The sequence below is a fragment of the Manis javanica genome, chromosome 6 (genome assembly GCF_040802235.1).
Source record: "Manis javanica isolate MJ-LG chromosome 6, MJ_LKY, whole genome shotgun sequence".
Classification (NCBI taxonomy): domain Eukaryota; kingdom Metazoa; phylum Chordata; class Mammalia; order Pholidota; family Manidae; genus Manis; species Manis javanica.
In genome coordinates this window covers 15,689,351-15,977,708 of record NC_133161.1, presented here as the reverse complement: position 1 = coordinate 15,977,708, position 288,358 = coordinate 15,689,351, and the positions used below count along the sequence as shown (strand labels likewise).

Here is a 288,358-nt window from a genome sequence, read left to right as displayed (position 1 = left end):
ATATCTCTTAAGCTTGGATTCAGTTAGGAAATTACTTTTTCTTCCAATAAGTTAGAGACTATTAAACTATTCCCATTGACACAGTGCTGGGCAAATCCCAGAGAATATTCAGACAAGCAAAAGGCCCATGAACGCTAATCATAGAGAGAACACCACCGCATGACATTAACAGATGCCTTTTCTAGATTAGAGCAGGCAGCTGCATTTCACAGAGCATGTTGGGGAGGAGCAATCTTCACAGTATTGTGGAAAACTGTATTTAAAATCTAAACTGCAAATAACTGTTGATACTAAGACTAAGAATTTTGATAAAGGGAGATGCTAACTCAGCACAAAATTGCCAGGTTTGTTAACAGCATGTGCATAAAGAAGAAAATTTGCAAAGCCTGGGTAACAAAGCAGAGGAGAACAGTGATAATTATATTAGTAATTCTAGTCTAAGCTTTCACCAGTTTTTTATGGGAAAAGTAGATTCAGAATGAGGGTTCCTGAACTTTAACAGGTGTGTATTTGTGTTTAAAGAAACCTAATATGTCCCAAAGGTCCTACTTCCATGATTGGCTTTATATCTTCCTCATTCTGTGGTCTTCTTAAAATTATTAATTTAATAATATCTTCAGGTATAAGTATTGATAGGTATTTTGTTCTTGTTTTTTCCATTGACATGTCCCAGCACCCAGAAAAGTGCATGATACAAAATAGCTGCTAAGTAAATATTTGTTGAATGACTAATAGAATGATACCCACTTATGTCTCTTGGTGGTGGTAGGGAGTCTCAGGGTCAGCAGAAAAGGAAAGTCCCTTGGTCAATTATTGTTAGTTGGGAGCCCCTGATCAATCCCTTCTGGTGCCACTCTTCCCTCCTGGTGTTGACAGCAGACTCAGGTTCTATCTGGGGAAGAATACCGACTGGATCACTGTTCTGGTCAGCTCAGGCTCTATAGCAAAATACCATTGACTGGGAGGCTTAAACAATGGTTGTTTATTTTCTCACAGTTCTGGAACCTGGAAGTTCAAGATCAGGATGCCAGCACAGGCGGGTTCAGAGGAACACCCTCTTGCTGGCTTACAGATGGCTGTCTTCTCTCTGTGTCCTTATGTGGCTTTTCCTCCCTGCATGCCCCCCTACTCTTCTTCCTCTTAGAAGGGCACTAATCCCATCATGAGGGGTCTACCCTCATGATCTCATCTAAACCTAATTACCTCCCAAAGGTCCCACTTCCACATACCATCACATTGGGGGTTGGCCTTTAATATAATGAATTTGGGGGGGACAATACCGTTACCTTCTACTGCCAGCTTAGGGTTGTAGAGTTGGAAGACCTAGGAGATGCGCCTTCTTTTGTTGGGTGGGAGGCCCTAAAATGCCCTTGATACTATGTTGTTCCTATAGTCTTGGGGGTCCTCAATCAGCTTGCCTTCCTCTTTCCATTTTTCAGTGTTCTCCTTTGATTGCCTCTGGCATTATTTTTCCAGGCTTTTTTATTATACTTAGCGAGAAATCACATAGAGAAATGAGTCTATGCTATCTCGTTCCCACCAGAAGCTGTATTTAATTTTTGAGGTCCACAGAAAGTTCAGCTAAATCCCACATCCTCTTATTGTCATGTGTTTCCCACAAATATATAAGAACCTAAAGTCCAGTAATTTTCCTGCTATGATCCAAATAGTGCCAAAACTACCCTCATCTGGACAGTCCCTGAGCTGAATATTATCTGATTATAAAGCCTACTTACAGGCTTTGCTTTTAAGCTATTTGATTACTATGAGAGTGGTCTCGCTATATCAGAGAACACAAAGTGGAAAATTGCTTTTAAAGGTCAATTTTGGTCATTTTCCTCTCATCCATAGGCATAGAAATTGAGTTGCCTTATTATGGAATGTTCCCCTTCTTGTTGGCATGACTGTGTCTTAATTTTGATCTCTCTTAATTTTATTCAGCAAATTAAGTCGTCATTTGTGTATGTATGAAAATGTTTTAACTGAGCCTATTATGCTTGAAGAGGAGCGATGATAACTATTTTGACTTATTACTTTCTGTCTGGTTGGGATAATCAAACATGCAGCAGGAAAGAATAAAAGCACTGTAGGTGGTATAAATGAGCATGATAAAGAGCTTCCAAAAATCTCTTCCAAATAGAGAACACTTCCCGCTCGCTCCCGTCCCCTCTTCCCACTCCTCCTACATCTTTTCCCTACTTTTAGACTGTTCCTAAACGAGGAAGTAAAAGTTGTGAGTGGGAAGGGGTGGGGAGTGTGTGTGTAACCAACAGGGGGATTTTTTTTCTCTTGATGAGTCATAATGATTGTACTATCATCACACATTCCCACATAGAGTCCTGGGTTCCTGAGCCAGCGTTCAGCTCTCTGTGCAGCTGGGCAAGCTGGCTTCTTCTGTTTCCTTCTCCAGCTTTTCAAGCAAAATCGTATAATCAAAAAATTGGTGATAGAAGGAGTCTTGAACCTTCAAATTCCAGCCTCTCACTTACAGGAGAAAACTTGAGGGCATAGAACATGATGACAATCATTCAAGTTCACATACTTGTTAGAGACGAGCTAGGGTTAGAACCTGTGGCTTTCAGACCAGTAGTCTTTGTACCATGTCAGGTTTTCTCATTTCAGTCGTAGCCACTATGGGCTGTCGTGCTGTAGTACATCATCTTCAGTAAGGTGGGGAGTAGGTGAGAGGTATCTCACGGGGGCTTAGCACTATAAAAACATCTGAAAAACAAATGTTTGTAGGTTCTGCTGGAATAGGACAGCGTGTCTCACAGATGAAGCCCAGGTACTTAAAGGGAGAGAAGTGTCAAACAGCCAGAGCAAAAGAGGAGGTTCTCAATCCCCTTTGTGTGCCCAGCTCGAACAGAGGTGCTAGCATGTAGGAGATGCTCAATAAATATTTTTAACTGAGCATGTCCTACAATCAAGACATGTCTTATTCTTTACATAATAGAACAAAACAATTGATGCAGATATTATTAGAGGGATTAGTGAAAAATTGGAAAGTGGTTCCAAAGTCTGTGAGAAGAACCTCTTAATAGAGTAGATATCTGACAAAATGGAAATCCCACCTCCTCAACCCTGATTGGTACCTGAGAGAGGCACAATATTGTTCATGGATCAATTATTTGGGGCAGTAAGTATCCCCTATAAAGCTAGGGTGAGATAATAAAATGCATAAAACCAAACACTTCTCCCCCATTTCTATATGGACCTGGATATAATCCTGTCTGGATAAATAAAGAATGATCATAGTCAAGCATAGATAAATTCATGGCCAATTAGGCAAGATTTGATTTCTAGCCATCTGTGTGTCTGCAGACGGATGGCTCTAATATGTGAGGAGAATGAGGAACTTGTGCAGGAACACAGGAAGCTTTTGGAAAAAGTCTGAGAGAGCGAGGTGGCTTGAGTAGTCTGGACAAACTGGTTGCAAATGAGCACGTGCTGATAAAGGGAATTTTCTCAGGGAGACAGACAAGAGCTGGGGAAATAGAGATAAATTCATTTTAATTACTGTCTGACCATGATACTGAGGAGTGGTTTGGCAAGCTGTTAAAAAAGTTGAAAAGAAGAAATTCAATAAGATCATAATAACTGCATTCAGATATTTGAAAACTGTCATGTGGCAATGAGATCAGACAGATTGAGAATGGCACTGATGGGTGGAACCAGTGGGGTCAGTTGTAAGAGGAAATCTTTCTGTGAACATGAGGGAAACGTTTCCCATAGCTGAAACTGTTCAAATTTGTAATGGCCTACCTCGAGAACCGGTTCACTCTTACCATGGGTGGGTAGTGTTCAAATACAGGCTTAATCACCACTTAACAAAAATGAGGGGAATTCACCAATATGATAAATTTATAACTATAAAGCCCTTAATGAACTCTATACACCAAAACCCAGCATGCTGTGATTTTGTGATTCTTCTAAAAATCACTCTGGCTAGCAAGTCTTAGGAGTAGAACAAAAACCTGGCCGGCCCTTTTGATATCCATTCCAGAAACAGCAGCTCAGTGCCTTTGGAACTGTGTGTCTGTTTTGATATCAATGTTCTGTATCAACTTGACTTCACTGATGTTGCAGATTTTCCGGTCTGTGTTCTGTCAGGTGAGCTATATTGAAGTGTTTGTGTTTACATAAACACCCACACAGTTATATTTATGTACTTATTTTTTTTTACAATGGAAGACAAATGGAATCCTCTGTAATGAACATAACAAACCTGTTTTATCAGTCAGGTCTCTGGTAGGAAACAAAATACACCCCCAATTCAAATTAAGAGACTGTAGTGAAGGAAGTACTCAACAGAATTCTGGGCAAAAAACAATGCACTGGTTCAGATAATCAGTAAAATCCTGAGACTAGCTGTAGATTGCTAGTAAGGTTGAAGGGAGCAGAGAGGCAGCAATACTCTAGGAAGAGTTGGAACAGTGGCAGTCGAGATGCCCAGCAGGACCTGAACTCATGGAGGGCCTTAGCTACTGTTTGACCGAGGCAGGGAAGGAAGAAATCTTTGGCTCTCTCATCCCACTCTGATCTTCCAGTGCCATTTTGTGGCCAGTTCCACCCAGATATTGGCCAACAATTGGAGCCCACCTAGCGCATGAGAGGCAGAATCTGAGCGGTCAAGTGGAGCAAATCCAGCGAACTTACAATATCTACTGGTTGAAGTGCCATCTTTAGTCATAACATATGTTACTTAATATTGATTATGTATGTGCTTTAGTTGGGTATATTTTTATTTTAAAATTTATTTTGGTTATTGTTCTTGGAAGGTTTTCAAATACAGGTTTTAGATTATGACTTCTTTACATTGAACAGACTGCTCGTTTCATAGAGGCTTAAAATTTATTTTTCTTTTTATTTTCTCCTACTTTGTCTTCTCTTTTGTTTTATTTCTAAGTAAGGCTTTACCTCCCAGTCTTTCTCTTTACATCTTTCACACAATGCTTCAAAACCTGGTGGCATTTCCTGTATCAAAAGCTTGTATTGTTTATGTCACTAATATAATGATTGACAAATAGTAGCTGCTGAGCAAATGGTATAAAGTGACAAAAGATGGTAGCTGTCATCTATAATGCCAACTGTTTAATAGAGTCATCAGTAGAACAGTGGGTAGGTGTTAATGGACATAAGAAAGCCTTAATAATGTCAAGAACTGAACATTTCTTTGAAAATACGTCAACTGTTACATCATAAGCCTTTGATGGCTTGCTTTTGCAAAAGTGCATATTTGAAAGAAGCATAAATAAATACATATTCATATCTTTTGAAGTTTCTCTGACACCAATTTCCACAGATGCTTCAAGTTTTGACCTATAAATGCCTTTGTTTTCCTCTCCACTTCTCTTTATTCACTGCTCCCCCTCCCATTTCTTTCTCCTGTTTGTCAGTCCTATATTCATCACCTCAACAATATCTCAGAGTACTTAGACTTATAGGGCTTCCACAACTCTGGAAATGCACAAGTTATTTAAAATAAGATGGTTATTGCAGACTGAGAAATGGAAAGTAGAATTTGTGGGGAGAAAAAAAAGAACATCACATGTTTATAGATAGCCTCAAAAATCTGAACACATTAGAGGTTAAAAGATGGGCTGCTTAAGACTTTCACTTACTTCTGAATTACCCAGGCCAAAATTGGGCAGAACACATACTGAATTTCATTTAAACACAGTATCTTCTTTAATGCTTCAAAGAGACAGATTTGGATAGTTGTTTGCAGGAAAAAACCATATATAGACGTAGATGTAGATGTAGCTGTAGATCTCAAAACAAAAAAAATGAAAATGAGTTAATGTCCCTTGGCAAGATTTGCAGAAAGAGAGGAATCTAGAGAATTTTGGGAATTTGGGGGTTAATATGTTACCATTATTTTTCTTTGTAATACCTGATATTGCTGCATATAAACCCGGGATACCCACAATATGGCAATAATTTTGGAACTCAACAGTAATGGCAATGCAGGAAATATTCCTTTAGGAAAAAACATATAAATGGCTAGAGGAAGAGACCAAGAAATGAAGTTCCCGATTTTCAGACACCTAAGGTTCTGTTAGTGGAAGTTACAGCTGGCATGCTACTGCTTGTGGTGATGTGCTTAGACCTCATTTCTGTCACTTATCATGGAAGTAGTTATGGTTTTCTGAAACTTTGTGGCCATTACAGAAGAAGGTTGTATAAAACAGAGTTAGAGAAGGAAGCCTTTTATGTGCGCTACTACTGGCTTCTGTTGCAATTCCATTTCCTCTTCAACTCTATCTATTCTGCTGAAAAATAAGACAAAGAATCAGTTCCTCATTTAAAAGCAGGAAGAGACCCTTCCTCAGAGAACATGTAATTAGGCCACTACACCTTTGCTCGTTTGGTCTAGCCCTTGATGCCCTGAAAATTTAATGCTCATATAAAGTTGCTCTGGAGTGAGAAAAACAATGATTTATCAGTCTTAAGATTGTTATTTCACAATTTCACCATTAAGAAATGAGGATGCAACTTAAAATTAAAGGTATTGAAAAAATATCTGTAGGTCAGGCATTGATAGAGTTGTCCTAGCCTCCCATCTTCAAACTTAGCTGTTCTTTCTGGTGGCATGACTGGACACCAATCTAGTCAACAGAGAAGTCAATAAATTGATTAGGGCCCATTGGGGGACAGAACACATGCCTTTTTGGTTGTTTGAAAACTTTCTATTGATACCTTCTGGTCAGATAAAAAAGAAAAAGAGGCCATATAAAAATGTACACATGGGACCAGAAGCTTGTTAGAAAATTCCATAAACAATATTAAGAAATACTGCGTCATAAAAGCTCTGGGTAGCATGTGGGTTGATATTGCATAGAAAAATAAAGATACTGATGGTACTGATGCTATGATTTTATGTCTTTCTATCATAAAAACTGAAAAACTGGACTACTTTCAGTTATTAGGCAAGTGGACACAGATCTGTGATCCTTAAGAACGGAGAAACAAAAAGGTAGCTCTCTACTTGTACCAGGTTTCAAGTCACTCTGCTGGTGCAGAGGAAGGGAGCCCAAGCAGAGTACGAGGTATTTGCTAAGTTGAGAAAAGAAAGATCTGGTTTCAGGAAAAAAACTCAGAATTTCCAAAGCTGATTACTTCAAAACAGGCAGCTATGCAGCAAGAACATTCCAGAAATCTGCACGGGGTCGCCTTGAGTATGTTGCCAAAAAAGAAACTGTGCATACCTAGGGTGAAAGTCCATGAAGGCAGGCAAAGAATGTTGGAGAAGCTGAAAGGTTAGCAATTCCCAAAGGTCACATGGGGTTGGGACACTTTCAAGTTTATCCAGAGTAGAAAATACCCCCTGGAACACTAGTGCATTTAATAGAAATTTTAGCGTTAGAAGCATGGCTAAAACAGCTGTGGATTAAAAGCTCTAAGAGATCTTTCCAGACAAACCTTGAAAATATCAATCAAATTTACAAGTAGCATAATTGCCAGCCAAAACAAAATTCCATACACTATAAAAAAAATATTAAAATCCAGACAACACAACACCTACAAGTCAGATAACAAATGTGAAAATCACCAGACATGTAAGTAAACAGGAAAATGTGACCCATAGCTGGGAAAAAATCCAGTCAATAGAAATAGACTCAGAAAGGAGATAAATAAAGAAATTAACAGGTAAAAACTTTTAAAATGCTATAAAGATATGATTAAGAATTAAAGGGAGGCATTTGCTAAGTTTTATGTGGGCATATCAGAAGAGAAGTAGAAGATATTTAAAAAGAGGCAAGTGCTACTTCTGGTGATCAAAAACACAGTATTTAAAGTAAAAGAGCAATCACTAGGTGACTTTGTAGCAGATTAGACACTGCAGAAAAAAATCAGTAAGCTCAAAGATATAGCAATAGGACTATCAAAATGAGAAAAGAAATAGAAAAAACTGAACAACGACAGCAGTAGACTATTGGAAAAGATCTGTCTGTCTAACAAGTAAGTTGGAATTAGAAGGATGATAGAAAAATATTTGAAGAATTAATGGCTGAAACTTTTCCAAATTTGAAGGAAACTCTAAACACACAAATCCAAGAACTTCAAAGAAACAAAATATTCAAATATTCAAACAGAAAAGACAAAAACTTACACCATGGTAAACTGTAGTACAATTGCTGAAACTCAGTGATGAAGAACAAACTATTTAAGACTGTCAGGGGTAAAAAGGGAGCAATCACTGTCAACTCTATTGGCAATGTAAGCCAACTGACAGTGGAACACTATTGAAAGGATCAACAGAAAAAAACCTGCCAAGTGAAAATTCTATGCCCAGATTAAATATCCTTAAAAAATGAAGACAAAGTGCTTTGTCAGAGACATTAAACTGAGAGAATTTATTGCTGGCAGATGCCATGGTCCACTTATTCATCAGTCCAAAGATATGAAAACAACTCTGTTTTGTTTTGCTTTGTCTTTATGTTTGTTTTTAATTTTAAGAAAGAGAATGTGGATCCCAAAAATGACATGAAAACTTCATGTGCTTGACTAAAAATAAAAAACAAACAATCCAATACAACTCTATAGAATGGATTTTTAGACAGCTAGTTGCTCTTACAAGAGAAATTGGCATTATCAGTGTCCAGTATAAATTTAGAAAGAACAGAGGTATGACAAACTAACCCCATTATTTTCCCTATAGGTTTACTTGAGAGGCAGATTAAGAATCTGTGACTACCACAGCCTATCTTGATTTCCAAACTTATCTTTATAAATTCCCTCAGGACCTCCTGTGAGCACATGGATTTGTATATGAGGACAATACACTTGAATGTTTTCTTAGCCGATTAAGGATTAGGGATTATAGTATAAAAGATTGATTACGGAAGAGAAAAAAAGTTAACAATGAAACAGTTTTTGATAAGTAAGAGCCTTCAATTATTGAGAAGAAACAGAAAATTAGTCCTAAAAGATGTCAGATATTCTTTTATAATAGAAAAGTATTTTGTTACTAATTAAATACTCATGCAGAATGAAATTGTGGAAAAAGCATTGATGAGAGAGTAAATTGTGCAAATTTTGTCCTCCAGTAACATGCCTTTTCTTACATTGCTATCCTTCCTTGTTGTTTTCTGCCTTCATATTTTGAAAAAAAAAAAAAACAAAGTTTTTGAATTTGAAGACCTCTAGAACCTTTTATAGTTTCAATAATCTCTTCTGCATTTCCATAAGTAGTCACAAATCTATTTTGGTCATTCAGGTACTCTAAAGGGGAGAAAAGACCAAAGATAATCCTGAGAACCCTGTCATCACAGCAATAAACATAACTCCAGATACTTTGTTTAAATTTGAAACTCAATTTAGCATTATAATAATTTGTTTTTGCAAGATTTTTCTAAAGTAGTTAAAAAAAACCTATTATAAGCTCTAGGTAAAGGCAAATCCTTTAATTAAACATGCTGCATCTGCCTAGGTACACACACTGGATGGAAAATTAGAAAGCATTTAAATATTTAAGAGGGAGGAATATAAATTGGTAAGAGAATATTATTAGAGAAGACAGGATGCGTAAAGAATAGTCAGAGATAAATTATTTCTTTCCTCTCCCAAAACAGTAGACATAATTACCAAAAATGTTAAAGTTCAAGGCATGAGTATTGCTCCATTTTTATCTTTGATTTTCTCTTCTTTCTTCAAGAACTTCTTTCATTGATTTATATTTATTGATTGATTAAATATACAAGACGGGAGGTCTGATACACACACACACACACACACACACACACACCCTGTAAGTAATAGATGTTTTCCAAAGAGACCTATATTCATGAGGTTGTAGCAAAGAAGTAAAATGAAGCAAAGTAAGAGTATCTGAATGAATACTTCTGGATGGGGAGGGTTAAGTTACTTCAAAGAAGGACATACAGAGGAAAACACAAACATTTGAAGGACATAAATGCCTTTATTAGTCTCTGTGTATTACTGGTTCTGAAAAAAACAGTTCTATCAAATAAGCAAAACTTACCTAATTATATTCTTATATATTCTCAATATTACATAGACAAAAGCTTTTAAAAAATATTCTACAAATAAAAAATGCATTCTGGAAATTTACCTGATGGGCACTTCCATAACACTTTCTCTTGTTATCTGATTTCACCTAGGACTCCACTGTCACCTCAAAATAGTAACAGTTCAGCCTCCAGCTGATCCGTTATGCATTAAGAAATAGAAAAAATCATAAGTTTTATGACTTGGAATATAAAACTAAGATTGTTCCTTTAAGAGAGAACTTTTTGAATCTATCCTGAGGCCTCTAAGAGAAATGATAACACTCAGAAGTCTGTCTGTGGGAGAAGAAATGAGAATATTAACTTCCATAGTTTAATTACTATCTATATGCTGTTGATGCTTAAATATGTATCTGTCACCTACATCACTCCCCTGAGATTCAAACCCACATGCCTCATTGCCTATTGACATTTCCGCTCAGAGATGTCGTAGGCCACTAGCATTCAACTTCATGAAGACTGAACTTGTTTTGTTTCTAAACCCTCCTCTTTCGCTTATGTTCTGTATCCCTATGAATGGCCCCAAGGTGTAGTGACACTAAAGTGGGGTGAGAAGTGCTGGGGCAGGTTGGTGTTGGGTGGGGATAAGGGAAATAATGTGATTTTACACCATAATTGTTGATCTTTCCATGAAACAGCACATATCATTTTCTTTAAGAAATTTTGCACCTATGAAAAATATACACCTATGAAATGTTTCAAAATGTAGCTAACTTTATGTACTATTGGGTATTATATCTATCACAATTCTAGAAGTCATAAATATTTCTCCTATCCTGGGATTTGTGATGTAATGTGGCAGTATTTGGGAGTATATTATCATATAGAATTTGAAGAAGTTCCATGGGAACATGGATCACCATGTCCCTTAATTCTGCGGCACCACCACCTGCTCCTTCTCCCTCCCTTCTCCCTAATAACTAGTCATCAACTTCATTTAATTCTCTCTTAAGTATTGAAAGGCATCTGGGATGGGATTTTGTTCCCTGAAACCTATTCTTCTCTTGTTTGCTATTCTGAATTTCTCAATCATGTAAACGTAAACTAAAGAAGCAGCAGTCAAATGGAAAACAAGGTATCCCATGGTAGGTATTAGTGATGTGCACCAAGAATTTATAGCTTCCGCTATCCAGATTTGCAGCGGGACAGCATTTCCACACCATATTTTGAAGGTAAGTCTTTGGATGACAAGTGTGTGACATGTGTTCCTTTCCAGTGGATCTTTTAAAAGCCAATAAGGGATTCATCATATCCCTTCGCATGTCTACAGCGATCTGGGAGGCATAAGCTGATGTAAAGCTGTAATATTCCAGGTCCCTGAGAAGCTGTGAGGAGCAGACTCCCATCAGCCCACATTGGACATAGACCAGAGTGAGAAATAAACTTCTGATGTGTTAACCTGTCAACATCTGGGGTTTGTTTATTTTTATAATATAAACCAGTCTATCCTGACTGATATTGATCATTTAACCAATAGTTGAGCAAATACCTAGTATTTGTCTTCTTCCCTACCATCCACAAAGAATGTCTCGGATGAAAGCAGATTGAAGAAGAGTAGTTTAGGTGAAGTCTCACTTTTTTTGTCCATTTGGGGTAAAATGACTGCAGAGGAAACCATGTTTCCATTAGCCACCTGACAAAAGAGTGACAGGTCCCCACCTCTGTCCCCAATAATCTTCATCCAAACCATAAAATAGGACTCCTCCATGGAAATTTCATCAGAACATTTGTTGTTAATTGGTACCTCTTGCCTTCTCCCACATTGGGGTCTATATATTCAGGCTTGTCTGTGAGGAACAGGCTAACTTTTGAGGCTGGACTTCAAAAGGGGCCCAGAATCCCACTATCTGGATAAGATTTGCCAGCTTGCCCCAGGTAGCAGGCTGTTATGCTCATCTTCTGGAGGCAGAAAGTGAAAAATGAGAACACACCAGTGCCATTGTTCATTAAGACATAATAACTCGAAACACTAGTAAGACATAATAACTTGAAACACTATATATATAAGGGTATACATAGTTCATATAATACTTTAGGCTTTGACCCATAATGTGAGCCAGTCCTTTCTTAGGAAGAAGCTAAAAAGCTGTGAGAGAAGGCATACTGGAAATATGGGTGGAAAGTTTTTCCGTCCTATAGGAAAAGAAGATTTATAAAGAAAAGAATAATTCCTCCTCCCTCCTATCTCTCTAATTTATTGACCTTTCTCTACCGTTACTTCCACTGAAGGAATTCAGGCCATGTGTTTCCTCATTTGGATTATATCAACAGAACTCTACAAGACTCCCGGCTCCTGCTATATTCTTCTGCAATCGGTGTTCTATATTATGACCCCAAGTGATGTTTTTCTAAAAATACATGTCAAAGCCTTCCGGATCCTGTATAAAATTCCTCAATGTTTTCTATTGCTCTGAGGATAAAATCCAAAAATCCCTATTAGGACCTCAGGGATTCTGCAATGTCTGGTTTCTTCCTCTACTTCCTTACCTCATCTTGCATCACTACTCTGATAATTTATTATAACCACACTGAACTTTTAATCATTCAAAAGCACTCTGTTTCCTCTGGGCAATTACATTTACCATTTCACCTTCTGGAACAATCCTTTCTTCACTGACTGCCTAGTTTCTACTAATTCTTCAGGTTTCAGATTTAAGTACGCTTTATTCTGGAAAACCTGGGTTAACTGTGTTATGCAGAAATGATGGCAAGAACAATCCTGGTGCCATCTTATACTTGGAAGGCTTTATTTCTCCTATCCGGACTGCTATCCTGAGAAAGCCTAGAGGTGCATGACACAGACAAGGAATACTCCAGAATTTAGGGGGAACTCGGATTCATCTTTCTTCTTATTATATAGTAGTAGTATGGCCTGAGAATTGACCTGTAGAGATAAAGGTCATGAAGGCCCACTTCAGTTTTGTAAATGTAGGCTTTGGCCTAATGGGATTCACAAAAAGTCCCTGTCTAGGGTTCCACATAGGGGATTATGTAAAGGTCCTGTAATAACAAACAACAGATATTTTTCTAGTCTTAAGATTCTTCTTTCTCCTAAATATAGTCCTTTTCTTTCCAACTACATTTAACTTATGCTTTCAAATTTTCTCTTTCCACTGACTTCTTCACCTTGATCTACAGATACCCCCTTTATCATTAATGAAGCATTTTCTTCACTTTGTTATTGTTTGAATTATTGCCTTTTCTGTCTCCTTCCTCTTATCACCACACCCCTTGATAGAAAAAACTACACCAGTTACTCTCACTCAACGTTCATTCAGTTTTAAGCCAAGAATGATTTGACCTTACCCTTAGCTTGTGATTTAAACTGACTCTCAGTGTCACACTTCCTGTTAGCAGAGAGAGTGAATGCTCCTTGCCACTGCCCCACACGATCTCCCCAAAATATATGCTTGTATTAAGTCTGAAATATATGCTGTGTTAATTGTGAAATTCTCTTCTTTTTTTTTTAACTCCTAAGATCAGTTTTATTTTGATTGTTCTTCCTTTCAGACTACTTCTCCTGGGAAAGTAATTTTTCACTGTTTGAAAAAATATATACACTTCTGCTCTAATTTTTTTTCATCACCTCTTAAATAAGTTGTTAAAAAGACTTACTACTATATTTCTGGCCACCATTCAGTTAATATTTTTAATACTTACTGTTTGAGGAGCATTAGTCTAGAGTTAATGTGAAGATGAATTAGATATGGTCCCCGACCACTGAAAATTTCCTTGGAGGGTCTGATTCAGTAGGTCCAAAATGAGAGATGGGAATCTGTCTTTTGAACAAGAGTCCCAAGTGAACAGGTGCACTCAAGAAATACTGGTCTGGAATAGTCGTTCTCCGATTTCAGTGTCCCTGAGTGTTTTTTGGGAAGCCTGTTAAAATAGAAGATTTCTGGGCTTCATCCTCTTCTGGTCAGATTTAGTAGCATTCAGATTGGGGAATTTTTAACAAGCCCCCCCAGGTTACTCTTATATGAGAAGTATGAAGACAATTGTATAGAAAGCATTGGTCTAATGAGGCAGCAGGTAGAAGCACAGATGGCAGAAATATGCAGTAAGTGAGAATAGACAAATATTTTGTCTCCTACAGTCCTGCTGGGTTCCCTGCCTTTCCCCTCCTGGGAGCTTCACAGTGAGCTTTTCAGCAGGGCAGTTAGTTTACAGGAAGCCAGGGCCCTTAGCTGATATCAAGAGCATTAGTGTGCAAACTCATCGAGCTGCACTCAGGTATGAAAAGGCCTTGTTCCCAGCCAGGAAGCTCCCCCTGTTACATAGTCAACTAGGGACCGCCTCCCCACTCGCATCTACCATATGCATATGCATAGTGGGAAAATCAGAGTCCTTCTCCAGAGCACTCTGTATGAATCCAGCAGTGCCTGGCTCCAGCACCCCTCCCTATGGGTTAGGGAAGGCTTACAGGATTACATATGCTTGGCTCCTTACCTGCCCGTAAATTTCCCTAGTTAACCTTACCAAGTATATTTGCCACTAGCATGTTCCTGTGTCCCTCATATAGTTATTGCTGACCACAGTGGACATACCATATTTTATAGCCATATGGTTTTAAGGGATGGATGAAAGAACTATACTAGGCCATCCTGGTAGTAGAGCATCCTTCTGGTGGTGACTGCAGACTGCCAGAATGGCTGGTGACCAGGGAAGCAGACTGGCCATAGGCCACCACAGACTCCGAGTGACCAGGTCACCGATCCAACTAAAATATCTCATACCTGGATAGTTGTGATATTCATAAGCTATTAAGTCTGTAGGTTCCCAGACCACTAAAGCCCAGAAGTAAAAGGATCATCTGGAAATTCCAGAAGAGTAGATTAGCCTCAGGGTAAAATCAACCAAACCAACAAATGACTGTCATAAGGCTTGTCTCAGCCGAGCCGGGAAGATCCAGCAGGAAAGTGGGCACACAGGTCAGCACATACAGCCTAAGCAACTTGTCCTATAGCAGCTGCACCCATAGGTCAGGAAGGCAGATGGGAGCACAGAGAAGATTATGACCTTTGCAAAGGCCCAGGACACACTTACGAGACATACAGGGGCAAGCTCAGCAGGAAACCATGGTAGAGCTAAGGCCAGCCTTGCCCCAGGTTCCATTTCCCATTGTTCCTGTCAGGCTCCATTTCTCATTCCCTGTAACAGGGGGAGGCCTCATATAAGACCTTCTATATTGGAGCTTATAAAGCTGTTGCTGGTTATTTTATCTGGACTGTCTTACTGTTCTTTTGTTAGAATGTATACTTGATTTGGACTTTCTGAGTTCCTTTAATCTAGCACTAGTGAGAGGACAACGTACTTGGACTAAATCATTATGACCCCCACTGATGGATTCTATTACATTTGGCCAGGGCCATTGCTGAGTAGGGACCATAATCCTAAAAGTTGCCACAGTCATGTGATTGAAACAATACTGCTTTCCAGGAGTAGAGGAATGAATTAGGCTCCGTATAAAAGACTCAGTGCAGGCAGGGATGTTATACAACACTATTTCTCAGTTTAACACCATTATCTGACTAGTTTTAAAAAAAGTCACTGTTAGTCTTCACTATTCATTGTCAGATCTGTCGATACAGAGATGTGTCCACCATTGTTTCCACAGTGACATATATCGTAACTTGTGACTTAACAAATTGCATCCATTACTGGCACTCGGGCTGCAGCCTTTGACCATCTATTTTCCCATACTCTTCCGTGAAGAATAGTCCAAGTCTGCCTTCTTTAGCATGGCATATCTAGTGTCTGTGACTGTCCAGAACTCCAGATAGAGTGAACTATATACAGTATAGTGAGGTACCATCAGTGGGCTGGGGGACCCCTAACATAATGTGAATTGCCTGTAGAAGTCCAAACATTTCATTATATTGCCTTTAAAAAATAATTCTTAGTTTGAAAATTTTGATCATACACAAGAGAAAGATAATATAATATACCACTCTATATACAACCTATAATGTCAACATATACATTCTTAATATCAACATATATCAGCATTTTGACATTCTTGTTTCATTTATAGTGCAATTTTTTTTTTCTCTCCTGACAGTATTAAGCACATTTTGGATGAGTACATAATCATTTTAGAGTGGGCCCACCAAGAAAACTGCTCGCATTTGTATGCATTTAAGTAGTCAACTAAAGATAGATGGGCCTTTTGTAAAGCCCTCTGGAGACTATAGGGGTGTCAGCCCAAAATGATATTCACCAGCTCATTAAGAGCAAACTACTGGCCTTGCAGCCACCACCTAAAACAAAAGTGACTCAACACCCGATTAGCCTCCTAATGGATTGGAGGCAGCATATTCCATGTTTGGGAGTTTTACTATTACCAAGTGATCTAACAAGTGGCCAAGATCAAATGGGATTCCTGAAACAGGAACTCTTGGAAATACTCCAGGCATCAGTAAAGTCATACCCTTTATGGCCCCTGCACCTTTCTGCGTCACTGTTACAGTCACCGTCTGTGGACAGTCTTCATGACTGGCACTCCTGCCTGTGAGACTGCCACTCCTTGCTGGCCCTTGTTGGAACTGGAAGATTTCCCCCCACTGTCCCTACTGATGAACAGGGACCACCACTCCATGCTGAAGCCATAGAGTCTCCCTGATGGAAACGTCCTGACCTCCTGACATGACCTTCACACCCTTTGATGGGCCATCTCTGAATCTGTGTCCGTTAAGTTGAAAGAGCTCCCAAGCAGCTCTATATGGAAGTGGATGTCTATTGAGGGCAAAGCCTGATTTTGCTTCTCTTATATTAGTCATTATTATAAAGATGTAAAAACTTGCCTATTCTTAGAGCTGTAGAAATGAATTTGTACTTGAATGTGACCGTGGTTATGGGTAAGCAAAACCCTGGACTTGGTTTACAGAGTTGTCTACAGATAGATTCTGAGCCCGCCTCAGTCTTTCCCTTGAGCTTCCTTCACCCGCTGTCCGAAAGCTCCTATGAGACATTTGCTTTGCTTGCACTGATTCCTCTACATGGAATCCCTCCCTCCCTCCCTCCCTTTCTGCACATCCATATCCTACTGATTCTTCTATACCCGGGTGAAATGTTACTTCTTCTCTTAGAGAACTTCATTTATATTACTTTTATGACACATTCATTGTGTTATAATAATTTATATTCATGGAAGACTTTTAGCAGTCCTGTGTCAGGAACTGAGTTTAAGAGGTTAGGCTCTGGGAAAGAAACATCCAGAAAATCCCTTCTCCCATGGAGACCACTCTGAACAGGGTGCTAGACAGCTGACAACTGCTGTTATAGGGCATGGCAAGGACTTTTAATAAGAACCTGTGAAGGGTACTGTAGGAGAGTGTCAGAGGGGGAAGCTTCTACTGTCGACCATATCGTTAAAGGCCTCAGAAAGGAATGATGCCTGAGCACAAAGTGGAAGGATGTGTTAAGAGTTCCACCATAGAGGAAGATGTGGCAAGACAAGTGTATTACTGTTCATCTGCCTGTTATCAAATTGTGAGCCCCCTGAAGGCAGGATGGTTCTGATCATTAAGGCCTCAAAGCACTTTTACACCTGGCATAAAGGACAGGTTCAATAAATACGTGTTGACTGAAGGAGAGTTTTAGGGTAAGAGTGGTTAAACAGCATGTGGAATATGGGCAACAAAATGAGAAGAGGGTTCCCCTGAGTATTTTACACTGGGACTTAGACTATTCCTGTCATCATGTAACTTAGAACAGTGGGGGCTGGGGGGCTGCTGTGCAAGTTCTGGTTAGAAACCTTGGAATATAGCACAATTTGTATCTCCACATTTGGCATCTCTGGAGATTTGCACTATTTCGCCCATTGTTAAGAGCCCTATCCTTTCATGCAAAGTGGATACTATTGATCTGTGACCTATAGTTTGCACATGATAATGAGGTTTCTGAGCCTCTACAGCTCCTAATTTTCTCTATTCAGTCAAAAGGTGCAAATTTACAAGGCCATCATCAGGGTGCAGAGTGCAAGCACATCGTTGAGAGAGAACTTTCACCTCATTAGCACTAAATTCTCACCAGCTAAACTAATCTGCTCAGAAGAAACAATCTGAATAGCTTATAAAAATCATGTTTTTAAAAAACAGAAAGGGCTAGTGGAATACCGGAATCTGTAGTTAGAGCATCCAGGCCCAGGATTTACAGGCTTCTATCTGCACCACCTTACTAAGGGTGTCCCTAGAGTCACCGTGGTATGCTCTGCTAAGAGTGCCTTAATTGTACTGCAGTCCCTCATCCCTGTGACCACTCCACCCTACTCAAAAGTGTCTGCCTTTTTTTGTGAGTTTTCCAGATTTTTCCACAAAAAAATATCTCAGGCTTCTTTTCATGTTATTTTCACCCAGAGGTTTATCTTCGGGTATTTTCTGTTTTCACTTTCAATACTCGGATGATTTTAAGCCTCTTTGCTTGCTTATGTAAACACTGACAAAACTAAAATATAATTTTAGCTTAGGCTTCCTTCCTCTAGATTCCTGTATCTCACTCTACTGATTGTCCCGTTGAACCTTCAAATTTAGCATATCCGAAATTGAACTCCGTCAACCTTTTCTATCTTTAGTGTGTCTACCTAGTGACTCAAGTCTGAAAACTTGGGGTTGTCCTGGGTTCTATATTTGCCTTCTTATCTTTGGGACCCTTTTTCTTCTCAGCATCTGCACTGTCCCTAACAGAGACCCTGAACAGCTTCATCTTCATTCAATATACTAGAAAATAATTGTTCATCAAAAAACTAATTTACTTGCCTCCTGTTCTACCCATCTCTATGCTCTTTTCCCCACTGCTGTCCGAGTGTTGTCTTTCTTCAACAATCTAAGAAAGTTATATGCTTACTAAGATACCTTCATGGCTTCCCATTGCTTCAGGCTCCCTTCCAATTTCTCAGCTTTACATCAGAATCTTCCATAATCTGGCTGGCTGCTCACATCTATAGTCTCCTTAGTTGCCACTCTTGTGCCTTACGCTCCAGCCACCTGCACCATTTGTGGATTCCAGGGTCCCACAATCCTGCAGAAATCTCCTTATGCTGCTGCCTGGATTGCCCTGGGCAGCTCTTCACCTAGCTAACCTCACCTGTCCTTACAGTTTTAATTATCCGCTTTTTGGTAACCCTTCGTAACACACACACACAGCTAACCTGTAACACACACATAGCTCTCTTTTTAAAAAAAACATGCATTTCTGTAGCATCTTGGACTTAATTTCTTCCTAAGAACAATACTGTATTTTAATGGTTTATTGTCTGCCTCCTTACTACTCTGTTTCACCCAAATATTGGCACTCTGCCTGCTGTAGTTTTCCTTCTCCTCTACCACCCAGCAACATACACGGCACAAAATAGCTACTCACAGTCTGAATCTATGGTTTATAACCAGCTGTATCCTTTGTTAAAATGTGACACAATAGCTAACTCTTTGTACTGTAGGTTCTCTATTAATCAAATAAGAATTAAAGTGATATCTACCTCACAGGGTTTTGATGGTTAAATGAAATGTTGCACATGAACAGATTTTGAAATAATAAAGCACATTTTTAAAAAACTCAAATCAAAGCTTCATCCTTGGTTACAGTCCTTAGTCAATACAAGTATGTTTACATTTCTCAAATATGTTTGGATTCATAACATTTGCATGTCCTGGAAGAAAGTAGACCCAGCAATCTTTTTCAGAGTCTGAAAATAAAAGTTAAAAACGGAAGGCACTTAGCTGAGTCATTGCATTGGAGAACAGAAATGCTAACAAAAGCATGATACATTAATTTGCTAATGTTAATGCCCATCCGTGTATGGGTGTTATTTTATATATATAAAAAATATCTATGTTATATTTTTACATATATCTGATTTGGGTATCTTCCTCTTGCAGAAACAGTTGTGAAAATAACAGCCCCAAAGAACAGCTTTATACAGCTTCTTTCCTTACATTCATCTGTTTTTCTTCAGACTGTAAAGTGGAAAACAAGGCAAATACACTGCATTTGAAAGATTTCTCTGCAGGATGACTCAGTCTTCTAGCCTTTGTTCATTCTATTTCTTCTGTTTATAGAATCACTAGGAGGTCAATTTGAAGTTTTTAGGAAGTCAGTGTGCTCACCTCTCAAGTGACTTAAATAAATAGCAGAAGAGTTAAATGGTTATCCTCTAGGTGTTGTATTCAGAAAATGACCAAGCAAAACACACTGGAACCTTATTATTGTAGAGCTCATATCTTTAAGGTAAAATCTGCTTTCTTTACTGATTAAACCAGGTTCCTATTTCTCTGCAGTCAGTCAAGAGTTGAAGCTGGGAAGTTTTGATTCTTCTCTAGAATTTAATTCTTCTGTGTCACCAGGTAGTCAGGCCCCTTGGACTGCAAAATTTTGGAGTCTCATTTCTAGGATCAGTCAACTCAGAGCCCCTGTAGTATTCAGGAAAGAATAGTCTTTGACCAACTGTGTTTTTTCTTCTGGAGAAAGAGGGCAAAAAAGTTTTTACAGCAACAAAGTGAGTGACAATTCCAGAGCATGTCCCGTTAGATTTTATGAAAGTTTAGGAGGGTCTAGGGGAGGCAGAAGTTTCCCTCTACTCTTTTAGGTTCTGTGGCTGAGATCAATGAATTAAACTGACAAAAGACAGATGATCAGGAGATAACAGTTTATTACGTATACATGGGGTGGGAGGCTACATAGAATCATAGCAAAGATCTAAAGTGGTTAGGCAGGAGCTTATGCAGCATTTTAACAAAGAGCCGTACATTTGTGGGGTTGTAACAAGACAAAGGAAGAGGGGTTTAAGCATTTAGGGGGTTAAATTGTGGGAAGGTAACTCTATCGGAGGAAACTAATGCAAGATAGGAGTTATTCAGTAAGGTTCTGTTTCTGCAGACTTGGTGCTCTCTCTGGTGATAAGATTCATTCTCCCCTCCCTGGAACTGGGAAGGGAAACATCTTCGTAAAGGAAATTGTATCCTCTGCTTTCAGGCAGAGTTGTTCTTGTATGCTTCTCAGCTGCCTTCAGCTCAAAAATAACCCTTATGTCAAAGTTGCATATTTTGTAGTGGCATATTATAATCCCTACAAGGGCATGTCTTATGATTCATGTATATATTATTTTAATTGCCAATTGTGGCATGGATCTGCAGACCTTTTTAGTGCCCCTACCTACCCAAACTTGAAGACCATTGATTATTACAGGCTCATTCAATATGCTGGAAAATAATTGTTCCTCAAACCCCTTTCTGTCCCAATTTTCTTCCTTTTATTTTTTTTCCAATAAACTTCAAATGACACATAGAGTGCAAAGCTCCTGTAACATTATTACTTCGTATTTATCTTTAAAGTGTCTGACTGTTTTTCTTAAAATTACTTCAAAAGGAAACTTTAAAGTAATACCCACAGTGGGAAAACTATTAGCACATATCACCCATAGAAGGTTACCGTAAAAATAAAGGAAAGTAATAATATATAATTTCCATTTTACCCTTTCCTACAGCTTCTATTCTCGGCTGAAGTTATCCATCTGAACTGGCGTACTTTTTCCTTAGAACTTTTGACATGTTAACCATACTTATTTTAAATTCCCTGTGAAAGACTTGCAATAACTCTCATCATACCTGGATCTAATTCTGTTAGTTTATCTCTAAGGAGTGTATTGCTTTTTACTTTTCTTTTAGTATGCCTTTTCATTTTTGTGAAAAGGCACGTTTTGTAGGATAGCATAGAGTGCCATGAATAGTTTTTATTCTTAGAAACTGGCGTACTTTTCCTCTGCTAGGAGTATAGTATGCAGGTTTGTATGATCCATCCAGACGTTGTTCTAAGCTTGAGCTCTGTTATTACTATGGCTACCCCGTTGGACAGCCTTCAATTTCCTCTGTGATGGCTGGTGTTTAGTAGGGGCTGGTTTGTTGGAGGGCTTGTCTCAGTGGCAGCTCCCTGCCCAGCTTTACATCTCTTGATACTGTACCTCAAAGGAGTGTGTTTCTTACGGCTCCTCTAACTATAGTCAAAGTTTGTTTTTACTTAATCATTGTTACCCTCGTGGTGACAGTGACAAAGACATTCTCTGATGTTCTACTTAAGCCTCAGTCTTTACATACATTGTATGCACAAGTTCATCAGCCCCTCTGACAGCTGTCATTCTGGGTCCAGTGTTTATTCCTCCCCTTTCCCAGGAGTAGAGGATTATTTTCTGTTCCCTTCCTTCAGATACAATGGATTTGCACCAGTGACCTGTGGGAGACAGTTTTTGTTGCCCCTTCCTTGGCTATTAAGGCTTTCATTCCATAGGCGAGATGGAACTGTAGGGTCCAGTTACACACCTGCATCCTTTCCACATGGCTGCCTCCTTGGGTCTGTACCAGCAGGGGAGCTCTCTCAGGAATCTTCCAAGTGCAGCACATCAGAATCTGCAAGGTCATGTAAATCATCCAAGCCTGTGTGATCAGGGATGCAATCAAGTACCAGTTTCCCCTCTTCTCAATAATTGTGGAATGGTGTTGTCAGCATTGAACTAGAAGGATTATTGGGATAGTAGCTGATACTGGTTTGGATGAAAAGTGTAGATTTGAAGCATACTTTTAAATTGCACATCTCAGAATGATGAAAATCTTGATCAAAACGTGAGATGAGAGAGGGTTGATAATGGGCAAGGAAGATAATTAAACTTATATGTTAAGCTGCCACTGTAAGGAGGAATGGAAAGAACTGACTTAGTCTGCCTCAGATATAATGAACAGTTTCGAATTGGAGATGCTTATGGACCAGTAGGAATCATAGGATTGTGTGGATGGACAATGTCTCTGTGCAGCGTGGTAAGAAAAAGACCACAGCCAAAACCTGATCACAAACAGGAGTTATAGGCATAAACTTAAGTATTAAATAAAGTAGATATTTAGACTGAGAGAAGTTCTTAGCCATAAGGGAAATGAATGCATCACAAGTTAAAATTCAAATACTTTGTAAAAATGCGACAAACTGCCTCTGCTCTTTCAGCATTCTCAAGTGCCAGAAATAGCAGAAAGGAAAAATATTAAAATATGCCTAACATTTTTGCTACGGTCTGAGTGCTCGTGTCCCCCTAAAATTCATATGTTGAAATCATAACAGCTAGAGATGATGGTATTTAGAGGTGGGGCCTTTGGGAAGAGCTTGGGTCTTGAGGGTGGAGCCCTGATGAATGGCAGCAGGGCCTAATAAAGGAGACCCCGCAGATCTCCCTTGCCCTTTATACCCTGTGAGGACACAGCCAGAAGGCTCCGACTGTGGACCAGGGTGAGGCTTCTCGCCAGAAGTCAACCATACTGACACCTTTTGCTCTTAAATGTCCAGCCTCCAGAACTGTAAGAAATAAATATCTGTTGTTTCTAATTCACACAATCTGGTATTTTGTTACAGCAGCCTGAATAAATTGACAGTCTTTCCATGCCAGTATTATAGATTTCTTTTTATAACTGAAAATGAATGCCACATCACATTATTTTATGGTTATCATAGATCTAGTTGTCAGTGTTTAAGATTTATCTTAGTCTGGTAATAAGTATTTCCTCTGTTCATAGAAAGACTTGTTTTGCTAAATACATTATCTCATTGGGAGAATTTTTTCCAAATTTTTTTTTTCTTCATGAATCTTAAGTTCCTCAAACCAAAGCATTGAATGGTTAGAAAGGAAAGTTCCCCAATTTAGTTTTGAACAATTCTGTAAAATTCCCCCTTACATTGTTCATGGAAAAGAGCATAACAGTGAATTAAAATCAAGCAAATAGAAAATGATAAATAATAGTGTAATATAGTCATTACCCAGTAATCGTTGTTTGCTAGAGGGAGAACTTTATCCTGTTTTAATTGCACTGTAGTGGGACAAATAGCCAAATTATTGAATAACTAAATGTGGTAACTTTCATTTACCTAATCCCTCATGATTATGATCTCTCAGTGTTTTTTATCTCCTAATAATCTTAAGCAGTAAACTGTGAAACCATCTGAACTCACAAACTATAGAATCAAACAAAACCACAAAAAGATATCCAAGTAGTAGGATGTGGCAATGGTTAAAAAGGGCAAATGCGCCAGTCTCCCTCACTGTGTGGATGCACATGACTAGGCACAGTAAAATAGGCATGTGATCACTCACCATGTATTATCTAAAGAGAAATTCAGTGAAGTATACCAAATATACAGAGAAAGTAAAGGAAAAAATATAATGAACACTTATGTGGTCACATGCCAGTTGGCCAATTCTTGGTCAATTTTTTTCCATATTTGGTATATATATTCTTTTGAAAAAATAAAGAAAAAGTTTAACTCCTATATGATTCTTTTCCCAACCCTATTCTTAATCTCTCTATTACAGGAAGTCTTCTCATCCATATTGTTTCTTTCATTCCAGAACCATTTTTATTCTTTAGTTGCATGTTTGTATTAGTAAACAGATTATATTTAGTTTGCATTTCTATTGATATACTTACCTGAATCACTAAAATAGAGAACTTTAACATGATCTTTCCTTCATTAAAAGTATGCTTTTGATTGGGGAATACCATCCCCTCATCAAAAGGCAGATAGACAAGTCTTGGAGATCTATTTGGATTTGAAATTAAAAGGCCTTCGTGTTGGTTGTGGCTGAAGTTGTGTGGTCTTGGCAAGCTCCATTAACTCTCTGAATTGCAGAATTTCAGGAAAAAAAGAAAATATGTACTTGGGGTTTTGTGAAGATTATATAAAGCAGCATACAGAAGTCCTTGGGAAGCTATAAAATGTTTTTAGTATAAAGTATTATTATTCTATTTCTTCCTTTCTCTTGATCCTTAGATACAACTTTTATTTTCTCCATGTTCCAAGAGGCGATCTAGTTCTCAACAGTTCTGTAAAATTACCTACACTCCTAAGATATTTTCCTAAAGATTATTTCTAGACCAGTGGGAATCTTACCCATTATGGGCTGGCTAGTAATAGTTCACAGAGAAATACAGTTAGATATATACATACAATTAAACATTAAACAGTTGAGCTCAGTGTTACAATATTATGCAGAATGAAAGGGACCTCAAGGATGATCCAATTCAGGAGTCCAGCCTAACACGTAAGAATAAAATAGGATGGAAGAATAACACGGAAGAACAAAGAATCAGAGGTGACTTGTTTTAATCAAATGTGGAGACTTCTAAGCAAAAAATAAATAGACTGGATTGTGACAATCCCTCTTCCATTTAAAGTAATATTACCACTTTTATTTCTTTTGTGTTAAAACAGAGCTAAGCCTGTCTCTATTGAAAATGAGTAATGTTGAAACTGGCAGGGCTGGAGCAAAGACCGGATGGGAGATTTTTCTCCTCTCCTGAAGATGAGCCAGACACTGATTCACACAGTTATTTACTACACATATGGACGTCGCCGTCGGCTATGTGACTCTTTTTCATTGTCATAAGCTGCTGTTGCATGCGCGTCAGTGGCAGAGTTTTTACAGATGACGCTGTCGTTATCGCTCATCTTAGATGAGCGCCCACACTGCTGGCTCACGCAGGAGGAGGGAAGGTGCCGGCGGGTCAGATGCCGCCCGCAGTGCTCTGTGGGCCTGAAGGTGAAGGGGGTGCTCAGCAGTGGGGCTGGGGGCTGAACAGCTGCTTCAGCTGCTCTGCGCTCTGGAGTTCAGGGCATGTGTCTCACACCGTCTTTCCAAGGAATCAGCTTCCTTTGTGGAAAGTTCCATCAATCCCAAAGAACGCAGACGTGAAAGAGAGCAGTACCCATTATAATTGCTCTTGATTCTTCAGTCTGTGCCATTATGAGGCTTACCCTTATTTATTCCACCCATTCCCCTGGGCACATCCAAATACTTGACTTTCTGCTTCACATACATTTATGCCAGACAGACCCACCCTGCATCTGCTGTAAAATAACTCATAGTATATCAGTATATCTTGCAACGCTGAAGTTGATATGTTTTTAGTTTTAGTGGAAAAGACACCAGACCAGAATCTACATGATCTGGTTACAGTTCTGGCTCTGGTATGGATGAGCTGTGTGATCTGGGCAAATACTTTATGTCTAGGCCTCAAATTTTTCAACTTCAAAATCAGGCAGTGTTCAGATGTTCTCTGAAGTTCCTTTAGCTCTGATTCTGATTTCTTTATGGGTGATTATGATAACAGCTACAGTGTATTCAACAAACGCTTTTGGCTGAACACTGGTCAAAGTCATTTACATGGTTTAAATTATTTACTCCTTGAAACAGCCCTTTGATGAAGGAAGTGCTGCCATTGGTACTCAAAGGAGGAAAGTAAAGCTGCATAACTTCTTCAAGGTCCTGTCAGTAAGGGCAGAGCTGATGTTCAAACCCATTTTTATCTGACATCAGAATCAGAGCATTAAGGTGCTATGAACAGAATTCTAGTTGCCCTGTAGAACCGGGCCTCCAAAGATGCAGGTTGTCCTTAAATTCATTCCTTGTGTCTGGAATTTCTGTAGTATTTCTGAACTATCTACTGTCAGGTCCCTTCTCCCACAACAAGATGGTTTGGGGCTTGGCCTTGATGGAATTTTAATGGCTCTGTTATGATTTCCTTAGAAGTTTTATGTAAAAAAGAAAATAGCTTCCCTTCCCTCCCCTCTCTCACCCCACTTCTGTAAACATCTCAGTTTGGAATGCTGCTTATAAGTTAAAAGAGAAAGTGGCAATTAAAATTAATCTTACTGTTATAAGCTTGCATACTCGTAAACTGCTACACAAGGTTAATCCCTATTGATTTTAATTACTGAAAACATAAAATGCGTGAGATACCAGAATAAGTATTTTTAAATAATAATTGTTAGCATTTGAGGAGGAAGAATTGGCCAATAAATATTTGTTATTTCTTCTGTTTTTGCTTTCTGCTAAGAAGAAAAAAGAGGGCTGAATTGTTAGAAAGAAATGTTAGGGTTTAGGGCAGATGCCAGAGTTGCCTCTAAATTCTTAGTGACTACAGATAGTTTACCTCAACTCACCACTGGCTTCTCCATTGCAAAAATGGTAAATGGTGCCTACCTCACAGGCACAAAGATGCAATTTACGTGCTCCCAATATGCCTACAGGTGTACCTGTCTCACTGATTATATTAGTAGCCTTCTCCTGAGACTCCATACCACCAATATATCTTTCTCTATTTTATTTATTGATATGAAAATGATAATTATGATTATATTACTTTTCAGCAGAAAACTTTCGATTATTCCTCTTTGTCAAGAAAAGCAAACTCAAGTTCCTCAGCCTGGCATATGAGACGTGTTCCGTGGAGCTGTCTTGCATGTCCTAATATGAGAACCTGGCTCTGCTCTTCTTCTCTGTCTCCCTACATGTCCTAGATAATCAAAGAAAGCTTCCAACCCAGGTTAGAATCTACGATCTCTCTCTGTTTTTGCATGAAGTGGTCTATCTGCCTGGAATCCTCCTCTTGTCTTTCCAACCGACAAGTTCTTCTTAGCTCTTGAGGCCCTCCTGAATTTTTGCCTCTCCTAAGAGCCTTCCCATATGCTGCCTTTCCCCACCTCATCCCCTCTTGCTGCCGTTCTTAAGGTCAGTGCTGTCGGATCACCTACTACACCGCATTCCAGTGGTAGCCTGCTTCACTAGACAGTGAAAGCGCTCTATCTTCTTGTTCACACATTGACTCTTGCTCTTCATGGAGTGGTGATAAATTGAAACAAACAATCCATTAAAATCATCTTAATGTTCATTTTTTCCTGCATCTCCAGACACTGCGTTGAAGAATTTTCCAGAGTTTAGATATCTTTCATTCAAAATAACACTATGTGCTTTAAAAAAAGCAAAGAGCTGAGCCTACCTGATATGAAAAATGAATGAGTTTTTCAGAGTGCACACCATGGAAAGCCCTTATATACTGTGAATTTGTCACATACTGTATTCATATATATAAAATATACCATGTAATATGTACTGTGTAATATATATGCTACATAATATATACTGTGAATGCAGTTGAAGAATGCAATACATACCTGTCATAACTTCATATTGATAAAAACAACAGAATTTACATGAAAATAGAAAAATATTACATAAAACTCCAAATTTATAGTTTCTTAAACATAACACATATATTTTCCTAATAATCCTCACAATGAGAGATCAGGCTTTTCAATGCATTTGCTTCTTAAAATTCCAAAAGTGTTATTGTTGTAATTTGATAAAAAGTAATTTACCAGGAAAGCCATGTTGAACTTCAGCTAGGCAGGTGGAATTTTGCACCACTGGAAAACCTGAAGGTGAAAATGATATAGTGGTTCATCTGAAGACATTTCTTACTGTCTTCTGCTTGCTTTTATTATGCCTTATATTTTCAAATTTGTCTACCAGCGTATACACACTGAAATTTCCTACTCTGTAGCAAGTGATCTTTACTCCATAAAAGTTTACTTTCCCAACACATTACTCTGAGAATAATTTTCAATCCTTGGTCACGATGACTTGACCTGCCTATGTCACACAGATGAGACTGCTGCAACATTACCAATCAGTCATTCACAGCCCAGCATACGCCACCTTCCCCAATAGCTAAGTATTACAGCAAATTGTTCTTCAGCGTTTACCATGGAGTGCTTTTAAATAAATGTGATCATTACAAAAATTTTGGAACTTTCCTAATTGATTAGACATCTTTGTTCAGATTTCCATATAATCCAGCTTTAGTTAATACTTCATATTGCCTGGTTCCATTGTTTTTATATATTGTTAATGATCGTCATATTATCAGGAATTAGAAATAGGATAGATATTAATATCCATATTTGGCAATTAGAGAAAATAATCCTGAGAGAAGACACTGGAAGACTTATGACCCTCTGAGGGCATCTTTGCAGACTGTAACCAGAATCAAGTGTCTTGACACCTAAACTCCTAGTGTAAGTGTCTAAACTGAGCAACTCATTCTTCCACAAACCTTCATTAGCCCTAGACCTTTCTCCCTTGCCTCAGCCAAGTGTGGGGGGTCCATCAGAAATTATTTATTTATGTTTCACAGATATTTCCATTCTGTCCATCATTTTTGTCTCCACTGCTTCTGGTTCTTGTCAGAACCTCAGGATCTGTTACTTTGTAGTGTTCCAAGTGTCTTCCTACCAGGCTCTGCATCCCAATTAACTAACCCCTCTCATGCAACGCTCCGCTTTTCTGTCTGAGCGATCCGCCTGTATTATCGGACTGCGCTTCTTCAGTTGTTAGGCGATTAATTTCCTGTCACCCCGCAAAGCCGTACCTGTTAGAAGAGCGCAGGGAATCTTCTTGATCAACCCTGTCTCCTTCTCCAGCTTCACTTCGCACAGTCGCCCACACCTTGCAGACTTCTTTTCCTCAGTGTTGCGCTGCCACAGTTACCCCCAGGGAAGGCACGGGGGTGTTTGTTCCAAAGGGTGTTCACCGGGTATTTGGTCTCTGAAGTAACTTCCCCATTGTCTTCCTGATTCATCTTTAAAGGGCCAACTTAAGAATATTAAGTTTTTGCTTTATTTCTCTACCACCACACACTCTCACAACAGAACTGATCAATTCATCCATGTCTCCACCATACTTTATGAATACCTCTATTCATATGTTTAGACACGACATGAGAGTTAATTGTTTTACAACCTTCCTGAAGTCAGTACATTTTTTCCTGGGAACATAAAGGAAGAAATTGCACTTCATATTTTAAACAAATGAATCCAGTTTCGTATAGATTTTTATATTGGTTATAAAATAATGTCTTTAAGTTTGCTTTGTGTTTTACTTTTAAGTTATCAAAGTAAACAGCATTTTATCCAATTATCTTAAATTCAACAATAAAACTATAAAACCATGGTAATATTTTAGAGTATCCAATTTGAAAAACATTCTCTCTATAGTACAAGTTTCTTTTAAAAATAAGTTACTCTGTCGCTATAATGAAGATTAAAATGTCTCCTTTTCTTCGAAGAGGTCGATAGTATGCTTAATTCTTCCATTCTCTGCCAGGTAGCACACTACTGGCAGTAATTATTTTTTGCCTCTTCCGTTACTGACAGAGATGTTGCACAGATGTACTAAAAGTGGAAGTGTCCGCTCAGCCATTTGCTTGTTTACTTCTTCTAGCGTTATTGGATTATGGTCAAACCACAGTTTCCTTACAGGAACTTTCTTAGGGCTCTTCGCATTTACAGGGGCTAATTAAGGTACATTAGATGGTATGATGCATAAGTCTACTTTATCAGACACACACACACTTCAGATGTCATCATCTAATGATAGCAGATAAGTAAGGACAGAGCTTCCAGTCTCTGCCCATTGTGGCATCCCAACCTCCTTAAAGATATTTCCCTTTCTGTAGTGACATGTGACTCTGTAGCCCATGTTCCAAATGATGATGGAACCAAGGTCTCTTTGGCTCTTGCATCTCTCTCTCTCTCTCTCTGTGTATATATATATATGTATGTATGTATACATGAGTCTTCATTAAGCATTTTTTGTTATGTTTCCAGCAACTGAAGTAGATGCTTAATGAAGGCTTGTTTAATACATGAAATATATATATATATAAAGTCTATACACACATACACACAGACTTTCACATACATACATTGACACAGATATAAACATCCATATAAATATATACACACTATTTATGAAACTTAATTGCTTTCTTATTATTTCTGTTAAAAAAAACTTTCCATTAAAACCTTGTTAGATTCTCTCACCTATGCCTGGAGACTGCTTATCTAAAGGTTAGAGCTGGCAAGATAGGGCCTAAGGAGGAAGAAGAAAAGATGTGGGTGCTTAGAGCTCAGTGGACTCTCCTGACTTAAGGAAGATAAAGGGAACCTTCAGGGCTTTTTTAAAGGGTAGAATATAAAGAAATGCTCAGGACACAGGACCTACATACACATCAACAGTGTTGAAATTGAAGTGGGGGCGAATGCTAACAAATGGCTCATTTTTGTTCCAAGCAGTCAGTTTTCTATTTGATTCTCTTTTCTTATTAACATCTTCAAGACTCATTCTATATACTTAAGGACCCCCAAGAGAGCATGATGGAATTGGTCTCATGGGTTGAAGGAATGGGGGCCAATTTATTACAAACTCAGCACATCCTTCACTTTTCAGGACAAACATGCATAAAATTATAAGAAGCACTGCCTTGAACAAGAATGGTAAACCATCTAACAAGTATGAGGATATTGTCCTTGGCTCTTTGACTCATGGGCTTTTTCTCCCCAGAATATATCAGTTTAGTAACACTCAGGCTGACACATTTCTGACAGACAGATGGAAGAACCACAGAGGAGCTGGGCTTATTTGCTGCTTCCTTGTCTGTGTCTTTGTGTCTCTGGCCAAGTTGGGACGCTGTGATTAATATGAGATACAGATGTCAGCTGTGCAATCAGAGTCTGACTCTGGCTGGCTTACAGGCTGATCTGGCCGTGCAGGTGACAGTTTCCATTGCCTGGGTTTGTGTAAGTACCTCCCTCCTCCCAGGAAGGAGAAGGTCTCTCTGTGGCAGTTCAAGGATGATGTTCACTCCCCAGACTATAAGGATGTAGAGGCCAGAGATCAAATTACCGCTTATGGCATTTTTTGTAACGTTTCCAGCAACTAAAGTAGATGCTTCATGAAGACTTGTTAAATCAATATAGACACATATGAACCTTCCTCTACTTTCATTCCAACAAACTAATTTCCAAATGCGAGGACTAGTTCGTGTGATGTATTCAAAATGAATAGAGATTTGGTTTCCAATCCTGTATCTGCCACTTATAAGCTGTGTGACTTTATGGCAAGTTACATAGCATTCTGAACGTCACATTCTACATTTGTTAAATAGGAATGATAATACCTACCTGATGCACTATCAGGATGGTTAAATGAGGTGATGCGTAATGATGCATATGGCTCTCAGTGGGTCCCTAATAAATGTTAATTGTCCTTGTCTTCTTTTCCTACTTCCTTTTTAGATTGTATACAAAACACAAACATATGTTCAAATTAATAGCAATAGCAACAGGATTGTTAGTTATGAGCCCATTATGGGCTAGTGCTTTGTATATATTGTTTAATTTTTCCAATAACACTATGAGGTAGATTTATTATTTATTTAATATTATTATTATTATTATTATTATTATTATTATCCCCATTCTGTAGATGAGGACACTGAAACAGAAAGTGATAGATTCAAATCCAGCTTTATCTAACTGTACTCTTTGTCATTCTAAAGCTCATGCCAGCCATACTGCCCTAGGTTAAGGCTATTAATAAGATTTTCAACGTCAAATAACAAGTTAAAAATTGTAACGGATTTGTAACCCACCCCTGGCATGCATGGGATGCAAAGACCCATCCCCCCACCATGCAAATGCACACGTGTACACATAGCTGTGAGTAGCCCTACAATTACAGACTAGAAGCCTCAAAGTTCAGTGTTGTGTCTGTTGTCAAGAGAAAATCTGAGAACCTCTTAAAGATGGGACTCAGTCGCTGGTTTGCCAGACAGTAATCCAATTTGTCACAGACATAAAATATTTTGCTTTCCACTCTGTCTTCTCATCCCCTAGAAAACTGGATGATTGCCCATAAAGCTAGGCCCTAGGGCCACACTCACATGGCTATACTCTGTGGTCATGTCAAGAAAGCTTTCAGTTTCAGGTCTGAACAATTAGAGGCTGGTTAAACAACAAACAGAAAATGTCTTCTGCAGTCCTTAGCTGCCTCTTGTATTTATTCCTTCCTGTCCTCTCACTACTCAGTTCTCCCAATCTAAAGCCAACCCTCCTGCTGTTTGTTTTTCTCTTCTGAGCCCCAAAACCTTTATCAGTTTGCAGTATCTCCTTGCCCTTGAGTGCTGCCCCATATCAGGCAACTACACACGCAAATCTGTGCTAAATAAACTCGCTAAAACAAATTCCAGTCTTAGTTCTGCCACTGACTGTCCCTCTGCTTTGTCTCTTTGTTCTCAGTGTCCCTAGATATAATTTAAAGGTATTTTGTTAAATGCCTCCTAACACCATGTGTAATATGTATCTTATTATTCAAGCTCTACGCACCCTCTGCAGCTTTTCCCAGTAACTGACCTCTTCAAATCATCTGGCGCTGTCCGCGTCTGTGCTCCAGTCCCATCCAGGACCCGGTGCCCACCTCTCTACGAGTCGGATGGATCACTTTTCTCTCCCTGTGCAAGCTTCCTTTCCTTTTTCTATGACACGCTGTTTTCCATTTCTCCACGTGAGTATAATTTCTCTATGGTGTTTACCCGAAGCTTCTATGATATTCTGAAAGTTGTAGAGACTGAATTTCCAAGTATTGGCTATGAGGAGGTACCAGGAGGCTCAGTGGTCAAAAGAATTTTGAGTCATCCTACTTAACCATGATTATACCTATGTGCCAAGAAAAGCATCATTAATGATAATACCTATATGGACATGGCTCTTCAAAGATTCCTACACATTTATTAGGTCATTGGTGCAGTGTAGGGGACAATTTATAATATGAAGGAGCAGTTTAGGATATGCAGTTCAGGAAACAGGAATGAAACCGCTGACATCAAAAGGTATCTTCTGAAATTTTACTATGTGCATTGCATAGCCAATATACAGGTATAATTTTTTTCTTTCAGTAAAGGGTATAGTGTGATGAGAAAGCCACAGCACTAGTTACCAAAAAATCTGGGCTCTGGCTTGAGGCAATTTAATTAATTAAATTCTGTATTTTTTTTTTTTGAGAGGGCATCTCTCATATGTATTGATCAAATGGTTGTTAACAACAGTAAAATTCTGTGTAGGGGACTCACTGCACAATCATTTATCAACCCCAAGCCTAATTCTCAACAGTCTTCAATCTTCTGAAGCATAATGAACAAGTTCTTACATGGTGAACGGTGCAAGGGCAGTCCTATCACAGAAACTTTCGGTTTGATCACGCATCATGAACTATAAACAATCAAGTCAGATATGATTATTCGTTTGATTTTTATACTTGATTTATATGTGAATCCCACATTTCTCCCTTATTACTATTATTATTATTTTTTTAATAAAATGCTGAAGTGGTAGGTAGATGCAAGATAAAGGTAGAAAACATAATTTAGTGCTGTAAGAGGGTGAATGTATATATCAGGTGTGTGCCTATAGACTAAGTGTTAATCCAGGCTAGACAAGGGCAGCAAAACATCCACGGATGCAGAAGATTTCTCTCAAAACAGGGGGGGTGAGGTTCTAAGCCTCCCCTCTGTTGATCCCCAATTTCTCAACTGATGGCCCCCCTGTGACTGTGCCTTCTTAGGTTGTTCTTCCCTTGAGCAATCTTACACATCTCTGGCTAAATTCTGTATTTTTAATGCCCATCATGTGCAAGAAGCGTGGTAGGTACTGCGACAGATATAAAGAGACACTAATGCGGTCCTTTCCCTCACAGCTTTTACATTCAAGTGAAGGGAAGGAAGTCCCATCCCCTTTCTGTGATGGTTGAAATGCATTATTTCAAAGATACCTTCTAGCATCTTCAATCTATTCTTCAATCTAAGAGGTAACATAAAGAGAAGAAAAAAATGTGCTTTTTTCGCATTTTTATTTTTATCATTCTTGAAATGTGTTTCTGTGTGCTTTTATTTGTCTGTGTTCTTCTGCTTATGTTATTGGAGAAATCAAAGGTTTTATAAGAGCTGGATAATTTTATACCAAAAACTTCCCTGATACCCCTCCTTAGTGTCTCCAACTGTCTTTACCCTGTGTTGTGATGGATTTTAGGGAGATTGCATGTGAAGAAATGTGTGATCTGTCTCACACCCATCCACAGGCCTAGGAAAAGCTTTGTGTCCCAGGTCACTGATATCATCTCATTGGAGAGACAGACCATTGGCCACTGTGCCCAGAGTAGGTGGGAGCCAGACGGTATATTCACCTCGGTCTGGAGACAGGAACTCAGTTCAACAAGCATTCCATGCACCAGTGATGGAAATCAACAGAACTGAAGGTTTTCAGTATCACCATTACTGAAAACACAGTTAAAAGTGGCATCCAATCCCTGTTTCTCAGTTTCTTCTCGGTTACTTTCTGACACCCTATTTTAAAAATATTGGAACCTTAAAATAGTGTAAATTCTGAAAGTGCCACTTTGACTTCCAAAACTGTATATTTTCTCTCTTCTTTAATTTTACGACTTAGAAGGAAGAATTATGTGTAAAACAGACACACTTGGAATTGTAGCATCAGAAGTGGGGTTGTGGCTAAAAACTGCCTTGTTTCCAAGCCAAGAAGTTGGCCCTCAGTCCTCCTGAGAAAAGAAATGAGAGAACATTCTTTTCAGTATCATCTCCAGCCTCAGGGAATGTACTGGGTGAGAAGTGAGATTTGCCAGAGAACAGACACCCCTTAGATTATATGCTGTGACTTTCCCTGCCTGGTGGCAATCTACATCCCTCTCAGCACAGTCACACCCTTAGAAGGGAAGATTCCGCAGCCATCTGTTGGGGAAATAGATGGCCTGCATCAGCCTTGACACTGCCTCCTTCCAGACTTGCCCTTGAGATGGTTCCCAGTGTGGAGGGCCCTGCAGCGCGCTGTTGTGTGGCCGCACTCAGCCTGCCTTTCTCATGAACTTACGTGTCAAGGCGGGGCCTGGTGACCTCCCATGTTTGTACAGTCATCTTGACAGGACATGAATCATGGTCCTGCCACTTACTATCAAATGGACTTTGTCAGCCTTTCTGAGCCTCATTTGTTCAGAGTTGAGATGAATATCAGAATGCCAATTTATTAAAACAACTTCTAGAGTTCAGTGGTAATGCTATGGGTGAGGTGACTAGAACCTTCCCTAGTCAACAGTTCACACTTATTGAATGTCATGCTCTCAGGCATCCTGTGGAAGCCAGCATATGGAGGGACCAAGGGTAAGGAAGGCATCACCGGGGCCCGGGAGTGACCTCATGCTCCAGGAGAATAGGAAGCAGGTGGAAAATATGATTTCCCCAGGCCTTCCCTTTGCCAACTCGGAGAACCAAGGCCATGGCGATGAATAAGGCCAGCCTCGGAGGTGAGGACGATTCACCATGTACGCCAGCTCTTCCACCTGTTTAACGGCACAGGCTGGTTGAAAAATGCTGCACAAAGGCAAGGTCAGTTCTCAGGAGACCAGACCGCTTGGCAGAGCTGCTTGGCATATCAGGTCACTGTATTTATCTTAAGAAAGTCCCTGAAAGCATGCTGCCTTGGAGGGAGGCTACACTGCCCCGCAGCAGATCAGCTGTCAGAGCAATAGGCTCTTCTACGTATAGCTTAAATCAGTTAATTCCATAAATAACAAAATATTCCCTCTAGAGAAATGCTTGCCAATGGTGAGATGGGAGGCTATCGTAAATGGAGTTCTCGTGAAGTTTAATGGGCAGATGATAACTACCGATCTGTTTCAAATGGGGCATTCACATCCCCGTGACATGATACACAGACACATCAAGTGGAGTATCAAGTGGCACTCCAGCTTAACCGGTGGCAAGAGGCAAAGGAAACACTTGGAAGATGAATGTGATTATTGCTTTCAAGCTATTGCCATTTAAAGGCTTGATGCATTTGATATCAGGCTTGAAAGATTTTTCTTTTACGGAAAAGAAGGATTTCTTCATTTTCTTAGGAAAATAAATAATCACCCGATGCAATCTTTTCAAATTAAATGTCTCAATTGGTATCAGACAGCCAGCACCTGGGGTAGGCCAAACATGACTGTGTATGATGGCTCCAAATAGCACAGATAAATTTAGACTCTTCACTCACAAAAAGGGGTGTGATCCCTCTGGCTCTTACAACTGGTTGTGTTCATGTTCTAAACTGAAATGAATTGCATGCCAGCATCCTTCTTTCTCTGGAGTCCACTCATATGGCCTTTCTTTGTCTATCATCTTCCTTGATCCCCATGCATCACCTTCTGACCTTCTTTCTTCCCTACCGCCTTCCTGCTCACTCACTCACATCTTTACCTACTCTAGTCACATCTTTGAATACATGTGGGTGTTAATAAGTTCATCTGCATGTGTGTTTGTTAGGATATCTCTGTGGGTTCATATACATGTGCACGTGTTCACGTATATGTAAGTCGACTTAAGAAATCTCTAGTCAAGTAGCATCTGAATCTCGAATCCTGTCCCTCCCATAACCATACATCTCTGGCATTGCTCCATGCCAGGTGGGAGGGTAGTCCTTCTTGAAGATCAGGCTTGCATAGTTTACTTCTGGTAGATTTTGGAGCAACGTACTTCCCCCCCTGTTTTCTCCTATCTATCTCCTTTGTAAAGTAAACAATGAGAAGAGCAATCACACATTTAGGAAGAAAAAGCCATCTGAAATTTTAGTTCATTAATTGTTTTCAACACAGTAGAGATCCTGTATGTTATAGATGTATCAATTATGTGATTACAATATAGAACAAGAGGAAACAACCATTGGTTACTGCTCCCATCCCCCATGAAATAAAACATCACAGACACCTTGTCATTCCATTCCAGCTTTTCTCACTGAAAGACAGCTCTGTCCACGTAGTTCACTGTTGCTTGGAATTGGCTATACATGTCAGGCACACCAAAACTACCTTTATTAATGTGTGAGAGCCTAAGAGAATAGCCTAATTCTTAACTTGTTTGAATGTTTCTAATGATTATTATCCAGAATGAAAGTGAATAGCACTGTGCTATTTAAATATGCAAACTGAGTGCCTACCATGTGCCAGGCACTTTTATATACTTTTCTTCTCAATATCCAATCTTTATAACTGTTCTGCATGGTGATATTACTGCTGGAAGCTAGCATGGTTAAGTGACTGTCCATATGCTGTCCACCTCTTAAGTGGCAGAGCGAGAATAATAGCTCTAACCTTTTGATCAGTAGTCACCTATTAAGCTAGGCATATAATGGGTACAGAGTGAATTCCCTATCATTTTCTTTCCTTCCTACGCCTTCGTAACATGTTAGTAGAAAGGAAATCCTTTTCATCTTTCATTCTCAAGTAGGGCTCTAACTCCTTGAGTTCAGGATCCATATAAAATTCAGCTTGGCATCTAATACAGTATATATAGTTCATAGTTGATACTGCATAAAAGTGTGTTGGTATTGAGCCTTCCTCAGTTTCTTGAACCATGCGTAATATCTCTGTTTTCCTTTCTTCTCCTCTTAATTGACTTTTTTCTCTTACTTCTTACTCCTATAAAATGTCCTTATCCTAACTCAGTGGGTTAAACTGCTTAACTGTATGATGTTGGTAAAATTTTCAGCCAATATTATGGAATGCATCTAATACAATGATTGAAATACAATGCCTATAATTTTTTTAAAGTAGCTATTAGGAATAAATTCTTTTTTGTTCCTCTGAAAACCTCCCTGTAAAATAAAGTGTATAAATAATAGAAATTGTGCTGATGAAATTTGTTCAATATACAAAATATTTCTCATATTATAGTCTATTTCCAGGGAACAGAGCTATAAATTCTAGCTACATATCTATACCCCACATATTTATGAAGGGCCTACTCTGTTGTCAGATTATGCACTTAGATCAGAGTTAGTGACTGAAGACACAGTCTGTACCTTCAAGCAAATGAAGGTTACATGACCTTAAGTTGGGAGGATTAGGTCTGTGATGTCCTCATGTGTGCTCCAACTATTGCATTGCCATGTGAGAAGTGCTAAGACAGAGATGATGCAAGTATTTTGGAAGAACAGAATAATGGTTGTCTAGTTAAGACTTTGAGTCAGGAAAGTTTTCTCAGAGAAGGTGGCACATGAAAGGAGTTTGAAGAACTAACAGTGGTGGTTGGTTCCGTAGGAAAGGGAGGGAGAAGAGGGAGTTAGCGATTGGATGAATCTAGAGGTTCATTCTTACCATTCCCAGGGTTAAACTCGACTTACTTCAATCTGTTCTTTCTCCAGACTAGCTTCTTTAAAGCCATGCACAGACTATTTTTATTACTATGGTTGTTCTTTTAATTTGTACAGCTATGAATGAATTCAAAACATAATTTTTCAAAACCTTGGGCCAATCTCCTAATTCTCTCCAGCTAAATGAAATAGTATGTGGGTCCTGAATTATGTCATAGTTTTTGACATTTTTTAGTAAAGTTCTGTTGCCATAAAGCCTGAACCAGTTTAACAAAGCTGTGCCTACTGAATACCCATGGTTCGTCTTATTGAAAAGACAAGATTTGTAATTAACATGTCAACTACTGAAAATAGATGCTTTATGTTAATTGAAAATAATTTCTTCTCTTAACATGGTTAAATGTACTTCCTGACATTTGTATATACCATCCATTTGCTCAGAAATGAATTTTTCACAAATAGACTGTAAGTGAACTCCAGCCCAGCTCATCCCAAATGATAAGTTACAAACCTAGGCTGAGATAGCATTGAAGTCCATATAAATGAACATTTGTTACTGCACTGTAACAGGATTTAGGTGTATAATCTTTAAAGTGCAAAACCAGCAAGAAACATTTACAACAACTTTATCTAGTTTAATACCATAACAAGTATAATTAGAGCCTAAGCATCCATATTAATGAGGGGCCTGGGATTAGACAATGGATAATAAGGAGGAGGGAAAGAAAGCAGAAAACTAAATAAAAATCGATCCCTTTGGCTGTAGATGTCCAGATCCTGAGAGATGAGCTCATAGGGATTTTTATGTCTATTGAACCCTTCATGTGCTTTACCTAATACCTAACTGCATCTTTGTCCATGTTGTACCACCAGGTGGATGTATGAGCTGGTTGGGTGGATCATTTCTTCTGTTCTGTAGCTGCATTTTCAGTAACTCTCTTCCTCTGTAAATGTAATTCTGTGTCTCCTGTATAAAAGATGTTTGGAAAGGTTCCATAAAGTGCTTAGCTGCTACCAGGTAGGGAGCCATAGACCCTGGAAGACACCTGGAAGACATAGTCACTCTTTCAAGACATTGGGAATTATCCTTTATGCCTTACGAATGTGCAGAAGTGGCAATAGGTTTGTATACACACACACACACACACACACACACACACACACACACACACACACACACACACACACACACACACACACATATATATGCCCTGTTTGTGGTTCTGGTTGCCTAGAGCATTTTTTTATCCTTTTATAAATTCTAAGATCTGGATAATAAGTCTTGAGTCAGCTGCAGTGTGCAGTCACTGAACTTAAAATTTGTGCATTAAGTACAGACTTGGAAGGTAGAAGCTAAATGGGTCCAAGATGATTAAACAATCCCTTCCCCTAGAACCTTGGAAAAGCAAAGTCAGGGCCACATAGGATTTCCACAGAGATAAAGAACCAAATATGAAATCTAATCAAAGATCAGTTAACACACAAGGAAAGAAGTCACATGAGGATAATTCAGTACAACAATATTCACTGAATTTCACATACTAGACTTAGTTATAGAATATAAAGCAAGTGTAAATGAAATATAAGATATTGAACCTGGAGGAAAGATCTATCAGATGAGAAGAAATAGAAAATTATACAAATTTCCTTAAATTAAAAAGAATATCAACTATATAAAATAACACCTTATTTGTGGGAATAAGCAAGAGACAAAAGTGAAATACTGTTCTGCAAAATTGTAAATGAAGCTGGGGTTTTTCTGCCTGAATAACCAGGGGTTTGAGTGTTAGCAACCATGTGAGAAGAAGAAATGTGGATTTACCCTGACCATGTGGAGAGAAAGAACTGAGAAGCTGAAGAAAGTTAGGAATTTGAATTTTACATAATGAATGAAAAGGATTGATAGAAAAAAAGTACACACCTGATATAAATAACAAACCAGCAGGAAACCTTTCTTCTGCACTGAGTCCCCTAAGAAATTGAAACTATGAGCCTACTTTCCTTCAAAGGAAGGAAACTCAATTCAAGAAGATTAACTTAAAGTGAGCCTGACTTGGTAGCATTCTGGAGTCCTAACAAAACCTAATACAAATAATTTCTGAAAGGTATACTCTCATACAAAATCCCAATAAACATGACTGAATCATTCCAAATTACCAAGCACACTAGAAAATAGCTCACATTGACCAAAAATCAATATAAATATTATGAATGGGGGAAAAACACAGACCTCAGCCACCAAAAATATCGTATCATAAAGTATCAAGGAGAATACATAACTACATTAAAAATATTTAAAGAAAGAAATCAAAGAACAACACAAAGAAAGATCAAAGAAAACTGCCAAATAGGAGAACAGGTAAACAAAGCTTCTATTAATGAGAACTATAATTACTGAAATTAAGAACCTCAATGAATGTGACAACAATGTAGATAAAGTATAAATAAAAATTAGTTAACTGTTTTTACCAATATTATTCAGTAAACATCTGAATAAATTACTCAGTATTAATCAAAGACGTATTACTGGTTAGAATGCAAAATGGTACAACCATTTTGGAAATGTTTACCTGTAACTCAAAGAGTAAAACATATACTTACCTCACAGCCCAGCAATACTACTCACAGGTAAATACCCAAGAGAAATAAAGATGTACATCAATATGAAACCTACCTTTGAATGTTTATCATGGCTTTATTCATACTCAGCGAAACCTAGAAACAATCCAAACACCCATCAACAAGTAAATGCATAATTGTAATAAATACATATAATGCAATATTATTCAGCAACAATAATAAATACATATAATGCAATATTACTCAGCAACAAAAAGCACAGCATGAATGAATCTCAAAGGCAAAAAGCTCAATGAATAATCTAAACTTAAAAGGCAACATGATATGTGTTTCCATTTGTATGGCATTCTACAAAAGGCAAGCTGTAGGATGGCAGATAATATGCCAGTGGTTGCTAAGGACTAGGGGTGAGAAAGAGGGTTGACAGGGAAGAATAAGGGAATTGAGGGGCAGTGAAACTTACACATTTTGATTTTGTGTTATGATGGTTACGTGGCTATGCACTCATCAAAATACATAGGACTTGTACTGTCTAAAGGGTGAATTTTAGTGTATATAAATAAGGACTCAAAAAATTAAAAATTACAATGTATAATAAAGAATGGAAGTCAATGAGTTATAAAAAGAATGGCCACGTAGTATGAAGAGTAACAGTTCACTTAGGAATTAAAACTAAGCTACCATTCCTATGTCTGCCATTTAAGACATCACATTTAATGATTGACCTTCCAAAAAAAGGAATGATATAGAAAAAATGTAACAATACAGTTAACAATTTTAAATGAATAGACACACATAGAACTGTATCAGCCCTAGCAAGTTCACATGGCATATTCAAATGGGTTAACTGAGTAAAGTTGTGTAAAGAAGCTATTAACTGAGATGTCAGAGTTAAGGGAAACCAACAAGGGAAGATGTTTTCCAGAAGCTGGAAATATTACCACCTCTAAATGTGAAGGAGCAAGTGGCGGGGAGTAACCCTGAATCCAGTGAAAGGTGAAGTTATAGTGATGGTCGTAGAAGAAGCTATGTGACAGAGCTGTGGCCTTCAGTGGAGAAATGTAGCCACTGCCAACCTGTGTCCCCAAAGTGAGAGAGTCCCAGGATTAAATACCCCGCCCTTACTCTCTTTTTGGTGCATTTCAAAAGATTAGCCTTGTTGGACTCAAAAGGGTAAAGAAGGTCAGAGATAAGGGTGAGGAATGTTAGTGTTACCCAGTGTGGATGGGCAGAGACTATACAATATGAGAACACTGTATTCAGCAATTAGATAATATACATTCTTTATAAACAAAAAAGAGACATTTATAAGATTTATAGCACACTGGGCCTTAAGAAGTATCAATAAGCATTAAAAAATAAGAATGGCACAGAACCCATTTTTTTCTTACTATAATACAATTGTTAGATAGTAAAAATAAAACAATTAAACCCTTCCATAGAATCAAAAATTTTAAATGGTCTTCTAAATAATTGATAGTCAAAGGAGACATTAAAATGGTAATTGATCATTTTTAATTTTTAAGCTAAAATGTTACATAGCCAAGTTCGTAGGATGGCATTAAAACAAGGCTTAAAAGGGATTCTAGAATAAAATAAATGATAAAGTTAGTGAGCTAAATGTCTAATTGAACAAGGTAGAAAAGGAAAGCCAGAATTAACCCAATGAAAGGAGGAAGAACACTAATAAATATAAGAAAACAAGTTAGAGAAAAAAAACTAAATGAAAAGTAATCCATAAAACCAAGTTTTACATTCTGTGAAAAGAGGGAAGAAAAAAATCTCAGTGGAATTTATCCCCATTCTTGGGTGCCCTTCCACGTGCAGTGTTTTATATTAGCATAATCTTTACCTACCCATCATAACCTTTGCCCTTGGTAATTGATCATTTTTAATTTTTAAGTTAAAATGTTACATAGCCAAAAGTTGGAAGTTTTTAGTGTATTTGGAAAGAGTAGCCGGCTACAGTTAGTCAGTGTCTCTCTGTCTCTATTTCTCTCCCACTCAGTTTTGTCCTAGACACATGGACAGGGGATTCAAAGTAGGAAAGGGAATTAAGAAATTCTGAAGATTCTGGAAAACAAAGGCACCAAGTTCATAATATCTGATAAGCAGAGCTGCTAATATACAATCGCCACGCTATAGGAGAGAACCACTCTCTACCGTTTACTGAAAACACATGTGCCCAAATTAACACCTTGATGGACATTTTTAATTCATAGGACATGGATTCTCAATTACTTGAATGATGGCAAGGATAAAGGAGGATTTTCTCTATATCCTCTCAGTCAGTTACATTGAGAATGCACCATGGTCTCCACACACTGACTTCCAGGAATGCACTTTTCCTGGAATAACTGCTCTAGGCCCTAAGGATTTTGTATTAGCTGGTGGGATGGAGTCAGTGTCATAATATTCTTAGGTGTCCTATTTATGATTTTGATGCTAAAAATGAGTATCCTCAGAGACTTGGCATTGATCAACTTAACTTCCAACAGCTCAAAGAAGCCTTACCCAGTCCAGGCTGAAGACACCAAAGAAAGTATATTAAAACCGTATTGGGAGTTTCATATGTCCCAGGAACTCTTAAGGACTTTACATTTATTATCTTATGTAAAACTCTCATCAGAGTGGATATCTGAGAGAGGTTCAATAACTTGTCCATAGTTGTCCAACTATTGAGTAATGCCCACAGGATTTGAACCCAGGCAATCCGATCCAGAGTGTGCTTTTATCCACTATTTTTGACTTGGAAAAATATAACTAAGCTTTGAAATTGAGCAGAAATAAGAAATGAGGGTGGACCTAAGTTTCTTCAGACTATTAACACATAAGGCAATTTACTTTAATTTGCATCTACAAATCTTTTGATCTTTGGGCTCCGACTTAACAAGGGAATTTAAGAGTTGGATCCCTCTTCTCTCTGGGAATTTGATGATGGCAGGAGATTTATATTTGTATCTGAAGCATCTCTGTGTTGCTAGAATTTTATTATTATAGTACCTTTATGTAGTTTATTATTGAAATAGATGTATGATGTCATTTGGTCTCATTGAGGACCTTTGAAAAAAGTGACTAGACATAATTTGAGAAGGGAAATAAAATAAAGAGTGACTTTTCAGTCCCGAGTACAGAGTGACCTTGGAGATGATTTAATTAGCACACTCTTCTGACCCATATCCAAGAAGAAAGGCAAACAACCAGCTGTTACAGGCAGAGTGGCATTACGATGGGTTATTCTTATGGACACCTAATCTCTTCCCAAGAGGGAGGCAGCACATGCCCAGCTAATCATCGTTTCAGTGGTTAAGCCAGTGAGTTAAGAGCACAAAACCTGGGGACTATTGCAAGTGGTGATGTTTCTCTTCTGTCTTACTCCGACAATTACCCCTGGTGGAAGGAGATCCTTTGGCATAATCCTCTTGGCCCCTTACCAACTTATTCCCTTTGCCCCAGAGGAGGTGAATGCTCTCTCTGACTGGTGACATTGGAAGGAGAAGTGGGCATGCGGGGATAGCGGATGCCTTTTTAAGGAGCAGCAGACTGCAGGTAAGTTGTGCTCTGGATCTCTTGGAGTAGCAGTAGCTCCACCTAAGGAGTACCAGCCTGTTCTTCTGGGAGGGTAGTCTTTTCATTCTAAGATTCAATAATAGAAATTCCACTTTCTTGAGGATAAAAGAAACTATTTAATATCAACATTAACATTTTTAAATGTTTATTTTGTTTTCTATATACCTCCTTCCTTTGTCATATTTTTGAGATGTTTAGTATTCAGGCAAAAGAAAACTGAGAACAAGTTTTTGCCTCCCTACCAAATAATACAAAAATCTACTGACCTAACTGATGGATAGAGGGAGGGAGGGAAGGAAAGAAAGAGAGCCAGAGAAAGAGAGGGAATTCAAAAGAAGATATTTCAGAACCAGAATCATGCTGATTTTACCATAGGATATCAGAAAACCTCAGCATCCCTCTAAACTTAGCTTGGATAGACCTAAGAGTGAGGGTGCCAGATGGGGCTTGAGATAGTAGAACTGCTTGGATATTTGTATAAAAATTTATGGTTGCATTCTCTAACCACTACAAGATGAAAGTTGAGAGAGCAAACCAGATTTGGGTCACGAAGCACATGAGAGGCCAGACGCAACACACTGAAAACATGGATTAAATGAAAACTTCCTTCTTGGAAGATCAGCAGCCCCAGGACCCTGTCTCCAACTTGGATTCAAGAAGATTCTGGTAGCTGAGCTTATTCCTCCCAAGTAAACAAGTGGGTGTTTTCTTTAGGGGGAAACTGATGGTTAAGAAAACAGTAATAGTAACTCTGTCAGTTGGATCATACTACAGTAAATCCAAGCATTGAAAAATCCTCCTTCCAAATAGTTTTCTGACATTTTATTCTTAAATAAAAACAGACAGTTAAGAGCCACTGCATATTTAAAGCAAACCCATAACATGAGAAGAGAGAAATCATGCAAAAATCAGGAAAAGGAAATGGGAGGAAAAAGAATGAAAAAGAAGGAAAAAGTTCTCATGTACACAGAGAGAGAGAGAGAAAAGAAAAGATAAATTACTCCCATAATGAATATTATATTTGTTTCCATAAAAAGAACTGAAATTATAAGCCAGGATATCCAGAAAATAATATAAAACAATTCTCTTCCCAAACTTTTGAAATGAAAATATAATATCAGAAATGGAAATGCTAATAGGAATTTTGGAAAACAAAAGTTCCGGATGTCTACCAGAGAGTAGAAAAATAACAAGAACAAAAATAAGATAACAGGAAAGGTAAGATAAAAAGTTAGAAAATCAGTCACAAAGTCTAAATATCCAAATATAGGAACTTTCTCTTGTTGATAATTCAAGAGAAGTACTGAAACCTGAAAATAGCAGTTTGCTGATTAAAAATGCCTATCAAGTGCCCAAGCTCTTGAGAGTAGAACAGATTCATATCAACACACATTATTATAGAATTTTAAGAAGAGAATAAGAGATTGTCAATGTTTCCAAAGGGGCACTGAGGGTACTCATTACATAGGAAGCACTAAGACTAAAAATAAAATCAGAATTTTCCACAGCACTAGAAATCTGACTATAATGAAACATTACTTTCAAATTTAAAGGACTAACTAGTCAAATGTAAAATTCTCGCCTCATTTAAGGTCTAGCCTCAGCTATTGGTCCCTTTACAAAGTCTCAAAAAATGTACTTCCAAAGTGCCCTTCCCCAGGAAGCAGTGGGCATAAGCCGTGGAAGACGGAGATGCATGTAGCTCAGGAAATGGGGCTGTACCACAGATGATGGTGAAAAGAGATGCCAAACTGACAACTGTGCAACTGGCTTAAAGGGAAACCCATCCTGATTGGACTAAATAGTCTCAGTACTGCAGGATTGAGATCACCAAGGAAAAGGTGAGTTTGAGATAACTGCTCATTCAGAGAAGATATGGAACCCTAAAATTCACCGGAAAACACACCCAGAAAAAAATCTGAATTGTCACCCTAACTTCTTTTGACCTCCCCTAATCACATCCTTTCTGCTTAATGCTTTGGATTTCTATCATCTGGTCAGAACCTGACGAAGGGAACTCTCCCTATTCCGTGCTCCTTTCCTTCACTCTGTATGACAAGCTGACTATACTTAACGCTTCTTGTTCTGTGACAGGGAATTAGGAAAATAAGAAAAGAAGAGAAAAAGTAAATCGAATATTTGTTAAAAATTTCAGCTGCATTCATTGGAAGATAAAATTTAGGTGAGAGAAAAGTGGATATTTGGCTCACCAAGCACATGTGAGGCCAGAAATAACATACTGAAAACATGGATTAAATGAAAGAAAACTAAAGAAAAAAAGATGTGCTACAAGCTAGCTAGTTAACAAGGTGCTAGGATCAATATTGTATTTAATATTAATATTAATTAATATTATTAATTAATATATAATTATATATAATACAATATATGATGTATGTGACAAATAATATATTGATTAATTAATATTAATATTAATAACCTTGAAAATACCTGTGCAGATGGAATTGACTACTGGTATTTTTTTTCATCTTTTTCTTTTATTAAGGTATTATTGATATATACCCTTATGCATGTTTCACATGAAAAACATGTGGTTACTACATTTGCCCATATTATCAAGTCCCCACCCCATACCCCATTGCAGTCACTGTCCATCAGTGTAGTAAGATGCCATAGATTCACTATTTGCCAACTCTGTGCTACACTGTCTTCCCTGTGACACCCCACACCAAGTATATAAACATAATCCCCCTCAATCCCCTTCTCCCGCCCTCCCCACCTATCCTCCCCCTCCCCTCCCCTTTGGTAACCACTAGTCCCTTCTTGGAGTCTATGAGTCTGCTGCTGTTTTGTTCCTTCAGTTTTGCTTCATTATTATACTCCACAAATGAGGGAAATCATTTGGTACTTGTCTTTCTCCGCCTGGCTTATTTCACAGAGCATAATACCCTCTAGCTCCATCCATGTTGTTGCAAATAGTAGGATTTGTTTTTTCTTATGGCTGAATAGTATTCTATGGAGTATATAAAGGACTAACTAATCAAATGTAAAATTCTAGCCTCAGTTAAGGTCTAGCCTCAGCTATTGGTCCCTATGTACCACATCTTCTTTATCCATCCATCTACTGATGGACACTTAGGTTGCTTCCATATCTTGGTTATTGTAAATAGTGCTGCAATAAACATAGGGGTGCATATGTCTTTTTGAATCTGAGAACTTGTTTTCTTTGGGTAAATTCCTAGGAGTGGGATTCCCAGGTCAAATGGTATTTCTACTTTTAGATTTCTGAGGAACCTCCATATTGCTTTCCACAATGGTTGAACTAGCTTACATTCCCACCAGCAGTGTAGGAGGGTTCCCCTTTCTCTGCATCTTCACCAGCATTTGTTGTTTTTAGTGTCTTTTTGATGTTAGCTGTCCTAACTGGTGTGAGGTGATATCTCATTGTGGTTTTAATTTGCATTTCCCTCATGATTAGTGATGTGGAACATCTTTTCATGTATCTGTTGGCCATCTGAATTTCATGTTTGGAGAAGTGTCTCTTCACATCCTCGCCCATTTTTTAATCAGGTTATTTGCTTTTTGGGTGTCGAGGCATGTTACTTCTTTACATATTTTGGATGTTAACCCCTTGTCGGAAATGTTATTTACAAATATGTTCTCCCATACTGTAGGATGCCTTTTGTTCTCTTGCTGGTGTCTTTTGCCATACAGAAGCTTTTTAGTTTGATGTAGTGCCATGTGTTCATTTTTGCTTTTGTTTCCCTTGCTTGAGGAGATGCATTCAGGAAGAAGTTGCTCATGTTTATATTCAGGAGATTTTTACCTATGTTTTCTTCTAAGAGTTTTATGGTTTCATGACTTACATTCAGGTCTTTGATCCATTTTGAGTTTACTTTTGTGTATGAGGTTAAACAATAATCCAATTTCATTCTGTTACATGTAGCTGTCCCATTTTGCCAACACCAGTTGTTGAAGAGGCTGTCATTTTCCCTTTGTACGTCCATTCTCCTTTATTGCATATTAAATGACCACGTATGGTTGGGTTTATATCTGGGCTCTCTAGTCTGTTCTGTTGGTCTATTGTTCTGTTCTTGTGCCAGTACCAAATTGTCTTGATTATTGTGGGTTTGTACTAGAGCTTGAAGTTGGGGAGTGTAATCCCCCCAGATTTTTTCTTTCTTCTCAAAATTGCTTTGGCTCTTCGGGATCTTTTGTGGTTCAGTATGAATTTTAGAACTATTTGCTCTTGTTCATTGAAGAATGCTGTCAGTATTTTGATAGGAATTGTGTTGAATCTGTAGATTGCTTTGGGCAGGATGGCCATTTTAACAGTATTAATTCTTCCTATCCATGAGAATGGGATGTGTTTCCATTTATTGGTATCATCTTTAATTTCTCTCATGAATGTCTTGTAGTATTCAGAGTACAGGTCTTTCACCTCTGTGGTTGGATTTATTCCTAGGTATCTTATTCTTTTTGATGTAATTGTGGATGAAGTTGTTTTTCTGATTTCTCTTTCTACTAGTTCATCATTAGTGTATAGGAATGCAACAGATTTCTGTGTATTAATTTTGTATCCTGCAACTTTGCTGAATTCAGATATTAGATCTAATAGTTTTGGAGTGGATTCTATAGGGTTTTTTATGTGCAATATCATGTCATCTGCAAACAGGGACAGTTTAACTTCCTCCTTACCAACCTGGATGCCTTTTATTTCATTGTGTTGTCTACTTGCTGTGGTGAGGACCTCCAGAACTATGTTGAATAAAGGTGGGGAGAGTGGGCATCCTTGTTTTGTTCCTGGTCTTAAAGGAAAGGCTTTCAGCTTCTTGCTGTTAAGTATGATGTTGGCTGTGGGTTTGTCATATATGACCTTTATTATGTTGAGGTACTTGCCCTCTATGTCCATTTTGTTGAGAGTTTTACCATGAATGGATGTTGAATTTTGTCAAATGCTTTTTTGACATCTACAGATATTGTCATGTGGTTTTTGTCCTTCTTTTTGTTGATATGATGGATTGTGTTCATGGATTTTCCAATATTGCACCATCCTTGCATCCCTGGAATAAATCCTACTTGATCATGATGGATGATCTTTTTTATGTATTTTTGAATTCAGTTTGCTAATATTTTGTTGAGGATTTTTGCATCTATATTCATCAGGCATATTGGTCTGTAATTATTTTGTGTGTGTGTTGTCTTTGCCTGGTTTGGGTATTAGAGTAATGCTGGCCTCATAGAATGAGTTTGGAACTATTCCACCTTCTACTTTTTGGAAAACTTTAAGGAGGATGGGTATTAGGTCTTCACTAAATGTTTGATATAATTCAGTGGTGAAGCCATCTGGTACAGAGGTTTTGTTCTTAGGTAGTTTCTTAATTACCAATTCAGTATATTCCTGGTAATTGATCTGTTCAGATTTTCTGTTTCTTTCTGGATCAGCCTTGGAAGGTTGTATTTTTCTAGAAAGTTTTCCATTTCTTCTAGGGTATCTTGTTCATTAGCATATAATTTTTCATAGTATTCTTTGATAATTCTTTGTATTTCTGTGCTGTCTGTAGTGATTTTTCCTTTCTCATTTCTGATTCTGTTTATGTGTGTAGATTCTCTATTTTTCTTGATAAGTCTGGCTAGGGGTTTATCTATTTTGTTTATTTTCTGGAAGAACCAGCTCTTGCTTTCGTTGATTCTTTCTATAGTTTTATTCTTGATTTTATTTATTTCTGCTCTAATCTTTATTATGTCCCTCCTTCTACTGACTTTTGGCCTCATTTCTTCTTTTTCTAGTTTCATTAGTTGTGAGTTTAGACTGTTCATATGGGATTGTTCTTCTTTCCTGAGGTAGGCCTGTATTGCAATATACTTCCCTCTTAGCACGGCCTTCACTGCATCCCACAGATTTTGCAGTGTTGAATTATTATTGTCATTTGTCTCCATATATTGCCTGATCTCTGTTTTTATTTGGTCATTGACCCTCTGGTTATTTAGGAACATGTTGTGACGCCTCCATGTGTTTGTGAGATTTTTCATTTTCTTTGTGTAATTTATTTCTAGTTTCATACCTTTGTGGTCTGAGAAGCTGGTTGGTACAATTTCAATCTTTTTGAATTTACTGTGGCTCTTTTTGTGGCCTATTATATTATCTATTCTTGAAAATGTCCCAGGTGCACTTGAGAAAAATGTATATTCTGCTGCTTTTGGGTGGAGAGTTCTGTAGATGTATGTTAGGTCCATCTGTTCTAATGTGTTCAATGCCTCTGTCTCCTTACTTATTTTCTGTCTGGTGGATCTGTCCTTTGGATTGAGTGGTGTGTTGAAGTCTCCTAGAATGAATGTATTGCATTCTATTTCCCCTTTTCATTCTGTTAGTATTTGTTTCACATATGTTGGTGCTCCTGTGTTGGGTGCACAGAAATTTATGATGGTTATATCTTCTTGTTGGATTGCCCCTTTATCATTATGTAATGTTCCTCTTTGTCTCTTGTGACTTTCTTTGTTTTGAAGTCTATTTTGTCTGATACAAGTACTGCAATGCCTGCTTTTTCTCCCTACTAGTTGTATGAAATATCTTTTTCCATCCCTTCACTTTCAGTCTGTGTATGTGTTTGGGTTTGAGTGTCCTGTAGGCAGCATATAAATGGGTCTTGTTTTTTTATCCATTCAGTGACTCTATGTCTTTTGATTGGTACAATCAGACCATTTACATTTAGGGTAATTATTGGTAGGTGTTTACCTATTGCCATTGCAGGCTTTAGTTCTGTGGTTACCAAAGGTTCAAGGGTAACTTTCTTACTATCTAAGAGTCTAAGTTAACTCACTTAGTATGCTATTACAAACACAATCCAAAGGTTCTTTTTTTTTCTTCTCCTCCTTTTTCTTCCTCCTCCATTGTTTATTTATTAGGTATCATATTCTGTATTCTTTGTCTATCCCTCAACTGACTTTGGGGGTAGTTGATTTAATTTGGCATTTGCTTAGTAATCAACTGTTCTACCTTCTTTACTGTGGTTTTATTACCTCTGGTGATAGCTATTAAACCTTAGAAACACTTCCATCTAAAGCAGTCCCTCCAAAATACACTGTAGAGATGGTTTGTGGAGGTAACTTCTCTCAGCTTTTGCTTATCTGGAAATTGTTTAATCCCTCCTTCAAATTTAAATGATAATCTTGCCAGATAAAGTAATCTTGGTTTGAGGCCCTTCTGCTTCATTGCATTAAATACATCATGCCACTCCCTTCTGGCCTGTAAGGTTTCTGCTGAGAAGTCTGATGTTATGCTGGTGGGTTTCCCTTTGTATGTGATCTTATTTCTCTCTCTGGCTGCTTTTTATAGTCTGTCCTTATCCTTGAATCCTTGATCTTTGCCATTTTAATTATTATATGTCTTGGTGTTGTCTTCCTTGGATCCTTTGTTTTGGGAGATCTATGCACCTCCATGGCCTGAGAGACTATCTCCTTCCCCAAATTGGGGAAGTTTTCAACAATAACCTCCTCAAAGACACTTTCTACCCCCTTTTCTCTCTTCCTCTTCTTCTGGTACTCCTATAATGTGAGTATTGTTCCATTGGGATTTGTCTCACAGTTTTCTCAGTATTCTTTCATTCTTAGAGATCCTTTTTTCTCTGTGTGCCTCAGCTTCTTTTTATTCCTCTTCTCTAATTTTCTTTATCATCTCCTCCACTGTATCTAATCTGCTTTTAAAACCTTCCATTGTATGTTTCATTTCAGATACTGTGTTCCATAATGATTGGATCTCCAACTGGAATTCATTCTTGAGTTCTCGTATATTTTTCTGTACCTCCACAAGCAGGTTTATGATTTTTGTTTTGAAATCTCTTTCAGGAAGATTCATGAGATCGATTTCATTAGACTCTTTTTCTGGTGTCTGTATGATTTTGCTTTGAACCAGATTCCTTTGACATTTCATATTTGTATGTGGTGCCCTCTAGTGCTCAGAAGCTCTACTGTCTGGAACTGCTTTGCCCCTGGAGCAATGTTGGGGGTCACAGGGGAGCAGTGTTGGTGCCTGGAGTAGGAAAGAGCTTTTTCCTGCTTCTAGGCTGCTATGCCTGTCTCCACTGCCAGAACCAGTGGACCGAGCACACAGGTATCCACTTGTATGCTTTGCGTTTGTAGCTGTTATAGGCACAGCTTCCCTCTGGCTGGCCTGACGCCAAGGTAGGGTTTGCCAGTTTGCAAGCCAGGTGCAGGCTGGCCAGGAGAAAGGTGCAACAGGCTGCATAGCATGGAGGGGGTCCTTGGAGCTGTGTAGCCAGCCAGGGGGCTGGAGCACCTGAAGACTGTGAATCTTTCCAACCTGCTGGGCAGAGTGCACCCAGACAATTTTGTCTACCTGTCCCTTCTCCTGAGCAGTAAGCTCTGTGCCCCTTTAGCAGCCCTCTTGCTGTTAGGAAGTCTCTCAGACTGCCCTTCTTTCTTTTGTCCCAGAACAATCAGATATGGATCCCTGTTTTCCACAAGCAGCTGGAATCTCAGTCTCTTGAGGTATTCTGCCTGTCTTAGCTTTCCAAGCCCCCTAATCACCAGAGCAACATGCAATGTAGGTTCGTGCTCCCAGAGTAGATCTCCAGAGCTAGGTGTTCGGCAGTCCCAGGCTTCCACTCCCTTCCCGTTCTGTTTCTCTTCCTCCCACCAGTGTGCTGGGATGGGGGAAGGGCTTGGGTCCTACCAGGTCATGGCTTTGGTATGTTACCTTGTTCTGTGAGGTCTGTTCTTTTCTCCAGGTATATACAGTCTGGCGCAGCCTTCTTTCCTGTTGCTCTTTCAGGACTAGTTGTATTAATTATGTTTTCATATTATATGCAGTTATAGGAGGAGGCCTCTGTCTCACCTCTCACACCACCATCTTTAATCCTGACTACTGGTATTTTAAAGCCTCCAGCATTATAGTGATGGGGGAAAATACAATGAGTTTTGAGTATCTCTCAAATTTCAGAATATAATGTGACTACCTGCCATACATATATGAAAGTTGACAGCTATTCTTAAGAAAAGCTATGCCAGGCTCTCAAACAGATCTCTATTAATATCTAGGATAGCTTCATGGCCATCTGTTCCAGGTCAAAGTAGAATCACACAGCTACAGATGTGAACATCACAGAAAAAGAACAAATTCAATTGCTAGAAATATGATGTTAGGAGACACCTCCCCTGCATCCAAGGAGACAGGTTCACTGGGTTGATTTTGCTTTCCTCATCTGTTCTTCCTCTGACAGGTGCCCCAAAACCCTTATAGAGTTTTCACAAAGAATTATTCCTCATACTTTTTATTATTTTATTTCTCATATTTTTTACATAACCTAGGACTTGGTTATCAAATCTTTACTAGCTATATTTCTTACAACACCATTGTCATTGTTTAATATGTGGGATGGTTGTCACGTGCTCTTAGAGACAGAGAGCCTGTTGGACTTCTGGTTTTCCTTGATGTGAAATCCAGCCTTCGTAGTCACTGGTTTTTCTTCTTTGAGCATTCCTGCTTTATTTTTTCTTCCCAATCTAAGTATATACAATCAGCATTTTTATAAGCTTTGTATCAGATTTACAGCTTCTAAGAGAAAGATATGATCCACTCATACATCTTTCTATTAAAGGGGACCATCCAATTTTGATGAAATAATCAAGGGTTAGTTACTAAAAGAATTTGGCTATCTATAATATCTTTGTCATAGGGCTGGAAGTCTAATGCCTTAAGAAACTTCACTTGGCTAATCTCACTTGGATAATTTTGTACAAGTATCACGTATTTCTATGTGAGGTAAAGCTAAGGCAAAGTTAATGTAAATAATCCTTTGTCTGGGCAAATGCAGAAGTTCTAGCATTTTCCTTATTAGTGTTGTCCACTTTCTATAACTTTACTTGCAGTATCCTGATCACTGCCATCCTTCCTCACCTATCACAAGTTTCAAACAGAGTTAAGGAAGATAAAGCCTAAGCTCCTTTCCTAAGTGTGACTGATAAACTTGGGATGAGAAAGCACAAGGTAAAAAGTCTCACAATAGTTGTGCTTTGCTTCTCCAAAGTCAGACTCTACAGTCTATTAGCTGCTTAGTTGTCAAAAATCTAGAATTTCTCAAGTTTGTCCCACTTCACCACGCTTCATTCTTTCTTCCCTTCCAAAGCAATCCTCTTTTCCCATGAACTCTAATCATAGACCTTTATTTGATCAAATGCCTTCATCAAATGCCTTTATTTGAAAAGTTATGTGATATTTGAAGGGAACAAAGTCAGGTAGGGCAAGCCTGGAGGAGTCAAATCTTTTGTACCTGTTCTGTTTTGCTTGTTGAAATGTAATGCTCACACCGGGGAAACAATACCTTTCTCTTCTCTTTTCTTTCTTCACTTCACTTATGTTCTTAAAAGACAGAACAAGATGCTCGCAAATAGTTTATCACCAGCCCATAGATTCCACGTGGGGTTTGGTGAGTCATAGGGTCCTTTACGAGATCTTGTACTTTCTAAAATGAAAACATGTAAATAATGTATCACCAAATTCTACTAAAAAGTAGAAGTAAAAGTTCATCAAAATAGGCCCCAATTTATAGTGATTTTATAATTGACAGCTACATTACCAAATAGGGGAATATTCCCAGAATATTGAAAGACAGGTAATTTCTGAATACTGAAAGAGAGTAAATATTAGAACTTCCAGTAAAGTAGTGGAATCTATTCTCAGAACAAAACATAAATGCATATAACATTATAAACATTATTCTAAATGTAATTCTGAGAAGTTGAAAGACTCTTGTCATTGGTCTGTAGAGCTAACAGCCCATTCCCCACCACCCTCTCTTAGGTCATCACCAAATCTTGCTTATTATGAAGTTTATTGTTTCATCGTCTTTATTCTTCCATTGTTTCTAGCTTTAGCAGGAGATTTGTTGTTCTCTGTGTCCACTTCTGTATACTCTGCATCCGAATAGTGCCAGGAACATAACAACATCCATTAGCTATGTGTTGGATTACTCAGACAGAAAGGCACATAAGAGTGAGTTAATAAATAGCTAAAACAATTTTTTAAGAATTTTTTTTTTCCTGAAACACTTTGCTGGGCCAAAAAAAGGAGAAAAAGAGTTCAGGAATTGATTTACAGAAACAGCAGGAGTTTCCAGAAGCAAGGATTAGCAGATTAAGATTTTCAATGGCATCACTGATGTTTTAAAGCCCGGGTAAGTCAGAAGAGAGCTAGAGAACCACACACACTCATTTGATAGTAACAAAAACATGTTCACACAATGGCAGCTCACACTTCCACAGACCTAATGTAACGCTACAGTCAACAAGTGCTAGTGACAGGGAAAAGGCTGTTTGTCCCTCAGGAGGATAGGAGAGAAACCACTTAGAGAACACTTCAGGAGCTGGGGCGATACTTTCATTTCATCTCAGGATTTAGGGGATCCATTTGCTATAAATTAATGTTGAATCAGCTGCTTATAGGTGCCAGCTCTCTGAAAGCACACCAGATGGATTTTTCTCTTCTGCCTTGGCACAGTAAAGATGGCATCCTTATTTCCTGCTGGTTCGATGGCTCAGTCTTTGTCTTCTGCTGATCAATCAACATGGGAGAGAAGAGGTTGTTCCCTTGTGCAGTTGGGTGGTTGGAAGAACATTTCACTGAAGCTTTGAGCTGAGACTGGGATGAGAAGGAGAAGCCAGGCGGGTATTTGCAGGTTGATCACTGCAGACAGAGAAGGCTTTTTCTATCTTGGCAATATTGGCAGTTGAGGAAAGATACTAATTTGTATGGGGGCTGTTCTGTGATTGTAGGATGCCAAGCAGCACTCTACCCTCTACCTGGTAGATGCTAACAGCACCCCTTCTCCCCACCTGGGCTCCAGTTATTACAACCAAAATGTCCCCGACATTGCCGAATGCCCCCACCATGGGGTTCAAGGTGGCTCCTAGGTGAGAATCACTGGGATAGAAGCTTTAGAATGTGCAGAAGCCCTAAACAGCAACAAGCTAAAAGGACTTGTAAAAGGCTAGTGTGTCTGGAAGGTAGAGAACTGCTCTGAGAGGAGGAGGAAAAAGGTCTGGATGTAGGCAGGTGCCAGATCACATTGGAGCCTTGCAGACTATGATAAGGACCTAGGATTTGACCTTAGCTACAAGTAGAAGACATAGGAAGATTAAGTTAGGCAAATTCTAATATGGTTTACATTTTAAATTCACTGTGACTGCTCCAGGTAATGCTGCCAATGCCTTATTTTGCGAATTTATTTGAATTAGTAGAGTGGCTACCTGAGTTCAAAGCAAAAACTTATTTTAGGTTTATGATAGTAATTTTTGCTTTCATCTGATGGGTTTAGATTTGCAAGGTGAGTACTCTAGAGGCAGTTTCACCCAAAAAACTATACAATTAATCTGAGTAGGCATCAACACATGGTGTCTTGGCCATGCAAAAACTTACATAGCAATGATTAGAAGTCAACACAACTTTTCATTTAATTATTACTTTAAATTAAACAAAAATCAGGGGAACCCTGAATATAGCCATGTACCAATCACTAAATTAGTATGTACTATTGAAAAAAGGACTCTCAGTTGCTGATGTAATGATCATACAATTGAGATCTTTATTTCAGTGGAGTCAAGTGGACCCAGTAGTTGTGGAATTTCGAAGTCGTGTGCCAGACTGCTGAGTAGACATTTCTTGGGAGGTGTCTTAACATAGTGAGAGAGCTCTCAGATTCACTAGGAAGACAGAAATAGGTTGAGAGGTGAGAAGCTAAACTGTGGAGATGTGAAGAGCTGCCACCCACAACTCTCAAGTCCACCGTACTGAGAATGAAGAGGGGATGCTCCCTTCTGGCCTCAAGCCAAGGGACAGGCAGCCTCAAGTGTCCACTCTCTGTTGTTAGGATGCTCAGTAGATAAAGTGTCTGACGTGAGTCTGGCTTATTTTAGGGAGGGAGACAGTAGTTATCAGCCTGAAGCATTGAAAGCAAGAGAGAGGAGAGAGATTGATTTGGAATATCAATGCAAATTGCACTACACCGAAGAGTAAAACCAGTGTCTTAAAGAATACAAGAGTTTTTCCCATGAATTGTTCCCAAGGTCCAGAGTTGAAGGAGTGAGGTGACCAAGAGCACTTTCAAACCTTGCCTCTTACAATGCCTGGAATAGTGGTGGGGATTCAACAGGGAGAGTTCTGTGGGGAGTGAATCCAGCAAGCGGCTAAGCTGGGAGCAGCTGCCTGATAAGGACAGTGTCCACAGCCCAGTTGGGGCAGTGCCATGGAGGGGAGGTGGGGCATTGGACAGACCAAGGAAAGTACCCCAGGAAGAAAGGTTTAAATATCAGGGAGGCTCAGCAGAGCACTAGTCAGTCTCCCTGTAAAGAAAGGTGTAGCCTTCCTCCCTCAGTTCAATCCGAAATGGACCTCAAGCCCTGATCGCAAGGAGGGAAATGTGGAACAGGTCAGGAGGAGTCTGGGATGGTCCCGTCAGAAGCGGCCAGGTTCAGAGTTCTCACAGGACCAGGCTTTCTCATCAGCAATTAGAGACTGTGCATTGTGACCTAGAGTAAATTTGGTCATTTAAAAAAGATGAATTTTAAAAAGCAGAAAACAAGAATATATTTTCATTTTATTACATCCTGCTCATGCTTGTTCAATATTGTACTTATAATGTTAACCAGCTGCTATAGAATACCCTTTATTCTAGAGTCCTGCAGGACTGGGGGAAAAAATATCACTTTTGCTAACTTGGAACATTCTATGTTCCAGAGATGCCAGATTTTTTCTGGAGACAGGATGGAGTCTGTCTTTAGAGCATTCATTTATTTATTAATTCATTTAACACCTATTTATTGAGTGCCTGATATTTGCCAGGGATTGTTTCTAGAAGTCTTGACTTGAAGGTTTGAGTACTTACCTCACTACAGAGGTGAGCACCACAGGAAGCTGACTTCTGGGCTCAGGGGACCATGTTTGCAGACCAAAGAACACTCAGGAGATAGTCATGTAAACATGGTACCCAGAGCTCTGCTGTCCATGGGATGCAGTGGAGAATCATGCTAAGATGGTGGTTCCCTGGGATTGTATCCATTCTTTACACACTCTTTCTAGTCTTTGACTCTCTAAAAACTGAGACATGTCTACTTCTACCTTAATCTGCAATAAAATAAAATAGTAAGAGGTATAAGTCAAGAAACATTCTAGGAGGAAGCCATAGACAATATTAAACGTTACATAACAATGTGGGTTGGATTGTGTCTCCCACAGATACATGTTGAAGTCCTAACTCCTCTCCCTAATCAGACCTATGAATGTGACCTTATTTGGAAATAGTCTTTGCAAATGTGATCAAGATAAAATGAATCAGATTAGATTAGGGTGGGCCTTAATCCAGTGACTGGGGTCTGTATGTGCAGAGGGAGATGGGGATGCACAGATACAGAGATTCAAACACACCTAGGTAGGAGAATGTGGGGGGTTCAGGGGGCAGGCAGAGACCAGTGACGTAACTGCAAAGTAAGGGATGCCGAGGACTGCGGGCAACCACCAGAAGCCTGGACAGAGGCATGGGACAGGTTTCTACTTCAGATCCTTCGGAGGGAGCGACCCTGCTGACCCCTTGATTTTCAGATTTCTAGCCTCCAGAATTGTGAGAAAATACATTTATATTGTTTTAAGGAACTGTGTTTGTGGTTTGTTACGATAGTCCTAAGAAACTAATATAAATGGTAAATGCAGCCAAAAAGAAAAAAAAAGAGGAAGAAGAATGAATGTGGGCTGTGCTAACTTGCCTTTGAAAATGCCACGATCAAACATGTTGTAGGATAACTTTGTTCTGTGATATCATAATATTATGTTCTATGCATCACAGTTCAGAAAACAGATCAAGTCACAATTTAGTAAGCATAAATAAGTGCTTGGCATATAGCAACAGGTGTAGTAACACTTAACTATGTATGTTTTATATGTATATAAAAGTGTTTGTAAACTATTAGGTGCTTTACAAACAAATGCAAACAGCACCTTTGTTCTAATGCTTTCATTTCTTTTTGCTATAAAAAAATAACTAGCTATTTGCATATAATTACTTTCTTTTGCATTGGGGAATACTTTTATTCTTTTTTTTCTGGATCCCAGTCAAGTTCTTTTATGATAGATCAAATTCTTAAAATATCTGAATTTTTATAATGAGCATGTATTACTTTTGTAAACAGGGGATAAAAATAATTTCTAATTCAGAAATAAAAGGTTATGGGCTACTGGAGTATACAGACTATCTCTATTTCTCTTTGTAAAGTGCCCAAAATAAATGTTAGCTATTAAGGCACTTATTCCCTTTTAATGGTTAAGAAGGTAACAGGAATGAGAGAAGGATGGCATGGCATACAATGTATTTTTGCCATAGAAAAACTATTGTAAGTGATCTTATTTATACTATATATTTAAATTTCTAAGCATATGAAAAAAGGAAAAATATGAAGAAGACTGACTGGTATACATAGAAAATGCTGAAATGAATGAATACTCAATGAATGGTACATTTTTTTTAAGATTGTGAAAAAAGATAAGACAGTTTTATTTTACAGTCAGGGAGGTTTAGTGTATTTTAGTCACAGAAATTAAGTGACTTGGGTTTATCACTTTGGGTTTGCAGAGCCAGAAGAGAGGAAGGGGATTTCTTTTTAGGTATTTTGTCTACAATTAAAAATATGCTCCTACCAGATTTTTATAGTCAGGTTTTCATAGGTGTCACAACCTGAACCAGAGAGAGAAATGGAAATGACTAAACCACTCAAGAGAATCACTTACTAGTTAATCATGGTTTGAATCTACTCCTCATCATTGCAGCATCACTAGTTTGGAGCACCTCCTCTGTGGACCCCCACAGGGGCTTCAGGGGCATTTCACGGCATTGTTTTTCTTCCTACCACACCTCCTCTTACTTCCACGTTTTTTAGTGGATACACCTGCCACTTACACCCCAGTCATCTATGTACACCCATTTTCTTTAAATTCCCACAGCCCGATTCAGGACAGTGTACTCCTCATTCAGTGCCCCTGGGGACAGTGGTGAACCATGACGGGCAGGTGGAGGGGGTGAGTGGGGGCAGAAACGTGATCCGTTTGCAGAGCAGGCACCCCAGTTTGGCGTGTGTCCTCCCAGAGGAAGGATGGCTCTTTCTTCCCGCAAGGGAAAGAGCCATTTCCCAAGTCTCATGCCTGTGGACTGTGTCTACCTAGAGAGTGTACTTTTATTCTTTAAAAATAAAAACACCTGCACAGAGGCATTGCGTTTTTCTAATTTAGCCAACGGCATTGTCTGAGAATAGAACTTAAATGTTTTCACACCCAGAAAATGGATAAATATGAGATGTGTTAATTAAGTAGATGAGAGGAATCCTTTCACAAAGTATTTGTATATTAAAGCATCATGATGTACACTTTAAATCTCTGACCATTTTATCTGTCAATCATATACCTCAAAAAAGCTGGGAGGAAAAAAGAAATCACTCAAGGTATTTCAGAAGGATTTAATGTGGATACACTTTCCTAAACTGTTGGAAGGAGAAGAATCCAAAGGGAGAAGGAAGTGTAAATAAATGCAAGAACGTGCTATAGCTGCTTAAGCTGAAAAGCAAAGTGGCTTTGCCCAGAACCCGTAAGGGGAACCCCACGGCTACTGCAGCCACGGAGTGAGTAGCCCCCAGCCAGCAGTCCCTCTGGGGCTGCTGGACTCACTGCTGATACAGCGGCAGCTGCCGCAGCCAGAAGCAGAAAAAGAAATGACTTTTCTCTTTCTCCTGACATACAGTCTGCTGCCAGTGCCTCCTGTTGGCAGAATTCAATCAAAACCCAGTTAGCAAAGGAGTCCAGGAAAATGATTTGGATGCTTCCAGTCCTTGGCAGAACAGAGGAGAAAATAAAAAGGCATGTGTGGGGCCAAGAGCCAAGAGCAACTAACCGATGCACCTAAGAACAGATTATAATGGAAAAGGTGGGGAAGACAATTTGTGCCGCTGGCCACTAGGAAGCTTGGGTAGCCTCACAGCCCCTGGGAACAGGGCAGTGGTTCCCAGGCTTTGCTTTGAGTCACTTGGGATCTTTAAAAACGTACACAGGCCTCATTTCCACTCCTTAATTTTTTGAATCAATTAAATTTAATTAATTGAATTAAATCAATTCCATTCTGATTTCACTGAAAAGGATGCAACCTGAGCAACAGGGTTTGTGAAACCTCTCAGGTGGTTCTAAGGTCCAGTACATTTGGGGCCTGGGCTGTGGGAGGAGCGGCAGCCGTGGTACTGGGTGGGCAGGTGACAGCCCTGCAGGGTGTCTGTGCAAAATGTGAAATAGTCACCTGGGACTCAAGGAACTTTGCAGGATACAGTCGTTATTCATAAAGAGGACAAGAAACCTCAACAGGGTCAAGACACCTTGAGATGTGGACAATATCAACATATGGAAATTAAACTTATAATTCAAGTAGATGACATGATTATTCCAATTACCTTAAGCTTCTTTTCTTTATTTTTTAATTGAAGTTAGTTGATAGACAATATTATATCGAGTATACAACACAATGATTTGATAGTTATCCACATTATTAAATGTATACCACAACTAGTGTAGTTCTATCAACATAGAAAGACGTTACAGAGCTATTGACTATATTCTGTATGCTGTACTTTCATCCCCATGACTAATTTATATTATGATTGAGATCTGGGGCCTCTTGAGCCTCTTTACAATACCAAACATTCAAAGTAGGGTTTTTTTAACATAGTGATTAGTCTCGTATATTTACAATATGCTCAGTATTACATTAGCAAATTCACACAGCATCTTCAGGGAAATAGCTATTGTACCTTTGAAGAGCAATCTCCCTGAAAGCAAGATACAAAGAAATGTTGCCGAGTAAGGTAGAAAGAGCACTGAACTTTGAGACACAACAAAACCCTGAATTACAGTCTATGATTTGCCTTTATCTAATTGGGTGTTGCAGAGTAAGAGACTAAGTCCTCTGGACCTCTAAAAAAAAAAATCAATAGATGACACATGAGAACCTTCCAGTCCAAATATCCTAGTTTGTTTTTGTCATTTGCACTATTTCTTTATCATAAGATAATTCGAGTAGTTTTTATACTTTGAACTTATCCTACTAATGCCCTTTCTGGGAAGGTACTGCTCATTTACAGGTGAAGGTTCTGAGGCTCCAGTAGTCTCTGTTCTGAGCTGGCTAATGCAAAAGTACACAGTGACTATGTAGCCAGCTGCAGGGATCCTCTCTCTACTGTCCACGTTCTCTGGGCCAGAACAAAGGAGGAGAGAGAGCGGTACGGTGCAGCACAGAGAGCTCACACTCTGCATTCGTGCACTGAAACACTTGGCCTCCTCTGACCATCACGGTGCATTGTTTATATACACTGGCCATCAACCCCAGGAATATATAAAAAGAATATATTTTAGTACTGTATTATTAAATTTAGAAAGGAAATACCAGTTTTTTAAAAATAATAACCTGTCTTCTAAGAGTGAACAGAAAAATAAATGCATCTTCTATTTTGTGATGGAGAACTTGAGCAACAAATCAGGTTCTACTTGAAGTTCTTGTTCTTTACTGCCATGAAGTGAAAAAGTCCTAAGTTACAACTGCAAATCACTGGGAAAGGCAGCCAGAATATGGTGGCTGAGTAGGCGGATTTAAATGGGCGAAACAGCTCCTGCCAAGTTAGTAGGTTTGCTTCAGTCGAAAGCTGCTATGTTGATGAGTGCACCAAAAAATAATGGCACATACGTATATCGGTGATTCTCCATCACCACTGACATTAATACCTCCCTCTCCAGCTCAGCTATGGCCTGCAAAATGCATGTAGACTAAATGAAATATCTGTTTCCCAGTGATTTGGGTTTTTAATAACAGATCAGACGAATACTAACCAAGAGTTTGTCCTTGACACAGGTGCCACATATATACTAAGAGCTGACTCATACTCAGTACCTCAAGGGTTTTACACAGCTATAAACCAACATATCTGGCAGGGTGATCATGTGATGATTGTTTTTCTTCTATATCGTTTGTCATTACCACTATGTGATAACAAACAACATCACTTAATGAGGGAATTTTTACAACATTTTTAAATACCTTTTTCTGTTTTATCTTTGAACAGAGCATTCATCTTAATTTTTCTACTTGATTTTGCAAATATCTTACCATACTGTGATTAGTACTTGTCTTAAGTCTCAGGACTACAATTTTGAACAATGGAACTATGCTTTTAGTTTCTTCTGTCTCTTTAAAAGTATTCATTTTTCCACTGGAATGTATTTTCTCACTAATTCAGGAAAAAAATACTTTAAGTTATTCTGCTTTTTTATTGTTTTTTTCTTTTTTTTTTTTTTACTTTTAATTATACAGACTTCATTTTCTCTATGCCAGTATTCAGCTGGCTCTCCAGTCTAATAATATCCAGTGTGCAGATATTTATTATCATATATCCTGATTGTAACTTTCTAACATAAGTGCTTATGCAAATATTTACACTTTTATATACATTTGTTACTACATTAACAGATTTACTTTTTTCATACCAGACTTTCATGTTTGATGTAATTTGAGGCAATTTTCTGAGTTGTATAACTTATGTTTTGCCTTTCATTATCAAAGTATTTTTGAAACACTAATACATTTTTATGTGCTGCATATATAAGGCAGCATAAAAATAAGAGCAGAAGATACAGTTCAACATATGTAAAAATTACCATGAAAATGACATCATATTTTAGGAAGAAAAACAGACATATTGACAACAAACTATCATTTTAAAAATGGACAGCCTTTAATAAAATCATAATTAGAAAGAATATTTCTATAGAAATTAATTAAGCTTGCATTTTAAGTTTGTATAATTGAGTATAGATATAATTTCCATTTCTTTTTCCTATTTTACTACTTTCTACCAATTATCTAAGACAATTGCAGCTAGCAAAATACTTGAAGGAATATATTGCTACCTTACCTCATGAATAGAGGCAAAAGTGGATGGGTTATGTTTTAGAAGCTTGTTTTAAAATCCTGGATTAATCATGTACTATCTAATTAACTATGCAATCTCAGGTAATTTATTTAATTTCTTAGAATTTCAATTTCCTCACCTGTAAAAGGAGTAGAATTCATATGTTAATTATTGGTACAAAAACATAAATATCTTGCACAAAAATCAATGTATCATATACATAGTTTCAATGCTTGTCTGAAGTCTTTATTGTATTGACTATGAGTTTTAAAGGTTGGACATAATGGAAAAGTGAGTTTTCCTTGTGAAATATTTATGAAAGTAATTTTATATGGAATTGTGTGTGTTTACTTTTCAAAAACTTACCACTAAGTGCTTAGAAGCGGCATACCAGGAGACAATGCAAATCAAGTGAAGAAGGAATAAGGGTAAATATAGTGGTTTATTTCTTGAATTGTTTTCATACTGACCTTAGCCAGGATTGTCTATTGATCAGTGAATATTCACAGCTGAGTGTTTAGTAAGTTGGCTTTGCATGTGCTGAACACTAAGTAAAAAAACAATAAGGCAGCCTAAGAGGAAAATTAATAGATTGTCACTGTCTGCATGCTTCAAATCTTCTAAAATGACTCTTGAGAGAAATTACTCCCTAATTCCCTAACTCTACTAAACTTCTTCCTCAGATTATTGAATTCTTGTTTATATTTTGGTTCCTCAGAGCTAGCTAGCTTTGCATAAAATGCTTTTCACAGGGGAGATGCAAATATTCCAAGGCATGTTAATTTTGTTAAGAGGGAAAGGAGAGGACTTTTTCTGCGGAATTCTGGAAAGGGTAACTTTTAATATGACAATTATGGACAATTTCCATTTCATAATACCAGAATCAGCTTAGTATTTCTCAGCTCTTTGATTCCTGGTTATCAGCAGGCATTTGAGAATTATTGAATACAAATTTTTTCAGGTTTGCTAAGACCATTAAAGACCATAATTATATATATCTTTTCCACTTCAAAGTCCTTTAAACACTGCTCTTTAAGCTTTTTCTTATTAAAGGCATCTGGGTTAAAGTCTAAAAGGATCTTTATCAACATAGATTACACATCCAGAAATAAATCCCCCAACAATCTTGTTATTTTACCTTCAATGTGATGATATTTTGATGATATATTATATTTGATGATTTATTACATTTTGATTATTATTATTATATTATTATATTTGTATATCACAAATGTATTTTTTTTTTACTTTTTAAAAATTTTGGTATCATTAATATACAATCACATGAGCAACATTGTGGTTACTAGACTCCCCCCATTATCAAGTACCCACCACATACCCCATTACAGCCACTGTCCATCAGCGTAGCAAGATGCTATAAAGTCGCTATTGTCTTGTCTGTGCTATATATACTGCCTTCCCTGTATCACAAATGTATTTATATAAATTGATAAATAGTTATACATAATTGTACACATATATCCTAGAGTAATTGTTTCAGAGGTGGTCTTGGTTATCTTTAAGGACTGTATTTGCTTTGAAATTGTTTATAAAATGTTTTACATTAATTTTGGTAATCAAAACATGACCCTGCAGATTGGAGGCACAATTGTCACAAAACATTATTTACTGAAGGACCACATTGCAAAGATTCTTTCATTATCCCACTTCAGTTTTAACAATGATACAATGCCTTGTCAGGTAATTGCTTAATTGCGAGAAACAAAATGCACTCATGGTAGCTTAATCCAGAAGGGCATTATATGTTAAAGAATTCTGGGCCCCTAACTGAACTTAACTATAGAAGCAGTTAGACCTTACTGGACATAAAAAGTCAACAGATAAATATACTTTCTATTACTCTTTCTGGAAATGCATGGTCTCCTGTGTCATTTTTGTCCTCTATTCAGACAAATATCATTACAAGCCTCATTGGTGCACTGGACCCAAATGGCCACCGTAGCCCCAAAGTCCACATCTCCCAGTCCTTGTCTTTACCAGTCACCACAGTCTGATTCTTAGTTTCTTGTACTTTAATTTGCATTTTTACAAAAGAGGATCTGATTGGACCTATCCCTGGTCTAAAAAGTTGGAGAAGTGCAATCACCTGGTACAAACCTGGCTCTAGGGCCCTACCTCTCCAGCTGAGGTCAAGGCTGTGGGTTTGCAAAGGGGACAATTAATCAAGATAGGAAAGTTGAGTTAATTGGTCCTTAAGGACAAAGATGATGACTTTTATTATGGAATACTTTGGGGATCAGAGAAGGCATTATTTTCCTAATACCTCTCATGAACACTGTCTAGATTATTTTATTTCCCTTTGACACTTTGCATTTAATTTCAAATGTTAGAGATTCCTTTGAGTTATCAAGGGAGAATTTCTTTAAAAAGCATTTAAGCTTCTAAATACTTAAATGTAAATTAGTTATGTCAAATAATTGACACTGGGGACAGACGGGAATATATAGGATAACAGAAGTGGAATGAAATCTAATTTGGAAGAATCTAGCCCCACAGAGAACTCCATTCCTTGGTGGTTATATATAAACCAGAAATCATTGCTAATCCCACTATTTATTACACAGAGTTCATTTTAGTGTTCCCACTTCTTTATTTCTTTACTTTTTCTCTGGAGAAACTTGGCTTTCATTATCCACAATATATTTACATATTTACTCAGTCCTGGCATACAAATAAAGTAGTTTCACAATTTCTGGATTATATCTCTGTGAAAAACAAATCCACTAAATATTATACAATAGTCTTGTTCAGTTTTTTTCTTTAGCATGGGAGAAGAATATATGGTAATACTTTGATTATTCTTTACAAGTTTGTGCATGTCCAAAATTATTTCAAAATGTAAAGTTAAAAAAAACCTAAAAATTTAAATCTGACAATTTTTAAAAATTATCTTTGAATTTGTGTTTTGTTTGGAAAGCCTCCCAGCACCCCCTTCCCATCAAGATGATAAAATATTGTGTGATACTTAATTTCAGGTGTTTCCATACTTTCATTTTTATGTCTACATCATATGTGCAATTTCTTTTTTTGTGTTATATAATGTAGACAATAGACTATGTCATGTTTTCCTTTGATATTAGACAACCAGCATCCTCAACCATTTATTTAAAAGTCTATCACTTCCTGGCTAAATTAAAAAAATAAACAGTCACCTTCATGGCATATCAAATCACTACATATGTGTGTGTGTCTGCTTCTGGCCTGTTTATCCTTCCTGATTCCGTTGTCTCTTAATATGCCAGTATTACCATGTTTCACATACTGTATCTTGTGTGTTGTGACGTCTGCATCCCATAGAAGGATCTGGTTCTCTGAAAACTGACTCTGAGGTGGAGATTACTATATAGGAAGTTTATTAGCCACTACTCTAGTGATCAGCATCTATGGGGAGGAGATGGATGCAAGAATGGCTGAGGGAGAAAAACGCACTTGAGATATAGACAAAGCCATAGCCGACCCCCCAGGGAGCCCTGAGGAAAGGCGAGCCCTTCGGGGATGTCCCACGTTGGGATGAGATGGCTGAGCTTTACTATTTCTATGGGTTACTATGTTAACCCGTAATTGGATGTGGGCTTCCTCTTAGAAAGAACACAGACTCTTGGTGAAGCAGCTTTCTTCAGCGGAGAAACTTTCCTGCAGAGGACGCTCCTGAGAGCTGTCTGCTGGCAGAACTCAGCAGCAGGAGGAACATCCTCTTAAGGGATCCGAGTAGGAAAGTACAGTATCTATCCACCACACGACACATTATGATTTTACAAAAAGGTGTTTTCATTATTTATTGATATTTTTTCTTCCAAAGGAATTTGTAAAATAGCCTATCAAATTAATTTTTAATTCTTATTTAAAACGTGTTTGGAATTTTATTAAATTAAGGACTAACTCGCTGTATATTATTGTCCATCCAAAAGTATGAGAATATAGGGATTTATTTTTATCCTTGAAAATAATATCTTTTCTCCAGAACTTGTTGAAATAACCAGTCATCTTATAAAATAGCTGGTGGTTCCTCTTCTTTCAAAGCAACAGTATTTGTTGTGCATGGTCAGTCCCTTCTAGGCTTGCATCATAGCACTCTTGTGGGGCTTATTCATTGAGGAAAGTGACAACTCACAGGTCCAGCTTCAACAAGAAGAGAAGCAAGCAAAGGCCCAGTTTTTAAAGTCTCCCGCAACCCACGGAGGGATGTCCTGAGACATGGGTACTCCTCATGTACCCACAGTGTGGGTCTGAGCTCCAGTGGAAGGTCCCTTTCTTCTACAAATCTGCTTTGTTACGGTGCAAGCAGGAGGACTGTGTCTTCAGGGAAAGGAAAGATTTCTTAATGCTGGATATTCTGGAAGCAGCAGCTGCCTAGCCCCTGAAGGTGGGGGGTCCATGACAGTTAGCAGTCACCCTGGCTATGCGAGGCCAAGCTTGGTACAACACTCCTGAGAGAAGGAGAAAGAGGTCAATTTGTCTGGGGAACCTATAATAACATCTAGGATCACGTGTAGACCATTCAGCTCATTACACCACATATTTCTTCTGGAAGATAAATTTTCTTCTATTTTTAATCATTCCTTTCACTCCATTCTCTCTATTCTTTGCTTCTGGAATGATATTTGATATCTTGGATTTATTTTCCACGTTTCTTAATTGCAACCTCATAATTTTACCTCTTATCCATAATTTTTATCTCTTGACTCTAATAATTTTGAGGCATGCCTTTATATAGGGTTCAAGACATATGTCACTCTGCTGTGGTGCCTTATTCTACCTTTTTAATACAACTTGAGAATTTTCTTTTTTGGTTCATTGAATTCTCAAGAACTTAGTTTACTTGGCTACTTTTTTGCGTAGCAGTCAGTTCTTGTTTTAGAGGCATGCTCTGCTTTAGAACCTTTCAGGTTATTAAACATGCTGTATTGGCTGTTATCTTCTATTTCCTCTATTATTTTGGGTGACCCTAGAGATGTATTTGTTCAGTCTGTTGTCTCTCTTTCTTGCCTCTGTTTTCTCTCTGTTGCCTTGAGGCCTTGGTTTGCTCTAGTTACAACAGCCCAGATTTATCAACACGGTAGGTTGAGGCATTTCCAAACCACAAGTAAAGTAAGCTTTTTGTCTCACAATGAATGTTGACCCTAATGATGAAGGACCCTGGCTGAAAGCACAGGCTGGGGAGGTGGTGAAAATGGGGAGAAGGTTTGTGCATGTCTGGGTTTCCCTTAGAAGGAGAGAATTTATGGGTCAAACAGTTTTTTTGTCCACTATAGCAGGATTTCTTTTTGACCCAGTGTCCATGCAGACAGCCTTCTAGGGCAGAACTTCCATTCTACTTAGAGAGCTATTTACTTAGCTTTAACTTCTGGGAAAATTCCTTATGGAGAGACTGATTCAACTGTTCCACATTCCTTGAATTAATCAACCTCCTAGCTACCTGACAGGACTGGTCCCACTCCCAGTTCCAGCCGTCTTTGGGACTGCAAAACTTTGGAAGTCTTGCTGAGCAAACCTACTTATTTAGTGGTCCTTTATTTTTTCCCCCAAGCCTATTATGAATTGTAAGACCCTAAGCTTGCTTGGGTTTTATAATCTGTTTTGTGCTGTCAAGAAATTCCTCTGTTCTGATCATTTAATCACATTCTTTAGTCTTGGCAGTGGTACAGCAGATTTAGTGGTGCAAAGTTGTTTTTAGTGTTTTCTTGCATTTCAGTGAAATTTGAAGAAGGAGGAGGGGTATTCGTGGCTGGTTAGTCAACCATCCTGAGGAATAATGCCTAGCAGGAATTTAGAAAATAGAAACCAAACACTTGAAATCCCACTGACTAATAGAATAAATGTTTTCCCTTAGTAAATTGTTTTTTTTTTTCAAAAGATGAATAGTAAGCTAAAATTTAGTGAGAGCAGATGGAATATCTGTGGTGGGAGCCAAACCCCAGAAGAGGCAGGTAGTCCTAGAGTCCAGCTTTGAGGGCAGGGACTCAGCCTGGAGAAGCCAACAGCATTAATTCTGTGATAACTGAAGGGATGTCTTTGGAGACAGTCATTGACTTTAGTGAAGATAAGTACACAATAAAGCTCATGCCGATTGCTTTCATCTTCTTAATTCAATAAAAAGCTAAATCGATAGTTAAAAGCTGCGAGCAGAAAGATGGAGACGTTGGAGAAGCAAAGATCTGAAATTATCTTTTTGGGGGAATGTTCTTAAGACTAGAATTATGAAAATAGTAGAATATTTATAATATACCACATGAAGCAGTGTCAGAGAATGAGCGATTGACTATGAAGAATAGCACAGCAGGTGCCAGGGAAGTTGGGGGGTGGCGTAGGGGAATTCATGGTGTAACCTAGGAAACGCTGGTCCATGACCAGTGGTGTAAGGTAAGTGTCTCATCTGGCAACAACAGGGCTAGTGGACCGGTTACAGGGAACTGGGAAAATAGGTAAGATAATAACTATTGATTTAAAATAGGCAAATTTAATTAATTAGTTAATTTACTTAATTTGAATTCATTAAGATTGATGAACTAATTTAAAATCCACAATTTTTTTCCTAATCTTCTCAGCCCCAGGAAACCACAATGAGTATTTCCCATGCTTTGAGGATCTCTCCTTTTTGTTTCTTTTCTTTTTTTTATTTTTTGCCTGAACTCTTTCCTGCTGCATTGTTTGTACTACCAAGAGCCCACTTAGTGCTATAAAAAAACTCAATTGTGGGCAGTCTAGTCACATCATCCTGACTCCTTCCTCTCTAGTGATGTGAGCTCTGTTCTTACCGCTCCTGCAGTTCACACACTCCCGTGTCAGTGTCTGTGCCCTTCATCCTCATTGCCAGCAAGGAAAATTACCAATACCTGTCTCACCCCTCCTTGCCCTGTATTTCCTATCTTAGTTCTTCCCCCCTCCTCTATAGAGATGACAATCCTAATTTTTCAGAAAACTTCAATGATTTCTGAGCACTTGAAGGATCAAATCTAAACACCTCAAATGGATGCTTAAGGATCTGCCCTATTCTCTGTCTTACCTCCTTTCCTGCCTACTTCCCCAACCCGTGCCCCCAGAACTTTTCAACTTCCCCACCTCCCTTTGACACGAAAGGCTGACCCAGGCAGGCTGGCTTCTCTCCTGGCCACCAGCCACTCCCTGGTACCCCGCACCTGCACTTCGGCCATAAGATACTCTTTACCTCCACATTCCCATCACTCAGAGCACATTTTCAGTGACAATCCCCTGTTGACTGTGACCTGTATGGATTGCACACTTCTCTAGATTTTGACAGCCCTTACATGCCTATCATTATTTTGTTTTTCTAGATGTTAGAAATATGGGTCATTAGATTAGCTACTTATTTAATGAGGTGACTTTATTCAGCAAAGGTCTTGTTTTGTAGGGGAGAAGATTTCTTGACAAAAGCTTTTTGACTTCAATTCTCCCTAGCATTTATTTGAATGTTTAACTCAAAACTGAAATTTCACGAAGGACCAAAGTAAGTCAATATTTTTCCCCATTCTCAGTTAAAGACAAGAATAGAAAAAATAACTAATTTTTTAAAATATAAGATTAAAGTACACTTGCAAGCTTCTACTATTTAAAAGTCAGCCAGTGGGTTTGGGTTACGTCACTGGAGGATTTAATAGGGTGATTCCTGCTTTTTCATAGAAGGAATATTATCATTTCATTTTTTTATACCCTAAATTTCTGTTTATGCATTTGATGTGATGGGTCGGTCCTAACTGACTAGTTAATTCAAAAGAAGAACTAGAAATGCCATCTTTATTTAAGAAAGAGTCATTTGTACTGTTTTTAAAAGTAGTGCAATAGGTTAAAAGGAAAACCATACAACATTCAGGGCCGTGTGGAACTCAATTAATCTGTAAGCCATTAAGCAAATGAAATCTTACAGTGTTTCCTTGCTTCTCTGAACTATCAGACGATATAGAAGTCTGGCAAGGCTCTCAGCCATTACAAATAATAGAGTTAGAGAGCCCGCACACTCATCACGCTGAGGGAGCTCAGCCTTCTGCCTGATTCGAGTCCTCAACTGCAGAAAGAAAACTATGCTCACTATAGAAGGGGCTAGGGGATGGGAAGGAGAGAGAAATGACTTTCACCTTTTTTTTTCTTTATTTCAGTGAATCTTTTCACAACAAGCTATTGGGCCTGCCTCCTGTCTCCAAAATTCACTGTGCATGTCATTCGCTTTGTATGAAAATAATGAGTGGCACCTTTTACGGCCCTGTAAAAGACCTGTAGACTGTAGTAGGGTAGGGAAGGTTGAGGTTACATCTTAAAGCTCTGTGAACTAGAGCCATTGCAGAGGCTGCTGGGAGTCCCAGGGAGGAGTGTCCTAGTCTGCACTCTGTCATTCCATTAGTAGTGACATGCACTTGCTTCCAATTTCCTCCCTCCCTCCCTCCCTCCCTCCCTTCCTTCCTTAGATTTCTTCCTTCCTGTCTTTCTTTCTCCCTTTTTTCCTCGTTCCCTTCCTCTCTCCCTCCATCTCTCTCTCTCTCTGTCTTTTCCTTTCTTTTCTCTCCTTTTCTTTCATGGAAGTATACTTTATAAAACATGGAGAAGGAGAACTCCTTGATCTCACAGATTAGAAAACTAACTCAAAGAACACATTGAAGATTTGAAGAGATAACATATGTATATTATTTGATTACCATATTTCAATTAATTGCCTATTTCATTTTTATTTTTTTACCAAATTGATTGAGAATTGGATGCCGTAAGAGTGAAATAAAGAGGGACAGGAAGAGTTCTGGCCTCCAAAGCAGGGGACACAATTAGCTGTGGGCAAATGAAACAGCGTGACCATAAATGAAAGAGTTCTTTTTGTAGTGTTTATTCAGGGCATCCAATGCTTTGTGTATGATAGTGCAGGGGAGCTATTATTAGCAATGGGAAAAACAGATTTCCAAATTTAGAGACCACTCAGCATTCGTGAACTTGGAATTTCCAGGCAAACTTGAAATCTCTTCTTGGCATCTGAGTTGATTTATCCTTGGCAAGAGACTATATGTTTCTTTTGTATCTTTTTTTTCAGAAGGGTAAAATAGTTGCCTCAAACAAAACTTAAATTAGTGCTTTCTTCAAGTTGTTACATATATATAGACTGGTTACAGGGAGCAGGGAAATTATATATATATATGTATATGTCACGTATAAAATATGGGGGATAGAAGCTATACATAGACATTGTAGAAAATGAAGTAGTACAAATCATAAAAACCATAAACTATAATAAAAGTGCATATTCAGTGTTAATACCGTATTCCGAGCTCCTCTTTACTTTCCCTCCTCCTCTTCTGCCTCCCTCCCTCCCTGCCTAAGAGTTAGATGAATAACACATACATAAATGTATCTTTTGTACCAAAATAATATCACACATTCTATATATTTCCATAACCTGATTTTTCAATCTCTTCACCTTTCCATTTGATTCAACTGTTACGTCCTTTGATAATCAGAAAGGAGGGCTTAGTACAAAAGAACAGACGAAGTTAAGGAGCAGTAGTGAGGAATGACAGTTCACGTATTTAACCTTAACCATGTACTTAGAAATGCACTGACAGAAACAGACTATTGGAAATCACATGCATTTCAGAAAGTGTTGAAAATTAGTTAATTCTCTATGTAGCTGATATATAGAAATTTTCTGGTTAAGTAACCTTTGAGTTTTGCAAATGACTCTTATGCTTCCTAGAACTGCATAATATTTCTATTTTTTAAAAGAAAGAAAGGGAGCAAAAGTACTGTCAGGACAGAGGGACTGTGATGTTTTCAAAAATATTATCTAAGCAAAGAGCAGAAGAGGAAGAGCTGGATTCTCAGGTACAGAAACAAGCCTACTTACTATAACCTTAGAAGGCTGTTCTCATTCTCATGAGGTTCCTGAGAGAATGAATCTGAGTTACGTATATCAAGTATCTATCATCATGGCTGGGACATAGAACTGTTAATCTATGATCACTTTTTATGAATGCCTATTTGTTTTAGGAAGCCATTTTCTTTGGATTGAGTTGTCAAAATTCCTCTCCTCCCATTCCCACTTGTTCTCCTTTCCAGACCTGGAAACTTTATATCTCCTTTTTGAAATAATACACTAAAGTAGCCTCATCAATTTTTCTCTCAAGATCTCCTGACATCTGGGAGAGAAACAGCTACCATGCTATTCAGTATTCCTCAACCAAATGAAAAGTATCAGCCCCCATTGGAAGATAACTTTTATTGAAGTCTGAACAGTCCATTTTCTTCCAGGGTGGGTCATCCATTTGCCCACTGAAGGCTATTTTGGCTGCTGTAAACTTGTGTGTTGTTGTGTGAATGTTAAGTTTTCATTTTTCTACTGTGAACACTAACAGTGAGATTGTTAGGTCACTCTGCTTGCCAGAGTGGCTGGCCCATTTTTCATTCCCTCCAGCAATGTTCTAATTGTTCCACTTCCTCGTTAGCACTTGGTATTGTCAATATGTTATATTTTAGCCATTCTAATGAGTTAACAGAGGTATCTCATGGAGGTTTTTATTTGCATTTCCCTTTGTACAATGTTTTGGTTTCTCTAGTTACTTTAATATACATATTTAACTTTAACAGTGTTTTTACCACTTCAAGTAGAACCTTATCACCACTTACGTTGTAGTTCTCTATGCATTATATCCACATACATCTAAAACCTTACAGTGTTAACAGTTTTTGCTTTCAACTATCAAAACATGTTTATATAACTAAATAAGGGGGAAATAGTCTATTACATTCACGCTGATATTTACCATTTCTGTTGCTCTTCCTTCATTCCTGATATTTCAAGTTTCCTTTCTTATTTCTCCTCTGCCTTAAGAATTTCTTTATAATTCTATTACAGCATGTCTGCTACCAATAAATCCTCTTAGTTTTCATTAATCTGAGAGTATTTTATTTCATCTTCATTCCTGAAGGATATTTTGGCTGGATATAGAATTCTGCATTATACTTCTTTCCGTACACTTTAGAAATGTTGCTGTCTTTCCGGCCCCATGATTTTTGATGGGATATCTGCAGTCTTTTGAATCATTATTCCAGAAAAAATATGCATCATTTTTCCTGGATGCTTTTAAGATTTTTTTTCTTTATATTTGGTCATAAACAGTTTAATTATTATATGTATAAATGTGGAACTGTGCGGGGGGGTATCATTTTTGAGATTTCTGAAATTCTTGAATCTGTCGGTTTATTTCTTTTGCCAAACTTTAGAAGTTTTCAATATATATATAGATATATATATTATTTTTTAAAAATTTTGCACTGCGTTCTTCCTGTTTTCCTTCTCAGGCATTGATAGCATGAATGTTAGATATTTTGTATTTCCCCACATGTTCCTGAGGCTCTATTTAATTTTTTTCCCATCAATTTATACTTCATTGTTCATATTGCACAATTTCTACTGATCTATCTTCAAATTTACTAACTCTTTCCTCTGTCTTCCTCATCCCACTACTGAGCTCATCCATGGAGGGTATTTTTTTACTGTTGTTATTATTATATTTTTTCAGTTCTAAAGTTTCCATTTGGTTTTTCTTTAGCTAGAAAATGATAGATACAGCTTGTGTCATATCCATGTTGAAGTCTGATTGTGCTTTCTCATGCAAATTGAGTTTTTCCTTGTTCTTCATAGGCTGAGTATTTTTGGATTATATCCTGGACATTTTGAATATTGTGTTATGAGACTCTGTCTTAATTTCTGTAGAGAATATTATATTTTTAAGCAGGCCTCATCCTAGTTGGGCTCAGTTTGCAGGTCCTGACCAGCGTTCTGTGGGTTGTGATTCCAATGTCAGTTCAGTTTTTCAAAGCCTTTGCAATACTATCAGGATCTGTGCCATGTGTACGCCACCCAGTGGCCAGTCTAGGACTTGACTGTGGTCTGTCCCATAGATCGATTATCAGAGTCTATGTACTCTGCTTAGGGTCAGATCCGTATATGCTCAGCTTAGGGGTGAGCCCTGGAATTCACAAAGGACTCTAAGAGGTCACATTCCAATGTTCTTCCCTCCCTGAGATCTCCTCAGTACTCCCTTTAACTAGTCCATTGAGGAAGCCAGGCTTTATATACCCTATTGTACTGTGTACTTCCTTGGGCTATGCCTGTGACAGGGGTCAAGGGACTGAGAAGTAACAAGAGTTTTCCCCTTCCCCTTGGGGCCACAGCTCCTTTAATAGGAGAGAAAGGTTCCTCTCTTTCAAAGTTTTAGGCTTCTCCGGATTCACATGGCTGTTATATCACTGGGTTGTTTGGGGACTTCGATGTAAGAAAACAAAGAAATGAAAAAGAAAATAAAATGGGGAGTTTCCTCCATTGTATCTAAATGTTAGAAGACCCTTTCCTGATTCCTAAACCAGAACTAGGGGGCTTCCCCTAAAGTTCTGTCTACTGTGAAGCCCACTTAAGGATTTTTGGCTCAACTGAGTTTAGTCTTGGAGATAACAGAGGAGAATCATGGTAAACTCACCATCCATTTGGTGAGATCTTCTTACCCATCTATCTGCTACTACTTTTTAAAATAGACTTTATTTTTAAAACAGTTTTACATTTACATAGTGCAGAGTTCCATATAACCCTTTTTACTGCATCACAGTTTCCCATATTATTGACATCTTACATTAGTGTAGAACATTTGTTATGGTTAATGAACCAATATTGATATATTATTATTAAGTAAAATCCATAGTTTATTTGTATTTCCCTTGATTTTACCTAATTTTCTTCTGTTCCAGGATCCAGCAAGGAAACCACATCATATTTAGTTCTCATATCTCCTAAACGCCTCTTGACTGTGATAGTTTTTTATATTTTACTTGTTTTTGATGACCTTGAAAGTTTTGAGGAGTCCTGGTCTAGTATCTTAGGGTGCCATTCTACTGGCATTTGTCTGATGTTTTCCTCATGATGAGACTGGGGTTGTGGGTTTTGGGGGAAGAAGGTCATAGAAATAAAACAGCATCTTCATCATACCATATCAAGGATACACACTACCTACATGATTTATGATTTTGATATTGACCCAACCCCCTAGCTAAGGTAGTGATTGTCAGCTATCTCCACACATTTTTCACTCCCATTTTAACTTTCTCCATTTGTCTCTCAGAAGCAGTTTCAGCTAGATAATCACTTTAAAATTTTTCCAGGAATGAATTAAGCACAAGTCTATGTATTATCTTAGATTTGTTGTGAATCTCTCACATCACTTGACTTGACTTGGAGGAAGTACCTCCCTCCATTCCTTTGTGGGTAGAAAACTCTCTCTGAATGCATTTTGAAAACTCTCTTAGGAGCTTCCCTGTCCAGTCCTCCCACTCAATGAACTTTCTAGCATCCTTACATGCAATCTAAACTTGGGTGATACAGAAATTTTTGTCATATTGAGTATGTTCATCCTATTAGAAAATCCTAACGTAGATATTCTGCCACCTAACTCTAACATTGTTCTCATAGGAGACTCCAAACAAACAAAAATTAGCTCTATTTACACCTCTGAATTGATCTCTAAAGCTGCATTAGCTAAATGCAAACTATATTCTTGAAGAATATTTCTGCCTTTATCCAGGTCTAGTGAACTGAGCATTGATGAAGGTCATCTTGACCCCTATTTCTTTAGATCTTAAGCTGGGGCCAATTCCTGCTGGCAAATCTCTCTTTCATTTTCTCATGATGCTGCTTTGTGTCCACTTTGTTCCTGCAGAGCCAAATGCATCTTAGAAGTAGATGCTGTCTCACAATTAATCTCCTAAGACTAACCACATGTATAAGCTCTCTATAAAGGAACAAATGAGCCAGCAATGAAAGGAAAATGCATGCTCTTTGCTGTTTCCAGCAAGGTTCCATCCTCCCCAAACCAAGGGTGGTCTTCATTTGAAGGAGAACTACAACAGGTAGAGGTGGTTGGTTCGATTAGGGATGGTCATAACAAACCATCCCATGGTGGAGGCAGGGCTCCCCGGAGAAAGCGGAAGTGCACAAAATCTCTTAAGGCCTCACATCTCAGAAATAGCCCACCATTGCTTCTACCACATTTTGTTGTCCACAGTGCATCACAAGGTCTTCCCAAGGTCAAAGGATAAGAAATAGACTCCAACTCTTAATGGGAACATAGCAAGCGATGTGAATACAGGGAAGGGAAGTGTTATGACCAGGAATATTAACTCAGAGAAAGAGGCTAATTTAAAAAAAATTTTAGTGAGCCTATTGAAATATACTTAAGTGAAATTATTTAGTAAATAGTATTACAGGTGGCATGTGGGCTTGGCAAAAGTATGACAGTATAACACAAGTCATGAAAGTTTGAAAATGTTTTTCTACTCGGTTGGTATTTTCATTTCTATAGCATCCTTTAGCATTGCCTCCGTAAGCTATCACTGATAGTTCTTACGGCCCCCCTACCTGAAGCAGCAGGACCTCCTACAGAATGTGTGGGCTCCTCTGTGCTTGATTGTAGTGCTGTGTTCTGATTGCCCTGCGCTAGTCAGGTTAAACAGGCAATGTCCCCATTTCGGCTGTATCCCAGCACATCCAGACACCCTGTCTCGTTATCTCTGGAACAACAACTAGTCTACGGAAAGCCAAGGGCACTTGGAAAACAGTCTTGGTCAAAATATGAAGAGTGACTTGGAGTTAAAATTAATCGAAGACACCATCCGAATTTCTTCAAAGTCCTTTGATCATTCGATAAGGGACTCTTGAATTATTCTGTATTCAATATGAAAGCATTGAAGAGTAAAGCAAAATTGGTTGTGATTATTTTAAAATATTCAACCTGGGCTTATTCCCAGCCTGTGGAAGTAGGAATAAAAGGATGGGGTTGTTGGTTCCCTTCCAAGCCCCGTCTCTATGAAGGGAACAATTAAGAACAAAACTTGGGCTGCTGCATTGCATCCCGGTTCACATAAGAATAGCTTGTTTCTAATGTTTTGAAAATGGATAAAAGCAGTAGTTTTATTTTTTTCTCTGGAATGCAGATCTCAAAGAGGCCAATATTTATCTTAAGACTAGACCTAGAAGCATAACAGTTCAGTAATTCACTCTTTCCTCTAATTTCTTTTTGAGTTATGAATAGAGAACTATATTACCTCCAAAAAATGAACTATAAAGACCTAGGATCATAGTTTATTTGACCAAAATAAACTGCTGTCAATCATTAACATGATAGGTTAATTGGTACATAGAATTATTATTCTATGTAATAATTAGGCACAGACAAAAATCAATGTATATAGGTTTTTGAAGTTACTATTACTCTTTCATAGTAAAGCCAAGTTTTAAAGATCTCTTTCCTTTGTTATTACTTACACTATCTTCAAATGACATCAACCAGCATTTTTCTTTGTATTTACATACATCCACTAACTCTTATTCAGAGACAATATTCTAATTCTGAATTTTTATTGATCTCATGTTACCAACTACAGCTTAGGACTAAGATTCTTGCTGTTTTCTCCTATTCTTCTCTGTCTCTGTCTCTTACCTGAATTGTCTGGGAGCCTTTTCATTTGTTCCCTGTCCTGAAGACCTGATACTGCATGTTCTAGATGATAGAAGGAGTGCGTTTACAGTAACTGCTAAGTCACTTGGCTTTGGGTCATTGGTCAAAAGCATGAGAATGTGATCATGTGCTTGACCATGGTGGTCACAGAGTTGAAGGGAAGAAGAAGGGACACAGGAAAGTGACCTAGGTATGGAGGCAAACCATTGCTCAGGGGGAACACTCCACGTTCAAGTGTCCTGGTTAGAAGCCAAGAATTCCTGGACACATGCTCCTCCATCTCTCCCCACTAGGAACCTTCAAAGGGTCCCTCCCTAGGAAATGGAAGGAAGTTTAGAAAGGAGTTCAGAAATATACAGCCAAGCCTTCGGGGTTCAAGGCCAACTGGTCAGGCTTTCCATAGTAGTCAGTCTTAGAGAAAAGAAGGGCAAGATTTCAGGAATATTGGAAAGAGTCTATCAGTAATTCCCCAGGTTATATGCGTACATGCATACCATTGACAAGACAGTTGCAATTATTTCAGTATTTTTTGACCCAAACTAGCTAAACTTGGACTTTTTTAGCCCTTTATGACAGCATGCTTTGATATTCTTCTGGATCGTGTGCAAATGTTTTAGAAAATCAAAGCTCCCATTCATTCAAGTATACCAAGCATATTTCCAGCCCTCTTTGGTGAATTCTGAAATGTGTTGCTACTCTTTTGCTTGGGTTCCTAGACCTGATTTCCTCGGCTCTTTCCCTGGATTCTGTAATTGCTCTCCACACTCAATCTTAGTGTCATCATCTACCTTTGAGCCCTTTTTTCAAATCAACTTACCACCTCCTGTAACTCAGAGAAGTTATTGATTACTCAATAAATATTCTCTACATGCTTACCAGTGCCCAGCATGCCTTTGAAAGTGAAGTGTGAAGAGTGGATAATGAGGGGAAACCCTCACTGGCTGAAGGAGACCTAGAAGGCCATAAGGGCCAGGTTTAAAGAAAACTTCAAAGAAGGTTAAATAAGACTTGGATTACTTCACTGTTTTGCCAAAAGCTAGCTCTTTTTACTTTCTGCTGCAAAGACAGGCTGGCACTCCTGGCAGGAGTGCTGTAAGTCATGAACCACTGTGCATACTAGCACTTAAGAGGCTGCATTACCATCAGGCGCTAAATCACAAAATGTTGGAGCTGGAAGGGACTTCAGAAATCAGCTATTCCAACATCCTCATTTTACAGATGAGGAAACTGGGACCAAAAGAGGTTGAGTAACTTGCCCAGTATTGTAAGTCATAATGATGCTGTGCATGGAAGCAATCAGCCACACCATCCATCCAGGGCCTTGAGGACTAGCAGCTCCACCATTCCCACTGAGCTCAGAGGCTGAAGCATAAGGTTGTTCCTCTGTTATTTCTTTCATTTACCTTAAAGGGAAAGTATTCTGCTGCCATTTGGACTCTTTGTCAATTGTCTCTGTCTTCCCTCCACTAAAACCCTCAGAATCACCCTTTACTCCCTGTAGCATGGCAGCTGATCTAACTGGCCAAGCCCCACAAAATGTCTAATTAGTCATACCAGAGAGTAAATCTTTGGCACTGATTTCCTACAGATGTAATTTTCAAAGCCTTCCTTTGACTTTATAACTTTCATGTTACTTAGTCAATCCCTTTAAGTTCACATTAGTATAAAAAAGAAATTAGTATTTATTTCCCAAGTCTGTGGTAGCCAACAAAGGTGCGGCCCCTGTTTGTGGGCTTCTGTCCATTTTCTTTTCCCCTTTTCATAATGCCTTTATCTACAACACGTATTTCTAATTTAACAAAAAGTGGTTCGAAGGCTAATGCTAGCCACTTATATGACCGAAACTGCGTAATTTGCCAGGTTCGGTAATTAGTCATCAGTGGGGGTGGGGGATAGCCAGGGAGAGAGAAGTGAGGCAGAAGCCCCTGCAGAACTTGGCAGAACCCCATCTGCCCCCTCAGACCCCAGCTCCACTGCCTGGGAGAGTCTGATGCACCTGCTTCCCGGATTCACTCTCTCTGTCCCTCCAAGGCCCTGCTCCTGAGTGCGGTCCCCACACCAGCTGCACCACCTTGTACATACTTGCCAGTATGTCCTGAACCTTCCTTGGCACGTCTACAACTTGCTCACTGAAACTCTTAACCAGATCTGTGGGACCAAAGAAAATAGTTTTTGTTGCAAAGAGGACATCGTCTCCTCAGCATCATCGTCCATGGGCAGAGAGCAGCTCTCACAGCCACCTCCCTGGGGCCAGCCCAGCAAACTGCTGCCATGAGGCCAAGTGCTCATGACTTGGCACTGGCCTCGAGCACTGAGGAAATCACCGCCGAGAACACTTCACTATGCAATCTTTATTTTTAACTGTAAAACCTAAGCTGTTTTAGTGGTGAGTGGGGATCTCTTACACATCCCATTTTTCAAGTGCAAAAAAACAAGCATTGCATGTGCAAAGGTTTAGGACTGCATAAAGGGAAAAATGGCTCTCTTCGTTTCCCTAAAACTGAAGGATTCATTTCAGCTGCTGTCCTCTGAATATGGGCGTCAGTGTTTGCATGCCTGTGTGTATTTGCTTAAATACAAATAAGAGTTTGTGTATGTGTCTATTTGATGGAATGGATCTCTGTGTTTAGTGAATACAAGCTTATGTTCAACTATAAATATATGCAGAGATGTGCCTCTTCTTGGAAGCATACCTCTAAATGCATGTATGACTAGAGAAGAATGTGCTAAGGCGTCTGTACATGCGTGCCTTAGGTCTGACTGTACACAAGGGTGAAGACGTCCACTTAGCCTCTACTCTTCTCTCTCCAAGTACTTTTTAAAGCACCGTTTTTATATGATGATATATATTCTTTCATATATGTGTTATATATGTATATATACAATGAAATATTCTTCCTTGTATAAGATATAATTTTTCCTATTATAAAAATAATATTTGGCCTCTGTAAAAAACTTGGAAAACATAAAAGGAATTCAAATTCAGGTATTCCTTTCTATAGTATATTTTTTCTTTACCTTTTTCTTCTCTTCTCCTTTGTAGACTAGGGTTCTTTACACTGCTCCCGGCTCCTTCTCTTTCTGTTACTCCTCCTTCCCCACAGTCTTTTCACATTGTCAGTACAGGCATCTTCTTGAGAATGTCACAGAGAGGAGACAGCAGTCAAGCAATTCACTGGTTCAGAGATTAGCCTGCAGCTTAGAAGTTGTTTCTGGCCATCATATTTTAGGGATAGACACATGACACATGGCACATGAGGGAACTACAATTATAATGCATCAGTTGGAAGTTTTGCATATAAAAGAAATATAATACCAAAGATGCTAAGAGGACTACTTTTATATAAACTGAATACACCTAGTCAAGATCAATTACAATACTTGCTTTCATTTATTGAATACATAGTGGGGTCCAGGTGTTCTTTTATATGAGGTATCATTAAAATCTTCAAAACAACCTTATGAGGTCATTCTATTTTCTCCTTCTATAGAAGTGGTAAATGAGGCTTACCTCTTTTATGGGGTGTCTACTGTTAGCCCCCATTCTATACTCCAAAATATAAAACAATACATAAATTGACTGTAACATAATGCAAAAAATGATAATTTTAGAGCTAAACAATAAAGGAGAAAAGCTAATATACTAAAGAGTTAATTTGCCTAACGTCATGCAACTAGTTTAGTGGCAAAGTGGGGGTTATAATACCACAGTGTCCTGAGTGTCAAGATCATGCTCTGTCCCCTAGATCTGTGTTCTACAATGCTAGCACAGAGTAGGTGATCACTAAATATCTGCCCGATGAAAGAACGAGACAGATCTCAGTGACAGAAGCCATCATAGTTTATTTGTTAACATGTTTGTCTCACCCGATGGCTCCTTAGGGGCAAGGATCACACTTTATCCATTTATTCTTAATGACTTTATTGAGTTGTATGGCTCAAATCGCCACAAGCTGTCATCATGAGCATTATGTATGCACTGTCAATAAACTCTCTTGTAGCCTAGACCAGAATGATTTCCCTACCTCATGCCCTATTCCTACTGAGATTCATCCTGATTTCTCCTCAGCTTTCTGAGTGAGTTGGGAGGAAGAGGTGGATGGGACCAAGTAAGGCATGGACCGACCCCTCTAAATCGGATGAAAGCTACAGATTCTGAATGGAATAGCCCAAAGAACAGATACAAAAGGAAAGTTCAAGATTTTGACTTCAGCTCTCCCACTAAGTGTCCATTCCTAGCCAGCATGTCCTTTGGACTTTGATGCATACTGAGCCCCTCTTCTGAGTGAGGCAGGTAGAGAGAGGTAGTGAAAGATTCAGTGTTGTCTTAAATTGTGGCATGTAAGCTATTTATTTGATCATATAAGCTGCTGTCCTTTTGCTTATGAACTCCATATCATTACTCTTTTGGGCCATTTAATATTAAGAAGAAATTCTATAGAGCTGGCCCGAGAGATGATCGCAGTTTTGGCTCTTCACCTTCCGAAGATGAAGCACCGCGTTTCTTGCTGAGTTTTTGATCTGCCCATCTTCTAAAAAGTCTGTGTGAGAAGCCTTTTAAATCTTATATGAAACTTAAAGTAATTCCATTTAAGACACATGAACTTGGAGTTAACTCCCAGAAAATAATAGGGTCATACTTTTCATTTTTCTAAACAAAGAAAATCAACAGAGCACTGATTACTGGACCATTAATGACGATCTCCATGGGAACAGAAGCCGTATCTGCTTTTCTCACCACTGTGTGTGCCTTGTTCCCAGCACAGTGCTGACACAGAGTAAATGATCACTAAATATCTGCACGATGAAAGAATGAGACATCTCAGTGACAGAAGCCATCTTAGTTTATTTGTTAACATGTTTGTCTCACCTGATGGCCCCTTAGGGGCAAGGATCGCACTTTATCCCTTTATTCTTAATGACTTTATTGAGATATAATACACATACAGTTCATCCATTTAGTGTACAATTCAGTAGCTTTTAGTATACTCGCAGGTTTGTGCATCCATCACCACAATCAATCTTTGAACATTTTCATTACCCTGAAGAGAAACCCCACCCCCTTTAGCTTTCACCCCCACTCATCTCCCCATTCTTCCAACTCCCCAACCCTGCCCTAAACAATATAATTTCCATCTCTATAGATATGCCGGATATTTCACATAAATAGATCCATACAATTTGTGATCCTTTTGACTGGCTTCTTTTATGTAGCATAACGTTTCAAGATATGTTCATGTAGCATATATCAGCACTTAATTTCTTTTTATTGCTGAATAATACAGCATTGTATGGATATTCCATTTATTTATCAGCTCATTAGTTGGTGGGTATTTGGGTTGTTTCTACTTCTTGGCTGTCATAAACAAAGCTTCTATAACTATTTATTTACAAGTTTATGTGTGGGCATATATCTAGGAGTGGAATTGCTGGATCATAGGGTAACTCTATGTTTAATCATTTGAGGAATTGCCAGACTATTTTTAAAGTGGCTGCATCATTTTACATTTCCTTCAGCAGTGTGTAAGAGTTATGGCTTTGAGTGGTGTTTTATTTATATCTACATCACCAGTACCCAATACAGCATAGCATGTAATAATGCTTAACAAACATTTATTGAATTCATCCTCGAATTTTCTATGGTTTTACCCAACTTCCTCAAAATTGAAAATCAAAAAGGTTAAACCAGATCAAAAAAATAAAATGACTTTGATGGCACTATTTAATTCGATATTTAATTTCTATTTCCTATTGACCTGATGATTAGATAATAGTAGGGACAGGAGACATCCTTGTGAACAAAAACCCATCTCTGGTATTTTGAAACTTAAATTCTTCCACCCATTTCTGAAATGGTCTAAGAGCTTTCTTTAGGGTGTGTAACATTACTTACACAGAAATTCCTTCCTTATAACCTACATGTGTCAGTTTATATTATTCGTGTGGCACATAAAATTAGGTAGCCAAAAAATTATGTATTTTAGGAAACTGAATTTTGGCAAGTTTTTCTCGTGGATATATGAGTAGAAAAAGTTGAAGCTGGAATTTGAATCCAGGTCTTCTCACTTCAACTTTGTGTGTGTGTGTGTGTGTGTGTGTGTGTGTGTGTGTGTGTGTGTGTGTATGTGTATGTGTGTGCGTGTGTGTGTATGTGTCTTTGTGTTTTCCTAGAGGACATTTTTGCAACTGCCCACCATAAACAATTGGCACTGGAGTAATAACTTCAGCATTTCCTGCTCAAGCATTCTCTATCTGATATGTATTTTCAAAATGAATGGTGACCTCATAGAGAAGTACCAGTACGCTCAGCACAACAGGGTGTTCGTGGGGCTAAAAGAAGAAAACTTTTTGGCAGAATATCTCAGATTCTGCCCTAATATGCCTCAAGGGTGAGTTTAGATTGGAAACAAATGTACTGAGTTTTGTTCCATCTCTAATTCCATTTGGCATTTGTTATATTTAATATGTGAGAGATATAAAATCTCTCCTTAGAACAAAAGTTCATTGTGGCATTATCTATTTGTAGAGCCTATGTAAGCGGAACACCTCCTGGGCGATCTTTCAGAATTACTAAATAATTGCATCGTTTCCCACAGCTCTTATTCTTTAAATTATACCCCCCCCCCCCCACAATACATACCTTTTTTCCAAAGCTGCAATTAGAAATGGAAACACATAAGCACCTATAAAAAAGTAACATCTGTCTTTGATCCAGCTTTCGTTGTTCTGATATGAAGGGGTACAAGAGCTGGTAAGCATAATCCTACTCATTAAGAATGACCTGAAGGAGAAGCACATAATAAGTCAAGTTTACGTTTTAGGATAAAGTCTTACAGATGTGGGATGAGTGAACTAACACATACTGAACACCAGCTCTGTAACAGTCCTCTATTATGAAGTTTTTATTCATTATCTCAAATCTCCCAAAGTACTAGAAATCATTTTCATCTCCGTTTAACAAATAAAAACTAAGGCTTGGAGAGGTTAATGTTACCCAAGTTTGCACAGTTAGAAAATAATAGAGACGAGTTTTAGTTTGCAGGTTTGTCTAACATTAAAATCTGCCTTCTTTCCGCTAAACTACTGACTTTCAAGTTAAACTAAGTCCAGTAAGAATGATTGAAATATCTTTAAAATATAACAGATTATAGAAAGAATTTTCTCTAAGATACTTGGGGTTATTCTAGGGAATGTGTAAGTTCCTGCAAATGGGGGATAATTTGGTATATTTTCCTCCAAGAATTAAATAAGCACCATTTGAAACTGGCACATTGTATGCAAACATCTGCTGCAGAATTAGTTTCTAAAAGAGCTTGAAAATAGCTTGTCACATTTTTTAAGTAGATTATACCTCATAGTCTTGTTTACCCTATTGATGCAATTAGCTAACATATTTTGTGAAATACGATATTGAGTAAAATGAAGGTCAATATATATTATACTAATGACAAATTATTTTTGAGTACTGAAATTCAACAAGACATTTAAAACCAATAACCACTAACACCCACTCCATTTTGCCTGTATATTCATTTTAATGCTCAATAGTAAGAGTCTTGTTACATAACAGTCCCATACCTGCCTTATTGCAAAGGTACTGAGTTTAAAAGATCAATACTTTGAATGTGGAGGATGTGCGTGTATGTGTGTGTGTTTAAATATGTGTATAATGATGACAGACATGTTTAAAATGGCAGAGAGAGTTATGAGGAAGTTTCTTTCCTCTGCATTTATAATACACTGCATGAACCAGAAAGAGAATGGAAACAAAGAGGTCAACTCAATCTGAAGCCATATACTTCCTGGATCTAGAACTGAAAATAGACAGTGGTGGTCTGTTGTTCTACCACTGGAACTAAGAACATTCTTGTATAATGTGAACCAAAGCCAGGCTTAAACAAAAAAATAAATAGAGTCCAAATTCATCACCTTCCCACAGAGGTTGAAAAACTGTGATTAACAGTTTTTTTCCAGTTTAATAAAGATATAATTTACATATAACATTATATTAGTTTAAGGAGTACAACATAATGATTTGATATATGTAAATATTGTGAAGTGATTACAATAATAAGTTTAGTTAGCATTCATCACCTCATATAGTTACAAATTATTTTCTGGTGAAGAAAATTGCAAAAATTATCCCTTTTAGTAACTTTCAAATATACAATACAGTATTGTTAACTATAGTTACCATGCTGTATGTTACATCCTCAGAACTTACTTATCTTATAAATTGAAATTTGTACCTTTGACCACCTTCATCCACCTTTCCCACGTTTACCCCCACCCTCTGCTCTGGCAACCACCAATTTGTTCTCTTGTTCTTATGAGTTCAGTTACTTTAGATCCCACATGTGAGTAAGATCAGACAGTATTTGTCTGTCTCAATCATTTTACATAGCATAATGCCCTCAAAGTCCATTCATGTTATTGCAAATGATAGAATTTATTTCTTTTTTTTAAGGCTGAATAATATTCCACTGTGTTTCTATTGCATGTTCTCTATACCCCTTGTTCCATTAGACAGTCAGGTTGTTTCCATATCTTGACTCTTATAAATAATACTGCAGTGAACATGGGAGTGCAGATATCTCTTTGAGAAACTGATTTCATTCCCTCTGAATATATATGCAGAAATAGAGTTATTGGATCATGTTGTAGTTCTATTTTTTATTTTTTGAGAAACCTCCATACTATTTTCCATAATGGCTGCACCAATATACACTTCTACCAACAGTGTGCAAGAGTTCCCTTTTCTCCACATCCTCACCAACACTTCTTATCTCTTGTCTTTTGATGAAACCCATTCAAACAGATGTGAAGTGATATCTTTCTGTGGTTTTAATTTGCATTTTCCTGATGATTAGGGATATTGAGCACCTTTTCATGTACCTGTAGACCATGTAGACATTGGAAAAATGTCTATTCAATTCCTCTGTCCATTTTTAAATCAGGTTGTCTTTTGCTACTGAGTTGTTTAAGTTTTTATATAATTTGGATATTAACACCTTAGCAGATATGTGGTTTGCAAATATTTTCTTGCATTTGGTAGATTACTTTTTTGGGGGCGTTTTGGTGGTTCCCTTTGCCGTGCAGAAGCTTTTCAATCTGATGTGGTCCTGCCTGTTTATTTTTTCTTTTGTTACCTTTGCTTATGGTGTCAAATTTAAAAAATCTTTGCTAAGACTGATGTCAAGGAGGTTACTCCCTATTTTTTCTTCGAGGAATTTTAGGGTTTTAGATCTTATGTTCAAATTTTAATCCATTTTGAGTTGATTTTTGTATATGGTTTATGTAGGGGTCTGCATTCATATTTTTGCATGTGATTATTCAGATTTCCCAGCATCATCTGTGGAAGAGACTATCCTTTCCCCCATTGTGTATCCTTGTCTCCTTTATCATAAATTAATTGACCATATTTGTATGGGTTTATTTCTGAACTCTCTATTCTGTTCCATTGGCTTGTTTTTATGCCAATAACATATTGTTTTGATACCTATAGTTTTGTAATAGAATTTGAAATCAGGGAGTGTGATGCTTCCAGCTTTATTCTTTCTCAAGATTTCTTTGGCTGTCTAGGATCTTTTGTGGTTCCATACAGATTTTAGGATTATTTAGTCTACTTCTGTGTGAAATGCCAGTGTATTTTGATAGGGGCTGCATTGATCTGTAGATTGCTTGGGTAATAGGGGACATTTTAATATTAATTCTTCAAATCCATAAGCATGGAATTTGTCCATTTATTTGTGTTTTCTTAGTTTCTTTCATCAGTTTATTACAGTTTTTAGTGTATAGATCTCTCACCTCCTTGGTTAAATTTATTCCTAGTTATTGTATTCCTTTTGATACAATTGCAAATGGGATTGTTTTCTTAATTTCTCTGATATCACAGATGCCCCAGCCTTCAGCAGACCTAAAACCTAAAGCAGAATCACTGCAATTAATGTGCAGATGCTTGAGCAAGAAATAAATGCTTATTGTTATATGCCACTGAGATTTCATGGATGTTCATCACACCAAAATAACAGACTAATACAGAAATTGGTACTAGAAGCGGGGGAATGTTCTTACCATAAAACCTGACAATGAGGCAGGATGTAAGGAAAACTGTAACAATGTGCCCTATGTTAGGTAATAGCAAATATTTGGTGAAACTAACACCTGGGTTAACTTGTAGGACAGAAAATGTGAGGAAGCGACACAGCCTACTAAACAGGCATATTCTCTAGGGCCCCTTCAGAGGTGGATAAAGGAGAAAAAAGAAAAAAATGAAGCTTTCCTCTTCCCCATTCCCTCTATCCCTGTGTGTGTATATAGATATGCATTCATATATACATATATATTATAATACATATGTACACATATGTGTGTATAGTATAATTTATTTTGTAATTAAGTTTTAGTGTAATTTGGCAAGGAGAGAAATTAGTATCTGAGCTATAAACTCACTAGAACACTTAAAAGTCTGAACTCATGAGAGATATAGGTTTGATTGATTTACATTTGGGAGACATCCCACACCTTTTCACACAGAAGAAAACCCAGGTTACTGGTATTCAGGACCCCACCTCTACCAGGAACTGGGACACTGTCCCTTAAAACTGAGACTAAGTAGAATAAAGAATCATAGAAGAGGATTTAAGTATTTTAATTTCTTAGGACTTTGAATTGCAAGACCAAGGAGATGAAAATTTTGGCCTTTAATCCCTACTTGATAATTTAATAAGGAAGAAAGTTCATATTATGCAAAATTGGGATATTGTTATATTGATGAAAAAATTCGTAGTAATTTCATGGAGTCGTTTGTGTTCATTGCATAACCTCTGGTGAGCTATACTCAGCAGACTGGTAGGGAAACATTTGATGGGAATTACAACAGTGATGAAATATCAACTTTCTTTGAGTTAATTAATATATGATCCAGAAGCATTTCAGAATCCTGAGTGTGGGATGGGGAGGGACGAAAGATGAATTGGTCACACTGGTCCCAAGAATAATAGACAAAGAAGTGATGTTGTCTATTGAAAAAGTGGCCCACAAAGGTGGGAGCTGGACTTCTTCCTTGAGGGACACTGCTCTACCCTGAAATAATAGGGGTAAAAGAAACTGCAGATTGTAGAAATTGCCATGGACATGTGACAGAGACTGCACAGTTTTAAATCTCAGCTCAGATGCTTGTTCAGTGTGGCCTTGAGCAAGTTATTGGCTCTTCTATGCCTCCAATTATTCATCCTTAAACTAGAGATACCATGTAGAGTTTTAGCAAATATTAAGTATTCTAATAAATATGAAATTTCTTAGAATAGTGGTTGTTGACATATGACCAACACTATGTAAATATTACCCACATATCAATTTTCTTTCTCTCCATACTTCTGTGTGGTCCTTTAGGAGACTGGGGACGGTGGCCTTGCCCCAAAGGGACTTCTCTAACAGATGAACTTAGAGAAGGGCTGTATGCACAGGGGATCCGGCCAGCCTTCCCGCATTTGCTCAGAGCAGCCTGTCCTCAGGATGAAGGCTTCTATTTCACTTCCTGTGGCATGCTGTCCTCTGCATGTGGGTATAAGTGCAGTTCTGGGAGGATGAATTTGATGCCAAGAGAAATAATAACTGGCCACAGGATAAGCCATATTTTCCGACTCAATTTTATCAATAACAAGTTATATACTGTGATCACCCCTCTGGCTGACATCTGTATCTCTCAGCTGGTTCTGTTCTTGGTGGTGGAATGGCATGGAGAACGAGTGTGATTAGTCATCACCCTTTAATCTTCAAATAACACATTTATTTATTATTCTGTTTGTCATCTTTTTACATTCCATAAGAGACAACCTATCAGGAAAGCTTAGTTAAAGAGCATATTCAATGGAATCATTAATATATACATGGGTTTAGATTTTTTTTATTATTAAGAGATAATTGAAAGCACTGAATGTCTAGGTAAATGAAGCATTAAAATAAAACTTTGAACATCATGTCAGCCAAAGCCAAATGCTTACTTCTTGGATGAAGCGTCTGTTGTCACTTTGCAAAGAAGGTCCAGGAAAGACTGAAAGAACAGGTCATTGATCTGATAAAATAAAAAGCACTAGTGAAGGTGAACATCATTGATTTATATGTGATTTTAGATATAAATAGCTCCCAACAAACCCTGAGGAACATGGTAGTTATATTCCTGAATACATTGTATAAAGCTGATACGTGTGCTGGAGTTCACACTATATGAATTTAGTTTTTTATATAGTGAAAAAAAAAACCTATGTATGGTCTCTGATATAAATGTAGTCAAAAAATAAAATCGGTTTTGCATTAAGTTACATGACTAGGCTAATAAAATACTGAGGCTTTGTGTGTCAATGTCAAATAATGTTGAAAGACATATAGAAGAGTGTTCTTGGCAACTTCATTTATATAGGCAAAACAGAAAAATACCTAACTGCCCATCAATAATAGTATGGATAAACAGATTGTATTTTATTCCATCAATAAAATACTACCTAGCAATGAAATACTATACTGCTCTAAAAAAGACTCTGAAAAGGGTGGTAAAAATAATTAATTCAGTCAAGAAAATGCAAGTATAGCATAGCATATAAAAGAGTGGAGACAAATACCAAAGACACAGCTAGAAGGGAAGAATACAGCTGCCTGAAGGAATTGGGACAAAAGTATGGGAAGACCAGAGGTGGCTAATTACAATTTCACATACAGGCAGTCTTCACCTTGTACAGTAGCACAGGACTGTAAAAATTTTTGAACCAAAACCATCCACAGCAATGTTCATAATCACTGGAAAAAATCACAATTCTTCTCCTACCTTAAAATATTTTTGTCAAAACATTAAAACCTGTGTCAGTTATAATGTGCAGGGAAATGAAAAAAATAATACAATTTCATAAATAAATATGCATTTATTAATTATAACTTCATAAAATTATAGAGCTTTTATTAAACTTTAAAACCATTAAAATATATCATTATGATTACATTACTATAATACCTTGATATGAAATTATAAATTTTATGAATTTAATCATTGATTTTAAGTATTCGTAATTTAAATATTATACTAAATGCATACCTACTTTGCGCCCTATGATTTAAAATATTAGAAACCTTGAGAATTAAAGCGTTTATTTCTTTGTGAAAAACATATCAAGCGTAATTTGAACAGTGCTTGCCTTTTTCTTCTCATTGCATAACTTAGAATATAGAATATCTTTTCTATGCCTTCGCAGATTGTCATGTTCCATTCTAATTTTGCATCAACTTTCAACATTTCATCCTTTACAGTTTGCATGTTGTGAACTATGTCTGAGAGATCCTTTAATATGAAGTGTGAAGTTTTTTGCTGGTGTCACTTTCTCTGGGACATCTTCATCCTTTTTGTCATGACCACTTTCCTCACCTATGATTAGACACTGGCTTTCCCTTAATTCCTCGGCTATCTAACTAGAGGCTCGCAAATGGCGGTAGTATGAACATTCCCAAGATCTGCTCTTTCTTCTCTAACTTTAGATTCAAATTCCACTTCTTGTATTATTCCTTTTCACTTCCTTTCTTCCCTTTCATCTCTGTTGGTCAATTCTCTCTTTTGATTATCCATTTTTGTATGATGTCATGCGGGTTTATTGCTGGGAAACAAGTAGACAACACATCTACATGCTTTGTTTGTCTGTGTGTGAACTGAATAACAGATGCACAGTGACCGATTGCAACATATTTTGAAAGAAGTGACATGACTGGTCACTGATGATAATGTGCACTTGTTATTTACATAGCAATTTCTGAACTAAAGAGCTAGCAGAGGAGTTTGTACTTTATGCAATTACCCACTGTTAATATACCATGGTAACTGAAATTTGAATGCTGTTGGGAGGCTGTGTTGTTTAACTAAACCATGGAAACTTAACTACATAAATGTTCTGGCTGTGTACTTTTGATATCTCTACTTGATGCAAACACATCTGCTGCTGTCCTAAGCATTCATGGGTTTCTTCTTTTTTGTGGAGTTTCTTCTCTGATTCATTGTTTTTATGAAGAAGTGATTAAGAAGACAAAAAGGAGAAGAGAGGCTACTTTCTTCAGAACTTACAAAATGATTGAAATTCCCATGTAATGGGCCAAAGCAGAAATGTCAAAGTAGAGGCAGAAAATGTTTCCTCCTGTAGTGTAAGTTGGATTTCATGCTCCATGGTTGTACATGCTATTAAATAGTAGTTTTCTGGGGGAGAAAAAATTCCTCTACCTAAAATCAATTAAATTGTTAATGGGGCTGTCAGGTCAGGTGGGAAGAAAATGTAGGGACAAGGGATTATTACTAAGGGGTAGTAACTGGTGCTGACTTTCAAAATCATGCATCCACTTTTTCTAGCAGCAAACAAGACAAAACTTACATTGAGAACACACTGATGTTGATTGTTTATGTCTAATGTATCAGTTCATGATCCTCATATAATACTGATGTTTTTCTCTTTGTGTATATTTCCCCTACTTCAGTCTAGATTTTTGCTCTCTCTCTTTTAAGGTGAGTAGCAAGTATCTGAGCTTTGGTATTTTCTTAATTTCCAAAGAGCTATTTGTGTGTGCTGTATAACGAAAATGAGTTGTATCTGTGGTTCTGATTCCTAATATGGCAACTGTGGTGCTATTTCATGATTCAAGTTTGGGGGACTTAAGAATGGAGCAGGCAGACAGTAACATAAATTTAAGCTATTTGTAGAATACTTTTGATGGAAAGAAGTATAGAAGTGTTTTGTTCAGTCCTCTCATTTTATCGATGAGGAAACTAGACTCTGAACAATTATATACTTGACTTGAAGTTAGTAGATTGAATAGGACTACAACCCAGTCATCAGTCATTTGATTTCTAGGTCATTGGTCTTTCTGCCACATTGTGATTCTGTAAGCTGGCAACAGTAAGTATAGGCCCAAAGATCATTTTAAAACTATCTGCAAGGGACAGTGAGTACAGTATTGAAAAAATTATTTCCAAGTAGATTTTATAATGAGAAATAATTCATGCCAAATAAGACTGCACTAATTTACAAGCTCTTGAAACAATTGTCTTGTGAATCTTCCAGATATTTCGAAGTGTGTCTACTGAGCTAAAAACACATCAAACTGAAATCCAGTTGAACGAGTCCCTTGGGTAACTACAATGACTACACAGGTTCAATTTGCCTGATCAGTTGAGTGAAGATGAATTGCTGAAGAAAGCCAGATAATTTTCCTGGAAAATGGGTTCACTTGTAGATGTGATGAAAAGACAGCAGCTTTTGAAAGTCTTATTTTGAGTTCCCAGAAACTTTCTGAAGTCAAGAACCACCATTTTTGTGTATGTTTATGCACACTCACACACACACACACACACACACACACACACACACACACAGATAGGATCTATAAATGTATACATTTCCAACTCCTTTGGAAAATGAAGATTACATTGTAATTGATGGCCAGGTGGATAAATCTATTTACCATTAATCTTGCATAGTTCCTTGTGAACAATTTTTGTTTGGGAGTAGTAAGTGCATAAAGCCAAAGAGATACATATTTTGAATATCTTTCTTTTGTCTTATAACCAAAATAAGACAGAATATTAGTAGGTTAGAAGCAAAAGAACCTTTGTTCTTTCTGAGCCTAGACTAGAACTCATATCTCATAATTCCCAACTAAGTGGTCTTTCCAGTGTATTCTATGAATTGTTGGTTCTCTTTCATAAAAAACCCTCATTGATCAGACAAGAAATCAATCGTGTTTTTAATCTACTGCTCTGTCTCAACATGGTGTCCTATTCAAAAGAAATTACAGTCTAATATCCAAAAATGACTTAACAGCTATTCAAGTTCTAACTGGAGTTTAAATGGAAGCCCTCTCCAGAGTGCCATTCACACACAGCGCAGTACTTCTTAGTTCTTTTTACCCATCCATCTCCCCAAAGTTCCTTTCGTTAGAGCTTAATTGTCAGCTGCTCCACTGCTCACTTAAACCATCCTCCACTTGAAAATCTATCATGCCAGGACTTTTGTTTTTCTCCTCACTCCCCTTTTCCTTCTCTCACAAAGACTTATTATGCCTTTCCCAGTGTCAGTCAGTCCAGCCAGCCTAGCCCTGATGCCACTTTGCACAAATTCAGGAACCAGTGTACACTGATGCACGTACTTCTTGCATTGTTTTGTTTCGCAAAGGGAAGAGATAAGGCTGTGAATGCTCAACATTGATGCTACTTTCTTTCACACATCTTTAGGATAATTCAAATACTTTCCATGGAGTGAAGCAAATGATACATCCATACCCAAATGATATGAGTCTACATTTTATTTGCCATTTTTTTTATTTCCATGGCTCTGCTTTCATGTTTATTCCTCAGTATCTACACCTACACTCAGTAAACCTTGTGTGTAGAATGGAAGGTCTGAATGAGTTTGTAGAACAATGTAAGTAAATTTATAAGTAAATTTGATTATATGCTTGAGTTTCTATGTCTCCATTCTCACTTGTGTTTATCCCTGTGCAGCACATCTGTGCCCAGAAAACCTGCTTGAAGAAAGTAACAGGGTGGATGAGGACTTTAAAAATACTTACTTTGTTTATATTTATACAAGTGACAATACTAAAACCATTTTATGAGATCACTGTATGTATCATCGGCAAATATAATTTATTCAACTATATGGTTTGAGATAGATACAAAATAAGCATTAACAATGCCAGAAATGATTGGTTATATTTTCAACCTCCGTAAGTTTAAAGTTTGATATTTTACCTATCAAAAATTCTTCTGTCGCATCAACTTTTTTTTATTTAGAGTTCAGAATATTACTGTTACCACACTTTGTGATATTGTATTTTACTACATAAACGACCACAAAAATAACTTCCATATTACTAGCTCTTCTTAAGTGGGAACAATGATAAGATGATGACTGTGTTCCTTCCCTTTGAATTTGGTCAGAGCCTGTGACTGCTCTGACACATAGAGGGAAGAAGCGATGCTCTGTGACTTTCCAAATCTAGGACATCAAAGGGTAGTTTCCTCCTTGCTCTCTCTTGTTAGATACACCTTCAGATCCCTGGGGCCTTAAGGACGTGTAGCTATCCTGAATCTGCCATGCTGGACAGACCGTTTGGAGAGATCGCAAAGGGATAGAGACTCTTAATTGTTGTTGCTTTTACTTTTTACCAGCTCAAACGTCAGGCATGTAAGGAAAAAATGCTTCAAATGATCTCAGTCCCATCCACCGTCTGTAGAAATTGAATTAAACACTCTTTAACAACCAATTAGCCAAGGTAGAAATCACAAGGGAAACTAGAAAATCCCTTGAGACAAATGAAACAAAAACATAAAATACCAAAATTTATGGGATGCAGCAAAAGCAGTGCTCAGAGCAAAATGTATAGCTGTAAATGCTTCCATTAAAAACGAAAGATGATCTCAAATTAACTGCCTAACTCTATACCTTGGGAAACTAGAAAAAGAAGGGAAAAAACTATGTTCAAATCTAGCAAAAGAAATAATAAGGATTAGAACTGGAATAAATGAACACAAAATAGAAAAGCAACACAGAAAACCAACAAAAACAAAAGTTAGTTCTTTGAAAAGATCAACAAATTAATGTCACTGAATTGTTCAATTAAAAGTGGTTAAAATGGTTTATGTTATATATATTTTACTATAGTAAAATAAAATTTAAAAATTAAGTGTGGGATGCAATTAGCATAGCCTCCTCTACACTAGAAGATAATAATAATTCTTCTTTGTTCTCATGAGATTATCAGGATAGAGGTGAACATTTCTCCATAATAAATAAGCATATTCAGGCACTCAAATATCAAGGTGCTTGGAAACAAGTGAAATGTGTAAGAAAGGAAACAGTTGGTAGAACAGGGTCACCTAGGAATATGGTGAGAAGAGTCAATGTGGAGGTTTTCATCAGAATGATGAACACTTCCATAAGTCAATAGGAAAAGTGAAGTGATCGTGTAGAAATAATGGAGTAATTACTAATGCATCTGAAGGGAAGTTGACCAAAATCCCTCAATGTATTAAGGCAAGTCCACACCTAAGCCATCTATGAATAATGAGGAATAGAGTTGGGGTTGAAATGAACAGAAGAATTCAGAACAATAGGAAATTAACAAAGAATAAACAGTTGCTAAGGATCAGCAAGAACCCATTTGAGGTTAGATAACATGACTTTTACCCATTAACTGACAAATTGATTTTTAAAAATCCTGGGCATCTGTTCCCTACCAGGAAGTTAGGTAATTGCTATTCAAAATTGAGTAAGAGTCTTCAGGGTAAAGAGAGATGAGATGTATTTAGGGATTTCTCTACACCAGTGATTATCAAAGTTTAATGAGCACTAAAAGCTACCTTAGAGGCTTATTAAAACAAAGAGCTGGTCCTACCTTCAGAGTTCTTGATTCATTTGCTTTGGGGTGGAGCCCTCACATTTGCATTTCTAACAGATTTCCCAGGGCTGCTGCTTGAATGAACCACACTTTGAGAACCACTGCTCTGTAAAAACTGTAAGAAGTTGCTCCTTCTGGTGATGCTCAAATTCTTTTCTATTTTCTGTTATGCGCCTATGCTATTTATGACTCTCCCTCTCTCTACGACCGCATGTCTTATCTACAACATCGGCTCCTTTACACCGCTGGCCTCTGTGTGGATTTAACTGTGCCCTGCCTGAAGCAGGAAAGGCTAGTGTTTTTCCTGAGAAATAAGGTAGCTGTAAATTTTGAGTGGCTTGCCCACAATCACATACTCTGATTACTGCTGTAACTGGAATTCAAATCTCTTTGTTCCCAACTTCAAGTCCTGGCCAGTACAGTATGGAGATAGCCCACAGGTCTTATTCTATCAAAGCTCTGAGAAGGGGCAGACATCACAGAAAGGCAATGACTGAAGAATGGAAATAGGCTTTTGACACCCTCCTCTGATTTCCTTCTCTATGGAAAATAATGATTAAATTATGGCATTTGAGTGCAGATGAAATAGGTCTCATAAAATCAGGCAGATTTCTGAGTTAGGATGGTGTCTGACTAGCATTCCATGACTTGGTCTTTGAAATTTCAATAAAGTGCCTGTGACAACTTAAAATAAAAAGAAAACTTATTAACATCAAAAACTGGAAGCAGAAAATAAATTACTGGTGGAATTTGAGAGGAATTAACACTAATTTAAGGATTATGGATTGCAGTAAGAAACCATTAATCTGCAATCTGTATTGACAACAATGCTGCTCAATAGAAAATCTCCTGACTGGCGTGAAGTCTGCACGGGGATGCCTTTTCCTGCCTCTTTAGTGCTTCCTCGGGGTTAGATGTCGCAGGAGCTGTACCAGCCAGAAGTGCAAGCAGTGGTCCCCCTGCTGCCTCACAGCTCACTGAGTTAATTCGTCCCCTGCCTTATAACCTCCCATCATTCCCTCTTCCCACATCCATTCCGATATGAGAATGTCCAGCATCAGAAGACAGATGAGTGTTGAAGTGGGGCAAGTGCTGCCCTGCATTAAGACCCGAGGTTAGGAGCAAGAAGGGCAGAAAGGTGCTGAGCAACCAATACCCCTTTGGAGGTTGTGGCAAAACAACAGTTTTCAGAAAGAGAAAAACAAAACCGCAGATATCTTTAGGCCATTCACAAGAAAATTCTTTACAGCAAAAAGAACATGTACCGTGGGGTGGTTAATTTTATATGTCAATTTGACTGGGCTCAGGGCTACCCTGATAGCTGGTAAAACATTATTTCTGGGTATATCTGTGAAGGTGTTTCTGGAAGACATGAGCATTTGAGTCAGTAGACTGAGGATAGCTGATCTGTCCTCACCGGAGTGGGTGAGAATCATCCATTCATTCCACTGAGGGCCTGAATAGAACAAAAAGGCAGAGGAAGAGTGAATTCTTTCTTTCTTCTGCTCTCTTCTTGAGCTGGGACATCCATCTTTTCCTGCCCTTGTACATTGGAACTCCTGGTTCTTGGGCTTTTGAACTTAGACACTTACACCAGTGCCTTCTCTCTGCCTGTCCTCGGGCCCTTGGCCTAAGACTGGGAGTCCCACCAGGGGCTCATCAGGTTCTCAGGCCTTTGGCCTCATACTGAAATATATTACCAGTTTTCCTGGTTCTCCAGCTTGCAGATGGCACATCAGCAGATAGGGGAACTGCTCAGCCTCCGTAACTGTGTGAGTGATTTCCCACTATGATTCACCTCTTACATCTCTGTAACTCTCTCCCTCTCTCCATATATATATGTCTGTCCAGTTGGTTCTGTGCCTCTGGAGAACCCTAGTATATACCAGGTCCAGGATGCTCTGTTCAGAATAGTTTTCACTCCAATACAATTGGACTAAACAATGCATTTATTTACTATCTCTAGTTTGATTCCAACAACAATCAAGATACAGTGATAATAGTTAAGAAAAAGCTTTATCTTTATCTTCATCTTTATCTCTCAGGAAATTTTATGCTTTGCTAGAAGGCTGTTCTTCTTTTAAGGATAAGTAATAGAATGGACAACTACAATAGTAACTGCAGCATAAGAGGAAGAGAGAGTGAGGGGTTAACATACTTTGGAGGAAGTATTTCAGGAAATACAAAATTTAGAATGCATCAGTTCTTGGGTTCTCAATACAATTTAAGAAAATATGACCTCTGAGATATGAGAAATGAACAGTGAATTGATATGACTACAGTTTGAGATGAGAAAAAGCTATGTGAGGCAGAAATAAATAAAAAGCTGATGAAAATGATATCATAGATTGAAATAAAATTAAAAATACAAGAGCAGAAGTAAAATATGTATGAGAACAAATAAAGACAGAGTGAAACTACAAATAATTAAATTAGTGATGAGCGAGATCGAGATGAACTAGAGCTACTCCTTAAGGAAATGCAGAGGAAATGAAGGAGATGAAGTGTATTATAAAAATGTTGAAATGCTTCCACCTTTGGCAGTACGACCACCTAGGCATTCTGAGAACCTCTCCCCACAACCCCTCAAAAAAGAATTATATTTGGATAGGACACATTTCAAAAATTTATTTCTGGGTCCACAATTCTACTTAGCCTGTCAAAGAATAGAGGGATTTTGTTGGGAATGGTAAGCAACTCAAAGTCCAGGAGCCACCTTTGTGCTGAGGATGACTCCTATAGCAGCATTCCAGTAAGCACACTGAGCCCTGTTCTGGCTGAAAGGCACAGATTTGAGCATCCTGTGCTGAGTCTAGACCTCCTAAGTGCTAGACTGGCACCTGGCAGAAGCCAAAGCAAACTTTGCCTGGAGGAGAAGCATCCGAATTTAGACTCACAGGAGTCCCACAGATGGGAATCAAGCAATGATATTCAATCAAAGATCTAAAACACTCAAAGAGACGGATCATCAAAAGAATTAACAAAAACAAGCAACAGATACAGATGCCAAGAACTGAAGAGACTGTAATTGTCAGGTATAAATTATAGGCTAGTGATTTATGAAACATTTAAAGAAATAAAGGGCAGAAACAATGCACAGGTAACAGAGAATAATAAGGCAACTGTTTTTAAAAAATGAATGGAACTACACAAAATGAAATGTAACTGTGAAATCTAACACTATGATAACACACATATGCAAACCCCTTAGAGGTTAAATAAAAAAAATCTATATAACATGACAAATAATAATAAAGGCAAGAAGATCTTAAAAGCGGGGAAAGAGAAATGTAGACTTTAAAAAAATGTCATTAGACAGCAGACTCAAAAGCAACAGTGGAAGCCAGATGATCATGAATTGATTGATTCATAGTGTTTAAAGAAAATGCCTGGTGAGTACAATTGTTTACCTAGCAAAATAACCTTTTAAGAACAAATGAAAAATAAAGACATTTTATATGAAACAAAAATGAGAGAGTTTGCTAAGTAATAGAACTTCTCTCAAGGAACATCTACATATCAATAAGAAAACAATCTAACAGAAAAATGGGCCAAAACATGAATCAGCTTTTTACAGATGAGGACATATAAATGGTACATAAACATGCAAAAAGACACTCAAAATTACTCTCAGAGATATGTAAATGAAGAGCACAATGAGATGTAATTTTAAACCAGTTAAATGGACATAAATGACAACTTTTGAGAACATCAAAAGAAGTATGGATCAGCTTGAATTTTTATAAATGGATAGTGTGAGTACAAATCTGTAAGCAGATTGAAGACAATTTGGTATTATTTTGTAAACATGAATATTCACATTACCTATGCCATAGCTATTGTACACTTAGACAAAACTCTAGAGAAACACATGAAAGTGCCTCAGAACACATATATATAAAGTGTTCACTACAGCCCTAGTCTTAAAAACAAACATTAGAAACAATAGCCTTTGTCCTTTGTAGGAAAATGGATAAACAAAACTAGTATATCATGCAATGAGTTATTATACAGCAATGAAAATGAATCATAGCAACAGGTAGCATGAAGAACTTTAGAAACATTAGATGGTTGGGAAAAAATAAAGATCCCAGAAATGTATATGTAGTAATACCATTTTTTTATAAATCTTAAAAATAAGCAAAATTAATCAATAAACTGTGATGAATGTAGATATCTATACATGTATGTATGACATTTTAAAACTGTTTTAAAATACAGAGGGATGACAGAGACAAAATGAGGCTGGCTTCTCCTTAGAGAGGGACAGATAGGATAAAGGGAACCACACAGGGAGATCCTGGGATTGTAGCGTTGACAATGCTTTAGTTGTGCAGTAGCATGATAGGTTTGCTAGTATTTTGTATTATGCTCTCTAACTTTCATTCATGTTAGCTATAGGGGTTTTTTTGCATATCAACTATTATATTAAAATATAAAGAAAAAATAAGTATAAAAAGAATTGACAAACCTGTTTGCATTTAGATAAAAGGTATTGATAGTTTGACTTCCTAAAGAACAGAAAATAACAAATGAAAGTAAAGCAGTTAGCCACAATAGAACAGCAAAAAAGAATCAGGAGCTGTAGAAATCCACAGCTGAGTCAGTTAAAATAATTAAAAACAAACATATGCTAATATTTTTTCTCTTAAAATGTGCCCCAGCAAAAAATCTTGGAAACATTGAAACAAAAGGAAATAAAAACAAAAGTAAACAAAAAATAACAGGTTACTTCCAAAGAAAGAAGAATTTGATTCTGGGTGGAACACCGTTCGACTTGTTTCTGACTTCCCGGGAAGTAAGGGAGAGGGTTGCATGTCTAGTCTGATACTCCCAGGTGGGAAGATGAATGAATGAAGAGTATAACAGGTTACCACCCAAGAAAGGAAGAAAGAGCAGGCTGACTTCAGATTTATCCTCTGTAACAATAATTTCAGGAAGACAATGAAACTATTTTTAGCAATATAATTAAAATTTTTATAGTGAAAAATGGAAGAAATTCAAATGACCAGTAGTAGGAGGAATGTTAGGTCTGGCTCTGTCTGTAGCAGAATATCATCTATGCCCTAAAAATAAGATTGCACCCTGACTAGTACTCCTCAAACCTGTCAGGGTCATCAAAAACAAGGAATGTCTGAGAAACTGTCATGGCCAAAAAGAGCCTTAATCCCAAACAGAAATAAAAAATGTGAGAAAGATTTCCAAACATAATTATTTGTTTCAACACTACTCATAATAGTGAGGATATGAAGCAACTTAAATATTTGGTAATAAGAAAATAGTTTCTTAAGTTCTGATACATGCTTTCTATGAAGATACTGTTAGTCATGTGTGATGACATAATGAATTAAATGAGATAACATATCAAATAAAAAAGCAAGTTCTAAAACAATACACAGTATAATTTCTGCACCAGTCTGGTGTCAGGATATCTGGCACACCTATTTAAAGGTCTCTTTTCCCCACCCACAGTGACCTGGATACAGCATATAAGACCATGGTGGCCATCATTTGACCTGACCACTCCATGCTGGCCAGTTACATGGGATGTGGTCGGGTACAGACTCTGGCCACTCTGGGATAACGGAGACTATTCAGAACAATTGAATTCACTTTATTAAGAAAATTGGAATTTTGAAATGGAGAGAAGTTTGAGCAATTTTTAATAGGTAGGTGAGTCAAAAAACAAAAAACAAAAAAACCTGGAAAACAATCTCGATGTGGAAAACACCCAAGTCATAGAAGTGCTAGAGGTCTAGATCATGAAGCCACAAACTTTTACTACTGAAACCTCATCACAGACCTTCTTTAGCGTCTGGATGACTTTCCTATCCCCAGTCTGTAGCTCTGTCTCCGTAAGGACAAATTACATTAATATGCCAACTACCAGCAAGAAGTTGTTTTTTACAGTTTATATCCTTATACTAAATCCTGCATTAACTGAAATTATTCTGATCTTTGTAACCAAAGAGCCCAGCTGATGCAGCAATGTACTGCCCCAATTTTGTAACTGTCTTTCTCTGGACGATAAATCTATGTACACATATCCACATGCACATCAAAGATAAACTAAAATGAAATATACCAAAATATTAACCCTTGTTTATTCAAATATGTTTGGACTACTTGCTATGTGCCTCACACAGTCCAAAGCATGGGAATATAGTAATGTGAACCAAACTCCTGCCATTCTTGAGCTTGTGTGATGGGGGGGCTTCGGAGAGTAATTATTCTCTGAATGTCAGAGTGATGGGAGACATTGATTTGTCTATACTCTTTTATGTATTTCCAAGTTCTCTACAATATACATGTTTTTGTTTTTACCATTGTAACTGGGGGGAAATCCCGGGGCAAAATACCTTTGAAATCAGTCAAAAGGGAGAAGTAAAGTGGGATAAATGTGTTTGTATCTTACAAGCAGTCCATTTTGGCTCCCCCGTTTCTCTCACAACTAGGCTGCAGACGAAGATATTCCCACTCAACCTCTACTATCCAGATAAGCCCTCTCTCGCCTGTGTAATTACTTATTGATATGGAAATGGACTACTTCTCTCCACCCCTTGGAAACACCTATTGTATGGAGATGCACTAAAGCCAGGCAAGAGATTCTGGAAATATTTCAATTTTGCCCACAGCCCACTCTTCCAGAAATCTCACCTTACAGTCTACTCTTTCCCCATCTTCCATAATGACCCCTGAACGAGAAAACTGGAGCATTGTAACCAGACTAATAATATATGATAGCAACAGCAATAAAATCATGATAATCCTTAAACCAGAGGATTCATCTAGGTTCAAAGTCCTATGCAGATTAAGTCCATATCTTGCCCATTCCACAGGCAGACAGTAGCTGAACTGGGGAGTTCAGAGCAATCATGCACCAGCTACAGCCAGGTGGCATGTCCAGGCCAAAGGGACTGTAGAAGAAAATAACCTTAAGGGTGGTAAGATACATGTTTTAATGACACCAGCATAGGCAAATCTTGTCCATCAGGTAGGATGCACACAAGAGAGTGGTCCTTTGATAAGACAGTGGCAGGAATGGGATCTTGGCCTGGTCTAGTATGCCAGACTTTTACCCCCCTCCCTGTGGGAGTTACAGATGGGTCAATATATAGGGCAATGGGAGGTACATGTACTGGCCATAAAAGATAAAACAAAACTTCCTCATAAGAAGCTCTAAGCTCCCTGACGTTTCTGGTACACTACCGTGATCTTTGAGGGCCACTCTGCTGTTACTCCAGGAATACACAGGAGGCCAGCTTCCAGGCCTTTTCTACAAGGTGCCAGAAGGGCCAGCCATTGCTGGTCCATGTGTCAAAATGTCCAGGCCATGTCCATTCAACAGAGTCTCCAAGGTTTAGCATAGTTTGGCTGGCAGCAGGATGTTGCTCTGCTGGCCATGTCTTGGCTTCAATAACTCCTCTTTGGTTTACGCATACAGTTGTATAGGAGAGGCAGCAATGTATGTTAGCATATCCACAGGGCTCAAGGCTCCTTTTCAAGGCTTCTCATTCAAATGCCATAGCACTGTCTGTAAATGAACTGACCAGCCCCATAGTCTATTGGTGTCCAACTTCAGATCAGATTTCAACAAGCCATTGTATGTCTCTATCATGCCTGCCCCAGTAGGGTTATATGGTACATGAAACTTCCACTTTTTTCCTGGTTGCTGCACCCATTCTTATAACACATGTCCAGTAATGTGGGTACCTTGATCACTCTCAATCACCTGCGGCTGGCCATATGCAGTAAAGAGATGCTCTAGGCCCCTCTTTGTGGTTTGCCAATCTGCATGATGTGCAGGAAAAGCAACCAACAGGCCAATAGCTGTATCCACACAGGTCATGTCATGCTGATACACTTCTGATATGGGCAGAGGCCCAATGCAGTCTATCTGCCACCTGATAAGGTGTATCAGCCCCTTTACTATTGTCCTATGTTGCTGTCGGACTCACTGTATGTCCCTGTTAGAGCACAGAAGACACTTATTCTGGGCTCAGATGACTTCTTCAAAAGTCAATGCCAAGCCTCACTGATGGGCTATGGCCCACACCGTCTTTTGCCCCATGTGCAACAAACACTAATGTAACTGTTGGGCCACATCAGAGACAGGCTTTCCTTCTACCCAACCCACCTGGGCCAATGTGTCTGCCTTATCATTCCCTGGTGATGCCAAAGGCAAATGGCCGGTCACATGATATACGGGAACAGTCCTGGTCTGACCAGAGGCCCATAGTTCTTGCCACAACTCTTACCCCCAAAGGGGCTGGTGATCAACCATCCAGTTGGTATGCCTCCATGTCTATAGCCACAGGGTCAAGGCCTGATAGATGGCCCAGATGTCAGTGCAGGCCAACTATAGGGGAGGGCTTCTGGGTGATCATGACCTACTGCCTGCAACTCAGTCCATTGGTTGCCCTTCCTTGTCCATCCTCCACCCATATTGTCTCAGTCTTAGAATGGAAAGCCACAGGCCTCCACTTCAGGGGCTACCCATAACTGGAGCAGTCTGTATACCAAGCATCTTCATATATAAGATATAATCCTTCCTGATAAGGATTCTTGGCTACCAGTGGCTCAAAAGCAAGTTCTTCATGCTTTCCATTGGTATACATCACTGGCCCCAGTAAGTGTTGATGTTCTCCACTTAGGGAGCCAGTGGAAAGGTGCTACACTGTTGTAAATATGCACCCCATTTGGCCAGTGTAGGTGTCTGTGCCATGCAACTCTGTGGCCTTTGGGTCCAGTCTCATACCCACTCCACGATGGGATAGATGGTTATTACCATGGTCAGAGCTATTTCAGTGATCCACTCTGTAGCCATCAAGGAGTGGTATGCAGCTGCCAGTTGCTTCTCTATCAAGGAGCTTCTCTGCTCCTTTCAATAGTTGTGACCAGAATACAATAGGTTGGCATGTCCATTCAAGTCGCTGCCAAAGGCCCCATCCCTAACCATCTTCAGTTACATAAACATCTAGCTCACCGGCCCTTGATGAGTCCATTACATTCAAGGCCTGTATGGCCTTGACTGCTCACTTAGCAGCAGTAAAAGCAGCTGCACAAGTCTCATCCCAATCCCCTAGGATGTCCTTTGTACCAACTGGTATAAGGGCTTCAGAATTTGTTCCAAGTGCAGGATAAACACTCTCCAGTAGCCCAAAGACCCAAAAACTCTTGTAAAACTACCACAGTGGAAGGGGTAGGGAAAGCCTGGACCTTGTCTATGACTGCTTCAGGAATAACTTTAGTTTTACCTGACCAGACAACCCCTAAAAACTTTATAGACAAACCAGGTCCCTGAACCTTGCTGCTGTTCACAGCCCATCCTTTCTCCTATAGATGTTGCAGCAGTCTAGGTGCTGCCCCTTCTAAATCTGCAAGACAATCAGGTATGAGCTTAATATCATTAGTATAGTGATACAGCCACATTGTTTGTGGTTTCTTCCATGTGGCCAAGTCCTGGGCTACAAGTTCGTGACAAATGGTGGGACTGTGTACGTAAACCTGTGAAATCTCCACTGCTGGCCTTCCCACATGAAGGCAAATTGTTCCTGACTTTGCTGTGTTGTGTCAATAGAGAAGACAGCATTAGCAACATCCACAACATAATGATACATCCCTAGTTCGTGACTGAGTGTGTCCATAAGGGCTGCTATAGAGGGGACAGCAGCACACAACAGGGGTGTGACTTCATTCATTTCCCTGTAGTTAAAGGTCATATGCCGGAAACTGGCTTTTTCACTGACCACACTGAGGAATTAAAAGGTCTGTGAGTGGGCTTTCTGATGCCCATCTTCTCCAAATCCTGTAGACTTTCTTCAATTTCCTTGTGCCCCCCCAGGCAGTTTATACTGCTTAGTATTTGTCACCCACTGAGGTACAGGCAGAGCTACATGTGGGTGCTTAGTATGTCCCCTCAGAACTGCCTTTACCACACGTACCCTCAGTCTGAACTCACCTGCAGTTTTCTTAACCACAGACCCTGAAGGATATCTACCCCCAAAACATATTCAGGGATGGGAGAAATGTACACAGTATACTCCTTTGGGGGTAAACTCCCTATCCCCAATGAGATTTGGGCTTTCCTCACTCTAATTGCCTTACCCCCGTAGCCACCTATCACAGCAGGGGTCCTGGGAAACTGCTCAAGGTTGCCATAAATCAGAAAACACTCAGCCCCTGTGCCCACCAGCTCCAGGACATGTTGACATTCACAGGGAACCAATGAATCGCTAACTCTACATGTGACCTCCAGTCCTCACCATGTCCCCCAAGGTGGGGACCTTGATCCCCCAACCCCAGTCGAACTGCGCTGCCCAGTCGTCCTCCTGTGGGGGTGAGGGCCCAGGCAGAGCATGAGTACCGGCCCCAGGAAATTTTGCAAGCACATAGGCCAGACCGGGGCTTTGAATCCTGCTTCTGTGTCCTGGACCTCAGTGGCTGGAACTGCTGCTCTGGCTTTAATTGGTGCCACAGTTCCAACAAAATCTTATTGGGCTGCCCATCAAGTTTTTCTTTCACTACCTCAGCCTTAATCAAATCAACCCACATGTGGGTCCTCGAGACCTTCATGGGGCCCTTTCAGTCATGGCCTGTACTTACTTGTGTGCTGTTATTGTTTCCATCTCCCCCAGATCTGCTAAAGTATGAAGAGTCTCACTGATGGGTTGCCCTATGTTGGGGGCAAGAGTAGTCACTAGGGACCCAAAGAGCGATGCGGTGCTGTATGCAACACCAGATTTCTCATTCCTGTGGTGAACAACTCCTCACTGGGGCCCTGGGGGTCCATATTATAGATTATATTTTTCATGCCCATTTCCCGTAATACCCACTGGAGCTCTGCATATGCTTTCAGCTAGTGGGTAAGTATGGTAAATCACCCTGATTAAGCCAGACAGCCCTGATGGCAGCTGTCAGCCTGTCCAGAAGCACCTGATTACTGAGGTGTGATGGGCACTTTGCATCTCCTTCTGGAGGGAAGGGTGAGTCATCAGGGAAGCCAGTGTGCTCATTTCAGAACCCAACATTACAATGTTTTCCATCCCCATATCCCAGACATATAAAGCCATGTAGGCAGAGGTTTCAATGGCTTCTTTATATACTGGACGCTCATGTCCACCAGCTCATCCTGGTTATAGGGGCAGAGCATGGAATGTTCCATAACCTGGGGATGGGGTGGCTCTTCCCCCTGAAAAGCCCATGGTAGTTGCTTTTTTATTTATTCTTATTTATTTTTATTCTCATTAATTTTATTCATTTTTTCAAAATACACATATATTCAAAAAGAGGAATCATAATGTTCTTAATTAATTTTCATTTAGAATTTAGTTGTATTACAAAACCCCCACTTTAATTGTTGGATTATTTTCATGTATATAGGGTTTCCAAATTTTTTTTAACTGCATTTTTTTTTTGAGAGGGCATCTCTCATATTTATTGATCAAATGGTTGTTAACAACAATAAAATTCTGTATAGGGGACTCAATGCACAATCATTAATCCACCCCAAGCCTAATTCTCAACAGTCTCCAATCTTCTGAAGTATAACGAACAAGTTCTTACATGGTGAACAAGTTCTTACATAGTGAATAAGTTCTTACATGGTGAACAGTGCAAGGGCAGTCCTATCACAGAAACTTTCGGTTTTGATCACGCATCATAAACTATAAACAATCAGGTCAAACATGATTATTCGTTTGATTTTTATACTTGATTTATATGTGGCTTTTTTATTTTTTTAATTGCAACCAGGTGGGCCTTTAATACAGGAGAGGCTGGTGCCTCGGGTGGTGGCCTCAGCAACAGAATGACCCCCGGCCCCACCCCCTCATCCTCTCCGGACACCTCATCTACCTCTACCTTCTCTGGGGCTGAAGGTACTGCTCTCTCCTCCCCTCCCCCACGGCCTCCTGCAATGCAAATTCACCAGCTGCCTCCTCCCTCAGTGCTGCTAACGAATCTTTCAGAAGCATGGCCCATCTTCTCAATAACTGTCTCTTTTTCTTAAGGGCATCCCATAAGTCATTACCCAGCTCCTCCAAGCGATGCTGAATTGTGTCTCTCTCCTGCCAAAGTTTCTCTCTCTCCTCGATAACATTTTCCACTATCTCGAGGAAAAAAGATCCAACAATCCCCACTGCTGCACAGCTACTCAGGGCCTCTAAGCAGTCTTCTATTTCACGGAGGGCTAATTCTGCAGCTTCCGGTGTCTCCACCCTTCCCCAGTTCTGGGGGAGGTCCCACTCCTCTAGGAGGTGCTTTACCCTAGACCAGTTTCCCACTAGGCACTCACCTATTGGAAGCCCTACAGATAGGAGGCTCCTGGGTGAAGCTGCACCCTCTACTACTGCAGCCACTGGGGCCTCCCCCCTATCCACACAGGTGGTTCTAGGCATCTCTCTGCCATCTCTAGGGGCAGCCTGCCCAAGACTTGCACCCATGTAGACAGAGTTTGAGGGGCAGCCTGCCCAAGACTTGCACCCATGTAGACAGATTATAAATTCAGAGGACCTGCCGACTACTGCCAGATGTAACTCCAGAGGGAAAATCCCAGGGTAAAATACCTTTGAAACCAAAATTAGTCAAAGGGAGAAATAAAGTGGGAGAAATGCATTTATTTCTTATAAGCAGTGCACTTGTGCTGCCCCGTGTCTCTTGTGACCAGGCTGCAGAAGAGGCCTCTATCCCAACACTCCAGTCCATTGTAATAACCTATTGATACGGAGATAGACTACTTCTCTCCACCCCTTGGAAACACCTATTGTATGGAGATGCACTAAAGCCAGGTCAGATATTCTGGAAATGTTGCAGTTTTACCCACAACCATAAATCAGTGTTAGTTTAAAATATAAGGAATAGTCTTCTCTGAGATGGTTTCTGATTTCTCTCTCCAGGGAAATGCACTAAGGAAACAAAAGCCAGAAAACTAATGTTTTTGTTTGTTTTCTTCTTGGATGGAATTGACAGAGAGAGTAGCATCCTTAGAAGAAAATATTTTATTCCTCTGATACAAAAAGGCAATGGAAGTAGATTAAGAAGGAAACAGCATGGTTTCTGAGCTGTACACCATGTTCTGAATCCCACTGTAGTCACTGTCACACTACACATTTATAGACATTTGCTGTTTTTTCAAAGCATCCCCTTATATTATTCTCACCAGAACTTGGGGAGGCAGGCAGGGAAAATATCATTATTTCAAGTTTGCAGAACCATCAGAGGTTAAGAAAAGTTAAGTCACTTTCCCCCAGTCGCACACTTTAACAATGGCACAGCCCAGACTAGAACCTTTCTTTGCTTCCTGTAATTCTCTTTCCTCCACACTGACCTTCGTTATTGTTCATCTTGATTATACTACTTTGGGGCAAATTATAGTTACAGTGTTAAAAATTATATTCTAATGAGTTTTTAGACTTCAAACAGGCTCTCAGAATCTGGGTTTTGGTGGAATAGAACAGCTAGTACATAGAAAGTCCAGGCTTCCATAGAGTGCGGCAAAATATAACTTTGTTCTTTCCTGTCATTGTTCATCTAAACCCAGTATTTGGGTTCAGTGTTTTGTTTTCATTGTTCTTGGATAGATCTACTAACTCTTTTACTCTCTCAGATGTTAAGAATATGTCATCAGCTCCCATTAATCACAAGAAAAGTGATTTCCATAATTAAAATGCTCTATCCAGTCTATTCACAACTCGAAACTTTATGTTAAATATCTACCCCTCCGCAGCGAGATACCGCTTCAAGCTAGGCAGCCTTCTGTGAAGAAACAGGAGGTGCACCTTAACTTCTCCGGTTCCTTTTGTTTCTTATGCAACCCTCTTTTCCCCAATCAGCATTCCTCTGGCCTGTGGCAGGAGGTATAAATGGGGCTGTATGGAATAAAACGGGGATGGAAATGACCTTACTCATGTGTCAAACTATGGTCTGGTGTTAGTCCTGAGTTTAGAGGGTTTTTAAGGCTGACTTTCCTTCAGGGCAGTGTATGGATACCTTAGAGATTCTCCATTGGAATTATCTGGTGTATCTCTCTCAATGTGGACAATGTTCGCCTCTGCAGCCAGAGACTGCTGTGGCCACTGAAGACAGTCCCTTCTGCCTCTCCATTTGAGATAAACCTTCAGCTTTTTCGTTGCGATAACCTCTCCCTGGAAGGAAGCCCTCTTGAATGAGGTCCCCTTAAAATGATCTGTGGACCAGCCCAGCCTCCACGCGCTCACCCTATTAGCTGATGCCTGTGGAGACTTCTCTTTCCCTGTCCCATCAGCTCCCATCACAACTTTTGCCTTTAAAGTTCTGAGACACGCACCAAAAATCTGTTCTTTGTGTTCCCCCAAACGGAAAGGGATGTATCTCAAGCTCTCTGCGTGATTCTGTTAAAACTTCTCTCGCTTGACTTGAAGTGAGAATGAATACCCATTTTCATTTCTCCATGAGGGGATGAGAGGAAAATACCACAACGCTGAGATCTGATCGTGAAGAAACCCTCCCTAAGAAGAAACATGACCTCTGCAGGCTGGAGCCGAGCGGGCATCAGGAAGCTGGTACGTCACTCCTCCAAGTCCTGCGTAAGGTCCGGTGCTTCCTTGGAATGGCATGATGAACTGGTCCTCGCTGTTTTCTTTCTGACTTAGGAGCCATCATAAAACTTGGACAGAAAAGCCTGCTTTTTCTGATTTATGAGTTCAACTGAAAACTTGAAGATGTAACACCAATGGGTTCTGTCAGAGCCCAGACAGGAGTACCGCCTTTCTGAATAAGCCCACCCACCATCTCAGAGAGACCGAGGTTTCATCTTACTTAGGCTACAAGTATTTTCTGGAGGACATGTCAGAAAGCCACAAGCCCACCTTTTCCCTGACCTGTCCCCTCAAAAACCTGCCAAAAAACCTGGCCGTAAAAAGCCTCTTAGCCTGTAAGAGACGCCTTCTTTGTTCTGCTCGCTGGAACAGAGGGGTCCCTCTCGGTTTTAGCAATAGACCTGCTTGGACTGTTGAGGTCACATCCCTTCTTTTCCTTTAAGGTTCTAACTCAGAATTTTCTGAAAACTGCCCCAGGGTAAGCACTGACCTCAAATACAAGTCGAAAAAAACTGAAATATGTTAACCTGGTTCCGTTTACGTCAATTTGTGAAAATGGCACTATTTTATATTAGTAGGTATTTCAGCATAATAATACAAATATCTTTATACATATAATAAATATCCAACTCTAACCCTTTGCACTTGACCAGCTGCCTCTCCATACATTTGCTTCTGCTCATTACCATCTCTCTAGAAACGCAACTATACGCAACCTGTAAGCCAGTGGTTCTCAAACCTGGGTGTATTACTTGAGGAGCTTTTAAAATATGCCAATGCCCAGACCCCACCCATCCTTGCCCAAGTGAAGCAAAATCTCTGGGGACTGGAACTAGTTCTTTGCATTTTCAAAAGTTCCCCAACTGATTCCAGTGTGCATTTAGGGGTGAGAACCCCTGTTGTAAGCTCTCAAAGCTGGGATGCTGATTAGAGCCAATCCACCTTCAGTCTTTTTATATCCACTCAAAAGAAACGATCTGATACTGCTTTCTTAAGGGATTCAGGTTCTTCTTTGGCCCTCCCCAACCGAGACAGGGTCATGCTTCAGTAAAATATGTAAGCGTGGATGGACAACGAGGTAAGGAGTCTACTGACCTGGCTTCTGGAGTTTTTGTCTTTTCACCTGGAGATTTGCTTTGGGCCCCTGCCAGAGAAGAGGGAGGATGGAAACCAGACTTATCTTTCTGAGATTTGGCTAATAGAATATAAATGCCTTTCACATCTGAGCCATGAAAAGCAGATGGAATGCTGGAGCCAGGTTATAACAGCTCAGGAGAGCCAACTGTTAAATTTTCACGAACTTTGGGAACCAGTTGTCGTCACATTGAAATTGGCAGGAAGAAAATATTTACGCCACAGAAAACAACAAATGCTACACATCGGGGCTCCCTACTTACCCCACCCCCAGCCACCCAGAGAACCAACTGTCAAAGAGTTACCAGCAAAGCACTAGATATGAGTATTGAAGGGTGCTTATCAAATTTTGTCCCTACTTTTGAAGTTTGAGGCAAAGGATGGGAGGCTTTGCAGCTGAATGGTTTCTTTACCCAACAAACATGACAGAAATGCCACCTCGATAAGATTTTTATAGAACTAGAGAAGATGGAAACATCAACCGAAGTTCATTCTAATAAACTATGTGCTTGCTCCTGTAGATCTACTGAAGTGTATTTATCACAACAAAGGTAGAAATGTACTGTAGGTGTTTCTCAACTTATTGAAGTTAATTGGTACCCTTGCAACAGTTGAGCTTTACTCATCAGTATCCAACTTCTATGTTTTTCCAACCTATGCGTGAGGAAGCAATATGTTTGTTTTTCTATATGTCTTGTTTATTCCTCTAGCTGTTAATATGGGGATAGGTTTAGGTAATTTTAAAAATTGTTTCAGTAAATTGTAGATAAATACCATATTGCTTTTTTTGTAGAGTCAGAATTCATTTTAAGGGGAAAAATACTTTATGCAGGATTGTATTGCTCTGCAAGAACATATCACTGTCACAAACAGAAGGTGACACACAATGAAACTGGTGGATGCATCTGAGATAGCTGATTTTTTTAATCTACTGTCTCATTATTTTCTCTTCTATCAAATAAACTGAAAACATCAACTTATCTTAAATAACACAAATACTCAAGACCAAAGAGCCAGGTAGTATCAGCTGTTTAATGTGTAAATAATGATAACTTTTGTGCATATGAGTGGCAGATAATAAATAAGTAGATGATAAGTAGACAGATAGCCTGACCTTGATTTTATTAAACTTGAATGCTTCACAACTCCTGGGATTTCCCACATCCAGCAAACCTTAAGCAGCTGCTGTATCCATGTCCTCCTACCTGCATCTTTCTCTGTGTATGATAGACCTACTCCTGTCTCTACATGTCCCATCTGTTCAGTTTTCAAAGGACCACCCTATGATCCCCCATCTTCTTGGCTAGCGCTCCATGGTTCAGAACTATATTATGAACTGTTCCTCCACATCCTTTACTCCATCTTCCAACCCCCATTAAAATGTATCCTCCCTGTAATTCCCTAGCTCTTCAAGGATTTATGCTGTGGTACTTCAAAGTTTCATAGAAGACTTCTTGGAATAATCAATGTCTAAACATTTTTCCCAGATCTGATTTTTTTTTTCCTGTGCAACTGCCACCTTGTTGTCTTTCTGGAACTCATTTCCTTGTCTATCTTTTTAAAACTTAAATTTAAAAAAACAGTCAACGTCTAATCCAGAGCATCCATCTAAAGATAGAATTTTAAACAACATCTTAGGCAAATGTTGGAGCAATTTGAGAGCAAATAGTCATTTGGCAGTGCTAAGAAAATGGTATCTTAAGGGAAGAAAGGCATCTTCACCTTTTCTAGGAAAATCCTTGGTAAACACACAGCTGGAATAGCAGGATTTTGGTGAATTTTTGGTAAGATTATATAAACTGCCAGATTACATAAACTGCATTTATATAAAGAGCAGTATATTCAGCTCTTGAGCTTGGCATATGATAGTGGAGAGAAGCTGGGGTCTTCGTAGGTCACCTCACTCAGTCCCCACTCAGCCAACACATGTATTAACTGTGCTTAGAAACCTCTTAGAGTTTGAGTCTTGTTTTACTTTTTTTTTTAATTGTACATTCAGCTGATGTGATATTGTATACCCAATTCTATTTGATAGAAGAACTCATTCATGATATGAGAAAATTATTTGGATATAGTAAATGAATTAATAAAAAGTGTTGATGATTATTCTTTATGATCATAATTTAAAAATCTGCAGGGGGACCAGCTTTATCTCTGGGTGGTGTGATTGTAGGTGACTGGTGTTTATTCTCTCTACTTTGTTTCCAAATGTTAATGTAGAGTGCATGTCTTAACATAGTATTTGTTTAAAATTATGTTTATTGGAGAGAAATTCCTGATCATGGGCTCTTCATAATCCATTTAACTAATAAGACTTATAAAATTAGTCACAAAAGGGATGAGCTGAGCTTTGCAAATCAGAACACTTTTCATCTGAAATTTTTCCTATCAGCTCATTAATACCTGGTATTCTTTTAATAAAGAATCAGTTATTTTATTTTCTATTTAGAGCCACTAATGTCTAGTAACAATCCTGCAAGGAGGCAAATAATAAATTCCACTTACATACTAAGGTATAAAGGATCTATCCTGAGTTCCAGAAGGAATGAGTTCCTCATTCCCCCCCACAAAAGGAACATTAAATACTGCAAAAAATTTAAATAGAGGTATCCCATTCTCAGGAAAATCACAGGAAAATTCAAGATCCAAACCAAGAAAGAGTTAACCCTCCCTTCTCTTCACATTCCCCCATCTCCCAGTTCCCCGTGCAACTGCCACCTTGTTATCTTTCTGGAACTCATTTCATTGTCTCTTTTTAAAATTTCAACAGTGATGTTCCATCTGCTGGTACTCAGCTGGAATGTCCCCAAAATGTAAAGTGAGTCCCCCTGGGAATTGCCTTAAAGAGTCATTTGCTTGACAAACAGTAAACACAAAATGAGTTTTTACCTCTTTCAGTTAATAACAACAAAAAAAGGAGAAGAAGAAGGAAGAAAAGAAAGGGGAGGTAGAAGTTCAGCTTGCACTGTAGGCATGCCTGATCGCCGCCTTCTTTATCCACTAAGAGGAAAGAGCTGTTGAAGGAGCCATCAGACTTCTCGCTTCAAGGCAGACTGGTTCGAGGTTTTTCTGGGGTAGGGGGTTGGGAGAGAGGAGCACAGGGGGCTGTCACACTTCTGGTTCTTATTATGAAGCATTGCAGGGTACTTAAAAGCTCCCCCCCTTTACAGTGTTTCTCCATGCATTATTTATTACTAGGATGTTTTGCCTGCCAACATGCTTGATGGAGAGGGAAGTGTTCCCTCCTCCTTTTGTGGGAAAGTAGTAGAACAATTTTGGAACCTTCAGATATGGCAGAGACTAGATCATTTACTCAAAAAGTATATATTGAGCACCTACCATATGCCATAGCCTATGCTAAGCACTGGGTAAATTTAAGTATAGGCAGTCCCTGACCATGAGCTTACCGTCTGGTGGAAGGCACAAATATTGATGTGTAATCATACAAACAAGTGCACCATTGCAGCCTTAAACTGGGGCTGTGACGGGGTGGCACGTGATATGGAAGAGCCGGTAATAGGATTTTTCCTGGGAGGGGTGCTGAAGTGAGGCAGAGATGCATGACCTTTCTGAAGGGTGGGAGAGGGCTTACTACACTTGAAAGGGAGGTAAGAGCAGTAATGAAAGCCAGGAGAAACCTCTGTACTTGTGTAAAAAACCTGTGGTAAGAGAGAGCATCCCAGCTTGGGGTTCAAAAGACAGCCATTCTGGCTGTGGCAGGAAGAGTGAGAGCAGCGGAGGTCGCTAGCTTCATATTTTGCTATGTAGACAAATGTTAAAAAGAGTTTTGTCTTATAAGGCTTCTCTCTCACTTACCAACTTTACATTTCCCTGTATGGCCCCGGAAGATGACTGGTTAGCCAGAGATAGGTAAGATTCCTCAAGGGAGGAACAACCTAAGACAGGCACAGTCGCAGGGGGGCCATCAGGTGAGGAATTGGGGATCAACAGAGGTGAGGTTTAGAACCACCACCCCCCGCCCCGTTCTGAGAGAAATCTGCTGCATCTGTGGATGTTTTATTGCCCTTGCCTAGCTTGGATTAACACATAGTCTACGGGCACACACCTGATCATCTACATTTGCTCTCTTTCAACACTAAACTATGCTTTCTACCTTTATCTTGCATCTACCTACCACTTCAGCATTTTATTAAAAATAATAATAATAGAGAAATGTGGTATCCACATATAAATCAAGTATAAAAATCAAATGAATATTCATATTTGAACTGTTTATAGTTCATAATGCTCAAATGAGTTCATAATGATCATATGATCAATGAGTTCATATAGTTCATAATGATCAAAACTGAAAGTTTCTGTGATGAATGCCCTTGTACTGTTCACCATGTAACTTATTCAGTATGTAAGAATTTGTTCTCCATGTAGGAACTTGTTCGTTATGCTTCAGAAGATTGGAGACTGACGAGAATTAGGCTTGGGGTGGATTAATGATTATACATTGAGCATTGAGTCCCCTATACAGAATTTTATTGTTGTTAACAACCATTTGATCAAAAAATAGGAGAGATGCCCTCACAAAAATAAATAAATAAATAAATAAATAAATAAATAAAATTTTAAAAAAAAGAAATAAATAAAATAAAGTACACACTTCCAATTGTAAAATAAGTAAGCAACCAGGATGTAATGTATAGCATTAGGAATATAGTCAAAATATTGTGACAACTTGGTATGGTGATAGCTGCTACCTAGAATTATCATGTATATAAATGTTCAATCACTGTGTTGTACACCTGAAACTAATGTAATACTGTGTGTCAACTACCCTTCAATAAAAAATAATTATCTATAAAAAAAAAGTTTTGTCTTTGCAATTTTCATTTTGAAATAATTTTATGTTTATAGGAGAGTTTTAGAGCTAACACAAAGAGTTCCCTTATTTTCTTCCCTCAGGCTTCCCTAATAACATCTTACATTGCTGTGGTATCTGTATCAAAACTAAGACATTAACATTGGTACAATATGATTAACTAGCTACAGACTTCTATTCACATTTTACCAATTTTTGCACTAATGCCCTTTGCTTATTTCAGGATCCAAATCGTGATGCCATGTTGCTTTTAAATCATCATGTGTTCTAGTATCCTCCAATCTGTGACAGTTACTTAAGTTTTCTCTTCCATGATCTTGATACTTTTAAAGAATATTGACCAGGTATTTCATAGAGTGTTCTGTCCATTTAGTTTTGTCAGATGTTTTCTTATAATTGGAATGAGGTCATGGATTTGGAGGAAGCATACAACAGAGGTGAAGTGTCCTCATCATTACATGATATCAGGAAGTACATGCTGTCAGTAGGAATGATAATATTAACTTTGGTCATTTTGTTAACAAAAATCCAGAAGTTTCTCCACTGTAAAGTTACAATTTTTTCCTTTATCTCCTCCAGTCAAAGGGAGGAGAATGAGCCTCCACTTCTTGGAGACAGAAATACCAAATAATTTCTGGCCATCAGTTAGACCCACCACAGCAATGACTGTATATCTGGGAGAGATGCTTTGAAGCTGTGCAGATATCCTGATGCTTCTGAAGTTTCCCCCATGAATTTTAGCATATACACTAGTGGGTCATGCCTGGAGCAATTACTACTGAGGAAATTTTTATTTCCCTCCTAATTTCTATATGTAATATTTGGAGTTCTTCCATAAGAAAGATTTGTACCTTCTCCTCCATTTACTTACCCAGTCGTTTACTCATATCCACTTGGACTCATGGATATTTATCTTGGCAGGAAATTCTACTCCAGCACTACGATTAGGTATTTTGTTGTTCAAACTGTTCTTGTTTGAAGCCTTTGGGAGCGCTTGCAGACTGGTTCCAGTGTCTTTTGACATGCTCTGACACTATTTTTTGATTATTTCCTTACTGTCTGGCACCAGAATTATTGAACCAATTTTGCATTTCTGAGAAGATTCCACTTGTTTGTGTCATATTAGACTTTTTAAAAATATATTGCTTTTTCTTTGTTGTTGTTCTATCACCAATATCAGTCTTATATTGGTTTCAAACACAATGCACAGTGGTTCAGCAGTCACCCGTAGTATTAAATCCTCACCCCCACTGGTGCAGTTACTCTCTGTCAACATAGAAAGATATAACAGAATCATGGACTATATTCTTCATGCTGTATTACCAACCCCATGATCATTATATTATATCATTATATTATGACTGAGAATTTTTGTGCGCCTTTCTCCCCCTCCCCTGTGGTAACCAGCAGTCACTTCTCAGTGTCTATAAGTCTATATAGTTTTCTGGCTTTGACTTGCTAATACTTTGGGATGGGGAGGAGGTGGTGTAGCTGTGAAAGGGCACCATCAGGTATCCTTATAGTGAAGAACTGTTCTGGATCTTGACTATATCAACATCAGTGTCCTGATTGTACTCCCCCTACACACACACCCCACGGACACCCACACATAATCCTGTGTGTCCCAGGCAAATAAAAACACACAGCATTATCACAAATGTTGCTTACTGGGTTTTTTTGTATAGAAGGAACATTTAAAGTCTACAATTAAAAACACTTCCTTTCCTTCTGCAGAAACCCTCCATACTAACCCCCCTCCCAAATACTTCGTGGGAAAAGAAAACAAACAAAAACCAACCACTAGAATAATGTTCCTTACAATAAACAGAGTCCACCTTTTGTCCCGGGAAAGGTGTCCTCATGGATGTAAGAACTCAGAGATACTGGCCAGCATTCCTGGAATGGAAACAGTTAGTTGGGGAGGCAACCTTTTTCTCCCCCATCTGTCCCCCTCCCCGTTCCCACATTGTATTGCGACCTTGAAACAAATCTGGAGCCCCTGCTTTACAAATCCAATGATATGGCTTGAAAGCAGCCATTATGGACCACCCCGAGTAGGGAGGGCCTTCTTTTTCCGAGCATAAAACTGGCAAAGACAGTGAAGGAAGGAATTTCAGACCCTGTTCCCTTCGTCTTTGGCTTAGAGTCGGAGAAGGACCCTGAGAGTCGTTCGCCCCCTCTGGCACTGGCTCCACGTCCCCGTCTGCCAGAATGATGACGGGGCTCGCCTGGATGGGAATTCAAAGTTAGCATGCTGTTCGGTGTAGTCTATTTAAAACTTTATTAGGAGCTTGGATTTTTCCTCCCCTATAATTTAGAAGCAAAGCAGAGAGGCAGTTTGTTCTTAAAACAATGCGATTGTGAGCTCCTGAGCTGTTGTCAGACCGACTTCCCTTCCGTGGAAAGGAACTCCCTTGATGTGTGCCCGAAATGTTCGTACCCCTAGATTAATGAGAGAGGGTTCACATAGCTTGTGCTTAATCCTGGCCCTCGAGAAATGGTGAAGTAACTGCAAAGTACGAACTAGAGGAAGCGACCTCAGTGGCAAGCAGGACCGGGGTGTGGTTACTCGCTGTCTGTCTCGCGACCCATTAGTGGTGCGCCCTCAGGTAAATACACACCACCCTTGAACTGCAGTGTCCTCTTAAACAAAATACTGAGGCTTGACTAGATGATTGTAATGATCCTTTTGAAACTAGAGGTTTATGGCATTTTGCATTAGCTTTTTGTTTCCCTCGAGATTCTTCTGTTTTGTTCTGTTCTTCCAGCGATGCCACTGCTTGAGCAATAGTCATAAATCACAGAGCTTCCTGGCTGTCTAACAACTCTTTAGAAACCTTTATGTAACACACCAGGATAAGAAATATCAAGGGCTGCCACCTAAAGGGCCTCTGGGAAGAGAGGTAAGGATGTATAAATTCTAAAAAAAAACAAAAATAGAAACAAAGCACTGAAGTGTAAGTGAGAAAAAAAGAAAAGGGAAATATATCCGAGAGGAATATTCAGATAATTGGGCAGAAGGATGAGGTTAGAATCAAGTGCTGTGGCTGCCACGGTAAGGTAAGGGCGAGACCCAGGAAAGGAGTGAAGGAGATGGCAGCAGGAAGGAGGGGGGCAAGTACACGTTTCAGAAGTAAAACTGGGCTCATTCTTCTGGCTATAAACTTGCTGTAAATATTCTTGATAAGTAAATAAAGAAAACATGTAGAATCACATATACAGGTACCCATTTCTCTCCTTGGGTTATTGGGCTCTATGACAGTCAGGGTACAGCAGGGATGGGTAATGAAGAGGGCGGAGTAATGGGGTAGCGGTTTGCATTAAGGAATGGAAGAACTTAGTCCTGGGGCAGTGGGGCTGCAGAGGAAAGAGGGGCAAGGAGAGCGCTGATGCGTGGCTGTGCTTCCTGGGAACTCAGCAGCGGCAGCCAGCTCAGGAGCTCTTGACAGTGTGGAGTGCACCTGGATGTTGAACAGTTAAGGAAAGATGGAAATTTCTCCAAATTCTTCAGTGACGGAAAACAAAGAATATTCAGTTTGACAGTCTAACTCAATCTTGAGTTAGATTTCATGGATTTTTTTCCCCCTTGGGCAGTGGATGGGTACCTACTTCCTCAAGCTGTGTTAAGAATAGGATTACCCTGAGTTGCAGAGGCAGATGGCACTGTTAAGAAATCCCTTCTGGAGATAGATGCAAGCTTCGCAGGAGAAAGATCCAGATTATATTTTTTTCCTTCTCTTTGTACTCACTATGCCTGCTCATTTTATTGTTTTTTTCATCCACCTGGATGTGAAGAAGAATGGGGTATATTTTCATCTGATGAGAAGAAAGGAAATGGAGTTGGCCTATGTTTTCGACTTTTTCCAACTGATGTCAACAGTAGTTCATGTTTTCCCCCTTTAAAACATAAGGACGCAAAACAGAAAAGAAACATGCACATGATTATAGAGTGGACAGGGACATATACAATGGAACAAATAATGAAGATTATTGTTTTCTAAGCAGCATGCACTGTCTCAGAGGTCAGTGAAGGAGATGAATATTCCTAACTCCATGAGCCTTTAAAACCTGACCTCCTATACCCCATTATGGGTATAAACTTTGTCAATCAGGAGGCTCTGTACTCCTGGCATTTCAGACAACATGTGAGATGGAGAACAACTTAGTTATAGCCACAGCCACTCCTCTCAATCCCATAATTCAAATGTATCTGTCCTCAATTATCTCTTATTTCTGTTTAATTCAGCTTTCAATATGGACAGGTAGATAGTCCATCACAGCAAACCTCACTGTATGTATTTACTCAACACCTACTCTGTGCATGCTCTATATTAAAAACTCCTGAGAAAACAAAGGTGGGATAAAATCTCTGCCTTAAGTTCTCATTCTAGCTTTAAATGAGGGAAAAATATTTAATAAAGCTAATTCATAGCAAAATGTGTCAAAGGAAGCTCAGAAAAATAATGGAAGAAGTGTTGAAAATGGGGAAAATTAGGAAAATGTATAGAAAAGGAAACATGCTTAAAAAAAGCTGAAGAGAGAAAAGTAAATAGATACCCACATACATAAATGCAGTGTATGTATGTACACACATACATTTGACCAGATTTGTATAAACTGGGAACATTCTGATGGGTGAGCATGAGAAAAATAAATCTTCATTTGTACTGTTGGTGAATTCTGGAGGGGAACTTGGAAAACTTAAAATTTTAAGTGTATGTACATTTGATACAATTCCTTTTTGGTAAATCTCTCCCTCCGATGTTATATTAGTATTCTACATAAGACAGCAATATTCATTGTCACATTGTTTGTCATTGTAAAACATTGGAACAACCCAAAAGATGTATATCATGATCACGTTAAAAATGTGTGTGTTTGCATATGTACACATGCACGCATGTGCATATGCACGTGTCAGGAAGGGAATAAAAGAGTGCAAGGGAAGGATTGAACGTGAGCTCCGTGGAGCACACAAGGTTCCTTTTCTTCAACTTCAAGAATTAAGTGAACTCTACTAACTATATACATTAGTAGATGCATAAAAGATAAGTCCAAACAATACTCAGCTCCTAGCAGGTGTTACTTTGAGTGGGGAACTCATAGTAAAATTAGTCATTTTTCCATTTTTTTCTTGATATGTCTCTGTGCAGTTTGAATTTATTACAGCAAGTAGGCAGTACTTTCGTAACTTGAAGATCAGTAACAAAAAGTAAAAGGTATCATGAAGCACTACATGGTGAATATTCAAGTGAATTATAGACCCAATAAAAGTGTTATAGGGATTCAGAAAAGATAGAGAAAATTCCCTGCTGGCTTAATGGTGAAAGATTGATGATAGAGGCTCACCTTTAAGTTAGGTCTCAGAGGAGACTGCATTAGAATCCGCGGAACCTGGCATTAGCACCATCTTAGTTGCCATCTCACCGCAAGTTGCTGAGCACAGTGGAAATGGCAGAGACCTCCTATTTCTGAGCTGTGGACCTGGAGTTTGGGCCTTTCTCTTCCTGAAGGAATTGGGTCTGCCTAATCTTTCTGTATCTCAGTTTAAAATAAAGAGCTTTAGACAGATATCTCTGTAGACCCTTCGAGTTCAAGAATTAAATAATATTTGAGGAGGAATGAGCATTTCTGAGGGAGGAGGAACAAGAAGCTGGAAAGACGCAACCTTAGTTCTGAAATTAGTGTGTAAACCATTCCTCCCCCAACGCTGGAAAAAGGTTGATGGAGAGGGGTAACTGCAAAATTGCTGAAAAGTACGTGTGAATCACATCGTAGGTGGCTTTGAGTGTCAGGCTAAGAGTGAGCTTTTATCTAATGGCAAATCGCTGATGATTTCAGAGGAGGAGCCTTACCTTGCCAAGCTAATGCATTCGGCAGTGCTATGAAGTAGTAAGGAACTAGATTTGGGTGGGGGGTGGCAGCGGCCTTATCTGGAGGTCCTGTCAAGAGACAAAGGTGAAGTAAAAATAACTTGCATTCTAAGCTGGTCATGGGTAGAAAAAAGGAGAAATTTTGGACCTGGTGTTGGAATAGAAAATGGAGGCCTTGGAATTAGATGTGATTTTGTTGCTGATATTTCAGTTTGAAGAATAAAAATGTTAAACAGAAATGTGAATGCCACTCTAGGAACTTGTTGTAGAAAAAAAGAAAAGGGATTCAAATTTAAGTTCTGGATAATATTTATAAGTGCTTTGGTGATTAATTTTAAACGATAGGGTGTACATTTAAAAATCTATATTTTGGCTGTAAATGAAAATAGGATGATCTACTCAGCATATGCCAACACAAACATAGTGCATTAAGAACTGAAAACCACAAAGGATGTATGCACCTCCCAGGAAAGGGACAAGGAGCTCCTCACCTCCATATCTAAATTTTGCAATTTTTGTTCCAACAAGTAAAATACCAGGAGGTTTAAATTTTGCCAATTTGACGGCGTAAACTTCTTCTATAATGAGAAAAATATTTTTTATTCTTATACACCCTTTCTAGTTTATGTAGCCCTTGCAAACACCTCACTGAATATGCACAACCCTTTGAGCTAAGGGTGCTGGGTATTACAGCATTGTTTTGCATGAGGGGGCTTGAACTCAGAGAGCCTCTGGTGTTTTACCCAAAGGCCGGTGGCTGATGAGTGGCAGAACTGGAGTAAGTGCCCAGGTCTCAGGTTTCTGTCAGTGTACTTACCCTGATAACAATATGACCCCAGCTGCAATGGCTACCAAAGAGTAGTCTCTCGTGCATTCTTGCATAGAACCTTAGAATAAATGCAAATAGTTTCCAGAGATATAGTGGTTTACTTATTATTGCACTGCAAGGTTTAGCTATACAGGAATAAGCTGCTGCATGTATCTATCACTGCAGATGAAGATACATTCCTTCCTCCAGCTGGCTGGCAGTCATGACAGTTCTTCTGCGGGCATGGCCTCACCTTTCTCCCAGGTGTTTCTTCATTTTTCCAGAGTTCAATGTCATTTTTTCTTCTCAAGCTAAGAAAGATTATATTCTTTTTCTTCATTTGAATCTATACCAGGTGACAATTTCTAGAAAGCTTAACCATAGTTTGTTGCCTATTGTAATAACCATGACAAAAATGAGCCATGAAGAATTGCTACTCTGGTAAAAGTATCCTTTTTGCATATCCTGAAGATGGATATAGCTTGTAGGCATAAAGCCTACAGATTCCACTAGAGTGATTTCTGGTGTCTCTTAGACACGTAATGAGGAATAGTCAAAACTAGTTATTTTTAAAGTTATCTTGAATCTTGGGTGTGAGTATAACAAGTGCATGGTAGAGCTGGAACATTCTGCAAAACAAAGTCTTTGTCATTTGTATTAATTTGGATCTGCTGGGAAGCAGATGATGACATGGGTTCAGATGTACACGCAAGAGTGTATTGACTGAGGGAAAGAGCAGGAGAAGAAGGCAGGGAAGCCCTTCAGATGGCAGTGCAGATATAACGTATGTGGAAGGTGACAGGCAAGGAAGGAGGGCTGGGTAAGGAGATTCTCAGACCATAGCACTGTTCTAAGAAAGGTTCAGCCAGGCCAGAGCAGTCCTTGAACCAAAGCCACTGGTTGGAGTAGTCCCACATCTCCCCAGCAGGGCCTCAGTCCTCTGCAAGTTCACCTGCCTTGTCACCTCTGCCAGGTTCCATCTATGGGAAGCACGTTTTCCGTGCATCCAGAGGGACTGCAGCCAGGGTCACCAGTCACCTACGCTCACCACAGCAGCAGATGCCACACATTTTCATGGCTGCTGAAAGTTACTATTACTCATTCCCCTGAAAAACGTTTCTCTGAAACAGCTCTGGTATCTTAATGTGGGTAGATGTTCTCCGTTTGATTTGCCATGAGATTCAAGTGACCCACTATGAAGTCACAATTACTGAATGTAGTGTGCTTTTTTAAAAACTAATTAGCCAGAATTATTGTACATGTCTTGAGTTTATTTTTTGTTTTCTGTATTTATACATGGATGTATAAAGACAAATCTATAGTAATATGAAATATATCATTAGTCTATTAAATATTTTGTGTATATCTTCTGTTCAAATTTAGACTTAAATTAGAAAGTTATATTGGCATCTCTATAGCAACAGGACTAATCGGTGGCTCTTAGAGAGAAGTCTTCTGAAGATCAATGGCATAATGATTAGTATTTCCTACAATGTGTATTTAGAACCTACAAATGAATCTTAAAAGCAATATTTATTTAGTTATCTACTTGTTTCAACTATACAGAGAAATGTGTGAATCTTCATCAGAGAGGGATGCCTGGTCACTTAAATGAGGACATTAAGTTTTAAATAAAGCTTGGGCAAGTCAGGTATGTGTGTGTGTGTGTTTATTCATGTGCATGTGTGTTTGTGTATAAATGTTCATATTTATATGAAATTGACACAGCCATTACTAGCTATATTTATTTATTTTTTATTAAGGTATCATTGATATACACTCTTATGAAGGTTTCACATGAAAAACATTGTGGTTATTACATTCACCTATATTATCAAGTCCCCCTCATATCCCATGGAAATCACTGTCCATCAGTATAGTAAGATGAGCTTAGATTTGTCCTTAAAAGAATGAGAGGAACTGGCATAAAATTTCAGGTGACTTGAGTTTGGGCATTGGTTGTACCATGTCGTAATAACAAGTGGCCTTAGATAAGTCACTTTAACCTTTTACTCTTCACTTTCATCATTCAGAAAAGAGAGAGTTTTCACATGCCTTTGTCATATCGTTTAAAGGAAGGTCAAATGTGCTATGAAATCACACTGGAGTGACTCTGGATGTTTCTGTGAAAACACTAAAAACTGGAGTTGTGATATACATGGTAAATCATCCGCAGGGATTGTACATAGGTTGGCAGAATTCTTTCTTTAAAAGAGTTGAAAGCTTTTCTGTACTGTCTCCCAGGAAAACCATACAGAATCCATCCATGTCCATAACTACACTGGGAGGAAAAACGACTATATTCCCATTCATTTGTTTGTTCAAAAAATATTAATCAAGCACTTTTCAGGCACTGTTACACTGGGAAACACAACAGTATATAAATATGAATCAGATAGATAAAGTCCCTCTTCTCATGGAGCTTATATTCGCCTTGAGTGAGACAGCCTCTTTTAGCCAAGGGCAGTGTCGAGTGGAGCAGTTTTTTCACCTGCGATCTGTGAGCAGGAGCATTCCCTCAGCCCTGAGGATGAATGTGTGCTTCTGGAAGGGATCTGTGAGCGGTGCACCACAGCAAAGCAGTAGAACCGACAAATGCATGCTGAGGCGGGGGTGACAGGTGCCGTGGGGGGAAATAAGGCAAAGAAGGCATGAGCATCTCAGGGCGGAGGGGGCTCTGGGATAGGAATGGCAGGAAGGTGTTTTGAGAAGAGACCTGCAGGAAGTGAAAGCATGAAGCCTGCAGATTTCTACGGTCAGAACTTCACAAGTAAAGGAAAAAGAAAAGGCAAAAAAAAAAAAGAAGTTTAAAGGCTCTGAGGCAGGACCTGGTGTTTGATGGTTTAAAGAGCAGCAGGGAAACCACGGAGGTTGAAGTGGCCTGAATGGAGGGAAGATGGGTGAGTGGTGAGGTCAGAGAGCTGCAACGGGGACAGAAGGAGTCACGTAAGTCATATGCACCAAATATTGAGTTTTACTATAGCCAGGCCTGATGAGCAAGAATGCCGGGGTCCTGCTGTCCTGGGTTTACACTCAGGGAGAGGGAAAGGGAGCAGCACAGAGCAGGAGACAGTAAAAAAATTTATACAAAAAATCGCATTCAGTAGTGTTCAGCACTAAAAAGGACATTTCTAAAGTGAGAGGAGATGCAAGAGGTAGAGAGGTATCTTTACATTGCATGACCAGGAAAGTACCTTAGAAAAGGTGATATTGGAACTCAGAGCTGAGTCACCTAAAAATGACATGAGAACCTACATGTCAATTAGTGAGTAGTGTAGAAACCACTGTTTACATGCATTCATACTTTTTCTGTCATTTCAGTTGATAGTATGTGGCCTTTGGGAAAATTCTGTCGGGTATGATTACCTTTAATTGTGCCAACCTCACTAGCCAGGTTCAACATGTTCCTGGACAGACTCTGACAGCTGGACCATCAAATCCTTGGCTTCATTGTCGTAGAGATGGATCAGAGTCGTGATCCATCCTAGTTCATTAAAATCACTCCTGGAATGTAAAGCCAATGAATGTCCAGAGAACAAAGGAGATAGAAGTGATCAAACTGAGTCACCGTCCGTCAATTCTTCATTGCCTTATATAATTAGAACTTGGTGAATGAAGCTAAGGCAGTTTCCTCTGTGAGTCATGTAACTTTACCCAGGTCCACAATTGCTTAGCAGATTACATTGGCTCAACTAACATTTCAATTCAATTCACCTAAAAAAAATGCTTATTAATGACTGATCATGTACAAAGTATAATGCTTCATGTAACAAGCATATTTAAGTGATCACTACATGGCTATGTCACTGAGAAGATTTCAGGAGAACCAAAGGAGGTGATATTCATAGAAGAGTACCAGGCTGGCTATGATAAGTATTATGGAAGCACAGTGAATAATTGTTAATTATTAAGCACTGCTTTTGATAATAAAACAGGTAAGGCAAATGAATTTAAAGCAACCCATCAGCAGTATTAAAATAAACTTTAAAGAACATGCCTTTGACCAGCATTCACAGTAAGTAGGAAATATAATATCGATTAAGTTGTTTACATATTCATTTTACACAGATATCAAGTGCTATGGATTATATCGTATCTCCTTTCCCCAGATTCACATGTTGAAACCCTAACTACGGTACCTTACAATGTGACTGTTTTTGCAGGTAAGTTCGTTGTAAGTTAAAATGAGGTCACTGGGGTGAGCCCTAATCCAATAGGACTGGCATCCTTATAAAAAGAGCACATTTGGAGACAGACTTGCTAAATTTGAAGAACGCCATGTGAACATGAAGGCGGTTTTTATAATACACTGAGATGAGAAGCCTGGAGCAACTCCTTTTCATACAGCCCTCAGAAGGAACTTGACCCTGGCAACACCTTGATTTTAGATTTCTAGCCTCCAGAACCATGAGACAGTGATTTTCTGTGGTTGAAGCCACCCAGTTTATGATACTTCAGTATGTGGTACTAGCAAACTAATGCACTGATTGATCCAAGCTTATATATCATCTAGCTCGCATGGAAATGAGGCGTTTGGAAAAGGTTTATTTTCAAGATGACTAAAGTTTACTCCCTCAAGTGCTGTTTTTTTTTCTTTAAACAAATTAAATCTACAATGTGTATGAGCAGTTCAACTTCTGTATCATCAGAATGACTCAAAAGTATTTAGCAAATTTGCAATATAGTGAAGGCTTCAAGAGCCTTTGGGATGGGAGAGGCTGCATATTCAGCCATGGCCCCAGAGGGCTCTGCTGCTGTAGGTCTCAGGGCGAATTTTCCGGATTTTCTTCTTTTCACTCTTGCCAGGTTCCTAGTCATCCATTCTCCTTAGTGTCTGTATGCCTGCTCCTTAATTTTTATAATTGGATGCAGCTAATCATCTGCTGGCTGGGAAATCAGATAACAGAGCCTGCAAGGATTCTTTATAAAGGAAGGGAAAAACTGGGTCTCTGTAAGTGTCTGAGGAATTCCCTCACAAAACAAATCTCATGGTCTTTTTTTACTTATGTTTTTAAAGCAAAGGAGATGTCTGTTTGCTTGTTTGCTCGGAACATACAGATATGTTCCAACTGCTGCATTTAGTGCAGTCTGTCTCCTGACTAAGTTATTGCTTTGTTTTAGTCTGAAAGCATAAGGCCAGTTGGTCTCCTGTTCCCACAGGTAAATTAATCCCCTGCACATCCCCGAGTGCACTATACTGCAAAGGTCATGTTCTTAGAATGAGTCTTTGATTTACAAACACTCAACTTTGGGTCAACTTGTGAGTAAAAGAGCAGTAGCTGATTTCAAATAAGAGAACTGTCCATTCCCTAATTCAGATAATCTGAATGATTTATTTTGTGAAGTAAATTCTCTTACAGGGGTTTGTGTACTGGGACACAAACTCTTTAAAACCACGGTGGACAGAACCCAGCCTCCCTGACATGTGTCCTGATTCTGCTCTCGTTCCAGTACTGTATCTTCCGCCCCTTCTCTGCTGGCTCCGCTAACCGTGCGTTAGTCCCCTTGGCCTCCCCTTGGCCCTCCGCATTCTCCCCTCTCTCCCTTGCAGTCCCAGCCTCGCCCGTGGCTTCAGTTACCACCCGGGAACAAAGGGCTCACAGACTTACATATCTAGCTTAGACCTTTATGTGAGCTCCAGATCTATATTTTCAACAGCCTATTTGTCATCCCCTTTTGTTTTTCTGAAAAATCCTTCAAAGTCAACATGTCCAGTGTGAAACCTTCTTGGTGAGCTTTGTTCTCTTCCAGGGTCTCTAGTTTGAGTCGATGGTATCCGATTGCAGAGTGGCATCCTCAGAACTCCCTGTTCCTCCACCATATCCACTCTTCAGCATATTTCATAGAATCCATCTCATCAAATACTTTGGAATTTATCATTTTTCTCTATTCCCACCACACTGTGCCTGATCAATCTCATCAAATACTTTGGAATTGATTGTTTTCTCTATTCCCACCACACTGTGTCTGATCAAAGTTGTCAGCATCTAGTAATTGGTCTTAAGCAATGACCATGTCAACCTACTCACAATTGTTCCCACCTTCTCCAACCCTTATTCTCCTCACTGTGGCCTGGATATTTTTTTTTCTTTTGATTATTGTCATCTTTCTCCACACCCACTTAAATCTTCCAAAATCCTACCACTTTCACTATAAAGACATGGCTCTACTTCCATGCATGGTTTCCCTCCTCTGTGCCTGCCTAACCTCTCATGAAAAGCATCTTGTAAGTCTCCTCCTTTCATCCATACTGGATCCTTTGTAGTTTTTCTACCCTCCATGCTCTCTCCCACCAAGAAGATTTGACCCATGGTCACCTTTTCCTAGCAAGGAATTTCATCTATGAGATGTCAACTCAAACTGACTTCCTTAGGCAAGCCTTCTCTGACCTCCCCAGCAGATTCAAATCCCCCTATTATGTACTCTCAGTGCAACACGACCTTTATTCTATTATATTTATCATAGTTGTAATTTTCATTGAATCTGTGTGATCACTTGCTTAATATTTGTCTCCTCCACTACATTGCAAGTTTTAACTTTCTTCACCATTTTACCCCAATTGGTTTGCCTAGAAGCTGGCATATTGTAGTTGTATAATAAATATTAATTTAACAAATGATTGGATGAAAAATGATGGCATTGCAGTGATTCAGAGATTACATGGATTCCTAAGCATTGCCCCAGGGTTACAAAGAAATTTACAAGAAGAACTTGGACTAGGGTGTAAAGATAGTGGCCAAAAAAGTGATTGCACCTGAATGGAGTAAGAGTATAGGTGAGAAATAAATAATGTCTTTAGCTATATTTCAGGAGTTGGCTTTCTATGAATTAAAGATTCTGGTTTAAATATATTCTGTGTTTTTCAAAATGAATATTAGCATGTGAATAAATAGACTAGTAGGTTAGAAATAGGGCAAAACAATCCAACCTGCCATTGTCTGTGCTTGGTATTTCCCCTGTCTGAAATATTCTTACCCCAGAAGTTAATATTGCTCACTTATTATCAGTCATGTCTCTGATGATATTTCAGTTCCTTAGTGTCATGCCTTCCCTGACTATCTTTATCTGTTAGAATAGGATAGATTACATTGGGATGGGGAAGACAAATATTGTGGCATAAAACAGCAAAGTCTTATTTCATAATCCTACTATATATCCTTTGTGATTAGCAGGAGTCACACAGGGGCCTGGATTGTGGTGCTTCCAGCACTGTGAATATCACCAGTTACTGTACGAGGGGGAAGGAGAGCCCTAGAGGTTCTCACACTGGTAATTAAATACTCAGCTTTGAGTCACATCACTGCCAATGACACTTCATAAGTAGAACTAATCACATGACCCATCCCACCACAACTGCAATCTAACGTGGTATCTGTAAGGAGAAAGAATGATAAATATTTGGCAAATAGTACAATACCTAATCTAGACTAGTCTCTTGCTCTTGCATTTTATAATAGTTCTCATTGTTTAATATTATTATATCTATATATCTATATGGATTGCTGCTTGGCTGCCTGCTTCCCCCCACAAGTTGCCCATGAAAGCAAGACATTGTCCTAGTCAACATTTATCTCTAGCACATAGAACCATGCTTGGTTTATGGTAGGCAGTAAATAAATATTGTATATTAAATGAATGAATAGATAATGCACACTGGCCTTTTTTAACTCACAACTTCTTCTATCCAAGCCTTCTAACAGTGAGCTCAGTTTGCCATTATTCTAAAGCAAAAGCATTGCTGGACTATAAAGATGGATTATAAGCAAGGGCTATGAGATTCAAGGCAGAGACTGAGACTAGCGCTTAGGGAGACATCAGGGAAGCAGCTCAGACTGAGAAAGGTCACAGAAGCTGCTTCATGGTATGCAGCACTGGGTCAAAGAAAAATCTGACATTTTGGCTTCAACCGGCTTTGCCAAAATTCAGATGAGAGAAGTTGATATGAAGACAAGAGCTACTCCAAAATGGAGGCACTTTTATACTTCCTTCTCAGATACGATCAGCCCAATCACTCCCCAGATCTAATAAATCTTGACAGCGGCTGACGCCACTAGATTATTGACCATTTGGCCCATCCTAATGATCAGCTGTGAAAGAATGTGCCCTGTCCTCTCTCCAAGGTACTGATTCAAAACTGGTAACTGTGGCTGAGCTGTCCTAAGTGCTGAACATTTAGTATCAATAACTGCTTCTCCAAAACTTTTTCACCCACCTACCCACACACTGGGTTGCTTACTGTAGCCACTACCTTTGACTGAGACTTTTGGGCACAATATTTGACACAATTACATTACCAGTAACCTAAGTACTCACCTGGAGATTTGGACAAAATTAAGGATAAGCCTGTGACACCTAAATCACTTGCTATGCTGCTCATGAAAACTTTGTATATGAGTTTCCTATGGTTACTGTAGCAAATTATCGGAAGCTTGGTGGCTTAGAACTATACAGATTTATAAGTTTATAATTCGATAGTTCAGAAGTTCAACACAATCTCACTGGGCTGAAATAAAGATGTCAGCAGGGCTGCACTCCTTCTGGAGGCTCTGGAAGATAATCTGTTTTCTTACATTTTTCAGCATCCCTTGAGGCTCATGTACTTCTTGATCTTCAAAGACAGCAATGGCCCGTCAAGTCCTGCTCACATCACACGGCTCTGATACTGAGTCTTCTGCCTCCGTCATCCACTTTTAAGGACACTTATGCTGCATGGGGCCCAACTGAATAATGAAGGATAATCTTGCTGTCTTAAGGTCAGCTGATTAGCAACTTTAATTCCATTTGTCACCTAAATTCCTTTTCTGCCATATGTGGCATTAATCCAGGGATTAGATAGGATGAGGACATTTTTGGAAGAGGGGGCATTATTCTGCCTAACAAACAGTACATATTGAAGATTATAAAAATTGTCCTAAAATGGCCAAAGGAGTATTATGAATGGCTTGTTTCTTAAAATATGACAGATCTTGAGATAGTAAAATATTTTAAAAATAATCTGGAATCCCTGTTGCAACTTCACAGATAAAGAGAGTGAAGCGTGGGTAAGTTAAATTACTTATCCAAGGCCACATAACTTGGCAGAACCGGGATTAGGATCCAGGGCACTTTGTACTAACATATCCCTTTTGCATTCCATTTAGGAAGCCAGGTTATGTTGTAATACATTCTAGGACAAATCTGTCTACTGGTTAACATTTGTTTTTAAATTCATGAAGCCTAAAATCATGAATGTATAACATTAAGGTAATTTAAAAATATATAATAAGTTTGTCCTTTGGTAATGGCCAAATCATCATTCCTCAAAGTACTTGATGCAAAGGTATTCCAATATTTAAAGTGACCTAGTCACAAGAGGCTGATGTTTCCAGATGTGGCCAGGTGCATATTCATCCAGTTCCTCCCATTGCAATAGGGCAATGCTGTGTACAGGGTACAGCCCTTCTGTGAGAAGCCGAAGTTTGCCATTTGCTAATTTTACCACACAGAACTGTGCACATAAATAGACAAATGTTTGTTGAGTTATTTTTCAGTGAGTCAAAATTGTCACTATTCTGGAAAAATGTAAACCTTTGCAATGAGGGGAGCAGTTTTAGGAGAAGGTGAACAGAGATTTGAGCCCTACTCCAAAAGAAATCCATTCATCTGAAATCCATGTGGTTTGGAATTGCATTATGAAGTATTATCTATCCTAGAGAGTCACTTTTATTCTTCGGGGAGAACTGAAAGCTAAACAAATACTCTGCATGTTTATACACAGTTACATAGAAATGCTTAGAAAATGCTGTCTCCCTTGTGCTGCTGTGCTTTGTAAAGCTGGCATAGAAGATGCTATTTATATCTTTAATAAAACATTTGGATTAATTTTTCTGGTTCACCATGGATCCAATTTGAGAGACATTGTGGCATGCTGGTTTGGGGTTTTAGACTCTGACCCTTATCCTCAGCAGCTAGGTTGCTATACTTTTAATTTCCTCCTGTCACCACACCCCCAGAGTCTTTTTAATCCGTTCTTTCTGTCTATGCCATCAGGTTTCTAAAGAGGCTGGCATAGAGTACTGTCACCACACAAGGAGAAAGCAAGGAAAATGGAAGAAATAGATGCTTTTTCAGGACAATGTTTGTTTTTGCTGTCTACCCTAAGAGCCCAGTGAAATGGTTTGTAAACTGCACTGGAGGACCTTAGAACTCTCACTTTAGTGTGACAGCCATGCTGTAGTTTCTAGCAGTTTAGCAGAAGAGCATAAAGCAATGGCTAATTGCCTGTTCCTAAAGGTGCTTGCTTTAGTTTCCCATCCTCCCACGGATGTATTTTGTGGTGTCACAGGGAACTGGTTCTTAGTGGTCTTTTTTAGATCATGAGTATTGGCTCCTTTTGGACATCTAATTTCACTTGGTAAGTGGTGCCTTTTACACAATTTCTCCCCGTATTCCCTCTCTCCACTCTACTTTCTTTCCATCTTCAGCAATCATTTTTAGAATTTATTCCTATTTTTCTGTCTTCATTAGTCTGTTAATTCAAAGCTTTCAAAACCCTAATTTGTAAGAAAGTTGTTTGGTTTGAAAAAGATAGTAGGCACATAGTTCAGACAAGAAATATATATATATATATATGCACAAACATACATATTTTTAATTTAAGAGGAAGGAGTCCAAGTATAAACTTACACAAAAACACTAGGAAGTGGAGAGTTGGAGTAGCAATCGGACCTGAGAGAATATTTAAGGACAAAAAGGCTTGGAGTAAGAGAACATGTGAATTTAGGTGTGTCAGAAAGAAAATCTGTTTCTTGTAAAACTATTAAGTGTGTAGGAAGTCAGTCTATATTATTTTACTATCAGAAAGTACTTATAGTCTAGAGGATTATAAACTAGTTCCTATAGTTAATAGGTATCACTGCTCATTATTTTAGAAGCCTGAGAAAAGCAACTTTTGGACATTATAAACACAGGACAGGCATCTTTTTTTATAGAGTAGAAATTTCATCTTTCTACACTGAGAAGCATATAAGGACAAGGGGCATCTAGATTTGAAATTCCATATCAGAAGCTGATATGACTAAGAAAGTAAAAAGAAAAGGAGACACCAATGATTCCTTCAACCTTCTGCTAAGGATGTACATATATTCTTTTCTGTTGTGATCTGAGTGAATAACACCCTGAGAAAACTTTCCCTGTCCCAGCCATATATTGGCTAGTATTCTAAGTAGACTTTATTTTTAATTAGTTAAGAAAGAAACATCTGCCTCAAATTGGTTGCAAGGAGTTGGAATTGGGCAAGGAGAAAAGAAATCAGTCATTCACATTACAGTTTGATTACATATCCATGGTCAGTAATAATTCACATTTTAAAATGTTTTTCACAAATATGATTTCATTTAATCATCATGACAACTCCAGGGCAGAATCTACACATCATTTCCTTGTGAGGGAACTGAGGTGTAAATGGATTAAGGATTTTGCCCAAGTTCACACATCTAATAAGTGGTAAGGTTTGAACTTGAACCTTGCTTTGCTGTGTGAAGAATTTGTGGGCTCATGTTTCTCATCTTTAAGTCTTAAAAGCAAGTCTACTATTGATACCTTAGCAATTTTCAATCTTCATCTTCCAGTGTTGTTCAGGTGATAAAGATGGATATGATATTCTAAGATGATAATAAAGAAGATAGTGACAAAGAAGCTTTCTGCATAACACTGCTCTTCTTAGATACTGAGAGGTATACTCCCACTTCCGCCTTAGAAATTTACATCCTTCTCCAATTTTCCTTCTCTCACTCATCAATCTGAGCCAACTCTAGGGCAAGTATTCCTCTGCAAACTGAAAGTATAACCTATGGCTTAAAACAGATATTCTTGAAGTCCATTCCCTGAACAGGGACTACATTCCACTTCTTAGTAACATTACCTGCATCCTCAATGCCATTACATAATTAGAATAAGCTGTAATAGTTATGACTTGTGAGAGTTTTCTTCCCAAGAAATCATGGAAATGTCCATGTGCTAGAGACATTCATTGCTGGCTAAGCTTGTGGTCACCTTATTACTTCCAAAACACAAATGAAACAAATTAATGAGAGAAAAGAAAGAAGAAAGAAAGCAATATAGAAATTGGAAGGACATCCTAGAATGCAGTGCCCTGACTCCTGACCTATTCTAGGCTTCTCCATTAATTCACTTTGGAAATTGCACATGGAATTCAATGATTTTTAGTTACATTCATCTACCCTGGATACTATAAAGCATGAGTTCAAAAGTGTTAGATGATGTGGGGGAGGAAAAATAATTTTCCCTCTACTCTTGGCTGAGACTATCCCCTACACAACTCCTGTAATAAGAGACAGATTAACAGGAGAGGAAACAAACAAAAGTTTAAGAACATGTATACCTCCAGTACACACAGGAGAGGCCCAGGAAAACTGAGTAACTTTCCACAGTGGCCTAAGCCACCACTCTAAATATCTCCAGCTAAAGACAAAAGAAGACGTGGTGATGAGTTGGTTAAGACAGGTAACTTAGGAAAAGCATAGCAAACAAAGGTAAGGTTGTTATTCAGATCTAAACCATTGCCTTCCCCAAAGATAAGAGTTCCTAGATATTTAAAGTCTTCCAGCTCTTTGGTACAGAGAGGGAGACTCCTTACAAATGGAGATTTCCCTTATAAATGTAAATGTCTCTTACAAAAGGATAACATCTACTCAGTTTTCAGAGCTTACTTGTTTGTGGGTTTCCTCTTTTTTTTTGATGTTTGGAAGATCTTTTTATTTATTTATTTATTTATTTATTTATTTATTTATTTATTTATTTGTTTGTTTGTTTACTTTGGTATCATTGATATACAATTACATGAGCAACATTGTGGTTACTAGATTCCCCCCATTATTAAGTCCTCACCACATACCCCATTACAGTCACTGTCCATCAGCGTAGTTAAGATTAGCATAGAATCACTACTTGTCTTCTCTGTGCTATACTGCCTTCCCCATGCCCCGCCCCCCCACATCATGTGTGTTAATCGTAATGCCCCTTATTTCCCTTCTCCCTCCCTTCCCACGCATCCTCCCCAGTTCCTTTCCCTTTGGTAACTGTTAGTCCATTCTTGGGTTCTGTGAGTCTGCTGCTGTTTTGTTTCTTCAGTTTTTGCTTTGTTCTTCTACTCTACACATGCGTGAAATAATTTGATACTTGTCTTTCTCCGCTTGGTTGCTTGGTGTTTCTTACAAATAACCAGCTCAAAATGATCAATATGCCCAAAAGGCACATTTTGAAATGGCATATTCTGCTCCCTTTCAATAGTCATTAATATATGTCTTCAGTTTTAATAGTGCCTTCCTGGTGATCATTGAACATGATAGCTTAGCTTGTTTGCATGAGACTTACTCAAGTTAAAAAAAAAACCAGAAACCTTTTCAGCAGTTAGCATCAAGTAGGAGACTGTCTGCTCCCTATCTTGGCATCAATGAAAGGAGAGTGCATTTGGTCAGCTATGGAGCTCTAAGTGTAGATTTTTGAGTGGTTGTTACTGAAGATGTTAAGTGATTACCAACATGCTAATTGAGCATCGTTTTTAAATTAACTCACTTTCTAGGAAAATGTTTGTCAATAAAAGCCTTGTAGGAATGTAGATGCACATTGACTTGGCCTGGGAACTTGGCTCATTCCTTTCGGCAGGGGTTTATGGAATCCTGCCCATAAAATTTTTGTAAATGAAGCCCTGGAGCCCCAAACCCAGTCACCTTGCTGAATAAGTGAGGAAGAAAGGACAGAGTGTCTAGGATCTGTCTTATTAGGCACAGTAAATCAGGCAATGCTTCAGGGAATGCTTCTTTCGGCATATTCATGAGAGAAAGAGTCTTTTTAAAGTAAAAAGATCTATATACAGTGATGTTATCAGACACAGTCCATTGAGTCTTACTTGGCAACACACTGCTTTCCGCATCACAATGATCTCAGTAACTCCCAAGAAATAGAGGGTAAATCAGATTTAGCAAGCAGGCTGTCCTATGTCGTGGTGGCCCTTGGGATATGTTTCTTCGGCAACTCCACCTTTCCCCCTGATGCACCATTTTAGTTGGCTTAAAAACAAGGTTAAGTGTATGATCTGAGAAATTATGTGAATTCCCATGAGCATATGATTAGTTCACTCTCAATTCTAAGAAATCAGGTTTCTCTACAGACTGAAAGATTGTAAATATTCCTAGACTTACTCTTTCCTGCACAAAGAGCCATGGTTTCAAATGATTTGGGGCTCCATGCACAAAAAAGGAATCTGATAAGACTTTCACTTTGAACTTGCTAGAATCTTTTCTTTGTCTCAGATTCCAGCATCTACTTTAGGCTGGGAAAAGGGAAAATTTAGACACCTTGAGGTAGATATGGCTGAAATGTTTCAGTTCTTGTCTTAGAGGTTTGTGCCAAAGTGGAGCTCAGCGTTACCTCCTGGTTCAGGAAATGCATCTCCACGTAAACACGCATCCCACGTGCTCTTTTCCTTCTGCATTCTTAACACTGATTTAGCACCATTGCAGCTGCTTAACGTTTTGCATGGCAGTGTTTCATCTGCTCCCCTTTCCTCATATCCCTGTTTGAAAAAGAGCTCTGTTATTGTATTTTACATTTTTTAGATTCAGCAGCAGTCAATGTTTTCAGGCTTTGGGTAACACCACCACTGCATCGAGAGGAAGAGCTTCAAACAGCTGTGATGCCAAACTTCAAAAGAAAAAAATATAGCATGACATTTTTTGTTAGATTTTCCCCAAACATTATCACTCAGAATCAGTCCCTTTGTATATGGAAACTCCTATCGCAGGTTCTGAGAAAAGAAAAGCTAAGGATTTTCTAGGAGGAAAAGAGATAATCTTTTCTAGCTAAAGAATAGAAGCATTTAAATTACTCTGTGGGAAGGTTTGTAGGGAAAATAAAAAACTCTAAGAAGAACAGTGTGTCTATTATGGGGCTGTTATTAAGATCTCAAAACAGCGAGGGAGACTGAGGAACCCATGTGAAGCCGTGATCGTCATCCAGTAGAAGTTCTTTGTACACCAGAATTGTTATATTTCAAGCTGAGGTCAAGAAAAAAGAAAGGTTCCTTTGGCACACATCAGATGAATCAGCCTGCCTTTCCCATACCTCCAACTGCTAAAGGCTGTGCTTTCCTCATTAACTCTTGAACAGTCTGGTGAGTGGGAGATGAAGAATAAGGCAAGATCTTCTGCTCTTGGCTCCTTTTCTCTGTATAGACAGAGCCTTCACCTTCATTTTCTTGGTTCTTTGAAAGCAGAAAATTAAGAAAATGTTATGGCCGCCATACCTGGTGGGAAATCAGTCAAACTGAACTTGTCACTGTCTTAATCCACTTAGGATGCTAGAGTGCTGATTTGTGCATCTAATTACTGAAGCCTAATTATTGCTGCACTGAAATCAATGTGGCACAATAAAATATGCACCACCTTCCCAGGAGTGAGACCTGTCACCCCCCTTCTCCTCCTGGTGTGGTGACCTTATTTACAGTCGTTGAAAAGCAAGCCTACTCAAAGATTCAAAGTCATCCCTCTCGGGTATCCGAGCTGTTCAGTGCATGCCTAAAACTAGCTTTAGGAGGTTGCAGGTAATGAAGTTTGGCTTCACAAGTGGAAATCACTAATTTATTAGTGTTCTTTGAGGTGGAAAATAGGCATGTAGATAAAGGGAAGCCCGTAGATGCATTCTACAAAGTCTTTAAGAAGCACGTTTGAAAATGTTCCACACCATGGTTTACTAATAAATGTGAAAGCTATGTTCCTGGGATAGGGGAGTACTCTTTTATCTCAGATAGTGAACTTGGCTTAAGAAATAAAAATGAAATGCTCAAAATACATGTATTTTCTTGTATAGAAAGAGAAACTAGAAGAGGGAAGAATGGGGTTTCTTGGGCTTAGTGTTTTGCTGGATTATGTTTTACATGCTTATTGCATGACACTGATGAACAGTATGGTTTCACTGGCAAGATTTATTCCCACACAATCTGATTCAGTAGGTTGGAGGTATGACCCAGGAGCCCATGTTTTTAAATCCTGACCAACAGTCTTATAATTTCAGCTAATTTGCTATATGCCATGAATTCTTCTGAAAACCTTACATAAATTAACTCTGTTATTCCTTGTAACAAACCCAGGAGATAGTACTATCACCATGCTCCTTCTACAGATTGAGAAACTGAAGCACAGAGCAGTTAAAAAAATTTCTCCAAAATCACACAGTGAGTGGCAAAGCCACAAGTATATACATAAATGTTTTCAGTGATGATGTAGAAGAAAATGGACATTATTGATGATTGTCTGCAAAAATGTTGCTTCCGTTTATAGCTCCCCTCCAAAAGGCCATAAGCATAGGGACTTCTATTGAACATAGTAGTTCCGTTACTCACAGACTGTGTTTTATTCAAGTTTAAGAGAATATTTGTTAGCTTTCATTGGCTTTTTGCTTTATTGCTCTTTTTGGAATGTATAGCGCTATTTGTAAGAAGGCATTAATGATATGTAAGAACAAAATAACAGCAAATCACTGGGTTTTCTGCTTCTCCATTGCTGGTCAGGATCCATTCCACTCTGCTGCTTTGACATGTGTGTGTGTGTGCGTGTGTGTGTGTGTGTGTGTGTGTGTGTGTGTGTGTGTGTGTGTGTGTTTTCAAAAAGATTCAAGCAAATCCATGGGTTTATGGAGGCTTAACTCAGAAATAATAGAGTAAGGAAGGAAAATGTGGATTCATTTTCAAGAAAACCCCTGAAGGAAAAGAAATGACAAAAGTAGGTATTTAATGTAATGGAGCAAAGGCCAGGGGAGGCTGAGATGAAGATTGGACCAAACTGTCTTGATTTTCCAACAACTATCTTAAAATCTCCCAGTGATGGCAGATTACGGAGGCTGAAGGTAGAGCCACAGTATTATGATACCTTGCTTCAGGATGACTTCAATCAGGCAAATTCAAGTTTCTGCCGGCCATATCCTGCTTGGTGATAGCTATGAGTTAACAGAAAGGGCAGAAACTTTTAGCTACATGATTTCCAATATCAATGAATTTATATTGCTATATATTCATTATCATGATTGTCAACTGCTGTATAGGTGTTTCACATGACTGTGTTTCCTTGCCAGTAAGATTGGAAGCTTATAAAGAACAGGGTTCTTTGACACCTAGCAAAGGACTGGACAGAGAGAACTTAATTGGATACAGTAAACCAGTGCATCTTTAACTTGCTTTTTGTCTGCCTTCTGGTCCAAACGGTGATATATCTAACCCTGTTACTCAATTTAAGGTTTCAACTTTTTTCATTTCATTGCCAAAGGCCAATGAGAGAAAATACAGCCTGTATACATATCATATATTAATGTCATCTTTGTATACACATATATTTTCGTAAAAGCAAGTCTTGTCCTCAGCTGTACTTGAGAATCATATCATTCATTGTACATTTATCAAATGGGCTAGCACCTAATAATAATAAGTACTCTTCTTGGAAGTAATGCCTTGTTAAAATGAAGAAATGAAAACCTAAGGCTGATCCAGAGACAGAAGTTTGTATTATGGAGATGCCAGCTTCCACGAAGCACCGTAAACACTCTGCCATCTAATACGTGCTAGTTGAATAAAACATGGACATTGACTCAGGTTTAAAATAAGGCGGAAAAAAAATCACCTCCCTCTCTAACACATTTGCCAAAGTCCCAGAGTAATAAACAATCTGTGAAAAGTTCAGCACGCTCTTCACAAATTATAGCAGATTTATTTCAACATTTCCCACCTGGAAAAACTGGGCTTAAGCATCTTTTGCTATCGAAGAGCAAGCACCACTGCGTCCGTATGTCCTGTCACCTTTGTGGCGATCATCTGCCTGCAGAAATGGGTCTGGGTGGTGGTGGTGGTAACTGTAGGGGTGTTGATGTAGACATTGTAGATGGAGAGCTGGGCTCTTGCGGAATGGATGTGGAGAGGAGCGGAAAGGATACTGGAGAAAAGGCTTGTCGTATTTGCTCAGAAGAAGCGCCAAATCAAAAAGCAGAGAAGATTTCATTGGAGGAGAGCCTTCAACAGCAACTAATCCTGTCATACTGAAAGGAAATTGTAAATGTTCTCTCCAGAAATTGTCCGCCCATTGCAGCTAATCGCACACACACGCACGAACACGGCCACGCTCTCCTGCGAACCCCAAGGCGCCGGGACGCAGAGACCCGCTCCGGCGAGAGCGCGCGCACACACTCGCACACGCGCGCACACACGCGCCCGCCTGCGCGTGGACCAGAGCCTGGGCACCGCAGCTCCCACTAGGACATCTCCGGAGGCGCCGAAGTAGGTGCTGCCCCCACACTAATTACTACTTCCCCAAGCACTTTGGTGAAGAAATGAATCCCGTCCAGCCCGCCGGTCCGTCTAGATCTCGGTTCTGTTCCGCTCGCCAGATTTATCTTCTTGGTGAAAGCCAGGTTCGAAAGTCCTTTTTGCTTTTCTTTCGGTGATTCGGTGTGGAGGGCGCGGACGGCGTCAGTTCAACTCCGCTCCAAACCGCGAAGGGTGTCCAGACTCGCCAAGTGGCTGGGACGGCTGTGGGGTGCGCGGTTCTGCCGGCGCGCGCCCGCGCCCCGCAGCTCCTGCCCGAGCGTTCGGGTCCGCTCTCTCCCCGCCTCCCCGCCCCACCCCTCCGGGTGTCGCGGCACCAACTAATCTTTCCCTTTTCTCTTGCAAGATCAAGGCAGACAGCGAGCCGGCGGCCGGCTTCGCACTCTGAGCGGCGCGCAGCTGGCCCCCGTGCCGCTCAGCCCCGGACCCGCGAAGGGCTCCTGCCTCCTGCCTCCTGCCAGCCTTCACCGAGGAGAGCGCAGCCCGGGCCGGCAACTGGAGCTAAACCGGAGGCAGGTAAGGGCACCGCGCTGCCCAGCTCTCGCCTTGCCCTCCCCAGGGACCCTGGCACGGCGGGGTCCCTCCCAAGTCCCCAGAACCGGGCGTGCAGGGATTGGGGGCTGGGAAATTTGGAGATAGTCCTCCACAAGTGCGGATCCTCAAGCGGAAACTTTCGCTTCCGTGGCTTGGAGGACTCGGGGCAGCGATGGCAGGTCTGGAAGGAAGGGGCAAAGTGGCAAAGCGCGGGGCGGGGGCGCCATTCCGCGGGCCCCTGACTGCGGCGGAATGTGGTAGCGGCAGCCTGGAGCGGCGCCTGCCCGGCCCCTGCTCCCTCTTCCAGCCCGCCGTCCTCTCCGGGCACCCGACCCCCCCCTTCTCTCCCGAGGATGCCGTCCTGGAAGAGACCCCGAGAGCCTCGCCCTCTCCTGTCCCTCACCCCCCCGCCTGCCTGGCTCTGGCCGTGTCTTCCAGGCATTTGGGGTGAAGGGCCTGTTTGCCCCGGCTCCGCGCGGTTCCTGGGTTCCGCCTTCCCGGCAGCTCCCCGGACGCCCGCGGCGGGTGGCGGCGGGAGGCTTGCTGCGGCTCTCCGAGGACCTGACCCAGGGACGGGGTTGATAAGTGACGAAAGGGTCTGCAACCCTATCCCATTTAGGCCCCGCACACGCTGTCCGCCTGGCTTGGGGACAGGGTCTCAGCCTGAGCCTGCGAGGTCCTGGACCTTGCCTGGGCTTCGCCGTCACCCACCTCACGGTGGGCTCTGGGTCACCGCAGCGGGGCGGGGGGCGTGGAGAGGGGACCGCTGCACCCCGAGATCCCTTGCCGTCCCTACCTGCGTTCCTGGGTGATTGCCGCTAACTTGTAGTTCCTGCGAGGTGTGGTCCAAGCCCCGCAGGGTAGATCCCAGAGAAACCCCACCTGTGCGCTCTGCCCTGCGCCCTGGGGCGCTCCCCGCGGGGGTAGGAGACTTGCCTGGGAGAACTCTCAAGAGGGGAAGATCCCCCCAATCACTGACGCTGAAAGCGGCACACACCCACTGCCTCAGTCTCCCTCCAAGGTTCCGATCCCTCTCTCTGCCCTCCTGCCCGCCGCCGTCCTTGAGGCTGTTTTGAGCCACAAAATCGTCCAAGGGAGGGTCCACCGAGCTCCGCAGTCCCAGGCTGTTGCGGGGATGGCAGGATCTGTGGGGAGTCACTCGGTGCAGAGAGGCGGGAGGAAAGCAAAGAAATGGAGGTGAAAGCCTAAGGCAGGCAGAGCTGCCCGCCGACATGTCCCCCAAGCTTTCCTTGCTTGTCCTGATGCCAGTTCACGGTCCCGGCACACTGTGGCTGAGGTCACCGAGGGTCCCGGGTCTGCCAGCCCAGGTACGGCGAGCTCAGCTCGAGCGCGGTGCCTTCCAGTCCACAGAAGAATCCCCCAGACTGACTATTTCCCTTTCAGCTCTTTTCTGGTTTTCGTTTGTTTTGCTTTTCTTGCTCTTTTTTCTTAGCGCTGAGTGGTGGTGGGTACATGGCAGCTGGGTGAGCGGTTTGTGGATCCCCTCGTACATGCAACCAGAGACACAAACATACGTCCCCACGCTCTACCACCCACCGGCGGTGCGCCGGCGCCTGCCATTCTGCAGAGCCCGGCGGGAGGAGAGGGGAGGCAGCCCAGACTCCAGGGACACCGTGGGGCCACGGGAAAGGCCTGGAGAAAACTCGAATTTGGTCCGGGGTTAGGGAAGTGGGTGGAGGGGAGGCTCTTGGGGTGTTCCCAGCGCTCCAGCTCCCTCTGGGCTGAGGGTGAAGAGGGCCGTGGCCACCGGTCCCCTGCGTCTCGGGCCAGAGCCCACCGCCAGGGGCAGCCTTTCTCCGGTCCCCCCAAAGAAATCTAGATGACTGGGTCCTGGGTGGCCCAGCCCCTCACTTCACTCCAGGCGGGTCTGGTTTACCGGGATTGACAGGGCCTTGGAAATGAGGAAGCTCATCAACTCTTGCCACTCAGCCCAGCACTGTGCAGCAAAGCCCCACATTCTACTTGGTGGGCAGTTGCCGTATATGTATACACTGTATTGAAAAGCCTATGTCAGGGGACAGATACATATATTTCCATTGATAAGGAAATAATAAGGATGATGATGCACTTTAGAAACAACGAACAATTAGGCCCCATCTTTGGGGCCATAACAAGGGCAACAGATAAACAGTAAACCAGTTGATTTTGCCTAGAGAACAGTTCACACTGAAAACTGTATTAGGCTGCAATTTAGAGAGTGGACTTTTGAGATTTATCAAATGGGTGAAAGAATTTTGTGCCAACGATGTCATAGCTTTGCAGGATCTGGCAGCTAAGGACTCAAGAAGTAATAAGTTAATGCCCCAATGAATTTTTATTGTTCTTGCTATTATTAGTAACATGTCCCAGACTTGGCAGTACCACAGATAAGCAACTAATACTGGCTCTATATGCTTTACCAGGCTAAACAACTATGCCAGTGAAAACTAAAAATTGAAACTCAACCCTGAGAAGTCTCAGAAATTCCAGCCAAGCCCACTTACTGTTTTAAAACTCTGTGAATGAGATGGGGTGAGAGAGGGGGAAAGTCCCGGAACCCAAAATTCAGGACCCAAATTCCTGACACATGCCGAATCTTCCTATAAAAGAAAGAGACATGTTTTTTGTTGTTGTTGTTGTTTTTTATTTAACTGTGCTTGCGGGTATCTGGGAGGATCAGACTGAGAAAAGGTGGATTTAAACAAATATCCCTATCATAGTTCAAGAGAACCCAAATACCGTGGTGGTGGCTAAGCAGACTCCAGGGGCAGATGTGGAAGAGCCTAGAAGTCAGACATAAGCAAAAGTCTCTGTGGAATGAGCCCCCAGAGTTTTCAGTTTTGAGGGGCTGAGATTGCGATCTTCACATGTAAACATTGCTCCAAAGTGACCCTGTCCCCTCCTTTGCCCAGAGCGCCCCCAATGCCAGACACTTGGATGTATGTTCACTGGCGGTTTTCCAGCTCCAGTTCCAGGGCAGCCAGCCCCCAGGGCCAAGGGCACAGGAGGGAGGGACAGCGTCAGACGTTTGAAGCAAACAGCAGTCCCCAGCCCTCCTGCTGGCTGGCCGGAAGACTTGGCACTGCTTCAATAGAGGATTAGGCAGACTGATGGGAGGCACAAGTCTCTCTGACCCACAGCAAGCAACAAAGTTAAAGCAAGTGCAAAAGAGGAAGAGAGAGGGACAATAGAATTAAGGAAAATGAAGAGGGAATGGGAGAAAGAAAGAAAAAGTGAGAGCAAGAATCTGTGGCTGTGCCATCAGCAGCCCCCGTTAAGTGCCAGGGTCAGCCTCCATCACTGGTGTCAGTCTTTGGGGTTTGCCTGCGAGGGGATGCCTGTCAGTGACTAAACACGACCCCTCCACCCTCACTGTTAATCTTCATTTTACTGAAGAGGATCAAGAGACTGACAGAAACATCTTGTCATGCAGTTCCCTTGAAGGACTGGTTTTCCTCATTTACACTTCTGTTTGAGTTGAGTTGAGCATTGTGGAGATTCAGTGCCATTTTCCTCGGTGGACTCCTGTATCTCAAACATGGTCAATGTCCTCATGGTGACTGTTAACACCGGCTTTCATTACCCATCCCCTGCCCCTACTTTGTCTACATTTGGGTCTTTGAGCGGGTGTTTGGACTGCTTTCATTTAAGGGTGTCAGAGCAAGTGGACTGATCGCCTGCCCCACAGCTCGGCTGGGTCACGTGGCAGTGGACATGTGTGTTTTGTGTGGGTCAAAGGAAGCAGCTCTTTCTTCCTTGGAAGTGCCTTTTCACAGTGTGTCCTAAGCCGCTGACACTGTCCTAAGCACCTTGCATGTATTACCTCATTTGTTCTGTTGGTGTTTGACCCCACTGTTTAAGATAGTGTCTGGCACGTCCTAGGAACTTGTTAAATATTTGTTGGATGAGTGAAGAGATTAATCAATTTTCTCTTCATTGCAACAGTCCTGTGAGGCACCTGTTATTTTCCCCATTTTACAGATGAGGACATGAGCCCTCCGAGGGGTGAGTAATGAATGGCCCATGATCACGCCACTAAGTCACAGCCCTTGGTTTCAGACATAAGCCTGCTGGACTCCATTTTTTGTCTCATGGTGTGCTGGCCGGCTCTGGTTGAATAGTCATTTTCAACTCATTTTCTCTGTGTTTGGGGAGTCAAATCTGTGCAGTTCAGAGGTCAACAGTGTTCTCTCCATCCCTTTAATGCAACTCTGCATATTCTTGTTGGGTCCCCTAAACCCTAAGCAGGGAAGATCGAGTGCCAGCTTGATTCTAAGTTGGCACAATACACTTGTTCTGGTTAATCAGTGATTGCCTCTGGCGGAGGGAAACGGGCGCCGAAATCACCTGGTATTTTGTCAGATGCTATTTTCACCTCTAGCTCTACTAAGGTTTTCTTTTATCTGGTGCAAAAGAATGAAAGAGAATTTTGATACCCTCCAGGTTAGCTCATGATAAGTGTTGAAGTGGATGAAAAGGCTTTTCCAGCGTGACGTAGCTGACCAAGAACTATCTAAGGACACACATATTTCTACTTCCTATCTAGTTTCTCTTCATTTTGCCATGCTGAGTGATTTCCTCTTAATTTATTGAGATTATTTGTGCTTAAGGTTCTGAATTCCAATGAAGGTTCCGAATTTCAATGGCAACTTTGGATTTTAGTTAGAAACTATTACCTGTCTTTGCTCCGAAAGATATGATGTGACTCTGTGAACTGCTATTAGCAAAGGGTAAGGTGGGTTCTGTCTGGTTTGCCTTCTTCCACACTTTTATATAGTCTTGTCTTATTTTATTTCTTTTCCTTTATTTTTTCTCACATGTTCAAGCTCCTTTTATATTGTGACCTGAATATACAATCATCTTAAACTAGTGCTGTTACCATGGTAATGTTTCATGGTAGATAAGGGTATACACCAAAAAATCAGTTTCTTTCATTAGCAGTGGAATTCCTTCACTTTCTCCCTCTCTCCCAAATCCAGGTTTTCACTGACTGATGCCCTCTGGTGTTGAATAACAGGAAGCATCTTACTGTGGTTAGGACAACAACATGGTTTTTAACATTTTGAGAGAATTTCTATTTCTGATATAATTTGAAATAGACATAAGCAGGAAAGAGTTTGAATTAATATATTTTTAAGCAAAAAGATTAGTAGAAGACATTCATTGCCTAGCATATTCAGTACTGTTTGCTAGATTGATTTTAGAAAGTTTATGGGACAGGGGAGATGTTTGTACCCTTATATGTTTAACAATATTGTGAAAGTATTTCTATGGGAGACAAAGAGATTCAATTGGCATATCTCTGGAAAAAGAATATAATGGGATTTTCTATTTGTTTAAGTGTTTAAAACTTCAAAATGGAAGCCTTATGTCTTTAAAATGGGAACATTTTTCTTGTTGAATTGTATATAATATATATATATATGTAATATATTTAAGAAAATTAGAAGTTTTGCTCTTTATTATTATATGACTAGTAATGTCAATCTTCACATTATTAATTAAAATTTACATGGCAGATTAAAGGTGAGGATGATATGCTATAAATGTGCCCTCTTTCTTCTTCACTCTAAATTCAGTTGTCATCATCTAATGGTGTCCCCAAGTCAGACCTGTCTCTGAGACTTGTCTAGAATGCATCCCCTCTCTAATCCACACATCTTTTGCAGACCTTTAACATCTCTTCCCTGAACCAGTCTCCCACCCTCTAGTCTTTCCCTAGTACAATCTATGCCTCACACTGCCAGAATGATCTTTATGAAATGTAGATCTGAGCATGTCATCCACTGGTTTAAATTCTGCACTGTTTCACAACAATCTAGGATAGATTACAACATCAAACCCACATGAGATCTTCGAGAACTGATCAAAGCATTTTTGCCAAGCCATTTCTCTTTCAGCCATTTCTTATTCCCCAAACCACATAAAGAGATAATACATATAAAGTAGCTTAGTGTAATGACTGGCACAGAATGAATGCTAAGTAAATATTGGCCAATATATTTCTCTTTCTCTTTCTCTGTATTCCCCTCCTTTTCTTCTTCTAGTTTATTATTAGCATAATACTAATAAGCAGTGCTAAACATCACACTTATACTAGTTTTCTCCCAAACTAATAGCCATAGCTAAGGAAAGCTGTGATGCAGCAGGCATTTTTCTGGATATTTTATATCCTGTCTTGCATTTAATCTCTCATAGTCAGGCATATTGCCTGATATATTCTAGATTCTCGGTATACGTTTGTTCATTTTGATATGTATAGTCAACATAATAATGATCACACTTGGCACTTAATATTCACAGCAAAGTTAATATTAGAAGGTACAAAAATGTTTTTCATCTTAAAGAGCTTTCTGGTATTGGCTGAATTGTTTTCTTAGATATTAAACTGAACTATTTACAAAAGGGCTAACTTGTAAACGTGCTGGGCAACTTGAGCGATGGCTGGGAAAATTTTTGCTGGTGCTGGTATTAGAGCACTGACTAAAACTTGTGAGGGATGCTGATGAGGACCCAATGAGAAGAGGCCATATTTTTATAAATGTGTATGTTTCAAATGTGTTAAAAATGTGGAGCTTTATTTTTTTCCAATGTTTTCCATATATAACATGTAACCCTATTGATAGGCTTAGTCTCCCATTCCATTTTATTGTGTCAAAGAAGTTATAAGCATCTCCATAGGTAGCCACCCTTTAAATTCAAATTTAAAGTCCATGGACAATGTGCAACATCAAAAACCACAGCAAAACTAAATATCTACATTTTTCTGATCAGTGAAAATAAATAGCAAAAAATGTGGTAGCGGGGCAGTGGTATGTTGTTCTCTGAATTTACTAGGTTCAGAAAAGCGGGACTTTTCTGAAGCTAAGGCTCCTGTATCCTGTATGCCCTTGAATATTGACCTCATGGCAGACCTGGAGCTACATTTTTAGCAGTCAGTATTCATAGTCATCAGATACAGTGCTTTGAATAACCAGATTCTGAATTAGTTAAATCACTACTGTCTTCTAAGAGGTCTTTTAAAAGAGATTCATTCACAGATTGAGTCCTTAAAATATTCTCTTCTTGCAAATATTTTGAGTCAGCTGCTTAGGGGGTCAGATCCAGAAATCTCTCTCTGTCTCTCTGTCTCTGTCTCTGTCTCTGTCTCTCTCTGTCTCTCTCTCTGTGTCTCTGTTTCTTTGTCTGTCTCTCTCTATCTATATCTCAGGTGATATTAAGGTGGATAATTACAGGACCATGCTTCAAATAATACCAGGTTGGAGAATTGGCTTCTAAGGGCATTGAAGAGGAAACAAGATGGGATACTCAGTCCAAATGTTGCTGCCATTATCATCATGTGAATTATTTTCCACCTTGTGTGGCCCATTGAGACTGAGAGGTTAGTTGGGATCATAGACTTTGATTTTTCTGGTGTGGGTGATTAATAAAAATTCAGGAGAACAGACATATATAAAGATGCTTTTATATATATATATATATATACACACACACACACACACACAGGTAGAAACAGACAGACAGAGAAGTTTTATAGGGTACCTGTGCCTGTTTATTTAGATGGGGCACAGTCCCATCTGCATACCTTATATTCTTAGGTTACATCAGTCCCGGCCGTATAGAAGTCAGCACCTACCTGATTTCTTGTCTGTGCCATGTTTCATTCCCCCGCACGCGCCCTCCACAATTCCTCTCGTTTTCCCTGATTCCTTTCTGGGAAGGTCTCATCATGATTCCAGAGCTCCTCTGTGCTTTCTGCCCCGCCGGGTGTTCCGCCTAGGAACCTAGCTAGACCAGGCACCTGGCATTTCCCTCCTTCCTCTCTCCCGGCCTCAGCAGAAAATAGGAAATGATAGAAAAATTCCCCTTAAACTGTGTTCTTTGGAGAGCATCGGAGCATTTGGTTTCATTTTAGGGAGAAGATAAAGAGCAGCCCCCGGGCCCGTGTTTCCCAGAGCCACCCACCGTTTTCTTGCTTCATACTTATAATTATTTTCTTTCGGATTTTATCAGTCAAGTGGGAAGTTATATCTTTACATGTAAGCCTCACTGTTACAGGTTATTTTTCTTCTTTTATATTGTATGATGGGAGTAGTAAAGGCAAGGAGAGTGATGGATGATGGAGGTTTAGTTTCTTTGTTCTCTGGTCAACGGATGTCATTGAAAGATACATGAATTTGCTTTTATTTTAAGGTGAGCATGACTGAATATTCTCCATGACTAGGTACTTCCATGTTTGGGAACTGTTCAGTTTTCGATGATGTCCTCTTCTGTGATGGTGATAATGACAGCAAAAGTATTGAAATGACAGTGGCTCTTTCTTGAGTGTCTAACGAATTTTAGGACCTGCGCCATGTTACATGTATTATTCCTACACCTCACGCCAACCCTGTGTGGCAGATGTTTGTTGTTTTCTTCGTAAATCTAGAAATTGGAGCAAGTTGACATGAAATTGCTTGTTCGAGGTCTGAGCAAGTTCACTGCTTTAAGCATCCATCTCTCGTCTAATGTCAAAAGTATATTTTAAATATTTGGTTTATGCTTGGTTTGTTTTACTATTCCGTAAACTATTGCTTTAAAAGAATATCCCATTATGTTATTTGGCATCTAATTCCAATAAAGCCAAGGAAAAAGAGAGAGGGAAGAAAAGGAAATAGAGGCACGTATCACTTTTGATTTATAATTCAGAAAATGGAGTCATGACAACAGAGTTTGTGTCAGAGGACTCGGCGTCAGGTGAGCTTTAGGATCTGTCTCAGCTACTAACCGCCTGACTTAGGCTAATTCTAGGAGTCTTATTTGAAAATACTTGTTCCATTATAGTTCCCCTGGGAGCTTTTCCAGGCACCGTGGGGGAAAGTCTCAGCAAGGCCTCCAGGTATGGAATTTCTAAGACACAAAATGTGATATCATGAATATTTATAAAATGCATGTATGTTGGAATATTTCTGTTGACTATGAAAATGCTACACTTCATAAAATATTGTTTGATCCCCTATTTCATGTTGTTCTGTCTATTCCCTTCCTTTGCCAAACAATTGCTATTACTTAACATTAAGCCTCTGCATTGCAGATATACAACCAAAGGCCAAGGGAACTAATTATCCTGAGATAAACCATCAGTGGATTAATTCTGTTCTTGTTTACATGTCTACTGTCCACTCTATTTGTCTATATATCCCAGGTCTCCTGAGAATCATTAGTGTCTATTGGGAAATGATAATACTTGCTAATTTTTTACAATTAATTGAAATTTCACATACTCTTACATTTCAATATCAGTCAATATTTTTACATGCTGACACTTTTAATCAAAGATTATCTTTCACAAGGGAGCTACAATGGGGCCCTAATTAATTAAAGTGATAATTGCTTCTCTCCCTAGTAGTTTGTTAGTTACATAACCTGTGCTGCAGGAAATTCACATCCTTAGCAGTCTTTTTAAAATTCCCACATTTATAAGGAGATCCCTTGGCTTCTATCTCTAAGAATTTACTAAAAATTCAAATTACTTTTATTTTCAAGCAGTGATATGGAAAGGAGGTCGTATTTATTTTCCAGCAAGTTTCCATACTCAAACGAAGTAAAATGACATCTATCATTGAAGAGTTCAGATTGAATCCCAGGGGTCATTTTCATGGAAGAAAGAGATTGTTGAGCGGCTCTCTTTTGATGTTCACCAGTTTATTTTAGCTTCTTTATCACAATGCAAGTTCCCATTGTCCCTTCCTCTTGGATCTTTCTTCCTTTTCTCAATCCTCAGTAATTTAATTGCTCCTGCCTCTCTGCAGCTTTTTCATCACCTAGGGTTTGTTATATTTTTCTCTCTGGTTTAGTCCCGTTATTTCAGTAGGCATTGAATCTAGAGAATTGGCTGTAATTGGCAGCCCAGCTCTCTTCTCCTTTAATATATATTGCTCCAGTTCCTATATTTTGGCACCTCTTGGTGTGAGATGCATTTTCAGAAATAATTGATGGTGACTGTAAATCTGTTAGCTGGTTTCCCTAAGGCTTAGGAACTGCAGATCCTTACAATCACTGCACCATATATTAGTCAGATTCGCTAAAGGTCATTATCCCTGTTTGTTTCTTCCAAATTAAATTATGTGACTTGTGACTTGTTCATTCCACTCGCAGCAGATATTTGACTACTTTCAAAACTTATTTTTTCTCCCAAACTTCTATGTGCTCTTACTTTACTTTTCCAATATAATTGAAAATGGAATGATATCAATAGCTCAGTTACCTAAAATGTAAACTTTAAATCATGACTGAATAATTATTGAAAGATAAGTTTTCTTGCTGCACTGGTTTGTTTTTTTTAATAGACTTTATTTTTTTGAGCGGTTTTAGGTTCAGAGCAAAATTGAGCAGGATTCCCATATATTTCCAGGCCCTGCACACTGACGACTCCCCGACCTGTCTACATCCTGTGCTAGAGTGGTGCATTTGTTATAATGGATGGGCCTCCACTGACTCATGATCACCTCAAGTTCATAGTTTACATTAGGGTTCACACTTAGTGTTTGGGTTTATGGGTTTTGACAAACGTAGAGTGGTATGTATCTACCATTATTGTATCAAAGAAAGTAGTTTCATTGCCCTTAAAAATCCTCTGTGCTCCCCCTGTTTACCCCTCCCTTCCAGCCTTTGTAACCACTGATCCTTTTACTGTCTCCATAGTTTTTCATTTTCCAGAATGTCATATATTTGGAATCATACTGTTTGTCACTTTTACAGTTGGTTTCTTCAGTTTAATAATATACATTTAAGGTTTCTCCATGTCTTCACATGGCTTGATGGCTCACTTCTTTTTAGTGCTGAGTAAAATTCCATTGCATTAATTTTTCTTAGGTATTTTCATTTAATCAACAAATGTTTTCCCTTCTTGAAAATAAATCCTTAGAGAAATATTTTATCATTTCACTGTATATATTATTTTATTCTTGTATTGGACTTTCTCTAATCTTACATTTCCATGTTCTTAAATCCTGGAACTTTCCTACAGTACCACAGAATTCATGTTCTGAATATTCAATTCTATCTCTTTTTTCATTTTCCTTTAACTCCCCCTTCCTTATTTCAGCACTCAGTGAGAAAAAATATCATCACTTGGTGTCTTACAATTTTTACGTAACTATTTTTATTTCCCATTACTAAAATTTTCACAAGATGTTCTTTGTAATTTGGGCAACACAAATCTTTCACTTCTCTGTTAGAAGACTTACATGGTTTGCGTTCCTGTTTTGGCAACGCTTGTACTCCACCGAGTCTGAAATACAAGAAGAAAGAAAAGCATCCCAGAGCAGTTTGTTTTCCATTTCTTTTTCCCAGGTGGTCTTCCAAGCCTCATTAGGTACACTCATGATGAAGCTTAGTAAAAAAAGCTGAACAGTTTACCCAAGATACTTACTCTGACTCCTAAATGGGGCACTATGAATCTTAATTTATTTGACCATTGGCAGACAGACTACTGTTATTTCTATTTGAGAAGTAAAAGAAGCGCTGAGAGCCATTGGGTCTCCTCTGGGTTGTGTCTTACTGATGGTGTTGATCCATCGGTCTAGTCGTTCCAGCTACTTAGGCATGGCTTGTGCACTGGGCAGCAAATGGTGCCCACTTTTTAAAACAGACTTTCCATGTCTTTGCTTGGGTTTCCATTTCAACTTAAATACATACCTTATCTTCACCTCCTTTACACACTGAAATTGTCATTGATACTCTGGTTTCACTAAAGAAAATTATGAGTGAGATATGTATTGTTTTAATTTTTTTTTCTCAACATTAAAATCTTGTGCCTTCCTCTATTCTTGTCACATAGCAGAGCTCAATAAATATTTATTTAGTGATGATTTTCTGCCACTAGTCTCCTAAAAGTCTGAAATTTCTTACTGCCTTAATCTCCTTCTGTTGGTTTTATAATAGCAAGTCATCATTTTCTGAAATTGCATAAAGAAATTCTCTTTCTACATAACATTTTCCTTTCAGAATATATCTTTCCTTCTGACAAATTTTCCCACTTTTGAAACTAATACTTTGTTTAAGCCTGAGCAAGATTTTCTATGGGCTCCTTGTATATAGTAGTAGTAGTAATACTTTATTTAAGCTGAATCTAATTAATATCTAGGATGTGAACTTCTAAAGGGACTCAGCTTGTTTGTTTTTATGTGCAACATGCTAAAAGAAATTTTAGCTAGCACAGATCACATCGGATTTGAATAGACCATTTTTTTTTCCAGGCTAGGATGGATTTACAGTACCACTCACTCTTTCTGCTTAACTTCATCTACAAGACAGATGATCAAAGATGGCTATCAGTTTACATGGTGCAACTAAGTACCATTCCAGATGCTGTAGCCTTGGCCTTAGGCATAGACTTGGAGTATTCATTTATTTGTTCTTTTGTTCATTCATTCAACTAATATTTGCTGAATACTTACTTTGTGCCTAGCACTGTGCTTATGCCCCACCGGCCCCTCCTTCCTGATCCCTCTCCATCATCACACACGAGTATCAATAGGGGAAGGGGCAGGTCTACACTGCCATGCTTGCCTTCGCCCTCTCCTACCCATGCTTAGCGCCCCCTCATAACACTCTGCAGCTGGGCGGCTGTAGGATCTGTGCTCCCTGGCGGGGAATCTCCCGCTGGCCTTCACCACCTCCTGGAGAGCTTAGCAAGAAAAGGCTTTGCCCTCTTCCCTTGGCATGAGGCTCCCGTGTCTCCCAGAGCATGTCGCTCCGGCAGGAGTCTAAAGCAGTGGTTATAAATATCTACTCTGGAATAGTCGTACTGTTGTCCATTTACCTTTAGTTCCTTCAACTTCACAAGCTCAATAATTTAGGGATATGTTCAACATCATTTAGTTTGGCACCTCTATTTTACAGTTAAGGAGACTCTGACCAAGAAATAGTAGTGGTTGTCCTGTGAGTGACAACAGTTTGAGGTGATAGAACCAGAATTTGGGGTCTGAACATCCTGACACCCACCCTGTTGTCAATTCCATCACCCTAACATGGCTAGCCCTCTAATATGTTCCCCATGATTATTTTAATCTTATAGTTTAATTCCTTCTAAGAAAGACCTATGCTAAAACAAACAAATAAACCTTGTTATTCTTCCTCATTTGTATGGGACATCTGATTCTTTTTCCACTTCTCTTCTGTTTCCCTGGTGTTTTACAAAGGGGTTTTATGATTTAGTGGGAAGACTTTGTTGAAAAGGCTGAGATTCAAAGAAGAGTGAAGGTCAAATCTCTTATGATAGATGCAGTACGGTGCCAACGTATCAGAACGTGGATTGGCCATTATGTCATTCTTCAGGGTCTGTGCTAAGAATCTGCTCAGGTCTAGTAAACTACCCCAGTCTTTAGAGTATCTATTTCCTCCTTTCCAGAAGCTTTGGATATCTCATCTATTCATTTTTCATGACTGAAATGAACTTAAATAATTAGAGTTTTCTTTAATCCTTGCAGCATCTATTTGGATCATTTTTAAAAATAATATTGATGCTTATAAAAAGATACCAACTCAGTCTTTTACCTTTACATAATAAAGAATGATTGGAAACATTTCACAGTGTATTTGTTTCTTGGAGATGTATGAAAGCTTTTAAAAGCAGAAGAAAGTACAATGGAAGAAGCCTTTTAGAAAATAACATCAAAATCCGTGTCTTTCTACCGCATCCCCATTTCTTGAGGTCATTTGGAAACACGGTTGTCAAATCTACTGCCAAATCAGAGAAAATTGTCCATGCAGTATCTTTATAGTAAGAAAAAGACAAATTGGAACGCTGTATTTTTATGGCATCTCTCCTAATGCTGTCCATGTACTTTTCTTCCAAATAGCTGATTATTTCATCATGAGGTCCTGATAACCATAAATGTAATGAGCTTTGCCACAAATGTTTCAAAATGAAATGCTATTTTTGGGGTTGTCATTTTGCTTTGTTCTCTATCAGTGGAAAATGTTGGGGGGAAGCAATTGGTAGTGAGTTGAGGAATTGTCTGTGTCTGGGACACTGGGCATTTCGTGGTCCAGAGAAATATACAGTGAGGTGACAGAATGCTCTCTCAGACCGCTGCCACTTACACTGGAATGTGATGTGCTCCTGGGGAATGTTGGGAAGGCACTTGCAAAGCTATTTTAAGAGGCGTTTGGAACTGTGAGAGGACAGGGAAGTTTAGGAGAACATGCCAGAAGCCTTGTTTGCAAACACTGTATTCTCTTTGGGGGTTACTCTGTGGCAAAAACCAAAAGGATGTTTTGCCAGGAAATAAAGCTGCTTCTCTTGCCTCATGAAAAGAGAATTCCACACTAACTGAAGACCTGAAATTAAAATAGAAACAATTCAACAAAAGTCGCAGGAGGTCTGTTTTACTTGTTGTGTTGGTCTCCGATGTGAGCTCCCCAAGACTATTGGCAAAGGTGGTGCTGTTAGTTGGTGACAGTAGCCCATCTGAAGACAGATGGGACCTTGTTTTTGGAGAAACTGTATTTGAAGAAGCTGAAAGCTGATTTGCCTCCCCCTGTTAAGAAGATGTTTCATTCATCTTCATACAGGCTCAAAGCAAAAAGCTATGGACAGGGCTGACAACCCTGAGCAGATTGTGCCTCTTTAAGGTTGGAGAAAAGGAAGAAACAAATTGGACATTGGTGTCTTCCACCTCCTCCTTCCATGGAACCCGTATAGAGTCCAAAGAGAGCCGGAGCTTGGCTTGCTCACAAAGCTGAGCAGGACTGGGGGACTCCCATCACCTCTACCCCCTGCCAGAAAAAGAGCTCCAATTCCAGTGGTATCATATATGTACACACATAAAGAGGATATTATCTGTATTGACAACAGAAAAAATCCATCACTCACACCAGTATCATTCTCATGATCTGCATCGTAAAGCTGTCTCCTGTGCTCCCTGCAGGATTCTGCTCGTTGCTGGAGAGCAGGCACTTGTGTTTCATAAGGGACAGGTACTGACATGCTGGAAATACTTATTTACTCATTTATTCTTCAACATGTATTGCTGCAAAATTAGGTGCAGCCAGGTACTCTGCTGGACATCAAGGATACAAAGATGATTAGTCATATTCCAGCCTTACAGCCTATCCTGGGTGATAAGGTGAGGAATAAATGATGCACAACATGTATGGGCTGTAATAGAGGTATGAGGACTCCTGCAATCACAGAGGAGAAGGGTGGGACTAACCCAGCTGAAGCTTGGTTTAATAGAGTATTTAAAGAGTGAGTAGGGTTTTACTGGATTGATGGGGATGTCTTCATCAGTTTGGGTTCCTTTTTAACAAATACACCACAGACCAGGTGGTAACAACAAACGTCTGTTTCTCACAGTTCTGAAGGCTAGAAGCTGGAGTAGGCCTCCAGCATGGTCAGGTTCTGCCAAGAGCCCTCCTTTTGGTTCACAGAGGGCTACCTTCTCACTAAATCTTCACGTGCTGGGGTAGAGGGGAGAGGGAGAGAGCGAGAGACAGGGCCAACTTGAGCTCCTATATTTCTTACAAAGGCCCTGATCATCGTGAAGGCTCATAAAACCTAATCACCTCCCAAAGGACCCATCTCCAAATACCATTACCTTGAGAATTAGGGTTTCAGCATATGAATTTGGGGGGACACAAGCATTCAGTCCATAACACGGGAGGAAAAGGAACCTCAAGAAGAGGCTACAGCATGTGGCAAAGCCGAAGGATGGAGCTTTCAGTGTCCTGCACGTGATTCTCAGTGGCTGCAGCAGTGGGCATAGGAAGATGGGAAAGAAAACTTGAGAGACAGGTTGGGCAGACCATCAGAAGCCAGTATGCTGTTGCAGAGGTCTGGACTTACCCACTGGCTACCATAAGCGACATTTCTCACCAATGGAAAACATTTTATTTAAATCATGTGCCCTGCACCATTTTGTGACATTTACCTAAAGAGGCGGGAGAAAACTAGTAGCACATGGCAGAGAAGATTAAGTCAGTCAAGTGATGACACCTAATTTATGATATCTATCGATATCGCAGCATCCTGTCTTTGAAAAGAGTGGGCCCATGGAAACATAGAACAGTGGACCTCTATTTTGTTTTTCTGTGACTTCTTCCTTTCATGACCTCAAATTATGTGGACTTTGATTAGAAGAGCAGGCCCATTCCTACTCTGTATACTGAAGGAAGGACCAAGGCACTGAAGAAAGCAGAAAATTTATCCCATTTGAAAAAAAATACTATTTTTTTGGTGGAACTAAAGTTATTGGCTGTTTTCCAACATGCTAAAACCTCTGGGGCAAAGCACTGAATAAAATTGAATCAGTCTTCCAAACACCCTGTCTACTTGGCATTACAGCTTCTAGTAGACTTTCCAGAGGGCACATACGGACAGAGAAAAGAGATGCTCTCATGGAGCTCCTGTCAAAGGCAAGTTTATCCCAGAGAGTCACACCATAGCAACCTGCTAGATGTGTCCACTTACCCAGGTGGCTTCCCAAATACCCCACATAACATGATGCTTGATGGACTTGCTTCTGGTGGTTTGGTTGTATAGGCACAGCTCCATAACTTGACATACACGGTTCAGTTAAGCCACAACAAAAAGTATTTGCCACAGGTCCACTGCCTTATTTGATGGAATGAGTAACTGAGAAGCATATACCTTAGAGATAAACTATTATGTTCATCATAATATGAACATATTATGAAATATGTGCCACACATGGGGACAGGTTCTTCCACGTGCATCTTGTCACTCCACTCTCGACTCATTGGTGTAGGCATTATATAATCCTCATGGAACATAAGAGGAAAAGAAATTTAAAGAAGTCAGATAATGCAAGATGAAGAAAACAGGTGAAGGGGCTTGGTTTTGGATCCACTGGATTTGACTCAGAAGCTCCAGATCTCTTTTACAAAAGAAGACATATATGGGTAAAAAAATTAAAGTATTATATGCCTCATATTTTATTACTTATTGTCATTATAATCGAGTACTTATTCTGTATAAAGTATGTTGAGATAAGTTCATATAAAATTGTTTTACATAGGAATGTGTAAAATAGGAGGAGAATAATTGTTAGCCACACTTTATTTTAATTTACCAAGCAATGTCACAGCAGAAGTAAAGCAAAAGTTTCAAAATATATTAAGTACATATTGGGATGTCAGAAAAAATGTGGAATTGAGCCAATAACCTCTTGTGTTTGCATGTTGCTTTAGAATTACCAGAGCCCATCATCACATTGTTTTAGAGTAGGAAATGGACCAAGTACAGCCTTTGACCTGCTTCTATATGGCCTCTAGCCAAGGATGTTTTTTGGTATTGTTAAAGAGTTGTAAAAAAAAAAAAACAAAAGAAAAAGAAGACGGATGTGCACAAGAGATCCAGTGTAGCCTTCAAAGCCTGTGATATTTACTATCCAGCACTTGACCAAAAAAGTCCTCTGGCCCTTCTTTGAGAAGAAGCTTCACACATGCTTGTAGGCTCCTCAAAGTATAACGAGTTCCACTTGGTTCCATTTCTTGGGGAACAATGGCAGGATGGGTAAAGCACAGCGGCCCCACATCACACGGTTTGTGTTAGGAAACCTCCGTTGGGCGTGGCTGTTCTCACTGACCCGCGCTGTGCCCGAGGGCCCAGAGCCGCACCCGGTGGGTGAGGGCTTCAGTTTGGCTTTCGGAGCCCACGTCCACCTCTTCGTCATGGGGCCTTGATTCCCACTTTCTTGAAGTCATGTTTGTGGGTTATTTAATGATAGCTCAGGGGAAACAATACTTTATTAAAGAAAAAAAACGTGCAGTTTACAATGGATTATCAGATCCATCACCTCATTTCGTTTTCACAAATAACTCCGAAAGGGTGACAGGCACAGGCAGAGGAAGTTCAGAGCCAGCCATTTCAGGTGACTTGCCCAAGGTGACGCACCCTGACTGAGAATGCACAATGCCTGACTCCTGTCCTGTTGTTTTTGCCGTCCTTCCTCACTGAACACCCGTGGTGTCATCGCCGGAAGTGCCCCTGCAAGTACAACAGACGGCACCCGGCCGCTCGTCTGTGGTAAACCCTCTGCGTGGCTTACAGAGCAGCAGAGAAAGAATGACGGGTCCAGACGCCCCCTGGATCACCTCACCCTCCAAGAACAAGGGGCGCAGAAGGAACCCCAAGCCTGACTTACCCGCCTCCCTCCTGAAGAAGCTAAGTGTCCACCTGGGGGACAAGGGGGGAGTCTCTGCCACTTAGCCTCTGTGAAGCAGTTCCCCTTTGAGGGACACTTCGGTTATTTAAAAAAAATTTTGCTTGAAAAGATCTTATGATCCGACAGTGGTGCCAGTTTGCATTTGAAGGAGGAGATGTGAAGAGGCCAAGTTCGCTCTCCTGGGAGAGGTTTCGCTGGCCCGCCTTGGTTCACCGAGGCGACCCCAGCTGGGGATTCAGGGCGGGCAGATCCGAAGGGAAACTCCTGCAGGATTACTCCTCTGGGTGGGATGTCAGGCTCCCCTGGCAGCCCTGAGGCGCGCTCCCAGGGGGTTCCTGACAGACTACAGTTTCCTCGGGGCCAAATCGAGGTCACAGGCTCCGTCCTCCTTTGCTTCCTTGCCGTGGCTCTGCTCTGTGCGTTGCTTTGCCCTGCTGTGTTTGAATAGAATTTTACCTGTGTGCTACCACCTCCCACAGAGGACTACAGAGTCACACCATAGCACCGTCCCTGGGCCCCTAGTATGAAAACTAAGAAAGGCTTAGCTGTCTCAAAAAGGATAGGTGCTGCATCCCCCTCTTCCCTGTTGTGGCTGATAAATGGGATTCCCACCCAGGTCTGCACAGGGAAGGAGAGTTGTGACGTCTCTGAGAACCTTCCTGGTTTGATCCTCGCTGCAGCCTGAAGCAAACAGTTGCCCCGTGGTGTTGGAAGCTATGGGAATGCAGTGAGAAATACTTTATCAGGTTTTCAAAAAGGAATTAAATATTTGAGTAAGAATCACATTTTCCAAGTCACACCAATCATCAACCCTCCATCTTCAGAGCAAAAGGTCTCTCTACTAGGGAATGAATTTTGAGAAATAAGTGATTAGCTTTTCCTGCCCCTACTGTTTATTTGTTGATGAGTACCATGCCTGCCTCAGTTTCCCTTAATTTAACATCAGGCTATGATCTGTTTTATTTCTTCCAATGGGAAAATCATAGGAATAGTTACTCTTGTTGAGAAAGTGACTTGGGAGCTTTGAAGAAATGTTGGTGTGACTATTACAATTATACTTGATCACCTGTTCAAAAAAAGACTTTGTTGTCTCATAGCCTGACTTGTATTGTCTTTCTTTCCTTTGGAATTGCTCTTGAATGTTGTTACCACATTCACTACTACTGGGAAGATGTGTTCTGGGGAGAAAGGTTGGTGGTGAAGTCGTGTTCTCAGCCATCACTGACCTGGCCCTTTGCAGGGAGCTTGAGTAGCGTGGCGGAGCCATTCTCCAGAGGTGACTTGACTTCGAAGCATGCCTAGCTCTCCTTGAGCAAAGGAAGGAAATAGTCCTTTTATACTTGTTTAATATTTACTGCTTTCACACTTACGTTTGCATCTGTTCTTCCCTTTGCAGTCCTGTGAGATAGATGTTACTACTGGATTCCAGGTGAGAAATACGAGAACTTAAAAGTTTGCCCAATCTCAACTTTAAGTGTATGACAGAACTGGAAACAAACCAGGTTCTCCAACTCAAACATACCACACCTTTTTCTAAAAAAGTGGCACCCCGGACATCATCCAAGCCTGTAGTTTCTTCATTTCCATAGTAAATATTGCCAATACCTATACTTCTGATTCAAAAATTCTTCAAGAATCAGAAGGAAGAAATATGGAAGCATTTTGTCAACCCTTGAAATGCTCTACATATAAAGTGTACTAAAATTATTGTTGCTGTTGACAATAATTTGGATTCAGATAAAATGTCCCACTGTATTTATTTGGTTTATTAATACAGCACTGTTACAGGGATGCTGTTTTTTCTCCCAGTATTGAACATATTTTTTAATTAAGTTCTTCGTCTTATTAGATCAATGTACTATTCCTGTTGGACCCCAAAATATTTCCCAAACATAAAGCAGACAGGAGACCTTGGCTGTCTTCTCAGCTGACTAGGATTACCCAGTGAGGAATAAAGAACTTTCCTTGCCTTAGCACCTTATCATATCCAGGTGTTCCTAATTCTTTGCCATCAAAGACCAGCATGAACCTTACAGCTAATTGGTCTGTAGGTTATTATTTTTTTTCTAACCTGGAGTCATAGGTTAAAGTTATTGCCAATTTTTCAAGGAAATTCCTTCAAAACTGAGATGATATATTCCTGATCTTGTGGAGAGTTAAGCAATATCCACTTTGCACTTAAATAAGATTCCAGGAAGGGCTGACTTGCACCCTGCTGAGATGGATAGGGAAGGGGGTACCTGAAATGCCATCTAAGGAAAGGTGTGGACACATGGAATAGGAACTGTATCATGTCCATTTCTTTCCTGTCAGAGACTCTAATACAAGGCAAGGTACTGCTGTGTGTTCACAGCTAAGGATAACAATGACATTGACCCTATATTCTGAGGAAAAACATTTTGAACAGAGTATTTTGTGACCACTGGCTACCTTTCAAATAGAGTAGTTTTCCTTTGTAGAATCCCCAAAGGGGATTCAGTGCTCAAAAGAAAATTGCCATGTTCTACAGTAGTGAGAACTTGTGACTCAGAGGCAGAAAGATCATGAACAGAAACAGTCTGTCTATCAGGGGTGTTCTAGAAAGAAGCCCCAGAGGACTGCCTTCATCCCGATAGCCAGAAACCATGGACTCTGCTCTAGCAAGTAACAGAACCTTCTAGGCTGAAGAGGATTGAAGGTTTGTCACCCTGGCTTTGCCTACTTGAAGCAGGCTATGATGGATGTCTCCGTCCAAAGACATTATTTGTAGTAATTAAAGCCATCCTTCATTGCATACATTTGAAGATCCAGTTGCTATATATGTAGTAAGATGCATCTTGAAGGTTTTGGTGAAGATTAAATAGCGTTTTATATACACACGCACACACACACACACATGCAAAGATAAATATTCAACATAAAGATTAAACATTATCTCCATTTTACAGATAAGGAAGAAGAGGCTTGGAAAGGTTGAATGACATAGACAAGGCCGTGAAGAGCTGGAGCTAGGATTCAAAGGGAAGCCAGTTTGTCTGTAGGCCGCATTATCATTCTGAGAAGTGGTCATGAAGCAGCCAAGAGTATTTAAAGAAAAGAGGTTCTGGGAAGGAAAAGGTCATATAGGAAAAGGTCAAGCAACTGAAAGTCACCACTTTGGAGACACTATCCTTGACCTTCCATGTAGGAACAGGTGCCCCTCAACCTTCATTGTTCTTTTCAGCACTTTTTGTTTTGTGTGTACTTTGGCATCTTCCGTTACTATATTTGTAATACTGGAAGGGGTAATAAAATAAGTACTTATTTTCTTGCTACCCAGAGTCATTACTTTTTTCATTGCAGTAAAATGTACAGATACAAAATTTGCCACTTTGACCACTTTCAAGTGTACCATTCAGTAGCATTAAGTGTATTCACATCACCCTCCATCTCCAGAAATGTGTCACTACTCCAAACTGAAACTCTGTAGCCATTATTCTGTACCCTGTCCCAGTGGCAACCAGCATTCTACTCTCATTTACTGGTTTTAGGTGGCACCTAGACAGCCATTCCCACCTGCCCGGCCCCGCTCTTTGGATGTTTCTCTAACAGCTCTTACTTAACATGCTCCAAAGTAAAATTGTTCTGCCTCCTGAGACTTGTTTTCCCTTCCTTCTCCATTCATCCCCATTTTTGTCTCCTTGTCTTTATTACTTCAGGAAATGGCATCACCATCAACTCATTTGCTTAGTCTAGAAGCTTAGGACTCATTTTTTAAAAATTCAGCATTATATTAGAGTTAACAGAAAAGTTGAGAGGACAGTACAGAGTGTCCATACACCCTGCACCTAGTTTCCCCTGTTGTTAAGAACTTACACTGGTATGATGCATTTGACACAACTAATAAACCAATATCAGTACATTTTAAAGTCCATGAGTATTGCTATTTCCTTAGTTTCCATCTCATATCATTTTTGTGTTCTGAGATCCCTTCCAGATAACATAACAAATTTAGTTGTCATGTCTTTCTCCTTAGACTCTTTTGACACTGGCAGTTTCTCAGACTTCCGTTATATTTGATAACTTTGATAGCTTTGAGGAGTCCTGGTCAGATATTTTGTCAGATGTCCCTCAATTTTGTTTTGTCTGATGTTTTTCCTTACGGTTAGACGACAACTATGGTTTTCTTGGAGGAAGATGACAGACAATCACGGGTATAGGTATCAACACGAGAGTATTGATGATGTTAAGCTTGATCACCTGGCCGAGGGAGTGTTGTGATGACACTTTTTTGATTCTTCTCTCCTTTCCCTCATTACGCTCCTGAGCACGGTCTCCAGCACGTGATCTAGGACTTACCACCTCTCCAGTCTCTTGAGCCACTGTCAGTCTCATTTGTGTCTTAGCCACACGTTTGTCTTTCAGCTTCTTGATATGAGTGCCCTTTTCTGTGTAAGACTTCTGCTTAGAGTGTATGCCACATACTGTTCCCTTCATGTAGATCCATCTCATGCTTAGCATGGGAAGCATCCTCTCATTATTCAGTCTGATTATCTGCCACTCCCCAGGAAGACTTTCCCTGTGAATCCAGTTTAAAATAATGGCTTGGTTTATAAGCTATATTAGCACCTTGTTTATTTCCTTCCTAGAATTTAATGCAGTCATTTATGTAAGTTTATGCCTTTAATAGGAAGGCAGGGACAAGAGTCTCTTAATTTACCACTGTATTACTGGGACCTAAAATGGTGTCTGGGCACAGGAGATATTAACACTGGTTGAATGAATAAATGAATGAATGATACCATTTCAGGTAAATTCCAAGCTTGATTTTGAAAGATGAGGAGAAAGGCATTTGCCTGGGTGATTCTGCTGATAATTTATATTTACAGAAATCTCTTAAATTATTGATAGTTGGTGAATTGCACTTCAGTTGTCAGTTATCTGTCTTGCTCTGCTACGTGAATCAGGAGTACACTTTAAGAAGACTGTAAAAACAAGATTTAGTTTCCGAGACAAGTAAAGGAAAAGCATTGTCTAACTCTTCACTGAGATTATATTGGTCTTGTGAGTTCTTAGTTGGGTTATCATGCTTGCTGGTCCCTGAATGTCAAGATCATGCAAACCAATAGACCAAGGTCAAGGGGAATAAAAGATCCACGGCATGAGCAGAATGGAGAAGAATGGCCTAAAGCCTAAGAACAAACAAACAAATAAGAAGGTGTTACTGCATACATTTGGGCCTAAATATGATAAGGGGTTAAACACCAAGGATAAAATTGTATGTACTTGAAGATGTCTAAAGTAGTGACAAAGAAGAAAAAATAAAATGGTATTCTTTCCAAAGTTTTTTCACAGTGAATTTATGGGTTCATATCTCTTCTGTCCTCTATCCTGTGAAACAAACAAAAAGTCCCTCTATCCTGCTTTTCTCTGCTCTTAAAGATGCCATTCCACTGACCTCCTTGAAATTGCTATGAGCCTTCTCAGAATATTCCTCCTCTCGGCTCACTGCCCCCTTGCTATCTGACCTCTGCCCCCTCCTGCCTTACTGATAGTAGCACCCATGCTTTCCTTAATCCTATGGTCTTTCTAGGGCTGATGCTTTTAAGCTGGGGAGAGATGCTGCAAAAACTTATATCAAAGCCTCATCTGAGAATGCAGGAAGCAAACACCGCCCTTCTGTTATGCCCCAGCATTTCTGCAAGGACTCAACGGAACAGTCAACTTCTTGAATTAAGATAATCTTACCAATGGTTGATCATAATAACATAGAGTCAAAATGGTTGTGCAGATTCTCTTTCCTTCAACTACTGACTTACCATTTAGGCCATGGAGTCACCAGTCAGGCCAAGGTTACCTGGGGCTGCCATCCCTCTTCTTGAGTTGTGCCCTGATAGGTTTAGCTTCATCAGGAGATGGTACTGCACAGTCCAACTCACTGAGACTCCTGAAGATCAGAGTTACTGGATCCAGTCCTGAAGCCTGGTAGGTGGACCTCTGCTGCCCTGCAGTCTTCCACAGGAGGAGGCATGAACATTTCTAAGAAGCCTTTTATCTTGTAATAAAATCATCTCAGCTTAATTTCCAACTGTTATTCTGAGAGACCATCTCCCCACCTGTGGCTGAGGGATTGGCTGACCTGAGAACTCCATTCTCTCAGAAAAGAAGGAAGATGGTGGATAGGAAGGAAAGGAACTCTTGGGAGAATCATGCAGTGATTGTAATTGATTTCTGTGTCTGATATATTCTGCTCCATAAGTACACCTCATATTTTATACTGCCCTTCTTTTATTTCTGTGTCTTCAATTACTCTGTTTTTAAAATAGTTTTTTATTCTGGTTATATGCTTCCTCTGCTCTTGAATCTTAACTGATTTATTCTAGCCTTCATCCCATGGCTTTAGCCATAGTCTTCCCTACTAAAATGCCCTCTTATCTCTTCTTGATTCTGTCGTCATGGGACAACGCTCAGCTTGGAGGTTACACCCCTTCGTATGAATCATTATGTAAACTCAAAGATTACAAAATACTTTATAATCATAAGAACAAAAGTATCTGACATTAAAATATCCTCTTAGACTACTCTGTATGAAATGCTACCAGTGAACATCATGACCATCATAATTGACATATAAAGGGTAGCATGTGAATAAAGACAATCCCAAATGATACACAGAAAATGTAATATTGGTTATCTCTAAGAAAAAAAAGTAGTGAACTTTCACTTTATATGTTTGGGGAGTTCTTCTATAATTTTTATAATGTGCATGCATGTATTTTTCAGTCAGAAAAATATTCTTAATGTTTTCAAACTATAAACAATACATAAGTTACTATATTCCATAAGCATCCAACACTCAGCTGTGGCCATCCATGAATCCCCAAGAATTCTTCAGAAAGGACAGGGCTTTTCAACAGGGCCTGATTGCCACTCTTGTCATGTAGGGACATAATGAAACTAACAATCCGAAGGCTCTCATTGAATGAGCTTTACATTTGCACTTCAGCTTGCATAAAATGTTATTTCCTGAGTCAGTATCCCATAACTCAACCATGCTTTGGAATATCGAGGCATCTCTCTGCATCCTGGAGCCAGACAGTTTCTCTAGGATCCGCAAAAGAAATTAGACCATAATATTGTATCAATATAGTTGCAGCTATTCCTAAAAATAATAATGTATTTTCACAATGTTATATAATTATGCAAAATATTTTCACAATATTATTATTTGATCTGCACAGTGGGTCTGTGGGTAGAAATATAAAGCTGTGTGCTTAAAATAAGTCTCATTTAAAGTTTAATAAAATCTATGTGTCCTATAATGCATAATTTTGAGCATGTGTAATGAAAATCTAAGTCCCAACAACTTTGCAGAACCTTCTTAAAATAACATACGAGTTGAAATCCTCTTGCTTTCCGCAATTCAATTCCCCAATTTTTCTTCTTGATGTATGCTTGGGGCTGCAACCTTTTTTCCTCATTCCATTCTCATCTCTTCATTAGTCCAGGAGTTATATTTAAAATGCAGAATTGATAGGCAGTTTCTGTAAACCTTCTCGAGTGTTTCTGCTCCTATGGCCACGCGGTTTTTATCTACGTCTTGGTTTATGCTTCTTTAACATGGACTCTCTGCAAATGGAGTAACTCTGTTAGGAAACAGTTGGAGCTTCAGTCTTAATTTTCTGATTCCCCTCGGTCTTCCTTGGTTGCAATAGCAAGACTCACCCAGTTCAGACTTTCCTGCAGCCATACCCTCCTTACTCTGCTCATAGCCGCTGAAAATGATACTCCTTCGGTGAATCATTTTTTTTTTTGTGGGAAAAGTCTCAAATGCCAAATTGTGTTTGATGGCTTCACATGCCCTTTCAGTGAGGTATACTATTAGTGGTGCGATTCCGTCCTGTTGGAGTTTTGCTTTGTTTAACGAAATCGCACATGTAAATCCCTTTCACACCTTTAAGAAGTAAGGAATCTGCTGGGATGCTCAGGTAGCTATAAACAATTGTCTCAGATTATCTGGTCTTCAAAGAAAGAATTTAATGGGAAAAGAAGTATAGTAACCATCATATAAAAGATGCATTGGATTTCAGTCATTTTAGAAATACGAAGTGCTGCTTCTGGGCCTGCAAGTCTTGAAGCTGTTGATCACCAGTGAGCTCAGTCAGTATGATAACACCTGTCAGGGAGCTGGGGGTGTGGAATGTGTGATATCTGACAGGTTGGAGGGACTTCTTGGGTGGACTGCCTTTTTGAATATAAAATTTCTGTTATGTATTCCATGATTCATATAGTCTAGGACTTCAGCAGTCAAGTCTTACCTTTCTGTTTCTTAACAGATAATACAAGAGGGAAGTGAAAGCATTTGAGCAGTGGGAAAATTGCCTCTAAATACTTATGAAAGAAGAAACTCCCCAATAATAGTAGACCTGCTCAAAGAGAAGGTCACACGCATCTGGGCTTCATTCTCCTCCTATGAAAGTGAGGGGACTGAACTGATCTAGGTGACCTCTGAAGATCTATGAGATGAGATAAAAGGCACTGGGAAAGGCAGTCTCAGCTTTCTTTTACAAAGAGAAGCCCTGGCCCACAATTCTCTGAGAGATGGCAAATGATCCCTCCATGATGATGAGAGGTAGAAGTCCATGTTATTTCCCTGAATTCCTTAGTAGAGGTCTAAGAATGCATTATAATGAAATCTTCCAGCATATCTAAAGGCAATGTTAATTTTCTTGCTTGAAGAAGTTATTTTTCTAGGTAGATTATGGCTGGAAGATGATTTGGTACATTGGAAGCCCATACAACCCAGAGAGATAAAGGCCCTGGTGCTTTTAGAGTGACTCATTCTGCTTTGCATGTGTGTGTGTGCTCACATGTGCTCTCAGATCTGTACAGAAAACTGAGAAGGACACAAAAACATCTTTAGGGTCAAGGAATCTCAGATGAGACTGAGGAATTACCAGAGGGGAGAACATGCTGTGTTTGCTAAGTGAAAGTAGTTCCAAATGACTGAAGTGATGCAGACCTGTGGCTGCAGAGGTTGGCCACATGACACGCTATCCAGAGTCTTGAATGACTGTATTAATGAGGTTGAGTTGAGGAAAGTGAGGCAACATTAAAGGTTTAATCAAGGGAGAGAAATGATTGATTTATGTTTAAGAAAAATGACCGTGACTGAAGAATGCAAAATGATTTAGAAATGAGAAAAACTGAAGAGAAGGAGCCCAGATAAGTAAAGAAAGGGCAATGACCTCCTAGCTAAGTCAGTGTTAATGCAGGTGGTAAGGAGGGGATGGACTGGGAGAATACTGAAGAGACAGGATAGATTGGCCTGGGGGATTGGCTGTGTCTGGTGGTGGTGGTGGTAGGTTGGCCCCCAGAAATGAGGCCTGAAGACCAGCTAGGATTCTAGGCTAGGCAGTTGGGCTGATGGAGACAGAGCCAGTCTCCTAAGAAGGATGATGGTTAGTCCAGTTTCGAACATTTGAGTTTGAAGAAAGCAATGCGTGTATTAGAGGAGTGTTAGGGTAAGCTGCTGGATAAGCAAGTCTTAGAAAAGAGATCTGGACTGAAGATAAACATTTAGCATTTACCAGCATATTAATTGCAAACTGCTATTGCATATATATGTTCACATATAAACAGTTTACTTTCAACTCTTATTTGTCCCCAACTCAAAAGCTCTCACGCTGTATCCTTTAGGAAATAAAATTGCCAAGTGGTGACAAACAAAGGCAGATTCGTAATAAATGAGCTCTGAACTGGAAAGCAGTGTTAGGCCATTTTTCTTAATTGAAAACAGTTTATCTTTTATTCATTTCCCTGCTTTTTGTTTTCTGTGTTTGCCTTCTGAATACTTAGGTGTAACTCAGAGTATAATTAAAGGGTCGTGGTTGCAGCACTGTTAGAGCCATTTTTAGCAAGCCTTAATAATAGTCATGAATAAAAACAGACATGGCTTTTGTGGTATTTCACAGGGGAGAGCTCATATTTGCATATCTTCATGTCTTCATTTTTACTTTCATGTAAACCTAATCACTATTTTCCCCACTTTTTCTTCTACATTTATATCTCCTCTCAAAGCGTTTTTTTTAGCAGGTTTTTAAAACAGAAGAAAGTGGGCCAAAAGAAAATAAAATTCTAAATGTCATCTCTCTCTAAAATCAACATCCTATCTAATTTTTGTGCCTATTTCTGTTGTGGAATCACAAAGGCCAGCTTATACTAAGATACACATTTTCTCTTTTAAATACTTCAGTATTGCTACTGATGTCAGCAGTGGCCACCTTGTGATGGCAATAAATAAATCCCAAATGATCTTATTTCTGGTTATAGTACTTCAGCTGAAGAGTTGGAAGTGAGTTTAGCAGAACAGAATGTTAAAATTGAAGATCATGAAGTATTTTTCTCAAGGTTTATATACTTCTTAGAGTCCATACAAATGGTTTTCTGGAATGCTTATTTGATAAGCTCATGTTAGCACTCTGTGCTTGTAGAATTAAAAACAAAAGTGTATCAGCTGGTAAATGCCCTCAGTGTAGCGTCAAATCTAAAAAATACTTTTAATTTGATGACGAGCTGTCTCCTTTGACAAGCACAGAATCAGCTAGTAGAAGAGATTGTTTAGGTCATATCAGTTAATCAGTTTTTTGGTACATTGATTTTATCATTCATGCGGTTAATTATTTCCTATTGTTAAATCTCTAAGACTGGACTGAATATTCGAGTGTATGTGTGTTAATTAGTAGATGATATGGAGCCTTCCTATGATTCTTTAGGAAAAGAATGAGACTAACTGATCCAGTGACTAATTCACTATCAAGGTTAGAGGAAGAAGTAACTGGTCAGAAAGGACAATGCACAATGAGGAGAAAGTAGGAAGAAGAATGTGTTTGATGTGCGCTGAGTGCAGCGGATTCTGAAGGTAGGAAACTGGTATTATGACACGGCTACAGAAAATGGCAAATTGAAAGGCTAAAACGATCACCCTTGTTCTGATTTTTTTAAAGAAACCTAACACAGTTAAGTGTCAAGATGAACACAATAGTGAAAGATTTCAAAGAGCTTCAGATCTCGTTGCTAACATAAGATCAGACATGAAACAGCTACAGAGGAATAGAAAATTCTAAAGAGTTGATAATCAAGTGTTAATTTAGAAATAGAGCAAATTGTATGTGCTGACGTTGGATTGGCTGCTTCATGGCTGATTTTTGGTAAGTCTGTTCTACACAGATTCAAAACATCACCGTTATGATTCTCAGGAAGCTGACCACCAAGGATTTAAGCAATTTGGAATTTCAAAATATTTTGCTTCTATTCCTAGTGATCTCTCATATTTTATAATCTGTGTAATCTCAATAATAGGCTAGGAGGCATAGACCATTGCTTTAAAAAATGAACAATTTCCTTTTGGGGGGTTCCTCTGCATATACTGCTCTTACTCATTATTTAAAAAGAAAAGCTGATTCTGTATTGAAATTCCATCATTTGGCAAGCTGAAGATGACTCCGTATTTGGGCACCTGAGAGAACTTGCTGTTACAGCACAGCCCACCAATGACTGTTCATTACATTTTTAATGTGACGAATGGGTTTCACCTCAAGAAGAATCTAAGCCACTGATTCTAAACTCTGGGGGCTTCTGTAGTGGGGCTCTTTGGGGATTCTTACTAAGCTACCTGATCTCCACCTACTACCCAAGTGGGTTAAACAGTATGAAAAATTTTCTACGATAATGTCACAACCTTGCCTACCTATTTGTTAAGAGATGTGATGTTTTAAGTATGTAATTCATTTCAGTGAGATCCAGAATATATGTCATTCAGTCAAGTTAGTAAGGAAGCATTAATATAGAGGGCTCGAAAAGTATTCCCTACTCCCTGTGGAAACAATGCAGCATTCGTATGTAGAGAATATTAAATTCTGCATCCTTTTTCCTAACATTGTTATGTGCATTGTAAAATTTAAAGTATAGTACCCCATCTCTTGTTTTATAGTTCTTTGAACTCAAAGACCTGTTTTGGGTGATATCAGAATCTCCTTCAGAGTTAATGGATTAGGTGGCAAACAGTAGATACAGGTGCCCTTCATAGCTTAAAAAGTGCATTTTCATGCAACTCTCTCTAGCAAATTCCGGAGGGAAGATAAACACTGAAAAGTATCTGATCAAGAAGAAGAATCTCCTCTATACAGGAGTGCTTAGTTTTTATTAGTGTCGTTATTTTTCCTCTTGTTTTCCAAGAGGCACTGAAGACTGTTTAAATAAGCAAAACAAACAGAAACCTAGTGAGCTGTGATTTTGTTTGCATGAATTAATAAGAGATAAGCAATCCCACGAAAACAAAAGCAGTGTTATTTCTGATACTATCATCACCACCAAGTGTAATATTCCCCCCAGCCCTCCACTCAGCCCCAAAAGCCCCGACTGTGGACATCAGAGATACTAGTGAGAGGAAACAAGGACCCTTAAACAAGGCTTTAGACGAACCTAAATACTTTGCTGCCGAGTTCCCTATGTTTTTTCTTTTGGTGTTACACGACCTTGCAACTAGGCTATGCCAAAGAGAGAAGTAAAACAGGACTGGGTTTGCTCTGTCAGTGATTATGAGCAGACTGCCTTGCAAATCAAAAAAATAGGGCTGTGGTTTAGAGCAGTAGTATCTGAAGATTTTGACTCCACACTTGTTTGGGTTTGGGGTTCTTCCAGACACAGGACCCTACTTATGCTCAGTGAGTTAGAGCAGGGACTTATGTGGGGAAATGGAGACATGAAACTGGGAAGGAGAGGCAATCAGTAAAAGCCTTTCTATTAAGCTGAGCACCTTAGAAGCTGACCGGAGCTTGAACACACGAGAAATTCTAAGACATGGTGCAAAATCACTAGCCTCATAATTATCTTGCCTGAGGATTGAGGGAGCTGGGGTATTTATATGCCAGTGGCTGAAACAATCATTACTTGAAGGCTGTTCCTAGGGACTATAAATTCCTAGGCCATTTCCAGCTTGCCACAAGGGGCAGAGCAGACTTCCTGGCTTCCTCAAAAAGCTCCCAGACTCAAAGAAAATCAGAGCTAGTCACATGGAAGTCAGCCAGAGATTGAGAACATTGAGATATGAGTGATACATGTGGATACTGCGAATGTCAGCTATATACAACAAACACAGCAATATTTTGAGCCCTGATCGGTATATAGATATTCATTTATAAATTATACAGATGGATGGGGTATCACTTGGTTATGCATATTATAGTATATATGTGCAATTTTTTTAAGAGAAAGAAACAAAAATCTTCCTGCAAGTACAGGAACTCCCTGGAGTGCAAATATTCCTAGGTGGAGACCACTGTACTTTGAAAGTGAAAAGCTTCTTTCAGGATCCACACAATTATGAATTGCATGAAATTAAGGACACAGAGTGTTAACCTCTTGTTCTTGGAAAAGTAGAATGGTGCAAGTGAAATAAGCCAGGTGGAGAAAGACAAGTATTTAATGATTTCACTCATCTGTGGAGTATAACAACAAAGAAAAAACTGAAGAAACAGAACAGCAGCAGACTCACAGAACCCAAGAATGGACTAACAGTTACCAAAGGGAAAGGGACTGGGGAGGATGGATGGGGAGGGAGGGATAAGGGGGAAAATGGGGCATTACGATTAGCACACATAATGTAAGGGGTGGGACATGGGGAAGGCAGTATAGCACAGAGAAGACAAGTAATGATTCTATAGCATCTTACTACGCTGATGGACAGTGACTGTAATGGGGTGTGTGGTGGGGGGACTTGATAATAGGGGAGTCTAGTAACCATAATGTTGTTCAAGTAATTGTACATTAACAATATCAAAAAAAAAAAGAATGGTGCAGTGGGTTTGCCCCTGTATTCGAGATGGAAATGGACTGAGGCAGTTCAGACCTGGACGCCTGAGAGGAAGTCTTCCAGTGGCACTGTGGTTTTGCCATGTAGACAGATTGGAAAACAGACATACTAAGTACTGACCAGAAGAGAGGAAAAACATGCATTTCTTAATCCAGCATCTACTTATGTAGCATCTGTCATGTGCTGGGCCTGTGCTAGAATGACTCAGAGACCAGCAGCGGCTCACATGGACTGTAGTAGAAGAACACAAATGACAATGATCTTTGGCTCTTGATGAACCCATTTTGGCATTCCCTTCTCTTGTTTTTCCTCCTCCCCATCACTATTTATTAGAAACACATGGTGCTGTTTGATCCCATCATGTTGTAAGGACCAAGCCCTTTAGCTTCTTCATTACTTGCATTTGCTGAAATAACAATATTAAACATTTCTCAAATGTGTAAGCTTTACAACTTATGGAAAGCTTGCACACACATCATGTTATTCATACCTCACAAAAATGCCTGTTACTGTTTCCAATAATACAAAGAGAAGCATGGAATTGGGGGCTAAGTGACTTGCCAAGATGCTACCAGTTTTATGTTGTTAGAGCCCCAAGACGAGACTGAAATCCAGGTTTTCTGACCCAGGAGTGTGTGCACATTGCAGATCGTGCTAATCTGCTCTGTCAGTAGATTCTATCATTCTCTCCTATAATGAAATGGTATTCTTAGTTAAACTAGATTAGATACATGAAGACCTGTCTTTAAAACGTCAGCCTCCCCTTCCAGATGAGTGCTCTTGCCATGACGTTCAACAGGCTCCAGGGTCATCTCTGCACCATAAAGCCTACTCCCAGATCAAAATGTGAAAATAATAATTTACTATGGACATTCTTTTTCTTTTTTATTCTGGTATCATTAATATAAAATCACATGGGCAACATTGTGGTTACTAGATTCCCCCATTATCAAGTCCCCACATACCCATTACAGTCACTGTCCATCTGTGTAGTAAGATGCTATAGAGTCACTACTTATCTGTGCTATACTGCCTTCTCTGTGATCCCACCTACATTGTGTGTGCTAATCATAATGCCCCTTATTCCCCTTCTCCCTCCCTTCCAACCTACCCTCCCCTGTCCCTTTCCCTTTGGTAACTGTTAGTCCATTCTTGGGTTTTGTGAGTCTGCTGCTGTTTCGTTCCTTCAGTTTTTTCTTTGTTCTTATACTCCACAGATGAGTGAAATCATCTGATACTGTCTTTCTGCCTGAGCATAATACCCTCTAGCTCCATCCATGTTGTTGAAAATGGTAGGATTTGTTTTCTTCTTGTGGCTGAATAATATTCCATTGTGTATATGTACCACATCTTCCTTATCCATTCATCTAATGATGGACACTTAGGTTGCTTCCATATCTTGACTATTGTAAATAGTGCTGCAATAAACATAGGGGTGCATCTGTCTTTTTGAAACTGGGTTCCTACATTCTTAGGGTAAATTCCTAGGAGTGGATTTCCTGGATCAAATGGTATTTCTATTTTTAGTTTTTTGAGGAACCTCCATATTGCTTTCCACAATGTCTGAACTAGTTTGCATTCCCACCCGTAGTCTAGGAGGGTTCCCCTTTCTCCGCATTCACGCCAGCATTTGTTGTTCTTAGTCTTTTCTATGTTAGCCATCCTAACTGGTGTGAAGTGATATCTCACTGTGGTTTTAATTTGCATTTCCCTGATAATTAGCAATGTGGGGCATCTTTTCATGTGCCTGTTGGCCATCCTAATTTCTTCTTTGGAGAAGTGTTTGTTCATATCCTCAGCCCAGTTTTTAATAGGGTTATTTGTTTTTGGGTGTTGAGGCATGTGAGTTCTTTATATATTTTAGATGTTAACCCCTTCTCAGATATGTCATTTACAAATATGTTCCCCCATACTGTAGGATGCCTTTTTGTTCTGTTGTTGGTGTCCTTTGCTGTACAGAAGCTTTTTAGCATGATGTAGTCCCATTTGTTCATTTTTGCTTGTTTCCCTTGCCCAAGGAGATGCATTCAGGAAGAAGTTGCTCATGTTTATATTCAAGAGATTTTTGCCTATGTTTCTTTCTTAGAGTTTTATGGTTTCATGTCTTATATTCAAGTCTTTGATCCATTTTGAGTTTACTTTTGTGTATGGGGTTAGACAATAATTCAGTTTCATTCTCTTGCATGTAGCTATCTGGTTTTGCCAAGACCAGTTGTTGAAGAGGCTGTCATTTCCCCATTGTATATCAACAGCTCCTTTATCATATACTAATTGACCATTTATGCTTGGGTTTATATCTGGGCTCTCTAATCTGTTCCATTGGTCTATGGATCTGTTCTTGCACCAGTACCAAATTGTCTTGATTACTGTGGCTTTGTAGTAGAGCTTGAAGTTGGGGAGCATAATACCCCCTGCTTTATTCTTCCTTCTCAGGATTGCTTTGGCTATTTGGGGTCTTTTGTGGTTCCATATTTTAGAACTATTTGCTCTAGTTCATTGAAGAATGCTGTTGATATTTTGATAGGGATTGCATTGAATCTGTAGATTGCTTTAGGCAGGATGGCCATTTTGACAATATTAATTCTTCCTATCCATGAGCACGGGATGTGTTTTCATTTATTGGTGTCTTCTTTAATTTCTCTCATGAGTGTCTTGTAGTTTTCAGAGTATAGGTCTTTCACTTCCTTGGTTAGGTTTATTCCTAGGTATTTTATTCTTTTTGATGCAATTGTGAATAGAGGTTTTTTCCTGATTTCTCTTTCTGCTAGTTCATCATTGGTGTATAGCCATGCAACAGATTTCTGTGTATTAATTTTGTATCCTGCAACTTTGCTGAATTCAGATATTAGATCTAGTAGTTTTGCAGTCAATTCTTTAGAGACTACTACTGACATTATTGCTGTGATCTTTCTTTTAAACTCAACTGTCTATCCATTTATTTTTTCAGTCAGTTGCCAATAATTACGATAATTAGAATCATTTTTCTGAATTAACAATTGGTATAAATTTCAGAGAGTTTGGATTTAGATGGTAACTTTTTAAGAGTTAACCAATAGTGTCTCCCAAGGGTATATGCATTTTAATTTTTATCTCTCTGTAATTGAAAAATAACTCTGTTATTAATCTGAGTTAAATGCCTCTAAGAATTGGAAGCAGATGGGATTCGTGTATTTAAACACAATCCTTCCCTGGTCCTATGAGCTCATGCCATATATGCTGGCACTTTTTTTCCCTATACCTTAGTCTAGCCTAAGGACAGTGACACTATTGGGAGAAGATACAGCTGAAGGGTTCTGAAACAGCTAGTGTGCCCATCTGTGAGGAGGTGGGAACATAGTAGAAGGAAGCAGAGCAGAAAAAGACATCAGGGATCCTGTGAAAGCCAGCTCCAGAGGCATGCGGAGCAGGGAAATGCAAGGATGGAGCAGCTTAGATTGGGCAGGCTGGGGGCAGGAACTTGGGACAACCCTAAATGTAAAAGGGTAAATCCGAAACGAGGCCCTTATGAGTTGGTTGCAGTTCCAGCCCAGGTCAATTTTTACACATGACTGTTAGCTGGGCATCCTTTCTCCACCATGTTAAGTACAAATAACCACTGTAATCAAAAGCATAATTGTTGAACTCTGGTATTCCACAGCAAGATATATAATTGGTCACCAAGTGTAAATGAATGTTATACAGCCATCACAATTTTATACTCTCTGGCCCTCTATGATAAATTAGACACAACTGGCAATTTTTTGCTAGCTTCCTTGTTCACTTTTCTTTATTGAAGGCAAAATGTCCAAGCTGGGGATTAATTTGGAGTCAGGGAAGCATACTTCATGGCCAGGTTCTTAAATATGTGCCAGAAATAGAAAATGGATGGGGGCAATTGTCTGACAGATGACAAAGGACAGAACAGAATTGGGGCTAGGGTGGATGTGGGCTGTCTATTTGCTAACCACCAGTCATGAAGAGGACCTCCCTGATTTTACAGAGACCTTCCTGGTTTGGAAAGTTCACTGTTCGACACCATGGATCTCCAGGTGGGTCACGTTTAGAGATACACCAACCTGGAGGACTCCATGCTGTTGAGCTGTTCACGAGCAGCGGATACTTCTAACCCCATCTTCCCAGGAATTAGATTTGGTGTCTTCCATTATGTATATGCAAATCTTCTTGAAAAGGAAATCTTACTATTCTTTCTTTCAAAAATGGGGACAAACTTCCCACCTTTGCATCAAAATATGTGTTTCTGTGTGGATATTTTGAAAGCTGGTGTCACAATGTACTCTTAGGATGGAAATAAGAGTAAAAAGATTTCTTTATGAATTCTCATTAAAAATGACAGGGGTAACTGTGGATTTTAATTATGTATAGAAGGCTTGTTAATAATAGATGAGTCTAACATATAAAACAATGCCTTTTTTCCTAAAATTTGAGTTTATTGGACTTAGTTGGTACAGAAGTATATTAATCTAAATGTTAATAAAATATCCCTTGCTTTGCAATAAATTTATTCCTTGTTTTTGTTTAACATCTTTTTAATTAGTAGATGTTTTATATTAATGTTATAAAACTGTCAGTATAACCATATTATTATAAAATAATAATAATGTTTAAATAATCATTCATGTTATATTTTAATAAGAATTCTATTAGTCTTTTACCACTAATATGGCACTGGTTTTTGTTTAATGTAGATGTTATATATGATATTAAGGAATTGACTTTAATCAAACATTTTGTTTTTAATGCATTGGAATTATTATGTGTATATATAAATACACACTCTTACTAGAACTGTGATGTGATGGTGTATTACTAGTTGTCCTAATAACACATGTCCAAAGTGAATGGCTTAAATTTTCATAATGTTATTGTTTTAATGTACTATTGAATTCCATTTGCTACTATTTTACTAAGGCTCTATTCATTTGCATTTATAACTGAGATTGACTTAAAGTTTTAAAAAATTTGAGTTGTGTTTGGCTCATTTATGTCAGAGTAACACTGATGATATAAAATTAGTTGGTGGCTTCCTCCTTTTATGCTGTTGAAAAGTTTATAGAGCATGAGGATTATCAATTCTTTAAATGTCTGGATGATTCACCTGTAGAACTGGAGAAAATGCTCAAATTCTTTTTACAAACATTAATTATAACATTTTTAAGCCATTTGTTTATTTATATTTTTATATCTTCATTCACTAATTTTGGTAAATTATAGATTCCCTATCAGTTACCTCTTTAATGAAAATGCTTACGATTTTTATGAATTGTGCATATGATTCTGTTAAACTTGGTTGTTCTCCAAACCTGTTATTTTCTTTTTCTCTTCCTAATTTTAGTTGTATTTTTGTGAATTTAATTTTCTTAATTCCATTGCTTTTGATTTTATAATTTATTATTTTTGTTGTTATTTCTAATACCATGTGGGTTTTTGTTTTCCTTTATTTTATAACTTCTTGAGTTGAATGTTAAGTACCTTCATTTTAAAATCCTTTTTTTTTTGTTCAGTATTGGGAACATTTATAACTGTGAATTTGTCCTTAGGTTTGATTTCTGCATATATTGTAAAAGGAAGTTTTACTCAGTAAGTTTCATTTCTAATTTATAACAAAAACATTCACCTTACAGTGGTTTGCAAGATTGAGATATGTTTATAAGTATATAGTGCAATGACAGCAAAATCAAATGTTCAACACAAATAGGATTTGTTGAAAATTGTAGCATGGTTTTTCTTTTATCTCATTAATCACTTTAATTTTTAATATTTAAAGTGTTGAGTATTTGTTGCTTTTGTTGTTTAAAATTTCTAATTTTGCATTTTCATCAGAAATGTGGCCTTAACATACTCATTTGCTTTTGTTCATCCTAATTTTTTTTAATCTACCTGATCTGTAGCTAATATTTGCAATACTTGCACCTATTGTGTTTTGGATCAAATTCTAATTTTTTAAAAAATATTTTGAATTTATACATTACTACTACTTTTTCTGTTCTGTTTAAAACATTTTGCTTGTAACTAATTTATATGTATCTAAAATTGGTACCTCTTATTTCTTCTCTTTCATTTTGAGAAACGTTTGCCATACTTTTATTTTTAAATTCTCTTTGCCATGTTGTTCAAGTTAGTTTCTTTTAAGCAGTATATATTTGGATTTTACTTATTTTTGGAAACTTGTGTATTTGCTTTTAAATTCGTGGTTTCTCTTTTCTCATATTTTCTGCTTTCATTGTCTGCTTCCTTTATGTTTCATTTCTTCTCTATCTTTTGCTTTCTGGACTGTTTCTCAAATAGTGATTTGTAGAATATAAGTCAGTTTTTGAAAGTTAATTAGATGCTTAGATTTAATTTGAAAAACTATATTTCATCATTATTTTTATAGTAATTACCAGAGTCAAAGATAAAATGCATTATATTTTGAATTAGCATTCACTTATTTCACACTTTCAGAATTTTTGTGATACAACGTGAGGATTTAGAGTGAAATTATTGCTATCACATGTTGTGTTTTCATTATCTGTGCATATACGATGCATGTCTGCCTTGACCCCGGATTATCAATCAGTTGCCTTGTACTGTATACCCAACTCCTTGTTTCACTGGTTTTATGATTGTAAGTCCTTGTAGAGCAGGATTTCTCTATTTTTAAATTCTTTGTTCTGATTTAAAATCATTTTAAATACTTGGTTTTGTTTTAAACCATTTTAATACTTAGTTTTAAAAAATCATTTCATATACTTAGTTTTGTTTTAATGAGCTTAGTATTTCTTGAACCAAGCATATCTATGTATATCTTTCTCTTATCGTCACACATGAATATCTTATTAGAAATCTCAAATCCAAAGCTTTCTGTCTCTCAGGACTGTAAGTGATTCTCAGCCAGTTCATAAATGTGGAAGCAGGAGCAGCATTGCTGGTTTGCTGGGTGAGGATTAGGGTGGGTGGCCTGAGAGGACCTGAGAGCCCATCCCTTGATGGGGTAGATGTTTATGAAATATTCTGAGCTCTCCACTTTGTTTGATGTTCTGATTATTAGGAAACACAAAATCAGGATGTTCTAGTACGTTAGAGTTATATTCCTACATTTCACCCTGAATCCCTAAATTTTTATACCAAGAAAAGAGTAGATTTTTTAAATGAAACTTGGAGCATCCCATTAGACTTGTCATGAAGCCTGGAGCCAGCCTGGGTAACATGCCTGAGTTCCGTACTCTGTCTCAGCCAAAGGTACCTGCACAACAGCCATGACCCAGCCAAAGAATAAAAGAGAAGGGAAGATCTAGAGAGTCCAACAAAAACATCTCAGTCCTACACTTTCTCAAGGTTTATAACCTGTTTTCCATCCCAGAAGTTCCATTTCCTCAGACTGTTCAGGTGCCAAGGGAGATTCAGGAACGAGAAAACAGCTCACCAAGCTCTTACTCAGGGCAGGGGGGTGTTCATCGCTTACCTTGCTTTTCTTGTTTCTTCTGCCAGTATCATTCTGTCTTTCCATAGTGAGTCTTCTCTGTTTCTCCATAAGGAAAAATCTGCATGACTTCCTTGGAGATGTCAAGAAATCACTTGGATTTATGCTTGAAGTGTGACTATCAGTTTCCAACTTGGGAAATAGAAAAAGAGCATTTGGGACATAGAGAAAAGCAAAAGTAATAGCTACTAAATGCTTGGGGATGTAATATATGCTGGAAACTCTAGGTCCTTTATATTTATTTTCTCATTTAATTCTTAAAATGACTGTATGAGATTACAGTTTTAATCATCATCCTTTTTTTTAGGTGACAAGATCATTGAGCCTCGGGTAATTTGCACATGAGCAAACAGCCAGGAAATGAAAGGGCATAGTTCAAGGTGCATACTCTTGAGTGCAGTGCAATACTGCCTTGGTGCTTTTAGCATTTTTGGACTAAAGCAAAGTAAGATAGAGCATAATTAATTGTGTTTATTCATAAATAAATATTCTCAGATTCATAAATAAATAAATACAATTTTCAGATTGTATTGTGGGAGCCTTTATACTTTTTTTAAAAAAATATAGACTGTAGTAAAGGTTTACAAGCCTGTAATTTGGAAACTGAAGCATCTGGGTAGAAGAAGTGCAGCCACTGACCCTGCTACATTAGGTAGAAATGAGCATTCTGACTAATTGACAATTGCTGAAAAATTTCATCTCTTCTCTTTTTGACCATGGCAATATGCATATGTGCATTACCTAAGTTTTGAATGGTCAGGTGCTATCTTTTTTTAAAACAAATAAGCTCATCCTGGTTTTCAAAGTGGAGTTTTTTTACTGTAAATTAAATTATTGTGTGGATGGATATCCTGTAAAAACATAAGCAGAAAATCTATTTTTACTAACTGGAAATCTTCTGCATATGTTAATGAGAGGAAGAGGTGAAATGTGTATGGGAGCAAACTTGGAGGATGAAAGATAAGTATACACTCTAATATATACGTGAGATTGCCTTCAGATGCAGAGTTTGAAATGCTAGGACCACTTATACTGGTGCTGAACAACAGGGATGTTTTTCAGTGATTATGAAGTATGAGTTTTTGAGTGTGTTTTCCCAAGGAGTTGACAAGTCTTTGCCTAGAGCTTCCACTTTATCTTTGTGCATGCTAATTGTGTGCTAATATATTAATATGATCAGCCAAGGGTACCCATAATCCTCAGTGGAATTTCATCTTCTTGACTCAGGGATCACTCTGGGCTCTGTTACTCTGGCCTTCCAACTCTTCTTACTCTTACTTTTTTCTAATGACAGAGAAGGTGCCAACATTTACAGTGGGGAGGAAAAAAGAAAATCATAATGCACACGAGGCATAGACAGTATTCTCTGACCCACACATGGCAAGAATATTTATCAGATGTATTCTTCTTTGGAGGCTAATAATAGGCAATAATACTTACTGATTATTGTGTGGCAAGACTTTTAAAATATTACTTCGTTTAATCCTCATTACATCTCTGTAAGGTAGGTAACATTTCATGTCCACTCTGTAGATGAGAAAACTAAGGCAAGGAGAGTTCAAATAATGTACTTAAGGTCACACAGCTTATAATGTTGGACGAATGCAAAAAATTCAGCTGCAGAGTTAAGGTTTACAATTATGCTAAATTACATCCCATAATCATCTACGTGTATACCTATGCATGTGCACACATACACATGCAGAATACACACAATTTTGAAACTCATGCTCTTCAAGCATTTTTATAGTCTCATGCACACCTACCTCAGTGTACACCTTTGAAGACATTCCTTCAATTCACACACACATTTATACCTATTTCTCACATAGCTGGCACAAATCTATAGAGATATGCATGGAAAAAAACGTTTTTGTCAGAGAAGAGCTGACTTTAAGATACTGAACTCATCTTGTACTAGGTCATTTGCAGACTATAAACAACAGTGAATTAAGGAAGTGTTACTGGTTGAGTTAATTTTCCCTTCAAGACAAATTATACACACTTAACTCACACTCTGAGAGCCAATCATATTTATTTAGTAGTTGGGTGAATAGTGGTAAGTATGATATTTAGCCAAGTTGAGGGATTAAGCATAGGGCTACAGGAGCCAGTAGGTAGGAAAGAGCAAAGACCACATGGCATTCAGATTATTTAGGTAATTCAAACAGACAAAGAGATGCCTCTTAATCATGTTGTTTTTCATATTTGAACTGTTGCCCAGGTCTTCATAAATACTCAGCAAGTACTAATTAGCTGTGGTTTTGATTATCAAGTAAACATAACACATATTGCTTCTTTCTGTAACATTCTGTGTCCACATGGCCTTAATGCTTCCTTATTTTCTGCGAGTTTAAACTGAAACCAGGTAATTATGGTTGCAATGAGATAGATTGATCAACAGGATTTTGAATCATCTTTCAGACCTTTGAGGTCCTTATATATGAAAGCCTGAGATGTTCTATTGGCTCAGCTACTACACCTGTCACCTTTGTAAGGTGTGAAGACTGCAAATCTCTTTTCATCACTGAACTTCCCAGAATTAAAGCCTTTCGTGTTTACTAAAGGAGGACATAAAAAGGACATTGATTGGAGGTGTGTGGATACTGATGCACAGCTAACCTGCCATCACTCTCCTCTCTCACCTTTCAACAGCATGGTGCTGTCTTTGAAAACTCAAGTCTAGCTTTTTTATTATTGTTCCTATTTTCTGTGCTGCTGATGTTCTGTTAGTGGTGAGTAGTTCCTAAATCTAACAAGCATTCTTAGATTTTGGTTAGGTTAGTTAAAATTAAGTGGTCTGTGTGTGTGTGTGTGTGTGTGTGTGTGTGTGAGAGAGAGAGAGAGAGAGAGAGAGAGAGAGAGAGAGAGAGGATGCCAGTTAAATCATTCAAATTTGGGTCACCTAGTTGACATCCCAAATAGTGTGTTTTTAATTTAGCTTTTGTTTAATAGTTTAGTTGTTCCAATATACAAATTCTATCCCTGAATAGTGGACTTGACATTTTATGGTTTCTGCCACTTCCAGAGAAAACCTCTCTTGTTTCTCATCAGTCCCATCCAAGTAGCCTTAGTTTAAGAGCAAGTTAACAGAACTAGCAACCTTACTATAAAAGGATGCTAAACTGTTCACCTGGAAAGTAAATCATTTTTACACAGCAAACGAAATGTTGTGGTTTCAGCAAAAATGTGGATTAACATTTAATGTTTTTGTCACTTCACATAACTAATATCATAGTTGAAAATAAAATACCTAACAATATATCTAATACAAGATCTTGGATTGATAGCTTCTTAAACACAGCACAGCAAAATCAACAACAAGAAAGGAGATATCATTAATTTAGTGCTCACTGTACATTTAGTACTTGCCTAGGTATCCCACTTAAACAGCTACTATTTAAAGTAAATCCTATTATTTTTCCCAGTTTACATGTGAGAAAACTAAGGATCAGAAAACTTATTAGGTGACTTTCCCGAAGTCATATAACTAGTTTCTGGCAAGGCTGGGACTCGAAGCCATGTTCCTCACTACCACACTGGCTGATGCTAATTGATTTGGCTGCTAAGGCTGAACCTTCCTGCACATGCTGGCTTGGAGGAAAGAGGGAGGGAGTGGAATGATTGTATTTGGTTGCAGATAACACTTTGCAACTGGTTACAACCTAGCTATAAAATGTCTCAGTTCAATCAATTTCCCCTTTTTCAAACCAGTTTATATATTGAATATTCTCTTCCTTTTTATGTAGTATTTGATTCAGAGAAATTTGATTTTTTTTGTAATATACAGAGAAGTCCTCCTCTGTATATTATGATATTCTTATCATCATGGATTAGACAGTATTAAGGCACCTTTTTAGATACTCTGTGGACAAAGGGTTCTGCTTTTTCAATAGCAGTTACTGAATTTTCAAGCGTCCACCCATAAAATCCTTCCATTTCTTTTTTATATATTACAACTATATTAAATACCTAACCGATAGTCAATGCTTTCAGAAAATAAAATAACTAAAGAATAATGGGCTAATAGAAATTTCTTATTTTCTTTAGTTCTTTGGTACAATTTTGTCTTCTCACTACAAATGTGATTAAAACATACATTTTAAATTTTATACCTTCCTGTGAGAGACTCTTTATTGGAAAAGGAATTTTTTAATATCAGGAAAAAAGAAATGTTTCTGATCCTTTCTCACTCAGTAATATTATTGTTTTCTTTATGGTTTAAATATTTACTTTAATATTGGATGCTGTCAAGAAATAAAATAATTGTTGCTTGACTGCTTTCTTTTTTCTAAATATATTCAATTCAACAAATATTTGTTGAGCACGTACCATAAGTTAGCTTAGATTTCCTGTGTGTTTCCAAATTTTTAGACATTTTTCACAAGTAATTTATGGGCAATAATATTTAAGGAACAAAAATCTATGAACGATTTCCTTCCTTAATAAATTAGAGGCAGATCTGTTTTAATCTTCATCACTTACCATGTGGTATACCCAACCATCACTTGCCATGTATAGTATATTCAATTGAGTAAGAGAAACATGAGTGAAATTATATTTATTGCTTGGTAATTTCCAAGTATGCCCAAGGGAATATCCCTTCACTGACCCATGTGTATCGCAACAGGGAGAAGAAAATACTGCTTTGAGGAATATAAAGTTAATAACTCCTGCTTCCTGTCCTAAAGGAGCTCAGACCCCATGGTCTCTTCCCATCCTTTCAGGGCATCCTCTTCATCACACTTAACAGTACTGCCACTCCAACAACTTGTAAGGACATGTTGGTCTTTCTCATCAATGGGTAGGAAAGCTGAGACTTGAACCAAGAACTTCAGACTCTTGGCAAAGCTTATTAGGTGGCAAAGACTACCACCTAAAGAATTGTGATTTCTTTTTTATTGAAGTATCATTGATATACAATCTTACATTGGTTTCGCATATACAACACAGTGGGTCAATAGTTACTCATATTATTAAATCCTCACTTCCACTAGTGCAGTTGCTGTCTGTCAACATAGATGTTACAGAATCATTGACTGTAAGGAATTGTGATTTTTAATGAGAAATAGGAGTAGAGTCTAAGTTACCCCATGGAAATACCATATTAATTTTAAAAGAATAACTAAAACAGACAAATATGTGTCATTACACTACAAAGTTGCTAACTGACTTCAACTAAATTTAATACCACCATACGCAACACTAATTTATCTACTCCTTATGAAGGCATCTATCCCATAGGGTGGCTGTGGGGAAAAAGGGATATCATCTGCCAAAGAGCTGGCTGTGATGTTTGGCACCTGATAAGCCTCAGTAAGTGCTACTGTGTTACTGTTATTACAGTTGTGTTTTGCTCAGTACTAGTACATAAAACCAAAGGGGGAAAACCTAGAATGCAAGTGGAACACTACTATTTTATATATTAATTTTATAATTAATATTTTGTAATTAATACATTTTAATACATTGATATCTTGACAAAATTCAATATCTATCCAAATGCTTCATAGTATAAAACATTCTATTAATTAGTATGAAATATGCTTGTGAGCCCCTTTTTGTTAGAATAAAAATAAATTATGGATTAGCCTGTGTATTATTCAAGGTGGCAGAGTATTGGTTTAATACTTCTAAAAGAAGGTGTTGTTTCTGGAGGGAGCCTTCAGAGCACACTTGTCTGTTTTTGAGGAGATAATCTTTCTCAGCTATGCCCACAGAACATGGGGCGGAACTGCCTCTGCCCTCAGAGACTGGAAACTTGTAGTGTAATGTAACTGCTGAAGACGTGATAACCAAGTACCACTTCTAGGCTCAAGCTAAGTCCTTTCCACTTTAGAGACATTTAATTTTTAAAACAATGCTAGGAAGTAGCTATCATTTTTTTAAAGATAATGAAGCTGAAGGCCAGAGAAATGCCAAACCAGCAGACAGCAGACCTGGGATTCTGTCTGCAAATGCCATTATTCTTCCATTATAGTTTACTGCCCACTTTAGGCTTATTTCCTCAAACTCACTTCTGAACGCAGGAAATATTACTACCTCGATGGATAACACGTTGTGCCAAGAACAGTGCCATACTCTTCATCCATTATCTGGGCATTTATTAAATGCCATTTTGATATAGTGAATGCAAAATCTAGACCTAATTGCAAAAGGTCACACAAATAACAGACGCGAAGCCTGACTTGAATGCCTTTCCTCTCATGCCTAACGCAATCCCCTATCTTGCATCAGGATTCCAAAAATACACACGCAGTTGCTTACCTCTGCTTCTTTTTACTTCATTTCATTATTGTTCCAATTGTTAGTCCTGTTCTTGATTCATGCAATTTTTCTCAATTGATTATGCAGTCACTGAAGTGGCAACCTCAGACTCACCTACTCTCCAGCTGATTGCAAAGAATTCATAAAACAGTGTCTCAAGAAAGGTTATATTTGGAAGGAAAACAATTACAGCTTTCATTCATTATAACATATTATATACTGGTTAGCAAAAGAATAAACAATGGCAGCCTGCATATTTCACAGAGCCTTTGGGAGGCACTAAAGGGATTTCACATTGGGTGCAGGTCTGGGAATGACTTTACCGCTCCCACTTTTGAAAGTAAGATCATGTGGGAGCCTCAGGACCTGCACCTAGAGTTGCTCATGAAAGGAATCAGAACAAGCCCCTTTAAAGCACATAAAGAAAAAAGAGGCAGAATTACACAGGAGGAACCTGGCGTTTGCTGCAGCAAGTACTAACCTGAGAGTCTGTTAGATAACTCTAATAAAGCTTTGGGATTTCAAGCCTCAGATTCTCTGTAAAGTAGAATATTAATCAAATCTACCTTATCTCCCATATAGAACTCCTACTGTAGGAGAGCAAATGAGTTAATGCAAATGACAGATTTTGGTAAATCATAAGGTATATCTAAACATTTACTACTAAAAAAAGTCGATTCTGGTGAGTAAGTGGAAAATTAAGACCTTGGGTACTTTCAGTTCTTCTGGATAACTTTGATTTCAGAACAGAAAGAATTGAGATCCTATGTGATACTGCAGTGAACTAGAGAGAGGGATTAATGCACCCACCAGAGTGCCCACATTATATCCAAAGTATGACTTACAGACATTTTAGGAATTAAAATCATTAGTTAACTTACAGACTTCTACTACAATGCTCACATCATTCCTGTAAGAAATGTACTTGGGGAAGAAAGTGATATATGTGGAAAGAGAGATGTACAGCAATTGCACAGCTCATTTTGATAGTTTAGGGAGAGCAGAATGCAAGGCGAAATGACTTAGTGAAGTCATATTACTTGCTTAAAGTCACAAAGTACTTTCACATATTATCAATCTCAAGTTAACCAGGATTAGTTAATTGAGGCTGTGCATGCGCACCATAAGATTAATTTACTGAATAATTCACTGAGAAAAATCTATTCAATTTTCAAGTGCTGAGACTATAATGAATCAATGACATGAATAATTTACCTTCCCTGAATTGACTGATAGGTTTTAAATTAAAATGATCAGTTATTTGGGCATATTGATCCCACTTGATGTCATGTGCTTTGTTAAGAAACCCCAAGACTTGAAGGACTGGACCATGTTTTTATTTTATGGGGAGACTGAGGAATCTCAACTTTTCAATTGGAATTTCTTCTTGAGACCCACATATGTCAAGAAGATCCAAATTCTGGTCACAACCGGGAGATCAAGAGAGAGGATTATGTTGCTGGTGATATACAAAATGCTCAGGAGCTCAGGGGGGATGGCGGACAGAGAGATGGCCACTATTATCCTTTGTGACAGAATTCTCATCCACACTGCCAGGGACTAGCCTCAGTGAATTCAGTATAGCATGACACCAAACAATAGAAAATGTGACAACTCAATTATGTTTTCCAAATCAGGAGACTTTTTGAAAAGAAGAGACTTTTTTTTCTTCTTCTCCTTCTTTCTTGTGAATAGTTTAAAATGTCTATTGGAGAAACTCTTTCTTACTTAGAAACAAGCCAGGAGGAATTAGACACATACTGACTGTGTCATATTCATCGTTCTGTCCATCTCCAATCCTGGCCCACTGTAGGTGCTCATATATTATCCTTGAATTAATGGAGTAATGACCTAAAAAAAAAAAAAGTAATGGGTCTAACTCATTGGTGTAGGTCCTGTTTATAGGAACCATTACTGTATTATTCTCACTATTTTCTCTGGACTAGATACCTCTTATTGGTTAGAAAGTTGTTGCAACTTTTCATTTGCGCCATCAGTACAATTGCCAACTTGTGTCATATCAGAATCCTCATTACTGGGAGCAGTGTAAGCATATAAATTAAATCCCCCATATACACATTCTACTTTAAAGTTTATCTTGTCCTCATATTTTTCTTTTATTTCCTTGCCCCTTTCCCCTTAAATGTTCATTTTTAATATTACAGCATATAATGTACCTGTGTTTTTGCAAGTGATCACTAAAAATACTATATTAAATATGTAGTAATATAATATATTACTATATTAAATAAGGATCTTCATTTAGTATCTCAATTTGAGAAACAACTGCAATCACTTTGAAATCATATTTTATCTTAGAAGAATAAATGAAAATAAGGACGCATTTTACCAGCCTTTTTACATGGGTTTTGCCATTCATTTTCTAATCCTTATTCTAGATACTATGGTAGTATACAGAGAGGCAGTCACTCTGTATCAGGTCTGCCTTCGACTTCACAGAGGAAGGGTTTTCTTTTTCTCAAGTACTTAAAGAATGTCGTCTGTAAGATGCCCACAGTGGATTCTGAGGACTCAATATTACTTAGTTCACCTGAAGATTTACTTTATACCTATTCTCTTTCTGTTCTTTAAGAGGGTATTGCTACATTTCAAATTCTCCCAATATATTCTTCCATAGTTTTCTATTTTTTCTGCCATGTGCACATTCCACTTTAAAGTTTGTCTTTTCCTTGTGTTTTTCTTTTACTAGTTTTCCCCTTCTCCTTGAAGGTTCATTTTTTTTAAACTTTTCCTCATTTTTAAGATTATAGCCTATAATGTACTTATGTTTTTGTAAATAACCACTGAAGATGCTGTTGACTATGTTGTAGAAGGATCTTCATATAAAGACACAAAAGCAAAGTTCCTATTATAATTCAGAATTAAGAGAAATTGACAACTCACAGTATTCTTTCTCTGAGTAAATGTGTGCATGTTAGTAGTTTCTTGGCTGTCAGGAAGCTCAAGTTTACAGCCAAGTTTTACTTCTGTTTTAGAAGTTTCCTTTGTTACATACTTCTTATGTACCATTTCTGCACCTCTTTTTTGATGATTGCTGTTCACTATTCTCTTGTATTGATGGTTCTAGTATATGCCCTTTGTTTATTAAAACACCCCACTGAGTCCTTTTCAGAAGTAGGTCTGATGGGAATTTCACAAGAAGACATGAGAGCTTCTATATACAATTCAGTCACATTCACTATGTTCCCCTTTCCTTATTTGTCTTTGCTTTCTATCATATTTTTAGGCTTGTCCATGTCCTACTGCTTATCTTCTTCTTTTCTTACACCCCTTTCTCCTCTCTTCTTTCCTTGGATGTTCATTTCTTTTCTCTGTTCAACATTAGTCACATATTCTTAATTTCCCTATCATTTCCCATGATCTGACGTGGGGAAATAGCATGTAAATAATAAACATTGTGTGTCTCTTTGCCTCCTCTTAATGGTCCCTAGTATTGTGAGAAGATATTCCTGCTTGACCTGCTGAGAAGAGAGCCTCGTTGGCAGCTGTCCACAGGCTCAGTATCATAAAGGGGTCCTGAGAGATTAGTTGGTTAGGTCCTCTGGCTCCACTCTGCATTAGTACACCTGAGAGCTGTTTTGCACACGTTTACTACCTTTCACAAGGAGAGAAACAACTGAGGTAAACAAGCATGGGTGGTAGAGTGTTGATAGCCTTCGCCAGAGCTAATGTGCAATCTGAAGCATAATCCCCGATCGTGAATCCATGTGCCCATCTTCCTAGACAATACAGGACCAGGACCAGCCTAGGAAAAGCTGTGATGTAGGATAATTTTTAACATTCCATCCCACCTTCCCATTTAGAACCTTTCTCCCTTTATAATAACTAAGTCAGCTAATAAGATCAGTTGTTAGTCTTAGGGAGTAGGTGAGATTCAGCCTAAAAAAGGCAAGTGGAGTCATATTGGATATGGATATTTCGGGTGATTTTCCTGGGATCTTAAACATGTACATAATCTATCTAATGGATAATCCATCCTGAAGAAAAGGTGATTCAGTACAAGACACAACACGTAAGGTCTTTGTTTAGGAGTAACTGTGATTTCTGTTGAGAAAGAACAGAAAAGCTTTCAAGAAATGGAGAAAATGAATGATGAAAGATGAAACAGAATGATCCAACATATGCATATGGGACAAAATGTCTTTCCAACTAGATTATAAACCACTGAAGCTGGACACTGATCACCCTAAAGCATTATGTCCTTCAGTGCCTTAGAAGGGTTTATCAATCAGTTGAATTAAATCGTCATCACTAATACCTCAGGAGAGTCAAAAAGGTGAAATTCACTACTTCAGCTCTACATTATGCCCTCTATTTAACATACGACATTTGATGAAATTTTGATCCAAAAATTACTAGCTACTAACAACTCATGTTTAGTTTCATTCTTTGTAATACTAAAAAGCAGTAAAAAGTTAGATTATTGAATTTCAAGATTATGTTGAAATTCTATGATTATGCTACCTTTTCAGAGTTCACACTCTTGTGTTTGTCCATCTCACTGTTGTCATCCTCAAATTTTAATGCCCATAAAGTGGGGTACCTAATCATATGTTAAAAATATTCCCCTAAAGTGGCAATTTTGACATTGTCAGCAAGACTGTTGGTTCTCGAGGCTGGCGTTATAGAGAATTTCCCAGCATCCCAGTGATAATCTTACTATGGGACATTCATGACCCTGTGCTTCCTTCCCTGGTCAGTGGAAATTCACAATGGAAAGCAGATACCATGGGAAGTGTGTTCCAGGCAGCACAAAGCCCACTTCACCGTTGTTTCCTCTTCAGTGGCAGATTGTTTTCTTTGGTGGTGGTTCCTCTTGCAGAGAGCCGTACACTGAGGTCCTCCGATGTCACAGCATAGTGAGATGCGGATACAAGAAAATCATGCTGAATGGCTTCTTAACAAAGTGAAAATCTGGAAATAGCTATTACTTATGGTCCAAATACTTTTCCTAGGCTATGAACATTTCTAACTTTTGTATAGCTAACTATTTCAAAAATGCAGTGTGGCAGAAAACAGTTGACTATTTCCTCTATATTATGCTGAATGGATAACATTTTGAAGACCCTTGGACGTGTCACAACATTTTATTTTGCCTGTTCTCAGTTAAAAGCACTGTATGAAAACAATGAATTGTCCAGCATTACTGGGGGAAAAAAGATGTTCGTGTAAGTGAATTTCTAAACAATGGTAATATACTCATTAAAATTAAAAATTTTGAAATAGGATCATATTAGTATTGAGAAGATTTGTTAAAAGTTTCAATCAGATAGAAATACTTCTTTTGAAAGTTTTAATCAGATAGAAATACTTCTTTTAAGGGTTATGCAGTCTCATGTATTCTAAGGCACTGGTGAATATGGTTTATGTTAATTAAAAATTATCATTGAAATATCAATTAGTATTAAATGGATGATGTCAAGTTTCACATTCCCATTCATAAAGAAGCTAGTGTGCTCATTCTCATTTACAAATCCAGTCAAGTTATCCTCCTGCTTAGAATCCTTCAATAAACTCCATTACTGATAGGATAGGTCCATGTTCTGTTAAGCTCTTCAAAATCATGTCTCTTCTTGCCAGCCAGTTACCCTCTCTTGCTGACCCTTAATTCTGTAACCCAGTGGAACAGTGCATGCCCCCGTGGATCAAGTGTTGCACAGCTCTCTGCTGTTCTAGCTGGTGATCACCCACTCAGTTCTTGAAACTGTTCGCTTCATCTCCTGGACCAGGCTCTTCCTGACTTGCTGGCTGCTTCCACTCTTACTGCTGTGGCCCTTTCAGCCATCCTCGGGCCTATGTATATTTCAGTCACAGTAACTGTCTTTAGACTGCTTACTTGTCTAGATATTTGTTTAACTCATGGTAACTTACTCATCTTTTTTGTATTCCTCAATGTTTCTCAAACCTCATAATTCAGTTTCCTAATAGCTCCGTGCATGCTTTTAGGATCAGTGGATGGGAGGTAATGAAGCTTGCAGGGCATTCAGAGACATGTGGAGCTTCAGACATTTGGCCCCTAACTAAAGGATGCAAGCTATTCTGATAGTTGTGTATTTTGTGACTGATTTTTTAAAATTTTGGTATCATTAATATACAATTACATGAGTAACATTGTGGTTACTAGATTCCCCCCATTATCAAGACCCCACCACAGACCCCATTACAGTCACTGTCCATCATCTGGAACCATCCCATCACTGCTTCAAAATCCTAAATCCAAATGTCTCAACTCTGTGTCACAACCTCCTGCCTTCATAGCCCTCTTACTCCAAATACATGTACTCCTCAATAGTGACGGGCCTTCGGCCATGCCACCTTCTACCTTAGCCCTATTGCCAGCCTCCTTTCCATCGGTCCTTTTCTCACTGGTCTAAATTCCACACCCACCACATCAATGCTTCTGTCGTTATTCAGATCAGTTTTCCCACTGCTTGATGCCCATTCAGAAAAATTCCCCTTCTCCCTTTCCTAAAAAAAGAAAATCTGCCTTCTTTGATGTTATATTCTGCCCCCCAGCTCCCAAATGGCACTGTAGAAGTGTTCCCTACATGAAGATTGGGGCCACTACAATGTCACAGTCTCCTGTCCGGACTGGGCCTTCGGAGATGCTCGAGGGTCCTGTTTCCATTGTCACTGGTGATATCTGTTCTGCACTCACCTAAATACTCCATGTGCTCTAGCGGCTACATTGATGTCATCCTCAACTCTGCTTCCTTTCATGTATCGCATCCCACCAATCAGAAGCCTTGTGACTTTAACCCCACAGACATAATTTCACTTCTCAGATTCCTCTGCATTTGCATGGCCACTACTGTGGTTCGGTCCCACAGAGCACAGCAATTCCTTACATTGCTATAAGAACACCTCTCTGGCTACCTCTCTGGCCCTGCTCGTCTCCACATAGTAACTAGGATGGTCACTTATCCTATCTATCCACTGGCTTAAAACTGTTCTTGTACTTCTTAGTAAAAAGCCAAAAGCTCCTTTATGTAACAACCTGTGAGATCTTCTGCCATCGCTTATTATCCCAGTTTATGTCCTTCCACCCTCTACATCGATACACACTCCCCATCTACAGTTTCTTCACATTTCTGCCCTCCGTGAACTTGACAGCCATCATGTTAGGGCTTTTTTCTGTATCCTAGCTACTCCCTCCAACAGGCTTGGATAATGGCAGTTTATCTTTCAATGGGTAAATTTGATGTCATTCCTCTGGGATGCAATCCTTGACTCCCTCCTCAGCAAGTGGGAGCAATTAGAGAGTTTTACTGGTGCTCTGATCTTACTACCAAAGGTCTTGTATGTGGAGTCACTTCTTCCTTCCTTGCATTTTTATGCTGATATAGCCTGATGCAAGACCTGTTTGGTTTTTTTCAGAGGAAAACATACATTACAAGGAGATGAGGTAAAGTAACATTTTCACATCCTTGCCAAATCCTCTGAGTCTCAATTTATGTACCTGTTGAATAACAATTATAGTAGGGCGTGCCTAAGAGAAGCATTGTTATGATCAAGTGATTAAATGAACTACCACATGTTAAATGCCTGGAAAATATTAACTCCGATAAATTTTAATTACAATGTCATTTTATAGATTTATCTGAGCAGAGTGTTTTTTAAATCATCACAAATCTGATATCAGGTTTTATGCAAGATATTTCCTTTATGTAATCTACCCACACATCTGATAACCACAGAAAAAGTAGTAATGCTTCTTACAAAAACAGAGGTCATAAATGATAAGAAAAAAAGAGCAACTCAAGCAAGGAAGTTACCATTTTTTTAAACTATAATCAGTAATGATAGGGAATATCTAGGCCAGATTTTGAGTTGTCATGATTGTAGGCACAGCCCAGACTGTGTGTACGCCTGTCACACTGTGCCAGGAATGCGCTCCTTGCTCTGTCTACAGGAACTGATTGGATGAGTCAGGTGTGAAAATTCCTTGTCGGTCAAGCAGTTGGTGAGTTGTTTCAGTCTAATCAGTTGTTCACCCTCATTCCGCCAAAGTTAGGCACTGAATGATGAAGTGGCTTCTTCGAAAGAACTGGTCATGAATGTAAACTCAGCACAGAGACTTGCATTGCATTAAGGAACCCCCAAAGCTGCATGATTGGAACTGTGGTATTAATCTCAGTGAACCATGCTTGTACTACGCGGTCTGATGATATTTCACTGGTGTTGCAAATGGCTTTTTAATGTTCTTGCTTAAAAAAGGCTTCCATAATTTAAAAAACAAAATGAAAGGAATTGCATTTTTTTTGTATTCTCATCTGCAGATAGGTTTATATCTCCTGCAGATAGTTATAAATAATTTCCCATCTATTCACCTGAAGACAAGGCTTCCAAAGGAAGAATGTGTCTGTGGGTGTGTGGGTGTGGTGTGCATGCTCATTATTTCTAAGATCCTCTGGAATTCTACCCCGTTGATACTCTAGCAAGAGATTCTAGGTTTACAATTACTTACACATGTTGGGACTGGCTATCATAACATCACAGATTTATCAATGGAATTAACCCAACCAGATACATTGGCAGGCTCTTCACACCATGGGGAAGTGCCATCTGCTAACTCTGACCTGAGTTGTTCACACTGCACTGGGCACCTCCGGTGCTGTTTCTCCCCTGCCCCGTGCTACTCCAGACGGTGCCCATGAAGCTCCTGCCTATGACAAAGCAAATTGTATTTTTCACAGCTCCCATGCATTTGCCTGGTTCCAAGCCTTCTGGAGTAACAGGGTATTTGAGGAAAAAGTATTAATATTTCACTTGCTCTTCTTTGAAACCAGCTTCTGTATTCATACCTACTCTGTCATAGTTTTATTATAATTTGTTCACTGATCCCTTTAGTCAGCAGGTTCAAGCTTTTACTAAATATTGAGTCTTGTGTGTGGTGCTGTAAGAGACAGAAAGATGCATAAGACATGATCCCTTCCTCCACGTAGGTAATACATTGCAATTTCTTAATGTCCTGCTTAAAATGTGACCCACTGAGTGGAATATAACCCTCCAGGTATGTTCTGAGTGATGAACACTACAGTAAAACTACTACTTCTCATGATGTGAACTCCATATTTCTGTTAATGAAGACTTTGTTCACATTGGCCTTATCAGAGCTGTATCAGATATTGGGTTTCTAGTCAAATAAAAATACAAGTCTTTATCTCAGCTAGCTGAGCTAGGTGTTACTCGTAAACTGTGTCTAACCACTAGGATGTTGTTAGCCCCATGTTGCATAGAGGAATGTAAGACTCAGTAAAGTTGTTTAACGTGCTCAAGGTCACAGAACAATTAAGTGATAAGCAAAAAGACTTGTTTTTTCCCCCAAAAGTGGAACATCCTAAGAGCATAAACAGCCTCAAAAAAATGTATTGTTGACAGATCCATAATAGAAAATAGGGGTGTTTTGAGATACAGCATTTCATGAGCCTCCATCGTCTCCAAAGCATGGCAGTATCCCTCCGTTGACTGGGAGTTGGCAGGTAATCATTGACACTTCCTGTATTACAAAGACATTCACGGCCTTTTATCTAAGACGGCTCCTGCTTCACCATCAGGTCTCTTTGTCTTTGGCTCATTGCACTTCCTTTTCCTGTCTTGATTGCATGCCTGACCCTGAGGATGTCCTGATCGTGACCTAAAATGTTTACTGACTTCCTGCACAGTGATGCTTGCCAGGCCTGATGTGGATATACCTTCTATTTGCCTCCTGGGAGGAAATTGTCTAAGATTTTTAGATGGTGATTCCAGGTGTTGATTTGGTTCTTCTACTTATAATTCAACTCAGATTAATTTATTCAACACATATGTTTGAGCTCCTACTGTATGTCAGCCAGGGATAGGCTGCTGCTCGTGGACAAGTTAAATCATATACACTTTGGTGCCAGTATTGTGGGATGGAGTACTGAGCACTGTCTGACCCAGGGTAGAAGTCCATGCATTGTATCCCATCGCATAAATCTATCTTTATAACTGTCACATCTTGGACTTTGCACATTGGAGTCCCTCTAACTAAATGTTAAGGTAAATGTGAAACAGGGGGCCCCAATATTCCACGTCTCTTAACTGAGGTGGCAAAGTTCATATGGCTTATGAGCGTCATAGCATGAAACATTTGAAAGGAGGTGATGGTTTGAAAGAAATCAGCTGTTTGTGGAAGTGACTTGAGTCCCGGGAGTCTGTCAGATCTGCCTCCACTGTTGTGTAGACTTTGGTTTGTACTCTGCTGTGAGCATCCAGGAACAAGGCAGCTATTGAGTTTCCAGTGCCTCCTGATAGGGTTCTTGCTGCAGCTGTCAGATGTATGGAGACATAATTGATGAAATTCTATTTATACCCAGGATAAACTTAGAAAACCAAACCACGCTGCCTAAACTAACATATTCAGTGGATCCCCTTGCTGCAGTCTCTACCATCCAGATGACAGCGACAGAGACAGACATGTTCTGTTTGCCTTCCAGTCACTAATCGGTTCCCACCTTTGAATGTGCCAATAGCATAACAGGAGGGCAGCCTCTGATGTCAGAAGGCCTGGGTTCGAATTTTGACTCTGTACAGGAATATGAGTTCAAGCAAGTTTGTCAACTGCTTCATCAGTACAATGAGAAGGATAGATAGTGTCCACTTTACAGTGTTGTAGTGAGGATTAAATAAGTCACATTCTATAAAGCTCTCAGAATGGTGCCAACATATACAGTGAGTTGTTTTGATCCTCATCATTACTATTTAACTTCCAGTTCAGACAGACGAATTGGTGGTCCACTACAAGGTGCTTTTCTGGACTAAGAGCCCAGCACCTAGGTTCCAGTCTCAGGTGTGCTACTAGCCAACTGTGTGACTACGTGACCTTGGACAAAGTGATTGAGCTTCTCTAAGCATCAATCACCTGTGTAGTGTGTAAAATGGATGTATTTGGGGAGAATGTTTTAAATGCTAAGTTTTCTTTTAACCCACAAAGTGATAATTATCATCAGGCGATGGATCTCTAGATGATACAGCTTAAAAAAAAAGAAGATAAATATCATTGAGGAAATTATATTCTTAAAGACTCCTCAAGGAAGAATGAAGGCCTACAAGAAGTCCTTCTGCCAGAATATAAATATTATAGAATAAGTAGCCCTCTAAGGCCACACTTATGGGCAGCACTTCCAAAATAATGTTTTTGCTCACTAGGCCAGCTCTTTGAGGTCAGCATGACATTAGGACCAACAGAGTTCTGTTTCTCAGAGGGATCAGGTACACCCTCATAGTCATTCGCATCATTGGTGGGAAATTCAAATACAGGTATAGGAAGGGCAGTCCTTGTATGCTGTGCAGAGAATTTCACCATGTCACAAGGATTAAGTTGGTTACCCCTAGGAAGTGGGCTCCCGACATAGGCCCTGACAACAGACTTGTGAATTTTGGGTATTTCTCTGATGCCCTATAATGTCTGTGATACAGTCATTCTTATTAGCCGAAGTGGAAGTCAGGCTTTACATTTCACTTCTGAGATCTTTTCCCAGAAGCAAAAATTGTATCTTGTTCTTTGGCATCGTTGGACAGAATCTTGCACCACACAGTGGATCAGGCAAGCAGATACGTAACATCAAGGTAACAGTAGCCAGAGAAGGAGGAGAAAGAAAAAATTGTTGTTAAGTTGCTATAGTGGTTAAACCTGGGATCAAATCGCAGCTGACTGCCTGCATGACCATGGGAAATTTATTTACTCTCTGAGTGAGTTCATGGTCCCCATGAATAGGTTGAGGATAACAATCTTTCCTTTGACTTCAGAGTAAATGAGATACGTAAAGCATTGCGCATACAGACTGAAAAGTAGTAGATGTCAAATAGCTTGTAGTGGTTGTTTCTGAATGCTAAGGGGGGAGGTTTGCAATGCTATATACTATGTTGATCCTGGAACATAGTCACATGCTTCATCATTCTTCAAAACATCAGAAGAAACAACGTTTTAATACTCGCCCACTTTACTTGTATTCATTGTATATAATGGAACTGATTGACTGAGTTAGCAGTGTGGCTATTCCAGCTGCTATTTCTAATTGAGATTATTTAGTAAATATTCTTCGGAGAAGAATTCACTCATGATTTCAAGACTGTAGAGCAATGGGGCTGCAGCCATACCGTTCTTGACAATATTATAAATTGGAAAGAGCCCATGATTTTGAATCAGATATTTTGTTTAATGCCAGTTACACCACTTACTGGCTTCTGGTTCAGGAGTAAAGCATTTAACCTCTGAGAACAAAATTATGTAAGTTGAGATAGAAATGGAAACAAAAATAGCACCTATGTCAAAGAGTGCTGTGTAAAGCGCTGTGAACATAGATGCTGATTCTCAGCTGCGTCTGCACCAGGACCACAAAGAAAGGAGTTTCCCCGCCTTTACATTTTACTGTATGCATGAAATACAGAATGACATAAAGGACACCTCTTTCTTCTTTACGAACTGATTATATTCCTAACACTCCTGACACCAAGTGTGTGTGGGCGTTTCTCCCCATAACATCCAATTTTCCAACTCTGTGGATACCAACCGGGTGTCATGCAATTCAATTTAATTCTGACACTAACTACTCAGAGTTAGTGCAGACCCCACAGGTTAAGGGCTCAGTCTCACAAGACCTCTGCCCACCTCAGAAGCCAATCACAGGTCCTGAGTCTCCTGTACTTCTTCTGATCAGTTGGCTATAAGTCAAGGTTTTCATGACATGACCTCCTCCTCAGGTCCAATAATTTGTTATAGTGACTCACAGAGCTCAGGGGAAACACTTTACTTACTATTACTAGTTTATTATAAAAGATGCCAAAACCAGATGAAGGGCTGCCTAGGGCGAGGTTCCAAGGATCTCAAACACACAAGCTTCTGTTCCTAAAAGTGAAATATGCCACCCTCCCAGCACATAGATACATTCACCAACCCAGAAGCTCCCCAAATTGTCACTCAGAGTTTTTTTATGGAGGTTTCATCACATACCCATGATCAAATATTAACTCAATCCCCAGTCCCTCTCCTCTGTCTGGAAGTTGGAGGGTGGGGCTTCTTTTCAGCATCTGATCTTTCTGGGTACCAGCCCCCAGCCTGAAGCTATCTAGGGACCTACCAAGAGTTGCCTCATTAAAACAAAAGATAGTCTTGTCACCACTATCACTTGGAAAATTCCAAGGTTTTTAGAAGTTTGTGTGCCAGGAACCAGGGACAAAGACCTAGCGTGTATTGCTTACTGTAACACAAATGTCATTTTTTTCCCCCAGGGTCAGTAGATAGAAGTATAGAACCTTTAGTCATTTTACTCTTTTCCTCTACCAACTTGTTTTGTGGAGGCAGCTTTCAGTTTACTAATTGAATTAAACCAAACTTCTTAACTTTTTCAACTTTACTGACATGAAAATCCAAACCTCAATGAGATAAACACCTCACACCTGTTCCGTTAACCAAAAAGACCAGAGGCAAGTGTGGATGAGAACGTGGAGGACAGGGAATCCTGTTCACTCTTGGTGGGAATGTAAATTGGTGCAGCCACTATGGGAAATAGGATGGAGCTTCCAGACTTCTTCATTTTGAATCAAATTAAAAATTTTGAAACTTTCTCTTTACCTGCAAAGACACAACAGTTTTTCTGAATAGAGCAAGAATAGCTGAAATACAGCTGTTCATCTGAGAAGGAGAGCGTATGTTCTGCATCAGTCCACCCTTTCACTGCACACACAACGCAGCTGGTGGAGATAAGGATGTATAACAGGCACCTCCCCTCATCTTTCAGGAAGTTCAGGCACTGGGAGGAAGAGGGAGCCCCACGTTTGACCACTCCTGCTTTTTCTAGTTCTTTTATTTCTTCCCTCCTCCTTGCCACTCAGAGACTTATACCTCCCAGACCAGAGCTTCCAAGCGGATGGGAAATGATAACCTGCATGTTCACTGAACAAAGAAACCCAGAATTATAGAAAGAAGAGAAATAGTTATGAAGAATGTAAACAATTGTGGAACTGAGGAGCAGAGTAAGTTGGGGGAGGAGTGGAATATTTGGTATTCTGTTTTCAAATAATAGTGGAAAAATATGTCTGTTTATTGAGGAAAAAGGAAGTTACTAATTAGAAAAAAAATATGCAAGTTAACAAAGACAAAAATAGAATGAATAAAATATTCATTAAGACAGCAAAAATAAGAGACTGAAGAAGAAACCACAAAGAATAAATAATGATCGTATTAAATGTAAGGATTAATATCAAGTCTGTCAGTCATTACACTAATTATAAATGGATGGAATGTCCCATTAGATGACAGAGATTGTCAGATTGTATTTAAAAAAGAAAGCTCTATATATGCTATGTATGAGAAACAATGAGGATAAATAAGTAAAGTTGGTGATAAAAAATGGGAACCAGTGGCAATGATAATCTAGCTGAATTTTAACTTCTTAAAATTTATTTCTGTTCATGGACACAGATTTAAAGGAATGTAACCCTAGGCTACTTGGTCCATAGAATTTCTGAACTGTATATTTTATATTTTGCAATAATAGTAACTCCCACCATCCAGTGACAAACTATATATTGTGACTAATTGAGAGCTTAATTCTGTCAGTCTAGAAGATACTTGTGATTGGTTTAGGCCTCAAATCACTGCACCTTTCCTATTTTTTTACTGCTCTGGCTGATACATGGGATTGTGTCTGTTTGATCTGATCTGCTTTTTTTATATGACATTCCCATTTTCTATTATTTTTTGCACTACCCATACTTGAAAATCTTATGTTAAATGTATGTTCAGAATCTAAAGTGCATTTTGAATGAAAAGGAGCATTATTACTTCAGTAATTAAAATTCCAGATTATTAGCTGGTTGCTCTCTTTTTATCATATTTAACTTTGGGGCTATAATTTCCTTTGGGGATTTAAAAAGGAAAAACAAATTTTGCTGTTGTTCTTTGCTGAACTGCCATATGGCTGTGCCAGCAGTAAGGATTTAAGAAGGATCTTACTCTGCTTCAACTTTATCTGGTATCTGGTTGGGAATGCAGATGCTCAGGCCCTAGACTTTCTCATCACAATCTGCATTTTAATAAGATTCTCAGCTGACTTGTTTGTACATTAAAATTTGAGAAACGCTTCTCTAGATTTTTTTTTTTTGACTGATGTATTCTGGATTATGTCTGGCCGATATACTAATCATCACTGGAGACAGTAGAAAATAATGGTCAGGAAGGTCTTTACCCATAGGCCTCCTTTGCTTTATCTGTAGGAATCTTAGGATTTAATAGTGTGCTCAGTCACAGGAATTATTTGTCCTAAATTTCCTGGTACAATTCTATCTCTACTTCCATTACTAAGATTATTTGAACTCATTCTTGGTTTCAGTGGCTTAGATATGTGCATGGTTAATGTGTATAAACGTCATCAGGACCTTTTTGGAAGTGGATATAAATAACAAATAGAAAAAAATTTTCAAAAATGTGTCTTTTTCTGATAAGAGAATATAAGAATGTTGGGAGGTGATGATACTTAAGCTTTCAATTCATTTGAACTACTTTGGGCACAGAGACAGAAAGGGATTTTTATTCCAGCAAATGCACAGCAGGAGCAGCTGAAACCCGGGAGAGATAATGCACTAAGTATAGCAGTTAAATGATAAAGATTTTGATTCCTAAAGTGGCGAGCTCCAAGCGTCAAAGCAGCAGGAGCGGCTTATGGCAGCAAATAGAAGTGGCAAGAATTTCCTGGAGCTATGAAGATGCCTTTGGGTACTGTCAGAGAGCAGGCCAAGTGAGGTACATCCTAAAGGGACAGATAATTATGAGTGGTGAAAGTTGATTGCACATCATACGAAGTAGCCATATTGTACTAAATTTCCAAATCCAAAGATTTTTAAAAATTATTTTCTGTTTTCTCTATGATGTTGTAGTGCATTCCTGAACACTACTGTTTTCCCTTCCTTTTTTTGACTTTGCAGACCTGACTTACACTGTCCACACTTGTCTTCTGGACCTCATCCTTTGAAAATCGCTTTTCTTTTCTTAACCACTTAAATGTCTCGCTTCAATTTTTGCTTCCAGAAAAATGCATAGAAGTCCAGACATCCAGATCCCAAAACAAGAATACCCAGTTCACACCTACAATTCAATAGGCTGATCAGAAACAAACAAACATAAACTTATAATGCTTAGCTCTACATACAAGACTTTCAAACTGTGTCCTTTTAAAGTCACAGGACTTTATTAGTGTTTCCTCAGGAGCTCCATTGGAGGACAAGTGGATCAACCCCCTGAGATTCTTGAAGGAGCTCCCTCTTTATCAATTTCATATATAGGTGATCCGTGAAGGTTGCATTTGGTAAAATAATAATAGCAATAATAAAAACTACCATAAAAATAATAAACTGCTTTAAAATTAATATTATTGACATTATAGAAATAAAGTACTACAAAGGATTATTATGAAAAATTATATGTTAACAAGTTAGATAACATACATAAAAAGGACAAAATCCTAGAAACAAACTAATGAAACTGACTCAAGAAGAAATAGAAATTTCGAATAGACTTATACCAAGTAAAGAGACTGAATTAGTAACTTTACAATTAATTCTCCACAGAGAAAAGCACAGGCCAAGATGGCCACACAGGTGAATCCTACCAAATGTTTAAAAGAATACCAGTTATTAACCAACTGGGGTAAAAACAGAAGTGGAGAGAACATGCCCCACCCACTTCTATGAGGCGAGTATTATCCTGACACCAAAACCAAAGACATCGCTAACTACGACCACTATATGTCTTCTGAACATAGACATAAAGATTCTCCTTGAAAGCCTAGCAACTGAATCCTACAACCTGTGAAAATCATGACCAAGTGGAACTTACCTCCTGATTACAAAATGGGTTTAATATCCGAAAAACTAGCTAATGTACTGCACCATATCAAAATAATAAAACACCAGAAACACAGGAAAGACATTTGATGAAGTCCAACATCCCTTCATGATAAAAAAGCACCTAGCAAAGTAGGAATACCAGGGAATGCCCTCAAACTGAAACAGGACATCTGTGGAAAAACACTGGTAGCATTAAACTTAATGCTGAAGGATGGAGTTTTTTTCCCCCAGTATCAGGAACAAGACAAGGAAGTCCACTTCTGTTCAACATTGTACGGGAAGTTCTGGCAAGGAAAAAAAGGTGTCCAGTTGTGAAGGAAGAACTCAATTATCTATTTAGAGATGATATAATCTTTATATAGGAAGTCCTAAGGAACCCACTGAAAAACTATTAGATCTAATAAATGAGTGCCATAAGGTAGCAGGGTACAAAGTCAATATAATAAATTGCATTTCTATACATTAGCTATAAAAATCAGAAATGAAATTAAGAAAATAATCCATTCACAACAACATAGAAAATAAACACTCAGAACAAACTTAACTGAAATGTAAAATTTGTACTGTGAAAGCTATAAAACATCGTTGAAATAAATGAAAGAAACCTAAATCAATGAATGGGGTATAGCATGTGTTCATGAGCCGAAGACTTAATACTGTTAATATGGCAGTACTCTCCAAATTGATCTGCTTCAAAATGATTTCTATCAAAATTTCAGATTTGTTTTGCAGAAATTGACAAAGTAGTCCTAAAATTCATAGGGAAATTAAGGGAGCCCAGAATAGCCAAAACAATAATGAAAAAGAAAAAGTTGAAGAACTGAGTTTCCATTTTCAGAATTTATCAGAAAGCTGAAGTATTTGAGACAATGCCGTACTGGCATCTAGACAGACAAATAGATCAGTGGGAGTACATTTTTGTGACCTTGGGTTAGGCAGTGGTTTCCTAGATATGACACATACAATCCATTCCTAACATTTTCTCAAGGCCCAAGTCTTCATTTCTAATCTCTGTCATTTCACTGGCACTTAATTTGTTGGGTCTAGAGTTGGGAAATGTTTTATGTTTATATGCCCAGATTCTCTAACTCAGTGATTCTCAACCTTGCCTGCATATTGGAAGCATTGAGGAACTTAAAAAAAAAAAACTTCCTTAATCTAATACTCATAGCTTCTGATTTCATTGGTATGGGGTACAGGCTGGGCATGAAAATATTCTAAAAGTTCTTGAGATGATTTGAATATGCACTTGTAGGGGAGCAAATTTTGCTACCGCAAGTATGCCTCTTTGTCATATGGATTGTTTCAAGCTGGTAATATTTTTTAGAAGTTGCAGCCGTAAGGGAATCTCTGAAAGCCAAGTAGACGTTACCCTTTTGTAAAGGAAATTATCATTTGTAAGGGTATTTCCCTTGCTGTACCAAGAAAAGGAGGAGGAGCCTAAATCTCTAGACATTTATCAGTGGACAAGGCATAGATTTAAATCTGTTTTAACAACCTTAATCTTATTTATTGTGCTTTTCCTGGTAACCTCCTATAACTGACTTCTCAATCCCAGTATCTTTTGCCTTTAGCTAAAGATGGTATTTAAGGGGATGGCTTCAGCCACTTTTAGGAATTATTCAGTTTTCCGGGTCTCTCCTTATGCATTGGAGGTACACATTTATTAAACTTTTGTTTGATTTTCTCCTATAAGTCTGTCTCATTTTATTTTTTGATCAGCCAGAAGAACCTTGAAGGGCAGAACAAAATTCTTCCTTCTCAACACAATCAAGTTTGAGAAACTTTACTAAATGAATAGTAAATTCCTTATAACTAAGACTTGGTTTATCCTCAGCACTTAGTACAGGGCCTAAAGTTAAAAAAAGATGCTTAATTAATCATTACTGAGCAAGCATTCTTTTATTATAATTATTTATCTTATGTTATTCCTACATTCATTTCTTACAGAAATAAAAATGATCAGACTTAAAGTTTAAAAAAAATTGTGTTGACATATAAGTAAGGTCAAATATTTTGGCCTTGTATTGCTCTCCTGAATCCATTAATAGGAAGAACTGATTAGCCATAGACCTGTCAACACTGGAGGCACCACTGATATTGGTTGCCCACAGTCCAGATTGGAGATGCCATCATTGCTACTAGATGTCACTGGCTTAGAGGTCATGCGTGATTGTGCAAAGTTTTTTCCCCTATTGTATGCAGTGCAGAAATAAGAACACACAAGAAAGAGTACTTGTCTTTGTAGAGCTTGCAATCTGGCAAAAGAGATAAAACTCAATGAACCAGGTAACTGGTGAAAGTCTATTTCAGAAACAACACTAGAGGTTTGTTTTTTTTAATATCAGGAATGAAACCAGAATGTTCTCTGTCATCTCAATTGTGTTGACAGGGATTTGGAGGTCCTGCACAGAGTACTGAACAAGAAAACAGAAATTACAAGGATGAGGTTTAGAAAGGAGTAAATGAAACTGTTTTTATGTACAATGAATTTTTTTAAATATAGGAAACCCAATACAATCTCTAGGTAAGTTATTAGAAATTAGAGAATTGTTTACATCAAGGTGGCTGAGCCGAAGATTAATATGTCAATAGGAAATTGCCTTTCTTTGCCCTAGCAACAAATAACCAGAAAATATAATTACAAAAAGGACATTATTTACTCTGGTATAAGAGATTTTCAGTAATTTAGAAATTAATAAAAAAAAATAATTGCAAGACATGAATAGGAAAAATCATAAGACTGTAAAAGACATTAATGACCTAAGTAAATGGAAATTAGGTTTATATTCAAGGTTAGAGAGATAATATTTTAAAGGTATCAATTTTTTGCTTAGTTTCAGTGAAGTTCTAATTAAAATATCTATTAAGAAATTTCATGAAACTTTTAAAGCAAATTTTAAAACTTTCATGGAAGAATAAAGAGCCAAGGAAAGAGATTTCTGCTCTACCAGATATTAAGGTTTATGAATTTATACTAATTAAGATGCCATATTCCTGTGCAAGGTTAAACAAATTGGTCACAAGAATAAAACAGAGACCTCAGAAACAGAACTGTACAAACATGGAAAAGCATTTATTTTATAAAGCATGTAACATCAATTACAAAATCCAGGCAACACAGGGTAAAGGAGGTGTTAAATGGGGTGAGTACGTTGTAGTCTTGATGGGAAACAGATCAGATGATAACTTGAAATTAAGCTGGATTTGATTAAAATAAGTAGGTTAGTATCAGGAAATGGACAACTTAATGGCGAGATTTAAATAATCATAAAGAGGACATAAAACTACAGGGGCCAAAACTTACAGATTGACACTGAATAGAACTGTGAACTGTCCCGTCAGGGAGCAGCTCTTTCCCCTGAGTCTGATGTTTTGGGAGATGTTCCAGGATGCACATCTCCCAGAACTTAGAACAATTCAAGCTCAGTTTACCTTCAAGCTTACCATATCGAGTGTTATTTTTATCAAGACGCAGCACTACCCCTTTAAGACTGGCTCAGATATCCATATAAGTGTTCGTGTCCTCAAGGAACATGGTGGACTTGGTTAGATTAGGGCAGAGAACAGCTCATTTCCCCCTCACCTAAACATCTGTCCTCTGAACACATTTTCTTTCCTGAGAAAGCAGAATGGATCTAATGCAAAATCAGAGCCTCCCTGCTCAACCCTCAGTGACATTTACATTAAATACATTTGCCCTGTGATCACTGCCTCACCACTGTTTACCACCCTTCCTCTACCACTGGAGGGGTGCTGTTTAAGTGTGTATTACACCTTCACACTGGCTGTCTCATTTGGAACTCCTACAGAAAACTTGTTTTCAAGATTCAAATCTGTGTTTGGATAGGGGGAGGATTTCCCATCATCATGCAAGCCACACGATACAAATGACTGTCTAATATATGAACATACATGAAATAATACTCCCTTCCAATGCCAGGTGCTGTCCTAACATCTAGTGAGCGATTACTGTTGTTGGTGGTCTGAGTGGTGTCTTTACTTACCTATGACATACTTTAGATAAAGACATGCATATATACTCAAATGGAGACAATGAGAGAAAAGGGAGTATTTTAAATGTGACTCTATGTCTGAATTTCTTAGGAACAAAGGTGGAAACTACAAATGTCACAACATATTGTACTATGGCTAGATGTAATAGGTGATTAATTCACACCTACTAATAAGCTTGTTGAAGGTTAATGTAAAAATTGCCTTAATATGAATGTCATAATTCAAACTATAAACCTGTCATCACAGATTACAGAGTAGTCATAGCTAAGTCATTTAAGATCCTCTTTACTCATATGTGTGTGTGTCTGAGTTTTGTGCATACATAGAAAAAAGGAACTGAAGGAATATAGAGTGTAAGTACAATGATCATTTTCCTTATATTTTGCCTCTCTACATTTTCTACAATTACTCTTGTTCTACTTTGTAAGAAAAACAAAATCAATGATAATTCTCAAATGTCGGCAACATTTTTATATAAGTTCTAGTAACACATTTGTTCTTTCTCCCACGTTACCCCTATGTCTACTTGCTTACTTTATAAGTTGAAAAGGCTCTAAATCGAGGTGTCTGGGTCTAGCTGGAGACCGTCTTACTGCTTTTCTATAATCTGCTCTATTTCAAACAGATCAAGGTCATACATGCCTTCAAGTCTTCAGATCAAATCATTTCTGTCAAACCAGTCAATATGAATGAAGTTTCTTATAAGCCCAGGGGGGATTAAAACTAAGAGTGCAGTGTACTTCATTACATTATGAACACTAATATACTTCAGCTTTTCTTATTTTCTGTGGGCCTATAGACAGAGGCTTTGACTGAAATGAAAAAGGTTGATTTTGATTTTTTTTTCTAATTTATTCAGTGATTTATAGCAAGAATGATCATAGTTTTCAGTGACCACATAAATGGCCATTAAATATCATTCTCACTCACTCAAACATACAGGCTCAGGATAGTTAGAATAACTTTAGAGTTAGTGAGAATGTTGGCTTTTAAAGACATTCCTTTTTTCTCACTTTAATTCCTTTATATGAGCAAGGAGCCAAACTGAATGTAAGAATTAATTTCAGAATTTAGTGAGACTGTTTTCTTTCTCGATTTTTTTGAAAATCAGTGATTTTTCTAAGGTCCATCTTGCATGTAGATTCACTCCATTATAATACATTCACCAGTTGGTCACCCTTTTTATTTAATAAGCTAAAAATAGACTAGGCAATGATTGTGGTTGCCTTGAACTCACATTCCCTGTGTAGAGTCTAAGCAGTTTGAATTGACATTTGTGTCATTGTCAAAAACCAACTGCTTGCCACATGCATTGGTGTTGAACACAACATCTGGTTCAGTATAATTAGGTTTTCAAGTAAGTTGATGAGAAAATGAGCTTTACGTACTTATCCAAATGGAGAAGCATGAAGAATTTTCTTTTGATTGACATAAATATATGAGATGGGGTTAAAAAAATAGAGGATCAGGTCTTGGAATCACATTTTTGACACCAAATATGACCACTGCTCATCCCTTGAAAAGGTGAAATAGAGGGCAAGTTTTCTTTCATCGGCAAACACGTGGTCAGTGATGACATTTGGTGCCTGAAGTGTGACGGGATTGGCTCTCCTGTGGGTGTTCTGTAATTGAGAGCTTGTACCAGAAATAAAGAGGAACTGAGCCCGACGGCTTTGTGATGGTGAGTGCAAAGACATCCACATGGTTGTGGACAGCCATGATGTGACCGGATCACGGGGCATCCTCTTTGTGAGCAGAGCGGAGGGCATTTCTGCAGCTGGGCAGAATGGAGCCTGGCCCTGCTTTCCTCCTCTAGCTAGGATCTGACTGCGACCTCTGCACACTCCTGTGGAAGAGCCCTTGCTGGGAAGGTTGCTTCTCCCTCTGAGTAACCATTAGGGGGCCTTTGGCTTAATAGCCTCAGAAACTTTCAAGAGAGTATCTGTGAAGCAGTTTAATGTTTGAATCACTCCAATTCTAAGAGAAGGATCACTAGAAACTATGATTTTAGTGGAGGGAAATTTTTCTGCTTGTCTCCTTTTACAATTCCAAAATCATCTCACAGTTGGGGCCCCACTTAGCCACCCTTGTTCCCAAGAGAAAGCAGCAGAAGGAGGGTGGCCACAGGTCCTCTTCCAAAGGCAATACACATCCTGTGACTCTTGTCCCTGTAAGAGAAGTAGTTCTGTTTCCTTTTGGAAAGAGAGACTAGTTTCTCTCTTTTTAGAGGCTTACACAGGCATGGAGTCTTTTTTAACTTGTAGTTTCATTCAGGACTTTACTGGTTTTCGTAACGATTGTGTGTAGTTGAGTTATACAGGCTTGAGCTCAGTTATAGTTGTGCCCCTTCCAAGATGTGTAGATTAAGGAAATTAACTTCTTAAGTGTTAGTGTCTCTTTATCTCTAAAATAAGGTTAATATTATTTTCTCATACCAACTAATGGGTTGTTGTGAAGACTAAATAAGAAAAGATACGCAAAAGGTCTTTTCCTATGTCAGCATTCTATGTACATACTACATTTTTCTCTTAACAATTATGGGATTGAAATATCCAGTAAATAACATTAAATGCTCTTAATTTGATGCTACATCAAAGTAAGTATAGCAGGACTTACTATCTGTATTTTGAAGTTTGGAGACAACTTCTTTTAAGTTCAGTGAATTGAGGAAAGGTCACACAACTGGTACAGTGGAAGGAATAAAACTCACGTTTTAGTATACTTTAAACAGGCATTTGATGAAGTTTCACAGAAGAAACTAATACTTGCAGTGAACATTAAGTATTGTGACATATAAGAGGTCTTATTTAAACAAGTTGATAACCAGTCAGGCAATTACATCTAGTGAATGTTGATGGCCTCTCAGTGTTTATCTAGGAACAGGTCACTGGCTGGGTTGTGTTCTGTGCTTGGCTCTTATGAACTGTAATACATTTATTAATGGCTCAGATGAAACCCAGAAAACACAATATATATTGTAGATAATAAAACGTGAACAGGATAGTTGTGCAATTTAGAATCAGAAATCTAAGCAACATCAGGAGGTTTAAATAGCCAAAAATAACTAGGTGACACTTAAGACAAGTACAGTGTTATACACCAAGTTTTGAAAAATAAACCAAATGGGAAGAAAATATAGCAGTTTGTAGGAAAGAGTCATTTGATTTGATGACAAAAATCAGTATATCATCTGTGGTGCAATTCAGATGCCATAAAGCCATGAATAAGTGCAGTTTTAGGAAGTGATCTGAACTAGAAATAGTAACATACAGCACTCCTTTCTTTGACAGACCACTTCTCAGGAGGAAACCCTACATTGTAGTTAAGAACATAGACTCTGGTTAAATCCTGGCTTTGTGCCTGTATTTTTAGTTGTGTGACTTTGGGAAAGTTACTGAATTGTCTTGTGACTTAGTGTCTTCAACCACAAAATGGAGTTAACAATAGTGCATGGCTTATAAGTTTGTTTTGAGGCTCCATAGCATAGCCCAGGTGTTCAAAATTGGTCCTGGCACAAAGTTAGTTAACCATTATGGTTATCATTATTAATTTGGAATCACAAACTAAGAAAGGTACTTACAACCTGGAATATTTCCAGAGGAGAAAGATAGGATGGCATGAAGATTAATAATGCATGATTATTGAAGATTTATTAGGCTCCAAAGCATGAACAAAAGCATTTGTGTTTAACCATTCTAAATGCCCTGGGAGTTAGGCACTATTATTTTCATTGCATATGAAAAAAATGTATTACAAAGGTTATATAATACAACCAGTAAGGGAGGCACTATTCTTTTCATATTGCATATGAAAAAAAAGTATTACAAAGGTTATGTAATACAACCAGTAAGGGATCGATGTCTACTTGACTTTGATAAACCTTTTCCCATGAAGTAATGCTTATTTGAGAATCAGCTGACACACTGAGAAAGTTTAACCTGGACCAGAAGGAAACAAGTAGAAGCATGTGGCTCCCTAACATTTAAAGGACTGTCGGGTAGAACAAGGGTTGGACCCTGCCCAGCTGGTAATAGAGTCAGTCCTCCATAAGGAGTCCAGGACAGGCTCTACTTTATCTCCTTATCTGCTCAGCCTAGGTTTACTGCATTAACCTCTTATCTGAACTTCATACCACTAAGCTTTTCTTAGCACAATTCATGCTGCATCCTGTTATGAGATTAATCTCCCCAAAATACTATCACTATTATATTAGCCTATAGCTTAAAACCCTCCAATTCTTCCTCCATGGTGTGCAGGATAACTTGGCATTCAAAGTCTTTCATGATCTAGTTGCAGCTAACATCTAGAATCATTTACTTTTAAGACCAAAAGGTGCCTAAGACAAAATGTAGTTCTGCCCCATCGTTATCATATGAGGAAAGGGATGCTCTGAAAATTACATAATGGAGTGAGAACCTACATCTAAAAGGTGGATGAATATCCTGGTGTCTTACTACTGTTGTATACAACACATTCAAACCAATGACAGTAACTGAAGCGAAGCAAAGTACATTGCCCTGGACCATCTAGCAGGCTTTCCATATACCTTCCTTCCACTCCACCCAGCAGAGGTTTCTTTTCCCTCCTCAACTTCAGGCTTCATTACTTTAGAGCAGTTTCAGGTTCACAGCCAACCTGAGGGGAAGGCACAGAGGGTTCCCGTGTGCCCTGAGCCCCCACACACATGCAGGCTCCCACCAACACCCTCCACCAGAGCAGTGCATCTGTTATAGTTGATGCACCTACATCGTGATAGCCCGCAGTCCATAGCTGACTTTATAGGGTCTGTTCACTCTTGGTGGTGTAACTTCTATGGGTTTGCACAAACGTAGTGATATGTATCTACCATTATAGTATCATATGTGCAGAGTGTTCCCACTACCCTAAAATCCTCTGTGCTGTGCCTGTCCACCCTCATCCCCCTTTCCCCCAAACCCTGGAAACTACTGATCTTTTTACTGTGTTCATAGTTTTGCCTTTTCTAGACTGCCGTATGGTTGCGATGATACAGTATGTAGCCTTTCAGATCGGCTTCTCTCACTTTATAATACACATTTCAGAGTCCTCTGTCTTTCAAGGCTTGCAAACTTTGTCTTTTTAATAATGTTGCTAATATCTTCCTGTAGTTTTTTTGTTATGTTTTGAATGTATAAGTACATCTGTACTGATTATTTGTTGAAAACATACATCTGTAACTCCAGGCAAACTCAAGTTAAGTGCCATGTTGTAGTCACTGAGATTTTTTTTTTCTTTTTGTTTTAATTTATTGTCATCATTAACTTTGAGTCCAGTGGAAGGATGAAGAGATATCCCGGGAGTAGTGGGTTCTTCTACATAATTGCCAAAATACATTCATGGTTTAGAGAGAAAAGTGCAGGTTCTGGAGTCAGAAAGTCCAGTTTTAACACCTTGGCTCTGTCCATTTCTAGCTGTGTGGCTGTGGGCTAAGAAGTGCACCTCTTTGAGCCTGTTTTGTTGGTCTAAACATGGACCTTTGTGTCTTACTCTTTGATCTTTGTGAGGTTTTATTGAAATCGTAAATTGAAAATAAGTGTTCAGCCTTTAGAAGTTGAGCCAAATCTCAGGGAGGTGGCGGCACAGGAGTTCCCATAGGCTTCACGGCAGTCTTTCTTAGCACACTCCATATAGGTCCTTGCACATTGACCTAGTGGAATAGTGACATAAAAATATGCAACATATAAGTTGCTGTTCTTCTCTCACTGGAATCCACTGCTATCTCACTGAAGGTTCCCAGCCTTTGCTGGAGCTGGAAATTTCCAAGAGAAGGCCCTCATCCAAGCCAACCGCAGCAAGAGTTTTCTTAACTTCATGCAATAGGGAAAGCAGGCTTTTGTGTCCTGGCAGCTTCTGGAAGCTTTCCTCCTCCATCCCTCCATCCCCTAGGAAGGACTCCTGGCCCGTGGTCCTAGAGGGCAGGCATCAGTCCTATTACTAAAACCCAGTAACAAACAAGGCGCCCCAGCAGGACCCAGTTCTCAAAGTGCCTGTTTTGAAGGATAAAACATATTTTTATCAGGAAGCGCAAGTGCCGCTCCCTCCTTTCAGAGCTCATATCTTGTCTCTGTGATGTCTGGCATGTTTCATTCTCCTGTTCTTTTACCCTTTCATTTAACACATCACTCCTTGACAGAGAATCACCTTCACTGTTGGGGAAGGATAACCCCAGGGCAGGCCGTTTGCCCATCATCCTCTGTGATGAAAAGGAAGGCAGAGAAATAATTTAGATTTCCCCAAATCTCTTTATCCTCTTTGATTTTTCTCATGCTTTGCTGGTATACAGGCACTCACTGGGGCAGCCACAGACAATGCACTGGAGAATTATTTTTATTTTGTCTTTTCCTTCTTTTTTTCTTTTTCCTTTTTTCTCCTTTCAAAATCTGTCTTTGTCCTTCACTTCACTGTCTAACCTCTCACTGTCAGTCTTCCTACCATGCTAGGAGATGAGAAGTATTCACATTTCCATTTTCATCATAGACTCTGAGGGTTGGAAGGGAGATGGAGGTCCCCAAGCCCAGCTCACACAGGCTGTGCTTCACCTCCTGTGGCAGGCGGCTATGGAGCCTTTCTGTGGACACTTCCAGCATCGCGAAGCTCTCTGCTCTACAGTGCAGCCCATCCCATTATCAGAGGACACCTGTCAGCAGGGATCTTTCTTATTTTCAGCTGTCATCTGTCTCCTGGGGACCTCCAGCCATTACTGAGGTTCTCTGCAGCTGTACAGAATCAATCTATTACCTCTTAGACATGTTATCTCCTTTCATGTGCTCCTTTTATTCTATGCCTTCAACTATTTCTGATAGAGTGTGGCTTCCTGACTTGTTTCTCTAATTCCTGGTGGAAACAATTTAGCTTACAACTGCTGTTTCTTCCCCCTAGAACTGAATGCAAAGAGCAGGACAGAAACATGACTCTCTTTCCCTGGCAAGTGTTGTTGTTTCTTTCACGAATGCCATCCAAGGCCCTCTGCATTATAATATGAATTCTTCGGTGATGTTAACTTACTCAATGACACATGCTGTTCCTGTTAGGCTGGTAAGAGACGCCAAGCTAATATTTCATGGATGAGAAGTCAGTTCCTGAATCAGTGATTCTTTAACTTGGGACTTTCTTCTGGGAACGGTTTTAGGGCAGGAGAAGAAGAGGTTCTTGCAAAGACCAAAAAATGGAACCAAGAAACAACAAGCTTTTCAAAGTAGGATCAGGTTTTAAATTGATATACAGGAGTTCCCCCTAATCCATGGTCCACTTTCCATTGTTTCAGTTACCCACAGTCAGCTGTTCCAGAAGCAGATGATCCTTGATCCTCCTTCTGACGTATCCTTAGAAAGTCCATAGTAGCCTAACACTACGTCACAATGCCTGCCTCATTCATCTCACCTCATCTCGTCACATAGGCATTTTATCATCTCACATCATCACAAGAAGAAGGGTGAGTACAGTACAATAAGATATTTTGAGAAAGAGACCACAGTCACATGCCTTATTACACTATATTGATGTAAGTGTTCTGTTTTATTATTAGTTACTGTTGTTAACCTCTTACTGTGCCTAATTTATAAATTAAGTTTTATCATAGGTGTGTATGTATAGGAAAAACAGTCTATATAGTGTTCAGTACAATCTGAAGCTTCAGGCAACCACTGGGAGTCTTGGAACATATAACCTGTGGATAAGGGGGACCTACTGTAGTGTGAGATGATCTCACAGGAACTCAGCAGGAGGATGGAACAGAGAGTAAGATGGTCCATAAACTCACAGAGAACAGAGAATAAAAGAAGCTAGTAGAGAAGCAGCTCCATATGCCAGGACACTGAGTGGACTATGCATTGAAAGTTACCTGTAGACTTGGATATCAAGATGCAAATATGTACCCAGAGAGAAGCCCTAAGAGAAAGATACATAGGATGAAAAGTGCAAGAAATTGTGTATGAATGGGTAAAGAGGGCTGGGAGAGAGAGAGGTCAACTAGAAGACAGGGGCAGATTAGGGGAAAACATCAACCCTTGACCTTGCTATCAGTCACATGTAGCATGGAAGATCTTCCTGGAGACCTTGTCATCTCATTTTTTAAGAACACATTTCCTTATTTTTACTAAGAGTAACTTTTACGGTTCAGCAGTCCTTTATTGGGCATTAGCTAAGGGCCTCTCTAAAGCATTTCCTATAGTACCTTAGGTAATCCTCAAAATTCAGTAAGGTAGATATTATTATTCTTTTGTTAGTGAAGACAAAGATCAGCAAGGTTAAATAACTGTGCAATATTACACTTCCAGTAATTCAGGATTCAAACACAACTAGAAATAAGATCAAAGAATTTAAGCATCATGACGTAGTTTATGATTATTCTTCCACGTTGACCCAGATGACCTCTAAGACTCAGCTCAGTTCTGACCTTGTTTAGATTGAACTATGTGGGATGAAAAATAGTGCTATGTGGAAATGGAAAGAGAACCAGATTGGCAATTTGAGGCAGAGATCTTTGTCCCCACTTTGCTCCTAGCTAGTCACGTCATGCAAAGCAGTCAACACTTAAAATCATTTGCCTCAGCTGGCAAATGGAAATGGCAACCTGTCTCAAGGGTTGTTCTGTGAATCCGGCTGTGTAATGTTTACGAAAGTATTCTGAAGGAAAAAAGTAATATATGCATGCAGAGTATTTGGATCATATAATCAGAAGGCCTTCAGGGACTTTGATGTTGGAAGTAATATCACAATCCATGATGTAAACAAATTATATTAAATCACTTATGCATTCATATGTAAAACATTTATAGAGTGCCTACAAGTCAGGCATTGTGCAATAGGAGCCACAAAGATACATAAGATATAGCTCTTCCATCAAAAGTTTGCAATCTAAAAAGGTTTTGCTAGTATTAGTTGCTACATTTCAGAAAACATAATTTTATTTCCAGCATATGTTTCTTGATGTGACAGCCATCGATACTGTTGTTCTTAAATTTTTGGTGACTGAAAGCACAATGGAGGGAAGTGAGGCTTTTTGCTCTGCTTTTGGTTTTTGGTTTGGTTTGTTTCATGTGCTTCCACTACAGAATGTGTGCCTTTGCTTCATCCCTCTATTTCCTGTGCTGTATTGTATTCAAACTAACTGCAAGTAGACTGGTGCTATTCATTTGTAAATACTTTTATAAATCACTCGAATCTTGAAAGCAAGAGTAATTTTAAAATACAGAATGATCCAAAGAAATATCCAAATGGAAGGCATAAAGTTTGAAAATATTCCTAGAGGAAGTATTTTTCTCCAAGAAGGAAGAAAAAGCCCTCAATGGCCACTTTCTGGTTGAGGCTGTTAGCATCTAGGTTCTCAGTTCCAGACTGAGAGAATGGTGACAGGGAGAGGAAAGTCACAAAGTAGTTGGAGCACCATGAAATTACCAACTGTAAGGGCAGCTTAAGATGACTTTTTCTTTCCAGATGTAGAAGTGGTTGAGGAAGGAAATATAAAAGGAGACATATGTTTGGTTTAGAAAAAAAATGCGTATATGCCTCTGTTTCTGAAATTCTCCCATTTTCTTATGATCTAGGGATGGAGAGTATCAGAAGGTAGAAACAATGTTACAAATAATCAGAATGTGAAATTGAGGAAAAAACAATAATAGAGGTGTTCAGGGTATTTTTCTACTTTGATAATAGTAAAGGTTCGTGTAGACACTCAGTAAAGTGATTATTATGGATTTTTATCGATAATAGCACAGTCCTCTCCATAGAAAATTTGTCACAGCTCCTTCATCACTGCCTGTCTGGCCACCTGCCCAGGAGGTGTTTTCAGTTCTGTCATGTACCTGTGAGCTGAGTGACAGACGCTCTCCCTGTCTGGCATCATCGCTGCTTCTTTAAAGAAAATTATTTCCCCCAGTAACATTATTATCATTTATAATTTACAGATCACGACTCAGAGATTAGTATTGGTATGACAGAAAAGAGAAAAAAAAAGACTCTGAGATTAAAAACCTTGAGGTGTCGAGTTGATAGGATCTGGTGGTAGGTTAAGTGCCCCTAGCAAGGCTGTCCTTCAGGGTCAGGAGAACAGATTGGGAACAACTGGAGAGAAGTGGCCTCCTCTCTTGACAATTTCAATTCCTGATAAGGTAAGAGACTGGAGATGACTGTGAGAGAAGGGGAAACTTGAGAAGAATAGTGAAGGTTTGAAATGGCTATTGAGGGAGTTTGGCTGGGGGCATGATGAAGGAGGACACCACTGGTGAGGCTGGCATCTTGCCTTAATCGTGGTTCCAGTCCTCATGGCCTGGAAGTGTCTGCAAGAGCAGACAGTGGTGAATGCTTCCATGGGAGCAACTGTTACTGTTCACAAGAAGGATTCAACAGAATTCAAGGAGTAAATGGTCCACGGTCACCAGCAGGTAAAGTAATAGACTATGGAGTTTGGCTAGATAGGGATGAAAATGAAGAAATGAATTCAGGAAGAAAATTATTAGCTAGGAGGAAAACAGAAGACCTAGAAGGGTTCTGTACCTAAGAAGTTAGTGTATTGGAAGTAAGAAAAGTAGTGGGCAAGAAGGCCAACTTGGAATCAGAGAGTGGAATATTAAAAATTAAGATTTCAAAGATGGAATAACTGAGTTATAACAAGAGCAAACTTGTGCCAATAGGAGCGGGTCACTGAAATCAAGTGGAAAGGAGGGCAAATGGCACTGAAGAGGTCAAGAAGATGTTAGTCTAGGACACAGATTGGGTTAACTATGTGGACATTTAAATCACCAAAGCTGTTAAAGGGAAGTACCGAAGTACAGAACTCTCTCACGAGTCAGAAGGCAAAACCTTCTGAAAAAGTGATTGGGTGACAGTATGGATTTGGCTAAGTGATAGAAGAGGGAGGATTGAATAGGAATAATGTCAAGGTTTTTATTTGGTTAAGAAGAAAGAGTTTCAACAATAAAAAAAGTAAGGAGTGCATCATCTCCCACCGCAGGTGCACAGACAGAAGATGAGCAGCCCCCAGCAGGGAATCCAGGGAGACAGCATCCTGGGAGATGGGAAGTAGGGGCAAGTCAGGCCCCAGTGGGTCCATAGAGGCTGCAGAACAGAAGGGAAGGCGTGGTAGCCAAGGGCAACCACGGTGGAATGAAAGAAGGCAGTAACCACAGGGGCTCTGATTTGGAGCAGTGATGAAGGACATCAAGAACTAGCAGAGGAGAGAATTAGCCAACCGGGACATTGATTTAAACATGTGTCTGTGCCTAGTCACAACCACAAACACTGGGTGGTGTCTCCAGCGAGACAGCCATCGTTGCCTGTAGCTCATTGAAGAGGCATCTGCATTACAAAAGATGAAGAAGACAGAGATTAATATTTATCACATTGGAAATAAATTATCGCATTTAATCTTCACAACAACTCCAGAATGTAGGCATATTCATGCTCATTTTTTAAGAGACGAAGACATAGGAACTCAGAGAGGTGAAATCATTCTTCCAAGGTTGTCAGTGCCAGCAAGGGACTCAGTACAAAGATCCAAACCCGGGTTGGTCCCCACACTCCTTCTCTTGTGCCCACTTGGAAGAGTTGACATTCAGCTCTAGATTCACACTCCCTCTAGGTGAGTCAATTAATTTCTTCATCTGATTCTTTAACTCAGAGAAATAGCAATACTATCAACATGGTTTAACGATGACTTTCTAAATCATGAAATGAGATGTTTGTGAAAAGAGTCTGAGAAAAACCTATGAAACTATACATGCATATATTAACTCCTTCATTCATGGGCCTACCCTTTTTCTACCCTTAAGTCCCTACAAATACAAATATATAAATTAATCATTTATTCATTAACTTTAATTGTCTCTCTACAGTATAAACCTACACTGTGAGGAATTACTAGATGCAGAAAATAGAAATACTCATCTTTATAAGAGAAGACCGAACTGGTTTATAAGACAGAAGTTCCCCAGCGTTGTAGGAGGCATCATGTCTACTCACATTCTTTTCATTGCTTAGTATTGCAATATTTTGGTTTTGGTGCAAATCTAGTGGAAGTGAAATGGTATCTCATGTTGGTCTTCATTTGCATTTCTCCATTTACTAGTGAGGCTGGGCATCTCTTTATTTGTTTATGAGTCATACATAAATGTTTCCTTCTTCTTTAGTATTTTTTGTCCATTTTTCCGTCGGGGTTATTGCCTTTTTCTGTTAAGACTCCCCTCATTTGTAAATGTTGAGTTTGCTCCAAGAAAATGAAGTTAAGTGCGCAGAGCCACACAGTACATTGGTAGAAGAGCCTGAAGTGGGACCGAATTATTGCAGAGCTTTAACACCATGTCACGGCCTCCTTTCCATGGAGCTTCCTCCTCCCCAAACACAGGGGGCACCTGATTGAGGCCATCTGGATGGGACCACGTGGGGTGTCCAACTAGGATGGTTCCTGTTACTTCAGCTTTATTCTTCCAGCAGAAATGCAACGAAATGTGCCAGACGCGTCAATTACGAGGGAACTCTGTCAATTTTGATGATACGTGGAATTTGTTGCAAAGCAGCCACTAACACAGAACTCCCAGTCTGGAGAAAGGCGGGGGTCAGTGCAGATCTGAACTGAAACCTTCTGTAAGATATATGATAGGCATTAGAGGAATGATGGTTGGAGCAGAAAATAATAAAACGTGACTTGCTAGGGAGGCTGGCTGGCTGGTCAGTCGGAGGAGGTATTATCACCATGGCTCACTCCCTATAATGCACTTGATGGTTGGCTCTTCTTCCCCCACCGGCTGCATAAGGAGTGGGAGATCGGCATATGAGAAGACAGAGGAAAGGGATTTTCTGTCATTTCGTAATGATGTCCTCCAAAGTAACATGAGACCCGGAACGGAGGAACACTGTACAAGTGCACTGTTTTAGGGAGTTCCGCCATTCATTCATTTTCTCGCTCCTTCCCGTGCCCCTCATTCATCATTTTTAAGCATTGACTTGTTTTCCTTGAGCTGTATGCTGAGTCAAGCTAGAGGGAATCATGTTTCTCTGCTGCAGGGGCATCTTGCGGTCCACGGGAAGCCTCTGCCCTCCTCCCACCAGCTCCCCACCAGGTCCTGCCATCCCATCAGTCCTTCTTCCTCTTTGCTTTCTCCTCCTTCCGTGACTCTCAGATTGAAGAGAGAACGGTGTCCTTGCAGCTAATGTCACAACTCCAATTCCTCCCCCGTCAGACCTGTCTGCCCAGCCCCATGGAACACTGACCTGAACACACACAGCTTCAGGTGGCGGGAGCAGAGCTGGAGGCGCTGTGTGAGGGGAACCCTATGGCCGGCGGACTGCGTGCCCCACAAGCATGGTGGATGGAGGGCCTGTTGAAATGTGAAAAAAGAAGGGCAGACAACCCACAAGTAACCTTTGAAGACATTCAACGATCTCTTCCGAATACTTGGTGCAGGACAGATAGTTCTTTGTTTCCAACATGACAGTATAAAACGGCATCTGTAACTATGCCAGGGTCTATCACTACAGAGTGCAAAATACTCTTTTAAAAGCGGTATTTTCATTCCCCTCTCACTCCCTTGTTTTTTTCTCCTTCATCCTCCTTTCGACTGTTATTCTCACTTTCATTTTATTGACTTAAAGACTGAATTGATTTACTAAGAAGATCTTATAATCCAGCCCTGAGTCCCAGAGACATGGCTCAGCCTGTTTCAGCTCTTCAGTCCTGAAGCTCTGGTCTTTTCGCTTGTAGACGGGTGTCCTCTGCACATTATGACCAGAGTTTACACTCTAGAAAGCTCCCTCTCAGACATCTTCTGACAGCCTTGCAGACTGGCTCCTTGTTTTTTTGAATACTCATAGACTGAGCATCTAAGTGCTCCACATTTCCTTAGGTTAGTTGTCAATAGCAGTACCAATGACTTTGTGGTATTGATGAGGGGACCTTGCAGAGACCTCAGAGAATCAATATCCTCTATGACAATTCACCAAAATGCCATTCAGTATAAAGATGGCTTTTCTGGTACGCTTATTTTCTGAGATTCTCCAGGATCACAAATACCTTGGTTATACGAGTGGTTTAATTTATTTTACCTATCCTTAGGAACCCATATTGAATATAATCTCACATCAAACAGGATGCTTAATTATGCCACATAAGTGATAATTCATTCAGCAAGAATTCACTGAATACCTATCATATGCATTCAACTGAGACAGTGAAAATACAGAAAACAGGTATGATTCTTGTTCTAAGAGAGTTGTGAAAGAAACAGAGGTATAAACCAAACATTAAAACCCTATGCAGACAAAAATTTAAATACAGAGCAGGCATCATCATGTGCCCTGAGATTTAAAGAATGATCCAATTTTTTCAGGCAGACAAAACAAGCCAGAAGGCACAGCAGCTTCAGAAAGGCAGTGCCTGGTGGCTCTGAGTTGTACCCTGCCCTTCAGTGTGGATCCATCAGTACTGCAGCTGATAACAGGGGTAGGAGACATATCCAGGTGGCAGGACAGCTCCTCGGCCAGGCGCACACATTCTCCTGTTTTCCTGTCCAATGATCCTTCTTCCATATTCTCACCGCGATGAGAGGGGAGATTGGGCCAAAGCTGAACTTGTCAACTGCATGACAGGACATGAATCCTGGTGGAGAAAGAGCCTTATTAACATGGGGAGAGGCTCCAGAGGTCAGCTGCTTATATCAGTTAGAAAGTTGGGCTTTCTTTGTAGTAATTCAGACTGTGATCAGACTGGCACCTTGATAAGCTACCAAAACAGAGGATGAAATGATCCTTGGCCAGCCAGACCTGTCTCCCTTATTCTCTGTTACACACATGTACATGCATGTTTTTCCCCACAACATCATTATCAAAAGCTGGTGACCTATTTGAGCAAGTAAGCCAGGTACACATATGTAGGTTTCTGTGAAATCTCGTACTTTCACCATTTTTTCTTTTGCTATTGTTCATCTCACTTCTAGAATCAAAAGAATGTTAATCATTCCACAATTCTGCCAGCTTCTCCTTCTATATGTCCTGTATTTCCATAAAGTCCTGTGGACTTGCAATATTGTCTAAGATACTTATTCAACTTCTTTTATTTGACTAACCCTCATGCTGATTCCTGTTCATAGTCAATAGATTCCCTACCTGAATTCCCTTTCTGATGATCTCTCCCGCATGCACAGTGCATTCATGGAACTACAGACAGCACAGGAAGACTGGAATTAAGGGAAAACATGAAAGGCCTAAAAAGGCAGGAGTGCCATGTGCAGGTCGTTCTCCAATCTTTCACACACTCAGTGCCCCAGGACACTGTCCCAGGGGGACTACACCAGGTTCTCTTGCCCATTAGCTGCCAGTTGTGTTCAGCCAATGGGAAGCACCAGAAGATGATCAGAAGGCAAAAGGACAGTCAGATTAGGGCATTAATTACCTCATCTCTCCTTCTGCCAGGTCACTGCAGATTGCTGTGTCCCTGTGCTGAATGAACACCGAAGTTCCCATCAGGTAGCCCTCACCATCTACGTCCTGGATCTGGGACTCTTTCCGTTCCCCATCCAGTCCTGAGGATATTAATGTCCCTTGCTGGTACCATCCACAAGGGACTGCAGTCTCCTCTCCTGCTCCCCTAGAGCTCTCTCACAGATCTGTGTTGAAGGTGGTAGGGTGTATGCTCCTGAGGCTCAGAGTAGAAATTCTAAGATAAAAATACAGATTGGCAGTTGAAGGTGGGAAGGGTATGCAGAACAAGAAAAGCAAATGGCAGAGGAGAGAAGCTTCGAGGTGCTTAGAGGTACCCTAAGGGGCTTTTCCCTTGGTGTGCCTGCCACATTATCCTCTTTTCTTCTTCTTATCCATGAATATTTCCTCCACTCAGGAATACATAATGGTTAAATTACAGCTATGAAGGAAATGAGTGATTCTTTGATGGTCAAAAACATAAGTAAAAATCTTTAAAAAAAAAATTCTGGTATGTAACAAAAAGCCATGTCATGTTTGAATCTGTACAATAACAAGTTTTTTCTTTAACACATGCTGTGTATTTCTAGAAAGACAGGCTTTAGCTAGACTCCCTTTTCACTAATAACATCTCCCACTGGCTGCTTCAGTCATTTTCTCGTCTTTACAGCACATTAGCTTAAATGGAACAGGTCTCGATCTCTATGATAATTTTCATTTAGTTGGATGTTAATTATTTTCACAGGTCGAGGAACCACAGGATAAACCATTCTTCACAGTTGTCTTTATTGCTGCAGTAGTCCCAGTTTCCATGTGGCCATAAAAGAGTTCTAAGCATTAGTGTTTTCTTTAATGCAGGGCAATTCCTTTTGAGAAAAACACTCACCTTTCCTCTCACTATCTCACGGTAGAATTCTGGAATGTGCCCTGACTGCTGCCTCCATTAGCCAGGATATTCTGTACTCCAGTCAGAACAAAGCATTAAGTAATTCAGTTATTAGAACTTATGTAGCTGACCCAAATAATAATAATGTTGAGTGAAAATGGCCCCTTTAGTAACTGTTCCTTTGTTGTTTTAACTTCCATGGGATAGTCCTGCCCTCAATCTCTCATCTCTGACTTGATTCTTTATTGCCCTAAGGACAGTCTCAAGTTCAGTAACAGAAATTAAATAGGATTCCTTCTGCTGGACGCATTACAGCATACTTTCAGATTCCGACTGTGATTTGTGTATCCATAGCCATGATAGAATGGGGTTCAGCTTGACCATTTAATCCCTACAGGGAGTGTCTTGGCCTTTTTCTATTTTCTTAGATTTTCTTTCTCTGCTCTTGATGTTTGGCTGTCAAGCTGTTGAAGTCCTAGACAGCATGGTCATTGGTCTGAACAGTTGGTTTTGTACAATTTTGGACTCTCACACACTGACATTTGAGGAATTGTCTTTGCTGTTTGGTGCTAGTCTTTTGTTTGTTTTTTTAAATAATATCATAAAAAACTAAATTGATAACAATTAATGAAGACCATGTCTCCCAGTCCCTGAATTTCAGCTTGGTACATTAAACATATGTGATCTATGCAGAGTGTTGTAAATCACCATATGAACACTGACTATACTTGTCTGCATATGTAAAGAGTTTTTCTTTTAATTGCTTGTGATATATTTTATTTTCCTTGAATACATGGTTTTAATGCATATGCACTGATATTTATTGAGCACCTTCTCTCCTCCTTATATCACTTTGGTGTTAGAAGTAACTGAAAAGAAAAAATGTTTAGATTCTCATTCCACCCTGATGTAGATATTTATGGGAAAAGGAGAGATACTATAATTACCATCATAGAGAGTAGAACTTAAAAAAAAATTGAACAGGAGGGTGAGCTTGTGAAAGGATGGATTCTATTTCCAGATTCTGGAATGGCATAGAATACAGCATATGGCCTTTACGAGAGAAGAGAAAGGATTGTTAGTCAGTGGCCTTTTTGTTTTGATGCTTCCTTCGTTTTTATGCCTTCTTTTTAATGTACTATTTCTCTTCTGTTTGAACTATTTTCTAGATGATCCTTAATATAAATGTACTGTTTATGGGGAAATGCCAACTCTTAGTCATCTAGAAAAGCTGTTTCACTCTGACCTAAGATTAATGGGTATAGATAGTAACACGAAACCAAGACTGGAAATAGATCGGGTTCTGGAATCCTCCATTATGGAGCACCAACATGTAAAATAGATGTGAGTAGAGTTTATTAGTTGCATGATGAGATGGGAAGCCTCTACCCACATTCCCACTTCCATGCCCACCTCCTCACAGAGGGTTATAAAATTACTAGTATACTTCTTTTCTTGTTAGAGCATCCTCATGTTATCCTTTGTTATTAAATAAATGCAGCCTTTGATACTTGAGCCTCAACTCAGATCCCTTTGCCTGTGGTTATATAGTCAGTTGCCAAGGTAATAGTAAACTGAAATAAATCAATGCAGACAGGAAATAGAGAAAGGGAATGCTACCATAGGAATTGTTTTTCTTTTTCTTTTTTTATTATTAGACCCATTTTAGCAGGGGAGTTGTGCAAGCAGTAGAACGATTACCTATTTTTCTACTAACCCTTCAGCAAACAAAGGCTATGCACTACTCAGAGGCTACATTTGAGATGATAGGAGCTGGGGCCCACTAGGACCCACTTGCTTAGGACAGCTGGGAGACTCACCCTCCTACAAGACTTTCTCAGGAACACCTAAGGGAATATTAAGTATTTTGTCCTGGATTGACAACCATCTTGGCTGGCCCTGTAGACCAGGTGCCAAGACTCCACTTCAATTTGGGCTGGTGAACAACCCAGTAAGTCAGGACCTCCCTGGGGCCGGGAGCCAGGGCTTTGAGTGGCCGTTACTATGCTTTTTCCAGCTCATCTTTTAGAGACAGCCCACGCCTATCAACACAAAAGCTGCCATTGTGGTTTTTTTTCTCTAAAATACACCTATTAAGTAAGGAAGCAGGTAGTTTCGTTATTGGCAAAATATTCAAAGGTTCTGATTTCCAAGCTGTGAGCTTTCTACTGGCCTACTGATCTGATGTTCCTGCAAATGAACCAGAAACATGAAGAGTTAAGCAATCTGAAGAACACAGAAGTCAGAGAAAGAAAACAAGCACATTTATTTGCCGTGCAATGACATCCTTAACATTATGAAAGTACTGGATTATTCATTTGGACTGTTGCTTATGACACCTGAGCAATGAGTTAAGATCTCTGACAAATGAAGAGCAATTATTGAAAGATGTATATATATATACATATACGAAAACCACAGGCATATGCCGGGGCTGTGTGTCTCTCTGTATTGTATTAAACATCGTAGTATCTAGTTACCCTCAGTCAGTTGAAAAGTTTTTTTGCTGAATATGCAAGATGTTTTGTAGAATTCAGAAGCCAATTTAGAAGTATTATGACCTCTCAGTCATAATTGGTTACTGCCTAAGAAATCTTCATCTCTAGATGTAAATGTAAAAATTTTACTGAAGCCACATCTATAATTAGTCAAAACATTCGATTAATTCAGGAAATAGAAAGGGCTGGAATAAAGCTGCTTACTGTCCTAGAAAACCAGCCACATTTCCCACCTAGATACTGCTCTGTTAACAGAGGTTGTCCGAAGCCCAAGGAATGAGCCTGAACCTAGGACTGTCTCTATGTAGTGCAGGTGTAAAAAAACTGCGCAAGACGATCTCCTCCTTCCGTCCCTCTCCTGACCCCCAACACCAGAGGAACTAGACGGGCAAGGTGGGAAAGCACAACCCAGGCCTGAACACCGCAGTGACTCATTGCAAGGTGCTCATGAGGGGGGAGTCAAACAGATCAGGATCCCTCTCCACTCAGGAACCACAGACAGCGCTCCCGCTGGCGATGGGGCAACTCTAAAGTGGAGCAGACTGTTACAGGAATTGAAAATGTCTGGGATCTCCCTAAGATGATGGGACCAAGCATGGGTGAGTCAGTGGTTAATAAAGTATTTGCAATATCATGTGTACAGCCCAATGTGTTAGACTCAATAAAACAATCTCATAAGTATAGGCATAAACCGAGCTTAGAACCAAACCTTCAAATTACTGTATTTTAAAATGTTAACCCCAAGACACTTTAAAAATAATGTGTCATCAACCAAGTTGCTCCCTCTAAAAAAATTTTATTTGCATATTTTTAATGAAAGCAAAGAAGTTTCTGTTCAATAAATAGATGGTAACATTTTACAATATTGCTTCTTTCGCTTTTTTCTCATTCTTTAAAATTTGTACATTGGGATGCATTTTAATGTGAAAATGGCAGGTAGTAGATGTACAATCATTTAATTTTTGTAAATTTGTTTATGTACATTTAGTGGCGAGTAAATTTTCACAGTGTTCTTTTTAATTGAAATAGGTATCTAGATGCATTTTGTTAGAGGACAGAGGTAGGAAAAGGGGTCCAGAAATGGAAAATGAGAGGAAGGTAGAAAGAAAGGATTATCAAGAGAAGTAAGTGGGTGGAGAAGGGCTGGCGTTTACATAGAGGGGGTGGGTACTGAAAAGGCAGAGGGCAGAGAAGGGGAAAGGCCAAGGGATGAGGAAGACGGGCAAAGACGTGGGTAAAGGTGGTTCACGTGCCGTCAGTGCCGATCCCAGAGGAGGTTCAGGGTCCAGAGCATGAACATAAAAATAGCTCCTCAGCTACTTTATCTAGGCACCTGTGAAAGGTAATGGAACAACTGGAGGGCCTCAGGCAGACTATACCGAGGGGCATATAGTCAAATTTTTTAAATTTCAATGGGAGGATATCATTGCCAGCTAAATAGGCAGTAGGTGGCAGGGTGGCAGGGCAGAGGGGAGGAGGACTTTAGGTGAACTCTCAGGAAGAACAGAAAGCCATGTCCTAGTCCCTGAGGTCATCTGTTAGTCTTTCCTATCCAAATGAGAAACACCCTTTCAACTCAAAATGTATGAAAAACTGTAACTTTTGGAAAGAGTGAGAATGTAATTTGCTTAGAATCAGTTTGGAAAAATGTACAAACTTCGAAGATATGCTTCACCTGCTAGCAAATGGCATTGCACGGGGAATGAACAGCAGCAGCCTGGTTACAAGAGCTGGAGAAGGTCTAATGAACATCTACATTTATGCCAAGCAGTTTCTGTACTACAGAAAAATCTGCCTCAGAGTGACTCGGAGTTCACTCACAGAAAAATAATTAAACCCCTGAAAATCAGCAAATATTTATTAAGGGCTTAAAATATGCTCTCTACTGTAGTATCACCCAACTTAACAGAACTGGATTTGTGATATTACACAGACAAATGAAAGAAGGGAACAGGTGTGTGAGGGGAGAGAAAAGAGAGAGAAAATTACTTTTGAGGTAAAACATTGTCCACAAGTTCAAGAGGAAAAACACAAAAAAGAAATGGAAGGGAAGTGAGCAGCAAGTTTAGGCCAGAAGAAAGAAAAGATCAAAGGAGAATACCCAGAATAATGGAGACCCTCGTGCCTGAATACTACCATTCCCTTTATAACTCCTATTAATTAATGCATTTGTCTCATAAACACCAGGCATAGTGATGAGCAGTGAAGATCTTAACAGTTGAAAAAGATATGATCCCTTTTCTGGAAGACCTTGCAATTCAGAGGGTGCAAAGTAAAGCATTGGCTGTATTGCCGTGCATGATGGATGCTTGGCTAGAAAAAGGTGTCCCTGGGAGCTCAGGAGGAATTTAATTTACCTACAAAACCTGACTCCAAGGATCCCAGATGTTTTATTTTCAAGGATGAAAATTGAAGGAAAAAAATGCTGAAATTGATCCCAGAAATGGGCTGCTTTAATTTGTCTGATGGTTCAAGTACAGTTGGAAAATATCCATCATATCATAGATAAATTTTCACAAATGCCTAGGGTGCCTAAATGGTTTTCTTGGCTTCACTGGAGATGGCTGGTAATTATAGATTTGCTTTGTTTATGTCACCGTATTCCTATTATGTCAATATGTGTGTGCAAATTAGTTAGTAGTTTAAAACCTATACATACTTAAGGTACTATACAAGAAGATATGTCAAAGAAATAATCAATCCTCCCAAGTTTCCTTCATATGCTACATCTATAGCTTTTCTTCTTCCTTCCTAATTACAAACTTTAAATAGAATTCGTGCCTCATATCGAATTTACCGAGTATCATAATTCCTCCAGGTGGTAAAGATACCTCGAGACAAGTGCTGGGCATAGAAGCCACAGGGCATAAATCTGCAAAGAAGTAAAAAGCTAACCTTTGCAAACAATATGGCTTCTCTCTCACTTACCAACTTTACATTTCCCTGTATGGCCCCGGAAGATGACTGGTTAGCCAGAGACGGGTAAGATTCCTCAAGGGAGGAACAACCTAAGACAGGCACAGTCGCAGGGGGGCCATCAGGTGAGAATTTGGGGATCAACAGAGGTGAGGCTCAGAACCTCACCCCCCCTGCTTTGAGAGAAATCTTCTGCATCCGTGGATGTCTTGCTGCCCTTGTCTAGCCTGGATTAATACTTAGTCCATAGGCACACACCTGATCATCTGATCATCTACATTTGCCTTCTTACAGCACTAAACTATGTTTTCTACCTTTATCTTGCATCTACCTACCACTTCAGCATTTTATTAAAAATAAAAATAATAATAATAATAGGAGAAATGTGGGATCAACATATAAATCAAGTACAAAAATCAAATGAATATTCATATTTGACCTGATGGTTTATAGGTCATATTGCATGATCAAAACCGAAAGTTTCTGTGATGACTGCCCTTGTACTGTTCACCATGTAAGAATTTATTCACTCTGTAAGAATTCGTTCACCATGTAAGAACTTGTTCGTTATGCTTCAGAAGATTGGAGACTGACGAGAATTAGGCTTGAGATGGATTAATGATTGTACATTGAGCATTGACCCCCCTATACTGAATTTTATTGTTGTTAACAACCATTTGATCAATAAATATGAGAGATGCCCTCTCAAAAAAAAAAAAAAAAAAAAATGCTGAAATTAATGCATGCCATTGATTTTTCTTTGTTCAAGACACACTCTCACACTGTCTAGTTTAGACAGATCAGCTGGGGTTCACCTGTTCCTACCTAGAAGCATGGTGTCATTAGCCAGGATCTCAGCCGTGATTTCACACTCAGAATCACCTAATGCTGATGTTTGGCTCCCACGCTGGACCAATTTAGTCAAAATCACTTGGGTAGAACTTGGGCAAAGGCATTAATTAAAAACTTCTCCAGATGATTCTACTGGGCTTCCAGAGAACCACTGGTCTATAAATAGACTTGGACAGACTCCTGCCACAGCAGAAGGTTATCAAAGTTTTCTGGCTTGTTTCAAGATGTTAGAACAGAAATAGTCTCCTCTTTTGGTGGCATTTGTGTCCCCTCATTGTGCATTCCATTTGCACATTGTACTGTTCGGTTGAGTCCATATGGCATTTGGTCATTGATGAAATAAAGATTTTATTTGCAGAACATTCTTGTTTCAGAAGTTTGGCTGTTTGCTGCTGGGCCATACATGTTGGCTGGAATGAAGCTAGCCAAATAATTCTTTCCCAAGTGTATCTAGTGAAAAAAAAGTAAATTCTGACAGTGTATCATTTTCATGGGAATATAGTTTTTAAAAAATTTGTTAGTATCAGTCAATTGCAATCTCTAAGAATGGGTAAATATCTGTATATCAATATACATTTATAAAGGGAATGAGGAACAAATGAACTTTCACATGAAATATCTGTATATGTTATTGTTATTTAGCAGAAAACTTCAACTTCAACTTGTTCTAATGCAGATTTTACCTCATGCCCTCCTATAGATTTTGTAGGCAATGAAGACTCTCTGAAATCTAGACATGTTATGACCTCTGTAAGCCTTTTAAAATCTGCCTGGGCCCTTTGTATAGTGGTCCTCAGTTGGCCATGGCAGTTTAAAGGCTGGGAGCAAAACAATTTTCCATTGTCTGCCCGCAGAAAGTATCAGAAAATATTACAAGACTAGTGAGCATTGCCCAAATGCTTTCTTCTTTCTTTGTCCAGTTGCCCACAGGGAATATTGGATTCCAACCTCCTTTTCCTTTGCAGATAGTAAAAAAGGAACTGAAAAGCCCATTAAGACAGAATTGCCCCTGTTTTCATAGGTTCTGAATCAGAGCCTACTGTCTGACTGGGTCCACAGCATAGGCAACCATGTATATAGTCTCTCTTCTCTCTGTGACATCTGTTCAGTTTTCTTACCTCTCCTTTCTGACCCATGGAACAGCTATATTTAATAAAATGATTGATAACACTTTATTAAAAGTGACCAAAACTAACCCCAACTCTCTACTTGCCTTACAAGGAATTAAGCTCTTTTCCCATCTGAAACTTTTAAACATAATTTGAACAAATTATTTTCTGGATATTGTAGAATCTTGCAGATATTGGAAAATTTGTTCAGTAGGACTGGAGGCTGAGGCAGTGCCATTAGAAGTTATACTTTGTTTAAATAGATGGAATATAAATGTTGGCCTCTCTGTGTCAAGAATTATATTAAAATGTATACAAATATGGAATCAGTATGTTGTGTACCTAAAGCTAATATATGTCAATTATATCTTCAGCAAAAGGAATTAAAGTGTAGAGATATCTAAATCAACACAGAGGCATTGTGATGAGTTTTTAAATGATGACTATTAGAGAAACAGAAGCAATGTTGTTTAGGGTGAATTATACAGAGTGCCTTGTCCAAATGTTTTCTTAATCCAGACATCCAAGCTGATGTAGACACAATGTATATTAAGAGTGAGAAAATTCAAATATCTACCTATTGGTTAGGAGTCAATTTTTGCTGCATGCAATCTAGAGGGAAGTGTGTACTTTGACTGTCAGGTCCACTAGCCAAGGGAATGGCTACTATGGGTTTATTTCTGATTGACAAAAGGATACTGATAGGTGAAATAAAATCAAAAATTGTCAGAGAAAGTGGCCATGCCATTTAATTGTGCGTGATAATAATTACATTTTTCAAAGGAAATTTCTGAACAGAAGAGGAGGCATGAGTAAAATTTTATGTCCAAAATATGCTAAAAGAAAAGTAGCTCATAATGAAGTGAGAAAAATAGAATTAAAACAGTCATGATGAAGAAGTAAGAGAAAGGCTCCTACAGACACAAGAATGAATTCACAAAGAGCTCTCCTCTGAGTTGTGTTAAAAGTAAAAAAAAAAAATTTTTTTAAATAGGAGGCTGAAATGAGTGGCAAAGTAACCTTATTTGGGGAAAGAGCTCAAGGGAAAAGCTGGGTCCTCTGCCCTAGAATATGGTATGAATTTAACTGATTACCAGAGGGAAAGAGAACTCAGAAAATATTATTGTGCTTCCACATTTTTCTATGAAGGAGAACACACTGTAAACAAGAATGGGCAGAAAAATAATTGATGCCAAAAAAGGGAAACTTAGCATAGAAGAGACTTAATGGCTTGAACCACTGACTTCTAAGTGTTTGGTCTGCAAAATAAGAAAAATAAAAGAAGTCAGTTTCATTATTTTATAGAACTCTAATTTAAAAGAATGTCTTTATTCTGATATTATTTTTTCATTTGTTTTTGCAGGTTTTGTTTTTGTTTTAATGACATGATGGTAATGGTAGATGTGAGTTAGTTGTAATGTCTTTATATAATGAAATTAAAAGTTAGCAATATTATGGCAGTTCCTATTTTTAAGTTTTGTTGATACACAAAATCCAAAACTCTGGGAGTTACTAGATTTATTTTTTTTAATGTTAAAAGTTCCTTTGACTGAAGAATACATGTAAGTGATAGCAATTGAAAAGGTACATATAGTGATGGGTATTTTACCTGCTCTTGTTCTCTCCATTTCCCTCCAGAGAGGCAACCATTGTAATTAATTCTGTGCATACTTCTGCACTAGTTCTGGAATTTACATAAAAATTGCCTGTGCTTTTTTACATAAGTGGCAGCATACATACCTGATGCCAGGACACGAGAACTGCAATTTTAATTGTATTTTGAGTTGAAACTAAAGCTAGATAGTAAAAAATAAATGTATTGATGTGTTTGTGGAATCAGTGTCAAAAATTCTTGAGAAATGCGGCAGGATGAAAGACATGCATGCTCGTGCGTCATGCCTGCCGCTGAACTTGATACCAGTCATGAGCAAACTTCATGTTTAGACTGATGGCTTAAGCACATATTAAAAATTAAGGATCTTGGGATGACTGGGAGCAATCATTATTTCATAAAACTGTATATAAACAAAAACTCCATCAAGGTATCTGAAGTGATATAACAGAAGAATACCATATATCTTGAATGTTTTGGTTATAACCAGCTATTTGACGGTATTATTCAGGATCTGTCTTTGGGCAAGACTGAAAAAGTACAGCTCAAAACTTACTGCAAAATTGTATCTAGTGAAGATTAATTAATCACTTCTTGGAGGGACCTTAAAGGTTGACTTAACCAATTAGAATGTTGCACAGTTCTGCCTATTAGCATTTTATCAGTGCATTGATGACAAAGTGGGTATGATTAGAAAATTTGTGAATAATGCAAATATGGGAACAAAGATGAATGCTTATCATATTGAAGTTAGAATTCAAAGAGATATTGACATTATAAAACAATAAATTAAACCAAAATTAAGTTGTAAAGGGGTTCAAAATATCAGCTATCTAAGTACAGAGAAGTAGATCTGACTTAATAAATCATAGACAGAAAAACTAGGCATTTTATAAGTCAGCTGCAGATACATCCTTGATGCACATTAGGCCCATCCAACTTGAATATTGGGACTTTATTTAGATTTAGAAATCTTTTTTTTCTTTTGCTCTTTCTTCCTTTATGTTATTTCTCTTCCCTGTTTCTGTAACTTCTGTTAGATTTTGGTCTCTAACCTTCTCTCTTTCTGGTCCTTGGCCTCACTTCCTGTGTCCATCTTTTAAGTTTAGAGGTTCCCTGAAATACACTTACACTCTTAGAAATTTTGCTCTGTAATTTTCTTTCTTTCATGATATGATCCCAAATATTTCTGCTAGGAATTTTGTGAAATGCTGAAACTACATAACTTTCTAGCTGCACTGTCACTTTCACACACACACACACACACACACACACACACACACACACACACACACACGATACATACATCCTGGAAGTCTGAGAGGTATGAAGGGAAACTCTTCACTGCTATATCTTGATCTGGTGTAATTTCATAAACCAGTAACACCAAATGTGCTATACAATCACCTGAGCGTTGGTGGAAATACTGTACTCAGGGAAAGAGCACTAATAATTCCACTCATCAGAGTCTATTTGAATATTATGTTCATTTCTTTGTATAATAGTATAGAAACAATGCAAAGAATGTTTGAAGGAATAGGAGATTTTTCTTAGAAAGAGGCAGAGATGGTCATCTTCAATTATTTGAGGGGGTGCTGTATAAACCGAAGTTAAATATAATACCTATATGGACGCAAGAGTGGGTAAATTCCTCTACAACTGCATTGCAATTTTTGTTGAATGCAGAGACCATGTCTTAGGCTTCTTTTTTCTGAGCACATGGGTCTCAAAAAAGTAATTTTTGGTTTGATTCGCCTTCAGTCCTCCAATCTTTCAACAGCATTTAATGACCACCTACGTTGTGCTGGCGGGCTAAATGTAATCCTTGACCGGGTGATCTGATTCTCAAAATGTTTTACTCTCCCTAAAGTTTCTATCTCACTACCTTAGAGGGATAAGGCCATTTCTCTTTTCTCTATTTTCTTTGTAACTTTACACAGTTACTGCCTCACTTGGCTGCCTCCCTTGTGACTTTCAGAGATTTTGCCTAGGCTGTAAGCCTACAGTCACCATTTTCCCTTCAAATTTCATTGTGAAACAGAGAGAAGGTGAATACAATTCCTTTTAACCTCCTCAAAATTCAGAACATCTGATAAAAATTATTGGAAAAAATGGGCAAAAGAAGTTAATTACTCTTCTTTTCCATCCTCTTGGTTCATCTTAACTTTTGCCCAGAGTCTGGCAGTCGTAAGCACTGGAAAAAATAGATGGAAAGTTGAATGAGATACTTCTCAAGATAAGTGCTGGCATCTGCCAGTGTAAAAACTGGAAACTTAGGACCAGATCTGGGAGTTCATCTAGATCACCTTGTTTATTTCTTAGGTGATGGAACTTAGATTTCTTAGAAGTCCATAGAAACCAAATGTTTGCCCCCAAGTCACCTAGATGAGAACTCAGATTAATCCTATCCCATTCCAGCACTCTTTCAACTATATCCCATAGTTTAGACCACATGACATCAGTGATTTTTCAGTGGATAACATAAAGATATGCTGAAGGAGCTTGGGGAAAATATGCCAGATAGTTCTATAAAGACCCAGGAATAAAAACATTTAAAGGGAAGAGGATGGATTTACTTTTTAAAAAGCAGCTGGTGACTGCTACCTTTTTTTTCATGACTTTGGTGAAGTTCAGCATTAGAGTGGAAGGACAAACTAAAAGAATCTTGTGCTCCTTAGAAGCTACAGAATCTTTTTCTCTTTCTCTCTTTCTACTTTTTTCTTTTTCTTTTTCTTTTCTTTTTTTTGCATTCACTGCTTGCATCTGCATTTTTTTGTGTTAAGCTCTAAAGGGAGGAGGCAGCGGTAAATCGCTGAATTCTGTTAACTATTTGAAAACAGCTGCTTTGTTCACATGTTTCTAAAAAGGCCAAAATGCTTTGACTTCTTGTTACTGAGTGATCTGGTATTTGTACATTATGCATACTGAGCCTCAGAGGAATGGAAGCATGACTGGTTTTTTACCCTGTCTCCTTTCCCAAAGTTCAATAAAGGCCATCTTTCAGAAGCACATAAATCCACTTAGAGATAAAACCAAAGGGTTTATTTTCTTTATGTGAGAGTGAAGTTCTTATTTGTTTCTTAAACACCTCTTCTCCCTCCCACCTCAGAGGAAGTTTCTGGTATCCTTGTTCATTTTAAGCCTGTCTCATCTGTCCTCCTCCTTTGAATCTCTGCCTTGTTTTGTCCAACCGGGAGGATAACAGCATCTATTACTTTATATATCTTGTTTCCAGAAACAATAGCCTGTGGCACTCCCATTATTTATTCTCTCTCCTTCTGTCAGTGACATAACGGTCTGCCGCTTGCCAAAAACTCTGCTTTTCCAGGCCAGTGACTCCATTCCCTCTAGCATTTTCTCAATTTTCTCAGATTTAATTTCTTGTGAAAGAAAAAAGAAAAATAATTATGGCTGATAGTTCTGCCAAACAGGAATATAGGTTTGAATGAATTAGGCTGGACTTTAACAGATGCCCGGCATGTGAATTATTGATGAAGGTGTAGTGCTGGGCATGATGCTGGCAGGGGGCGGTGGTGGTGGCGGTAGTGGTGGCGGTGGTGGTTGTGGTTTCTATTTTGTTGGTCTGCCTTTCCTTCCAAAGAGCCAATTTGGGATGATTGATCCCATTGTAGAATAACAAATATATATATAAATAATTAAATAGACTAACATGATAGCAACTAATTTATAATTAATATTATACTATTGGTCTGGTTCTCAAAAATGAAAAATAGCTCAATTACCTTTCTTGAGATTTAAACATTTTGTAATATTGTCACTCTTACTGTCTCCTTGGCTAGAGTCTCATGTTTTTGTTAGTTTTTTTTTGTATGGGAGATCCATGATAAATACAGAAATAAATTGGAGAGTGTCTTATGCTTATCTCACCTAAATAAATCAGTCTATTTTTCCAGAATGTACTTAAATTTCTCCCAAGCACTCACTACTGATTTTGACACTGAGGGGGTTATCACAGTTTTTGTTTTCAGAACAATATGTTTCAGGTCAGATGATATGATACTCATTTATACTATAAATATTTATTTAACACTTCGTATGTCCTAGACACCATGTTAAGAAAAGGAGATACAACACTTGCCTCCAAGCTCGAGTTGAGAGCATGGAATTGCAGAAACCCTTGCATAGCAATAAATGTGGTAGAATGAAAATGCAAAGTTTACTGGAAATCAGAAGAAAAAATATCTAAGTTTCACTGGAGTGGTCAGGGAAAGCTTTATTTGAGGAGGGAGCATTTCAGCCAAGACTTGAAGGGAAAATCTAAACAGTGAGGCATTCCAGTCAGAGGAACAGAATGCACAAAAAAACACACCGGCTTGAGCCCATCTGTCTTAAAATGAGAACTAGTTACTTCAGTGTTACTGTAGTATATTATTCAGGTAAGACTGTAATGTGGGAGAATATAGTGCTGACTCAAGATAAGGCTTTGCAGTCAGGTCAAAGCCATTGCATGATAGGTCTTGCAGGCCATTTGATGTCAGTCCATTCTATTTTATCTCCATTGGGTAATTTTCAGCAGCAGATTGACATATTTCACTTCTTCAAAGTCGGAAAGACCATTGAAAGGTGAGAATAGAGGATATATGTGCGTGAGTAAGACTGAGGCAGGGAGGCCAGTTGGGTGGCCTTCGAGGGTGAGAACTGATGGGACTCTAAACTAAGGTAGTCATGGTAACAATGCAAAGGTGGTGACAGATGCACAGGATAAGAGAGAAACAGGCTCCTAGGAAGTTAAAAAATTTGTTTAAGTGGGGGAAGATTTAAGGATGATTTCCAGGTTTCTGGCTTACGACAGGGGACTGAACAATGCATGACAGTGTATAATTAGTTGCTAAACTATGCAGTTTCAAAAATAAGTACTTTAAAGCTCCTAGGCATGAGCCATAATTGGAGATGACTCCTTGCAGCAGGTGTCAAGATGTAAGTTGAGGTTTCAGAGAAGTGGTACATGCGGCGCTCTGGTAGGAAAGCAAGTTCTCCCAGGTAACTTGGAACTCACTTTCTTGTTCTCTGCTTGGATTCTGCAGAGCCACTTGACTCCCACAGAAGAAACTCTCCCCCCAACTCTGAAAAATTAGGGTAAATGGGTTTAAACATGGTCCATGGCCCTTTCCCAGGTAATTACATTTCTAATGGGAGAAATACATAAATTCTCTATCACAGGTCCTAGTAGAGAAGGACAGAGGAGGAAAGGAAGGAGAGAGGAGCTGATTATTTTTCACAGAAGATGGGGAAGGAGTCAAAGTAAGATTTTACTTTTTAAGTTGGGAAGCACTAATCCACAATGCCTCTGATAAAACAAAAGAAAATTCAATGGTAAAGTCCTCACATTGGCATTCCCAATAGTACAATGTCATTTTGCACTGCCTTCAAACAAGGTCTGTAATAACAAGGGACAGATATTTGCTACTTTATTAGGAGTGCTATATTTCCATTTATTTTTCTCTCTTCCTATTGACTTCATTTTTGCAAGTTCCAGTGTCTAGAAGAAAGCATATAAGATTAGTGCCCATCATATAACAATCAACTGATGGAACAAAACAAGAAAATAGAGTAGGGCAGTCTATCACCTTCTCCAGATACACTGTGGATAGACCAGGAAATTCCAATCCTCCCAAGAATAACACTGCTCATGTTCATATTACCAGGATGAATGTATTGAAATATGTCTGTGTGGATATACATCAGTGCCCATGTGTGACATAGTGTTGTTTGACTTGGTCTGGAAAATAAAGTGTCATGATTATAGGGACTTTCTAATGAAGCCCCTTTGGAACTAGACCCTGAAGAATGGTTAGAAATGACTAGTTAGAAAGAAGAAAGGACAAGCTCTGAAAAGGGAACCATCTGTGCAAAACCTCAAGGCTGGGCCAAGGACTTAGCATGTTTGGGGTATACATAGGGTTTCTCCAGGCTGAACTTTAGCATGATTATCAAGGAATGGTAGGATATAAAGTATCCTGTGAGACAATGTCTTCAAGGTTAGGAGTTAAGATTTAGGAAGATCTTAGAAGACTTTGAATAACAGATGGAGCAAGTGACATTGCTATTTTATGAATGATAAAATGTTAATATTAATGCTAATGAAATTAGTAATAGCTAACACCTAGTGTGTGCTTATTATTATAAGCACTGGTACTTAAGAATTAAGTTAATCCTGATTGTACCTGGTGATATAGATGATATTATTCTCATCCCCATTTTCCAGCTTTCTCAGTGTGAAACTGAGAAAGTGGCCAGGGAACTTAACAGGTAACATAAGTAGCACATGACGGTGCACGTTTGTGAATGGTCTGGCCTCTTAATCTCTGCATAAAATTTGTTATTTGTAAGACAAAATGCTGGGGGAAGAAAATGCTGGAAAATGACTTAGGAGCCTATTGCTGTGTATCAGGTCTGAGATGTTGAGGTACTGGACTTCCGTGGCTGCAGAGGCCGTCCCTATGTGAGCCTCTGGTTTTACTTTCACTCAGAGCAAGACATCTATTCGGGTCAAATTTGAGCTTATTTAAAGAGAGAAACCCTTATTCCCAGTTGCAAAGATAGATCTAACAACCAGGCCTGAATCAGCTTGGTCCCTGGAACAATGCCCCTAATGCTCTAACTGCAGCCACTAGCAATAGTTTCTTTCCCCCAAGGACAGTCATTCCCTTGACTCCATTCATAGAGTTTTGTTTCTGAAAATGCTGCAGTCTATTGACTATGTAAATGGTAGAGTTGTTTTTCCATAAAAATGCATAAAATTCCTATTGTACTATGTGTACTACTACTGGCACGTAAGGAAAAATATGTGAGGAGCCCCGCATCATTGTGGGAGACAGAACATCTGTTTGCTTTGGAATCCAAGAGAAGCTCCTCATGGCTTCCCTCTCAAGCAGATTAGTAAGCAACTTGTGAATATATTATCCCCAGGACTTTCTTGTCCACAAGTCTAAGAGTTTAATGTCCCCTAGAACTGATTTCATACTTCTAATGGTTACATGATATCCATGTAAATTTGTAATGGTGAAGGGAAGTTGTGCTTTCCTCTGGTTCCCTGAAACTCTCTCTTTAGGGTATAATTTTGTCTCTTCCTGATCAGCCCAGCCTCTCTGAGGCTATGCTTCCCTGAAACCTTTTTTTGGTTTCCCACTCATCCATTTACCAAATCTTTGTTAATCATTTGCCTACACAGGATGTGCTGAGAAGCGCTAGGTTTCCATAAGGAACAAGGTACAGCTGATCCCTTCAAATAAAAAAGCAAGTGGGAAGAGTTGTAAGTGCTAATACAGAGCTAGTTTGCAGCGTTAAGAAAGCCCCATACAGTCTTCAGGTATCAGGAAAGGCTTCCTGCAGGAAATTACTTTAAGCTGAGACTTGAAAGGTCTTATCCAACATAGGGACAGGGAAGGGGAACAGGTGGATCACTAATGATAGACTGTTGTTGCAGGGAGAAGGAACAGTGTACACAAGGGGTTTGGGAATGTCCAGGCAACTTCCATCATTTCAATCCAAATGTCCCATCAATTTCCTGATTTCCTTAGCATTATATTTTCCCCACTGTGTTCCATGGAGTTTGTTTTTTGTTTGTTTGTTTGCTTTTACAAGAGTTTAATACATATCCTGTGAGAATAAATGTTCTCTGGTCAAATGATTTTGAGAAATAATGAAATAATCTAGATTAATGGCTTCTTTACTGCAGCATTTGTAATAAACCAGCATAAACAGTGATTCACCAAAAAACGCAATGAGCGGTGTGGCTTTTCGCAAACTGATTTGACAGTGAAGTGGTTTATTCCACAGAACATCTTTTTAAAACTTGTGGAACAAGTGTGCTACAGAACAAACTTTGTCAATGTTAGGCTAGCGTCATGGTCACGTGTTGGAAGATGGTGAGGTGACTCTTGATTTTCAACACAGTGCTGAGATGAGATCCGCAGGTGTTAGAATATGTGCATTTTAACCATATTATTTTTACCAGCCGCTAGGATTTTAGAGATTGCTAGAATTAAGTTTGAAGGTCATCTCTAATATCTGCAATATCCTAAGCCATGACATTGAAGAAACAGAGTTTCTAAGGCAGGATTCCCATTTCAGTCTTCCAAGAATGTTCCCAAGAAAGGAGCTTGATCAGCATCTTAGAGCCAGTTCCAGTGTTGCCTGAATATGTTATCTCATATTCAGGACATAGCATGAAGTGAGCATTTCCTAAAGTTCCCTATGTAGTAATTTGGAGAGCCAACATTAAGGTAGAATTGCCAAGTTATATGGAATTCAATTTCTTTGCAACTCTCTTTGGATGGAGGACAGTAATGATTACATTGATGATTTCCATATTCATTTGGCAAAGACGGAGGTAATTTTTAAACCAACAAGTGAGGCAAACATAATTTAATAGCTTTTCCCATAGCATAAAGGGTTAGAGGAGAGGGGCTCTTGAGGATAGATGACACCTTGTATTTCTTTGACATAAATGGATGGATCCTTAATAACCACATTCAGTGGCCCATCCCTGGAACATTCTAGAAACAGATAAAAATGCAGTCAGCTGAATTATGACTCATATAGGCATGGATGAACATGGAGAGGATTGCCCTTTTCAGCAGGCCCTGAACCCACCACTTACCTATTCTTTAAGATGAGTCCATGACTGTAGAGTTACCAAAGCACTTCCAGGCAGTGTTTAAAAAAAGTATGTATGAAATACCTTATTCTTTTCATTTCTCTACATACTCCATTTTTTTCCTCAAAGACTGAATTATTTATAGTGGTACTTTCCTATTCCATCATTCATTCTCCCAAATAGCCTAGCAGTGTGCATACAGACTCATCCTATTGTCAATAGATCCTGAGCTACAAGCTCTCACTCCAATAAAAGAGCAAAGAAAAGGAGAGTATGATACTAATTCTGCAAAGTCATGATGACAGTTTAATTCAGTTCATTGTAAACTGCTCAGCTGCCTGACAGACCCAGGCCTCCTTCCTTCTCATGTCTTTGGCTCATTCATTAAGACATGTTAGGCAATTAAAATCAGCTGTTTTTTCCTTCCAAGATTTGCCTGATGGTAATCTTGACAATGTTTATCTTGTTAAAAATTTGGTCTGAATATCCAAAGACACTGAGCTAAGAAAATGTCAAATAATGCTTCTCTCAGTCTCTGGGGCAGGCCCAGCCTGATCAGGTTCAATCAGGAGCTCCTACATAATATATACCGTATCTTGGCCCCCCTTATCTATGCGGACCCTTTCCAGTTGTACAGTGAGTAAAGGTTTTATGTTCAAAATCACTCTGATTGTAAATGAAATACACATATCCTATATTGGATTTAATTTGTTTATTAGGACATTCATTCATTTATTCATTCATTCATTCATTTCAATTCTGCCTCTAATCTTATTCAAAAAAAACCTCACACCCTCATATGGAGTAAAACCAAAACCGGCAGGCAGAAACTGAACGAACCAAGCAAGTACAGTTTGCTTTTCTACTTAGGAGAATGCACTTTCAGTGTCCTCAGCATAGTTCCTTACTGCCTTCAATTATTCCTTAGTTTTTATTCCTCTTTCTGTTCCTTCTCCTACGTTCTCCTTTCCTCCTCTCTCCAAGTCCAGGCCGGCAGCCCCTTCCTCTGTGGCCCTGCTCCCAAGGGGCATCAGGGTGGCTGTGCCAGGCCAGCAGCAGTCCATATACAGAGCTCCTTTCTTTTGCTGCAGACAACCGCTCAGAGGCTCCTTCTCTTGATTCAGATGCAGGTCCAGCCCCCTCCTCACTAGGCTTCTGCTTCTTTCTTATATGATAGGGGCTGCACAGTGACTTGCCCATTGTGTCCCACATCTGCACGTTCTGAAACCAGGGACTTCCTGTAGTCATTCAGAATTAGAGGTCAGAAGAAGGGTCCAGAGAAAAGTTTCCTCAAAGCTATGCCCAGTCTTTCTCCTAGTCCTGTGATTAACTTACCACCATTTATTGCACATCCCATGTTTACCTAGTATGATCCTACCAATTGAGGTTACAAACCCTCAAAGTCTCTCCAGTGAGTATATTTGCCACTGCAATTACCAGTGACTACAGCTGTGCCAATGGACTGGGGCAGGGCAGATGAATAAACTGCGCTGGCAAGGATGTGTCCTATCAGTCTCTCAAGTTTGCACCCTTCCTTTTTTAGTCATAAGCAAATTGCAGTCTCTGGGCACATCCAAGGACACATCTTAAACACATCCAAACTTCAGTTAAGTCCATCTCACTTTCAGGAACTGCGTATAACACTCTTTATTGATCCCAAGAGTTCCACCATTATTCTTATTTTTAGAATCAAATATATAGGGAAAAAAAGGTGCATAGACTGGTATTGTATTAGTATTTCTCCCTTCTAGAATGAGAAGGAATATTGGATATGTAAATGATACTTAAAAAAATAAATCCACAGACAACTCATCCCCCAAAAACTCAAAAAAAAACCAAAAACAGTGTATTGTCTAGAAAAGTTGCTTTGCTGTTTTTTTTAGTAGTCAAATATACCATGAAAAATTCAGATGTACTTAAATGCAGAGGCTTCTCATTAAAAAGGAAAGGAAGTCAAAGGAAAAAGAGAAAGAATAGAAAGGAAGAGAAAGAAGGTGAGGTCAGCCAAGGAGAGTGGAGGCATGGGAAGGCAGGGAGATAAACTGCATGATGGAAAAGATAATATGGTCCTCTCTAGAAAATGGAATTTTAGTGAATAATCAACAGTCTGTGTACCAATAGCTAATATTTTTGAGTGCCAACAAATTCTGCTGGCCTCTATGCTGTCTCACTCTACATAACATTATTTCATTCAATACTTGCGACAACTATGTAATTCCTTCATTCTTTCAAGGAGGTTACTGAGGCTCAGAGAGGTTAACCAACTGAACATCATACAGGTCTGAGTAAGAGTACAATGGTACCGTCTGCCTCAGCCTGCAGTATTACAGAGGGGGCAAACAGTACCTTAGGGAGTAATTGATGTAACTCTGTCCTGAAGCTATCGCTTACTGGAGAAGATGAGCAAAGAGTATTCATAATAAGAACTCTTATTCAGTGCCTGTTGAGTTTAAGGAACTTAAACACTTTGTCTTTATCATTTCATATAGTCTTCCTATCCAGTCTGTGAGCTTGGTACCACTTTGCCAATTTTATAAAAGAGGAAATTAAGACATGGAAAGGTGTGTCACCCTGAAAGTCACACAGTTAGGAAATGGAAGAACCAGAATCTAGTCCTCGTAAGTCTGATTTTAGACCTCATTCTCCTGACCACAGTGCCCTTCGGACTCCATATTTGACATACTTATTTCTGTACATGCTAGGGGAAAAGTCATGCTTGGGTCAATTTAATATTTAGGACTCAATAATATTTACTCTTACAGTTTTTACTTTTTGCATTTTACCCTCATATATCCCCTCCAATTTAATACATCTTTTTTTATTTTTATTTAATACTTAAAGAGAGGAAGGTTATAGTAGTTACTAAACTTATTTAAGGTAACACAGTGATTAGTGGGATTCAAGCTTAGGTTATCAGGAACTAAGGGCCCTTTCTAGCTCTTTGTGACACATGGCAAATGCAAACCTATGCAAAGCAAGATGCTTAACTGAGAACCACTTTGCTTCGTGAGAATAAAATCTATCTTGTTCTGCAGGTTCACTGTTCAAGGTATACATCAGTGATATCCACTGTGGTCTCATTAGCCTTTTGTGAGTTCAAGTCCTTCTGCTGTTTACAGTTCATGCCCATGATAGAAAAGTGTATCTCTGATGACTCCTTTTCCTTCATCTCCCGCATCCAATCACACGTTAAAACTGAGCATCTCTCTCCACCCCTACCATTTCTGTCCTAGTTCAGTTCATTACTATGGATCACTGCCGTAACCTAGGTACTGGTCCCCTTGCTCCTGGTGTTGGCCCTGCAGATCTGTCCCCTGCACAATGACTGGATCTACTGAAAATACAGATTGATTCAGTGTGCATCCCTTTTTTAGAACATCTCATCAGGCTTCCATCCATTATAGCATAAAGACTGAGTTTCTTGAACAGGGCACATGAGTGTTCCACAGTTTAATTTCTTTCTAACTCTCAGCTACCTCCTTTCACCTTTCCCAGACTCAATTTTGCATGTCCATCACCACTGAACTTATATGCACTGCAATTTCTTGCTGTTCTAAATTTGCTTAGACTGCTCCCCACCACATTATCATGATCATATTTAGTTTTGACAGCAAATTGTTGAGTACCATATGGGTACCAAATATGGGTGTCATAATTATTCCATTTCAGAACATTGCCAGGCTTGGATTAGCTTTCTATAGCTATGTTCCAGAGGTCTGGGATTGGGGGGGGGGGGTGCACTTTTTCAAAGATATTTACACAGATTAACAGTCTTCTCCTGATTTTCATTTTCTCTGATGGAAACTCTTCCTCTGCCATGTTCACCTGCTAGAATTATATTCCTAAACAATTTTCAGTGATGCGATTTGAGGGAAACTTAGCAATGTATGTATACATTGGTTACACACAACTTTGAAGTCACAATAATTCTTTGTAAAGGTAGATATGTCAGGTCAAATTGAATATCAGTTACCATTATGATCAAAAAGATAACAATTAATCTGGGTCATCATGTTAGGATGTTTTATTAACTTCAGCCTAAAGAGATGAACCACAGACCAGAAACAAGCTATTTGTTAAGATGTGTCTGCCTTTCCAAATCAAGTTGATTCAACTTAATCAGGAAGATGGCCCACACACTGCTTAAAGTACATTGCTTAAAATGTCAGAATTTTCTGATTTTGAACATTCTTCCTGATATCGAAAAACAGACCTCTATTCTGCTTAGTTCATAGGCTGTTGACCCTTATCTGTTGACTACTTAACAGATAAACTTTCAGCCCTCAAGACAGAGGAATTGAGGGGGAAGAGGAGGCCAGAGGAGTAAGTAGCAGAGATTACCACATTCTTTGGGAGAGGTAGCGAGGAGGGGATGAAGAAGAGGGTAATGCTGACTCTGATAAAGTATCATTTAAAAAATTCTATGGTCAAAAAAGGTATAGATTGCAGAGATACAGCAATATGTATAGGCTTAAGTTCTAATTTATGTATAATAATAATGTGCAACCACATACCTAAAGCACAAAAATGCTTTCAGTCAATGAATGCGTACCTTCCACGCAGTGCTCCTAGCTGACAACAGAACTAAGAGCAACGAAGAAAGCCGTACAGACCAGTTTGTCAGCATGTATAGCGTTCGTCGGCTCAGACCAGCGTCACTGGATTCAGGAGGCTCGGTGGTTAAGTGCAGCCTAATATCAAGACTTTGAGCTTACATCTAACAAATGACTTGAAATGTTTTCCCCATATGATAGGTGGAAGTATAGTAAAGCCTCAATTTCTCTCTATATTGCTTTAATTCAGATGCACATTTGCAATTATCAGATTGATTCTAATAAGCTCTATGGTTAAATTGGGCACAACATTGGTATTTTCACAAGGCTTTTGTTTCATTTTCTATCTAGACTTGATTATTCAAAACTAATAAAAACATCTGTTTATTTGGGGTTGTGTTGATATGGTCATTGTACCAGTCAGAGAAATGACCAAGAGGCTCTATGGATGTATACACACACACACACACACACACACACGTTAATGGTCATTAACTATGGATTGCATATTTGTGAACTTTCGCCTACTTGCTAAAATATATTTGTAAGCCCCAAATCAACACTTTTGATGCTTCCATGACCATTTCCAGACATGCATAAAGCAGTGGAAATTTGAGTCACCTGACATACGTCTCCCCAACTAAGGTCAAAGAAGAAAATGCTCTGTCTTCTTGTGTCCTTTTGGTGGTCCATTTAGTGCCACTTTTTTCACATTTTTGTGCTTTTTGTTGACAATTTTGCTGCTTAAAATGATCCTCCAAGCATAGTGCTGAAGTGATGTCTAATATTCCTAAGCATGGGAAAGCTGTGATGTGCCTTATAGAGAAAATATGTGTGTTAGGTGAGCATTATTGAGGCATAGTATACTGCTACTGTGAGTTCAGTGGTAATGAATCAACAATACATGTTGAACAAGACATCTTGAAACAGAAATATGTACAAACATGAAACAAGACTATATATTGATTAATTGACAAAAGTGTTGTGACCAGAGGCTTTCAGGAACCAAAATCTGTTTTTTCCCTGGAAGCAAAGGTTCAATATTCACTAAATTAGTGTCTGTGGACTTTACAGCTATCAGGAATAACTGTATATCAAGGACATACTGAATATCTCTGTCCATCTATCAATCTATCTGTCAAGATTCATTTTAAAGAGTTGGCTCGTGTGATTGTGGGAACCAAGTCTGAAATCTGTGGAGTCAGCCAGGAGGCTTGCACTGCAGGCAAGAGTTGATGCTGTAGTTTGGAGGCAGAATGTATTCTCCAGGAAGCCTCACTTAGTGCACCTAAGGCTTCAACTGATTGGATGAGGCCCACCTGCATTATTAAGAGCACTCTCCTTTACTTAAATTCAACTGACTATAGGTTTTAACCACATCTACAAAATACTTTCACAGAAACATCGAGATTTATGTTTGATTAAATAACTGGGTACTCTGGTCTAAGCAAGCTGACACATAAAATTAGTCATCACAGTTTTTATAGATATTGATGAGCTTATAATGAGCTCTGTTCACTGAGTGGTGCTTTATTTATAGAGGCAAGTTATAACTATGTCCTGACACACTTGTGGAGAGAGAGAGACATCATGTTCCTCCCCTGACAAGTGAGAAGGTTACATGATCAGTAGCAAAAGCTTTGTTATCATATCCCCTTGGCTGCAAGTCTGAGCACCACCACTAGCTGACACTGGAAAGCTTATTTGTGTTTATGTACCTTAGTTTTCTTAACATCTAGAAGAGAGGATAACAGTAGTTCCATACTCGACATCAGGCCTGTTTGTAGATACTCAAACATTGTTAGGCCTTCGCAGTACCAGCTCCCTGGGGGATGTGGAGAGAGATGTCAGGCTGTACAAACCCATGAGCACCCTTGAAGGTGAAGCCATAAATCCCTGGAGACCTTGGCAGCCACGTGGAGAGGTGTCGGGCATGGCCTTCAGTGGGAAAGCAGCCAGCTTCAGCCCAGTGGCTTTCTGTTTGTCACCAAAATAAACCAGGATAAGAAGAGCAAGGGAATAGGTTAGGTGTAAAGCTGTGACCCTGTTTCATCAAGAAAAAAGCTTTCACATATGTTAGCCATGGAATTCTTACTACAAACTTCTGTGATCAAGGAAATGTCAACGCCAAGGCAGAGAGAGTAAAATGAGGAAAAATATAGACTCCCAATGCTTTCCATTCCTGATTTGGTTTTTTTTTTTTCCCGAAAAAAGAAAGCACTCACAAAAGCAGTCCACATAGAAGTCATAGCCTCCTAGTGAAAAGTGAGGCATTCGGTCAATTAGCTCACAGATACGAAGCTAGAAATTGGGTGTAACCAACCAGGTTTAGTGTTTTGTCTAAAGGTTGCTATCTTCTGTGGTTGCAATGCCGTGCAGAAGACTCAATAATGGAAGGTAACATCAGGACCTTGCTATTCCAAATGCTGTCTCTTTAAGTGTACCTGCATCCAGGCTCCAACCCCTTCCTGACCTCCCCATCACGGAGTGACAGCCCTCAGGGAGAATGAGACGTTCTAAAACAAAAATAAACCTGTCATTTTTATAGTCCCAAGTGTCAGAGCTCAAATCAGTGGTGATTCAGAAGAGTCAGTCATTTATTTTGTGCCTGTATTTACTGACATTTAGTGGTTATTCCGTATGAAAGTGATTTTCAAGGTACTCTTGCATTGCAGTCTAGTCAATGTTATATCTTTGGCTTAAAAACACTATTTCAGCCTTGCTTGGCCACACTACAAAAGGCACATCAATTCCTTATTTAATACAGAGGTGTTATATATAATAGTTACTTTCCAAAATGCCTTCTACTCCTTTCCCACCAAGAGACACAGTTGACTTTACTGTCTTTACTCAACTAATTGTCATAATTATTAGACTTTTTTTGAAGTTATATGTGATTAAGGCAATATATTCAGTACTTTGGATATGAATTTTTTATTTTGAAATGTCTTAAATTATTTGATTAAAAACTTACGAGTGGGACTAGATTTTATACAATCTCAGCAAGTTATATAGTGAAATAAGTGGTTTAATTAGGAAGAGGGGCTGTGCAAATATATGTGCTATCTTCATTATTTTAGAAAACTTTCAATTCTATCCAGGATAAATTTGAAGGCAAGAGACTAGCCATCCAGTTATCATAAGAATCCTCATTCACAGGTGAGAAAGCTGTGGAATAATATGAACTTTAACAAGTATATAAACATAATTTTCAAATAACATATATCAGTTCTTTGTACATTAAAAGTGGCCGGATGTAAAATAACAGCTTTCACATATGAATATATCCTATATACATTATGTAGAGATGGTCAAATACAAAATTAATGATTTTGTTAACATCGCCTCTATAGTCTATATGAATTATTACATCACAATTAGAAATATAGTGACAAAAATTCTATTCATTGTGCAACTAAAAGTAAATAAGGTCCATCTCAGCAAAATATATACAAATATACATACACAAACAAGTCTATAAAAATTTCATGTTAGACATAAATGAAGAAAACTACTGGACATCATAAAGGAATGAAAGGGAAAGCCTGAGTGAATGGAAAATATTCCTGGGTGGGAAGACTTAATACTAGATAGTTGTTAATTTTTCCCAAATTTATTTATAAGAATCCCAAAAATATTCCATAAGGAAAAGAGTTCATAAAATGTCCTGAAGTTTATGTAAAAATAGCATGAAAATTTTAATAAAAATAATTTTTAAAAGTACACTAATAAATAGAATTTATAATTAGAGCTTCTAAATATATTATAAGATTAAAATAGGAACAATAATGTTACTGGTACACCGATAAAACAAACAATGGAATAGGATGGAGTGCCCAGAAATAGACCTAAGTTTATAGAAATATTGAGAAAATGATAGAATTAGCTTTCCAAATTTGTAGAGAAAGTGAAAGATGTTTAATACGTGGTCCTGGAGTGATTTTTAAACTATTTAGAGAAAATCAATATTAGCTCTCTTCATACCTTATTCCAAAATTTAGTCCATAGAAGTTACTATTCCAATTATAAAATATGTGAAATAGTTAGAGGAGATTATCTTAAATACTTATTTGCAATGGAGAAAGTATGAATGTTTGAATAATACCATAAAGTTAAATATTAACAGATATAATACACCTCCAAAAATCCCCCTATAAAAAATGCAAATATAAAATGCTAATGATAATTACATGAAAAGTATGAAACTTCACAAATTAATAAAATGGTGTCTATAACTTCAAATAGAGTATTTTATTTATCTGGTCCTTTTATGATAATTCTTATTTTTGTTAACAGTTACAGGAAAATAACAATCATCAATTGCTGGCGGGATTTACTGTTAAAAACAGCAAGCATATGTAACTTTGCCAACAATCCAACTTTCAGGAATTTATCCTAAGAAAGCAATTAGAGACCTATGAAAGAATAAAAGATGCACAGGGAATTTTACTGCACCATTGTACATTAGAGTGAAAAATTGGAAATGCCCTAAGTGTCACCAATAGAAGATTGTTTAATTAAATTATAGTATGGCCACAAAACTAAATATGACATACCCATTAAAATGATGCATTAGAAGATTATTTAATGTCATAGAAAAATGTTCATGATTATCTTTATTAGAAAATGTTATATGCCAGTAAATACCAAAGGTCATAAAGCAGGGGCCATAAGCCAAATCTGTGCACATAGACATATTTTGCTTGCTTGACTTTATTTTGTATGTTGAGCCAAGATGTAAAAATTGGGAGAATGCACTTAAAAATCCAGATTTCCCGTCTGTGTTCTGCAGTTCTGACTGACAGTGCTGGGACCACATTCCCACCTCAGCTGGAGCTGAATAGTGGAATAGCCTGCCCTCCTTAGTCCTCCTCTTCTGAGACCTACCAGTTGTGTAGCTTGCATACATTCACTTAAACCCAGCTTGCCTCCCTCGCTCTTTCAGTTCCCTGCCTGGTCCCAGTGAAACAATGAATTGCTGGACACTGTGTAATCTCAAACTGTTAAAGTTTATACATGCATGTAGTTGAATATATTGATTACATGCTCATGTATACATGTTGGAAGATATACAACAAAATTTCAATGGCACTAAAAGTTCAAAAGTTCCCTCCAACCATATTATAAGGTCTTTAACAACAGAAAGCAAATCAATACTGTTTACTATTTTATCCCCTGAAGTTAAGTAGAAAAAAGCTACTTGTTGAATGGTCAAGTAACGTAGATAGCTTTTGAGTGCCAGGTATGAATGATTCAACATCTTTTTTTTTTTTTTTGGTTGACTTTTCTCATGTTCTAAGTTGAAAATCAAAAAGAAAATTCACAATAAATTTTATTTTTAATATCCAAAAGGCAGAGAGAACTGTGTAAACAGAGCAAAAACGTATCATAAACAATCTCATAGCTATTAAAAGAAAAAGAAAAGCAGACTATTCATTCTTAAGGGAGACTTCACACAGAAATACCTAGCACTGAATTTTGTTCTATAACACAAAACATAATACAAGAGCCAATTTGTTCTAGTTTGATTTTGTAATTTTGTTTAGATTTGTTGCTTCCCATGGAAATTGTCAAAATACCATCTTTACCCTTGAAAATTGTTGCATATCTCAAAAACACCCTCTCCTGGCACCTACCTGTCATTTCCATCCCTCTTTGCAGGGTTACTTAGGCAGTGATTATACAGATGCTGTAAAGCCAGCATGTAAGTCACTGGTTGAGTGTTTTCTAGTCTGTCCTTTAAGTAACGCCAGGATAAAATCACCGGCAGAGGTGTCCGTTAATTGAGGAGTCAGACAGTCGGAGAGACCACACTGGGCCAGAAAGCGCTCTCATTCCAAGCCTTTGCTCTGACACTGGGAAAGAATTCACAAAGGAACCTGACAAGGAAATTGCCTTCCTCCTCTAATATATGATCTCTTGCTCCAGCGCTAAAGCCACTTTTGAGTGAGTCGGTAGGTAAATAATGTAGTTCAATTGAGAGAATTAGTTCACGCTTGTACGTTTTCAATATTGAGAGTGAAATGAAAATACAGATAGCAATTTGAATCTAATTTTCAAGCTTGCATGGATGAAGGGTCACAGATGGAAGCTGAGAGGTACCAGGTTATGGGGGTGCAAGGCGTGATGCTAGTGACCAAAGCCACTGGTTCAGAGCAGAGGCCGCTTTCTCTCTGTAGGTACATGTGAAAAAGTAGGTGGGAAAATGTATAGATCTAAGACAGAAGCCAGTGATGGTCATCTCTGACCTCTCAGTCAGTATCATATGAATCCAAAGAGAATTAAAGTCAAGTCAGAATTCTAGAATGCTTTTAGAGATGAAAGAGCCGTGAGAGCGGACCGCCCTCACTGCCACAGAGGACAAAAATCAAACTCTGAGAGGTCAAATTCATCGTCTGCATCAGAATGCAGGCACTTCAGCATCACAGGCCGTGCTCTTTGCAGGAGTTCAGACCAACATTGTTGTTTAAAACCAAACAGATCACATGAGACATGGAGTGGGTGGAATGGTTGTGTGACTACCTGAGGAAGACACCATCTTGCATAATGAAATACTTTGTTTTTGACATGAAATAGATTTAAAAGAAAACCCCTCCAAGGTGGCCCCTCCCCTCAAGTCCTCAATTGAAAACACACACACACACACACACACACACACACACACACACACACAGTGGCTCCGCAGAAGAAAATAATAGGACTGGCTATTAGCAAGTTAAAAGAGAACAAGATAGGTGGTTTGCACGAAAGTTAGGGCAGCAGGCAAGTCTCCTCAGGTTTTCAGCTGCTGATATCAGTGCCTAATCCCAAAATTAAAAGGGAAACCCTCACTTAGATAAATTGGCAGTTTGGGGGTCTGAGGCTTATTTCACGTGGTAGGTGTGTTTAATTTAGTCATTTAAATGTCCCATGAATGGTATTTTATATTCATATCCCCTCTTTCCATTTATTTGTTCTTCATCATATAGCTTGAAGATGGAAAGCATCTGAGTCATCATTACTAATGCCACTGACTGTTTATCATCCTTCAAAATGTATTAATGGTTAAACAGAAGTCAGACACGACACGTTTTTGCTCTGGGTACTCATAAGCTGATGCAGTTTGCTCTGTGTAGTGGGACATGTAAACAGAAAGAGCACACGCTGCCTTCCCAGTATGTACACTGTCACAGGCAGCTAAGGGTCAGTTTCTGGTTAATGTTAGTGAATAGGAAACAATAAGCAAATTTACTTATTATAAACTTATACAGAGTCCCATAATAGATGGTGATTATTTGAATGTGAGGAGTTGTGACTTCATGGAAATTGTTATTGGATGGGATCAGTAGAGGAAATCTAAGCAATTCCCGAGCTTAAGAAATTCAAAAATACACTGTCTAAATAACAGAAGGTAGTCACAATATAGTTCCAACAGATCTTTTGTACAATTGACAGTTTCACAAACTGTGAACGTAATTCTCTTTTCACTTCTACTTCCATCCTGAGCTTTTACTTAAGTCTGTGAATACAGGCTGAGGAGCCTGAACAGGGAAACTTGGTTTAAATCCCTTTGTGAGTATTATCTCATTTAATTCTCGAACTGGATCCACTGAGCAGGTGTTATCACTATGTAAGCAGTGAGAAAACTTATTATTGAAGAATATCGAAATTTACTGGAAATCAGGAACGGGCTTACAGACTGGAGTTCGGAGCTGTCAAAGGGAAGGTGGACAACTCAGGGTGGAAGGTCGGGTCAAGCGAGGGCTGACTTCAGAGAAACAGGGTGATTTGGGCAGTGAAGGTGGTTGATTTGAGATGGAAATCCATAAAGATGCTGGTCAACGAGATGGCTCTTGATACTAGCTTGGTCGATGATATTTATAGTTTCCTATGGTTTCTGACTTTAAGCAGTCTGCACTGCTATGGAGTTCTCACTTTCCATTGCTCCTTAAGTCCTCTGCCATATACTACCTTCCTCATACTCAAAAGATAGCCTTTAAGAAGTTTCCTAAATACCTTGTTTCTTGATATCTCCAAAAATGCTGAATTTTGAATTCAACATTTTGAATTCTACTAATTGAATCGACCTTCATCCTTAACCCCCTTCCCTTCTATTTGCAAGAGTAACCCTGGGGCCATTCTCTTCCCGTGTCCCTCACATGCTAACCTCTTCTCCTTCCTTAAGCTCTTGCCTACCTGTGATGCCAATTGCTCTTGTATCTTTAGACCCTCATTCACCAGAGTTTTTTTTCTCTTCAGCTTGTCATCCTTATTTTACTTTAAAAGCAACTAAATCAAATATTTTCAAAGGCCCTCCCCTTACCTATTTTTCTTCCTAATTATATATCTTTTTTTCACGTTGCTTTACCTTCAGGGTACAAAACCAGGGTCCGTCTCTCTACCATGTTACTCTGTTATCCACCCAAACCTTGAGAATGTACAAAAACCACATTTTATGATGTCTTATTCTCTGGCTTCTATATCCAGAGACTTTCCATCTTATGGAAAGTAATTCATGATTTTCTAATTCATTTAACATCAACATGTGAAAATGCTGTTTAGATTCTATAAACCCATTGAGTCTTTCAAAAGAGCCATTTCAAGGTTTTTGTTTGAGCAGGGATGTGTGGTTCATAGTAAGAATAAAGAAACTAGCTGTAGGTTGCGTGTTAAGCCTTGGTTATAAAATTTGGAATTATATCTAAACAGAAGTTCAACTTTATTCAAGTGGCTCCCATTCTTTATCTTAAAACACAGTTTGGAAATCTGAGGATGTCCTGGGCATTACGCCAAACATAATGAAAAATCACCCCAGCTGACTCAGTCCCTGCCCCCCACCATGCCTGTTTTGGGTATTTCTGTCATCTAGCTACTTTCTCCTCCTCCCCTTTCTTAGACAGGGCAGTTCCGCTGTGACTTACTGCTTTGTGCACATGGTGATTTGTTATTTTAATAACAATTCCAAAAAGAAAAAAAAATCACGTACAAAGTGGGTCAAGTTGTCACCTTTCAGCTTCACAGTGGGCTTTGAAAGCAACCAAACAAGGGAAGAGCCAGAGGCAGCCTGTTCACAAGTTACATTCCTACATGCGGACACAGAGCTAAGGATGTTTCATCATGAAGAGCAGAGGCTAAGAGGCAGGCTACGAATGAGTCTGTCCTTGGAACACTGACTAAGTGTTCCCATCCCAATAGCCACTCCTGAACCAGAGTGAAGATGGATTGAAAGATGCAGAGATCCAGGCTTAGGAGGACTGCCCTGTGGCACCCTGAGAGGGCTTGCTCAGCAGGGTGTGATGGGCCATCTGTTTCTCAAAGGAATATCAATACAGTAAGTCTCCAAATCCCGTCTTGCTATGGGAAATCAGCGCTAACCTAGACATGACCCCTGGATGCTGAAGTGATGAGGCTATGTTGTCTGCTATATTTCCAGATAACTGTTTTGTAGCTTCCACATCATAAAAGTTTCTTACTTGTAGCCAGTCATGGCAGAAAAATAGCATGACTTTAGAGATTGGGAAGGTTTCTTATGATGGTTTTTCAGACAATCTCTGCAATGATCTTTCTAAGGGACATCATAGAAGATAGAACAGATGAGTGAGAGAGTGAGTGAGTGGATAAAAATATGAATATAAGGATTTGGATAAAGCAATTGGAGAAGTCATGAGAAATAAGCATGAATAAGCGAGGAAAAGGCCTTACTCAAGTAAACTAGCACTTGGCAGAATGAATACTCTTTGTTTTTTTGTTGTTGTAATGTATTTACTTTCAATTAGCAGTACTGCTAAAATTATATTTTAAAAATAGATTATTTTAAACAGCACTTAGAGTTATATGGTAAATGTTAAGTCACAGATTACTTTTATACACATGCACAGATCATGTGACCATGTTGCTCTAAGCATTCATAATTTGACAGAGAATAGAATTTTGCTATTGTTATATCCTTTGACAACAAATCTCTGCCTTAGTTTCATTATTTGTTCTAAATTTGTGTAGGGGCTGAAATTTTTCTATGTCTCTTAGATCATATTCCACTCTAAAATAGACCGATCTGCTTTGAGCTAAATTATATGTATAGAATCACTAAATGATCTTTCATGGGTCTAAAGCAGGAATTCTAAATGAAGGTTTGCTTGTCTATGACCTTCCAACCTTTTTCTTAGGAAGAGAATTAGTTATTCATTTTTAGAAGGAATTTTCTTAACTTTAGATTGAACATTTTCATCACCTCAGCAGAAGAATCAGGATACCATAGAATTATCACTGAACTTCCCAAATCCGTAAGATGAATGGAACCAAATAGTAAAAATGGCATAGAATAGACTCATACAAAATTAAAAATCATTTCAAATTATTTTCTTATTTTCTTGGGACAAATACAGAGTGCATGCTTCATTCCCTTCTCTTTCTTTTTCTTTTTTTTAATTCTCTACTTGTTGGTTAGAACCACTTGATAAATGATAATGAACTTAATAACAGTGACTACTTATTAAGCACCTGCTGGAGCCATATGTTTAGTGTGTATGTAAAAATAAACAATCTGAATGGTAACTTTTATTTTCCACATCTCTTAAATGTGGAAAGAGGGTCAACATATTTCAGTTCGCATAACTAGAAACTAGCAGAGATAGGTTTTAGTCTCAGGTTTAACTCCAAAGCTTTATCTACTGCATCCAGAGACCCATCATAGTTATTTGTGTATAAAAGTTACAGAAAGAAGCTAGACCACCCTCAACAGAGCAAGCAAGCCAGCCCTTCTGCTTGCTGGACTCTTGCAAAGATAGCCAGGCCTGGTGGGCTTTTGCTGCCTTCTCTCTCAAGAGGAAGTGACACTTCATGAGCGATTTTCTTTGGCCTTAGACCTTTTGGAGAACAGAGACATTCTATCTTTTCTTCTGAAATGTGTTATTATCCCTTCTTCTTCAGCTAGCATGCTTGGCACACACTTGCGTACACAGTGGTTGGGTGAGGGAATCCAGGGAAAATTCTCTTAGCTTTCTATTTCCTTCCATTTTGCATTGTTTCAAGGATTCATTCCTCACAGAAGTCCACTCTAGCATGGTCTCTTACAGATCCAGATATGTATATTTCTGTCCCAGCAGACAACATAAGCTAAAGCTGCTTTGCTGATGGTACAATTGACTTAAAGAAAAATCAACCTGCCTAGCAGATTTGTGCACAAGTCTCAACCCATTTACAGTTGACTTGACAATCTATGTGAAGACCTTCCCTTCTCATGCATTATTTACATACAGATATTGTATTGAAAAACCTCTATAATGCAAACTGCTCAAAGGTTAGCTCCTTTTTACGAGGTGACATGGTAGAGCACGTAAACTGCTGGGGGGATTTGATAGCCAAGATGGTGTAATTTGAGAAGGGAAGTGTCATTTTTGTCTTAGCTTTCCCCCTGGGCTCAGTCAACATGGAACCTACCTCCTGGGGAAAGGTAAAGTTAGGGCTTATAATTCTAGCTCAGTCTGAATGAGAGATTTGATTTTTTTCAAAATGTTTAGAAAGTCTGAAGGTGAGGAGGAGCTGGGATATTAAATAGGCTTGAATTCAGTGTTGGGAGAAGAAAGTGGGGGCGGGGTGGAAAAGAAGGTTGGGGCAGTGTGTGATGACATCAGTCGTGCTATGATTCCCCCATGGTTATCACCCACAGAGTGGTTTTATTTCAAGCAGGTCAGAGAATTGACTGTTCTGATTTGCCACATAAAGCTCTTCATTCTCTCCAACCAACTTGCTTTATTTTAACTCAAAATTAGGGCTTTAGATACAAAAATCTTTGCTGAGTTGATGCAGCTTTTTATGTTTCCTCATTCAGTTGCCATTAGATCATTTAGTAAAGACTTTAATCTGCTCCTCGCTCTGATTTTTCATATTTTAGTGGGTGACACTGTGGTCATCTTGTTCAGTTCTAGAAATAGGCTGCAATCAGACTCTGGGGAAACAATCATTTTGTCTTTCGATTGGAAACAATAAAAATAGTTGCTGCCCATTACTCTCTGCACTTCATTACTATTTTATTTTTACAGCTTCACCGAATCTGGTATGAATCATAACTATATGAGGCCTGTGTCATTTCTGTCATTGAAAAGTTAAAGGATCCAAGATTTACTGTTCTGGAGGTAAATTAATTTCTTGGGGCTCTATATCTGTATTCTTGGTATTGCTACCAGAAGAATGAGGCTATCTTTTGGGCTTACACTTAATGGCTATATTTATTTTAAGAGGTGATAACCAAGAAAATTATTTCTATAAAATTCAACCCACTCACCTTTACTTTTCATGTGCGTATTTTTACGAAGAGAAAAACACATGCATTGATTAACTTCCTTTCTGTCCATAAGCAATGCAGTGTGAAGCAGAGACACTCTTAAAAAACATAAATTCCTAATCCAGCTAAGTGTCCTTTTCTCTACTTACCTGTTTTTCATGTGTCATCTAAATACTCAGAGGAAGAAAATCCACTTCTGTATGAACCTCCTAATCTTTTCACAATCATGGATCCTGTTTGTCCTTAACCATTCTAGTCTACTGTTCAGTGGAAAAATATTAACTTAAATTTTTCAAGCTTCTGTCTGAGCCTAAACTGATTTTCATTCCTCTTGTCAAAACCATCCTTGATCTCCTCGCCAAAGTTCCACATCGCCTGGTGCTGTGTTTCGGCTGCCAATGGAAGGCACGTGCACCATTGAAAGGGACCCCGTAAAGGGATACATTGTTTGGAGTGGCTCAGCTCCTGCAGAACAACAGCTTTTATTCTAGAATTTTCTATCCGAGTCATAACAAGCCTCAATTGCTCTGCAAATTTGATTCACATGTTTAATTCAAAGCAATGAATTAACTAATTTAGAGTTATTAAACCAGCAGCCTGCCGACTTCAGGAATAAAACAAAACAAAATTTTTAAAAAGCCGACTATACAGATTTCCAACTTCTCAAGACAGTAAGAAAGTCTCAGACATGGATCCAAATACAGCTGCCTAATCATGCACATCTTTTAGTAGCTCTCTGAGGATTGCATCCATTTTCCTTTCATTCCTCTTCTTGTGAGAGCGTAACTTGTCCCCTTGGAGAGGGGGCTTTCTCCCTTTTGCCGCCGTTCACTAGTCAGTACCATTTACTAGACCACGTTCATCACCAGTATTGAGTTCTGTCATTTCCTAGGGCAGGCAAGGAAGATGCCCCCGTGCTTGCTCAGGGAGAATTTCATTCTAAGAAGTCAAAAGAGTAGTTCATTCCGTACTATGTTTGACTTATAATTGTCCAGACCTCCTTTCCTTTTTGGCAGTAGGAATACAGTACAGAAAAGTATCTAAAAGGTGCCACAGACCTACAGACAAGGACAAGGGTACTATACTAGTTAAATCATCTCTAGGTTTCTCTCCTTCTTAGTCATGAAATTCCTCTAGAGTAAGTGTTGTTTAGGGTGTGTTCTGAAGAAGGAAAAAAATAGTTTGGTGCATGTGGAGTAGTTTGTCCAGCGTCACTAAGAGTAGTATTGTGTTTGCTGGGCAGCCAAAACTGTGAAGGTGTTTACATCATCATAGAGCTTGGACATTCTTAAAGGTTTTCACACTGGAAAATCTCATGAATTCTCTTGTGTTTGTACTGGTGTGGGGGATCAAGCAGCTATTTCAACTAGTCTCATCCTTTCCGACCATTTGCTTTTACAATTTTTCTTTGTTTATGGAAGTGAAACTTTCATACGGGAAGTGCACACACCACCCTAAGGGTACAGCGTGATAAATGCAATTTGTTTAAGTGTAGCTTTCTTTTTTCAAATTATCTGACATAATGCATACCTGGTAAAACACTGTGCTGCAATCTTCTAAAAGAAGAAACACTACACATTGCTTCCAGAATATGTTTGACATTTCTTTTGAGATATCATTAAAAACTCAGTGTTGGTGAACAATGGCAAGGTCTCATTCCGTGTTTCTGAACCTCCAGGATTGTCAGGCTCAGTGCACTGGAGAAGACCCCCCACCATGAGGATATTGGACTTTCCTGAGACAGAATCTTGAGGATAGAGTAAAAAAATACAGAAATGTCACACACAAGCAAATGGCAGGGGACAGGTGAGAAAAAAGGGAAAGAGAAGAGAGATGGTTACATTAAGAAAGGCTCCCAGGAAGCCCTCTCTATTGTCTTCACCCCACTCTGACAGCCTCCCTGTGGCTCTTCTCATTTTGCTGGTGCAGCCATCTCAGGTGGCTGGAAATTTCATCAGCTGTTGGTGGAGAGAAAAACACATGTGTTTATTAACTTCCTTTCTGTACCTTGTTATAAGCACCTTGTGGACAAGAATATATTCTATTTTATTCGGTCATTCATTCCTCCTTCACTTTATTCTCTGCAGCCTTTGAAGGCATCTGAAGATCTGTTCACAACAGAGATTCAGTAAGATGTTTTGGAATGAAAAAGAAAAAGAAAAAGCCCTGACTTCATAGCAAGGACCCTGTCGCTCCCTGTGCACACCATCCCCACCCTAGCAGCTCATGTAGCGAAATTCAAGAGCTCAGGATAAAGCTGTTGATATATACACTGACTCATAACGTGTCACATGGCTCAAAGAAAAACCCGATCAAAAGGGAAAAAGTGGAAATTCACTCCATTTCTGCCCCATGTCAAAGGAGTGGATTGTGGAATGCCACCACACTGTCCATTGTCAGGGCTGTGCCATCTCCTGAGTCCCAGACCAGAACTCGCCCCTACTTGTAAAATTGAGAGACATTCGAGATTTGAAAGAGTCAGCATAATATAAGCCAACTGTATTGTCATCTGCTGCAGCAATAACAAACCTGTGTACACTGAAGCTCTTCTTTAAAGAAAGGAAAGTTTCCTACCCGGACTTCCTTTAAAAAATCTCTCCACAATTCCCTTTTCCTTTTGTCTTTCTCTCCAGCATCATCCATCCAGGAGGAACTGATCCTTGAAGTAGGAACAGTCTGAGAGCCTATTAAATACCTGTCTCAGTGCTGTTTATAAATTAGTGGGATTAATTGAATATTTAGAAGATCTAAAACAGAATATAGACTGTAGGCCTCAGTGGGCATCTCTCCCATGTTAGGGAAATTTTACACTTAGAATCTCACTCATCAGATTATTATACAGTATGTTGCATTTATTTATAGATTTATAAAATTAAAAATAAGCAAGCTTCATTTGTTTTCTAATTGCTAACACAGTGTCAGTGATCCCACCTCATTCTTAGAGCAGATGAGAGGCAATGGGTCAGCCTCCAAGACAGTCATCTGCTTCTGCCGTCGATATGGTATTGCTCCTAATGCCAGTCTGAGATTTTACTACGGTACTATATTGTGTCATCCTTATACTTTCCAGGTTTGTTTTCTTAGCTGTAGTATTTTTTAGTGAAAGGTAGAAATCTAGGCATAATATTGTTGAACTAAACTTTTCATTATCTCAGGGCAGACAGTGGTGTTCAGCCCTTATGCTGCGGTTGAAAAAGCCAACAGAGGTCTGATAATTCTGTCAGTTAAGGGGTTAGGCTGCTCCTTAGAGCTCAGCATATGAAACAGATGGACAAAGAACTGTTTTTTGATAATGTGTTCAAATAGCAGCAGAAATGAGAAATCTGTATAAAGTATATACACCAAGATTACACTTTAAGAACAGATTAGATAAATATAAACTACTTATTATGAGTTCAAGTTCATGAGATTTCCTTTTGATTTCTTATTCTGAAATTTTGTTGTACAGCTGTGTATCTTCTCTATCAGGATTGCCATCAGGGACTCTTTTTTTCCTGACTTTTCTTATTGCCGTAGAACTGTTTTTTGGTAAATCAGATTTTGTGTCATGGTGTGGCACAGTGCAAAGAAAGTGGGCCTAGGGTCAGATACCTAAATTTGAATCATGGCCCCAGTACTTGCTGGCCCTTTGATCACTGCCATCTGTAAAACTGGAAAAGATCATTCTTTTCAGGGTTATCGTGATAATTAATAAAATAACATACAAAAATTCCTATCATTTAGTTTATTCATATACTGATAAATGTATCATTAGATTATTACATTGTGGATGCACTTATGAAGTGATCATTATATTTCAGGCATCCTGCCTGACTTGTGCATGGTGGAGAAAATACTATTTTATTTAATTTCCACTATGTTTCTAAATACCTATCATAGTTTATTTTTTAATGTCATTTAAATGAATGTTCTCTCTGTAATGTTGTGGTAAATGTTTAAAACTTCTGTGTAACTGATGTGAATACTTTTGTGAGAGCTTATATATCAATTCATATGATACATTTTTATGATATTTGCTTTTAAGAAAATGTTCTAAATCCTAAATATAATGTTTTAATGTATGGAACCTCACTTAGTAGCTCTGTGTCTGCTTGTGAACATCTGCAGCCCAAAGGCACATTTAGCCTGGCCACAATAATCTATTGTCTAAAACAAGGACCCAATTTGAAGTTGGGAGCAAAAGACTTCATTGAGACAGGTCAGAGGTATAAATATTTGGGGCCCACATTTGCTTCTAGGGAAGACTGTTCCTCAGACAAACAATAAATATTTGTAGCAGAGTCTGGAGCCAGGCATGTGGGGTTTGAATCGCAAATAACTTGAATTTTTTATCTTTAATTCAACATTTATGAAAAAGCACATAGTAATAATCATCTCAGGAGTTACTGTGAAGAGTAGTCATGCTCAACACATGTTAATTATTATCAGTATGATTACCATAGCTATAATACAATTGATAACTTAATATCATGGATAATGATAATTTAGTATTACCATTGTCACTGTACTCCACAGCTCCTCATTCTGAATCTACTTCATACACACAATTTTCTGTTAACTATTAAGAAAGGTTATTAACTTACACCTATTTAACAATGTGAATACTGATAGCATGCATTTAATGCTCAGCATTTTCCAGTCATGGTTCAGAGACATTATCTCACTTTGAGCCTTACCACAACTCTAGAAGAAAAACAGAGCTACTATTATTCCTGTTTGAAAGAAAAGCAAACTGATATACATGGAAATTAAGTGACATGGTCAGACTCCACAGCTAATAATAAGAGCAGAGATAAGCACCCGTAACTTTGCCAGGAGAATATTAAGCCACAATACAATCCTCACTGCTACAAGGAGGAACCAACACACTGAAGAAACAGAGGGCAAAAGAATGTTTTTTTGTTAAGTTTCCATAGTACTTTCAAGCTTTAGTCATAAACTAACATTGTATAATACCAAATGGATTATTATACACTTGCCATATTAAGATGCTAGTCCTCTGAAGGTCATCTTCATTGTTTAGTCTGTTGTGATTATGTTATTTCATCAATGATGTAACAATTACTGCTTTAACAAAACCCTATGATGCCACACCAGAAGAAAAACTTTCGCAGAAATGTAAACAGCAGAGATGGCAAGAGGTTGATGAAAAGAAGCTGTTTTCTTTAATAGAAGATGAACAGTCCCTACATAGCTGGTGCATCACATAGGGAGAAAGGAATGCCATCCTTCAAACATTTGTGCTTGCTTCTAAGTGAAATATTTCCATTTTTACATATAGGGTTAGTATAAATAAGAAAATGTTGTAACTCTAAACATCTAGGGGACATGATAACAACTATACATGTTAACATTATATAAATTTGTTATGTTCTATCCAGATAAGGATTTAATGAGCTGTCTTATTTAGCAACCTCTGGATATAGTTCATCATTACACAGATGCCTAACCATTTCACATATTACTAGATACAGTATAATTCTCAATTGGACAAGGAAATGGAAAGAGTATCTAATTGAGAGTTAATGACATTGGATTTAATTGCAGATTATTTTCTCACCAGCCTTGAAACCAAGGATAAGTTGCTTAACCTTTTCTGTAGCCTTCCTTCATCAGTTAAAGGGGATGATAATTTTATAGAGTTGTTAATAGTTGGTAAAATAACATGTTTCAGAGTCCTAAGGCTGTGTTTTCTTTTAGTTTTTTGGTTTGAGTTTGTTTTAGTTGGAAATGCATGCATGCTCATGGTAAACAAGAAGAGGGAAGAGGGGGCAGGAGGAAAACAAACAAATAAATAATATGAAAGAGATAGAGAGAGAATCAGACAGCTCCAGATTAGTGTAGAGGTTTAGAATAATAATAGTTATTGTCAGCACAAGTGATGACAGGAAAGAAACAAATGAAGATGGACAAATCACTTACTTCTTAATCCATAAAATATGAGATCAGACAAGTTTGTTTTTTAACGTAAATGTTTAATTTGTATGTTATTCTCCAGAGGAAGTCACCAAGATCTTTTTAAAACTAAAGCAAATAAGTCCTATTTTCATTAACATGAATGTGAAAAGTAAATTAAAGTGTCATAAAAATGTTTGGTATTTTTCAATCACAGTTTATTCAAATGAACATTTCATGAAACAGATATGTACGTAACTTAATTGAAATTAAAAAATATTCATGATTTATCTAATAACTAGACCAAAACAAGCTTAAACAGTGAGTCAAAACTCTGATCTTACAGTTACCTCATTGATAAGGAATCATTGGAATAATGATTGGATCAGTGTAATTATTTTGTTCAAATAAATTACATGAATAAACAAGTACATGAGTAATGACCCCCCCCAAAAAAAGGGGCTGGTAAGCTATTAAAGCAATTCCACAGAGTAGGTAAATAGGGGTTAAATTAGTCATTTTGATTGTTGATCCCATATTGAGTCAACAAACAGTTTTTGAGCACGAGCTGCGGTTGAAGTGGTCAACTGGATGGTAGAGCTTCAAGGACCAAGAAGTCCAAAGTCAATTTTTCTGGTGAAGGAGGAAAATACATAAACAGTGCATCAGTCAGTGCTCTGTGACTCAAAGGCACGAACAAGGGGTCTGCAGAAATGGGAGCCTGAAAGCCTACAAACTATGCGAAAAAATGTTCAACCCCTCTAGTCATTAGAGAAATACGAATCAAAACAAAAAGCTACACTTTGCCTCTCAGATTGGCAGATTTTAGGGAGTTGCATAGTAACAGCTGCTTAAAGGTAATTGAGAAGCAGGACTTACCTGAGCGGAGCAGGACCTTCTGCAGCCATCCAGGAGAGCGATCTGACAGCAATCAGAAGAATGTTTATACCTTGGTCCAGTGGACTCCCCCCTGGGCGTAGGCGTATGTGATACGGAGTCATACTCTAGTGCATGGCACAATATGATCATTTTAATTTCAGCACTATTTCAAGCAGTTTTGAGGCAACCTGCATGGCCACCACTAGAGAAATATGTAAGAAGAAAAGTCATGATTTGCTCACCATGGAATTGGAAACAGGTCATTTGAAATATCTAGAGCAACATAAAAACAAGGTCTTGAGTGAAAAATGAAGAGAACAGAAGCTAGAAAAAAAGTATCATTTAGTAAATTAATATCATAAGGGGAAAAACACCTTATATTTTCCTGTGTTGTCCACCTAGCCTAAGAAATAGTCTAAGCAATACATGCAAGACAATAAGGGGCAATCGGATGTGAGAGTTAGAAATGAAGGAAAATATTGTTAAAATAAAAATAGGAGAAGGACCTTGCAGAGACCGAAGAGGATGTCGGTTATAGTCTAAGGAGTATGATTAACTCAACTTTCCACTTGACATTCAAATAACTCTAACCCAAACAAAAAAGTGAATAAGAACCACAGAACAGAGTAAAATGACCTGAGGTGTGCTGTGGAAGCAGAGATGGGGAAAAAAACCAGCGAGGCCAAGGGCTAGCAAAATGGTTTCATAGAGTCGATAATGCCTGACGGCTGAATAGGAAACAGGGGAAAGAAATGTGAGGATGTCAGGATGAGAGCGTGTGGGGGAGCTGCTTTTAAGGAGGGAGACAAGAATGTAAAATGGCCTAAAGTCATAAAGTACAATATCATGTTAGAAACGAGAACTGGATGTAATTGCCTTGAGTGTAGGCTACTTAGGTAAGTATTTGAGGTTTGTCTGGAAAAATGCAAGAGGGCAAGATTATACATATTGTAAAGGGCTTAAATAGGTCAAGGACACAAGGGGGTCAGACCTAACATAAAGAAATGTGAGTGAGAAAAAGAAACAAGGTATAAATTCAAAGGATATTTAAGAGGTACACAGGTTGCAGGAAGTGTGGGAGAGGCATGAAGCCAGAGGATAGCTCCATATTTTAACTTGAGCACTTGAATGATGAACTCTTAACTTTCTTTGCTATGTCCTTTATAATAGATGACTCAGTTGTCACTGAACTTTGATGAAATGATCTGAAAAATGGTGATCATGTGTTTACTTAAAAACACCAGGGTTGGACAGTGGCAAGTCCACTCAGGTTTAATAATTGCTTCTTTACTGACCTATCACTGCCACTGGATCATACACCTCTCACGGGTAGAGACCTTGTCATAGCCATCACTGAATACCCAGCATACATCACAATGTCTGATACAGAGAAGTGGCTCAGTAGGTATGTGAGGACAGTAGGGATGAATGAATCATTGAAAAAAACTGAGGTTCCTAGTTTTATGTCTGCCATTGTCTGACTTGATCTGTGACCTTATATAAATTACTTAATCTTTGTGGGCTTCAGTTCCCTCTTTTGCAAAACAGGTAGAAACCCTAGCATGACTGTATCCAAGATTTGTCAGGTAGAATAGTGAGATAATAGACTTAGTAACGATTTGAAAAATCAGACATTCAGAAAATTGATATTCTGTCAGTATGCATTGAATAAACAACTTCTTTTGTGGGATATGGAATATTGGAAATGTTAACTACAGGTATAAAATGGATCAGAGAAAAATAATGCTCTTGGGAAGAGTGTATTGGCTAATAAAGAATTATTATTATCTTATCTTTACTGTCATCATTTTCAGTATCATTATGAAAAAAACTTAGAGCTACCAGATGGAAAGGTGCTATTAACTATAAAGTCACTTGCTCAATATTATAAACTTTATGCATTCTTCCATAATTATGTCCTCCAATTGGTTCATTACTTTTTATGTCCGTACCAGAAACTGCTTGATGCTTTGAAAGTGTTTCTGTGTAATCTTGGTTTATTTAGTTCAATTCATCAATATTATGCTCAGTTAAATTATTGATGATAGATACATATAGATAGATGATGATAGATAGATAGATAAATAGATAGATATAGATAGATGATAGATAGATAGATAGATAGATAGATAGATAGATAGATAGATAGATGATAGATGATAGATAGATAGATAGATAGATAGATAGATAGATAGATAGATAGATGATAGATAGATGATAGATAGATGATAGATAGATAGATAGATAGATGATAGATAGATGATAGATAGATATAGATGATAGATAGATGGGTAGCATATCTAGATACGGATCCATCAGAATACTATCAGAGTCCAAATACATTGCCAGCCTGAAAGGACCTTTTGAATCTTCCATGTAGTCTTTGCTTTTTCTGTATGGGGAACTGGGGCAGGTAGTCACCCCAAACATATGATAAGGAAGGAAGATTTTAGAGGGAAAAAACGTGGGTCAAAAGGAAGAAGTCCGATATATTTTAAAGCCATGTTTATATTATATTTGTTAATTTTATTCTATTTCCCTGCAGGTTTAAATGTTTGTTGGGCCACTTGGCTACTGATCAGAGAACACAAAATGAATAACTCCACAAACTCCTCTAACAATGGCCTGGCTCTGGCCAGCCCTTATAAGACCTTTGAAGTGGTATTTATTGTCCTGGTGGCTGGATCCCTCAGTTTAGTTACCATCATTGGGAACATCCTGGTCATGGTCTCCATTAAAGTCAACCGCCACCTCCAGACGGTCAACAATTACTTTCTATTCAGCTTGGCCTGTGCTGACCTCATCATTGGTGTTTTCTCCATGAACTTGTATACCCTCTACACTGTGATTGGCTACTGGCCTTTGGGACCTGTGGTCTGTGACCTCTGGCTTGCTCTGGACTACGTGGTCAGCAATGCCTCAGTGATGAATCTGCTCATCATCAGCTTTGACAGGTACTTCTGCGTCACCAAACCGCTCACCTACCCTGTCAAGCGGACCACAAAAATGGCAGGCATGATGATTGCAGCTGCCTGGGTCCTCTCCTTCATCCTCTGGGCCCCAGCCATTCTCTTCTGGCAGTTCATTGTTGGCGTGAGGACGGTGGAGGACGGGGAATGCTACATTCAATTTTTCTCCAACGCGGCTGTCACCTTTGGCACTGCCATCGCAGCCTTCTACTTGCCCGTGATCATCATGACTGTATTGTACTGGCACATATCTCGAGCCAGCAAGAGCAGGATAAAGAAGGACAAGAAAGAGCCCGTGGCCAACCAAGATCCAGTCTCTCCAAGTCTAGTACAAGGAAGGATAGTGAAGCCAAACAGCGGCAACACGCCTGGCAGTGACGACGGCCTGGAGCACAACAGAATCCAGAATGGCAAAGCCCCCAGAGACGCTGTGACAGAGAACTGTGTCCAGGGGGAAGAGAAAGAGAGCTCCAATGACTCCACCTCGGTCAGTGCCGTTGCCTCTAATATGAGGGATGATGAGATAACCCAGGACGAAAACACCGTTTCCACGTCCCTGGGCCACTCCAGAGAGGAGAACTCTAAGCAAACATGCATCAAAATTGTCACCAAGACCCAAAAAGGTGACTTGTGTACTCCTACTAATACCACCGTGGAGCTCGTTAGTTCATCAGGTCAAGACGGAGAGGAAAAACAGAACATCGTAGCTCGAAAGATTGTGAAGATGACTAAGCAGCCTGCAAAAAAGAAGCCGCCTCCTTCCCGGGAAAAGAAAGTGACCAGGACGATCTTGGCTATTCTGCTGGCTTTCATCATTACCTGGGCCCCGTACAACGTCATGGTGCTCATTAACACCTTCTGTGCGCCCTGCATCCCCAACACAGTGTGGACAATCGGCTATTGGCTCTGTTATATCAACAGCACCATCAACCCTGCCTGCTATGCACTTTGTAATGCCACCTTCAAGAAGACCTTTAAACACCTTCTTATGTGTCATTACAAGAACATAGGCGCTACAAGGTAAAACATCTTGGTGAAGAAGGAAGGTGGTCAAGTGGAGCTTGGGGAGAAGCTAGGGATAAAAGAGCTCCTAGTTTTAAAATCTCTGCCATTGCACTTTATAATCTTATTATGGAATGTGCAATTCAGGAGCCCAGCAGTGACAATCTTATCATGCCTGTGCTCCAGAGAAACTTGCACCTTTTAGGTCCTGCCAGTTTAGGAGCAATGAGACCGTGAAAGAGATGTGTTGGAATTGTGGATTTAAGGAACGACCTGTGCTTTCGCGTACTCTCTTGAAGAAGGGCTTTTGAAACCACAATTTTATGTCTGCACAAGGAAAAGAATAACCTCACTCCTTTTGTTTTCCTTTTTTTTGTTCCCATGTGTCCAGATGAGGATGAAATGCCATAGTTAAGAGCTAACACGGAGACTTAAACATAAAGAAATAGACATTGCAACCGGAAGTGAAGAAAAAAAATCAAAAAGGATAACAAAATGGTCTCTAGAATGTTAAACATATATTACTCTTTTGTTATGGTTTTATTTGGAGAATTGCAGCATAATAAATGCCTTTTTTTTTTAACCTTTCCCTTTTCCCACCATCAAAAGAAAGCAAACAAATGAAAACCAAAAACCTAGGTAGATCATATCATGATTTTTCCCGTTACGGCACTGGTTTTTGTACTTTCCTGTTTTACCTGGTGTCGAGGCAAAAACAGAATAACTTGCACTAAGTACAAGCAGAGTCAGCCATGTAAATGGGCGTTTCACCCCCAACCACTGTGTTCTTTGCATTCTTTGGGGGTGTACAAGCCTATATATGAGGGTTTAGTTCACCTGTGATCCTTGATGTGACCTGTTTTCACCAATCTGGTTTTTTTCTAAACTAGCCTCTTCTTTTAATAGAATAGCCTACCTAATTCATAAAAGTAATTGAGAAGCCAAAGTTTTTGTTTTTTTTAATTGAGGGTTCATCAATTTACATTATCGTCCTCCTAGTTGGAGAAAGTTTACTGAGGCCATATTAATTTTGAGAGAAGAAAATGAAAAGGTTGAAAGGGCATTCCGCTTCAACTTGAATCTGCCTGGCCCAGGTATGAAATGCTAGTTTGTAACACATGAACTGCTGGCCTTCGTCAGCAGGACGGAGAAGTTCCTTTAATCATTCAGAATCCTAAATAGTATTCATGCCCTCACACGGCGCCTGTGACTTCAGGGTCAGTACCAAGAGCCTGAGACCCTGTCAGTGCCTGCCCAAAGGGGATGTTTGATCTCTAGTCAAGCGAGATTGTTTCTAACCATCTGGGACCCAGAGGGAGGGAGGAGAAAAAGTAGTTCAAAAACATTTTCTGAAACCTCATATTCCAAATTCCTCAAAAATTCCTCAAATGGTCAATTCTCCTGAAAATTTTTTTTAAGTTCAAAATCCTGTCAATAAGAGTATGGCAGTCTTTGTGACAGAAGGGTAGTGGATAACGAAACTGAGGCCAGGTGAGCTCAACAGAATCTGAAAGAAGAATGTTGGTGGCTCTATTTGTGTCACTTCTTACAATTTCTTTAATTGTAGACCATTAAAAAGTCATATAAGGAACTATTACCCAAATGGTAGCTTTATATATAATCTTGTCCACGTAAAGACTTTTTATTTGGTATCCCAAATAAATATATGATTAAACTGATTGACATTTAGCTACTTACTTTTAATCCCTCAACTTTTTTTTTCTATATTTGCTATAGTCTTCCAATCAGATTTTCTAAAGATGGCCCAATCAGTAGAAATTAAATTTATAAAACCCTTTTTAAAATTTCATATTTTGCACTTCAGATTTATGAGTTTTTATGATATCTTGACCGGTAATATTGATATGAGTTGTGTGATTAAATTTGCCAGTATTAGACTGTAGCACTTATTAGTTATTTTGGGTGACTTGCCCCAATGATGGCATCTCAACAATTTTGAGAGTTAAAACTAAAGCACAAGGTAAATGACAACAAAATAGAAGTTAGCAAATTGTCAACAATATTTGTACATAACTTACCCTTTATAAAAATAACTTCATCTTAATAACTTCAGTCATCTCACCTTCCCCTAATCTTCTGTGTAAACATCAGTTCATACGGATCCATTTACTCTACAGTTACTTCAGTGTAAACTTTTACATTTTAAATCCCTATTTATTTTTATTTCTTCACATCAACAAATCACTTGAGTGGAAGGGACATCAAGCCAATGGGCATTTTGATTTCCTGTAAGCAAAACAGTGGACCAGCTGAACATTTCATTTATTAACTTGTACTATTATGATGTAGATTCACCTTTGGTTGGGATGAACTCTTTGGATTCAGGGGTTCAGGATTCTGGATTTGTGTCTTTTTTTTTGTCTGCTCTAACAATCTGACTCACCGTGAATCAACCTGCCTCTTAATCTCCATTGCCATTACATGCTTCCCTTTCTTCTTTCTATCCTTGATCTTCGCCATAGCCACCAGAACCTTCAAGTGCTAAAGGAATTGAATATAGTCCAACACATCATGGAAGCTTTGCCAACCAGAATCAGAGAAATGGGAAGAATACAGAAAACGGTAGATAATTAGAAAGCTATGGAGACTCTTCAGAAGTTTGCATTAACTATTGCTGGATTTGTCCTAGTGGCTCTCAACCAGGGATGATTTTGCCCCCAGGGGACATTTGACAATGTGTGGAGACATTTTCGGTGTCACAACTCGGGGGAAGGCTAATAGCATCCAGTGCATAGAGGCCAGGGATGCTACACAACAGTTTACAAGGCATGGGATAGCCCCTCACAACTAAGAATTATTTGCCTTGAAATATGAATAGTGCCAAAATAGAGAAACCTGATCATTTTAAGGGATTCTAGAGCTTGCATCATATAAATGGGGGAAAAAAATGTGTCACTTTTAGAATTATCAGTGCAAATTGCTCACCTGTGTGAAAAAGGATACTGATCAACAATCGTCTATCAGACACACTGTCATCCATTGAGTCTGGTGTATTTGAAATCCACAGACTGGGAACACAAGACACATCTACATGTCCAAGATCACCAGATCATTCACATAAGGCATTTTTTCTGACATCTTAATGTCCAGTTACGATTGCCACAGGGTCCAGTGAATCGAAGTTACGGTAGATGGCCATTAACATGATTGCAGCTTACAGGGTCAGTTCCCACTGGAGCTGCCATTTTTCCTCTCAAAACCATTAAGAGCCTCTTTCAGAAACAATGACTCCTCTCCTTTGTTTTCACTGGAAAGGTGAATATCTGTCAAGATTGTCTTCTCTCCTCATAGCAATAATGTAAATATCCTAGAGTGGTCTTGTAAGAAGAGGAGATTGAGAATGTGAAAAAGCCAGTTCATTTCTTGAAAAAAGAAATGATTGCTCTCTTCCAGCTCATCATTAACTTAATGCCAGCTCCCAAGTGTTAGGACAAAGTCACCAATATAGTAAGTCACATGGGATAAGCTTTCCTACGTATCTGCTCTTTGCCCATTCTCTGCTGTTTCTTGATCCTGAAGATCTGACACTGGGGAGATGGGGGTTCAAAATGACGGCAACATATACCTAGAAATTCAATCTGCCTTTATTTTCTCCTACTTAGTTCACTGGTAGTTGCCTTTTTCCCAGTTTGATAATATCCCTTCCAACAACCACAGCACTGGCGTTGCAAATAGATTAGGGAAGCACCCAAAGCTGGATGAATTGTGCAAAGTGTATTTTCAGCATGTATATACAATACCATGCCTCTTAAATATGCTTCCTTGAAAGGGTGCACGCTGCAGCATGAACTGTGTGCGTATCTAATGTATCTTCCTGGGATATGCTGTATGCTTAATATACATACTCTATAAATAAAGTAATGAAATGTACAATAGAAATACATATTTCTGTATGCAAATAAATATATAATACACAAAATCTTAATAAGCAGTATGGTATATGTTGCTTCAGAGTAATGAGTAGATTTTATATGCCCAATTTTAAAAGAAAGTATTTGCTTTCAAAGGGAGAGGTTTAAGAACAACCAAAATCCTACCCATATTACTATTATGCTGTTTTATAATTTTTGAAAGCATGGCACTGATTTTTAAACATCTCTTGGAAGAATATATTAATAAATCTTTGCTGGTGTCACCCCAAATGACAATAGTGCTTTTTGCTCCTGTGCTTCTGACGGGCTTCTGACTAGAACCTTCCTGGCAGTTACTTTCCCAACAGCTGTGTTGATCTCACGTCTGATTGCCTGATGAGATTGCACCCTATTCATTGACGTACAGCTTCATTCTCCAAATTAACTGATTTTTGTCAAATAAAAAATAATCATGAAGGATGACCTTCAGAATGTTCTTCTTCCTGAAAAACAACGTGAAAATTGTACCAAGCACTGTATTTTATAAACCACTCTTTTCAGTTTGAGTCGAACAGAGCATCTGATACATTAAATGCCACAAATTGTTAGTGTAATATTATTGCAAGTTTCTCTAAGATATTGCAAAATAGATGATTTCTTTCTGAGTGTCCTACATTTTCTCCAGAGCAAATCTCTTCCTTTCCTTGTTGCCCTCTCAACTACTCATATTCCCCAGAACATTTTCTTTGGCCCATTAGCATCAGCTTTAGTTAGCAAATGTTTCATTAGTTGTTCCTGGGCATGCAATCCCAAGAGAGCCTTGCATTTTAATAAAAAAAGCATAAACACTGAACATTTGAATGATTCTTATTAGTCCTTAGAATCCAAGGCACAAAATGAGAAAGGCATTTTTCAGTGAATTCTAATTTACTTCAAATTTTATGATATACATCAAAGTCTATCCACTTGCTGAATTTTACCTTTTATGCCACAATCCACTCTGTGAGCTGCTGTCCCTTATCTGAACCAAATAATGTCTAGAAAAAAAAAATGAAAAAAGAAATTTGAGTTTTCTCTCAATTCTCATTAGTTTCTTACTGTTCCAGAGAAATGTTTTCATTTCATTTTTTAGAAATTGAACACCTTATCAATGACTTATCTAATGCCATTCCTGACTAGGTGGCCACAAATACTGCATCAGGAGAAACATCTTGCCATCATAAAGGAAGAAATTTCCGCTTTAAAACATGTATCAGTCTTTTTCAAGCAAAAATGGAAGAAGCTAAATATCGTAAGTTGTAGAATGTAGATATTTATTAAATAGATGCCATCCCAGAAAATCTGGGGTTTTTTTTGGCTTCCTCCCTCATAAAGTTGTGGGAAACTGCAAAGAAGAAAACGCCATCCACCCCTCTTCTGTACCTGGCCCGGCTGTACTTGTACTCAGCTGACTCAAGCTACACCTTTCCTGGAAATTTGGACATCTTTGAGGTTTTATTGAAGGATTAAAAAAAACTAGTATCTTTTTCAACTTGTTATTACAAGATAAAGGACGATGTTAGTGAATAAACCGTATGTCTGTGTCCAGAAAGAATTAAAGTAGATTGCGGAGATGGCTCGCTCAAACCTGGGTAATAGTTGGACTATTTGTGTATGTTAAAAAATAGTTATAGTTCACTCTATTCTTCAAGTAATTTTCTCCAACCAGTCTCGCTTCCTCACTGCCCTTTCAAAGGGCAGGTGCTTTCGTGACTATGTGACTGTCTTTACCAGGGCTTTATATGAGGCCTATGTCAGTGATTCTCAAACCTTATCCCACCATAGGATCGCCTGCAGATTGCTGGGCCCCGTCGGCCTGAGGGGAGGGCCGGGAATCTGTGTGTCTAACAAGTTTCCAAGTGATCGTGATGTGAGCTACACTTTGAGAACAACTGCCTTTTATAGTCTAATGAACATTTTCACCAAAGCATTATGAAAATTAGCAAGACATCTGTCATTGGTGACAAAGCTTTACATTTAAAACACTATCCCCAGAAAAAGAAAGTTTTTCCTAGATGAAGTGTTTGCCTACTGAAAAAATAGGCTACTCATATTTTCTCTCTTAGAAAGCTCCTAGTGCCATGATCTTAACACCAGAGTTTTAAAAATCACCATATTGATCAATTTACTTGAACCATTAGCATTTCAAAGTTTAAAGATAACCAACAGAGCAGATGCTTGAATTCTACCTGTGACATAGCCAATGAAAGATACTTCAAACAAACATGTTATATGACCTTCTACATCATATATTTTGCATAGATCTTGTATGCAAACACATTATCCTTACATGAGTATTCAGAGTGAATCCATTATTTCAATGTTTAGAATTAATGTTAAGTAATAGAAAAATTGCACTTTATAAGTAATTCTTCAATCTCTCAATACATACAAAACCACACACACCAAGTACATAAAACCACATGCACACTCACACACACAGACACATACAAATACAAACAACACATGTGCATATACACTCAAGTTTCACCTTGTATATCTCAACAGCACCCAGAGGCATGCCCTGTCAACTACTTCCAAAAGCATTTGAAACCCAACCAGAGAAGACATTGAACTCTTGGGTCATTCAACTGATACGAAGGAAAAAAAAATTCTACTGTCTCCTCTTTGCTATGGTCAGTAAACTGCAGAATTTTCTCATAGATCTTAAGATCATTTTAGCTTTGTGCCCACTGTCAATACATCTCAGTCACCTGAAGACATCTCTTCAGTGCATGTCAGTGATTACATGAGGTCACGGTAAGGAAACATGCCTGAAATGCATCATAACACCATACAATCATACAATATCAGCATGCTTTTAATGTCAACATGACAATCTAGAGAGCTGAGTATGAGAAAAAATTAATGACTTCTCAGCACATTCCTTCCGAAATCCATCTCAGACATTCTCTTGGTTTATAGCTCTTTATACCTACAGATGGTATAAAAACTTGGGAATGATACTTAGTCTGACTACACAACAGATGATCAGTCAAAATGTCCCATATCCTGCAAAACAAGAAGTCACAAATGCAAGGCCCATCTTGCAGAGACAGGAGGACTACCAACCAGGTTATTTTTGCTCTTCTTGGGGTTCCTACTATTCTGTTTATTAATAAAGAATTATAAGAGGTCATTTAAAGGCCAGCTATTAAATGACTGAATATAACCATTTTATTTTTTCTCAACCCTACTAGAATACCTTAACCTAAACAGAAGTAATAATCTCAACAACTTTGTATTCAAGCAGGAAAAAATAACCATAAAGGATAAAATTAACAGTGAAACGAGATGAATAAAAATATGACATCCCTGCGAGGAAAAAAAAAAACCTACCCTTAGCTTTTGCAAAAGAGTAACTACATATCTAATAGAACTTCTTTCCTTTTTCCAAAATCTTTTAATTTCATTTTTTAATGTTCATTTCCTTAATCTCTATTTAGCATTTTTCCTATGGTCTTTACTAATGCTGTTTTAAAATTAATATTTTGAGAAGCAAACACAAAAATCACTGCTTGCTTACAACTTGTTTTTGATTTTGTGGTAATCAACATTGCTACTCCAGAAAACAAAAAGTTTTTTTAAAAACCCGCTGATAATGACGTTTTTAAATATCAAAACAAAAAAAACACCACAGCCAAAATAGAGATGAAGGGCAAAAATATATCTTTAAATGAAACAATTTCCTGTGTATACAGTGGTTTCCATATGTACCTGTTTCCAAACAACATGGCCCTGATTTCCTCTGTGGTCTTGGGCACCTTCTCACAGTGGCTCACACCATGGTGGACACTCGTCTTTGGTCATCCTGAGAAGAGCTGTGGACATATCAATGTGCAGCTTTAAACCAGGCTCTGTGGAGACATGAGCGGGTAAGATCATCAACTGGGAAGCTGTCATAGTTAAGTATTGGACCCAAATCAAGCCATTAATTCATGCCAGGTCCTTTGTCAAACATGGAGCATGTGAAGAATTCCACATTATCACCAGCTTGGAGATAGTGAAGAAGAATAAAATTTCAGTGTCAGACATGCTGAAAAAGGGAGCTAAAGCTTATGCTCAGTGTACATATATCTATAAGGAACTGAATGTTAACAGACAAATCATATTGGTAATGGACAGATTAAATGTTTTATGTAACTGAAAAATTAGGATTCGAAGGTTACCTTAGGTATGATTCCTAAAAACCTGTCATGACAAAGGAGCCTGATATCTTTCTCATTCCCACTGCTTTCTTTTTACTTAAGAGTAAGAAATATAACATTTATTAGAGAGAAATACATATATATTGTATATATTTAGTATGTATGTATATTGTGTACATTTAGTGTAAAGTCCTAGTCTTTTTAAACCCTAAAAGTTATTTAAATGTATGTGAACTCCAAATCACATAGTGAGATTATTTAATAAAGGTGAGGTACACACTAAATAATTGAAGACTATATTCCTAAAAACATTTAATATATTGGATAAGTATAAGTTTTGATATGGTATTAAAGATAATTCAGTTTACATATAAATTGGGTTAAAGATATATAGTATTGCTATAAATTACATATATTTATACAAATCTGTATAATTATATTATGCATTTTATTTTTAGAAGGAAGAGAACATGTTTATAAAGAAATGGTAGTAGGAATTTAACGAGAAGTGATTCACAAATACAGGGAATGAGGTACGTACCAGTGGAAAATATTCCACATACCAAAGGAATGCGGCCTAAGTGTTGATGCGTGTATGCAAAGACATTCCAACTTCCAAATTCATTGCTGAGGAAATAGTTGGTAGATGATAACAGTTACATGCCGGGTCCTTGGATGTGTTCTTGCCAAGCTGTATTCCTAAATGAAGCATTATACTACTACGAAAATTCAACAACAATGCTTTTTTTTTCATATAGTTCATCACGTTTTGATCACATTCCTGAACATTTTGGAAGCTGGACTCTAGGTACTCCTGGGCACTCTTTAGGAAAAAATACCAGCTAGTGCAAGTTCCTCATTTGATAAAGGACTTATTTCCATTTCTAATTTATGTGAGCTCTGGCTCTACCTGGGAAAGATTTCATTTTATGTCTCCCTGATGAAAACTGCTCCAGAACGCTCTCTAGTCTCTGCTTTCCATTTCTCAAGTGTCTAAAGTTTCAGATAGAAGGAGTCCAGATTTCTTAGGTTTCTAGAAATGCTCGGTGGATGAGGCCCATAGGGAAGCTTTCCCCTTTTTGTGTGCTTTCCCCAAATATTTGAGTTTGAGACATTGATCTGGAATCCCTTTCCCCTTTTCAGACAAGAAAAAGTAGGTCAAAAGCAATCCAAACCAATGCCACATGGGTCACAGGGCCTCTGCTTCCGCCTTCCCAGCCGTGGGCAGTGCACCTTCCTCGAGAGACGTCATCCTTGCTTCCTGTCTCCTTATTCTCTCCTGACACAACCTCTTCTATAAGGTCAATTCTATTATCCTCTGAAATGTGACAAGACATGAATATTACTTCCATCCCAGTCTTCTTCACTGACCAGCAACCCTGTACATACTGTTGTGTATCCCTCGTGTATCTCAAATGTACATCAAAGTCACCATGGCCAAACCTGAGTTCTTGATGTCGCACACAACAGTGACCCCGGGCTGCTGTTTCTTAAACCACCCTCTGCTCAGTGCACAAAATGGAAAACCAGCCATTTTCCCGGACTTTTCACCCATTCACATCAAGTCGTCCTAATTTTAACCTCATAAATATCAAATCTTCCAAATGTATCCATCAGTTTCTCCCATGTCCACTAACACCCCTCCATTGTGCAAGATGAACCCATATTAACACACCGACTCTGAGCCCCTCCCATCTGTCCTGTTCCCTGCAGCCAGAGTGATCTTGTCAGAAGGAAAACCTGAACCTATCACTCCCCTGATGGAACCTGTTAGTGAGTTTTGACCACTTCCGGTTTCCTTTATCTGATCCCAAGCCTCCAGGGGCTAGCCTTTCCCTGCTGCCCACCCCCACCTTTCACCTCACTCCCATGCGATTGCATTGCTCTTGCCGCATCGCCTCAAGTCACAGCTACCCTCACAGTGCCCTCTCCTGACAAAGGAGCTTTGCATATGCAGTTAGTCCCACGTTGTCCAGAAAGCTCTCCTCGCCCTTCAGGATCTGGGTAACTCCTAATAATCCTTTAAGTCTCAAATCAGGGATGACATTTTCAAGAATTTGACTCCCTCAAATCTTCCACTATAGCTCCCATAGACCTTTTCACCTGCGATTTTATTTATGTTTCATATACATTTAAGGACATTTGAATAAATTTTTGTCTTTGCTTGTAGATTGTAAACTTGGTCAGTACACAAACCACATTTGCATCCATGTACCTGAGACAGTGCCTGATAACGTGGTCATTGTTTTTTCTGTCTCTCTCCAACCTTTTTTCCTCCACTTACTAGTTCTTTGTCCTTGAGAAAATAATTTAATTTATTCTTATGCAAAGATAATCCACATATATATATATATATGCATAATATTGCTATAAATTATATATATTTATGTAAAGAATATTTTGAGGATTAGAAGTAACTGTAGAGTTTGAAAAGTTCCTTACAGAATGCCCAAAAAACAGGGGTACTCAATAAAAGCTATAGATTTATAACACTTATTATGGTGGAAAACTATAACAGAGACAATAGAATCCAGGCTTTTCAGAACATACTTTGGAGAGCCCTAACCAGTGCTTTAAAACTGAAACAAGTGGCAGTTCTGTGCACAGGATCCCTTCTTCAGACAAAAAATTAACTTTGAAATACCCAGGATGAAATTATTCCCTCCTTCTGAGACATGGCTCAAGTTCTTTAATTTCATTTTTTGCTTGAATAATCACCATACATATCACAGTAATAAGATTATTGGTATCTTACATGGGTCTAGCTCATTTTACATACTGAGCATTTTATTACTTAGATCTGGTCATAATCACATGAGAAGTTATTATTAAACTCATTTTATAGATGAGGAACTGGAGGCCCCATGAGATCACATAATTGCCCACGGCCACAGCTGGTATGTGGTCTAACCAGACTCAGATTCCAAAAGTGGTTCGTCACAGCAGGAATACATGGAAGCAGCTTGACCTGGCTTCGTTTCCACTGGATGACCTGATGTAATTAACTACGCCTCCTGAACCCCTTCTCCCAAAAACGCTGGCTTGAATAATATGATAAAAGTCATCCTTTCTTTTGGTGAAGAGTAAAGAGCACCTAAGCCCTGTTGGAGAATGGTTTCTTATCTCATACTATTTCCTAGCTGTGAAACCTTGGGAATCTCATATTTAGCCCCAATATTAACATTACTCTAAACACTTTAAAGATTAAACAAATTATCATGGGAAATATTATCTAGAGGCAGGTGGTAGCTGCAGTCTATGGATGTTTTAAGCAGCTGCCTAGAGCCCATGTAGTTTGAGAATATGAGATTGATCTGTGTGTGTCTGCGATTGGAGCAGACACACCACTAGGTAGGTGTTTCAGAGAATTCTTGCAATGCGGAATCTTATTTTGTGTATTAAATTGAAAGATACCATGCATTTAGGTAGTTAAAGGTAATGCTTCCCAGAGTAAATTCATCTATCTTTTCTGCCTACAAATATGATATAGACAAAACTCTAGATAACCTCAGAAAATTATAGGTGGAAAATATTAGTGTTTTCAACTAAGCAAACTAAAGGGGATGAGAAGGGAAAATAAATTTGTTTTACACTGTAAGCAAGGAAAAGCAGAGCAATGCACCATCTCCTATTTTAACCAAGACATGATTTCAGCCTCTTAGTTGCATTTAGCAGTGGGAGATATGCACATATAGACCAAGCTGCATGTTTTGGCAGAATAAATCTGTTTTCAGGAAGCTTTTGTGAAGTATATATACTGCATATATACTGGATCAATATTGGATCCCAATAGCTTTTACCACAGTCTCCTGTAACCAGGATCAACATGTGAAGGATGGGACTGAGGAGCAGGGGTGGCTGGATAGTAGGTCTTGTCCGTTTTCAGGCTTGATGAGGGATCAAAATAGCAAGCCCTCTACCCCTGGGAATTGCAATGGTGACACACTTGGGACCTCTGGGAGGGGAAGATAACCAATTAAATGCAACTAAGCCAAATCCATGCATATATAAAGTTACTTAAAGACAAAATGATTTTTTATTACACATATATATATATATATGCATAACATTTATTTACATATTCTCATTTTGACACCACACTAGTGTTGTGTCACAGCAGTGCAGCCCATAGGAGTTTGGAGCTTTTGATAAGGCAGAACAGTTCTGTTATGTTCTTTCTCTGAAGCCTTCCAAGCTTCTTAAAGTTACTGCAGTTCTGGGAATTTCTACTAAGGTTTTCAGAGTCTCTGATATTAGTCCTCAAATAGAACAGTTCTTACTAACTTGAAACAAAATAGTGAGCCATCATCATTAGTGGAACAAAATGCCCCCTCATAAAATGCCTACTGACTTTTTCAGTGAACTTGACAGAGTTTGCCAAGCTTATCCTTACACCTGCTCTTAGAAGTAGTCATTATCCTCCTTTCAGATGAAGTTAAATGATTTGGTGTACACCAGTTTGACTGCATGTAAATAAGGAGACAGATTGCTCTTTCACATTTAAAATACAGGCAGTAGAAAATTATAGACAATAGGTAGATTTCATGTGTGCTTAAACTAGACATACTGTCTTTTCTTTTCCAAATAAGTTCAAGTTGTTAAGGAAAGACTTTTTGGAGCTATTACCGTATACAAATCAAGAATTTCAAAATACTGTCACAAGGTAAACAAATGCTACTTGAGATCACATCGGTGAGATGAGTTGACTATGTCATCCCCAAATTGTGCTTGGTAGGGCTGGCTATAGGGGCCAAGAGTTTAAATTTTTAAATTTATTTCAAAATAGTATACCCATTCAAGTGAATATTATTTTTGCTTGTCAAAATAGTTCAAGAATCACCAAGATCTGTTATGTATTTTCCTAATTAGAATCCGACTTGTGAAAATTAAAAATATTTCCTTTCTCACAATATTTTTTTGTGAGGAGAAGGTGAAAAAATCATAATCATCTTTAGAAAGAGTCTAGGATAAATTCTGAGGAAGCTGCTTGAGGTTTTCAAATTAAATTACTGAATATGAAAGCTGAGACTTTAATTTTCTATTTCCCTTATTCAGTCCCAAGAGTTCTAATTATATTTCTTACACTAGTGGCTTCAAGAGTCAGAAACAATTTTTCAATTCAAAGTAGAGTCAGACGTGCGAGGAAAAGTCAGTTTGAAGAGAGGGGCTGGGGCGAAGCATCGTGGCGTACTGCGCGGAGAGGTCCCCTTAACACATGGGGCCAGGGAGCAATAGACGGAGACGTGTCCGGGAGGAGGTCGGTCTGGGCCGGGAAGCACAGGAAGGGCACCCCATCCTTGGTCAGGAGACAGAACCCGAACGCTGGGACTCCTGGCAACATGTAGCAGGGCCTGCCAGATATTTTCTTTAGTCCCACCCAATCCACCACCTTCTCCATTCTGCTCTGTGGGTTCTGGAAGGCTGACCTGTGTGCCCTGCATGAACAAGCTCCTTCCCTTTCTAGTTCCCAGTTGGAGTCATCCAGGGGAACGTGCAAGATGTGAGAGGATAAGAAAAGAATGGAACTTAATATTTATTTCCCTAGGCTGCCTTCCTTTCAGTCTACCATAACTTGACTATGACCCTCTACAAAAGACCGAACAGGTAGCTTCCCTGGGTTCCTTGGTATTCAGGCCTGGAGGTAGTAAAGACTCGTCGTCATAACCAGCACCAGGGTCCGGCCCTGTTTTCAGCTGGGATTCCCAAATACCACCCTCACCTTTGTACATAGTACTTTTATTAAACTTTCCTTAAAATATCTCTTTTAAATGTATTGTCTGCTACCTATGTGTCCTTAAATGATAAGCAATGGATGTTAATTAAAGTAGAAGCAGAGTGAGTGTCTCTAATTTCCATGAAATGCTTAAAAAAGTAATTTAGGACTCCAGTTCTCAAGCAATGGATTCAACAAACAGCATATCAGCACAAGGCTGAGGAATAAGAGAATCATTTGGCATCCGTTGTTTTTTTAGACTAACTTGATGGATTAGCCAAACAAATCCACTGCCAATTATTAATTCTTCCATTTGTTCATAAAATCAGTTATTCAGCAAATATTTACCGAGTGTGATTTCTGTGCCTGGCTCTGCAGAAGCTCTACGCAGGGAAGAGGCAAAAGATCTCTCCATCTGGAGTCAGTGTGGCTGAAACAGAGGGAGAGGACAGAGGCCTGGGAGACGGTCTGTGAGGGCCACTGTCTATGGAGACCTCTGTCAGGTCGTATTGAAGATTTTTAACTTTATCTTAAGCTATTAAGGAGTTTGGAAGAGATGGCATATAATTAGATATGAGATTTTTTTAATACCACCCTTGCAGCAGTGTAGAAAATGGGTGTGGTGAACACAGAGAGACCAGTGGGGAGATTATTAAGTAGTCGGGATTTCTGCATTGAACAAGGGGCTGATTGAAAGTGCTGTTTGTTGGCTTAGTTAATGGTCTTTTATTGTGAATGTTTGATTTTCACAAAATCACCTAAAATGTTATCACTAATCACGGTGGCTTCAGCTCTCTCTGTATTGTTCCAGAAATGTGTCACCTAAAAGAAGTAAATTGTTTCATTCATTTCTTATTGTTTCTGATGTTTTCTGTGAACAATCTTTAAGGAAATATATAGTAAAAGAAAATCTAACCAAAGTGTCAGAAATTATGAGGCTACTTTGAAATATTAACTCACCGTTATAATCTGAAATCACAGAAGATAAACCTTTCTTTCCTAAAACAGAAGATAAAAACTGTATTAGCTCTGCATAAACAATAAAAACAAATAGAAAGAAAGAACAAATGAGCCATCATTCAAATCTTCCCAAAATATTTACTGGTGGTCTAAAAATCATATTATCAGCTGTTTTGATTGTAACTTTGAACAGAGCAATGTCAACCCATTAGATGAAACTGCCAGAATATTCATATTTTGAGAATATGGAGTTATTACACCATATAAGCAACAGATTGGCAGTTTCTTAAAAACCAAACATGTATTTACTATCCAATCCAGGATTATACTTCTGAGCATTTATCACAGAAATGAAGACTTACATTGACAGAAAATCCTGTCCATGAATACTCATAGCCTCTCCATTAGCAACACTCCAAAACTGGAAACAACCCAGATGTCCTTCAACAAGTGCACAG

The 288,358-nt window shown here is 38.8% G+C and overlaps 1 protein-coding gene across 4 annotated transcripts; it reads left to right on the top strand.

The window, feature by feature from the left end:
- The first annotated feature begins 143,727 nt into the window (after positions 1–143,727).
- CHRM2 (cholinergic receptor muscarinic 2) lies at positions 143,728–277,914 on the top strand. Of its 4 annotated transcripts, XM_017651342.3 has the most exons (4): positions 143,728–144,604; positions 144,865–145,034; positions 218,972–219,139; positions 271,743–277,913. In XM_017651342.3, the coding sequence occupies exon 4, from the start codon at positions 271,790–271,792 to the stop codon at positions 273,188–273,190; it is 1,401 nt and encodes a 466-aa protein (XP_017506831.1). In that variant the 5' UTR covers positions 143,728–144,604; positions 144,865–145,034; positions 218,972–219,139; positions 271,743–271,789; the 3' UTR covers positions 273,191–277,913. The 4 variants fall into 4 exon arrangements, with proteins under 4 accessions (XP_017506831.1, XP_073094496.1, XP_036850480.1 ...); XM_073238395.1 differs by lacking the exon at positions 218,972–219,139 and having other exon boundaries at positions 143,728–145,034; positions 271,743–277,914; XM_036994585.2 differs by lacking the exons at positions 143,728–144,604; positions 144,865–145,034; positions 218,972–219,139 and adding an exon at positions 259,236–259,471 and having other exon boundaries at positions 271,743–277,914.
- Positions 277,915–288,358: the final 10,444 nt, after the last annotated feature.

What these genes read in the sequence shown, in the direction of transcription:
- CHRM2 (XM_073238395.1), top strand. Translation starts at nt 271,790, where the DNA reads ATGAATAACTCCACAAACTCCTCTAACAATGGCCTGGCTCTGGCCAGC.